The sequence below is a fragment of the Sebastes umbrosus genome, chromosome 15 (assembly GCF_015220745.1).
Source record: "Sebastes umbrosus isolate fSebUmb1 chromosome 15, fSebUmb1.pri, whole genome shotgun sequence".
NCBI classification, from domain to species: Eukaryota; Metazoa; Chordata; class Actinopteri; order Perciformes; family Sebastidae; genus Sebastes; species Sebastes umbrosus.
The window spans coordinates 9,669,208-9,912,891 of NC_051283.1; the positions used below are offsets into that span (position 1 = coordinate 9,669,208).

General features: G+C 40.8%; 4 protein-coding genes and 5 long non-coding RNA genes across 26 annotated transcripts; 6 read left to right on the forward strand and 3 right to left on the reverse strand.

The window, feature by feature from the left end:
- The first annotated feature begins 1,526 nt into the window (after positions 1 to 1,526).
- On the forward strand, positions 1,527 to 7,750 carry LOC119503992. The gene is made up of 4 exons (XR_005210454.1): positions 1,527 to 1,866; positions 3,912 to 4,059; positions 6,645 to 6,776; positions 7,614 to 7,750. It is a non-coding gene; the product is annotated as an uncharacterized LOC119503992 (long non-coding RNA).
- On the reverse strand, positions 5,559 to 113,740 carry LOC119503957 (triple functional domain protein). Of its 11 annotated transcripts, none has more exons than XM_037796016.1 (63): positions 113,387 to 113,731; positions 89,862 to 89,912; positions 69,572 to 69,646; positions 65,608 to 65,722; positions 63,856 to 64,048; positions 59,350 to 59,454; positions 58,271 to 58,467; positions 57,613 to 57,862; positions 55,579 to 55,701; positions 54,948 to 55,139; positions 52,568 to 52,699; positions 50,611 to 50,841; positions 49,000 to 49,122; positions 47,155 to 47,346; positions 45,804 to 45,973; positions 42,797 to 42,971; positions 42,408 to 42,603; positions 40,709 to 40,875; positions 40,431 to 40,550; positions 39,622 to 39,813; positions 38,599 to 38,748; positions 38,378 to 38,492; positions 37,292 to 37,407; positions 37,032 to 37,154; positions 36,334 to 36,528; positions 36,127 to 36,242; positions 34,791 to 34,857; positions 34,533 to 34,642; positions 33,568 to 33,637; positions 31,858 to 31,947; positions 31,680 to 31,772; positions 31,482 to 31,593; positions 31,161 to 31,351; positions 30,413 to 30,514; positions 28,641 to 28,670; positions 26,553 to 26,698; positions 26,011 to 26,110; positions 25,627 to 25,870; positions 25,341 to 25,448; positions 23,794 to 23,987; positions 23,525 to 23,695; positions 19,001 to 19,096; positions 18,156 to 18,304; positions 17,981 to 18,047; positions 16,503 to 16,606; positions 16,346 to 16,415; positions 16,168 to 16,257; positions 15,965 to 16,057; positions 15,199 to 15,249; positions 15,019 to 15,096; positions 14,654 to 14,845; positions 13,442 to 13,622; positions 13,076 to 13,333; positions 12,478 to 12,986; positions 11,379 to 11,626; positions 10,989 to 11,127; positions 10,869 to 10,896; positions 10,560 to 10,722; positions 10,352 to 10,473; positions 10,170 to 10,248; positions 9,801 to 10,001; positions 9,560 to 9,698; positions 5,559 to 8,257 (listed from the first exon to the last, which is right to left on the reverse strand). In XM_037796016.1, the coding sequence occupies exons 1-63, from the start codon at positions 113,457 to 113,459 to the stop codon at positions 7,700 to 7,702; spliced, it is 9,330 nt and encodes a 3,109-aa protein (XP_037651944.1). In that variant the 5' UTR covers positions 113,460 to 113,731; the 3' UTR covers positions 5,559 to 7,699. The 11 variants fall into 11 exon arrangements, with proteins under 11 accessions (XP_037651944.1, XP_037651946.1, XP_037651943.1 ...); XM_037796018.1 differs by having other exon boundaries at positions 10,989 to 11,130; positions 13,076 to 13,315; positions 113,387 to 113,730; XM_037796015.1 differs by having other exon boundaries at positions 10,989 to 11,130; positions 113,387 to 113,730.
- Positions 8,063 to 11,510, forward strand: LOC119503993. Of its 3 annotated transcripts, none has more exons than XR_005210456.1 (6): positions 8,063 to 8,201; positions 8,360 to 8,474; positions 9,809 to 10,033; positions 10,566 to 10,701; positions 11,084 to 11,178; positions 11,370 to 11,510. It is a non-coding gene; the product is annotated as an uncharacterized LOC119503993 (long non-coding RNA). The 3 variants fall into 3 exon arrangements; XR_005210457.1 differs by having other exon boundaries at positions 9,809 to 10,004; positions 11,046 to 11,178; XR_005210455.1 differs by having other exon boundaries at positions 9,809 to 10,004.
- Positions 113,741 to 114,112: 372 nt separating the features above from the next.
- LOC119503998 lies at positions 114,113 to 114,745 on the forward strand. The gene is made up of 2 exons (XR_005210463.1): positions 114,113 to 114,156; positions 114,575 to 114,745. It is a non-coding gene; the product is annotated as an uncharacterized LOC119503998 (long non-coding RNA).
- Positions 114,746 to 121,107: 6,362 nt separating this feature from the next.
- Positions 121,108 to 126,690, forward strand: c15h5orf49 (chromosome 15 C5orf49 homolog). The gene is made up of 3 exons (XM_037796081.1): positions 121,108 to 121,296; positions 123,173 to 123,289; positions 126,432 to 126,690. Exons 1-3 carry the CDS (start codon positions 121,180 to 121,182, stop codon positions 126,609 to 126,611), a joined length of 414 nt encoding a protein of 137 aa, XP_037652009.1. The 5' UTR covers positions 121,108 to 121,179; the 3' UTR covers positions 126,612 to 126,690.
- Positions 126,691 to 128,597: 1,907 nt separating this feature from the next.
- On the forward strand, positions 128,598 to 149,182 carry LOC119504001. Its single transcript, XR_005210466.1, has 3 exons — positions 128,598 to 128,609; positions 137,954 to 137,958; positions 148,756 to 149,182. It is a non-coding gene; the product is annotated as an uncharacterized LOC119504001 (long non-coding RNA).
- Positions 130,348 to 197,134, reverse strand: adcy2b (adenylate cyclase 2b (brain)). 4 transcript variants are annotated; one of them, XM_037796030.1, is made up of 25 exons: positions 195,619 to 195,882; positions 183,565 to 183,762; positions 175,152 to 175,313; positions 173,530 to 173,679; positions 168,781 to 168,929; positions 166,636 to 166,747; positions 164,013 to 164,140; positions 162,052 to 162,210; positions 158,290 to 158,422; positions 152,080 to 152,256; positions 151,962 to 152,002; positions 151,769 to 151,849; positions 150,358 to 150,427; positions 149,966 to 150,063; positions 149,191 to 149,275; positions 144,197 to 144,337; positions 143,633 to 143,785; positions 142,704 to 142,888; positions 140,512 to 140,596; positions 136,143 to 136,301; positions 135,544 to 135,690; positions 134,981 to 135,088; positions 132,525 to 132,639; positions 132,291 to 132,415; positions 130,348 to 131,253 (listed from the first exon to the last, which is right to left on the reverse strand). In XM_037796030.1, the coding sequence occupies exons 1-25, from the start codon at positions 195,880 to 195,882 to the stop codon at positions 131,101 to 131,103; spliced, it is 3,378 nt and encodes a 1,125-aa protein (XP_037651958.1). In that variant the 3' UTR covers positions 130,348 to 131,100. The 4 variants fall into 4 exon arrangements, 3 of the variants coding, with proteins under 3 accessions (XP_037651958.1, XP_037651959.1, XP_037651961.1); XM_037796031.1 differs by having other exon boundaries at positions 131,101 to 131,253; positions 144,197 to 144,334; positions 195,619 to 197,134; XM_037796033.1 differs by lacking the exon at positions 130,348 to 131,253 and having other exon boundaries at positions 132,292 to 132,415; positions 134,991 to 135,088.
- An 11,871-nt stretch (positions 197,135 to 209,005) lies between these two features.
- tent4a (terminal nucleotidyltransferase 4A) lies at positions 209,006 to 235,744 on the reverse strand. 3 transcript variants are annotated; one of them, XM_037796036.1, is made up of 13 exons: positions 234,401 to 235,744; positions 228,737 to 228,860; positions 227,185 to 227,231; positions 226,983 to 227,103; positions 224,672 to 224,779; positions 221,944 to 222,078; positions 220,747 to 220,960; positions 219,245 to 219,371; positions 219,052 to 219,155; positions 217,611 to 217,792; positions 214,018 to 214,176; positions 213,727 to 213,780; positions 209,006 to 212,266 (listed from the first exon to the last, which is right to left on the reverse strand). In XM_037796036.1, the coding sequence occupies exons 1-13, from the start codon at positions 235,207 to 235,209 to the stop codon at positions 212,102 to 212,104; spliced, it is 2,349 nt and encodes a 782-aa protein (XP_037651964.1). In that variant the 5' UTR covers positions 235,210 to 235,744; the 3' UTR covers positions 209,006 to 212,101. The 3 variants fall into 3 exon arrangements, with proteins under 3 accessions (XP_037651964.1, XP_037651962.1, XP_037651963.1); XM_037796034.1 differs by having other exon boundaries at positions 213,607 to 213,780; positions 234,401 to 235,743; XM_037796035.1 differs by having other exon boundaries at positions 213,607 to 213,780; positions 221,950 to 222,078; positions 234,401 to 235,742.
- LOC119504000 lies at positions 224,238 to 242,297 on the forward strand. The gene is made up of 3 exons (XR_005210465.1): positions 224,238 to 224,263; positions 227,554 to 227,557; positions 242,224 to 242,297. It is a non-coding gene; the product is annotated as an uncharacterized LOC119504000 (long non-coding RNA).
- The last annotated feature ends 1,387 nt before the right edge of the window (positions 242,298 to 243,684 follow it).

The following is a 243,684-nucleotide window of genomic DNA, read 5'->3' on the forward strand; positions in this document are numbered from 1 at the left end:
CTTTGCTTCATTCTGTCTGTACGGCTCCTGGATCTACATTGTATCCTGTTCAGGTATTTTTGTACAAATAAGGGACTGATATATTCTCTGTTTATTGGAAATTAGAATAAAAAACAACATTGCTATAAACCAAAAATGGCTGGCCTGGTGCTGTGTTATTCTCCCCCTCCCTCAAACTTCAAAATGAGTTTGAACATCTTCCTGTTTGGAGGGTACAGTGTACTGTCACTTGTCTTGTGCAATCTTGACTGTCTTGAACTTTTGCTAACACAACTCCATTACATTTTTGACCATTTTTGCTTGGCCACTAATGAAATGAGGCCTGTGAGTAAATTAACTGATATGCTTTAATGATTAACAGACCTTTTCAAACTCGACAACACAAACATTCAAAATAGGCTCCTGTTACAAGGGTTGCGTCCGGAAATTTATACTAATATGCTATTTAGTTCGCTGACGCAGTATGTGAGATACTCAAGTATGTCTGAAGCCTTAGTATAGTGTGCAAATTGCGTACTATTTCCGGTAAAATATTACAGTTTGCAACGCTGGACACTATGACGGCATTAATACCCCACAATGCAATGTGGTAGTGACAACAACGTTCATAATTGACGTTGACGGACAGCTCTGTAACATCAATAACGCTCCAATTTAACTGTAAGTATAAGATTTCGCTTTGCTATGCGTAATATATATTTTAAATTAGTTCAGACTTTAATTCTCAAAAAACGTTGTTTTCGTCACATGAGGTTGATGCCGACTTGCCCTTACTGATGACATGCAACGCCGTTGTGTGTTCGTCATGGAACACGATCCAATTATTGTCATACAGATGTTATCAAATTAAAGTAAATAGATTGTATTTAGGATCAAATATACCCTTGTCCAGTCCAGAAAACAGTAGACATGTTGTAAATTGTTGTATATTTATACATATACAGTATATACAACATATGAGTATTATTTTTTTACCCTTATCAGCAGCTATAACCCCATAATTTATTATATCTTCAACTCTGCAATACTGACTTAACAGTAAAATAATTTAGTGCAATAATTCAGATGTGTAATAATCTGGTTTACTCCGGCATTAACACTGCATTTATTTATGCAGGACATTTAAACTAATATTCGTATTTATTTATGCTATTCTTGCATTTGTACACAATTAATGATATATCCTATGTTTTATCATTATTATTTGCAATGTTATACATGTTTCGTATAGTGTTTTCTAATGATTTATCTATGTATATATATATATATGTATATATATATATATATTCTGGCTCTGTTTGCATTTTACCCACGTGGCACAGCATCTGAAACTTCATTAATGAGGCCTATTTAAATATCCCAAGAGATTTTTTCTACATATCACTCGGTTTTGTTGTTTCACACAGATTTCAGGTAACAACATTTGGAATATATATATATACTGTATATAGCAGCAATCCCGTTGAAAAGGTCACGTGACGTGCTGCACTAGCTGTGACGTCAAACGCTCTTCTCCAACAGGGCGGTTCATTTAAACAGCGTCACGCGCTGCCCACCTGTTTGCTCCGCCACACCTGCACCCTCAGCTGCAATCAATCAATTACCGCAGTGAGTCTCGCCACCACCTCGCCTGTAGAGCAGCGGGCTACATGAGCTAAACAAAACCTGCAAACATGTTGACGTTGCTCCAGGACGGTGTTGTGGAGGAGTTAAAGGTGTTTACAGATGTTGTCGCGCGTGTTCAGACTCCGTTTGTCGGCTGTTTCAAACACGCACCTCATGGCGGAAGAGGAACTTCTGTCATATTCACCTCCATGTGACCGACTCTGCGGAAGTAACTTCTTCTCACAGCTTCACTTCACTGAGGTAATTATGTGCTGATTTTGCTCTGAATCTGTTGTCAGTTGTGTGTGTGCTCTCACAGTGAAGCTCATTTAGTTTGGTGGGTGTTTAACATTATAATGCTGTTGGTTATATGCTATAAGGAGCCTAATCATGGTTGAACTTTTACGTCATAGCAGGTAAACACAGGTGTAATTAATAACATTAATTATGGTCCCGCTCTGTTTAGGGCAGGGGTCAGCAACCTTTACTATCAAGAGACATTTTAGGTATAAAAAACAAACAAAAAATCTGTCTGGAGCCGCAAATCATTTGAGCATGTGATGAAGGTAACACAGTTTATAGTGTAAGTATATAGTATATAAGTCTAATGCAGTGAGGGCCAAAGAGCAAATGTACTACGGAGTATAAGGGACACATTGAGGGGAAAAAACATCTGAGATTTAGAGAATAAAGTCATAATATTACGAGAAAAAGTCGTAATATTACGAAAATAAAGTCATAACTTTACGAGAAAATAAAGAAATAACACGTAAAATTACTACTTTATAATATTATGACTTTATTCTCATAATACTACAACTTTTTTTCTCTTAAACTTATGATTTTATCCTCATATTAAGACTTTGTTCTCATAAACCTTTGACTTTATTATCATAATATTCCGTCTTTTTTTCTCGTAAACCTATGACTTTATTTTTGTAATATTACGACTTTATTCTCGAAATCTCAGATTTATTTTTTTTCCTCAATGTGGCCCTAATAACCCTACAATAATGCTAAATAAAAATGAAAATGTAAACAAAAAACAGTTATCCATTTCCGTTTTTACAAATCCACAGGGAGCCACTGGAGAGGAGCTAAACAGCCGCATGTGGCTCCGGAGCCGCAGGTTGCTGACCCCTGGTTTAGTGTGTCACAGTCATTCCAGCAAAGAAGAAACATGTTTCACTGTAAAGATATCAGTCCTGCTTTCAGAATTTTACACAAGTAAAGTACAGAAGTAGGCATCAAAGGCCCCCTCCCGAGTCTTATTAGGCTTTTATGTATATTAAAGGTCCCATATCATGCTCATTTTCAGGTTCATGTTTGTATTTTGTGTTTCTACTAGAACATGTTTACATGCTTTAATGTTCAAAAAAACCCTATATTTTCCTCATACTGTCTGCCTGAATATGCCTGGATTTACCCTCTGTCTGAAACACTCCGTTTTAGCACATTTCAACCGAATCAAAGACTATCCACCTTATTCTTGGCGGCGTTACTGAAAAAAAATATATGGGCGTAACTTCCGGTGAGGTAGCGTAAGCAGCAGTAAGCTAGTTAGTCCCATAGGCTAACCATAGTGGCTAACCGCCAAGGGTGATTCTTTTGAAACGTAGTTCGCCTTCAATATAGCAAATCCTGCTTTATTTTTTAACAGATATTTAGCTAACGTTAAATTTGCATTTTCTAAAATGTCCTTGCAGAGCTGGGGTACTTGTTGCTTCGGTCACGGCTGTACTAACAAGCGGCCAAATCTCACCTAAACAGTTGATATCCGTTTAAGTGTACCCGATATTTAGAATATTTTCCGACGGTGAACTGAACTGAAAGTGAAACGTATCTATACTGTTTTTATCATCTGAGCCTGCTGGCTTTGGAGAGAGCATAGATAAGTTCGACATTCAGTTCAGCTCCCCGTCGGAAAGGAGAAGGAAAGGGCTGTCTGATGGCAAGATAATGGGTGAAATCATCTGTATATAGGGTAGGCTACACTTAAACGGATAGCGATTTTCTTTTTTCTAAAAGTTTGTGGCACAACTTCATGTACTTCCAAGGTGAGGTCAAAACTCCAGCAACACTTGTAGTATAAAGAACAACTTTATTGTAAGCAGTTTTCGATGACCAATAATGTGGACAAACAAGGCAGAATAATAAAACAATCTTTTTTTAATAGTGTGTTTGGCCGAAGCATGCAAACTGATTGAACTGTCTTCGGATGCCAGACTGAAATCCATTCAATTTCAAACAGGCTGCACTGAAACTGTTGTTACTGTTTGGGTCAACCAATCTTTTTCCCAACTCAGAAACACGTGAAATCCAAGAATTGATCCGTCCATCCTGAGAAGTGTGAAGCAGTTGTTCCAAGAGGCCTCAAAGGAAAACAAATCAGACTTCAAGGATTGCGGAAAACAAGTAAAGCAGCAAGTCTCGCTTGGTCCACAGAAGCTTAAGGTACGAAAAACCTTTTTTTGGCTCTTAGTGTCTAAATGACCACTCCTGCATTAGAGGATATTGATTAATAATATGACCCTTAGAAAGTCCAGGTATCTAACAGGTTTATTTTACACAGTGATTTGCATAAGGAAGATGAAAAACAAAATGTGTTATGTTATGACAGACAAAACAAATAGATGTTGATGCCATCCTGGTCAACAGACCCCCAAATGGACGTAAATAGAGGTAAAATGTAAAAAAAACTCCCTATTATGCACATAATAAAATATTAAATCAGTCATCATCTCTGAAGCATGAATCTGAGCAAAAAAGAGCCACTTGAGGGCAGTGCAGACCCCATTTTTGACTAGAACCAAAACTGAAGATAAGAGAAGGCTACATTGATCTTTTTCCAATGACCCTTTTTAAATACTTTTGAAACGTAATTGCAAAACTTTAACCTTTTACCTTTAATACCAGTCTGCCAAGCAAAATAAGGCTGCATCACTACCACCTTCAGATAATGGTCAAATTTTTCAGTTTAGTATGTCTAAAAAAATTCATAGTTGATATGTAGAACAAATTAAAAAAATTCATAGTATAGTATGTAGAAAAAAGTAATTGTATAGTATGTCGAAAAAATAAAAGTATAGTATGTCGAAAAAAATTCATTGTATATTATGTTGAAAAAAAAGTAATAGAATAGTTTGTGGAAAAAATAAAAAGATCATAGTACAGTATGTCGAAAAATAACAAAAGTCATAGTATAGTATGTACATTTTTTTTTTAAAAATGATAGTATGGCATGGCGAAAAAACAAAAAATTCAAAAAATTCATAGTATAGTATCTCGAAAAAAGAAAAAGTCATAGTATAGTATGTCGAACAAAATAAAAATATTCATAGTATAGTATGTCGAAAAAATTAATAAATCATAATATAGTATGTCGAAAGAAAAAAGTCATATAGTATGTAAAAAAAAATTAAAGTCATAGTATAGTATGTCGAAAAAATATGTCATAGTATAATATGTAGAAAATAAAAGAAATCATAGTATAGTATGTCGAAAAAAAATCATTGTATAGTATGTTGAAAAAAAATTATAGAATAGTTTGTGGAAAAAATAAAAAGATCATAGTACAGTATGTCAAAAAAAAAGGCTTAGTATAATATGTCGAAAAAATAAAAAAAAGTCGTATTGCATGTCGAAAGAAAAGTCATATAGTATGTCAAAAAAAATTCATAGTATAGTATGTTGAAAAAAAGGGCTTAGTATAATATGTCGAAAAATTAAAAAAAAGTCATAGCATGTCGAGAAAGTCATGGTATAGTATGTCAGTCTCAGAAACATGTCAGTGGAAATGGCTTTTATCTATTGACATCAAAACTCAAATGAATGTTTTGCAAATTTTCCATTTTAGCTTTAATTGAAGATGTCTAAAACCTAGTTGTTGAAATAATAAAACAAAAATAAACAATACTTAAATCATACTTAAAGAAACAAAATGTCAAACAGGGTGCATGTGTTCATTATGTTTAATTTTCAAATAACTGATGGCAAAATGAGAATATTTACAAGAGAAAATATGTATGATCTGTACAAAGAAATATACATGCAAAGATAAAAAACATAAAAACAAATAGCAAACATGTAATTCATGAAACAAACATAACAAAAAAACACAAACAATGGAAAAAAAAAAAAAAACAATCCTAATTTGAGGTATCCAGTCCAAGTTTCCTTGTTTAATGGCCTGTGCACACCTTTTAAAATAAATAAAAGGTAACAGAGGACTGTGATCTCTGTTCCTGGTAGAATCAGTTTAAATGTGACACATCCTAACCCCAAATTGGATTAATGTGTAGTTAAGTGGTTATACCAAAGCTGTTGTGTATTTTAATTTCCAGGAAAGAAAACAAATCAAGAACCATTTAGTTGCCGTTTTATGGTAGTTTTTTTATATATATAAAGGGAATGGGAATTTATGGAAGCAATATTTTGGCAACAAATATCTGTACATAAAGTTAGAACACCATTTAGTAAATGATGTACAAAAATCTCCTATTCAACTCTTGAATAAAAATGAAACAGCAAAGCTCACTCTCTGTGAAGAATAAATCTCTTTGATCCCCTGCCTTTTTAAGAAAGGGCACGAGAGACTAAATAAACTAATCGTGTTCCTCCGACATAGTGTTTAACTAGTGTAAACAGTCATTCCACATGGTCATAGATTACCTAACTCAAGTGAAACATCGTAACAATAAAATGTTTTTTTATTAAGTACTATAAAGCTAGAGCAACTTTGGTGTACCAATACTACAGAGGTATACAGTACAAAAAGTGTTAAATAATTTTTGCTCAAAATGTAATGATTGTAGATTGTGACCTCTAACATGGCCTGGAAGTCATAATACTCAGAGATCAAATAAACACAAACTACCAGCAGTGCTTGCAGTACCAAGTACATGCTTTTCGCTAGATTTATTACAGATACAACAGATGTCTTCATAAATAGTTGCATAAAATGTTAAAGCCGCAACATTGCACATGATAATCAAACATAACATACAATGAGTGCATTTACAGTAATTTGTCTTCCTCAGCCTCCACATTCACTCCCATCTGATTGGCAATCACTGCTGCCACTGAAGCTCCGACAGTCTCATGTCCTGCCATCCAAAAGCAGGTGTCCACTGTGAATGTGAGGGGAAAGAAGGCAGAAGTCTATATACAAGGTAAGGCTTAAACATCTCATATCCGCGCAACACAAGTTTTGTTCTAGGAAAAGCAAACGATGGATGTCTATAGTTTCTTCTCAGATTGGACAGTGCAGCATTGTTATTCGCGACATGGTCATCATGGTTTCTTAGATTAGGTACATTATATAAGCGCAGCCATCAAAAAGCTCTGATCGGACGTATAAATGTCTCAATAAAGTCAAGTCCTCAGTCACTGTCTCCAGGTGTTTACAGAGTCCAAAGTAGCACAGCAACTTTCAACTGATGAGCATTTTCTACAAGTATTTATTTTTCTTCTTGGAAACGTAGAGACCGTACTTTTCCTTTTGTATACATTGTTTCTATAAGAAAGGGCTGCTTCTCAAATGTCTTTGAGTTACAGCTTTAGTGTAAAAGAGCAAAAACACACGTCCGTGTCCCTCGAGCAACAAGAGGGAGGGCAGTTTGCTCTCAGCGCCATCACTAGCTTTGTTGGCATCACTTTCTCCTGAAAGCTCTGCGTCTGTGCAGTGGTGTCAAGGCTCGATCAATTGGCTCTTCTGATCAGCTTTAACTCTTGCAAAGGAAAATAAATTACTTCATAATTGTTTGTTTTTTTGGGATTTTTTTTTTTTTTTTTACTTAACTACAAAATCTGTTTTGAGTTGAAACCAGCAAGCAGCAGTAGACAAGGGCATCCATTAATTTACGTGATTGGTGAGAACTCTGTTCTCTAGGGCTCTGATTGACCTCAATGGGTCTCAGTTTAATTGGTGAAAGGACTACAGGTAAATCAACATTCTGTGAAAGAGGATAAGATCAGCATTCATTATTTCTCCTTCCTTTTACATCTAGACCATCAAGATGCTCAATTCCAGAGGAACCTGCAGCCCCTACAGTACAGTAGGGATTGAGGGTTGGTTTGGACCGTATCCGTTCCTTTAATCTCGGGGCTGAAGGCGACTTTGGATGAAGCTCCTGACTCCTCCGATGGCCCGGGCGTCAGTCTGATGTTTCCTCCGGTCTATGAAGGAGATGATGCGGGAGGTGTCCAGGCAACACTCTGTTCTGGCCCGGCCGTCAGCCAGACTAGCCTGTAGCCACGGCTCCTGGAGGCAGAGTCCGGCTGGAGGCCTCCGGCCTGGGTCGGTCCTCAGGAGCAGGCAGATGAAGTCCCGGGCCGTCTGGCTGACGCCCTGGAAGTAATCCCTGGGAAAGCTGAAGTCTAGCCGGCAGATGTTCAGGCAAGTCTCCTCTGCGCTCTCATCGAGGAAGGGGGAGGCGCCGCTCAGCAGCACGTAGGTCACCACGCCCAGGCTCCACAGGTCAGAGGTCAGCGACACCGGCTCTCCAAGGACCAACTCTGGTGAGGCAAACTCGGGGCTGCCCAGCAGAGGGTGGACGTAGTGGGCACTGTTGAGCTGGACAGCATCACCAAAGTCTGTGAGTTTGACCGTTGGTTGGCCGCTGGAGCTGTGGGCCACCAGCAGGTTCTCAGGCTGGGAAAAGAGATTACAGCGTCACCATCAGTCATGTTTACTTGATTCTTATTTATTACTACAGTCCAACACTAACTTTTCCACATGTATTTGTTGTTGTAGGTGAAACATCATGCAAACACATTTCAGTGTTAAAAGGAAAAAGAGCAAGTTTCCATTTAAGGCTGGAAATAGACTACGTGAACTTTGACCTACATGATGACCAACTCAAGATCAGGTAAGTGCTATAGATGTTTTACAAAGGACAAATGTCTTGAAACATGACCTTTAGCTTCAGATCAGTAAAACACTCACAATTATTTCACACATTGTGTAGTATGTCATAAAAAAGTCATAGTATGACATTAAAATTGAAAAAAAGTCAAAGAAAGTTCATATTATAGCATGCCCAAAAAAGTCATAGATAGTATGTCGAAAAAAATTAATAGTATAGCATGTCAAAACAAATAAAGAATTCATAGTAAAAATGTTGAAAAAAAAAAAAGTCATAGATAGTATGTCGAAAAAAAATCATAGTAAAGCATGTCAAAACAAATAAAGGTCATAGTATAGTATGTCGGAAAAATTAATAAATCAAAGTCATCGTAAAGTATGTCGAAAAAATTAAAAGTCATAGAATATATGTCGGAAGAATTATAAAATCATTCTATAGAATGATGAAAAAATAAGTAATCGTTAAGTATGTTGACATTTTTTTTTAAAAATTCATAGTATAGCATGTCGAAAAAACTTAAAAAGTCATAGTATGTTGACATTTTTTTTTTAAAGTCAGTGTGTCGAAAATTTTTTAAAACTTATAGTATGTCAGAAAAATGAATAAATCTATAGTATGTCGAAAAAAATTAAGTCGTAGTATATAGTGTGTCAAAAAACAAACAACTCAAAAAAGTATAATATAATATGTCGAAAAAATAAAAAGTCATAGTAGTGTCGGAAGAATTAATAAATCATACTAGAATGATGAAAAAATAAGTAATAGTATATAGCATGTCTAAGGAAATAAAAGAAAATTAATAGTACAGTATGCTGAAAAAAAGGCATAGTACCGAAAGCACAAAAAAACAATAGTATAGTTCATAGAAAAAAGTCTCAAAAAGGTCCAGTATAGTATTTCGGTAAAAATCATAGTATAGTGTGCCGAAAAAAAGTCACAAAAAAGTCATAGTATTTTGGAAAAATTCCAAAAGTCACAGTATACGGTACTTACACTCTGTACACTGTTCAGCAATATAGTATGTGCTCCTGTGCTGCTATATGAAATATTAAGCACAGTAATAAAAATATTAAAGTGAAACTACTTACTTTCACGTCCAAATGCACTATCCTGCAGTTATGCAGGTACTGTAAAGCTTCTAAAACGTCCCTTAGGTAGCAGGCCACTTTCTCCTCCGTCAGATTCCCCCAGCTAACAATGTAGTCCAGCAGACGACCTTGGTCAGCCCTGAAACACACAGACGGAAGATGTGCAAGGTTTATCACATGGAGTTTAATTCCAAAACTCCATATCATTTTTATGTCATTTTTGTTTTGTATCTGTACTCACATCTCCAGGACAAGGGCGTAGCTGCTGGGGGTTTCGTACGTGTCGATCAGGCTGACTATGTGGGGGTGTTGGAGCCTCTGGAGCAGATTGAGTTCCTGAGTCACCCGATCCCTCCTCATCAGCTTCTTGTTCACCTGTTTGACCGCCACCAGACGTTTGGTGCCCCGCTGGTCACAACGCTTGACAACAGAGAAACGACCCCTGGTGAGAAGAGAGAGGATGGACATTCAGCGGTCAGTCAGTTTACTTCAGGTTACTCCCCATAAACAACCTGTGTAGTATGTTTTAGGCATTTAACAGGTCAAATAAATTCATATCGGAAAGAAAACCCTGAATGTCAAATGTTCAATTAAATGGTGAGTCTATTACCTGCCCAGTTCAACCACCTCAGTGTAGTGAGACTCAAAGTTGTCCTTCCAGCTCACTCTGATCCCATCAGTGGACACCGCTGAGACACACAAGAGACAATAAATTCATGTCCACACTTGGCACCAGCATTGTCAACTGAGCTCTGTGGAGGGATCAATACTGTATTCTTTGTTTGTTCTTACCTAACACTCTGAGGCTAGCTGATGACGTTACGCTGCCCAGCTCGTTCGTGGCAACACAAGTGTAAACACCATCATCCTCAGAGGCTACGCCGATTATCCGCAGTGTTGCTTCACCCGTATCACTGAAATCATTTTAATTTACATTTGATTTCAACTTCTTCACTATTGAGTGTCGATTTTCTGACGGAGCTTTAGCAACATTTCTTACCTGTAGGCGCTGCTGAAGTGTCCATTGTTGGTGAGGTTGCTCTGGTTGGGTCCCTTCCAGGTGACAGCGGCCCGGGGTCGACCACAGACCTTACACCTGAGGGTGACGCTCTCTCCGTTGTCACACGTCACATCACTCAGAGGTATAAGGAACTCTGGGGGAACTGAAAGAGATTTAAATAAAAAAAGAAGTCAAATGCTGAGATGATCTTCAAAATTCAACTGTTAAAGGCCCCGATCAGACAGAGCACATTTTAGCCTGGGGTGGCTTTTTGTAATTGTAATTACAATTCCACAAAGTAACACTTACCATCATAGATGTAGTTTGGATTTAGAAGCTGAAAAGCAACAACAAAGCATGTCAGTGTGAGAAATGTACTGTGACTTAATAACAGCACTAGAGTCTCCTCAGATGTACTGATAAACTCACCTTTACAGAAACTTTATTGGCCAGGCCTTCTCTGGACTTCCTGTAACCGTTTTCCAGCTTGGTGTCTTTCTTTGCCTCCTTCTCCTTCTTCTCAGACTTTTTGCGAATGCGCAGGGTCGTGTGCCAGGATGAAGACTTCCTACTGGGACAAAAAAATGGATCGAGTCAAATCAACTGTTTAAATGAGCAAGTAGGTGACAGCGTGGGTTTTAGATCGATGCCTTGATAAGACTGCCAACACTTATAAAACACTGACTTGCATCATATTGTTTGCCTTATTTTAAAAAACAGTTCAGACCATACCACATTTTTACCTAATAATTCCAAACAACCCATCTGAACAGAACGGTAAAAATAACGTATCCTTATATCATTTTTCAGAGTTCTTACTTCATGGATCCTTCGGGGCAATCGGGGACGATGGCAGAGGTGTGTCCCAGCACAAATCCGGGGATCCAGCCCTCGGCGGCGGGGCCCTGCTCTGTAGCCGCCCTGAACACCAGAAACATGTTTTGCTGGTTGCTGGCCAAGATCTGGACCACCTCGCCCTGACTGACGCTGATCTCATCCTCCTTCACGGCCATGTAGTCCTGGGTCACCAACATGGTGGATACGCTACTGCTGCTGCTACTTTCACTCTGCACCACAGGGACGAAACACCAACATGTGGACAGTTACAAACTTGTAATAAAATGGTAAATATTAAATTACGATTTCACGTTGGCCAGAATTCATCTTTTCTATTCAAGTTGACTCATTCAGACTGAACTGAAGGTGCCACTAAAAAAAATCTAAACCTAACACTTTTGGTAAAGAGAAGTGAAAGAACAGCAGAGGACAAATATTGGAAACAGAGGTTTGATTAGTGTCCACTTGATGAAGTCTTCGGAAAGCATTAGAGTGAAGTGCAAGAAAGTCTAAAAACAGCGATTCATTATTTTCTTCTCGGGAAACAACAAAGAACTGAGTGAAGAAAGGCAGGAATAAGATGAAGATTTCCATTTCAGTCGTCTTTGCTCTGCAGCGCCAGGCAAAGACGAGAGGAGGAGCGTTAGGTTGAATGAGAGGATCTCTGTTGAGTACGTTTGTAGGTAAACCACAAACGTCGGAGGTTAGTTGCAGGAAAAGTACATTTCAGTGACACACCATGAAGACAGCAGGAGGTGAAGGACGGCCAAGAGGAAGTCAGGTGTTAGTATAAGCTTTGTTAGAGTTAAGAAATCGAGAGACAGCCTCGAAGGGGAATCACTGAAGAGCTGATTGAGGTCCACTAGAGAAAACCTGTCGACAGTTGCTAGAGATTGTCTTCAGAGAAAAACTAGAGAGGATGATGTTGAAGAGCAGTGAAGGTTGTCAGAGATGCGTAGTAGGGGACAGATTAGTAGCACTGGCTGCAGCAGGACAGGAGACAAACAGGACAGGACAGACCAGGCCTCCCTCTGCCTGGGTGTTAGTCGGTGCAGCACTGAGCAGCAGGTAGTAGTCTTACCCCGTTGCTTTGGGTGGACTGGATGGACTGCTCACTGGCCGATGAGCACGTACTCATGCGGTCGGCTTCCTTGCTGTGCGTGGAGTGTCTGTGGGTTTGGCTCCCAGATCCAGAGCCGGTCTGGATCTGGTTCGAGTTCTGACGGACCGGAGTCTCTCCCGCCTCCGCCGGGAAGGTGAACGAGCCAGGCCGGCTGGCCGGAGAGCCCGGCATGGAGCTCCAGAATCCAGATCCCGACTTCTGGCCCGGGCTGGGCGGGGGAGGAGGGAGGACGTCCTTGCCGAAGGCAGGAGTGGCCAGGGGGGGCGCCATAGGGGACACGGCTCCTGGCCGCGGTTTGGAAGTGGGTGTAGAGGGCAGAGGCCCAACTGTGGCGCGGGGAATAGGGGCTACGGCACTGGCAGGAGTGGGGGTCTGTGATTGGTCCTCTGGGGTCTGGATGGGGCGCTTGCCCTGCGGGCTACCCCCTGGAGGGAGTAGGGGAGGGGGGACAGGACAAGGGGACGAACCTGGATCATAAGTGAGCAAAACTCACACCTCAGTCAAATCGTTCATTTCGTCATACAATAAAAATGTTACAAATACAGACGTTTCCTACCTGACATCTTGTTTGGGCCGTCGGGGTCGGCCCCGGGGTGGTGACGTAAGGGCTGGGGCAGGCGGGAGGGCTGGGGGATCCTGGAGGGTCGACGAGAACCACCCTGGGGCCCTAAAGGGACGGCGCTACCCTGGGGGCTTCCACCTCCGACTCCAGCGGCCGCACTACTTCCTCCACTCGGAGCTCCCGTGCTGGGCACACATGACCCACCACTCGCCCCTACATGGTTCCTCTGATACTCTATTGGTGAGGTCAGAGCTGTGATGAGGTATGAAGGAAACAAGGGGGGCCATATAGCACAAACACTTCCTTCTACAAAACTTGTCCTTAGAGTGTGAGTGTGTGCGTGTGTATGTGTCAGCCTACCATTGAGGAAGTTGCGTTGGCTCTCGAGTATCTGGCTGATCTGGAGGGTCCAGACCTCACGCACCCCTGGGTGGGAGGAGTGAAGCACAAAGGACTCCAGGGTGCCGTTGGACGACCGAGACGTGAGGATGAACTTACAGGGATCGCTTTCCATATTCTCCTCTATACCCAAACAGCTTACCTAGAAAGAAAGGGAGATGTATCGTTGTATATATCCCAATCAGATGAAGTCAATAATGAGCTTTAATTCTAATGGTAATAATAATAAATATTAGGGCTGTCACTCAATTAAAATATTTAATCGCGATGAATCGCAAATCAATCACACATTTTTTATCTGTTCATAGTGTACCTTAAATGGAGATTTGTCAAGTATTTAATACTCTTATCAACATTGGAGTGGGCAAATATGCTGCTTTATGCAAATGTATGTATAGATTTACTTGACTATGTCTTGACCCAAACTGCATGTGATTATCATAAAGTGGGTATGTCTGTAAAGGTGAGACTCGTAGGTACCCATAGAACCCAGTTTTCATTCACATATCTGGAGGTCAGAGGTCAAGGGACCCCTTTGAAAATGGCCATGCCAGTTTTTCCTCACCATAATTTAGCGTAGTTTTGAGCATTATTTAATTTTCTGCGACAAGCTAGTATGACATGGTTGGTACCAATGGATTCCTTAGGTTTTTTAGTTTCATATGATGCCAATATCGTCACTCTAGTTTTAGAGTCCGCTACAACCTCCGCAAGATCGTCAACTTTGACAGCCCCAATAAATATATATATATTTTTTTTATCATTTCTTGAACTTGCATTTTCCTTTGTAAGTACACTCTCTTTCCTCAATTGACTTATTCTTCCATATATACATTTTACATATAAAAGTGGACTGGCTACAAAAAAGTGTGATAAATCAGATGGCTTCTTCAAAATAAAAGCTCCCAGAAACAACAATGGAGATTATATCCATGTTGCATAACATGACAATCTTTTTCTCAAAAAGAAAATGTGTCTTACTTTGAAGTTACCCAACCAAACAAGTTTATAAAACTTTGAGCAGTATATCTATATATATAGTTATTCCACCAGAGGGAGCTACAAGCCCTTAAACTGACAGGCTTTGCACATCCTGTATCCTTAATTCCACTGGCCTTCACTGATAACGTAGTAGCGCACATCCATGCCCCTCATATCCAGTATGTCTGTTACCTTGATGCTGTTCTTGTAGAGGAAGCCTGGCAAGGAGAAACCTTTCTTCTTATCGAGGGGCTCGCTAAAGATGAGCACCTGCTCAAAGAGGAAGACTCTCCTCTCCTTCATCCGCCCGACCACACAGTCCTCTGGGTCGGACACCATGAACGTGTCCTGCAGCAAGAGGCGGCCCTGAGCCACGATCTTCCCCTGGAGAGGGAGATGGACAAGATGAGATTGGGAAGATCAAGTACAGGAAGGAAGAGAGACAGTTGAAGAAAATTGAAATGAACGTTTTTGTTAATAAGGCTAACATGCTGTGACGAATGTGTTGTTGACAAGTGTAGCATTGCTTTCATTCATAATTAAATGGGATTTCTTACATCGAATCCCTGAAGCCTGCCGACATTCATCATGTCATTACACCTTTTTGGCACGATGCACATGACCTCCACTGCTTTCTGTAAGAGTCACAAGGGACCAAAAGGTTGATGGGAGAACATGCAGGACATATATGGCTTGATTTTAAGTGATTCAAAAGTCTCAGTATCTCATTATCTTACCTCTAGCTCCATAGACTCCAGCCCAGCCTTTTTAGAGTGTTTCAGGAAATCCTAAAACAGAAAAAAAAAACTTTTTGTAAGAAAATATAATCAACAATTTACCATTTTAAATATCAGTTTAAATTCTTAGTAACAAAGATGTACATTTATAGACAGCGGATGACCGTGACACACTGTAATAGCCCAGGCTTTTATTTGTTTCAATCACTGAACTCTTATATATTTGGGACAGGCGTCTATATGGGATTTCTTTTGCACAAAACTCTTGCTCAGCAAAGATGGGAAATACTATCAAATTGTTTATTTAAACCAGTATGAAAATGTTGATATTCCCCACAGCCGAATCTTTGTCCTCTGTCATTATGCCTTTGCATTTCCTGCATTATGTTACCCACTTGCTAGCTTGCTAAATTGTTAACCTCTTTGGCTTCTAGACGCCGACAGTAACGTTAATATTGCCGTTGCTTAGCAGCAATGTTCTCACGACTTGACCCTTTGAACGCCAAGCATATCGTGTACACGACTTCCCGTGTTGTAAACACAAGCTTGCAGGTTTAATTTGAAGGCACCAATCGTTTTCTGTAAAATTATCGGAGCTAATGATGTGTAGCGCGTCCATATTGACAAAAGTTACCTGGTGAGTAAAAGGGGACTCGGTGTCTAATTGAAGTTTTACGGTATAGGGATGCCAGTTAACTAGATAAAGGGGAATAAAGAATCAGCAGCTGAAGCTCTGGCGCCCTCTGCTGTATTGTAACAGACCAACCTTGAGCAGCAGCTGGTACTTCATGATCCTCTGGACCGGCTTGATGAGCAGGTCTGTGATCTGCAGCCGATGTCCCAGCCGCTGCTTCATGTCCTACAGAGCCAAAAGGTCAGAGGTTAGATGAGAGGCTGATGGCTGCATGCAGGTTTGCAGCATCTGATGTGTCTCAGAGGGTCAAATCTTTAAAAATGATGGGCTCATACCTCGAAGTAGGTGTCGATGTACTCTGAGACGATGTGCTCCGACTTGGGCTTGTTTTGACAGTACACTACATACATGTTTAGTCTGCGTTCCTGGATACAGAAAGCACACACACTATTACAACACGGTCGAATGTATACGAGCCTAAAGCAGGAGTTGGAATTTCACTTGTGGACGAACCTGCTTGAGAAAGAGCGGTCCCAGTCTGTCAGGGTCCTCCAGACATTTCTCCAACTCCCCGAGATAGAAACTAAACAAGACAAAACAGGAGAGCAGGAGGTAAGCTACTGTACTAGTGAGTCAGAACACACACTCCCCGTATGTGTGCGTCACGTACTCTCTGTGCCAGTCGTAGATCTGGTGGATGTTGCCAAACACGATTTTGTCTTTTCCCTTCATATCATCGGGGACACCTTCCTCCTTCATCCGGCTCATGTAGCCCTAATGATGGAGACAAACAAACAAACGCATATTTACAACAGCAAGTCTGTAAAGTTCAGCAAATTAATTCTAATACATTCAGTGACATTTTAAAATGCTACTCATAACAACCCTCCCGATTTCCCCGGGAGATTCACACTTTTCATTGCACTCTCCCGGTTTCCTCCCGGGGTCACAATTCTACCATTTTTCTCTCAATTTTCACACCTTTTTTTCCATTTTACTGTACGGCGTGTATAAGCCCTACTATTTCCACTCGGACGACAATAGAGCTACACCAAAATGTCGTTTCCCGGCAAAAGAGAGCTGCTCGTGACCATAGATATATATCACACACACAACAACGACACAACGCGGTTTGAGCCGTGCTCGAAGCACATCACAGCGCGCAGCGCCCAAAGAAGGGCTTTGCTCGACGCAGCGAAAAGCCGTCGTGGCACAGCGAAAGCCATTGGAAATAATATGTTTCAGGGCGCAGAGGTGCCGTTGTTGCGTTGTGTCCGAAAGACCTTCAGTGAGAGACGGAGAGCGAAATGGTGAGTACTAAGAGAAAGAAATACTCAAGCAGGGGCAAAAAATAATAAGAACTGATGAATATTAATTTATGCTAGAGATTCACACGACAACTTTACGCCAGAGGGGCAAATTATTCAGTTTTCTTTCATGAGAATTAAAGGTAAATTAAAAGTTTCACATTAAAAAATGCAGTTGCAATGTACATATGTACTCAATTTTTTCTAATTTATGCATGAAAAGTATAAAGTAAAACATTTTTCCTTGTATGCTACTAGTGATGGAGTCCCATTTCTTCCCTTATAAGAACAAAAATGTGTTGCTATTTAACCATCCGACTATATTTTAGAATAAAAAATAACACAAATATCTGTACTAATTATCTTTAAGCCAACCAGAATCTACATCAGTCAAAAGAAAAAAAGTTATAATTACATCATCTCTTATTTCGACTGCACACTGTCAATCTTTACTAATACGCCAGTAGTTTAAGTGTAAAAGACAGACAATCCTCCTGCTGGGGATTGAGGCAGCATTCTGCCCCACTGGTAACTTTGGTCAACTATTTTCATTATAAAAATAAGGAACATTTCCAACACTTTTGTGTTACACTGTATGTACCAACACTGAACAAACACTTTCCCAAAAAGCAGGTCAATCACAATAGGTTATAAAAAAGCATCTATAATGCTATGAAATGGAAAATACTAAATAATTTGAATAATAAAAAATAAAACTTGTGCATTAGGAGGCGTGTTTTAATTAATTCCACATTGGCTGTATGCCAATCTAAATGCCAATTACTTTTCTAATTGTTTTATCCTGTTCTTGTTTTCAGCAGCCGATAAAGCATCAACTCACCTCCACCACCAGGCCGAGGTCTCTGACATAATCTCTCTCCGTCTCCACCAACTCCAGCAGGATGTAACTACAGCAAAAGAAAACAAAACATTTGACAACAAAATTCAAGAGGATGAGCAATAACACCTCAGTGTATGAGTTTGTGATATAGATTAGATGAGGGAAGCGGACGTACTGTCTTTTCTTGAGGACGCTGTTCCGGCGCTCGTCCATCTCTTCGATGGGGGAGGAGGAGGAGAGGAGGGAGTTGTCGGAGGGGTTGAAGGAGGGAGAGCTGCTGTCTCCTTGTTCTACCGACAGAGAGCTGGGTCTGTCCTCCAAAGCCTGCACCACAGAGAAAACACAAGATGAATTGAAGTGTGTGAAACAGAGCGGCACATTACAAATGAAATTAATCAAACTGACTCATGTAAAGTGGCGTTATGTATGTTATATTCAGCATCTTCAGGTAGTCAGCTGAAGCAATAATCCACATGCCGGCAGGTTTCCTTCATACCTAAGAGTTCTTAAACATTTGTCAATCCCAGTGAGAATGCTGTTATGAAATGTTTAAACCTGAGGTAAGCAGGGTTTTTTTTGGCATTATTGGGCAAAAATTCCACAATAACCTTTCAGCATATTGTAACTGCGAGCGCTTCATACCGTAACCTGTACGAGTACTAGTCATTCATTTCAAACATCATCCCGACTGTGATCCTAATGCCATTATATAGCGGCAATTCTATGAGGCCTGTAACGCCCTTTGAGATGACATACTGGCAAATGCCGCTTTGTTTCATGTACGTATCGTAACAACAGCTTGCACATCCGCTGTCCTCGGTCTTCCGGTTTCCCTTTTTGAATGACGAATACAGACGGACTGCTGGTGTTGAGTTATTTCCTCTCACACAGGCACAGAACATATGTGCTAACTGGCCGTCGGCTGTAGTCTTTGCTGCGTGTTTAAATGCAACTTTGTCGGTCAAGACCGACTTTGATGTCGGCCTTTTAAGGTGTTCTTGTTTTCCTCTATTATCCTACCATCTTGCTTTTGACCAGCTCTTCGATGGCGCTCACCAACTCAGCGGCACTGGGCGTCTCTGAACTGGACGGACGGACCGACAAACGAGAAGAGCTCTGGGTGAAAATAGAGAGATGAGAGTACGAGAGGGGGGGGGGGAAAGAGCATTAGAGCCTGATAAGACATACGATCTAACAACTATTCCTGCTAACTCCAAATCTCTCTGTGCTGGCTGGTGCCAATACAACTATTCCTACAGAGAAAATAGTGACGTTCAAAGCCGCCAAACTAATACTTTATAATTGATACTCGTCATTTAAAGACATCTATTAATTTAAAAACTTGTAAGTTGGACAAAATGGAAAGCAAAAGATATAAATTCATATTATCTTATGGTTAAAGTTCATGCTTAAGTTCTAGTTAAAAGGCACAATGTGTAGGATTTTCCAGTTGCGGTTTGTAAACACAACATTCAAAGTGTGCTCCGGCTCAACGAGGACTCGGGTGCTCGCCAGCGGGCGAAAGCCAACCCCCAGATTCACTCTCGTTTTGGAACGAGCTTTGTTCCGCTTGCCGTTTTGCCTCGCTGTATATTTGCGAGGGTTTATTCGGCGCTGCTTTGGACATTTTCGTAGTTTCCGCTTGGATGCGTTCTTACGAACTGGCACCTAGTTCACTACATTTTTTATAGAGGTTGAAGCACAGAAACGTCCCCAAACAAGCGAAATAAGAAAATCCAGGCAGATACAGATGTAACTACAAACCTCTAGTGGGTCATAAGTGAGGATTGAGAGGGATTATTTGGTAACACTTTATAATAACCATCATTTATAAATGGTAAATTGAGACTTAATTAAAATTTAGTTCAAAGTTATTTCACTGTTAACAAACTATGAAGTTATAATTTATAATGTTTATTAATCTTTAGTAATTTATGTTATTTTTTAACAGTTTATTGTTGCACATATTGTCAACATTTGATATACTATATGTATACGTATTTGTCAATGATTACAAAATGATTTGTAAACCTTAAAGAAATTTGTAAAACATATGTAAACATTAGATAGATATTTGTAACCCTTTGTTAAAGGTTAATAATTGTTTTGTAAACGTCTATAAACATTATCTGATGGCTATTATAAAGTTGGTGATTATAATACATTGTTAAATGGTTAATAAATTCATCGTAAATCATTTATAAACATTATTTAGATAGATAGTTAATGCTCTGTCAATGGTTAATAATTTGTTTCTGGTCCATCTATCTATGTAATGTTTATAGATGTTTTACAAACAATTTCTTAAAGGTTTACAAATCATTTGGTAATCATTAACGAATACTTAATATAATATATAAAATTTAAAAATGTGTATAACATTAAACTGATATTAAATATTTTACTAATGTAATCAGAATGTAATTGTTATCGTCTCTTATCAGTGATACAATATATAAATGTATATACTTTTTCATTTCATATTACAAAAACTAATGATAAAATAACAAATGATTGCATTACTATCAATTTACCATTTATAAATGGTTATTATAAAGTGTTTCCGATATTTTTGTATGAGTCTATACATTTTATTTTTGAGGAAAATCTCACTCATTGTGCCTTGTAGATTAATTTCACGATCAGTTTTTGTTTAGCTTACTTCTTTATTAGTTTTATTATGAGTGAATATTTGTATTTTTTTGTTATTTTGAGTGAGCGATGACTCGGTGAAAATGTTTGTTAAATGTTCAATGCTGTAGTCTGAGGAGGAGAAATCCAACAAGATGCTTCCAACAAGATGTTTCCACAAGTGAAACCCCGATGCTTGGGGGTTTTATATCTGAAGGTTCAAAGAAAGTGAAAAGGAAAATGAAATAATAAAAAAAAAAAAAAAACTGTCAAAAGAAAAGGTAAAAACATGAGGCTGAAATCGGAGGTGACTAAATTAAGATATGGGGAAAAAAAGTGAAATGTCAGAAAAATAGTGACGGGGGAAAAGGTCGGGGGGGGGAAAAAAAAGGTGATGGATGTCTCTGAATGGAGGATGTTTCCGTTGCTTTCTGGGGTGGTGATGAAACAGCCTTTTGAAATAAAGAAAGGATGCTAACAGAGCGAGAAATGAAAGAGGTATATGCATGTATGTATATATATATATAGTTCAGGAGACTCTCACCCTTGCTGTGCTGTGCTTCAAGACTTTCCCCAATTAGGTTTTCTGGGTGAGGCTGTGTGCCCTTCTGGCCTCGCCAGCGTTTAGAGATGCCAATTACTCGCATGGGTAATGAGGTTAACGCACAGAGGGTAAAAGGGAGATGAGGACGAGCGGGCGGGGGGCGGGTGAGGGAGGGGGTGGTGAGGGGATTGGAGGATGATGGGAACAGGAGGGGCTTTTCAATTTTCACCTCAGTGTGGGGTTTAGTTAGATTATCATCCAGCTGACGGGGACTTTGTATTTATACTGACATCTATTTTCTTTCAAGCCACCAACCTTTTCCCAACCTATGAGTGATAAACATGCAGAAAAAAAAGCTGCATTCTTGTGTTGCCGTAACAAAGCTCAAGCAGGCATTACAAAAATTCAAAATGTCCTCGAAATTTATAGACGCAAATTAGGCATTACAGCCTTCTGATCGGTACTGAAACGGACAAAACAAAACCTCCACGTTGCCATCCGTTTAGAGTTAAGAGCTACACGCATCTTCTCTTTATCTACATTTTCCCCCCACAATGCCCTTTTTGCTCATCTGCCAGGCGACTCTACAGTGGCGTGTTGTAGAAAGTAACAGGGCAGAAAGTCGACATGAGTGAAACTACGAAAAAAGATGCACTAAAAAGAAGTTCAGGAATGTTTAAGAGTTCAGAAAAATACAAAAAGTTAGGAAGAGTGACTTTTAGTAAGGGGACAGAGAAAGGTGTATTTTTTAAAAAGAAGAAAAGTCTCTCTCCTTTTTCAATCTAGAAACCGTTGTTGTAGAAACCAAAATAAATTAGCAAGTAGCATTTTAAAGCTGAAGAGCGAGGAGGGAAAAAAAAAAGAGAGAATTAAAGAATTGACCGAGGGGAAGATACGGGGGCTTGGGGGGGACGAGCGGGGGCATTTCAGATGGAGAGGTATGGAAACTGAGACAAAGCAAAGACAGGACATAAATCAAGGTAATGCTACAGCGTGGCGAACAGCAAACGATACAACCAGGAAACAAAACAAAAGAGAAACAGAAATTAGTGTCAGAGGAGCCTCCGCTTTAGTCGAAGAGGAGACTTGGAGTGCCTGAAACTTGTCATTTGCTTTCTGCTTCAGAAGAAACGGGAGAATATGATGCAACATGCCAAGATAAAAATGTTATGCATAACAGAAAAACTAAGGAGGCACTTCAAAACTGTGTCAGGAAATGCCCTTTGTTTTGGGGAGGGGGAAGTGGGAGACTGAAATGAGCGAAAATGTAACCTACAAGAACTAAAAAATCATAACAGCAATGAGAAGAAAGAGAACCTGAATAACAAGTGTTTCATTTCTCTTTAAAGATGATCGGAGATGGTGCTTCAATTAGCTTCAGTTTGTTACCCTGTTGCTATGGCTCCAAAAACACTGACGATGTATGATCTAAAGGAAATGAACCCCTTGTGGTACGTGTCCACAGGGACGTTCTGGGACACAAAGGGATCGCCTCGCTTCCCAGCACTGGACGCTTGATGGGCTTGCCACTAGACACTAGGCACCCGATTGGACGAACGCGTTCCCTCGTGGGATGCTGCTGCTCCCAGCTTTCAAACCAGAACCGACATGGCGGCTCGTTTGGAAACTCTTTTCTCTTACATTACAACGGTTAGTTTAAAAGTTTCTCGGGAGTCTACAGAGGCGGCGAGTCGCGCCGGACGCCCCTGATTTGCATAAAGTAGCCTAGACCTCAACTTTCTGCAAATGAGGAGCGGCCAACATGACGCCCGTCTTTTGACTCGCGCCGCCACGCTACCAGAATGCATTGCACGGCTGCTTACATAGACAATGAATGGGAAGTGAGGAAAGGAACGGATCCTGTGGACACGTACCATTACTGTATACTTCAATCTTCGACCAAATGTGATTTAGTCACTAATTTGATTACAAGTCCTACTCGTTAGGACTGAAAGTTGTCTCCCCTGTTGACGTGTTCTTGTACAAAGTTTGACTGTTTTTCTGCTTTTATTGTCCAATTTGAATATTGACTTCCACAGTGAACCCAAAAAGAGAAAAAAATTCTAACACAGAGCTTCTTAAGTTGATGGAACAAAAAATCCCTGATAGCTTCTAGGCTCATATCACTATATATAGATTCTCCGAGGCCTAATTCCAAAAGGGAAGAAATAACTTCTAACGTCATTTCTGACCTAAAATTTAAAAAGAACTCTGTGAACTTTGTTGCACCAGAAAAAGTTAAAAGACAAAGTGAATACAGTTTGTGTCCCATTCCCAAATGTCTCCTCTGCTCCTCCTGTTCATCATCTGTCCCCTTTCATCTTGACCCCTCTCTTCTGTCCCCACTGTGACGTCCTCCCTCTCCTCACCTTGTCATCCTGTGAGTCTGGCTGCAGCAGGCTGTGCTGCTGGATGGCCATGGGCGGAGGCAGAGGCACCGAGTCGGCGCCCTCCTCGCCCTCCTCCTCTCCACAGCTCTGCATGCCCGAAGAACTGGACTTGGACAGCGTGCCGCTCGACAAGCCCTCGTTACGAACCCTCTGCAACACACACAGGGATGTACAAAGTAGAGGTTTACGTCACAATGCTTTTACACAACTCCTAAACTGAGAGTGTGAAGTAATCCATCCGAACCCACCTCCTCCACAGTCTCGTCCTGAGGCGTAGCGGCGCTGTCGTCCGAGTCTTTCTGGGAGCCCATCGTCATCTCCCCGCTTTTCCGCACGTCGCGGCTCTTCTTGTGCTTGTGGGCCAGCTTCTTCACGTGGCCGTCTGCCTTGCCGCTGCTTAGCCGACGCACCGGGCTGGTGAGCCACTTCCGCAGCGTGTTACCTTGGAGATAAACCAAACACACCAAACTCAGTTTACTGTACGGAGGATCAATATGACGAGGGCAAGCTTACGGGATCTTGTGCAATAATAACAGTCACACTAGTGCTACACTTGAATTACAATATGCTGAAAGGTTATTATGGAATTTTTTGCCCAATGATGCCAAAATATTGTTACCTACTGAAGCTTTAACTAATTTCAGTTTAGTTTCAGTCAGCTTTTCTTTATAAGGGTAGCTGTTATTTGCATGTACTTTATACATTTCTGATGACAGATGACAGACGAATAGACCGATTTATAATGACAGTCTACCGTAGCGGCGTTCGCCACCCTCCAAAAATGGCGGCGCGCCCCAGAATGCTCCGTGATTCCCATTTCCTATAGCATTTAACAGTTAACATGAATGTTTTTTCCATTTCAGAGTACAGTTCCACTTATACTTGGTGCTTTAACGTGATGTTTATAGTTAGAAACAGCACTAGAACACCCTACTCAAGAAGTGACTTCACTTTAATATTGCTCTAGTGCACTGGTTCCCAATAGGAGGTGGGGGGTCTTGACCCCCACTAAGGGTCACCAAAGCTTCATGATTTTAAAGGGTGTAAGACAACCTTTTTAAAAATATACAGTTGGTCTAGATCTCAGAATTTCATCCATTTCTGTGAAGAAAACTAAATGAAATTGTTTTTTTTTAAAGATTGTATTATTATTTAGGATATAAACAGGATAAGGGCATGGTGAAGACCTGAACACACGTTATATTCACAGAATATAACCCTCTCTGCTGAACAGCCTCGTCCTGCATTAGAAAAGTACGCAGTTAAAACAACCAAAGAGATGATGGAACAATGGCCAAGCGTCAGGGAGAAGAAAACACTGAATTCGTCAAAAAGGAAGCCTATAAAGTGTGTATGATTGTTAAATAAAAAAAACATAATACAGACATAGAATTGTATTAAAAGTTCCTAAAAATAAGAGGAAAACATCTCTGATGCAATATTCACAGGAAATAATCTGCTCAAAATGAATCCAAATCGCTCGTTTTACACAAACTTCCTGCAGTTATTGCGTTCACTGTTTGGGTTAATTGTACAGTTTATCAGTTGTTCTGTTCTGTTATTGTTATGCATTGAATATAATATGAATCATCCATAAAATATGTCACTTGGTCAGGGGTCGTCAGTTTAATCAATGATAGAAAAGGAAAAAGGTTGGGAACCACTGTGGAAGTAATTGTGTAAATTGTACACCATTCTGATGTTACTTGCTATTTTTGAGTTGATGTGGTTGTTAAATTTTTCTGGGATGTCAGAGAGCAAAATACAACAGGTAGTACGGCACAGGTGACCATACCTGGTCGTTTAGGCCCTGGCGAGGTGTGGGAGCCAATGCCGTGGCCGGGCTGGAGCGTAGCGGACGACCCTGGCATGATGGAGTCATTGCTGCACACTGACAGAGTGTCTGTTAAAGACAAGAGTGAAGTTATGGTTGGAAATGTGCTTTATGGTGCAGACTTTTCAGCCCCGAACTGCATGTGATTATCATAAAGTGGGCGTGTCTGTAAAGGGGGGAACATGCATCCTTTCCTCCCTAACAGACACACTACGTCAAAGCTGAGCATTCGCACCACACGTTGTACCTTTGTGGTTGTAAATGCCCTCCATCTCCATAGAGGACCTGGAATGGGCGATGCAGAGCATGGAGCAGGGCACCAGGCCCTCCAGGGCGGGGGAGCGGTCCGTGGTCCTGACCAGGCACCAGTCCGGCTTGTCGTGGCAGCGCTCCAGAACCTCCACCGTCTGACCGCGCCGCACCGTCAGCTCGTTGCTGTTGCTGGCCATGAAGTCGTGGATCACCACGGTCAGCTCACAGCCACCGGAGAGCTGAGGGAGACAGGATACTCACAATGACCTGGTCTGGCATAGATTGTCTTAGTTGACACTTCATTTCTGGTCATCAGTGTGTGCACGTGTGTGTGTGTGTGTGTGTGTGTGTGTGTGTGTGTGTGTGTGTGTTGGCTCACCTTGTCGCTGTCCAGTGTGTTCTGTGAAGTGCGGGATGCCAGAGAGATGGTGTCTGGTTGGCTGCTGCCTTCACCCTGACTGTCCAGGTCCTCTCCATCCCTAAAAGACACACACACATGATCAATGTCAGCATAAATGGACTTCAGAGTGTATGTGATTGATTTGATAAAAAAACTAGGGCTGTCAAAGTTGCCGCGATAATAACGTGTTAACACAAATTAAGTTTTAACGTCACTAATTTCTTTAACGCAATCGATCTTTCGGAGGTTATAGCCCAGTTGTCAGTATCCAAGTTAGAGTGAAGATACTGGCATCGTATGAAACTAGAAAACCTAAGGAATACATTACTGCGTTCTATTGACAAATCTCCCTTTAAGGTTTATTTTGAACAGATAAAAAAAAAAGTGATATTAATCGCAATTAACTATGGACAATCATGCGATTAATTGTGATTCATTATTTTAATCAATTGACAGCCCTAATAAAAAAACTCTTTCTCGTGTGCATTACTTAAATAGTACTGTAGGTGTCACGTGTTTACCTTCCCCGTCCCTTGTGGTGCTTGGCTGTAGTTGTTTTGGGGATATGGATGGGCTCCTTCAGCGCTCCTCTCAGGTGAATGGTGCGCTCCTGAATCACCTCCCTGATGTGCTTGATCCAGTCCTGCTTGTTCTCGATGCTCGACGCCTGTTGTTGGTCAACAATGGAACGGAGTTCAAGGAGTCAAAAGTTAAGAGTTGTCAGGAAATTAACTTCCTTTGGAATTCTTGTTTCACTCTGTGTGTTTCACACAAGTCTGAATTTACCTCTTGTCACCTCTGCTCAACTGAAGGCATTATTCAGATAAATCTTAAATCCAATGAACTCAATTACCACTTCCTCGACATCATCCGACATGTTCCAAACATGTTCATTTGAATTAACTTTAAACTGGAGGTTATTTAACATATTAGTTATATTGAAGTGGATATTGTTACAATAATGTTTTTATACATTTGAACAGACAGTGTTTAGGTCAGTTTGGTAACATTTGCACTGCAGATAGACAGCCTGGGGTTCAAGTAAGGCTTATTGGGAATTTAAACTACAATCTTTCAACTCCCCCAGCTATGGCATTGGGTTAAAATTGGTTTCTACTACGGATTACATGAACTGCTTTTGCCCTTCTAGTGTGTTCTTAAAGGAGTAATTCACCCACAAAATGACCTTTTGTATATCAATTACTCACCCCGTGTTACCTTGAGTTCTTGAAGAAAGCTTTGTTTTTCTCACATTCCTCCACGGTAGGCGAGGTGTTACCGGTGTTACACGGTGGTCGGGCGATTACATTACTTGTTCACAACCCCAACCGTCGTTTTGCTTCTTTTTTTTTTCATAGAAATCTCATTTATCCATTTATATGCTCACTACTTCCTAAACATCTTCACTAAAACCCTCACTATTTAAAAGACATCCACATAAACAGTTTCATGCACGCGCAGTTGTGCTAGTCTGTAGGGTGTTAAATAGTAAGGTTTAACGAAGATGCATGTGTTCAATCTTTTATTATATAAATTATTAACCAGTTAACAATCCGCCGAATGCTATTCTGTCTTTTAGAGGTTGTAGCGGGCTCAGTCTTAAAACTAGAGTGAAGAACCTGGTATCATATACTATAATAAACTAGAAAACCTAAGGAATCCATTGGTACCAACCACGTCATGTTAGCTTGTCAGGAAGAACACTAAATAACATTTCAAAGTTACTCAAAATTTTGGCGAGGGTCCCTTGACCTCTGACCTCTGAGATGAACAGAGTGAAAACTGTTTCTTATTAGATAAAACAGATGTTGACAAACTGCATTATTTGCAGTTGAAAAAAGGTAATAAATCGCAATATATCTTATCGCAATACTCGACATGTAGGTACAAGTATGTAATAAGTAGAAGTAATAATAATGTATAAATCCAAAAATAGCCCATGAAATAAGAAATAATTCCACATTATTCATATTCAACATTATTTATTATTCTCAAACGAATATAGCTGTTTATTGTGTGTTCAGTAGTGCGGCAGCGGCACTGTCCCGCACACTGAAACGGGCGAGATGGAGACAGACAGACTGAAGAACATGTCAAGCCTGATGCGCCACGCCACGCCACGCCACGCCACGCCACGCCACGCCACGCCACTCCTTGCCTCGCAGCTTCGAATATCTTTGAATATTTCTCACCGAAGCTTCGAAGCCCAAAAAATGGAATTCAGGACTACCCTAGTTAATATTGTATCATGGGACATCTGGTGATTCCCACCCCTAATACAACTGGATAAATGAAACTTGGATTGTACTGCACAAGTTCTGAATGGATGATTTGATATAGTTTTGCTGTTGTTAAACGCGGCACTCATTTACTTCAATTCATGGCTTTACTCCATTTTTTTATTCTCCGTTCGCCGTGGAGGCTTTTGGGAAAAACATAGTTTTCTCCAAGAATTCAAGGTAACACGCGGTGAGTAATTGATATACAAACGGTCATTACTTTAAGCTATTTGTTCAAGAAGAAGGGCGGGGATAAGAGGTGCCAAGAGTTTGTGTTTCAGACTTGTGAGAAGTGGCTGAGGGCTGTGTTGTGGGATAGTTTGTACTCACCATCGCTCCATGTTTGGATCCCTGACTTAGCTTTGAATTTAAAATATAAAATAGAGAATTTCACTGGTTTGGTTTTTAGAAGATAAACATGACATTTTTTATGCTGACAAAAAAATGGTTTGACATGATAGAAACGCACAACACTGACAATTTGCCTAGACAGCGTACACTGTAGGCCAATTAAATGTGTAGCAGATTGTAATGGATGATGTGTGTGTGTGTGTGTGTGTGTGTGTGTGTGTGTGTGTGTGTGTGTGTGTGTGAATAGTTATAATGAGACACAATTCATTTACAACACACACATGACTGCTTCTCAGTGGTTAGTTTGGTAGTAACATGTCATATAGAGTTGTTACGCTCAGGATTAAATGTGTTAGGATTTTGGCCTCATGCTGTTCCAACGGCTGACACACACACTTTAATCCATCTGTGACAATATTCAACACACAGAAGAAAAAAAATTCACCCAGAGAACTAAATCAAATTGATGCCATGTCTTACTTCTACAATGGCGTTCCAAATCATTAAATAAAGGCTTGTTTTTCTGGTAGAGAAAGATGGCTACTTTGATAAAGTGGCATCGAGCCAGGGTGTGTGGGCGTTCAGGGGTTGAATCGGTGTCAGCAGCGTTGGTGGAAGCATGTCAGCCCACAGAGAGAATTAGAGATACAAAACATCCACAGAAAAACACAGCCCCGGATATACAGATGTGCCTGTGTTGGCTAACAGATGGAACAAAGCAGAATCTAACCAAAGGATAGAGAGAGACAGACAGACAGACGGACAGAAGAGGAGTTTGCGACGACAGAAAGCTTCTCGGCTCATGCAATCAAACGAGACATCAGAGAAATCAGGAAAGATGAGAATAGAAGAAGAAAGGTAGGAGGGGGTTGAATGTGAACTGGGTTAGGCCGATATAAAGGTTTTCAGACGCCCAATCAGATATTGATCGGTCAGTGACATCCAACAAACTAATATATTTATTATACAGTAAATACAGCGTTGGAGGAGGTATTCAGATCCTTTACTTAAGTAAAAGTACTAATAAAACCAGCAAAGTACCACACTGTGAATGTACTCCACTATAAGTAAAAGTCCTGCATTCAAAACTTAAAGGTCTTATTAATAACATTTTTATGTAGACAAATTATTTGTAAAAAAAAATAATACATCTGCAGAGCTTTAAGAAAGATGCAAAATAAAAGCATGGCTTTTACGTAAAAAAATTGAATTAATGTGAATTAATAATTTTAAAGATTTTGGCGGGTATTTTGTTTATTTATGTGGAAGATATCTGATATTCTAACAAAGCTTGTGAGCCAATAGTATAACGATACTGGTATCACGTGGTATCTCTGGGTCGTCAGCGATCAAATTGCCAGTAAGTGCAGAAAATAAAAGATAAATGTCTGAGTTTGACAGTAAGCGCCCTGCTTCTTTCACACACACACACACACACACACACACACACACACACACACACACACACACACACACACCTAATGTCTAATCCACCAGATGTATGTATAACATGGGGAGAAAAAAAACAGATGTGCGCTCAAGTACAGTACTTGAGTAAATGTACTTAGTTACATTCCACCATTGAGTAAAAACTGTATAAACTTTTAGTCTAAAATCTTATCATTTTCAGTGTTACTATTTTGAGTTTCCAGACTTTTAGTCTCCACTGAGTTCTGTCTCTGAAAACCCATATCGGTCGAACCCTAAACGACATATCAGAAAGGAACAGAAGAGAGCACAATTGCAATTACCTTGAGCACAATCTTGTTGTCAGAAGTCGGGGTGCGTCCCACCCACAGAGCAAACTTGCAGGGGTCTCCTTCAACATGCTCCGTCACCCCCAACTCTGACGTCTGGAAGAAGAGAGAAGGATAATATGAGAAGATGTCCTCAGAAGATAATCAGCAGTACAATGGCTATGTGAAATACTCTCGCTCCAGATGAAGTGTGATTTCTTGAGACGGCTGAGACTTGAGACTGTCTCAAGTGTTGATTTAAGTAGTGACGATTACATTACAGTACTGCAGTTTGATGATATGTGGTACTAAGAAACATTAAAAATGCTAATTATGTCATCTACCACTATAAACACTCAAAAGCCTGATTGGCTCTTATATTAATATGTCGTTCTTATTTCAGTTAAAGGAACAGTGTGTAACATTTCAAGGGAATCTATTAGCAGAAATGGAATATAATATTCATAACTGTGTTTTCATTAGTGTATAATCACCTGAAACTAAGAATCGTTCTGTGTTTTCGTTAGTTTAAAATGAGCCCTTCATATCTACATAGGGAGCGGGTCTTCTTCACGGATACTCGTGTATCGATATTTTCTTACACTCAAAGAGAAGAGTGAGCGGAGGGGTACTCTGTTGCATTCTGCAACCGCACCACTACAGTAGACGCTGCCAAATCCTACACCCTTTAAAGTAGTTAAGCAAAGAGAAACGTCTCATCCAAATATCACTCGTTACGTACACTTCACCGTCATCTACTTACAAAGAGTTTGCTCTTGTAGATGTATTTGCTCCTGCCGTTCGAGTCTTTGACCTCCTTGCTGAAGATGAGAGACATCTCAAACAGGAAGAGGTGGCGCTCTCGACCCTTACGGATCAGAGTCTTTGGATCCCAGACCTGGAAGGACTCCTGCAGAATGAGCTCGCCCTGGGATTCGAGGTTTTCATCAAAACCTGAGAGAAGGAGGGAATATTAGCATGAAAATAAAAACATGTTGCCTCATTTATGAAGAGCTGTAAGTTTGATAGAAGGTCGCTATAAATATAAATGACAGTAAATAACCAGTAAGTGTGTGGTAATCACCTTCCAGCATAGAGAGGTGCATGGCATCGTTGGCTTTCTTGGGAACACTGAGCATCACCTCCAGGCCGTCCTTGATCTCTCCTTTACCTTCTTCACAGCAGGTCAGCAGCTCCTAAACACACACACAGAAATCATGACAACAAGGAACTGTGGCGTCGACGGCCACCTCGGCGGTGAGATTATGGTAGGGTGCGTTACCTTCAACAGGAGCTGGTACTTGGTGATTCTCTGCACGGGCTTGATCAGATAGGAAGAGATGGAGTTGGCCAGTCGGTGCCTCTGTTGAATTTCCTGCGTAGAGAAGAACAGCGATGTGATCGCACGTAGCGGACAAGGACCATCCAATTTCACTTCAACAACCATAAGCGATACTCACATCAAAGTAGTTCCCAGCATGCTCTAGGATGAGCTGGGTGGAGTCGGGTTTGTTCTTACAGTAGTTCACATACATCTGGAACTTATCAGCCTAGACGGAGAGAGAAAGACGTTGCAATCAGCCACACTTAAAACTACCTGTGAGCTTAATATGTACATTTCTATTTTGCTTAATTCCAGAAACATTTAAGTGGCAATCTCGAAGATTTCATTTAAATAAATGTCTGTTAAGTCACTATCTATCACCGAATGAGGGAAAACTGGTGATTGAGCCTATGGCCCACTCAAGTTTCTTTATTATCATCAGATGCACAACGATTACAAAGAAGTGGTCACTGGCAATGAAACTCTTGGATTCCCTTAAACAATGCTCATTAAATATGTATATAAAAAAGGAAAATCACACAAGTAAAAGCCAAATGAGAATCTAAGATATAAAATAGTGCAAGTTAAAATATAGGGATGAAATATAAACATAAATATGATATTAAATAATTAATGTGAATTTGTGGTAGACAGTATTTCAAACGTATAAAGTCAATGCAAACAAGAATATAGTACACATATTAGGGCTGTCAATCGATTGAAATATTTGATCGCGATTAATCACATGATTTTCTATAGTTAATCTTGATTACTCACAAATGAATTACACATTTTTTATCTGTTCAAAATGTGCTTTAAAGGGAGATTTTCAAGTATTTAATACTCTTATCAACATGGGAGTGGGCAAATATGCTTGCTTTATGTAAATATATGTAAATACTTATTATTGGAAATCAATTAACAACACAAAACAATGACGAATATTGTCCAGAAACCCTCACAGGTACTGCATTTAGCATAACAAATATGCTCACATCATAACATGGCAAACTGCAGCCCAACAGGCAACAACAGCTGTTGGTGTGTCAGTGTGCTGACTTGACTATGACTTGCCCCAAAACTGCATGTGATTATCATAAAGTGGGCATGTCTGTAAAGGGGAGACTCGTGGGTACCCATAGAACCCGTTTTCATTCACATATCTTGAGGCTATGCCAGTTTTTCCCTTGCCAAAATTTAGCGAACTTCGTAGCGTTATTTAACTTCTTTTTTAATTCACAAACAGGTATGTATGTGACCTTCAGATCTACAAGCCAAATGTCAACAATCATCCGGACAGATAAGTTAGCTAATGCTTTATTAACTGAATACTAAGAAAATGTCTGTATACTATATATACACTACATTTCGGCTTTTGAATCTGATTCTCTGCGCAGTGTTTTGTGTTAGTTCAGCAGTTCTTTTGACACTTGCAGTAAACAGCCAGCGGATGGCACTCTCACCCTTTATCCTCCAAAAACAGCCGACTTGCTGTCTGTGACATCACATTCCTATTCCCTATTCGCAGACTCATGCCGTGTGCAGCGTAAAATCAAATCACGGTTGCTCACAGAATGATGGAGAAAGGCCAATTATTTACTGACTTCTTTAATAAAACGATAATAGTTTGCTTTGCTGCTCCTGGGACCTGTAATATTAATTAAACCCCATTTGCTGTTACTACCAGTACACAGGGTGTCGCCAAATCAACCAGGACTGAAAACTCAAGGATTGCCACCTATAACTAATCTAAATGTCCGCTGGTATAGTACAAGAGACAAAATATTTGTATTGAATGGCAGGTTGGAGCACATGCAGCAAATGCTGTAGAACAAATGATACATACCCAAGTGACAAAGCAATGCCCAACATCTTCTGGTAGCTGCTCATATTTCTCCAACTCTTTGAGAAAGATGCTGACAAAAAAAACAGAGTGAGAGATTAAAATGTGCCACAAATGAGCTTTGTGAAAAGTGATATTTCAAATCTGTTTATACCTTAACTGCAGAGGGGTTGTAGTCTAAGAAACTGCTAAAACTAAGTTCACACTACACAACATTCAAAGTCGTCAGATAACTGTACTGTTCCCACTACACATCTTGCTGTCCTGTATTCGGGAGTCTTGAATTTTAGGTTTTCACGCTACATGACTGACCAGCGACAGGAGGTCACACACTACAAGACCTTTCACCAGGAGGAATCCCCGATGAGGTCTCCAAACTACATTTTGTCACGAAAACACAGGCGAGAAATACACGTTAAATGACGTGATACCATATGTGAGACACATTGCTGATGTTGTTGTTGGCATATGTTTACAACATAGCCTGTTTCCACCGGTCTCCACACTCTTCTTTACTATTTATTCTTATAGGTGCAACAACAACTTTGGTCCACATTGCATTTCAGTTCCTAATGTTACAGGCGACCTCTCCTCCCCCAGGTTTCCCCTCAACCCGTGTCTTGTGCTCTCATTGGCTGTAGCTCGTGGCCGGAGTTCCCTAGAGGTCCAGATATTAAGATATTTAGATATCTGGAATGTGTCTGTGAGGCGTTGGCTCTCGTCTTTGAGCAGTTCACACATGATGCTCGAGCGCCTATGTGAGAGCAGCGAGCCAACGCCGATTCGCCTCCGATCTGGGGCTTTTGGCGGGGAGCTCCAAAAACTGTCAGGGAGCGGAAAATCAGGGCTAAAGTGGTGTAGTGTGAACTAGGCTTTCAAGACGCTAAACTTTGTTTTAATGTCATACCGCAAATCAATAACAATTTAAAACTTGATAAAGTTCCCAAGTGCTAAAAGGTGTTTCTTACTTATGGTGGAATTCATAGAGGTCCTGCATGTTTCCAAAGATGATGTGCTCCTTGTTGATGATTCCCGGAGGAATCTCCTCGACTCCGCTGGTCATCTCCCACAGGTAGGTCTGCAATGGAGAGAAGGAGACAAGATTAAAAAACAAACTAACTCTTCATCAGGGTTCTGATGCATTGCCACATATTTTGTGTGAAAAGTTGTTGCACAACGCCGGCATGAAGCAGGTTAACAGTGGTGGGTTGAGAAGCTTAACTCACATCCATGCACTCCCGCAGGTCTCGCACGTAGGTTTTTTCTGTCTGAATCAGCTCTGCCATGATGAACCTAGACACACACACAAAGACACACACACACACACACAAAATTAGCAAGTGTCATACTGTCCTCATCCACAGAATGATAAATCACCATCTCTCTTTCAGCCCGTCTGCTTCACCCATTTAAACTGATGAATAATGAAAGAGTGTGCCCCATAAAGCTTACATGGTCGTAAAGCATCCCCGAATGACTGAAATCCTGCTCGTGATTTGTGCTGCTCATATAAAATGACGCAGTCTCCTTTTTCCTGTGTGCTACATGTAGATTAATCTGTTCTCTCGGTTGTGTGTCTGCACTTCTTGTGCTGGCACAGCAAAGAGGAGGCTGATGTCTGGAGGAGAGGGTTTAAATCACGCGATTCCATTATGTGCACACATTTACACTGAACTCACTCTCTTACACAGAACCACTTACAACCATTGAGCCGGTAGGGGTTGACAAGGACATTGACGGGCGCAATAATTGATCCTGTGACCTTCTTATGACAGATCATCTCGGTGAGCACTAATCTGCTCTGCTGCGTATTTTGTGCACCGAGCCACTAATTTAATTGCACGTACTTTGGAGCCATAAAACATATTTCCAACAGGAGGAAAAAATGCAGTGAAAATTGCTGACTTGCTACTATTTGTTTAGTTTGTAGGCATAGCACGTACTGTTTCAGAAGCAGTAGCCATCTCCATGGTCTGAAGAAAGTGAAACAGAAGTGCCTTAAACTTGCATTATTTCTAATGGCCAGCAGAGGGCGACTCCTCTGGTTGCAAAAAAGAAGTCTGATTGTATAGAAGTCCATGAGAAAATGAGCCTACTTCTCACTTGATTTATTACCTCAGTAAACATTGTAAACATGAGTTTATGGTCTCAATCGCTAGTTTCAAGTCTTCTTCAATACAGCATGATGTTCATTTAGTAAATTATGGTCCCATTTAGAGTCAAATAGACCATAAAGCAGGGGATGCTTTAGGGCGTGGCTACCTTGTGATTGACAGGTCGCTACCACGGCGTTGTCCGTTCTGGGAGTTGTCCGTGTTTTCATCTTACAACTTTAATTCTTTGTGTTTTCAGTTCATGAAAGTTAATTATAACATTTTGGTCGCCTAAAAATATCTTACTCAGCATTCGGTTGTACTGCTAAACAGTTATATTAGGCATAACCTTGTGCACTTTTTAATCTGCTAAATTATTCTGAACTAGCAATTCTTCAACCATTTATCTGTTCAGAAAAAAAAGCTGTTTTTTGATAAAGTATGACATTAACAGGAAGTGGTGACATACTCCTTTCTGCGTGCCGACTTGCGTTTCTCCTCATTTAGCTCATGAGCGGCATCCCGCAGCTTAACCTCCGACCCCGGAGCCGAGGCTGGGATGATGTCCAACTGGAGATCCTTACTCTGAGACAGACGGAGACAAAGTTAAATATCAAGTGACTTTCACAGACAGATGTTCTACACCTGTAATCGACCAGAACACATGACCACGTACTGCCTTGTTAGAGTCCGAGGAGATGCCCAGGGCTTTCTCCAGGCTGCAGCGGTACTTGTCCATGCGCAGGGAGAAGTCTCGGTAGCGTTTGTCCACCGCCGTCACCCATTTCTTGATCTCCCCAGCGTGACTGTGGCCTTTCTCGCAGAAGCCGTCAGCCAGCTGGATCAGCAGCTTCACACGCTCCTTAGTTTGCTGAAAGAGACGGGGAAGAGAGTGTTAAAAGTAGGGGGTGGAACGGTACATAGAATTCACGGTTCGGTATGTACCTCGGTTCGGTATGTTTTCGGTACAATAGGGAAAACAAACAAATAATAGCCTAATAATGATTATTTTTTTCATTTTAAAAATGTAACCATTCCACAGTTTGGCTCATCGGCCATGACTGTAACAGTGAAGGCACTCAAATAGAGCATTGAGCTTGACTAACCAGGCTAAAAGCCGACTGCTACAGCTGACCGAGAACAGCTGCTGCGCTGCCAAAACTTTCCAGGTAAAACCTCGCGCTCCAGAATTTCTGTTCCACGTGTGTGAGTAGTAGACATAAACAGATGTTTGGGTCACCGAAAGGATGTCGCGGGCGAAACCGAACTCCTGTACTGAACAGTTCGGGACGAATCCATGTACCGTTCAACCCCTAGTTATATAAACACACTAGCATACACACACTGTGACATGCTTATGTATGTGAGGCCAACCTTGGCTGTGATGTGGAAGTCCTCATGTTCCTTCAGCAGTTCCTGTGTGTGGTGGATACTCGAGCCGGTGGAGGTGTGTGTGGACAGGTAAAACTCCCCGGTGTCGTGAATCCACTCCAGAGCCTGAAAAACACACAGAATACAGGTATTGTCAGATCACATGATGTGTGTATGTATGTGCATGAGTGTTTTCCTGTCTTGTAAGTAAAATGTATCTTTGACCTGAACCTAACTGTGTGTTTGAGTGTTTAATGATGTACCTGTTTGGCGCTGCGTTCAAACACCACATACTGCTGACACTGGTCCAGCCGTCGTTTCCTCATGGTCCAGAAGTGGAGAACACGATTCTCTCTCTGTAGCAGCTCGTTGAGGATGTCTGGACACAACAGAAAACACAAAAAGATTCAGGCATTCAGCACCTAAATACCCAACCTAACTCACACTCAACTTAAATCAGTTCTGCATACTGGCAACATTACCCTAATTTGTTAAAGAGCTTTTCTACCGTTGGACATGTAATACCCTTTTTCCACCAAAATTAGTGCGTATATGCAGTTTTTCCTAAACACTAAAAACCCATTAAAAATAGGAGACTCCTTTCCCATTGCTAGTAGATGAGTTGCGTTTCTGTTTTTTCCGGTGTGTCACGTTTAATGTCACAAATGCCCCAGAAAACAGGGTTAGTAAACTTGAAAATGTTACACTGGTTACTTCTTTTTTTTTTTACATTTGGTACTTATTCAGTTCAGTTTTAAAGCTAGAATGAAGATCCTGATATCAAATGAAACTATAAAAACTCAGGAATCCAACCATGTCATACTAGCTTGTCGCGAAGGAGGCCAAATAACGCTCCAAACTTACACTAAATTTTGGCGAGGATCTTGACCTCTGACCTCAAGGTATGTGAATTAAAATGGATTCTATGGGTACCCACGAGTCTCCGCTTTACAGACATGTCCACTTTATGATAATCACATGCAGTTTGGGGCAAGTCATAGTCAAGTCAGCACACTGACACACTGACAGCTGTTGTTGCCTGTTGGGCTGCAGTTTGCCATGTTATGATTTGAGCATATTGTTTATGCTAAATGCAGTACCTGTGAGGGTTTCTGGACAATATTTGTTATTGTTTTTTGTTGTTAATTGATTTCCAATAATAAATATATACATATATTTGCATAAAGCAAGCATATTTGCTCACTCCCATGATGATAAGAGTATTAAATAATTGACAAATCTCCCTGAACAGTACATTTTGAACAGATAAAAAATGTGTAATTAATTTGCGATTAATCACGATTAAATATTTTAATCGATTGACAGCCCTAGTATTTTCTGATACTTACTTTTAACCTGCTGTTCTGGTGCTTTGACGTGGCTCAGCATCCCGGGCATGTTGACGCTGTTCCTGTGCATGTACTTGAGGAAGACATCTGCGTTTCTTCGGGCCAGAGTGCACGCCTGATAATAATAATGATATAATATTAACACACACACACACACACTGAGATCAGAGATGTAACTTGACACTATGTTTAGGTTTTGTTTTGATTTTGTTGTATGTTACCTTGAGGAAGGCCTCCTTCTGCTCCAGGTGTTTACTGATCATGGGGCTGACATGGTCCGTTTCACAGTTGGGTCCCAGTTTGTCGGCTCCTCCGCACCAGTCCTCCTCTCTCTTATACTCCTGCTCCAGGCTCTCCAACACACTGCACACCTGTGGGGACAAACACACTTCTTAAGGCCTTTTTTCACACCAGAGGACGAAAACGAAACGAGATATTTCGCGTTCAAACCTTTTCACACCAGGGCTGACACAAATATTCGTGTTGCGCGCATTCCACCGAAAATTTCAGTTTCGCACCGTCACGCAGTCATCGGTGCTTAAGTTGTGTTTACTATGATAAACCCACACTCAACTCTATGTACTGGAGACGGGCTCGTTATTATTCCAAGTGTGCGGGTCTGTGTAGAAAACGTACAATGTGGTTGGATTTCCTATGAAGCATGTTCTTGTAACGAGTGTAAATGATGAGCTTATGGCACTGGTTGTCATCATTCATGACTGGACTGGATCATATGTGTTTATTATATGTGATATATGGCCTTTATTTCAAGGCTTAATGGTCAGTTTATAATGGTCAGCTTACCTCCGAGGGCTCAGTGGATTTCTCAAGGAAAAACAGTGAGTTCATATGCTTCCATTGCTGGTAATAAAAACAATAGAGAGCTACAGGAATGAGTCCTAAAACCCAGAAATGAGTTAGCATTTTAGCACTTCCGGTTCCCTCGTCTGGAAGTCAATGTTTTTTTTTTTTAATGGATTTTTAGTTAGATGCCAGAATTAAGAGATTTTCACGTTTTGTTCTACGATATAAAATATGTCAGTAAATATCCCACTCCGAAATTTGCAGAAATCTAAACGGCTGCGTAAAAAAAAAACACCCACCGCATTGCGAAATACGAAAGTTGCTGATTCGGTGTGGATAGGCTGATAGAATTTTTAAATTGTCGTGTGATTTATGCGCGTTTGGGCTGAAAAGACTTTTAGAAATAGTCAAATTGCTGGCCCCTCCGCGGGTTCTCCTACCTGTTCGGAGGTTTTGTAAAAGGCCACGGAGGCGTTGACCAGCTTCAGCCGGTCCTCCATTTTCAGCATGAGCTGCTGCCAGTGGGAGGCCACGCTCTCTGCACAGTCTCTGATCAGGTCCATGTCATAGTGGTTTGCCTGGAGCAGAGCCTCCGCCTTCTGCTGGACCTGCAGGGCACTCTGGTGGGTTTTCTGCAGAGAGGGAAGAGGTGGAGAGCGGATAGGGTTAGAATGACCAAAAAATAATGAGAAACTGTGTCAAATCTAGCCACAGACTTTGGACAGAATACATAACGGAGGTGTGTTCACGAGAAGAGTCCATATGAACGCCTCCCTCTTGTCGTATTCACGACCTCGCATGTAAGTGGAAAGTTTCTGAAAGCTCAGAGTTTCTGAAAGCTCAGAGTTTACGAGTTGTGACGTGTTTGTTGAATTTGTCAGAAATGGCGGAGGCACATGGAAGTACATTTTTCGGTGCATAATAATTTTTAGTCGTATATTGTTTCTCTTCGTAATTTTATAATAGGTCGGAGGAAAATGTTGATATTCCCAACGGCCTCATCTTTTTCCTCTGTCATTATGCCTTTACATTTCCTGCATTATGTTACCCACTTACTAGCTTGCCAAATCGTTAGCCTCTGTGGCTTCTAGATGACAGTAACGTTAATATTGCTGTTGCTTAGCAGCGGTGTTCTCACGACTTAACCGCTTGAACGCCGAGCATATCGTGTACACGACTTCCCATGTTGTAAACACAAGCTCACGAGTTTCATTTGTAGGAAACAAAACAAACACCGTCTCCTTCTCACCTCAATGGCGTGTTGAAACTGTTCATGTTCCCTCTGCAGTTGTTCAGCTTCCTGTAGAGAGCTGGCTGTTATTAGACCAGCGTTCAGCATCGACTCGCCGTTACGAATCCAACCCAGAACCTGAAAAAAAAAAAAACAGAGGAAAGCTGTGATCAAATGTCCAACACTATTTTGATCTCTCTTTTTTTTTTTAAAGAACTTAGTCCTGGTATGCTGTAGTTGTGAAACATTGGCCTGCAGATGGCGCCTTGTCACACTTTCAAGACTGTGGGTTTTACCTGTTTGACTTCAGCCTGCAGGTGTCTCAGCTGGACGCACTGCTCCAGGTGCCTGCGGTGCTGCTCGGCTGCCAAGTCCAGTTCTTGCTGCTTCTCGTGGAGGAACTCCAGCAGGTCCTGAACCCGTGTAGCCATGTCGACGTCCCGGTCACACAGCAGCTCCACACCTGCAGACAAGGCACACATTTTAGACCTGAGTTCTGCCTGTCATTGCAATTAACTTCAAATGTTCTCCTCCCTGACAGTCTTAATTATTACGCACATTTGTATTCGTCTTTTAAAGCAAATTCACCTCCAATCTAATAACTGCTCTACAATATGATCAGTATGATCAGTATGTTTCAATACACGTGACATGATGTAACCATTCTTTGTGCGGTTTTAGAGAGCACCTATTAGCATGTAAGATCACAGGTGAGTTATTATGGTTAGTGAGTGGGTGCCTCTCATCACAAACGCTGACCGAAACTGACCCGCGACACCTACACAGCATCAATATTAAACTAATGTAGCCAACACAGAAATCTGTGCAGCAACAGTGAACATGAGCTGCATCCTGCTTTAACCCTCAGCTCAATGATGACTGATGTCTGATGTGGCAACCAGGTGACAAACATCTCCTCACTGCTACTTTACAGCATTTGAGATTTAACCCTGAGAGGCCCACTTAGACCCGTTTTTGTCTTTTTTAGGGGGGTACAGGGGGGGTCTTTAGGGGGGAGATAGCAGGTCAACAGTAGATGTCACAAGCGGTGTACATCATCTGAAAGCTGGGAACCTGAAGATTAATTTGTGATGCAGCCCTCATGAATTAGAAATAAACATGAACTAATGAATTAAAATAAATTGTGAAAGTGTATAAGGGCTTAAAATATTATGATGGAAGTATATGATGGCCTTCCCCATGGTCTATTATGCCTTAACATTGTTGCAGCAATTTTTGGGTTGATACCATTTGTTACACAGATTTAGTGCTAAATTTAACATTTTTTTACCACTCGAGAATTGATTAATGATCAATAATCCCTCCAAAATACCTCATTAAGACACCAAGACTTTGAGGAACACCATAAAAAAAGTCATACTGTGATTTGGGATCAAAAACTTTTGACATTTGGAGATTTCTGCAAGAATTGCATTTTTCGGCGATTGGATGGCGAGCGCTTCTGTTCTGGAAACCGCTCAGAAACACCCTTATTGTCAATCTACCTAGGAAGGCCATCCATCCTCTGAATGCTCTAGGTCTTTAGTTTGTGGCTGTACAGTTTCATGAGGCTGTGATTATCCTAGAGGTCACCACAGGTCATTTCATACAGTGAGGTCAAATTTTAAAAAATGGTCTCACTGTATGAAATGGCTACTATGGAAACTAACATCATCACACATGAATACAACTGGGCTCATTGGATTCACAAGAGTCTCAGCTTTATAGTGATACCTAATTTATGCATTTCCAAGACTGTTTAGGGACCCCAGTATGCAGAAATATTTAATTACACCATTTTAGAATAGACGGAAATAACACATTTATACTGCATTAAAAAAACTGCATGTTGGGGCCAAACACACTGCAATGTAAAGGAAATGAGGGTGATTGTTAACACAATTAACAGAGTACAATGTTTTTGGTTCTTTCAAAGACCAATGGCTGCCCTGGATGGCGTGGTGCTGTATATACCATACAGGGCTCTGTACTCACCAGAGGACTGGACTTCGTTGACGTACTGCAGCAGCTCCTGTCCCTGGTGGATGACATCGAAGGTGAGGTTGTTCATGGTCAGGGCCTTGTCAGCGTGGTGCTGCAGCCGCTGCTCGGCCAGCGTCAGGTCCTCTGTGTCAAAATCATTCATCTGACCCGTCAGCTCCTCGTTCCACGACTCCAGGTCAGAGATGATCTGAGGAAGGACAACAAGAGTCAGAGGCCACATACACATTGAGTATGTATTCGCACTGTTGAAAGGTCACTGGATGTGCTTTTTTTTTTTTTTTTTTAAATAGTGACTGAGATTGTAGCACAACGCTTGCTCTTTAAAAACTTTTTATGTTTTGCTTAAAATGTCCCCCCTCTCTCCTCCCAAGCAGACTCACGTCGATGGCGTCCCTCTCGAAGATGCGGAGCTGCAGGAAGAGCTCCAGTTTGATCTTCCTCTCCTGGAAGAGCTCCTCCATCTGGGCCTGGGCCTCGTCCAGCTGCTGCAGGACGCTCTCTATGTGGTTGATGGAGCTGTTGTGCGGCGTCTTGTTGCTGGAGATGGCCGAGTCCCTGGAACAGAAACAAACAATTAAGCATTTAGCGGAGAGAGGCAGCGCTGTCCACTGTAAAAAAAAAGATGCAGCTATAAAGATGCAGTTGGGCGCAACGCCAAGCCAACTTAGCTGCTCTAAAAACTGCTGCATAGCTCAGCCTGCAGCGGCTTATTCAGCTGTAATATACTAAAGCAGTAGCTTTCAAGACAGCTAATGTTCATTTAATTAAATTGTGAAAAGTTCTGCCTGAAGAAAGCATAACACAATCTCAAGTTTAAAATTTCATTTTCAAGAGTGAATTTTGTAGACTGGGTTTTTATGTTATGATTTCTCTTAAATCCTTTTTTAAAGCTGCAGTTGGTAACTTTGAACAAATATGATAAAAAAAAAAAAGTATTTTTATAAAACTGTCACTATATCCTGACAGCAGTGCATGAGACAGATAATCTGTGAAAAAAGTCATGTTCTCCTGTGCTCCTAATGGCATTTGTAAGATTCCACAGCACCAAAGGAAATCAACCAATCAGAGCTGAGCTGTCTCTAACGCAGCTGTCAATCACGCTAAACTCACGGACTCCGATCAAACGGTCAAACTAGGCAGCGCTGATCAAATATGAATCAATATTCTGTTACTGTAATGTCTATTTCTCGCCTCAAATGTTTCCAGAAACATCTTGCAGTGTACTGTTTAGCTGTAAAATGAGAAAGTTTGCACCGTGGGCGGTGATTGGTTTTGGCTCGACTATTTTCAATATGGCAGCCCATTGGTCCCATTGGTGCACACAATGTGGACCGCGGTGGGAAAGTGAACCCGGTCGTACAGATACTGATTCATCACTCTGACAGATGCACGAACAACACAGACACCAGTGAGTTAACGAGGAGAGGCAAAATATGAGTAAGCACAGACAGTGGAGGTCACACGGATTCTGATTGGCTTCAGGTTGATTATTCAGCGTGACAGATACACTCCCACACTCAAACGCACATTTATGAACGCTGTGTGCAGCACGGTGTCACACACACATACACACACACACACACACACACACAAGCACAAGGTGTGTAGAGTTACAGTTGCCTCCCGGGGAGAGAGACCGCCACACAATTAGACACACGCTCATAAAAGCAGACTTATGTAAGAATTCACAGTGGAGCCGATACACCGGGGAGAGAGGGGAGGAGAGAAAAAAAAAAAGGGGGTGGATGAAGAGGGAGGAAGAAGAGGGACTGGAATATCCTCAGTATAAAAATAGAGTTGGAGAATGAGGGTCAACTGCATCCACCTCTCCAACACCTCCTCCCATCCTCTCAGCTTTCTGTTTTTGGTTGTCATGCATCTCACTACTGTCTTTTCAAAATTACACTGTTGACTGTTCATTGCATATATTTACATATTCACACATATTTCAATTCCAAATGCCTACACCACCCTGCCAAAGCTCTATTGAGAGAACGACTAAAAGAAGACCATTATGTAAGTAGACCTAAAAATGTTTTTTTGTACATTTTTATTGTCACTAATTGGCCCAGAGGTGCATGTGCACTACAGAGCCTTTTACAGCCGACGTCGTCAGAAATATGCATGTTGGCAACAGAAGTGGCGTTTAGCCCCCCCAGTCATCCAGACGAGTTTGCTAGCACAAAATGTCCTTTTGTTGCGTGTTCGGTTGTGAGAATTGATATTCCAACAGCTGACTCAAGTTCTGCAGCATTCCAACAGGATCACGACCGTTTCAGAGCAACAGGTGTTAACTGGTGACTTTCAGCAGAATGCGTCCGCGGCTGCTCGTGGTAAGTGATGTAAACGGTCGGCGTAGATAATAGACACAGATGATTATGTATTTAAAGGAACAGTGTGCAACATTTCGGGGGATCTGCTGGCAGAAATGGAATATAATATTCATAACTATGTTTTCTTTAGTGTATAATCACCTGAGACTAAGAATCGTTGTGTTTTCGTTAGCTTAGAATGAGCCGTTCATATCTACATAGGTAGCGGGTCCTCTTCGCGGAGGTGCAAAACCGTGGTAACCACAAGCTGCCGTCTGACTTCCGTTTCTCCTAAAGTAGTGTTGTCATGGTAAGGATGGCCTCTGAGCGAGGCAAACGGCGTTACCACGGTTTTGCAATCGGTGGCTCACGTTACCGCGGTCTTGGAAAGGGAGGAGTGAGCGGAGGGGTGCTCAGTTGGTTGCAATCTGCAACCACACCATGAGGTGTCGCCAAATCCCACACACTGTACCTTTAGAATTGATTGAAGGCTTTTGCAAGGACACCTACATGTTCCGTTTGTGTTTTCAACAGCTGCGGTCATTACGAGCAACCACGATGCATTCGGATGAGAGTCTGCAACACGGTCACCGGCGACTCTTTCTTAACTAGTATTTGAAGTGGTTTAAAGGATTGGTTGGGGTCAGTTTATCTGTTTTACTCCGTAGTTCTCTGATTCAACTGATACTAGTTTTGCAGATTGTATCGGACTGCCTTTGGATTCGCATTCAAACTGAAATTTAAGCTGGTTTCAGATCACTCTCAGGAGGGGAGTGTCATTTCTAGTTTCTAGTTTTTTTCGTCTACTAATTTGTAGGTTTTTATTTAGCTACACTTCTAGTTTTAGAAAACAGACTGTTACTGTACAGAGAAGAAGAATGCATCCATAGTTGACATGCATGTGTCTATTGTTAAGACATATACAGTATATATAGTACCATATAGCTAAAGAATTACCTCAGGAGCTTCAGTAAAAGTTTAAAATAAGTAGATTTCTTCTACACAACACACCTAACGGTATAATTTGTCTTTGATGCTTAGCACTGTTTTTTTAGTCGGCTGCATTAATCTCTACCTGAGCTGCTGGATGAGATCCTCTCCCTCCTTGATGACGTTGACGGTGACCTGCAGCGTGGTCTGCTGCTGCTGGCCGAAGCGTTTGATCAGATCCTGGACGGCCTCCACCGACTCGGCGTAAACGTCGTCCAGCAGCTCCTTCTGGAGCTCCTCCAGCCATGTCCACAGCTGCAGGGGGACATACGTACGTTGGTATGATGCACATTGTATTTCACAGCAACAGAGTGTTCTTACGCTATACTACGAGCTTTTCTGGTAATTGTCATATAGAATATTTAGGTGTGAAATCTCAAAATGAAAACACGTTGTTTGATGGACATGCATTGAAGCTCACCCAGTGGTGGAAAGTAACTAAGTATATTTACTACTGCTACTTTATACTTCTACTGCACTACATGTTAGTGGGAAATATTGTATTTTTTACTGCACTACATTTATTTCACAGCTTGAGTCACTAGTTACTTTGAAAGATGCAGGTTTAATAATAAAAAAAGTATAATCAACTAATGATGATGTATTATTATATAAACTACCCAGCAGTATATAAAGTAATTCAAATGAGCTCCAACTTTACCAGCTGCAACATTAAAGTGATGAAAACATTAATGCATCAATAATTATAATACAGTAATATAATATATATATTATTATGTATAATGAGTACTTTTGGTACTCAAAGTATATTTTGATATATATATATATGATATATATTTTGACTTGCATAACGCAAGCATATTTACCCTCTCCTATGTTGATAAGAGTATTAAATACTTGACAAATCTCCCTTTAAAAGGTACATTTTTGAACAGATAAAAAAATTAATTTGCGATTAATCTTGATTGACTATGGACAATCATGCGATTAATAGCGATTAAATATTTTAATCGATACTTTAAATGCATGACTTTTACTTGTAACAGAATATTTCTACACTGTAATATTGCTACTTTTACTTAAGTAAAAGTACTCTTTCCATCACTCACAAGCTCACACTGGTCTGCACCTCTCACAAGTCTCACTCTGGTCACTGTGATCACACCCTAACATGCAAACAATCAGCAACACAAATTTGCTGTCACTTCTGCAAATTACAAAAGCCGTTTCATGACACTCACAGAGGACTGCCATCAATTCTGAGTCTCTTGCCTCCCTCGAGTCTAATCTCAATGTTCACCCTCACCCAATACTATCCTTGTTTACTGAGAAATGTCCGTCTCTATGTGACTAACTGTATAAAAGCAAAACAACACACATATTCCAATTTATCTGGTAATTATTTCCCTCTTGCTCAGAGAGCACTCTCATCAGCCCACCATCCACTCCAGCATTACGTCATCCTCCCTGCCTACCTCTTTGACGTGCGTGTGGAAGGCGACAGACATGTCCAGCAGGACTTTGCGCTGCTCCACGCGGCGGACAAAGTCTTGGATTCTGTCTTCGAGCTGGTGGGCGGCCTGGTAGATCTCCTCTGGGTCGCACTCACCCGTCTGGGCCAGCTGCTCGGCCGCCTCCAGCAGCTTGTCTGCATTGGTGTACGTATTCTACGCCGAGGACCGGGGATGGAGACAGAGAGAGGAATGGATTAACCCAGGAAGACGATATAATACAAGAAAAACATATTTCGAACACGAGCAGAGAGAGAAACAGTAGAGGCACGGAGAAAAACAGGACATGTAGGGAGACGTGTACAATGATAGAGTCAGTGATAGTAGAGTTACACTGAGATAACTGAACATAAACACTGAGATAAGTAAGAGGGAATGAAGACAGAGAGTGGGTGAAGGTGACATAAAGAGGAAGAGAAAGATGCTACAGAAACAAATACCTACATTTAAGTGGCAGTAGACAGCAAAAATTCAATAATAACCTTTCAGCATATTGTAATTCAAGTGTTCTGAGAGACTTCTGCACCTCCTCATGGCTCTGTTTTCAGGCTTTAGAAAATCTAGCCCGTAACGGCAGATTTTGACCAATCACAGGTCATTTCAGTGAGAGTGTTTCTATTGGCTGTGCTCCGGCTGGTGGGCGGTGCTTGGTATTTCCTCAACTGATGTCAACATGGCGGCCGGGTCACAAACTTTCTCGTTTTACAGCTAAACAGTACACTACAAGATATTTCTGAAAACATTTTTGGCGAGAAATAGACATTAGAGTAACAGAATATTGATTCATATTTGATTAGCGCTGCCTAGTTTGACCATTTGATCGGAATTCTCGAGTGATTTACAGCTGCTCAGAGACGGCAAGGCTCCAGATCAGCTCTGATTGGTTGTTTTCCTCCGGTCTGTGAAATCTTGCAGATGCCATTAGGAGCACCGGAGGACACCGGAGGAACATGATTTTTTTTTCAGATTATGTGTCTCATGCACTACTGTCAGGACATAGTGACCGTTTTATAAAATAACTCTTTTTTTAATCATATTTTCTCCAATTCTACCCACTGCAGCTTTAAAGTGGGAAAATTGATATTAATATTTTTTGTGGTTAAAGCTGATCAGAGCTGCCATTCTGGGCAAGTATTTAACACAATTGTGTCAGTTTTTAGCAGTGGCTGAGGGAGATCTTTTACTAGGTTAAAGCAGCAATATAAAAATGTACTTAAGGTCGGGTTGGTGGTGCTGTTCAAATACATGTTTTGTTATATTTGTTTAAATCCTAACGGCAATCAATAAATCAAATGCTCTGACAAAAAAAATAAATGCCTCCGCTTTGCATCTTGCATCGCCCCGAAGGGGTTTATTTCACAACAATGACCGGCTCACTGTACATTATCCCTTACTTAGCTAGCTAATACATTTTACCTGATTAATCTAGATAACTTTAGTTAACAGGATAAACTACTGCTCATACCACAGCAACCCCTGGGTGAAGTGAAGTGAATTTAGCAAGGACGTGTCTTATTGCTAATGAATGCACCTTTTCATTTATAGAGGATGAATGTATAATTTCTTCTTTCAAAAGTGACAGTCTCACTTTGAAATTGCCTAAAAAACATTACTCAACATTTAAAGGAATAACTAAAATAGTGAAAAACACAATATCATTGCAGATTGTTTTCTTGTAGCTGTGATTTAAAATAACATTCACTGGTAACTATGTGCTATTTTAACATGAGGAAATGTCTCTGTTCCCACAGTGATATATTGGCTTAAACCAGGTGGAGGCTGAGAGTTACAGGAACAGAACCAAGCTACCTGTGCCACTTCCTCAAAGTCCTCGTGCCGTTTCTGCAGAGCTCTGGCTCGGTGGAGGGACTTTCCTACGCCCGTGTGTTTGCTGAGGAAGGCCTCGCCGTGGTTTTCTATCCAGTCCAGCACCTGTGCAGAGAGACAACACACAAACCAAGAAGTGAGACAGGCACAGGTAAACAGGCAACCACGAGGGGACGCTCTAAGGCGGCAGATAAGCCACAAGTGTTGACGATAATTAGAAGTGTGTGTGAGAGAAGAGGAATGACAGAAATAATGATCAGCATTGAACAAGGCTTTGCACCGAGCCCTTCTTTTTGTCACACTCCACACTCCCTGCACTCTTGTCCTTCACAGCGTTAACGGATGAACAGCATCTGCATGGACATATGACCCAATTCAGTTGCCATAGCAACAGTTGCCATGTCAACACGCTCAGGAATGCCTGTGATTTTTGGACAGTAAGCAACTGTATTATCATATTGGATCATTCGTTTGCGGCATGCTCATTATTACTGGTTTTCAAGCCTTTATTCTGCAGAAAACGCTTTCATTTGAGGCTTTTATTCATTTTTCCTTTCCACTGAAACGCATGATGAGTGAAGACGCAAGGTTTCAGCAACTTGCTCAAGGACATTTTGATAGGAAACATGGCTGCTGCTGGGATCAAACCCTCCATTAAGAGTAGGATTCTTCTAACCAGTAGGCTACCCTGCTATTTTCAAATTACTGTCTAACCCTCTCAGTGCTATACTGAAAAAACTGGCAATTATGTTTGCTCCTGGAATTACCACGTGTTTGAACATATGTGCGTGCATATAAACAAAAACATATATATATATGGATTGTCAATGGACTGAAATATTTATTCGCGATTAATCCTAAGTTAATCACACATTTTTTATTTGTTCAAAATGTACCTTCAAGGTAGATTTATCAAGTATTTAATACTCTTATCAACATGGGAGTGGGCAAATAAGCTTTCATTATGCAAATGTATGTATATATTTATTATTGGAAATCAATTAACAACACAAAACAATGACAAATATTGTCCAGAAACCCTCACAGGTACTGCAATTAGCATAAAAAATATGCTCAAATCATAACATGGCAAACTGCAGCCCAACAGGTAACAACAGCTGTCAGTGTGTCAGTGTGCTGTCTTGACTATGACTTGCCCCAAACTGCATGTGATTATCATAAAGTGGGCATGTCTGTAAAGGGGAGACTCGTGGGTACCCAGAGAACCAATTTTCATTCACATATCTTGAGGTCAGAGGTCAAGGGACCCCTTTGAAAATGGCCATGCCAGTTTTTCCTCACCAAGATTTAGAGTATGTTTGTAACGTTATTTAGCCTCCTTTGCGACAAGCTAGTATGACATGGTTGGCACCAATGGGATCCTTAGATTTTCTAGTTTCATATGATACCAGTGTCTTCACTGTAGCTTTAAAGCTAAGCCCGATACAACCCTAAAAATCGCAAGTTGCGGTTATGTGTTAAAGAAATTAGTGGCGTTAAAATTAATTTGCATTAACGCGTTATTATCACGTTAACTTTGACAGCCCTAATATAAACAAAAACATATATATGTGTGTGTGTGTGTGTGTGTACCTGCTGGACGTCCTGTTGAAAGACACAGAGCTGCAGACGTTGGTGCAGCCGCACTTTGCGGTGCTGCCAGATGTTTTCCAGCTGCCTCTGGTGATGCAGCACCTCGTGGATGATGTCCAGGACGTGGTGCACGGCCTTGGAATAGTTTGCTGATGCCGTCAGTGAATCAGCGCTGCCCGGGGTCAAAGGTCGCTGCAGCTTATCCAACAGGGCTTTGCCATCTTGGCTCACCTGAGGAAGAGTTAGAAAATAAGTTATAATGGTATTTTTTGTTTTACTCACAACTACTAGACAAATGCACAACAACACTGAATCACTGCAGCAACAATATGTACAACAAAAATGAATTACTTCCTACAGTGCATTAACAGGGCAGCATTTAGGTCATGTGTTAGTTTATTGAAGCAACTACAGCTAGAAGTGACCACTTCCTTTATTCTAAGTATAGAGAATAAGGGTCTAAAGTTTAAGCTCGGCCTGCAGATCATTCCAGGACCAAAGACCGAATAAACATCATCCAACCACCAACAGTCAGCAAACTGTGTGTCTGATTGCCCGGGAAAGCACACACATTTGTTGTTATATTTAGAAACTTAAAAAGGGAAATGATAAATGAAAGAGCCACAAAGGAGGAATTAGTGAGAAGCACAATGAAAAGTTATTTTTCACACTGTGCAGTTGCAATTCCTTTAATATTGTCAGTGATCACTCACCAGGGAGGCAACTGAGGGGGTTGAATACACTTATAAAACTACTAATTGTTGACACTCACGAGTGTGTGTGTATGTGCGTGTCATCTATAGTGGTTATTTGCAAAAAAAACACAAAATTGAAATGATTAGGAAATAAATGATTGTATTTTTATTTATATATTTGCTCTGATTAAAAAAAGTCTTGGCATTAGTAGTTCTAATTATATACTATAAGCTGTTTAGAGTTAGTGTTAGGAAGTTAAACAGGTCATAATTCCCTCTCTAATATCTATTTTATGTTGCTGTGAAAACATCTCCTTCAAACAACTGGATTTATTAAAGTTTCTCGACAAAAACTACAAGAATACATTTGAACGCATCATGTGAGCCTTATAATTTACCATCTCGCAATACTCATTTTTACCGAGTAGAGCTTGAACGCACCATAATGTGCTCCGTGCTGTCGGAAGACGAGCAGCATGCATGGGAATGAATAACAAAATATAATATGTGTCTGATTAAGTTAGTTGTTCCAGATGTTTTTAAAGTTGTTCCTCCACGGCTTATTTTGGATTTACAGTTGTGAAAATTGCAGCTTTATGTCTTCTTCACTCACACTGAAGAACTTCCATACCGATGACGTGTGTGTGTGTGATGTTACCGACTGTGCCGCTGTGTGCCGATGCAAAACCATCATGTGGCGGCTGCACATGTGTGTCTGATCGGCAAAAAACTTGGATATATGAATATGAGACTGCTTAAAACCGGTCGGCTTCTGATTGACGGTGCATCTCTAGCTGTTAGTTTAGGAAGCGCTTGATTTATGCAGCAGAGTTTTCTCCGAGTGGAGCATTTTAACGTCAATTTCGCTGTCGATCATGTTCATTTAATTGTGGGAAGCCGAAATCATGATCGCGATTAATCTTTGATTAATTGTGCAGCCCTACAGAGAAGTACTGTGTAGACTTTGGCTGGATGAAGCTTTAATTTTGACTTTATCCTACAAAGTGTAATTCTACCCCAGACAATATGAGAGCAGAGTCTGTGAGAGTAAACCTAATTTTAAAGTTTAAATTCCACTAACAGAGAAAAGTTACCACAGAAACTGTACGTGAATTATGTTCCAATAAAACAAAAAATCCAATTGTGTCTCTTAGAAGTGTATTACAACTTAAATAACAAGGATATTGCTGCAAATTAAACAGTCCATTTTTTAGTGATGTGATTACTTATTATATACATATATAGATGAAGCGTGGCGTTACCTCCGAGTAGGCAGCAGTGATGTGTTCATACAGGCCTTGGTGGTGGTGGATGGCGTCTTCAAGGTCCTGCAGCTCGGACGGCAGATCCACCTCGCCGCACGCCTTACACCACGAGTCCACGTTACTCATGTACTGCAGGGGGAAAAATCACACACTCGCATTTACACAAACTGCCACTCAGATGTAAAGCATTTCACATGAGACAGTGGTGATGTATACATCCTTGTGCTCCCCCCCATGAGTCACATGTAAGTCAGACATACCAGAGAGTGCAAGAAATCGCCTGAGGAGCATTTTTTTACACTATTATTGAGCTAAAAAATTTTCTTATGTATGGATATGAGCTCTCTTAAAGCGTTTTTTCAGAAGAATTATACATGGCTGAGTGTACTGCTGCTGCTCATTGGCCTGCAGTGACTTCCTAGAACTTTCAGTACACCCCCGTGGGATGGGATGAAAACAAAACAATCAGCAAGGCTGGCCTCAAAGAAACATCACAAGTTGAAGTGATCTCATTAATGCCTTTTAAACATCTCCCCCATGATAATTAGAATAAGATACATGAGGAGAAGAAAGATTTAAAGTGAGCTTCTCGGCGTGTGTGGAGGAGGAAAGGTTGGGGTGAAACCTCTCGGAAACAAAAGCTGTTTTCTATTTCAGCTTGCTAACATGAAAGGCTGGTCTGATGACGGCAAGTATTCCAGGTCGGAAAAGTCGTACCACCCGTGTTCCCCTAGTTGGGATTCTGCTCGTGTGCTTTTTCAGGCCATGAATCATTCCATAGTGGCCCGACTAATGAGCACAGACAGAAATAACAGCAGATAACAAATGCTTTACTTACATTCTGCATTATGTGCATGTAAATATATGTTAATGCAATGCATATGTTCGGCTTTATAGATTTAATGAGGCCAAATGGGTATTTTACAACCCAGAAAGTGTGTGCATACGTGTCCGTGTGCATCCATTAAGATAGTGAAGGTCAACACCTCAGCTGGTTCAAAACGTACATTAAAGTGAGTTTTACTGAATTCAGTTCCCGCTATACCCGACTTGAAGGAATACTCTGGCTTTTCGGGAAATATGTTTATCTGCGTTCTTAGATGAGAAGATCTGTACCGCTCTGATGGTAAATATGAAGTTCAGCTTAGCTATAGGACTGCTCTTTAGGTGAGCGCAGCTACTTACTAATTGTTTATATGTCATTTCTATCGTGTAAATCACTTTGTAACTTTGTTTTGAAAAGTGCTATATACTGTAAATAAAGATTGTTATTATCATTATAAAGTCCTGCTGTCACTGTAACACTTTGTTTTTTCTAAGAATTAAACAAACAAGATATAATTAATGAACTTTAGACATGCTGGTAGCTGCTCATGGGCTGGAAATATTCTATTCTATATTCTTGCGAACTTGAAGACATTGGAGACCAAACATCTATGTAGAGCTAAAGCAATTAATCAGTCAGTTGATCCTCATCAGCAACAATTTTGATTATCGATTCATCATTGAAGTCATTTTTAAAGGGAAATGCCAAAAAAATAGCTGGTTCCAGCCTCTCAAATGTGAAGACTTCCTGTGTTTCTTTGTCCTATATGATAATAAATCTTTCAGTTTCGTGCAGTTTATTCTCGGGCTGTCAATCAATTAAAATAGTTAATCGCGATTAATCGCAAATTAGTCACACGTCTCTTCAAAATGTTCCTTAAAAGGGAGATTTGTCAAGTATTTAATACTCTTATCAACATGGGAGTGGGCAAATATGCTTGCTTTATGCAAATGTATGTATATATTTATTATTGGAAATCAATTAACAACACAAAACAATGACAAATATTGTCCAGAAACCCTCACAGGTACTGCATTTAGCATAAAAGATATGCTCAAATCATAACATGGCAAACTGCAGCCCAACAGGCAACAACAGCTGTCAGTGTGTCAGTGTGCTGACTTGATTATGACTTGCCCCAAACTGCATGTGATTATCATAAAATGGGCATGTCTGTAAAGGGGAGACTCGTGGGTACCCATAGGACTCATATTTATTCACATATCTTGAGGTCAGAGGTCAAGGGACCCCTTTGAAAATGGCTATGCCAGTTTTTCCTCACCAAAATTTAACGTAACTTCATAGCATCATTCAGCTTCCTTCGCAACAAGCTAGTATGACATGGTTTGTATCAATGGATTCCTTAGGCTTTTCTAGTTTCATATGATGTCAGTATCTTCACTCTACCTTTAAAACTCAGCCCGCTACACCCTAAAAACCGCAAGTTGCGTTAATGCATTAAAGAAACGTTATTTTCGCGTTAACTTTGACAGCCCTAAAATAATCTTTACTTGCAGGCCTACTTAAGTTATTAGCGCATTTGTTTCTGACCTGGTCACATTTCTGGTGGAAGCTGGCCGACATCTCCAGAAGTGTGCTGCGTTCATCCAGCGCCGCGGCGAATGCCTTCCACTCCTGCTCCAGCTGGCCTGAGATCTGCTTGATCTGCTGGGAGGCGTAGTGACCCGACTCCAGCAGCCGGTTGCCCACTGACATGATGCGGTTGATATTCACGTACACGTTCTGCACGGCGGGACAGGGAGAGAGAGAGAGACGGTTGAACAGAGGGGGTTGTGGGTAAATTAAGCACCCGACATTGAGGAAAGTAAATCAAGCACTGCAAGTAAAAGAGGAGCGGAGAGATCAAATTGTTGCCATCGTTTCTCATCCGAGGACGGAAACTCTAGCGGCTGGATTGATTCCTCCTCTCAATGGTTTCATAACAGTTACGTAAGGCACACTGTGGATAAAAGAACAGGATTACTTAATACCTGGTTGTTGTGCTGCTGCTAACACGCAGAAAATGTGACTGCGCAGGCTGCTCCAGTCAAACACAGTACTAGAGGTTGACGCTAAGTGCAATAACTATATGATTATAGAGTGCAGGGCACGGACTTGATAGTCCAAGTGGGCGGAAAAAAAGCATTACCTCCTGCTGCGAATCAGTGTATGTGTGTCTTACCATGCAGTTCATGGCGAAGTGGTTGTGCTGGGTTTGCAGCTCGACGGCGTGGGGGTGGTTGTTGCCAATCTCTGTGTAGCCTGCCAGGAACAAACCCTTGTTGTGCATGATCCAGTCAAACATCTGAAGCACGGGGAATGACAGAACAGACACAGAAAAAAAAAAAACAATTAGCCAATTGAAAACATACATACACACACAAGGTACCATTCACCTTTCACAGATCACTGCAAAAGCAGGTGAAAACAAACAGCTGGCACTTAGCCGTGTGGGTAGACCGGAGAGTGTTTGTGTACTGCTGCAGATAGTTGTCCTCTTTCCAGCCCAGAACACAGAGAAACGGACTGCCTCTATTAAGAGTATCCTCTCAGGCTCTCCTGGAGAACAAACTCGTGGCCTATGGTGTCCTAGCAACAAGCTCCTACGACTGCAGTGTATCCAAGACTGCAGCTCTCTCTCTGTTGCTGCAACCTGCTATTTTATTCTACTCACTCAAACATGGAACATTTCTCTCGCTGTCTCTTTCTATTTTGTGCCGCAGCTGTCATCACCTGAGTTGTCTGGGTGACAGCCAGAGTAGGTGGCTTTGTACCTGCATAAGCTCTCCCCCATCTTCCTGTCTCTCATGCTGCCATGTGGTGGAGGGTAAAGCTGGTTTATTTCTAGGGCTGGGACGATACACCCATTTCCTGATTCGATACTATCACAATACTTGGGTGCCGATTCGATATGTATTGCGATTTTTAAATATTGCGATTCTACAAGTATTGCAATTCAATGTTACGATTTATTACGATTTTTGTGAACTTTTTAAAACACTACACCGTGGGAAAAAGTTGAATCATACACTTCTAGGGACTTTTAAGTTGAAATATATCTAAATGAATACATTAAAATGTTTGATTTTGGAGTTTGATATGGAGTCAGAGATGTCCTGAAGTCAAATATATCAGTCATTGTCAGGCATTAATCATAAAAACTTTTTTCCAGCAACCCAAAAATCAAAGAATAAAGACATTTCCCTCACAAATTAGTGGTATTTTCTTTTTAATTTATAGGGGACATGTAATGTTTTATACTTCTGGTGAATATAATCCAATTAATCTTATTCCATATACTTTATGTATTTTGTATATACAGTTCCCTTTGTTAACACCTTATTTTGAAAACCGGACGTAGTCACACGTATATACTGTACTTCCGCTAACTTTGCCAAGTCCGTGGCTAGCTCTGCTGTCAGCTCCGTTCTCTTTATACATCAATGGTCAACTCCATCGGGGCCGTTTGAATGCATTTAACATAAATGTCAGTATATGGGTGCTCTACAGTTGTAGCGTCGGCCGATTTGACCACGGAGATGAGAGTGGCAGCAGACTCGACCGCACGTTACCGCAATACGATAACGTTTTGTGCCGATGACAGAGTTAGCATGCAGCTTTAACCGTGATGTCTAGCTCTGCTTTTCCTGTCGATGTGTGAAACCCAAAGTGTTTCCATACTTTACTGCATGTGTAGTGTTTACCACTTTGGATTTAACATGTGAGGGTTCAAGTCGTATCCACACGGACCCTCCACTGTTTTGTATTTCCTCTTTGAGCCGGCTGCGGTTTGTTTTGTTTGACGGATTTAGGAACGGATATGACGTCACGTTACTCGGACTACAACAATAAAAGCGGTAACTTCCTTCTACCTCTGCATAGACTCAAATTAAGGTGATATATTGATTCTGGCATTAACAAATCCATTTAAAAAAAAAAGAAAAGAAATCGCCATACATAGGTGAATCAATTTTTCCCACCCCTATTTATTTATGGAATAAAGTTTAAGCCACTGTTTAAGGGCCAAAATAAAACAGGACATGAATTCATGAGCTCTGCATATGCAGCATAAATCAATGCCTCTCAGTGGGTGTAATTAAGATTTTGTTTATATTGGCAGTTGTCTGCCCTACAGTGATCACCAACAGTGGTTATGGATTACCGCTACATCACTGCTCATGCCAAATGACACCCCCAACTCCCGCCATCCACCGACCTTCTCTGCGTCCTGCTCAAACAGGCGCAGCTGGAAGCACTGATCCAGCTGCAGCTTGCGCACGTGCCAAGACTGGTGGAGGTGCTGTCGGGTGGAGTGCAGTTTGTCCAGCAGCTGGGTGATCCGTGGCACCAGGCCCTGGGTGTCAGCGTTACACATCCCGCCGCTGCTGCTGCTGCCGCCGCTACCGCCGCTGCTGCTGCCGTTACGGTTGGAGAAGGACTCGCTGCTCTGGATTCTCTGGAGCAACCTGGAGATGGATTGTGTTTTAATGTCACGGCTGCATTACTCATTCTTGTGATATGCTATTACTGCTTTACTGAACAAAAGCTTTGCAGTTGTGTGAAATATGTTATACGGGAAATGTTTGAGTTGATTAGCACAGATAGATATCACGTCAACAGTAGTAAGAAACAATAAACAACCATTCATAATGTTACATTTGCAGGGGTTGGATGCTGATATTATATTTAGATTCAAGCATGATATGAAGTATATTAAGTGTTTATAGTTGTTCTGAATGACTACACTGAAAAGCGTGCCATCACATCGTTTAAAAATGGGGATAACGACCAAGCACCTAGGAAAAACATCTGGAAGAAAGTGATGAAAGTTTCCAAAAGGAAAAGCCACAACTTCAGTATTTCTGCGTGCTGACCTCTGTCCCTCAGTGTCCAGCTCCTCTATCGGGGCTTTTATGACTTTCTTCTTCAGCGTGGCGTGTTCTTCTATCATCCGCCTGGCTCCTTCCAGGTCTTGGGGAAAGTCTTTCCTCGACACGGTTTCTTGCATCTCCTCTAGTCGAGTCAACATCTGGGTGGCGTGACCAGAGAACTCCTCGAACGCCACACGCACCTGGACAAAAACACAGTGAAAACATCTGAGTGAGGGGCTGTATGTTTACGAACATGAATGCTGCTTAAAATAGATAGCTCAATCGATTACAATACTTAATCGCGATTAATCCCATGATTGTCCGTAGTTAATTGCGATTCATTGCAAATCAATCGCACATCTGTTCAAAATGGATCTTAAAGGGAGATTTGTCAAGTATTTAATACTCTAATCAACATGGAAGTGGACATATATGCTGCTTTATGCAAATGTATGAATATATTAGAGCTGTAATGCGTTAACGCAAATTTGATTTAACGCCTCCAATTTCTTTAACGCATTAACACAAGACATTTTTCGGAGGTTGTAGTGGGCTCAGTTTAGTTCAAGCAAGAATAAAGATACTGGCATCATATGAAACTAGAAACTACTAACTTTTCATTCACGTATCTTGAGGTCAGAGGTCAAGGGACCCCCTTTTAAAATAGTCATGCCAGTTTTTCCTCAACAAAGTTTAGCGTAAGTTTGGAGCGTTATTTAACCTCCTTTGCGACAAGCTAGTGTGACATGATTGATTGGTTTCTTAGGTTTACTATTTTCATATGATGCCAGTATATTCACTCTTTGAAACTGAGCCTGCTACAACTTACAAACCGCAAGTTGCGTTAATATGTTAGAGTAATTAGTGGCATTAAAAAGAATTTGGGTTAACGCGTTAACTTAATGCGTTTATACTTTATCTACTGCTACACCTGTAAACAACAGCCACTGCTACTGTCCATTTTCAATGCAATTTCATGCCTTGTTCTCTGTGCTTATTGAGTGCATTTGGGCGTTTTAGGGATTTCAAGATAGATTTCTGGATCAGTCAGACGGGCTGGAGTGACAGGATGCCGATCTCACCTCTATCCACTCTTCATGGTTGTAGTCCAGGCTGCCGTCAAAGTCTGACGTCAGTTGGGAGGGGTCAACGACCTTCGTCAGGCCCTCCAGTGACACCATGGTGGTCTAGGGAGAGGAAGAGGGAGAGGGAGAGAGAGAGAGAGAGAGAGAGAGAGAGAGAGAGAGAGAGAGAGAGAGAGAGAGAGAGAGAGAGAGAGAGAGAGAGAGAGAGAGAGAGAGAGAAAGGGATTGAAAAGGGTTTAGGCAGATTTAGGTTAATTTCATTTGATTGGGTGCAAAATGCTACTAATCTCTCCGCTCCTCTCGCTGCATTCTTTGATGCCTTCTTGTGTTGTTGAAGATTTCGTTTTTTAGAGAAGACATGACTAGTTCCCAAAACCTAGCAACACAGGATTTGTTAATGACAGCAGAGTTGCAGGGATGTGATTTTTAGAGAAAGCCGTGTAATTAATAACTTAATACATCAATGGCATGACTTGAGCACATTTTATCCTCTTCATCCTGCCAATTCAAACACACTGACTGCAGCTTCACTGTGCCGTAGAACATTTTAAAACGCAGCCACCCAAAAACTCTTTTTACAGCATCCACATCTAAGCACAGACCAAAAAGCTCTTGTGCACACGACATGTTGTCTTTTGTGACTTCTAAACACTCAAAACACCTTTGCACAGTTTCTCTTTGAGCCTCTGGTCGTCCTTCACTTTAGAGTGACGCGAAACTCGAATCCTCTCCGTGCAAACGACTGCATATTACAATATCAGTTTCAGAGATACAGTAAGGAAATGTCTCCCTGTTTGGTTTCAGTGCCTCTGTGTTTCTGCTAAGCCACCTCCGCACAACACCCCCACACACATGGCCAGAGATGGATGGAGACAGAACGATAGCTAGATAGCTTTGTGTGAGCCAAACAATGCAGAAACACACTGTTGTCCTTGGGTAAAAAAGCACAGTGGCTCTTGCCAGGGGAAAAATACTGATATGGCCATGTTCGCTATTGTTATTCAGGTTAATTGATTTGTACTCTGTTGAATGGCGAGAGGAAGAATCGGTCAGGGCTCGCTTTTTCTCCCACGGAACCGTGGAGCAATTTATCAACCCTCAAAATCGAGGTTGCATTCGGCTCTCTGCGCTTCGGTTCGCTGCTTGCTTTCTTCCCGTCTCAATTCAACAGGAAAAGGGGAGAAAATCCTTCATACACACTTAGAGACAAACACTTGCTACAGTAACAGTCAGTAATGTACATGCTCGGAGGTGATTGGTGGTGTGAGCGCTGGACGCAGCAGACCAGTTTTAATTTCACTGCAACTGTAGTCTTAGCAACAGTCCTGCATGAAATCTGCTTCAACAACGCCGGAGGAAAACTTGCTCCGCATACAACCCATAGACTGTATCCTCATCCACATCCACATCCTCCCACTGTACAGACCCATGGATGTATAAAGAGAACCGCATACAGCGTTGGAGGCTCCCGTTCATTCCTATGAGAGTTGCTCAGTGGCGCATGAAGCCAAAATGGCTCGACTGCCGAGTGATAAAGTACCCGGATCATCCGGCGATCTTCCGCATCCATTGGGCCCATAGAGCAGGCGCAGTAGCGTTTCCTTTAACTACGCCTCCCAGCCCTCGCTCCAGCCTCGGTCTGGGTCTCATTGACATTAATGGAGGAAGGAAAATAACTCTGGATTCAGCTATTAGTGCATTTTACAACTTCTAGGACCTAATGATTTAAATAAGAGTTGATTTACCTAAAAAAAAAATTATCCACTGATTTTCAGATGTCTCTTTCCCATTGTAAGTCTATGGGAAAAAGTCTTTTTGGGCCCAATGACATCACGTGACGGACACGGAAGTTGTAGCACCGCCGTTTGGCCACTACGGAAATTTGCTTCAAAGTCCGACTTGCTTCCTGGGGGCTTGGTACAGAAGTGAAGCCAAAATATGCCAGAAACGGGAGCTGCTATCTTGAGAGTTTGACGTCATTTGGAGCCAGAGTCTGCCCAGTAGTAGATCAGGCGGTGGAGCCGCCGTATCGAAGTCACCAGTCCGAACCAGTTGCGAGCTGAGCACGGACGCAGCTCGTCAGCGAGAGAGACTCACAGCTATTAAAACCAAACTTATCAGACAAATGAATACTTGAACGTACATCAGCGTGATAATAACTACCTAAAGTGACAGAAACCATCTTTGGGAAAAATATATTTGACATGTAGGCTTCTTTGATTTTTTAGTTTGGCCAATGTACTATCCGCTACCATGGAGGAGGTGGGATTTATGAACTATACTGCAGCCAGCCAACAGGGGGCGATCCAGATGTTTTGGCTTCACTTTTGGGGAGCTATTCCGTATCATAGCAACCAGACGCAACCAAAGCGCCTCAGCTGAAACAACGCTGTGCCCTTCTGTGTTCTGCATTTACCAATAAACAAGTATTTCATTAGTTTTAAAACTATCATTTTAGTCATTTAAAAGGCAACAATATACCTAATAATACAGCTTATTTGTACAGCACTAAAATCAGGATAAATGAAGTAATTCGCAAAAATCAAAAATTGCAATAATATCGCATATATCCCGCAGGTGAAATTCCTTCACCGCAACAGCCCTATCCATAATAAAACCTTTAGAAATCTTCATAAATGTGCAGTATGAGGTCTGGTAGTGATACACGAATGCAGAACACATAAGCAGTGTGTTCGATCAATGGCTGTGTGGCCTGGCAGGGCAGCTCTTGGATAACTAACCTGCCCTGTGGCATCTGCCTATAATTCCTCTCGCATAATCAATATGGTGTCATCAGACTACAGTGGACATTTGTGTGAACAATCAGAGCTATTTCCACACCAATGCATCGGCTCACACTGTCAGACGCTACAGGGAACGTATCAGAAATACAGAGCACACTCTGTCCAAAGAGACGGGGCTCCACCTACGTTACAGCATACGGGTTTGTATCAACCCAGGTCCCACTACTACAGCATGAAGGAGAAGCTGCTCATTATCACACTAAGCCAGCTCCTTTAATGACAGATCAAACAGGAGGCCGAGAAATTGTTATCTAGTCCTCATTAGAGGGCATTTACTAAACAAGCTTCAAATCAGTCGGAGGCATCCTCACTACTTCAAAAGCGGAGAACCAGCACTGATTAGCCCGCAGTGGCACGTTCAGTGTTGTGTACCAGTATTTGCAAGAGCACGCACTGGTGCACATCTTGGTTCGACTATGACACGGTCAGAGCATAAAAATAAGCTCGTTCTTGTGAATATATTATCAAATTATCTGTGAAAATGTGCTTGACTGACGGTAATCGCGAACACTCGTGATCTGCTGTTGAATGTGATGAGATTCCTCCTCTGGTGGACAGCTGGCTGGTGATGAGCGCACCCAAAGCAGCGGGGAGAGGAATATAATGAAATGTGCTGACAATGAGCAGCTCAGCTGGCCACAGCGGTCGTTATGACAACTCAGCTGACAGCAAATTAGGAGGAAAATGTTCTACTTTTATAACTCATTGCTTCAAAATGGCAAATATGGAAGTGAGGGACTTGGTTTCTCTATATATCTGGGTGCTTTCAAAGGTCATCAGAGCATGCTAAAAGTCTACTATTACCAAGTCTATCCCCACCTGAGCAGCATATAATTACATAATAAAAGTATCGTTGAGCTGCAACTGTTATTCGATTATTCGATTTGTTGTCAACTATTAAGTAAATCGCCAACTATTCTGACAATCAAATAATCGGTTTCAGTGATTTTAAAGAAAAATTCTCTGGTTCCAGCTTCTTAAATGTGAATATTTTCTGGTTTCTTTACTCCTCTATGACAGTAAACTGAATATCTTTAAGAGGACGTCTCACCTTTCACCTGTCATTCGATGCCAGCTTTCAGTTGTTGACAGTTTGCAGTACTCCATGTTATGGACACATTCCAGTCGGTATGAAAAATGTAGAGCTGCAGTGATTTATCGATTAGTTGTCAACTATTAAATTAATCGCCAACTGTTTTGATAACTGATTGATCGGTTTGAGCATTTATTTTAAAAGAAAAACAAGTCAAAATTCTCTGATTCCAGCTTATTAAATGTGAATATTTTCTGGATCCTTTACTCCTCTATGACAGTAAACTGAATATCTTGTGTGTGGATAAAACAAGACATTTGAGGACGCTTTGGGAAACACTGATTGACATGTTTCACAATTTTCTGACATTTTATAGACCAAACAACTAATCGATTAATCCAATTGTTAGTTGCACTTCGAGACATCTTAACTGCAGCAGTTAATTCTCCTCTGGTTTAAACCTCGATGACATAATTCATCATGAGTTTACATCCATTGCTGTCATATACGGTAATACAGTATATGATTTAACATTTTGACAATCCTAAATAAAGTGTTGCTTCTAATTATTTAGGCTTAAAAAAAAAATGTATGCTTAGATGAAGGCAGTTAATTAAGTGAACAGAGGTGACATTAAAAGTAATCCGTTATCGTTATCCATCCTACCTCGAACTCGAACTTAGAGCTGCCGAAGTTGGTCCTCTGCTTCTGCCAGAAGTTGTCTGGTTTGATAATGAGGGCGACGTGGATGCAGGACGGGAACGACTCCTGCAGGATCTTCAGCAGAGGCTTGATGCTGTCCCACTTGGAGCCGCGCATATCAACGATGACCGTGAAGCCATGTTTACACACCTCCTCGCTGGGATGGATGGAGGTCGGCGGGAGTGGGAGGAATTAAAGAGAAGAGAGAGGGGGGAGGGAGGGAGGGGAGGGAGGGAGGGAGGGGCGGTGAGAGATTTGAGAGTATAATCCGGAGAGAGAGGAGACAGATGACAGGCGTGGGAAAGGATGAGAGAGGGATGGAGAGAGAGAAGAGAAAGGATTGAAAAAGGAAAAAAGAGAAAAAGAAATGAGAATCAAAACAAACAGTGAGATGACGCATTTTCTATACTGTGAGCAGCCTACGCAGTAAACACACATCCCACCCACCCACGCACACACCCACACCCACGCAGAAACCTGCGACGAATGAGTCACAAATGTGTGCATAAATACAAAACTACAAATCAGCACATTTGTGCATCAGAAACCTCATGTCCCTGGGGTGCTCTGTTCGGGTTATTATCACATAACACAAACTACATCTACAGACCTGAAACTAAAATCTGCTGTGATTATGTAAGATCTTACAAACTGTTTTGGCGTCATAATTTGAGGAGTAAAACTATATTGTATCTTCGAGCATCTTATTACTTCTTTTATTTAGCAAACCTGGACTGCTTCTTTTGCCTTTTTGGTCATTTTTTTATGCATTTAGAAAACATCCCTCCATTCTTTCCTTCATTTTTTTTAGACTTCCACAACAAATATCATTTTCATATCCCTCCGCAGCTGCAAATTCTTCCATCCTTTTTCCCAAACTCTCCTTCTGTAACAGCCTGTCAGTAGATAACCAGTGTGCAGATGTTGCCTTTCCCAAAATAGAACAACTCTAGTCACCAAAAAGCACACAGTTGAGAGAGATTACAAAAATATGCAACAACATGACATGATAGTGGTGTAGTTACGAATGCTTAAAAGTAAAAAAAAAAAAAAAGATAATTTAAAGTGATAATGTGGTGACTTAAATTGAGATGAGAGTTGACGGAGAGAGGATGGATGAATTAAGACGGATGGAGGGAGGAGACGAGCAGCGGATTGAAGAAGAGAAGAAGTAAACAGAGAGCTGGATTGATGTTTTTACCTGCGAGGTGAGGAGCTCCTCGTCCACAGTAACTACTGCTGCTGCTGCTGCTGCTGCTGCACTGCCTCGGCTACTGCGACACTTTGTTTTGCTTTCACACATACACACACTCGCTCGCTCAAACACACCTCCTCACACATGCGCTCTCCGGCTCTGTCAGCTTTAATCCCCTCTCCCCGCCCCTCTCCCTCTCCCTCTCTCTCCTTCCTCCTACCATTTGTTTCCTGCCATACATCCCTCTCTTAGCTCAGGCTTTCCCTCTCAGCATCTCACTGTGTCTCCAGAACTGATTTTTTGGCAGCGAAGAAGCTGCGGCAAGCTAACTGGTCTTGAATTATTTCTCTCTCGCCATTCCTCCCTCACATGCTGGTCTCAGCTCCCTCACGTGTTAGCTTACGGACGCCTCATACACTCGCTCCGGGTGTTCGCTTTACACACACAGATACAGTAATCACACACACACACACACACACACACACACACACACCACAGAACCAATGTAATGAATGTGTAACCTGGGGATGCCGGCGAGGTAGGCGATCAGTCTCCTCAGGTCGTCCGTTCGTATTCTGTCGTGGTTGCTGCGTGATGGAAACGTTAACACCGGACCACCGCGTCTGTCTCTGCCACCTGAGGCGACACACCCACAGATTAGAGTTAGAGTAAGAGTAAGAATATAAAAACCCTTTTCAAACTTGACAACATAAACATGCTGGATGGGCCCCTTTGTATTTCCTGTTCCTGCAATGTTTGTTAATGCAGTAGCTGACAGGAAGTGAACTTGGACCACAGCTGTTGCCCTAGCAACAGAATGGCACAGAAAATATACTGTAAGTGTTCACATTCAAAACTTGCTAGTAAAATCCGACACTTCACCGAACAGTGTGCTATTAGCAGAAATGGAATATAATATTCATTATTATGTTTTCATTTGTGTATAATCACCTGAAAATAAGAATCGTCGTGAAACTACAGTAACGTGAGCGGCAGAGTGCAAAACCGTGGTACCGCCAGGCGCCATCTGACTCCTGTTGCTCCTAAAGTAGTGCTATTATGGTAAGGATGGCCTCTGCGCGAGGTGAACGGCGCACGGTTTTGCAGTCTTGGAAAAAGGGAGGAGTGAACAATCTAAAATTATACAACTAGATGCCACCAGATCCTACACACTGTACCTTTTAAGACTACAATTACCGCCTCGCGGTTGTATGCCTCCGCCAATCAGTCAAGTTGCAGTTTACATCCATGTCTGTCCAAAATGTCATCGCTTCATCATTTTATCCTTTTAGAAATGTGTGTGAAATTGTCATAATGAGCATGTGATTCTTGAGTTACAGCTAAAAACATGTTTTGTAGGTCACAGTGACCTTTGACCACCAGATTCTAATCAGTTCATCCTTGAGTCTTAGTGAATGCTTGTGTGGCAGATGGCCGGACAACCCAAATACATAATGCTTCCGGCCCCGGCTGTCGTCGGCGTGGAGACATTAAAAACGTAAAAATGTTAGACATGGCAATCCGTCTAATAGTTGTTGAGATATTCAGCAGGGGTGTAAGAAAACATCGATACACACAAGTATCACGATGTTATGTGTTGTGTTACTGTATCGATTTCAGGATATTGGCATCATATTAAACTAGAAAACACAAGGAATGAGGCGAAGGAGGCTAAATAATGCTCCAAAGTCACACTAAATTTTGGTGAGGAAAAACTGGCATGGCCATTTTTAAAGGGGTCCCTTGACCTCTGACCTCAAGATATGTGAATGAAAATGGGTTCTATGGGTACCCACGAGTCTCCCCTTTATAGACATGCCTACCTTATGACAATAACATGCAGTTTTTGCATGCAGTATAATGTGTTATTTTTTAGCCTATTCTAAAAATGGTGTATTTCTGGTGTGTTCTTTATACTCGGACAGCTTTACTAAAATTAGACTTTAAGAAAACACAATATATCGACTTGCCTACAGCTCACAGTATTACCCCTATATCATGATACAGATTTTAATTAGTAGTTGGGAAACACTTGCTATTAACAGAACATAGTCATGAGACTGAATTATGAGAATCTGGTACTAAAATAATAATAATAATATTTTGCTTCTCAGTTGCAGAGGCAGAGAGCTCCACTCACGTGGGAACTTGTAAACACAGGCTGACTGCGCTCAGCCCACAAATGAGTGAGTTCAGCCGGGTTGCTGTGCGCCTGTAGGCTCGACCCGGCTGCTCAGAGGAGAAAATCAAACGCTCACGTGGCAAACAGGCAAACATGAGAGAGAGGGCCAACATGGCCGAATTATTAAGGAGCCAGATTCGGGATAATAGGCTTAGCCCATTTACCCTCCTTTTCACCAGCGGTCCCTCCTCTACCTCCCGTCCCTCCCTTCCCCCCCCCATTTCAAAGCCAATTACTCCGCCAGCGACTACTATGGGATGTGGTAGCGGAGAGTAAGTCATCTCCATGGCAACGCCGCCCTGTCTCTCCCTCTCTCTCAATTTCTGTGTGTTTGCCTGAGTCATCGTCCTCATCATTGTGTTTCTGCCCGTGACCTTCGCTGCACACACAAGTGGACCAAAGAGAAGTGTGCACACAACACACTGATTAACATATATTTCGCTTTGTTATTCCATTTGAAATGTGCTATATGAGTGTTTTTTTCCATTGTCATCCACATAGCTATATCTTATGATAATACACACTCTCTCTCACACACACACACGCACACACACATACGTATGCACGAGCTGAATGATGTTTTTGTGTGTTGTACAAATAATCCTGCTGGATGTTCTTGGCAGTCCATATCTCCTGCTCGGCCTCCTGTGAGTTTTCCCTGGCATGACTCTAGTGTGTGTCTGTGTGTGTGTGTGTGTGTGTGTGTGTGTGTGTGTCTGACTGAGCTTCCCTTGGAGGGGGGCTAAGACACAGCTGTAGCTTACTATTCTGTAGTTCCTGCTGATACTGACTAAACAATGGATGCCTGTGTGTGTCAGTGTGTGTGTTATGTGTAGCCTGAAGAAGAGTGTGAAGATGGGTCAAGGGTTAAGTGTCTGGGCCTCAGTCTGACCCTGTGAGTTTATACTGACAGATTGTGCGGCTATTATTATGAGAGAGTGTTAGGCCCTGTTCAGACCTGGCAATAACATGCGTCCCAGAGTGATCCGAACACAAGTGGACAGCTTTAAATACGTCTGTTCACACCTGGCATTAGACCGCGTCTCCACATGCGTCTCCAGTAACCACTTGTGTGATCCGATCTCACTTCCCCGCTCTAGATGCAAATAAACACGTAGTAAACAGATGGCTAATACAGCAGGCGTTGTGACGTAATATTACATGAATGTCAGTAGTAACAGCCTACATATTCGTGAATTTGAGTAGGCTTGCCTAAGTCGGTGTTACACGGTGGTCGGGCACACATCGATTACATTACGTACCCTTCGCCACCTCCCTCGTTTTTTTTTTACAGAAATAATACCCATTTAGTTAATTTTGGCATATCAGTGCAGTGTCATCAATACATAGTCGGACGACGGACGCTACAAAGTGAAAGTGTCTGCTCTGTACGGAGCCTCAGCTCAGAGTAGCAGGTATCATATTTCACACACATCGGACGAGAGAGAGTTGACAGACATGACGATGGCGAAGGATTTGGTTGTCGAAGCGAAAGCAAAAGCGCCTATTTGGCAATACTTCGGATTTAAACCCAATGATGTAAGGGAACCATAACATTAATGAGGTAATCTGTGTGCGGAGGACGGAGGTACGGTACAGAGCTTCAGAGAGCCGGGGATGAGAGCGAGCGGGCGGGTGTCAGCTCCTTGCAAAGCAGCGGAACAAAAACACCCGACACATCTCTGACGGTATGATAATAATGCACTTCACGCGCCTAGTAGCCTACAGATAAGATATATTTTAATAAAATACAGTTGTACCAGCAGAATACAGTAGAGCACAAAAGGCGTTTCCATGCTGCGAGGCAGACAAGCGCTCGCGTCTGCCTGTCTATTCACACGAGGAACGCAGAGACCGGCGGATCCCAGCGGGACGTCAGTTGAGGAGGCGGTCCTTAATGAGATCCAGGACACATTTGCGTACACACTGCTAAAAGAATGTGACCACATGCGGCCCAGACCACCTCTGAATGTGGTCTGAGCGATCGGATCTCAATGCAACCTCAATGCGTCTTGAGTGCGTTCACACCTTTACTTGTATCTTGTCCACTTGTGATACGATCGCTGAGGATGCATGTTAAAACCAGGTTTGAACAGAGCCAGAGAGAAAGAAGCAGTGGGAGGATTTGTACAGTATACCTGCAAGCTGTGCATGTACAGTATGTAAACTAAGGACCCGACTTCATGTTTCATCAGCCTTGTCTACCATGAGCAAAGTCACGGTTGGCAGACCTGTGAGACTACACACACACACACACACACACACACTCACACTCACACTCACACACACCCACATAATCTTACCTGACAAAAAGGCAACTTTTTCTTTGAGGATTGGAAGTACCTCCATTGCTCTCATCTCCTCATATCTCCTGAAACCTGGAGAGGGAGAAAGGGAAGGGAGGAAGAAGAAGAAAAAGAAGACAATGAGGTTTGAATGGAAGAATAAAAAAAAAAGCAAGTCCCTTTTCACGCCGTCGATCAGCCATGACTTTTTTTCCTTGAGGGCAGATTATTTGGGACAGAGCAAATTTTGTCCACTTGTAATCTGGAGATCTGCAGCTTTTAAACACAGGAGGATTGAGTCCAAATTCGGATTCGCATGCATCATGAGGAAAAAGTCAGTAACTTTTACTCAAACACACACACACACACACACTTACACATACACACATACACACATACACACATACACACATACACACATACACACATACACACCAAGAGGAAGCACAGAAGCTGTGGTCGGAGAAACCGTAGTGGTGAGAACAAATGAGGCCGAACTGAGGGGAAGTTCAGGGGAAACAAAGAGGCGTTGTAGCTCTCGCTGGTCACAGAGGTGAAATGAGGTAAGGGAGCATTAATCGCCATATGCCACTTCAGCTCCCATCAACTAGCCTTAAAGCACAACACTACTAAATAAATACTGCAGCTATTAAGAAGATCCCCACAAGGGGAGTGGCTGGTGAATGTTCAAATCTACCAGTAAGAGTTCAATGGAGGAAAAAAAACTAAATGATAACACCGGCACGCTAACATGCTCACAATGACGATGCTCTAACATGCTGACGTTAAGCAGGTATAATGTGTTTACCAGCCTGTGCTGTGTCTTAATTTGCGTACTTTCCGTATATACACATGCTACTTTGAGTGCAGAAGTGCGTTCATGTTGTATGGCGAGTATTGCAAAATGCAGTGCAATGGTCAAAACGTTGAGTGTGTGGAACGCTGGACACTTCTCAGCCTCAAGGGTCGCCGGTTTGCTACGTAGCGGAAGGGGAGGGGCAACCAACCAATTTCAAACTTGGGAAAATGGCAGGCGAGGAAGCAGCAGTGGTTGTGATTGAAACGGCGAACACCGAACTATATAAATTTACGCTATACATGTGTTTTTCCTACTAAGTACCAATACTGTAGTCAGATAGAAGCCATTATTGGGTTAATTTATCTGTATGAATTGAATAGGCCCTTTCCACAGCAGCCATTCTGACATGTCATTGCAGGGTAAACACAAGTGTAATTATTAATAGTAATTATGGCCCTGTTCCATTTAGGTGGGACTGGGGCCCTGGTATTGTTCACGCTGGTTCACTGGAGTGGCTGTAACATTAAAGAGAATGGGACCATAATTAATATTATCAATTACAACTGTTTACACCCAGCTATACCACGTCAAAACGTCTGCTGTTTAAAAGGGCCTATTATACTGCCGATACAGCATGATGTCCGTGGCTGACTATCACCAGCAGATCTACTGAGCTTCCGGTGAGTACATAGTGTGCACAGTGTACAACATAGAAGTGTACTAACGGAAGTATCTGAAATTGAGACACAGCTCTAGTTTAGTGTGTCAGCGTGCTTACGTTTGCTAAAAGTACGGCTGATGGGAATCTCACTAATTTGGTCATAAACCACAACTGGACAAATTGACATTGCACGAGATCGAAAGTATTCTAATTTATCTTGCAGGGAACGTGAATGTCTGCACCAACGGCAATCCGTCCGATAGCTGTCGAGACATTTCCAAACAAAATCCCAAATGTCAACCTCATGGTGGCGCTAGAGGAAAGAATTTGGTCATGATTTGGTCATAAATCACAAATTAATCACACATTCTTTATCTGTTCAAAATGTACCTTAAAGAGAGATTTGTCAAGTATTGAGAAACCCTCATAGGTACTGGATTTAGAATAAAAGATATGCTCAAATCATAACATGGTAAACTCAACAGGCAACAACAGCTGTCAGTGTGTCAGTGTGCTGACTTGACTATGACTTGCCCAAAACTGCATGTGATTATCATAAAGTGGGCATGTCTGTAAAGGGGAGACTCGTGGGAACCCATAGAACCCATTTTTCCTTCACGTATCTTGAGGTCAGAGGTCAAGAGACCCCTTTGAAAATGGCCATGTCTGTTTTTCCTCGCCAAAATTTAGCGCAAGTTTGGAGCGTTATTTAACCTCCTTTGTGACAAGCTAGTATGACATGGTTGGTACCAATAGATTCCTTAGGTTTTTATAGTTTAATATGATACCAGTATCTTCTCTCCTACCTTTAAATCTGAGCCCGCTACAACCGAGAAGCCGCAAGTTGAGTTAATGCGTTAAAGAAATTAGTGGCATTAAAACAAATTTGCGTTATCGCGTTAACTTTGACAGCCCTGATTGTTATTTAACAAACCTTATAAATCCTGGGTATTGTCAACTGGCTGCATGCTTTCATATCTAGAAATTGAGACATCTCAGCTTTCAAAATTTCCCTCCACTTTCCGTGCAAACCGCAGTCAGAGGATTTTCTAAATGGCCTAGAGAGGGCCAGCAAGCTGTCAGCGGAGAAAAATGAATATAAATATAGTTATTTTACCCACTTCAACTCTGTTTGCCTTCTCTTAGACTACTAATCTCTGACATTTTCCTATAAATAAAAGTCTTCCACTATTTGCTCGTATTCAGTGATGAATCACACGATAATGGCTGAACCTTTAGTTGCTTCATAAAAGCTTCAACATTTTCTTCAACACTGGCTCTCTAATAACTGTAGCTCTTTCTTGGGAAAACTCCTCTGGCACTACACAGAAGGACTGATGTGATTCACATACTGGTTTGTCTGGAACAAATGGAAGAAGAACTGGGTACTTAGCATGAGAATTAATGCAGAAAAAAACCCACAGCAATAATCTGAACGATAAATTGTCACCCTATAAACGTCAAACTGGATCTCATGAGCGTGTCAGTGCCAAAGATCCCTCTGTTGCTGCGCTGCTAATATTCTGTCAGAAGTGAATGAATGGCTGTCAGGAGATATTCAATAAGTGAAGAGACCTGTTCAAACAACTCCCATATATAGACACACAACTCCCTTAAGTGATTAAACTCACATCTCAACACACAGGTGGACAGAACGGGGCCTAGATTTTGTCCTTCAGACAGAGCAGAGGTCTGGTTTGTGTGACTGGTGACCCAGACAAGTCATATTACCCTTTTTAAAAGGGGCATTAGAAGTGTCTCTTTTCCCTTGTTCTGTCTGTTTTTGACATTCTGCGTCCCACTGACTTTCTCCTCTTTTTCATACTGGGCATTAGGAGCAAGATTCCTACTCTGTTTTCTTTCACAAGTGACCTTTTTAGGATGTTTAACGGAAAGAAATTAGAACGAAATTACCCCTCTGAGTTAGGTTGTGTCATTATAAAACGGGTAGTTCAAATCAAGCAATCTGATTGGTTCATAGCCACGATATTATTCCCACATACCACTGCTATGACGCGTCAAACCGTTGCACTTTCAGTATCGCTCTGCGTCTGAGAAAAAAAACATTAGACTCATGGTTGCATAGAGTGCCGGAAATGAGTTAGTATTTTAGCACTTTGTCTCGAAGTGAATTGTTTTTTTGTTAGATGCCTGAAATAAGATCTGTGGTTAACACAAGCTGAAGAGATTTTACTGATTTGTTACAATATAAAATACGTCAGTAATTACTCCACTTGTGAATTTTGAAGCCTTTATGTGTCTTAAAAAAGGCAGTTGCTAACAAGTGGCTAAATGAGACTACTACACGCCATCATGCCGACTCGTCCACCTTCACAGCCTCGCTGTGTATACTCACGCTCATGCGACCGTGGTGTAGTTCCTTTATAGCCTGACGTTAGCTTTTTACTTCTGGCGATTGCATTCACACTTCAAAAATCATAAAAGTGGTGTTCATTGTAGAGATTATCTTGCTGAACAAAACATCATAAATCAGAAACGTGTGTTTGCCACAGAGTTTATTTTCTGCCATATTCCAAAACCCAAAGGAAAAATCCCAGTGGCTTTTTGTCAGTACGATGCTAACTTCCGTGTCGGCCTATAAATATACATCATCCCTGCACCACTCTATTGCGACAGGGTCACTGGGGATCACTTCCGCCAACACAGAGCAGGTAACAGATAAATTGGCTCCCAAAACCTGCTACAAGGTGGAAACATTTACTGTTAATTTCTATGGAGGAGTGGATTGAGCATCTCCAGAAAAAAATCCACCTGCTTAACGACATACAGCGCTTTGCCCACAATATGCAAGCAAGCAGGAACGCAGCAGGAATACACTAACCACAGCCTCTGCAGCACCACGGTTCAGTAACTATCTGATGCGGGTCTTGACACGAGAAAGATTATGGTTCTAAGTGGATTGGCAACTGAGTGTGGAGGACAGAACCTGCCAAAATCAAAAATAAATGAATAAATAAATGACTCGATAAATAAATAAATGTCATTAAATGTAGCAAAAATTATATTAAAAATAAATGTAGCCATTAATATATGCTAGCAAGCTAGCTGAACACCAGTCTTCATTCCTGGCTCCGTACAGTGGGTCATTAGCCTGCTGTAACTCAACCCGCTGCCGTTCCCACTATGAACGAGCTAAACCTTAGGGAGGAGTTTTATTTAAAAATTGATAAAAAATAAATACATAAATAGATAAATGGGAAAATTAAACCGAAGAGTAAATAAATAAGGGAATTAATACAAAGATAAATAAAGAAGAAAATTAAAACAAAAAAATATCAATTTACATTACATTTTATCAATTAATTAATGGCTACATTTATTTTATTTATTACATGTTTTTTTTTTTTTTTAGCGTGATGACATCAGAAAATATTAAAGAAAAATAGGTTGGGAACCGCTGCACTAGTGAATGTGTGTCCTTAAAACTATTCAGACATCTTCAGAAACAGGAAGAAATAAAGGAAGAGCGAGAAAGAAAAGACAATGCAATCTAATTCTCGTCACATTATAAGTCTACGGTGTCTTATAGTGTTGTGGTTAACTGGTAAATTGTTACCATGTATTACATAATGAGAACCATGTCAAGGGAAACAGTGATCTCTCTGTTGGCCTACTACTATTATTATGATGTAACCTGCACACACACACACGCACACACCTCTCGGGCGCTCGTAGTAGTGAATTGTACTCCAGTCTCTGCTCTCAGCATGTCGTCATGTTTATAACCGTATGCTAATGAGATGGTAATTCTTTTCCGCCACCGGTGGAGATGGATGAGAGTCGGGACCTGTCTCTATTTTTACCGTTCTTTCCTCCTCTCATTTGTCTCCCGACTTCCCTCAGGGGAGCAACAAAAAAACAAATTACCATGATCAACTACATTTCCCACTGCGCTCCTGTGGAGAGTGAGCTTGTAGTTCTTTATAGATGATGCCTGAGAGGAGGTTGGTGCAGACAGAGAGCTCTTCCTCCATTTCCGGGAGCCACACATGGATGAGATTTCACTCTCTATGGAGAGGGCAGGGGTGTCAAATTAGACTGTAACTCATTGATGGGTGTATCGATTATTAGTCTATTAAACGTCAAGACCGAAACATGCCATCTCGAGCAAAAAACTCACATTTGGTTAAATCTTTGGCATTTTTTTCTTGAAAAAATATTCTAATTATTAACTGATGATCAAAACTGTTGCCCAGTAATGTCTCAAGGAGGGACAAGAGTGCTCTGGTTTTCATTTCAAACAAAAACTATAAACTCATGAGAAAAAACACCTGTTGTAGTGTTTGGTAGGAACCAAAAACTGTAGATTGTGAGTTTCCTGCAGTACAACATACAGACTTAACGGATATAAAAGTTTTGTTGTTGCATCATAAATCTCGAAGGATCTACAGCTGAAACTGTACGTTTTTCGGATGAATTACTGTACACAAAGAAAGACAAAATTCATAACAACTTAGATGCAAAAAACAAGTGTATCTATACAAACAACAGTTACAGCACTGTTACAGTAAAAAAAAAATGGTTCTTGGCTTTCTTAGATTACAAAGAGATTTATATATATTAGCATGAATCTAAAGCTGAAACAATTAGTTGATTAAGCAATTGGCCAATCCACGGAAAGAGAACATCTTTCGTTTTTTGGACTTGGTGGTTTTACCATTTTATAGTACAAACGACTAAACGAGAAAATAAGCAGATTAATCGTAAATGAAAATGATTGTTAGTCAAAATTTCCCAGAGACCAAGGTGACACAATCAAATTGCTTGTTTTTTCCAACAGTCCAACCCCAGAAATATTTAAATTACTATCATTTAAAACTTGTGACATGTAAGAAGCTGGAACCAGAGAATGTGTGGACATTTTGCATGATAAATAACTCAGATGATTTATCGATTATCAAAATAATTGCAGATTATTTTCCTGGCAATCAACTAATCTTTACACTTCTTCATATACTCTCATTTAAATGTATATTTTTTGCTACAGTCTGATTTTGTCCTTTGTATTGCACTGCATGTTTGCACTTTGTTTTGTGTCTTGTTTTGTACCCGTTTTGTGTCTCGTTTTGTACCCGTTTTGTGTCTTGGTTTGTACCCGTTTTGTGTCTTGGTTTGTACCCGCTTTGTATCTAGTTTTGTATCTAGTTTTGTACCCGTTTTGTATCCATTTTGTATCTTGTTTTGTACCCATTTTGTATCTTGTTTTGTACCCATTTTGTATCTTGTTTTGTACCCATTTTGTATCTTGTTTTGTACCCATTTTGTATCTTGTTTTGTATCTAGTTTTGTACCTGTTTTATATCTCGTTTTGTACCCGTTTTGTATCTTGTTTTGTACCTGTTTTGTGTCTTGTTTTTGTACCTTGCACCTTATGTGTAGTCTGAATATTCGCTTCACTCCCACTGAATGTTGCATCATTCATTCTTTTAGTTTTCCACCAGGGACAAGGAGAAACACAATTTCATTCCTCTAAGTCTGTACTGCACTGTATACAGATAGATGACAATAAAGTCTCTCTTATCTTATCGTAATTGTTGCAGGTCTACACAGTCTACAAAACATTACCGGTATGTTTCAAACACGACTTACTAAACATTATACTGTACTAAACAGTATAATGTCTCAGCCATTGTTGTGTGAAGCTAAATTCTTGAGGAGTCTACATACTGAGGGTCGCACACAAATGGATAAGTCAGCATCTTTCCACCGTAGAGTGATTCATCTTCTCAAGCAAAGACGATCTTTGATGTTTCCCACAAACTTGCTGTCTGATTGGCTGGCTGCCAGCAGGCAGCAGGATAATCAAAGGTCAATGAAAAACCTAATGTTGACAAGATGACAAGCAGAAAACCACTACGTAAGAGAGAGTGTTCAGATGGTGAGAGCGCACAGTGAGTGCTTTGTAGCTCTGTGTGAATTCACTACTGTACAGTCAAATTTAACGGTCGCTAGATTAAGGTCTGGCTAGATACACTCTGTCCTTTGTAAACACCTCAAAACACAGACGCACACTATTAACCCTCAAAACCTACCAAACACCCACCTTTTCCCTCCTCTTCTGCAGATTAAAACCTTAAAGCTCCTTCATCAACTTCTACTTCAGTTAGAGATCTCCTACATCTCCCAAAAGGTCTTTCAATGAGCTCCAGGAAAGTGCAGGGAAGTTGTTGCATCCTGCAAAATGCATTCTGGACTTGAGAAACTGGCAATTTTGCCTCTTTTATGATGATAATACATCCATGATTTCACCCTGTGGGATTGAATGATGATGCATATTCACTTCTCTACACAGGATCACTTGCTATAATTATTATTTACTTATTACCTGATGATTACACGGTTCATAGACTAGATCGCTGAAAGATTTTATGCTTCTAAATGGCACAATCCCAACGTGATGACATATTTTCTATGAATAGCCTGACAATGAAAGTGTACAGTACAACCTCCAGTAGAGGTTTGTAACTGTGTTGAAGTGTTTTTGGGGGTGGATTTTCTCTTCTACCAAACACAGAAGGTAAGTTTAACCACAGAGCCATCACTTTCCCTTCGCTCTGCGCTGCTCTGGGACCGGAGAAAGTGGCACAGCAGCTAAATATAGAGTGGCCAGGTCACACACACTGGAGAAGGTTGGGTTTCTGGATGAATGATGAGCAAAAAAAGCAAAGAAGTGGACAAGGAAAAGAGAAACTACAAAAAAATGTGAGACAATTAGATGAGTCATGCTGTCGTAAAATGAGAGAAAAGGAGTGTGTGAGAGAGTGAGAGAGAGTGAGAGAGAGACAGAGAGAGAGAGAGAGAGAGAGAGAGGGGAGGGGATGAAGGAGGTGAGGGAGGGAAAGTGACAGGTGGACAAACAGAGAAGGAAGGAAAAGACAGAGATGGTAATGACAGACAACCAGTCAGTCATTGTCAAACACACTCATTTCCATCCTCTCTCTTTCTTTTATTTTTTTTTCTTCCAGCCTATTTTGTTTCTCCATCTTTATTTTCAGCTTTGTTTTCATTTCAATTAAAGCAATATGAAGAAAGAGAGAAAGTAAAATTCACTTCCTGTCAGGTCGACGGAGGGATGAGGAGGAAGAGTAAAGGAGAGGAGGGTTTTGATAATTGATTAAGTGAAGTAGGGCTCGGTGATATGGCCAAAATCTTCTCTCTCTATATAGGTCATTTCAAATCTCGATAAAGATATTTAATACACAACGTGTCTACAGTCTGTTATTTCTTAATAGCAGACCGCTGTTATGTATAACAGACGGTTGCTATGGACGCAGTTCTGATGTCGGACTCTGACGGAGCATTTTGGTGTCAAATTATTTATCTCTTAAGTAAGTTGCCGTGTAATAAGTGGGATTATGTACAGCAAGCCAGACATTGTTGTGAAATAAACCCAATAAACCCTGCTAGCTGTACATTATCCCTTGCATATCACAATATAGCATGTTTTCTGGTAATTCAATAAATAAATATTCTATATGAAATAACCACATGGTAAAGCCTATTTTTGTATACTCCTGTGTGAAATTTTCTCATTTTAAGAACTTGAGTGCAAAAAACTTAAAACAAAAGTTTTCAGTGAAATTATAGAGTCAAAAAGGTAAATATAGGCCTAACCTATATCGCGATAGAAACAATATAGGGAAAATATAGACGATAGACATTTATATATTGTTTTGATGATATATGTCGTCATATTGGCCAACCCTAAAGTGAAGTTTTTGGGGTTTTTTTTGTGATGACAAATGGGAGCATTTGCTTCTTTTCTTTGTCTTATGTGAAAGACAAGTGAACATATTTGGGGTTCGGACTGTTGGTTGGACTAAAACAACTTTAAGACATCCCCCTGGGTTTTAGGAAATTGCAGGGCTCCGTAGTGCGACCAGGTAACTGCTCCACCACCCATCTCCACTGTCCCCGGTAAGATGCCTAATCCTGATCAGAGGCGCCAGACTCATTTCACAAGTGGGGAGAGCAAAAAGTGTGAGTGTGTGTGTGACACTGTTCATTTAATAACACAAGACAACTTTACTGCTAATTTCTTCTCTGCTCCGATGATCGCCAAACAGCTGATCTGCTCTCAGCGCATTTCTCTCTCTTTCTGTCACTCGACCACAAACTCGCTACACACATTACTTTACGCCACTCTTACACCAACGTAATATGTAAACATGTACCTGACGGTACCGTAGATAGACTGTTAAACTCACTATCGACACGTCCACGGGACCCACCCTATTTTTTCCTGATAATGCTACATTGTGAACAACAAATCCATGTTGAAATCGGCAGGACCAGAGCTTAACGGGAGGTGCCATTCATTAAAATTCTGATGCGTTCAAGCTCTTTTCAGTAAAAAAGAGTATAGGGTTGAAGGTAAATTCTAACGTAATCATGATGTGTTCAAATGTAATCTTGTAAAATGAAGTATTTGGCGAGAAACTTGAATAAATACAGTTGTTTCATAGCAATATAAAATAGATAAGATATAGAATATTGAATAGAATATAGATATAGAATAGTAAGAAGGAATTATGACCTGTTTAACTTACTAACAAACCAGCATGCAAACGGTAATAAAGTAAATGGGATTTATTGTTTTACTTTTATTTTTTTACCGTGGTATCGAATTGGTATAAAGAATCGTGTAATTTCACTGGTATTGGTGTCGACTATATTTCTGGTATTGTGACATCCCTAGTGTAGACCATCGGAACTGACAAAACACTTAAATGTATTATTGCGGCGCCAAAAGGTGTGATGAAAAATCTTGAGTGGACCTAAATTACATAATGGAGCACCTAAATGAAAAAGTTAGGCTCACCACGGCAACCAATGTAAAAAGTTAGTCTGGAGCCCTGAACTCGGATATATTTTTTTTACCATTTTATAGACCAAATTACTAAATGAGAAAATAAGCAGAATGATCGTTCGTCACAAGTTCCCAAAGACCAAGGTGACACCTTCAAATGACTTGTTTTGACCGACAGAGGGATGAGGAGGAAGAGTAGAAAAGGGAGAGGAGGGTGATGACCTTATGGTAGATCTATAATTGCCTCCCACTCCCCCCCAACACCACCACTCGCAGCATTGTACCTGTCAGCTGGATGAGGGCGCAGCCTGTCTGGGCGTACCGCCACTTGTGATTGGTTGTCCAGCAAGTCATGCTTGATATTTATTCCACAAATTGTAAAAAAAATTATAAAAAAAAAAAAAAATCCATAAATTGCTGTGGATTTGGCTTTGTTTGCAGATGGGGAAACGTAGTCTGCCGCTACCATCAGCTAATGATAGACTGACGGGCCGATGTGCTGAAGGGAACCCAGTCCGCTGTGGGCAGAGTCGCAGCAGCTGAGGCTAATCCTGGGATTCCTGAGGCCAGATATTCCAATCCAGCAGACAACCCAAACCGCCCATTTTGGTGTTGTCTACACGTCCACACGGAAAAGCTGGTGCAAACATTTCCAAGCGGGAACACAGCGACATCAGCACACTGTGCGGATGCCGAGTCAGTGTGCACCCCATGTGGCATTAGGTGAGCGGCTAATCTGCCTGTCTTTTGGACAGTCAGGTTCCCTGGAGGTAATCCTCAATGTGTAGGAGGGGCAAAAATTATAATATGCCTGCACTGCATATGTGCACCCTGGGAAGCTGCTTAGCATCAGGAGGGAGACTTGAGTTTGATGGGGAGATCCCTTACAGTGCAGGAGAGGCTTACATATAACATCAAATATACATCACAGGCTTTCCTCCCCCGCTGTCAGTCCAGTAGAGCCACTCAGCGACCAACAGTATTAGGCAGTGTTTGTACTGGGCAGCGTACGCATCGGTCTACGTGCATCAATGTAGGGCTGCAACTAGCAATTATTTTCATTGCTGATTGTTTGGTCGATTGTTTTCTCAATTAATCAATTCGTTGTTTGGTCTATAAAATATCAGAAAATGGTGAAAAATGTTGATCAGTTCTTCCCAAAGCCCAAGATGATGTACAGAGTAAAGAAAATATTTACATTTAAGAAGCTGGAATCAGAGAATTTAGATTTTTTTTCTTAAAAAAATTACTCAAACCAATTAATCAATTATCAAAATAGTTGGTGATTAATTTAATAGTTGACAACTAATTGATTACTCGATTGATCGTTGCAGCTCTATATCAATGTATCAGCAATTTACCCCAGAACACCTCATAAAAGGGAAAAGTGCATTGTGCCTGAATATGTGACTATAGTTGCTCGTCATTTTTTCCAGCCCATTATCTAGAGGTCACAGCTTTATTAACCTGTTATCTTCCATTGATTTAATAATAATCTCATTATTAAGAGATAATAAATAATAGTTTTGTGGTGCACACTTTTGTTTTTTTAGGGCTGTAATCCTGAGAGAACAATTCTGTGGTTATTATATACTGCATTTATGATTTTGCTTAGTTCCTCTGCTTGCTTAAGAGACTAGAGCTGAGGAAATTATTTGATTAATCGATTAGTCAATCTACAAAAAAATATATGAATGTCATTATTTTGATAATCAATTGAACATTTCAGTACTTTTTTAATCAAAACCTCCACTCATTCTGTGGTTTCAGGTTCTCAAATGTGATGATTTCCGGCTTTTACTTGATTTAGATCTTCAAATTTATTGCAAACTGACTCTCATTGGGTTTGGACGGCTGGTCGGACATCGGAAGACATCAATTTTGATTATGGAAATTATGATGCAGATTTTTTCATTATGTTTTGAAATTTCGTAGACACCACAATTAATCAACGACTCACAAAAACAATCAGCAGATAATGAAAATAAGAGACTGTGTAATTTGGCTTGCAAAAATCTGATAACTCTGAAACCATGGTTGACTAACCATAACTATAAGCTTCTACTATCATCAGTAGCATTGGGTATATCTACTGTGACCAGACCCGCCAGATGGTTTGTTACACAGAACCATCTGAGAAGCCGTCATTGGAAACTGTTTGGAAAAGGGCAGGCACTTTCAATAAATACTTGGCAGGTGGTTGGATGAGCCATCTGTCAATCAAACTCTTGCCGAAGCCAGTTGGGAGAAAAAGGGAAAACATCTTTTCTATCGACAAAAGCCTTCAGTGTCGTTCTTTGCTCTTCTTTCAATGAAGAAATACCACTTCTGATTTAACTGATGCTATTGCAGCTAAGCTATCCTCTTTAGGGGCCGCCATTGTTGTTACAGTCGCCTCTCTGTTTCGCCTCACACACACCTAAGCCACGCCCGTAGCTAGCAGTAGCTCCTCACAGGACTGAGGACTGATTGGCCCGTGGTCTGGCTGGCCGAAACACAAACGCATTACTTGAAGATTACAAGATGGATTTTCGTGTGATATATGATCTTGTGATTCTCGCGTGATCTCGTAACATCGCGAGAATCCAGCTGCCACGGAAGGTAATATTGACTATGGACAGCATTTAAGTCTCAATCAGTCATCAACTTACTGCTAAATCTTGCTATGACGTGACAAAACCATATACCTTATGATTTGCAACAGCAACGCTGGATCTTTCCCACACATTGAAAATAAGTGTCAGCCCAACCCAGGTATTATGCTTACCATGGAACTTTCTGTTTTGGATTAATTCTGAGTGCCATGATGCATGGAGTTGCTGGGCACGCTAAATGAAAAGTAAATAACATGTAGTCAATGTTTACCCTCCTCGATGACGTTCAATGACAAACTGTGGGAAAAAGCAGAATATATAATTTCATGACATTCCTCATCTTAGTCATAATCAATAAGCCATTAGCCTCATTACCTTATCGTGACGTCTAAATTCAGAGGAACCAGCGGTGTCCGTTGCCAAGCCTTAAATTCCCAAGAAGTATTCACTCTCGAGAAGCTGAAGTGGACCATATTTTTCCAGGAAGTTTGTCTGTCCCACAGGACCAAAACGCTCCATTAACTAGATCAACCTTTCCTAATCGACCGTCACTCCCGATATTTCCTGGGTCACTGGTCCGGTGTGAAGTGGGAAGTGGTGAAACGCACTAACCACTGATATGGCTACACCCCCTCAGTGAGGAAGGGCAAGGGATGAGAAGCCAGAAATGTCCATCATCTTTCGCTGTATGGAAACTACCACAACACGGCCAGTTCATCATCTAGGTCAGGACTGTTACTGGGTCGTGTGTGTGTGTGTGTCAGAATATGTCAACACTCAGCACACACCTCAGAGGCTTGAGACTTGTAGGGGCCTCAGAGAGGTCAAGTGGGCGTTAGGCTGGCTGATACAACAAAGCAGTTTACTCAACAACACCACGACAAGACTTAGCCCCAGAGAGATTGTGACAAATACCTCCGGGAGGGGTCGGAGTGTGTGTGTTTTCTGTGTGTGACAGAATGCAACAGCTGCCTGGACCAGGACAGATGGGACGGGTGGTATGGTCAGTCAGCGAAGGGAGGGGGAAAGTTGCCTACATACCACAAAAAGACACACACTCGCATCATCTTCCCCATCTGATTACAGAGCAGTTACATGCAGGCGTAATCTCATAATGGCTCCCCAGCAGCTGACTTGGATGCGTCGGTTCCGAACCAGCTGTTACGGGTCAGGAGAAACCAACACCGTGCACATGTGTTTGCATCCCTGCATAAATGCGGACTTCCCACATTCACAGCGTGCCAGAAATTCCTCGCTGAGGGATGTGTGGGAATGGCAGGGATTCTTTGGAGCTGAGGGAGTGGACAGGAATAGGGCGTCCATGACCTGGACCCCCTGACCTACATCCTGATGATCAGAGACGCTCTGAAAAGCTTGGTTATTCAAAAAACTAGTCTACTAGCCAGTGCAGTTGACTGCATGCTTATTTTATTCAAGCATGTGCAAAACTCTTAAATGGAATTAATTGGATTTTGACATTTTATATTGATTCTTTATATTGATTTTACTCAAGAGTGCATGAACATTGTATTCATTTTTTATTTTTCCCAGGGTCTAAAAGTCTCTCTTTCAGAGGCATTTCCATCCCTATAACGACAACTCTACGATGGAAAACACTATACTATATGGTCAAAATAGCACTACACAATTATAGTGGACAAAGGAATTGGCAAAAAGAATAACGATATTATCATGATAGCTATAAAAAAAATAATGCTACCAGTCAAATTCATATTTAACTTTGTTTATTGTGCTTTTTGTCTTATTTTTGGAAAATGATTTATACTCAAAATACGAGAATGGATTGTTTACACAATATTATCATATGTATATAATTAACATGATATCAATATTTCACTTTTTAAATATCCCGGTTATCCTCAATACCGGTATATCGCGACACCCCTGCTAGAGCAGATAGGCACACGGTTTGACCAAAGACTATAATAAGAACTGGACGTAGTCACCGTTACATCACCCATTGGTTTGTGGACTGCCGTTTTGAAGCCTCAAGTTCGGCATTTTGGCCGTCACCATCTTGGTTTTTGGCAACCAAAAGTGACACGAGAGGGTGGAGCTAAGTACAACCGAACGCTGAATAAGGCATTTTTAGGAAACCATTTTATAATTAACTTTCATGAACTGAAAACACTGTGAAAGGTTTTAAGTTCTAAAACAAAAACACAGACAACTCCCAGACCGGACAACGCTGTGGCAGCGACCTGTCAATCACAAGGTAGCCACGCCCTAAAGCATACCCTGCTTTATGGTCTATTTTACTCTAAATGGGACCACAATTTACTAAATGAACATCATGCTGTATTGAAGAAGACTTGAAACTAGTGATTGAGACCATAAACTCATGTTTACAATGTTTACTGAGGTAATAAATCAAGTGAGAAGTAGGCTCATTTTCTCATAGACTTCTATACAATCAGACTTCTTTTTGCAACCAGAGGAGTCGCCCCCTGCTGGCTATTAGAAAGAATGCAAGTTTAAGGCACTTCAGCATTGGCTTCACTTTTCAGGGCTCCAATCGCTCATACTGCAGCTCCATGCACAACGCTTTAACAGGCTGGGAAATCAGTTGCCTAGTTACGGTTTCTCTGCCATGATTGGACAATCACTGTACGGGGGAGAGGTTTAGCGAACGGTCAATTACTGCTAACCGGGATGCATTTTACAAGATACAAGGAAATGTGGTACTACTGTCTGCAAGTGTGTCTGGAAGTTGGTGCTTGTTGTGTTGAGCGCATTCATTTTCCAGTCATTACAGACTTTTCCGACACCATGTCTTTTGTGGTTCTGCAATACTACTGTGGCTACAATCCCAAAAACAAAAAAATTAGGAGAAGGTGACAGATACATGAGTACATGTGACTGATGCAGCTGTCACTTTTCCTGTGTCTGAAACAGAGGCTCACTTTTTTGTTTGTCATCTTCCATCCTCTTTCTTTCATGCCATGAACCACCCTCTATTTTCCTCTTCCCCTCTTTCTCTCAATTACAAATGCTATTTTGTGCTTTGTGTTTTTATAACAGTCTTACCATCTCCTCCTGTCCGAACTGCCATTAACGTGCTTTACTTCTAAGGCCCTGTTCAGACATCGCACGCCTAGTCTGATAGCCTGTAGATATGTAGCCTATATTAAAGATATATTTTACTAAAATGCAGATTTACCGGCAGGATACAGTAGAGTACAGAAGCTGTCTCCATGCCGCGAGGCTCGCATCTGCCTGTCTATTCACATGAGGAGCGCAGTGAGACCCCGCAGATCCCAGCGGGACGTCAGTTGAGTAGGTGGTCCTTAATGTGGCCCAGGACACGTTTGCGTACACACCGCTAAAACAATGTGGCCATATGTGGCTCAGACCACCTCTGAATGTGATCTGAGTGATTGGATCTCAATGCTTCCTCGATGTGTCTTGAGCGCGTTCACACCTGTAATTAGAGCTGTCCACTTGTGATGCGATCACTGAGGACTCATGTCAGTACCAGGTCTGAACAGGGCCTAACTGGCAGCTGTCGTTTCGCCTCTTTGTCCTATTGAAGCTGCTTTGATTGGCTTCTGCACAGGAGGGTGTTGCCCAAATGGACATCGATGAAACAAGAAGGGCTGAGCTGATTGGCTGTTGTGATCAGACACAGCTGTGCTACTCTAACAATGCACCTACTGTGGGCACAGCTGGCACTGGCTATGCCACTGTATACACATAAACAAGACGGTAACTAGTTAACAAGAATACGTGATCACGGCCTATTGTTTCCTCTATGTGCCCATATTTTTAGCTGCTATTTGTGCCAAGTCAATCTATAATATTTTCCGATTTCTTTATAAAAAAGTGTTCACATCCAAATTTGAATGTCATTGGGGTATGAAAGCCTACACTGCATTATGAGACACTGAAACTATAGCAGCTCTTTAAAAGGCAGAGGGAGGCAGGTTTCACTACATATTTTTCAGGCTGACGCCTCTAAACTTGCGAGTAAAATCCTCCTCGACACCACTGGAATGATTCCTCTGGCCAGCCGTCTGGTCCGATCCAAGAGAGACAGCGTGGACTAGAAGGGACCGTTTTTCAAAAGAGATATAATTCTGTAGTACTTATTTCACGCTGCATTGAAAATCAGGCCCCGTCTATGAAATCGGGGTATCATTATCTAGAAAAACGGAGCTAACTGCGTGAGCGATTAAACAGCCCATGCTGGGTGTTTGTTTCCAGTCCGCTCCACTCAGACTCTCCATGTGCCCCCCCATTTTCCTCTTTTTGTCCCCAAATCTGAGTTTTGGCCTGAGAGAGAGAGAGAGAGAGAGAGAGAGAGAGAGAGGGAGCGCACCATCTTTCCTTTACCTCCGCCTCTTTCTGTTCTCTCCATCCGTCCAGACCTCTAATAGCAGGGTAGGCTAACCGAGCAAGAAATGGGCCAGGGTTACCCCAGCGACCCAAACACAGCAGGGGAGGAGCGGCGAGGGAGGAGGAAGGAGGGAGGAAAGAAAGAGTGAGAAGAGAGGGAGAGAGAGAGAGAGAAAAGACGGATTGTTATCGGAGCCAAGAGTTCATTTGTCCGGGTCTTTTAATGCCACATGATGTCATTCTGACAAACCGTGACGAGACAGAGAAAAGGCCCACTGAGATTTACATATAAAAATCGGATACTATTATGATGGAAAGAGGAAAACAACCACTGTATTTTATTTTATCTTTTTTCTTTCCAGTGTTGTAAATACTTCCATTCTTCCCTTCCGTCCCCAACTGAGATTCAGTGCAACACACAGTGAACTGTTGGACACTGTAGTGTTGTTTTCAGCTGTTAACTCCTGCTGAAGTTCACTGTCAACAGCCAACTGCCTGCTGCAAGCCTTTTTCTGCTTCGGCTATTCCAATCTGCACGGATACGCCATCTGGAGGCGACTATGAAATGAAATTTCAGCTTGCACAATGCAATTGATTACTGAAGATTTAATTCAATTCAACAGCAGTTCTTAAATTTGACCAAACTACCAGGGAGACAAGAGACATGCACAAACCCACAACACTCCTCATTGCTAAGCTAACTTCCTCAGCACATCTGTCGAGGTCCAAAGGCATTAACATTATTACATAACAGCACTGCCCCCCCTTCCCCTTGCAACCCACTCTTCAGCCGCCCAGTCAGACCAGTGGCTGAGGAGGCCAGGCCAACAGATGGACATGCCTAATCTCCCCCCCCCCTCTTTAAACCAGGAAGTGATAACTGGCAAGCACCAGGAAGCTTAAGAAAAAGGCTGCCCTGACAGTGCTGCACAGACAGGCCAAACTGTAGCAATGAAGCCAAGTATTGTCTAGATATAATTGCATTCATGTCGTTTTCATCGCCTTTTTTCCTGCGGGCGCTAGAGCCGTCTCCATCAGGGCCCCTGGGCACCGGAGCAACCTGCCAACTCACTGTCCTCCTTTATATCTAGGGTTTGAGGGTTTTTCAAGGCCGACGCTGCTGATAGTTTTGGACTGAAGCTACTGAGAGTCAATAATTTGTGTGTGTCTCCTTTTCAGACTAGAAAGCCTAGTCCATGAACCATTAAAACTTCCCACTGAAGCACGGGAGAGTAATAATCTTAAATATCAAAGTGGTCATGTGTCTCCTCAAAATGTCACAAGCACCACTGAGCAGCAGATATCAGCCCTCTTATATGCAGGAATAAATAATCATAACTTCCTTTTTTGGCTTGATCTATAGGACTACACAGGGTCTGAAATTAGCACCCGCCAATGCGGGTAAATTGTCGGTAGTGGCAGGTGAAATTGTCAGGCCATCCACCACTTTGGCAAACAGGGGAAACGCAAAGGATGGGAGTACAGATTGGTTACCGTTGAGTATCAGTTCCTAGTTATCTAACTCCATGGTATTTCATAAGTCTGTGACTATCACTTCCTCTGTATTGATGCTTTCTGACAGTTACACATGAACAGTGACGCAATGGCATACGCACGCTGTATCATGTTTCAGTTTGTTTGGGATCGGAGCCATGGCAGAGAGAAAAAAACAAAAAACGCTCAAAAGCGTGGCGCTACTAAACCTGAGGGACGCACCCTGTTCTTTCCCTGACAATGCTACACTGTTAACATTAAAGCTGCATTTAAATCAGCAGGAGAAGAGTTAGTAACGTAACCTGTCGGTGGGCAGCACAGTCCTGCTTGGTTAAATAACGGAGCTACTAACATTAACAGAGATTCCATTCCAGTTACATTATGGTGTGTTCATGCTCTGCTCAGTAAAAATGAGAATTTGGCAAACTTTATCATGTGTTCAAATGTAATTTCGCAAAATGTTGTTTTTGGTGAGAAACTTGAATAAAGGAGATGTTTTCACCTGTTTAACTTCCTAACACTAGCTCTAAGCAGCTTATAATACATCATTAAAATTACTGATGCCAAGATTTTTTTTTTAATCAAAGCAAATATTTAAATAAAAATACAATAATTTACTTCATTTAAATTTTGTTTTTATACAAATAACCAAGATGGATGACAATAACAAAGTAAAGTACAGTACTGTGTACAGTAACCTCTCACCCTCAAAAAATAGGGCTCCCCCGGAAGCTACGGTGTAACTTAAACACTGGAATTTACCATGTATATATGTTTTTCTGTAAAATATTGTAGATCTGGTGTCATTCAATGATCTTGTTCCTTCATTTAGCGCATAGATTTCAAAAGTGGCAGATTAAATTTCTGAGTTGCAGACAAAAGAAATACCAGGCAGTTAAAACAGTTAATTGCAGACCCCGGTACTATATTAGAGTGATCAAGTGTGACAGAGAAGAAAGGTAATTTGGATGAGGGAATGGCAAATTGGGTGAATAGCAAGCAACTGGCAGCATAAGCAACTGGACATATCAAATCCCAAACCAAATAACAAGTCAGGAGGCTGGAGAAAAAAACATAAAGAAAACTACAGGCATCGTCCGTCTCAACTCATCATGGAGAGCCCGCTGTCGCTACGGAGATGGGTGCTAGACACGGGTAGCCAATCATGGGGCTGGGGAACATGGTATATGATGGCAGGGGAGAGAGAGGGGAGGTGGAGGGATGGAGACAAGGAGGGTGTTGGAGTCAGGGAGATGTGAGAGATGATGGTGACAATGACTGAGAGGTGAATGAATGTCTTTGTCACTGGGAACACTGAAATATTAATCTTGTGTGTGTGCGCGTGCATGTGTGTGCGCGTGCGTGTGTGTGTGTGTGTGTGTGTGTGTGTGTGTGTGTGTGTGTGTGTGTGTGTGTGTCGTGACCATGTTATTTCCACTGTTATAAAAAACACACTGCTCTTCCACCATCACCACACACACACTGACAAAAACAGACATGTTGAGGATGGAAAAACAACTGCAACATTTTGAACCACTGCATGTGTGTGTTGGGTTTGTTTATGTTTGTTTTACCTGCTATCTGGCTCGATACATCTCCTTTTGGCTCTTTAGGGAGGGATCCATCTGTAGAAACACACACACACACACACACAAAATATATTAGCAACATAGAAAAAGAGCTGATTTCGCTTGTTGTTCTGAGCCAAAATGTCTACAAAAGCAAAATGAACAATGGAGGGGAGGATGAATAGGAATACACAACAAGCCAATGATGCTTTATCAACAGCGTGAAATAGGTTTTAATGCAATGCTGTTCAATTTATGGATCGTTGTGCCAAAACAAGGTATTGCATATCTAAATTATCCAACACTAGTCCCACTACTTTGTTGACGCATCACATCCAAAGCCAACCTTCCAAAATGACATCATCAAAATGCCATGATAAAAGCAAACTAGGAGACAACATGGCTAAGAGTCTACAGCCATGCTAGTAGCTCTCTGTGGCTGTACTTGGGCACTGTGGTGCTTTGAGCTAAATGCTATCATCCGCATGCTAACATGTTATTGTTAAGCAAGCAATTAATTTGCGATTAATCGCAATTAACTATGGACAATCATGCTATTAAATATTCTAATCCATTGACAGAACCCTAGTACCAACCATGTCACGTTAGCTTGTCGGGAAGAACGTTAAATAGCACCCCAAATTACGCTAAATGTTGGCGAGGACAAACTGGCAGGGCCATTTTCAAAGGGTCCCTTGACCTCTGACCTCAAGATGTGTGAATGAAAACTCTTGAGATGAACAGAGTGAAAGCTATCTTATTAGATAAAACAGATGTTGACAAACTGCATAATTTGCAGTTGAAAAAAGGTAATAAATTGCAATATATATTTTATCACAATACTCATAACATATTGCAAAATGTTTAAAATGGCAATAAGATCGTGTCCAAACTTAAGCGACGTGACAATATCGTGTCTCTGGTGATTCCCACCCCTAATGCTAACATTTGCTAATAAGCAAGTACAGCTGAAGATGATGGGAATGTCATTAATGTTGTAGGTATTTGGGTGATTAACCACAGTATAGATAAACAGTCGGGGAGGATCATTAGAGTCATAGTTCATCCTGAGGGTTGACATGAATGTCTACACCACCAATCCATCCAATAATTGTTGTAGCATTTCACTCCAAACCACACAAAAAAACGTTCAGGTTGCCATCAGTGCTGGCGTGGCGAGAAAATAAAAGTCTGTACATACTGCCAGAAATCTGGTGCATTGCTTTACAGCAAAAAAGGGGAAGCTGGTGCTGTTTGTCCAGCACAAACAGCAGCCTCTTCGGTTTTTGCATTATATAAGGCTGATGGAAAACACAACAACATTAGCTTGTTCAGTAAAACAAAAGGCCAAATAACAACATGAGCTTAGTCACAGGAAACAGAGTTTTATGAGAAACAAAGTCTTCATTTTCAGAAGTATGAGCATACTCTGCCACTGGGAGAAAAAGAAGATATAGCTCGTCTCAACCACTTCATCCTGCATTTATAATTATTATACCAACGTATCTGACAATTTCCCGTGTTCTTAAACAGCGTGTCCTGCTTACACTGGACCAGTGCATGCAGAAGTCATCTTATACCTCATGACCGAGGCCCACTAGTTTCTCAGCCGACGCAACAATGGGCCCGTTGATCCAGCCTATAGCCTGAGTGTGAGAGAGGCTGCTGCTGTGACTGAGAGGAAGATATGGTCAGTGTCATGTGCTGTCAACATGTAAACAGCCTGGACGCTCGACTGGCTGACTCAGTGACACATGCTCCCTCTGTTCTGACTCAGGCTTACTCCTTCCCGTTTAACCTCGTAGAGGGCGGAGAGAAGCTGCTGGTTGTACTGAATATGGGATCTGTACTGTCAGCTTTCCAACAATATGGACAAGGATATAGATAGATTTTTATATTTGTAGTTTACAGCACATGCAGTATATGAGTGATAGACTAAACGAACTATACAGATTTTTGAATTTGATTGTAAGATTATGTGCTTGCTTTGGGGAAACTGGCACACTAACAGAGCCTCATTTGTGACAAATTTAGCAGCTAATTGGCATAGGGATGCGCAGATACCGGATAGGATATCAGGGCCAATACTGATTCAAATAGCTGGATTGGATATCGGTGACATTAGGGCTAATCTACTCAATTAAATTCTATGTTTACATATTATATACACATTATATACTGGAATTTGAATTCCTGTTTAAGTTTTGACCAATTTGTTGCTGAATTAAAAAGGTTTACACTTGAATTGTAATTCCTATTAATTTTGAAGATTTTTTACCAAGTTTTTGGTGTACGATTTATTATTTTAATAATGAAGAACAATTCAATAAATTTATATCTATGTATTTCTTTGTTACATTTTGTTTTACAAAGTCAGGAAGGCAATGTTTAAGTCAAGCCTGATGTTCCCTTACACATAAAAGACTGATCCCAGTGACTTCCACACAGTGCGGCATACAGTTTATCAATTATAAACTGGTATCGGATCAGTACTCGGTATCGGCTGATACCCAAAGCCCAGATATCGCTATCGGTATCGGGACTGAAAAAGTCAGATCGGTCCATCCCCTAAACTGGCATCTAGAGATGTTGCAATGTCATTTTTTCCTTCCTTACTTGCCAAGTACCGATCCGGTTACAGTGCATTCAAAACAAAACAATATATATAAATATATATATATATATATATATATATATATATATACACATACACACACTGTATATATTAGGGATGGAAGGGTTCAGGTAAAAAATCGGAACTGTTTGGTTCGCTAGTCACGGTTTGGGTCGTGTATTAATTGTTCGGTTCATTTGAAATGGGTTATGACGCCGATTGTGTGCTTTTTTTCATGTAGAGTTTGGCTCCCATTTATTATCACACTACAAATGGGGAACAGCCTCACAGTTTTCAGTCAAAAGGGCATGCGCAGAAAAAACCCAGACTTCAAATAACGTTATCGGGGGGGTACTTCTCAGTTGGCACGGATGAAGTGACAAGTGCAGCTGTCAGTCAGTTTTGGAAATGGTGAGTGGACACGATAAAGTACAGTTAGAGGATCCACCAGCATCGTTTTGCTCTGCTGTATGAGAGTATTACAGATTTGGTGTTACTTATGACAATGACGGAAAGAAAGTGGTGGATAACACGGCGACTGTGTGTAAGCGCTGTGTAACACGTCTGTATTACGCTAGCGGCAATACTACAAATATGATGAACCATTTACGAAGGCATCACCCCAGTGTGGCCGTCGATAGCGCAAGAACAAGAGAGTCGAGTAGGAAAGAGCAACTCCTCCTCGCAGCATTTAAACAGCCTCTACAAACAGATTCAGACAGGGCAAAAAACATAACAGCATCGGGGAGGTTTATAGTGAAAGATATGCAGCCTAATGCAGTCGTGGAGGACGCTGGATTTCAGCACATGAGTAACGTAACGTTACTTGAGCCGCGCTATAATATTCTATAATATAAAACCTTAGCTAACTTAGTGTAGTTCTGGTTGAGCTAATGCTTCAATTTATGTTGATGGCTTTAGTCTATAATTACATCATATTTATATGAAAATAACAAAGCTGTATTTTTTGTTTGCACTAATTAATGTGGAAGACCTATTCTTTCACTTAAGATTTGACAATGAAGAATTGTTTATGTTCCTTATGTAAGCCATACTTTTGTTAAGGCAAACATTCGTTAACTTATTTTGCTAAATAAATGAAAAGCATGTTGAAATCAGAATATGATCTCCTCGTTGTAACATAAATGGACCGAACCAAACACCGTGACCCCAAAACCGTGATATGAACCAAACTGTGAATTTTGTGAACCGTTCCACCCCTAATATATATATATATATATATTTATATATAAATATATATATATATATATATATATATATGTATGTATGTATTTCCTGTATGGATATGATATGACTGATCTTTGTTGTGTGGCCTGGCTCAGGTTAAACCCTTTTGTAAAACATGAACAAATACATACAGAGAATGCGTGTCACAGGATATGACATAAATGCAACAGTATTGCTGCTACACACTAGAAATAGGGGGACTGTCCGTTAACTGGAGGGTCCAGGTTCAGATACCAGGAAGTATCTGCCATGCTAAAAACTTCTTATGTAACAGGCCATGACGTCTGCCCTTCAGAGGCAAGAGAAAAGAGTTTCCCTGAAAGGACCAATATTCCTGGATCACATTAAATCACCCTGCTGTTTCATTTTCTCGGCTAAATCAGTCTTTATGGTACAATAGTTCTCTATAGTGGCAACCGGTTCCCCTCTGTAGTGGCTGCTAGAGTAAACTATCTTGCTAGACAGCTATGATTTAGCAATATTTCGCTAGTGGCAATATACATTATTAATGAACATGTACACATACAACTACACAAGAGCAAACTTGCTGGCAACAACTTCCAATGCCACAGGGGCTCATGTTCATAAGGAGAAAGCTCTCACACACATAAACGTGGCACGGGAAGAGAAGCACAGAGATCTCAGGGGGGATTTTCTCTAAAGCTGTGTACCTGGGAGAAGTTAACAGAGAATGAATGGGATGAAGGAGAAAAGAAGGGGGGGAAAAAAGAGACAGACCAAACACCCACATACTTCACATATTTGCAATGCCAAAGATGTCCACTTAAGCCACAGTGTGCAACAATGTAATACCAGACTACAGTAGTGGTTGCCCACATCTTATCACAATCTAAACAATAAGAGTTGTCGCTGAGCCAGAAGTCAAACACGCATGGGCCAAAAAAAACACAGATACTATGAACGGAGGCTTTTCCTCTGAAATGTGGCCGTTGAAGCGCAGTGGGTTAATCCAACAACACACACACACAGACATGCATACACACACCGAGCCAACTTTGTTGCAGACCATAGTAGGATAAGCCCACCGCTGAAACGTCAGCCAAGCCATTCGGATAAACACATCACACACACACACATCTAACGGCCGTTGAGGAAATGACAAGGCAAAAAAATGCAACGGTCCCAAATCCCATAAAACATCCAAACTCCCACCTCTCCGAAACATGCAAACACTCTCAGATACAGTGAACTCACCTAGACCTCAGCGGTGTTGAACACTAGCTATACTGTATCCCTAAAAACTGAGCTCCCCTCCGCAGACAGCTCTCTCTTGTCCCGACACACACTGCTTCTGTCTCCGAGCCCACATTAACACAAGACCACCCTTTCTGTGGGCCCCTGCCTTTTCCCTTCTCGGCAGGCACACTCATCGTTTGACTCATACACAAATAGGAAAGACCCTCTTTCATTTAAACATACCTATTGTCTGGCTCATGCCGACTAAAAATGAGGCGTGAGGCACAAAAACAATGCCCTGCTGTCAGAGCTGTCTTGGAGAGTGTAGCGGTAGACACTACTGTAGGGGCCTAGTAAACATTTAAATGTCAAGGGCCGTGGACAACACATTTAACAATATATTACCTAAGGGATCACCCACGTGAGTGTATTTTTGTTTTCCCGACGCCGAGCTGAAGGTGTTTGAGATACCGATAGATTGAAACATGTAGGCTATGATGTCAACTTGTGAAACTCAAAATAGTTAAGTGGTAGGTAATACTGAACTCCAGGTGATAATGAAAGAGTTTTGTTGTTATCTTGGTCTCTGTTCATTGCTGTGGTATTTATGCACTGCACTTCCCAGAGATAATCTCTTAGTTAAACAAGGTGATCGGTACTGTGACGTCGCAGTCTGCCGATTTCTGTAGAAGCCCGGTTTTCTGCAGCTGGTGCTCCTTTCTTTGTTAGTTCAGCCATGAGGGTCAGCAGTGCTCTGCCAAATAGGTTATGTGTTATTAAATAGGTAGAGGTACAGGCAGAGACACAGTTTTGACCAGTTTGTTGCTGCATTAAAAAGGTTTGCACTTGAACTGTTATTCTCATAATTTTGAAGATTATTTACCAAGTTGCTGGTGTACAATTTATTATTTGAATAATAAATAACAATTCAGTAAAGTTATACCTATGTATTTTGTTTTACAACGTTAGGCAAGCAATGTTTAAGTCAAGCCTGATGTTGCCTTACACATCAAAGAATGATCCCAGTCACTTCCACACAGTGAGGCATACAGCTCATTAATCAAACACCGGTATGAGATCGGTACTCGGTATCAGCTGATACCCAAAGCCCAGGTATCGCTATCGGGACTGAAAAAGTCAGATCGGTGCATCTGCCAGATGTGACCAATCCACTTTAAATACATGTTGTCTGTCAGAGCCATTATATATAATTAGTGTTTCCGCTGGTTACAATCAGACAGTCATTATTAATTTTAACCTTACAACCAGCTTGTTGTTTGGTTTCGACAGTAACGGTGCTTGTATCTTTTTGTAACCCTGAAGGGATTCATTATTGTGAACCAGCTAGCCAGTTCTTCTTCATTCCAAACAAAGTTGAAACATTAAATACATCACTACCCGTACGCCAAAGTGCTTTCACCAGGAAATGCACAGCCAGCTGAATCACAGTCAATGATAGATAAATACATCATTAATCTTTAATAAAAAATTAAATCTATGATAGGAGCAGACTGAATATACAAAATGAGAAACTGTTCATGTAAGAGACAGTTTTTTGTTTGATAAAAAGGAGTAAATGGTGTAGAAAATAGTTTATCGATGCCAGGTTATCGATTTTCAGTTTAAAAGGAAAGAAATATGGGAACTAGGGTTGTCAATGGATTACAATATTCAATTGCAATTCATCGCATGATTGTCCATAGTTAATTGCGATTAATAACAAATTAATCAAAATGTCTTTATTTGTTAAAAATGTACCTTAAAGGGAAATTTGTCAAGTATTTAATACTCTTATCAACATGTGAGTGAGCAAATATGCTTGCTTTGTGCAAAACCCAATGGAAAAAATCCCATTGGCTTTTTGTTGAAGGAACCAGGACAATGCTATCCTTCTGGTTGGCCTACAAAAATACGTCATCACTAGGGGTGAATGGTTCACAAAATTCACAGTTCAGTTCATTTGGGGTCACGGTTTTCGGTGCGTTTCGGAACATTTATGTTACAGCGAGGAGGTCATGTTCTGATTTCAGCATGCTTTTCATTTATTTGGCAAAAATAAGTTAACAAATGTTTGCCTTAACAAAAGTATGGCTTACATAAGGAACATAAACACTTCTTCATTGTCAAATTTTAACTGAAAGAATAAGTCTTCTACAGTAGTTAGTGCAAACAAAAAAGGTAACTTTGTTATTTTCATATAAATACAATGTAATTATAGACTAAGGCCATCAACATAAATTGAAGCAATTGAAGGCTCAACCAGAACTATAATAATAATAAAAAGAACAGTATTACATATGTCTCAATTCCCTGATTATCAGCTCTTAATTGAAAGATTAGTTTTTCCACTCAAAAGTGCAGTAAGGAATACGGTTGGATTTCTGTGCCACTGTGTTATTTAAAAATAATTAATAAATATAAAACACATTGCAGGGATTGTGCTGCCAGAATTACTGTGTTGCTTAAGTGTCGGCGAGAGGGAATATTATAGCGCGGCTCAAGTAACGTTACATTAATCATATGCTGAAATCCAGCGTCCTCCACGACTGCATAAGGCTGCATATCTTTCACTAGAAACCTCCCCGATGCTGTAGATATGTTTTATGCCCTGTCTGAATCTGCATGTAGAGGCTGTTTAAATGCTGCGGGGAGAAGGCATCGCTGCTCTTTCCTACCCGAAGTGTTGCCACTAGCATAAACCACACGTGTTGCACAGTGCTCACACACAGTCGCCGTTTTATCCACCACTTTTTTTCCATCATTTTCATAGGTAACATTAAATCCGTAATGCTCCCATACAGCAGAGCAAAACGATGCTGGTGGATCCTCTAACTGTACTTTATCGTGTCCACTCGCCATTTCCTTAACTGACTGACAGCACTCGCCAATTCAACACATGCGCAGTAAAAATCTGGTCTGCACTTGGCGAAATTGAGCCAATAGCAACGTACGACCGCAGCTTCAGTAACACAGCGCATGTGTTAAACCCCATACCTCAAGACCCACGTCCGCCCGTGTCCCAGCCTCCTTCAATAGGCCTTGATTGCCAGTGTGACAATAAACGGGAGCCTAACTCTACATGAAAAAAATACACCATCGGCCTCATAACTTATTTCAAATGAACTGACCAATTCATACATATCCTGAACCGTGACAAGCAAACCGAACGGTTCAGATTTTTTACCTGAATTCTTCCATCCCTAGTCATCACTGGAGCAATCTATTTGAGTTTAGAAGGAAGCCACTACAGTTTATTTAATTAAACCAGTACTCTTCAGTCCTGATGCTCAAGATTGACATTTTTCCATCCAACCATGTTGTTATCTGCCCTCCCCTGGGATGTCAGGTGCAAAGGAGTACCTATTAGATACTGTAGCCAAGATGAAAAAAGCATGGTTCTGCCCTAAAGACCAGGACTAAAGGCCACTGCTTTTAAAAACTGTTCCTCATTTTGCCTGGGGACCTCTGGGACTCTTTCAAGGACCTCAGCGGTCCTTAGCCTTTGCTTTAAGGCACAAAAGGCCACTGACTGTGATGTTTACAGTGGATCAATATCTCTCGGTTACCGGCCCTTAGTAGGAGAAAAACAGGGTGAAAAGCAGTCAGAGGAAGAGGCAGAAAGAGAAAGTGAGCGAGATGGGGAGGGCAACAGTGAGATAGCAGTTTTGAATGCACTGGAGACCCAAAGAAAAAAAGGAGTACAATGGTCTTTCAGGACTTGTCCTACTTTGGTTCTGTCTCTCTCTGTCGCTTACAACTTTCAAAATAGGAGCACGGATCATTTCTGCAAATCTTTCACACTGATCCTAATCAATTGCAAGCTGATTCAATTCTATTACTGACCTCTTTCATTATCCAGTAGAAACTCTGTTAACACAGCTCGGCACACATCACTTCTCTCTTCATTATCTTTCCAAGGTCTCTCTCTCTCTCTCTCTCTCTTTCAATTTCTCTCTTCCACCTGCGCTGAATAGACTTCCTTATTTCCCTCTAACAGGACAATAAAATCATTCACTCACTCCAGGGCTTATTGTTTATGCTCCTCTAACAAGAATGCGTAAAGAAAATGGTTATCTGCACACGTGATTTCACAGCCACTTGCAGCCTTCGCACCCCGCCTTCCCATCCTCCCCCCCGCAACCTACCTCCTGTCTTCTCCTCCTTCTCCATGTTCTCTCCATTTACCTCTCTGTGCCCCCTCCTCCACTCTTTTCCCTCTCTCGTTCCAGCTTGTTTTAAGAAGACAGCAGCGGGGCGGCAAATTTTCCCCGAGCTCACACCAATTAGCTATCACGCCGGAGAAATTACCGAACGAGAGCACGACAGAAGAGAGGGGAAAGTGGGACAAGCTCCTTTTTATAAACACACAGAGAGGCAAGAGGTTTGCATATATACTGTATGTGTGTGTGTGTTTCACTTGTTCCTATGAGGTTTAAACAAGCCAAAAACTCTCATTTACACATCTGACAAACATCCTAATGCTTTAATTCCCTGGTTAATTGACTAACAGACTATATTTGACATTAATAAGTTATACTTTTAAATAACTTTTTTCCAACAGCGTAAAATAGTACTACTCAATGCTTTTCACTAGGGCTGGGACGATTCACCTATCTCCCGATTCGATACTATCAGGATACTGGGTGCTGATTCGATATGTATTGCGATTTTTAAGTATCATGATTCTACAAGTATTGCGATTCGATATTACAATTTTTGTTAACTTTTTTAACACTAAACTCATGGGAAAAAGATGAATCATACACTTCTAGGGACTTTTACTTTGGAAAATATCTAAATGAATACATTAAAATATTTGATTTTCAACATGTATGTAACTGTTTTCAAGCGACCCAAAAATCAAAGAGTAAAGACATTCCCCTCTCAAATTAGTGGTATTTTCTTATTAATTTATAAGGGGCATGTAATGTTTAAAAAAAAAAAAACTCTCCTACTTTTCACCGATCATTACTTCCTTTGACTGTTAATAACTTTCTCTGCTACATGAGCGAACTGTTTGGATTCGGTTTATTTTCGTAGATGGATTGAATGTAAAACTTTGCTTTTAATGCATCTCCAAATGCCTATGCGTATGATCCACCCTTCGACTCAATGGCCCAGATCAAGACCATAGGAACGGGTCATACCTGTTAGCTCTTATCAGCTGGCCTTTGATCTTATCTAGTCTGTATCAGGGCGGCAACCTGTGTGTCTGTTTGTCTGAGTGGGAAAGCTTCACTGATAGCACAGGCCTCTGGTTTACATATTGGTTTTGTTAGTAAAGACATAGCGTGGGTCAGACAGACAGGCATGGTAGCTGTTGTTACCATGGTGACAGACGAGCCGGTGGACATGAAAGCAAGATATAACATGCACCTATAGTATAGAACTTTACTATGTATATTTTCTTCTGAATTGCACCACTGCATACCCTAAAAAAAGTGGCCTTTTTGTCAGATATTGGGCCTCCATACTGTTATTGGTATCCATCGCACTATAGACGTAAGTATAACTGTCAAGTCCCAAGACAGTTGGTAAAGAACACATGGTCATATTTGTAGTTTTTTTTCACTTATTCTTTGATCAGATAGTTCCTGATTTAAATCAAAGTTTTGCAAATATTAAAGTTATGTTTTTGTATAGCTGCTTGTGTTTAGACAACATTTAAAGGAATAGAATGCTCCAGGGATGACGTATTTTTGTAGGCCAACCAGGAAGTTAGCATCGTCCTGGGTTTCCTCGACAAAAAGCCAATGGGATTTTTCCATTGGGTTTTGGATTATTGCAGTAACCAAGCTCTGTGGCAAACACACATTTTTGATACTTACACATTTTGTTAAGCAAGATAATCTCCACTAATGAACACCACTTTTACTACTTTTGAAGCATGAATGCAATCGGCAGAAGTAAAAAGCTAAAGCTAGGCTATAAACAAACTACACAACGATTGCATGAGCGCGAGTATACACAACGAGGATGTAAAGGCGGACGAGTCGGCGTGATGACGTTTAGTAGTCTCATTTAGCCACTTGATAGCAACCACCTTTTTTAAGACACAAAGACTTCAAAATTCACGGGTGGAATATTTATTGATGTATTTTATATTGTAGAACAAAATGTTAAAATCTCTTCAGCTTGTGTTAACCACAGACCTTATTTCCGGCATCTAACTAAAAAACGATTCAAAAAACCCATTGACTTCCAGATGAAGGAACCGTATGTGCTAAAATGCTAACTCATTTCCGGGTTTTGGGACTCATTCCTGTAGCACTCCATCGCTCAACATTTTGGGATATAACCTTCTTCACTTTCTTGCTGAGACTTGCTGAGAAGATCGATACAACTCTTATATCTGTCCGTTAAAAATGGAGCTACTGCCAAGAAACGGTTAGCTTAGCTTAGCATAAAGACTGGAAGCAGTAGGAAACAGCTAGCCTGGCACTGTCCAAAGGTACCAAAATCCACCTATCAGCACTTCTAAAGTAGGGGTGTAAGAAATTAATGTAAATATAGAGTATCGCAATAAAATGGTTTGTGACACTGTATCGATTCTCAAAAACACAGTATCTATTTTTAATTCCTTTAATATTTGAGAGGGGTTTTGTAGAAAAACATGTTTATATCCTCTCTTTCTACCTCTACGACCACATACAACAACAGGCACACACACACACACAGTAATCCCAGAGAATAAACACCAGATTAGATTAGGTCAGCATGTGTAATCCAATGAACTCTCACCTAACATGCCCTAATGATGTTAGAGCTGACAACATCACACCATCACTCATTCACAAACCGGGCCAGGGACGTGTACTGCTGCCAAATAGCTCTGCTCTCAAACACATCATATAAGTATATTCTAGGGCTGTTAAAATTAATGTGATAACGCGTTGCACAAATCTGTTTTAACACCACTGATTTCTTTAATGCATTAACGCAACTTGCGGTTTTTAGGTTGTAGCGGGATCAGTTTTAAAGCTAGAGTAAAAATACTGGTATCATATGAAACTAGAAAATCTAAGGAATCCATTGGTACCAACCATGTCATACTAGCTTGGGGGCTAAATAATGCTCCAAATTTGCGCTAAATTTTGGAAAAACTGTCATTGCCATTTTCATAAGAGTCCCTTGACCTCTGACCTCAAGATATGTGAATGGAAATGGGTTCTATGGGTACCCACGAGTCTCCCCTTTACAGACATGCCCACTTTATGATAATCACATGCAGTTTTGGGCAAGTCATAGTCAAGTCAGCACACTGACACACTGACAGCTGTTGTTGCCTGTTGGGCTGCAGTTTGCCATGTTATGATTTGAGCATATTTTTTATGCTAAATGCAGTACCTGTGAGGGTTTCTGGACAATATTTGTCATTGTTTTGTGTTGTTAAATGATTTCTAATAATACATATATACATACATATACATAAAACAAGCATATATTTGCCCACTCCCATGTTGATAAGAGTATTGAATACTTGACAAATCTTCCTTTAAGGTCCATTTTGAACAGATAAAAAATGTGTGATTAATTTGCGATTAATCCAGATTAATTTAGACAATCATGCAATTAAATATTTTAATCGATTGCCAGCCCTAGTATATTCCTGTTTAAGTAAACAGATTTAAACCTACAGACGCCATATCTTCACTGAGGAGATCTGCAATCTGCTCACTAGATTATTACTAATATACTGACTTCAAAATACTGAATACTCAGCTATAGAGTTTATATATTAACATGTAGGCTATGTCTATGGCTATATTACTAAATCCATTTCTGTAATGACTTCATTGCAGCATAACTGGACATATAGGGACAATTTTACTCATGTCCCTTTTCAAATCACTGTCCTACCTCATTGGTAAGCCGTTACAGGCCACTCTTCACATTGCCATGTACGGCACATCCAGAGAGAGAGGCAAAACTTGTTTACACGCATCTGACTATCAGGGAAGTGAATGTTATTCCCTCTGAAATGCAATCTGGTGCTTTTTGTTCTGGTTCAGGGTTGTATTACTGTGGTGCTCCTTAGAGTTCACACTGACATCATACACGCTTCGGGCTACAAACAACTCCAGCGCTGCCATTCATTTCACTTCATGGCTTTTGATGGCTTCGCTCAACGTGTTCAGATTGAAAAATTACAGTGTTTAGTCTAGCCAGACATCTGCGGGCTGGGTTTTCCGACCATTTCTGCCGTGGACCCCGATATATGAGGTCAGAATATTTTTTTCGCTCTTTGTCTGTTACCATGGCAGTGCCGAAAAACTCAAATTTGTATCAGTGATTTTTTCCATTTGCATCAATAACCGTAGATACTCCTGGTCAATTCTCCCTTCATTGCGACTTTCAAGGTTTGATTTCTTCATTTAATCTCTGTCTGATTGGTTCCAACCACTAAACCCAGTGTGGTTCAGACAGTTACTGCCACCATGAGAAATGCACCTCTTGGCTCAACTCATGACATTAATTCGACAGCAGCACATTAAAAAATAAAACAAGACTAAGCAGGCAAGCCCAGACTTTGCACACAGGAATACATCATTGCAATGCCAAAGTAAACCTGACCCAGGTGACCAGTCCTTACAAGCCTGTGATACGATACACAGATCAGCAACAAAGGCCTTGAGCAAGATGATGTAGGCCATTGTGCCAGTTTGGCGTCATCAGGTTTACCACAGAAATGGTTAAACCAAAATGTTTCCAGGGAAAGTAAACTGAACACGGATGACCTTTCTGAGCAACACATGGCTTAATCCACCATTTAAAAAAGTGCTATAATTATTTGTTTTATGTTAACAATGGATTGCATGACTACCCACGTGAACGGGCTCGCAGGTAATATTAAATCCACAGAGAATTATCACTTGACTCTGCAGTTTTCCTCAGCTCAGCGGAGCATTAGCTCAATGTTAAGCTGTCCAGGACGCAACTTTACAGTTTTGGTTCACTCTCTCAACTCTCATAGCATCGTTTTTTTTGCTGCAGCAGACACCTCTATAAACCCACTGTGTGCACTACATGCTCAGCACCAACAGACAGACAAAGTTAGCGACTAGCTGGTGAACATAGTTATTGGAGACCAAAAACACAGCTAGACTTTCAAAGTCGTCAGATCGCAGTACTGTTAACATTTCAAAACTTGCTGTCTTGTAATCAAAAGTCTTGAAGTCATTTTGTCACGAAAACATACACGAAAAATACACAGTAAATGACGTGAAACCATACGCGAGACACATTGCTCATGTTGTTTTTGGTACATGTGTTTACAAAATAGCCCTAATTCCACTGGTACCACACTGTTTTTTACTATTTATTATACTTATTGTTAGAGGCGACCCTTCCTCCCCCAGGTTTCCCCTCAACCCGTGTCTCATGCTCTCATTGGCTGAAGCTCGTGACCGGAGTCCACAATAGATCCGGATATTTAGCATACTAGATATCTGAAATGTGTCTGCGAGGCATAGGCGAGCCTCTCGGCTCACGTCTTTGAGCAGCTCACACATGAAGCTTGAGCGCCTATGTGCGCGCGGCGAGCCAACGCCGATTTGCCTCTGATCAGGGGCTTTTGTCTGAGAGCGGAAAATCGGGGCTAAAGTCGTGTAGTGTGAACTAGGCATAAAAGAGTATTGAATATTGGACTTAAAGTACAGTTGTGGCTCAATGCTAATGATGCTACGTATTTGTTGGGTATGTAAAACAGCTAATTATTTGCTAACATGGAGGTTAAACCTAAAGTAGGAGCAGCTCAAGCAGTTGCTTTAATTCACTTTCCTTGGTCTGAGATTAGTAGCTTTTAGCATGTCTTTTGCTGTGACTGCGTTAGTCAAGTCTGAAAGTGGGACGGGTTCCAAAAGTTACACTAAGCTTTAAGGAGTGGGCAGTTTCTGTCATTTGGAATCAAGCATGTCTCAGCAGGCTACGTGCACTTATCCTGACCGAGAGACTGGCAACTCTGTGTTTGAATGCTAATGATTTACCACAACTTTGATCATACTGCCATGGCCTTCAACAGATGATAATTCAAACAAGGAAGAACAAAAAAATATCACAATCCTCCCACTCACACTGACCTCACAGCAGATTGGGGGGCGTTTGGCTTGCTTGGCTAGCTGTAATCTGCCTTTAAAATTTAATGTACCTGCACCTGTTATTAGGGATGAGACAGATTATGTGTTTACACAACTACTCATGGGAAATGAGAGCGATTTAAATTATTTACTCTCCACTAACCAGCTCATGTATTGAGCATATTTCTGCTATTTTCTCTGTATGACAGAGAGAAGTTGTTGTTAAGGATATAATGGTCTGAGCCACTAATGGTTGTGGCTGCACTGCTCATCTTGTTACCATGTGTTCAGTGTTGAATGTGTTCATTTTAAGGGATGAATGCCTTTCTAACTGAAACATCACATTTTTAATACCACAGTAAAGGGAACGGTTTGAGTGTTTTTCATCCCCATGTTTTAGCTTAATCTCCAGCCCTTTTCTAAAAAGCTTTTTACCCAGCCATCCATTTGCTTGTTGATTGAAGCTGCCTGGCTGAATAAAAGGCTGAAATCTCATAACCATCATCTTTCCCTCCAGCTGGCTTCCATTTATTATGTTCACTCCTCTCTTTTGCACAATAGTGCAGTTACTTAGAGGTGTGTGAGGTACCTGCTATTCTGCAGCTGAGCATGTGTGTACGAGTAAAAAAAAAAAAAGGCACTCGCTGTGGGTGCGGGTGTAGTACGCCGTGACCTTAACAATACAAAGACTGAGAAGACGAGATGGGGGAGACAGAGCCGGGGTCAGTGCGAACGGCAAATCACAGAAAGTGCTTGAGTTAGTGTGAAGAGCAATTCAAACAGAACAGCGGCTGCCTATCACGAAGCCCCTCGTACTGCGAACCACATGATGCCTGAGTGTCGAAAAGAGTTACCCCTGATTACTCAGCCTGAGCTTCTTAAAATGTGTCTTTCCAATGCACCGATTTCTGTTTTTTTTCTCTGCTCATTTATGATTTAAGTGATGGTGGAAACACGATTTTTTATTAAAATGATACTGACAAAGAAACTGTATTTAATGTGGATTTCTCACTCTTCTCATGGCCGATACCCAATCCGCCTAATAAAGTCAGCATCTGCACTGATACCGATTTAGTGAATCCTTGTCTATCTATCCCTTTAATATTTCTGGGTGAATTCGAAAATTGTGGACTACGTTTACAAGCACAAAATATTCAGTTTTTGCCCGTATTCCGAAAAAGACAAGATTCCTACTAAGCTGTTTACATGGCTAACGAAAATGAATATTCAACTAATATTCCTGTTTACTTGCAGCCGTGCATACTCCGATTAACGTAACTGGTGGTGGAATTGCTCGACCGTGTGACCACAACCTCCTTCAACCACCGTCTTGAAAAGGTCGGCGTTGTGATATTTCCACATATCCAAAAACCTGTTGATATCCTCATCTTTCATAATGTTTAAAAGTAGGTGTGTTTCTCCTTCTGACCAGAAATGTGGGCTTTTCTTTTGGGCATGCATCTCTGCAAACTGTCGGCTAGTTGGTTTGTGTACAACGTCTTTTCTGTCAACTCTCTCTCGTCCCCTAGTGTGTGTGAAATCTGACTCCTGCTTCTACTAGGTTGTCCGACTATGATAACACGTCGTTAATACGCCAAAATGAACTAAATGGGTTTTATTTCTATTAAAAAAAGCAAAACGGCGGTGGGGGCGGTGGGTAGGTAATGTAATCGGTGTGTGCCCGACCACCGAGAAACACCAGTAACCCCGACTATCACGGCAAGCCTAATCTGAAGGGAGCTTTCAGATAAAAATAAGACCTGATGCCGCCATCGGGTGCTATCAAGTTGCACTATGGGAAATGTAGGATTCAGTTTTTGGGGGTGTGGCTCATATTAGGGGCTAAAAGTCAGGGTATCTTTTTAAACTTTTTAAAATCTGTCTCTCACAAGCCCCCTCCAACTTCAACAAATACCATGTTTTGATACTCATTTAGCTGGCTGTTTCTCTATGATAACTGGTTCTGAACAACTGGTCAGGTAATTAAGTAAAAACATCTAAAAAAGAGAGAACAAACCGACCCTTCCATCATTCATTTGCATTGATCTATGGTGCACCAATCCTCTGTTTACTTCCATCCAGTAAACACGGGATGATGAAAGAAATCTGCTTTGTATAGCATTAGGCTTTAGCCTCTGCTCTGTGTCTGACTTGGCAGCTTTAAGCCTGGAGGAAACCTTTACTGAGGGAGCTCAATCAGTCTCCATCTCCTGGATCAATATCCATTAGTCTCAGTGTGTGTAAGTGTGTGTGTGTGTGTAGACCTCATCCTGGGTGAATGGGCCTGAGTCATAAATGCAATCTCTGGATCAGATTTCTCTCCTGCTTGTCTATTTCACTCTCTTTCTTGCAAAAACACACGTACACACCGATGCTCATTCAAAACATACAGACGAACCTTGTGAACGGCGTGTTGCAGCCTTTGAACATTCATTCATGAAGGCCCGGCAGTGTTTTTTCTTCCCACCGTGAATAATACCCTAACCCTACACTACCAACAAGTAACAACTGTATAATCAGCCTCTTAGTCACCAGTGTAGCCAAAGATATGTGTAGTGTGGAATAACTTGATGATTGACAACATGCCACAACAAAACTCCCCGTTTCAGAGCTCTGAGGCCTCAGTATTAATTCCAGTCTGGAAGACAGGGAAGAGAGACAGAGGGGGGGGGAACTCATTTTTTTTTATTAGTTGTCATTTTGCATTAGGACGGTGAGGGCCAACACGATGCAACAAGAATGAAGGAGGGAGGAAAACATGAAACAGACATTGGCGAATGAACACTCAGACAGCAGGCAGTCAGACAGAGAGTAGGGAAGAAAGCAAAGAGGGAGGACATGGGAAAGACAAAGAGACCAAATGCCAAAGGATGAAAAAAGAGATGAGGATGGAGCTGGGGATGAAGGAGGGGGAAAACATAGCCTGTGGCAAGACACTCAAACCTGTGCATGTCAAAACAAGATTCCCAGATCTATAAGGAGGAAGTTCATGAGCAAAACAAAGAGGAGGGGAGCCCAAACATGACACTCAAGCCTTCCAACCAGCTTATTGTACAAAGCCGTTGGTAAACTAACTTTACTGAAGTCTGAGTTTCTCTTGGAGCAAAGAGATCAGCACAGTTTCAGACGATTCACTTATCTCCCGATTCGATACTGTCACGATACTTAAGGGCCGATTCGATATGTATCGCGATTTTTAAGTATTGCGATTCTATATCGCCATTTTTGTTAACTTTTGTAACACTAGACCATGGGGAAAAAGTTGAATCATACACTTCTAGGGACTTTTACTTAGGAAAATATCAAAATTAATACAGCAGAGATGTTTGATTTTCAGCATGTATGTAGTCAGAGATGTCCTGAAGTCAAATATATCAGTCATTGTGAGGTATTACTTATTAAATCTTTTTCCAGCAACCCAAAAATCAAAGAATAAAGACATTTCCCTCAAAAATTAGTGGTATTTTCTGTAATGTTTTATACTTCTGGTGAATATAATCAAATTAATCTTATTTCCATATATGTATTTTGTATATAGTTCCCTTTGTTAACACCTTATTTTGAAAACCGGACGTAGTCACACATGTATACTACCGTTAACTTCGCCAAATCCGTCGCTAGCTCTCCCGTCAGCTCCGTTCTCTTTATACATCCATGGTCAGCTCCATCGTAGCCGTTTGAATGCATTTAACATAAATGTCAGTATATGGGTGCTCTACAGTTGTGGAGTCGGCCGATTTGACCACGGATATGCGAAATAACCATGCAAAATATTGCGATACTATGCTGTATCGATTTTTCCCCCGCCACTAATAATTGTAGTTAAGTGCCAGTGAGTCATGTTTAGCTTTAAGTACACAAAAATGTGGATCCCAATAAGATACACACGGTTATGCAACTGTGAAGATCAAGTTAAGATCGTGGTTAACATTAGCGATAGTTGAGGTTGGGTGAAGGCTGGTTGTGCTTAGAGTGAGTGTTTGAATGTAGACAGGATGTCAATTTCTGCCCATTACTGTGGCAATTAAGAGAATGCTTCAAGTACAGACTGACTTGATGCTCATTTGACAATCATTGTTAAAATATTCTTGTGATTTCTACGCCGGCAGGAGACAGTGACATGAAATGTTCATTCATGATCCTTCAAGTGTTTTTTTTTTGTCAAAAACAGACACAGATTTGTTTTCATTTTATCCACAATTTCTATTTTAGCAGCCCCACCACTGCTAGAAAAATTTAAGCGCGATGAAAACTAATCATCTGTGTCATTGCTTCTCTCAAACTAACAAATAAAATGAATATACGATTTAAGTGCTATACTGGTAAATAAAGAGCTATTTCTAAACTACAATCTAAAACTGCAGCAGATGGCCTTGTGGTAATAAGAAAAGGAGGCATATCCAAACGTTTTTAATTATGCAACAAATTAGCAACCGATCTGATTAACAATGAGGCAGAATGGCTGCAGCTGTGCACCATCAACAAAACATACAAAGTGTGGTTGCTTGCGAGTGAGTTACAGGATGCCTCTCGCCTCTCTCCCTAAAAGGAAGCCATCAAATCAGCTCAATACGGATACTGAACTTCCCTCTGTGGCTTATTATCTCGCTAGACACAAAACCACAGGAGCCAGAGGCTGGATGTCAATACTCTGCATTCTCCTCCTTGTTTCCACCCCCCAAACTGTACTTCAAAATATCACTTCTACCACAAAAGGTGCTACGCATGACAGTGCACTAGAGAACAGCTGGTGATTACACACAGTACATTACAACTCTCTGTTTTTCATCTTCTCTTGTATGCCACAGTTTCATATTTGAGTATCACACACTTATGTACATTTCAACAGGAGAAATTAACTTGCAACTACCACTACACTCATGGTACGTGTCCACAGGGGCGTTTTTTATCGCGAGGGGACGCGACGCTTCCCAACATTGGACGCTTGGTGGGCTGTCCCTAGAAACAAGGCACTCGGCTACTGATTGGACGAACGCTTTCCCTCCGCTGGCTGCTGCTCCCAGCTTTCAAACCGGAACCAGTATGGAGGCTCGTTTGGAAACTTTCTTCTCTTATTTCACGAAAATAGTTCACTGAAATGTGTTTCTGAAAACATTTGAGGCGAGAAATAAGCCATGCAGTTGCTGAATATGTCTTTATTTTGGATCGACAACATTTATTTTAAAAGATCTTCGGGAGTTTCGAGAGGCGGCGAGTCGCGTCGGACACCCGTGATTTGCATAAAGTAGCCAGGACTTCAACTTTATGCAAATGAGGAGCGGGCTTCCTGCACGCCTAGTCTCTCGAATCGCGACGCCACGCAACCGGAATGCATTGCACGGCTGCTTGCATAGACAATGAATGGGGAGCGTGGAAAGCACGGAACCTGTGGACACGTACCATCATATACTACACAAGCAGCAGCTATTGGTTCATGGACAAACTTGTTTCTGATACATATAAACAGTAGGGCTGGGACATTCACCTATCTCCCGATTCGATACTATCATGATACTTGGGTGCCGATTCTATGTATTGCGATTTTTTATGTATCGCAATTCAATATTACGATTTATTGCTATTTTTGTTAACTTTTTTTAACCCTAGACCATGGGGAAAAAGTTGAATCATACACTTCTAGGGACTTCTACTTTGGAAAATATCTAAATTAATACAGTACATTTTCAGCATGTATGTAGTCAGAGATGTCCTGAAGTCAAATATATCAGTCATTGTCAGGAATTATTTATTACATTTTTTCCAGCAATCCAAAAATCAAAGAATAAAGACATTTCCCTCACAAATTAGTTGTATTTTCTTTTTAATTTATAAGTGACATGTAATGTTTTATACTTCTGGTGAATATGATCCAATCAATCTTATTTCATATACGCATTTTGTATATAGGTCCCTTTGTTAACACAGTACTTTGTTAACTTCGCCAAGTCCGTCGTTAGCTCTTCCTTCAACTCTGTTCTCTTTGTACATCCATGATCATCTCCATCGGGGCCGTTTGAATGCATTTAACATAAATGTCAGTATATGGGTGCTCTACAATTGTAGCGTCGGCTGATTTGACCACAGAGATGAGAGTGACGGCTGGCTTGACCGCACGTTACCGCGATACGATAACGTTTCCTGTCCGTGACAGAGTTAGCATGTAGCTTTAGCCATGATGTCTAGCTCTGCTATTCCTGGCAATGTGTGAAATCCAAAGTGTTTCCAGACTTTACTATATGTGTAGTGTTTACCACTTTGGATTTAAAATGGGAGGGTGTAGGTAGTATCAACGCAGACCCTCCCCCGTTTTCTGCTTTGTCGCTTTTTTCTCTCTGCGGCCAGCTGCGGTTTGTTTTTGGTTGACGAATACAAAACGAATATGACATTACGTTACTCAGACTACAACAATAAAGCGGTAACTTCCTTTTACCAATGCATGGACTCAAATGAAGCAAATATATCAATTCTGGCATTAAAAAATTTGAAAATCGTAAAAAAAAAAAAAAGATTGCGATACATACTGTAGGTGAATCAATTTTATTTCCCACCCCTAATAAACAGTAAGCTACACTTAAGCAAGTGGAGTTAGATGATGACACTGGCAGACATGTCATCAGGCACTGAATGTAATTCACTGCTATATCTGGCAAAGTGCAGCCCATAAGCTCATGGATTCACCAATGGATCACCATTTCATTCAGCTGCATCCCAGGAAACTCTTAATTACAAATATATTCTTAATTTTGGCACTGACTGTATCAATGTTTATACTGAATAGGAAATTAATAGAAATGAAGATCCTTACACATGGTTTCACTATGCAAAAAGACAGGCTGGGTAGAATAAAACTGAACCATATATACAGTATTTCTCAGCCCCCTTTAAATCTCTGCAAGGACCCCCTGGATTTCACAGTTTATGAGCCATTGTTGCAGCCTATGCAATCACTGTAGGCCCCGTGTTAAGACTTCCAAGTCACAGTCCTTGCTGATTAATTAGCCTACTTAGCTCATGTAACAATCTGTACATGTAAGTGAGCAGCATATAATCATGTCTAAAAAGCAACAGATCATGTGTAAAATCAGTGTCACTGACATTTCTGGGTGTGTTATCACAACCATCAGACCGTGTTATTGATAATAAGGCAGCCTTTTTGGCCTGCATGTTGCACAGCTAGCTTCTCCTGCACAGTGCACACCCAGCCAGGCTCTAATGCCACGCCATGTATTGTTTACATAGCTTCCACAGTTTGTGCTATTTTTTTGTGACAGCAACAGAAAAACAACAAACAAACGAGTAGACGTGAATAGTGGATTTAAAAACACACTTTATACACGTTTGTACGTTATACACCAATAAGCTGTTTATTAGATAACAACGCGAGCTTTGTCAACTCACTGGCAAGCTAGCGATGCTACACTAGCTAGCATTTGTTAGCTTAACCAAGCAGACAGGGAGCTGATTCACTAGCTTACAGGCTAACACTGGGAAGCTAATGTTGAAACTAGTGATTAACATCCATTATCGGACAGCACTGAACCTGCTTCTTTTCTCTCGTCTTTTCAGCAAAGTCTACATTCTCTCTCCCGTATAATTTCGACAACAATCTGTCATCCATAAGCACATTTTAACAGCGTATTTATCTTAATAACAATAAAAAGTTAGAGCTTTGAGCCAATTGTGTCTTGGGCTTGAGCTGGACGAACCAAGGCTTATAGTAAGAGGTTAGGACACTGGTCTTGGAGTATGGGGGTATAGCGCATGCGCGGTCGAGCGTTTTGATTGGATCAATTTCGACGAGTGCAGGACAGATTCTACTGCGCATGTGTAGTACCCCCCGAGATATGACGCGTGACCCAGCCTCCTTCTATAGGCCTTGGGATGAACATACATTAGCGGTTCCTGTTTAGTTCTCTCCTAACGTTTTACTGGGTCAAACTTACATTTTAACATCCACATTTTGACAGCAAGGCAGTGTTGTAAGTGAGTTTGGAAAAAAGAAAACACATAGAATATTGTATTTTGAAGAAAAGTACACGCCAAGCTGACAAATCTAGGAGGTGTCCGGTAATGGAACTCGGACATTTCGCGAGCTGGCTAACGTTGCCTTGGCTACACAGTCTTGGATAGGCTCCTTGTAGTTAAAGAAATGCATTCAAGAAACCTCATTTTCACATATTTCCACGACTGTGTTGGACTAATTGTTGTACACTTCCTTTATAATACATATTATTAAATTAATCTGACCAAAGACTTCCCTATTTTCCACTATATGAGCCCCCCACAACAGTCACAGCACATAGACGGGAACAATGTCCCCCACGTAGCCGGACCGAGGGGAGCAGCTCTCGGCGGAGCTCTCAGTCCGACCTCTGCTACTCATTCTCGGGTCTTACCGGTCTTGAAGAACGGCGCTATGTCGCCAGCGTCCTTCGTCGTCGTCTCCTCCGCTCCTTCCCCGGAGCTCATGGCTGCTACACAACCCGAACCTGGAGAAGCAGCTCTCTCAGTATCTCCCCAAGTAGTAGATCCAAAACGACAGAAAAAAAAGATGGCACAAAAATCACTTCTGCCCGGACAAAAGCGTCTTTATTAAAGGACACACACGGACAGGTTACGGTGACTGGTAGTAGTAGACGCTTAGCGGTAGTGCCATCTGCAGACCTCCATCTTGGGGTAATTGGAAGCGATCAGCCAGCCGGGGGCACCGGGTTCCTCCTCGGGAGTGGAGCCGAGGGGAGAGGAGCTGTTAGCGGGGAGGAGGAGGAGGAGGAGGAGGAGGAGGGGCCGGGTCGCTGCTCGGTGAAGCTCCGTAAGCTCTCGGTAAATGAGTAGACACTAGGTGGTGGTGGGTCATCAAGGAACGACGGCGGTCCCCGTGTGTTACAACTTACAGTGATACGACATTTAAAACCAACGCAAAGTACACATGGACAAGAACAAAGACTACACAGGCTGTCAATTGTGATAATTATGTGACTTGAGCTGTCCAATCTGGCCCAATTATGCGACAAAAAAACCCCTTACCAAACACAAGTTTATTTATTTTAAACTTAAAATAAGAGAGTATACTTTCAGTTCCCTTTTATGTACTTATCAGAGATATACTTAGCTTATACAGACAAGTATTCAAAAAAGTCTAAGTATACTTGGCTTATACTGACAAGTATACAGTAAAGTCTAAGTTATACTGAAAAATAGGCTATACAGTAAAGTCTAAGTATACTTGACTTATACCGACAAGTATACAGTAAGGTCTAAGTATACTTGGCCTTTACTGACAAGTATACAGTCAAGTCTAATACTTATACTGACAAGTAGGCTATACAGAAAAGTCTAAGTATACTTGGCTTATACTGACAGTACAGTAAAGTCTAATACTTATACTGACAAGTAGGCTATATAGAAAAGTCTACTTGGCTTATACTGACAAGTATACAGTAAGGTCTAAGTATACTTGGCATATACTGACAAGTATAAAGTAAAGTCTAATACTTATACTGACAAGTAGGCTATACAGAAAAGTCTACTTGGCTTATACTGGCAAGTATACAGTACAGTCTAATACTTATACTGACAAGTAGGCTATACAGTAACGTCTAAGTATACTTGGCTTATACTGACATTATACAGTAAGGTCTAAGTCTACTTGGCTTTTACTGACAAGCATACAGTAAAGTCCAAGTATACTTATACTGACAAGTAGGCTATACAGTAAAGTCTAAGTATACTTGGCTTATACTGACAAGTATACAGTAAAGTCTAATACTTATACTGACAAGTAGGCTATACAGAAAAGTCTACTTGGCCTATACTGACAAGTATACAGTAAAGTCTAAGTATACTTAGCTTATACTGACAAGTATACATTAAAGTCTACTTAATCTATTGATCGAGATATACTTACGAAAAGTATGATTAAGTATTCTTGCCTTATAGGCCTACAGAAAGGTATACTTGGCTTATACGGACAAGTATTCAGAAAAGTCTAAGTATATTTGTCTTATTGGCCTACTTACTTAATCTTTTGATCAATTAAGATATACTTAAGAAAAGTACAATTAAGAATTCTTGCCTTATAGGCCTCCAGAAAAAATACTTGACTTGTAGTTGTGCTTACTTTTTGATAGTGTGAGTTGGTAATCAAATGATTTGTAATGAATTTATTTCAATTCATCAAGAATTTTCAACGTTTTTGGATTCTCCATTCACCGTGGAGGCATGTGGGAAGTCTCTTTATGTAATACATAAATCAAAGTTAAAGTATACAAAGTGTATTTTCATAAACTAAAAAGTGGGTTACAAGTATACAAGTATACTTGCAATATAAAAACTATTAAACTGAGAGTACTTTAAAAGTGAGCCAATTTAGTCCCAAGAAGTATTGAATTAGTACACTTACAACTTACATGTACTATCAGTACATTGATATTAGAATACTAACTACATAAAATCTACTTCGGGGAAATATTCTTGAACTTGATTTAAGTATACTTCAATAAACTTGAAGTATACTACTTTTTCGTAAGGGACGGTTGGGAAAACATAAAGTTTTGGGGAATTTAACAGACTCTGATTCATGTACTGTTGGTTGTTTCTGTGCTCTCTCCATAAAAAGTGTGTGAATGTAACGTTACTCATACTTAAAGGGAGGAGTACAGTAATTGGTAAAGCCTCCCGGATACAATCCAAACAGAAAAGGTCAGCTGTTTTGATTGAGGTTCTATCATGCCATTTTTTCCGCTATTCTTTGTGATCAGAGATATATTACTGGTGCCATCTGCTGGTTTAGACTGGGACTGATGCTTCTGCTCAAAAGTCTCTGTCCATTGAAAATATGAAAATAAGAAACTTGTGTTCATATTATATAAATATGTCTTGTTCATGATTTAAATTTATAGTGGTTAAACTGACAAGTATACAGAAAAGTATGTTTGGCTTATGCTTACTTTTTGATATAGTAGCCTATTAGAGTGTGTGAGAGTTTGTAAATGTATGTTTTGATATGAATTTATTTCAATTCATCAAGATTTCTCTACGTTTCCATTCTCCTTTCACCGTGGAGGCATGTGAGAAAAACTAATTTTCACTCATTTTCATCACAAAACATCAAGTCAAATAGCAAAAGGAGCATGTCTCTTTATGTAATGGATAAATAATTGGTTAAGTACTATAAGTTAAAGAAAATGTACAAGTATACTTGCAGTAAAAACTATTAAACTAGTAGTTTACTGAGAGTATACTTTAAAGTGTACTTTCATAAACTAAAACATGGGCTACACGTATATAACTAGTAAACTAACAGTATTATAAGTTCACCTGTAGTATACTTTACTTCAAAGTATAACATGCTTTACAAAATACACCTTAGATGTAAACTAGTTGTGTTTTCAAAGTTTACTATTTTAACACTTAAACTACACTTAAGTTTACTTTTATAAACTAAAAAGTATTGAAGTAGTACGCTTACAAGTATACTACTAGTACATTGATATTAGTATACTTACTACATAAAGTATACTTGGAAAATATACTTGAACATTACTTAAGTTTACTTCATAATAATAACTTGCAGTATACTACTTTTTCGTAAGGGTGAGCATGGCGAATGGCGTAGTTGCTTTCTTACTTGCTAAAAAGGCTCTGTCCCAACCGACCCCGCTCTCCCCTACCTAAGAAACTAGCAAGTGAATGAAAGTCACTTTTTTCATCACACTTTGGGTCTCCATAAGTCCCTATCAATGTATGCTGGCAGGGCTGGGGAGGTTTGGTAGGCATCGATAAAGTCAATATTATCATGTCACTTCTAGTTCCAAGTGATTGCACTACACTGATTGAAGCTCTGTGCCCGAGTCAGAGCCGGATTTCTGCTGCCGCCTGTCTGTCACCATTCAAGATAATCAGGATAATGCTGCTGCTTACTTGCAGATTATTTACACGCTGATCATCCACAACTTGTGGGTTGTATGTTACTAAGTGACATCCAGGGCCTCCTCAATTAATGTCAAATAAATATTTTGTGAGACAGACCAGAAGGTCTTCCTAATAATGAGAGCATGACAGCACGGATGCATGCTCACAGTGCTCTGCACAAAATGCTCTAACTGATTCACAGTGATTAAAAATATTGATATTGACCAACTGTAGTGGACATTAGAGTGATTTATCGACGAGATGACATTATATTATGCTTTTATAACTGGGACACAACATGGAAAATGACCTATTTGTTACAGTCAGTGACAGTCAGACTCCAGATCAGCCTTATTATGGAGCCCATTGGTTATATTTCGATGCAGGTTAATTATTTATACATAGGCCTAAAATGAGGGGAAAACTTTTTTTAAATTTATTCAACCATAATGATGCTCACAATTTCCTTTATAGCTGAAGCTCACTCAATAAAACAGATAACACATTTCACTCTGAACATATGGACTCATTATAGTTTTTATAATGGGCCCATATGTTTGCAGCAACAGAGAACAATACTTATCACAAAATAATGAAGGAATTATAGCAAGAAATCACGAAAGAAGACAAAATATATTGAGAGTACATAATGACAAAGATTACGGGTTACAGGGCTAATGTGGAAACATGGCGGTCGGCTCCGCGGAGAGGACCCGCTCCCTATATAGATATAAACAGCTTATTCTAAGGAAACAAAAGTTACTGATTATATACTAAAGAAAACATGCTTATTAATATTATATTCAATTTCTGCCAATAGATCTCTCTAAATGTTACACACTGCTCCTTTAAGTTTATGACATTTTATTTAATTGACCATATAAGACAAAACGTCTTTGTGTATTGATATATAATATAATTTGTTTTATTGCTTCAGCTGTTTATGGTGTTTTGTTTGGAAAATTAAGTTTCTTATGTAGATGCTGATGTATTACTTGTCATGACCAGCAGGGGGAGACTGATACTGGTGATCAACTGACTCTCCTCCACAGAGGGATGCTCTCCTCACCTCTTCTCTCCTCTCCTCTCCTCTCCTCTCTTCTCCTCTCCTCTCCAACAAGTACACTAGGTAGTAAGAAGCTGATTGAGAAAAGGTTTACAGGGCCTTTAATGACCCCGATGAAGTTTATAGGTCAAAATGGGTGGCTTTTCACAATAAAGTTTTTCTCTTAAGTATTGCAATTTCTATTCTCCAGGAACATGGACACATTCTGAATGTTGATATTATTTCTAATATCAGTCATTTCATATGTTGTCCGAGTTAGTTGGATTAGTGGTTCTGTTGACCTTTATCGTTCACTGATCTTTGTACAGGGAATCTTCATTATCAGCTTGGCTTCATACTGATGAAGACTTCTTCAGCAAAATATTCAGTGCAGATATAAAGAAGACATAACATTCAATTCCATATTAATAAAGCATCATCTGAAGCAGTGGGGGAAAAAAACATACAGATGAGAACAAGGCTCAGTAACACTGGTACCATCCTTTAATAACTCGGGGACTGACCCCTGCCCTCAGGTGGTTTCTTTCCAACTGACTCCTGCCAAATAGCAATATATCCTTCTGAAATGTCAGCAGTAATTACTGCTGTGCTTTGAGGCCACCTCTAAAATGAATGAAAGCAGGTGCTGATCATGCTCCCCCCACCACCAGTCTCCCTCTCCCTGTCTGTCTCTCTCTGATTGTCCACATATCTCTTCTATCCTCTACGTCACTGTTGTTAGAAACCTCTTGAACTCTGCTGCAGTTTTATCAAAAATCTGTGCCCTCCTGTTCTCTGTGAGGTTCAAGGCTTTCTATTGTGGTTCTGTATGGGAGTGTGTGTGTTGACGCAGTGGGCGGTGTCCTTTCATTGGCCACCCCCTGCTGCTCTGTCATAATTGCGTGAAAGGAGAGAAGAATAACGGTAGGTGGGACTGGTTGACACACACAGACACACATACAAATAAGGTACATCTCATGGCTGTAATCTCCTAAATGGAAAAAGCTAAGAGGATATCTGGACCACTATGTGGACAGCTTGTAAGCAGAAGCGTAGCACCCACCCTGCCAACCTGTTCTAACTACCAACTCGTTGAATACCGCTGTTTGGTAAGTGCCCCTCGGCATCAGAAACTGATGCACGGAGGTACCCTTTAGCAACAGTATGTGACCAACCGGGCTTTCAACTAACTCCGATGTAAACCCACCCGTGCACGTCATTCGACGGTCGGAGTATCTGACGTAGCATTAATAGCGTGAGAGTCCGCTAAGGGCGGGCGGGAGGTATGGTGATACCGGTGTTCGTGTCCCGTGTGAAACTAAAAGTAACGTTGACTCATTTTGTCATGACAGTCTTTAGTCACGTGACTGGTCGGTATCTTCAGCCTCGTGAGTCCCGTGAGTCCCGTGAGTCGTCAGTCATTGAAGTTGACGTCAACCACGACCGTTTCCTAACCCTGCCTAAGTGGTTGTGTTTCCTAAACCAAACTTCCTGTGACAAAAGGACACTATGCATGTAACGAGCGTATATTGACACGCCGTCCCTGGTCCGTCCAAAAGTAACGCAAGAGGGGTACCCCGTACATCTCTGATGCTGAAGGGCACTGACCAAGCGGCGATATTTGACGAGTTTAACACGGTTATCTCTGTCAGCACTGTTGCCATTGTATTCGCCGTTAACGCTGTTAGCACCACGAGCTGTCGGCTCAACTGCTGCCATGTTGAGAGCCGTGCAGAGGCAACAGAAATGCTCCCAATCTCACATTAAGCACCTTTAAGGATACAACATATGGACAGAAATTAGTCACACAGAAGTTGCTTTCTACTTTCTCTGTCTCCCCTATTGGACTCAATTTGCTCAAGTTGAGGTGCACCATCTGCATCATTACATACTGCTGATGGACTGGGAGGTTATTTATAGTTTATCTGAAGCCGCAGCAATTGGACTTTCTTGTCACCCATAACTGAACCACATATTGCACACTGTGCTTGAGGCGTAGTCTGTCCAGTGTTATAAATTGATTCAGCTGCCAGAGTTAAGGCCTTTTACACACCGGGGGCGTGAAAGTACTCATGACAAAAAACAACAGTTTGAAAAAAATATATATTGACGTGCTTTTACACAGCAGATGCAGTGAGAGACCTTCGAAGGACCTTGGATGGCTGTTATTAGCATAATGGAAGACACTGGTGCAACTGTGCAAGGATGTGCTATCACTTTATTTTGTAAGTCTATTGTTGAAAACAACAATCCCAATAACTCCAAAATGTATCAGCTAATAGACAGTTTCATGGGTAGGCTATTTTCCTATCAATATATCAGTAGCCTAACTATAATATAATATAAAACTATATTATTCCACAACTGTTAGATCAGTTGTAGAATTTAGGTCAACAGGAATACCTGTAAATAGGTTACATCTGCTTCTATACACCCCCTACTGCCAGACTGTGTATTTTAGATAAATCAACAAAATGAGGCACATAAAGAACTCGGTATAAGGATATAGTCACTCATCAGGGTTGTGATACAGTTAGGCAACTGTCTTTTAATTAATCCAGTTTCATATACAAATTGGAATGCATAAATCATCTTATAAGCCTGTACCCCAAATTGCCAAGTGAAAAATGGAAGCTTTATTATCAATAATTAATGGTAAAAGTGAGGCAGTTGCAACAATTAACTTAATAAACCCCGCTGTGGCCTTTCTCCTTGTTATTTTCCTGCAGCAAAAATAGCTCTGTGCCTCCACAAAAAAGGGTGCATTAGTAACAATGTCCCACCAGGTCATATATTAAAGTGTAGCTCTCAGCTAAATCAGTTGAAATTTGATCATTTCAAATAATAAATTTAAAAAAAGGCAGACTGAGGAACAAATCCCCAGAAATGTAGGACATTCAGAGGATAAAAACTAAAGCTAATGTTCCCTCAAAGCTTCCAGCTTGGTGTCAAAATGTGTCACACTGATATAATAAAGTGTGTACACCAGTCATTGGTATTCCCCACAATATTACAACTTTGCTTAGAGGACACTTTATTCGTCCCTGTCCCATTTGCGTTAGTTGGCATCTTTCTAGCACTTTGAATCTCTGAAGTACAGAAAAAACTAAAAGCCAGTGAAGGCAGCACGGCATGACAAACACTCGGTATCCTAGCAACCACAGAAGCCAGCGAGAGGAGTCTGTTTTCTGAAGTTTTAACTTCATTTACTGGGATTGTTTTGGGGTGAAGATGGACGTTTCACTTGAGGCACAAACCAAACCGCTTGCTACCTTGTCTGCATTTAGTTACATCCCACCACGACGACAGGAACCAAAGGAAATGACATATTTTAACACAGACTCAAAGGTTAGTGATGGAATTTGACCTTTGTTGTCAAAACTAGGTGAGCTAAAATAATCCCTCTGTCAACCCTCACTAGTTTATTAGCTAATACTTTATTTATTTAGTTAGTTAGTTTATTTACTTATTCATTTATTTATGTATTTAGTTAGTTTATTTATTTATGTATTTATGTATTATGTATTTATTTAGTTAGTTAGTTTATTTATTTATTTATGTATTTATTTATTTATGTATTTATTTAGTCAGTTAGTTAGTTTATTTATTTATTTATGTATTTATGTATTTATTTAGTTAGTTAGTTAGTTAGTTAGTTTATTTATTTATGTATTTATGTATTATGTATTTATTTAGTTAGTTAGTTTATTTATTTATTTATTTATGTATTTATTTATTTATGTATTTATTTAGTCAGTTAGTTAGTTTATTTATTTATTTATATATTTATGTATTTATGTATTTATGTATTTATTTAGTTAGTTAGTTAGTTAGTTAGTTTATTTATTTATTTATTTAGTTAGTTTATTTAAGAGGGACCATGCACAAAACAATTACTTAGCCAGAGTTAGTTATACAGCTTGCTTACAGCAAGTCGGACATTTTTGGAGGATGAGAGTGCCACCTGCTGGCTGTTTACTGCAAGCGTCAAAAGATAACACAAAACACTTCACAGGGAATAAGATTTAAAGGGACTGTTTGTAACTTCTTAAATGAATAAATCAATCCGGGTCGGTGTCCCATGCGCACTCGCATGTGACTACGCTGTTCAGACAAGACTCCAACACAAACTACACGGAAGCACCAAAACTGCAAAGTTATATCTAGTGAAGCCCGTCTGTTAAACAGTGTTGGCCACGTTCGGAGTACGCGGGGGAGACCGTAGCTTTGGTCTCCAGGACCGGAGTCTCTGCTGTACTCTGCTTGCTTGCCTTCACTCAGCTCGCTCCACTCTCACGTGCATGCGTGCACACTCCACACTGCAGAAGAGTTCGTTTAGCTCTGAGAATATCTAGTGAATGTACAGTGGACGTTTGTGCAGAAATAACTGCTGCAGCTCCTCCAGACCAACAGAGGTTTTCCGTGTCTTGTAAAGTGACGGGGCTCCGCAACGTGTTACGTTATCGTCTCTGACCGGGTGCCGGTGTCTCCCCTGTTTCCTCCGGCCGCGGTCGGAGGGCTGAAGCAGGAAAAGCCAACACTAGGATCAGCATTGATTCATGTAGAGACCTTCGTCTGGTCAGCTAAAGTGACTGCCAAGCAGGTGAAATATAGCGTGGTATTGTGGTTTTAGCTGATGTGTGTCGCATCACTGTTTTGACGGATGCTCGCTCACATTCAAGTAGCGCATGTACACGGGCGAGCGCGAGCAACAGGACGCTGACTTTCGTTGACTTAACGGCCACAGGTGTCGCTGTTACAACCAATTTCTGATTCTTACAAACAGTCCCTTTAAAAGCCAAATTGTAGTATAGTATACAGTTAAACACAAAGGTAGGCTAATGTTATGGGTTTCATTTTGAAAGATACTGGTATATTAAATACGCAGTATTAGCCCTGCTTTGTTAGTATTCTGTTAGCATAACATTAGATAGTGTATCTTTGATGATGGTGTGGCATTTGGCTTGTATCTTAATGTTGTATACCTACCCGTAAACTGGACATCGTACATACATATTTTGACTTTTCACTAACACCAAAACACATCAGTGACTGTAAATGGGTGGCAAACTGTTAAAGGACCTCCTAATTCGTAAGGATCAATATCACTAACTAACTTCAATTTTGTCATATATTTTTTTCTTTGTCTCCGTCAGCTTCTCTTTATATGGGTTTATTTGTCTTTTCACAAATACACACTTGTTCACTGTCTCTCCATTGGTAGGTCCAAGAAGTCTCCATGTACGATCAAGTGTTCCACCAGGCGGAGGGTTACGATATGAGACTGCACCGAGATGACAGAAAGCACCATAAAGGAAGAGGACTAGACATGAACGAGGAGGTAATGACCACACTTTTTGATTACTATTTTAGTTCTCAAGCATCTCATCCATATTTCACAACAATGACCGGCTAGCTGTACATTATCCCGCTTATTACACGGATACTTACTTAAAAAAATCTATAATTTGACACAAAAACGGTCCGCCAGAGTCCGACATCAGAACTGCGGCCATAGCAACGGTCTGTTATACATAATAACGGTCTGCTAAAAAGAAACAGACTGTAGAACGCCGTGATTGACCAATCAGAATCGAGTATTCAACAAAACCGTGTAATAAAGAGCAACAAATGCTGCGTAGGGAGGAGGTTGGTGGTGGATGGATGGGTCAAAAAACACCAGACTTCCGCCCCTGTTTGTACCCCGTGTGAAACCAGAAGTCAACGTTGATTTATTTGTCACGGAACTTCCATACTTAAATTACACCACTTCCGTAGTTATATTAACCCAAACCACGATCTTTTCCTAAACCTAACTAAGTAGTTTCCTGTGAAGACGGAAGTTCATTTTTGAAAAGAGTGTATGCATGCAACATACGGTGACTTGCTCTTGTGGTATTCACGACCTTGTAAGTGGAAAGTAGTTGTGAGAGTTGTGACGTGTTTGTTGATGACTTTCACATTAGGTTCCCCATGTTGAAAATTACTGCATTACTTTTAGTGAAGCTTCAAACTAATTCATTACAGTTCATTACTTCTTTTCCAGTAATGACGTCAATGGACATTGCCTTATTGCACCGACCACCTACACACTTGGCACAGACCGGTGCATCATGAGCATTACCACTCTACTCAGCTAATAACACCTTCTCCTGGTGTTTCCTGAAGCTTATTGTTAGAAACAGACAATTGGCAATATGGCTTTTTGGGGTGTTTAATAGACAGAAATGTCAGTATATTATTGAAATGAATTCATACATTTCTAAATGTTCCATATTCATAAGTCTCTCTATTTCTTTCTACCATGTGGTGACTGACATATATGACATCTAAGTTTTATGACATTTGTTTATGGCTCCTTTTGAAGCCATTTCATCTCCATGGAGGAATTATTCATGTTGAGAAAACTAGCTCACAGTGAGTTTCTGGGTCACTGAATAGCAGAGAGAGGGTGCTGAACAAAGCAGCCACACACACTGCTGAGCTTGTAATTACAGTGAGTTGAGAGGCTGGCTGTCAGCGTCGGTGACAGCTCCTGCTGAATTAGGACGTTTCTGTTAACGGAATTCACATTTGAATGTGAATTAAAAACTATTTATTGTTTAAACTATTCAGAGCCTAATGGCAGTGCGTTATTTTTTGTTCGGTTTTTCGCTCAGGCTTATGCAAATAGAAACCCAGCAGCAGTGAATCTACCACAGCCAGAAGCAGGTACTGTCTGTTCTGCAGATACTTTAATCTGACCTCACTAAAGTTAGAAGCTCTCAATGTTCAAAATTGTGCTGGAAAGGCTCACACTGCAACACATGTACATCAGTTTTTAATATAACATTAGCTATTAGTTTCATTTGTTGGAGCAATTTTCACTCCTGCAAATCGTGTCCTATTACATGTAGTGGCAGTGAAGAGGCAAAATGAAACTTAAGGCAGAGAGGGAGTAACAAATCATCTTTTCACCTCGGTTCTGGTGCATAGACTGAACATAAGAAGTGGAGGTAGTCACCGTGACGTCACCTACTGGTTTGTGGACTGCCGCTTTGAAGCCTCAAGTTCAGCATTTCGCCATCTTGGTTTTTGGCTGTCGCTATCTTGGTTTTTACAACCAGAAGAGACACGAGAGGGTGGAGTTGAGTATAACCGAACGCTGAATAAGACATTTGTAAGGCGACCAAAAAGGTTATAATTACCTTTCATGAACTGAAAACACACTGTGAAAGGGTTAAAGTTCTACGACGAAAACATCGACGACTCCCAGACCGGACAACGCCGTGGTAGCAACCTGTCAATCACAAGGTAGCCACACTTCACGTCAGACTATTTGTGAATGTAGTCTGGTGGCTTTGAAGAGAGCGATCTAACGATTTTAGTTCCCCGTCAGAAAAGGCTGTCTGAAGCAGCAGGAGCAGCAGAAAAACTTACTTTGGTCACCTAAAAACCGTCTTCAAAGCCACCAGACTACATTCACAAAAACAGTAATTTTACCCCTCAGAACACAGGAGTTGCTGGTCTACCGCTGCATCGATCGGTTAGTTTGCTTGTGCTATTCTGTGACTTTCGGATCCGAACTAACGTGGCTTCCACAGCAGTGCATTGCTTAGCTTCCGTGCTGGTACTCCTGTCTGCTTCTCAAAACTGGGAGCATGCCGACTGCCATCTAAGTTACTGTATGTAACATTAATACGCTGACTATAAGGATGTATAGAGTATACTGAATGTGTAGTAGCGTCATCATGCAGAAACCTACATCAGGTCACGTGCGAAAAAGTTTTTATAAGGGCTTAGGAAAATAACATTTTGACGGTAAAACATACATACTACACACAAACACTCTCCTAATCAAGCTCCAAGGAACAGACTGATGTGTTGAGTTTGGCAGTTTAATAGCAGTAAATGTAAAACTGTGGATAAAGAACAAGGAAATATAAATGAATTCTGCATCAGTATCGCAGTATCTCACAAAGCTTAGCTTAAGGGCTATGACATCTTTCACCACAACATATAAATAAAGGACCAATAAGCTATAGGCAAAGTACAAGGTAAATCTGTTTTTACTGTTTTATATTACAAATAATAAAGTCAACCATTCCTGGCTAAACACAAGACATTTTCAAACAAATAACGATGCATCCGTGTCACTTTTATGTTAATAAATAATGCTACTTACAGATGATGCCATGTATAAAACTGAGAAAGCGAGGATGGCATTAGATTGTGGCCAGCAGTAACATGTGGCTACCTCAGGTAAGATCTGGTAACAGGAAGTTTCCAGGGCCAAGAAGAGAAACTACACCATAACCAAAAAATACAGAGGCACACTTTAATAAAAGGGCGCTTAGCGCCTACGCGTTTCAACTCACTCTGAGGTATTTTTTGGTTAGGACTTATTGATCAAAAAGCTAAGTACACGTCTAACCTTCCTCTTTTTATATTAATTTTGAATATTTACTCTGTATCTCTCTGCATGTTGTCCTGTTCAACCCCAGGAGAAGTCCAGAGCCATGCCGGTGCGCTCCTCTGCAGAATACGGCCGTCGTTCTGTTCCCGCCCTCTACCAAACAGGCCGTCGGTGCAATCGTGTGGCTTGCATAAAAGCTGAATTCTTCATGAAAAATGGGATCATCTGGGATGTGGCACAAGGATACGGATCAGTGGCCCCTATGTGAAAGCCTCAAACGTCACAGCATGAGATCAAAGTGTTTGATCTCACTGTGAAAATAATAAACCAGTGTTGCAGAGTGTACAGTTCAGTTTACTTGATGGGTCCACAGTAAAAACCTTTAAACATTGAAACCATCAATTGATCACATGACATATTACTGTATCATATCCTTGTAATCAGCAAAACAAATTGTTATGTTGAGTGAAATATTATCTGTCAAAAGAATAAGTCAGAAAATATGAAGATGTGACATCATCCAGGAAGCTCGAGCTACGTTTTCTAGTCTGAGGTTGAAATCACTCCATCAGTATGAACGTTATTTAAAGGTTCAGGTGGTTCAGACCATAGAATAGTATATAAAGATGGACGACGTGTCTCCACTTCCTCCCGCTGTACAAAAGTGAAGCCAAAATATCCCGGATACAGGAGCTGCCAGCTTGAGATTTTGACGTCATTTGGAGCCACAGTCTGCACAGTGAAGGCTGGAGCCGCGGTATCAAGGTCCCGCCCATATAACTGCCAGATTCAATCGCGAGCCGAGCATGGCCGCAGCTAGCTAGCATGAGCCACCTAGCTGCTACGTTAGCGCCACGGTAGCTTTTTGACTAGAAAGACACCACGACTCACCATAATATCTCCATGACTACATTTACGATCAATTGACATGTCGTATTCACAAACTCGTGACGGTTATGGAAAGTTAAAGTTACACCTCCTCTCTCGTACAATTCCTGAACCTCCGGCTGCGCAGTTGTCACGCAGACGTCCACAGTTAGGTTCAGCCAAGAAAACCACTTAGTTAGGTTAAGGGAAAACATCAGGGTTGGGCTTAAAATAAGTAAACTATGGAAAACACTTCACAAACGTCAACAAAAAACATGGGACAATCGCCACGTGACACCTGACTCGCTTTTTATACTACGTCACTAACTCTTACCGTAGCAGTTATACGTGGATGCGTTTACATTGCAGTCAGTACAGGATACATGGCGTACAAAAGACGCGGAAATCAAGAAAGGCGTACTTATTGCACACTAAACACCTTGCGCATTATCGTGGCGTTTATACCCCTTTTCATGCGAACGGGCTGGGCTGCAACTACTTCACTCAGAGCAGCTGCCGATCATGACGTCGAACCCCCTTTTTATAGCATCAAATAACTAATTAAAACCAAACTTAGCAGAAAATTAACACTTGAGCATACATCAGCGTGATAAGAATTACCTTAAATGACAGAAACCATCTTTGGGAAAAATTAGTTTGACGTGTAGTTTGACTTTTTAGTTTGGCCCATGTCCCATCTGCCAACATGGAGGGGGCAGGATTTATGACCTATACTGCAGCCAGCCACCAGGGGGAGATCCAAATGTTTTGGCTTCACTTTTGGGGAGCCGTCATATCGTTCATCTTTATATACAGTCTGTGGTGCAGACCATATAAATCCTAAAATGTTTTACAGTTATTGCTGCTAAATATTGATATCAATGATCAGTCTTGGTGTTCAGATTTCTGTCTTGAGTATAAGGGTTGGTTTTATTAAGATACTGATGTTCTGGATGACAATCATAATGAGCTTACTGACAGAGGGACTAAGATTAATTCACATAAACTGTAGAAATTACAAAGAATTGCTTCGACCAAACCCACATTCACATACATATTTACCACTATACATGCATGTATTTGATCTTATCTCTGTTTTCTCTCATGGGGCTGATTTTTTGTTACCCTAAATGCAGTTCTTTCTCTGCATCAGTAACCTCTCTGATTCGCAACTTCTTGGATTCCTTTTGTGTATTAATCCTGATCCCACGCAACTGAGACCAACCTCCTACATAATAGGATTTTTTCTTTGAGCGCAGACATCTCTCATTTGCCTTTGCCTTTGTACTCTGGCAGAAATAGACCATTTATTCTTAGAAATGATACAGTATTTGATTCTGTTTGGTGTTAGAAAGGCAGTGTTTATCTAAGAGGATTAGGAGCTAATACACAAGGTGGGGTTTCAAAAGGAGAGTGAGAAAAATAGATTTTGTGGTCACAAAAGGCTCTTTAAAACAATAGTGCCACACCTCAAACAGCAGATTCATCCTGCGTAGTCCTTCAATAAAGGTAGCTCATTGCATCATAGTGTATTTCACCTGGACAGCCTTTTATTATTACTCCATGTATTTGCTATATAAATACTTTATGGATTTTCATACTTTATACACATTTTACAAGAAAAATATATATCTGATACACTCTGATAGTGTTTATATAAATAATACAAAGTGTCAACAGTGACACTTGGAGGGTATATTGATAAATGTGATAGTAACACAGATTCTAACATATCATCATGTTATATTTAAAGGAACAGTGTGTAACATTTCGGCGGATCTATTAGCAGAAATACTATATTCATAACTATGTTTTCATTAGTGTATAATCACTTGAAACTGAGAATTGTTGTGTTTTCGTTAGCTTAGAATGAGCCCTTCATATCTGCATAGGGAGCAGGGTCGTGTCTAGAAGGTAACCCGTAAATTACAAAATCTGGCAAAAACGCTTGGTCGGTGCCCCTCGGCATCAGAGTCCAACGCACAGGGTACCCCTATTACGTTACTTTTGGACGGCGTGTCAATATACTCTTGTTACATGCATAGTGTCCTTTCAAAATAAACTTTACAGGAAATAAGGTTTAGGCAACACAACCACTTAGGTTTAGGAAACGGTCGTGGTTGACTTTACCTTCATTGACTAACGACTCACGGGACTGACGATACCGACGAGTCACGTGACTAAACACTGACGTGACAAAATAAGTCACGCTACTTTTAGTTTCACACGGGACACGAACACCGGTCGGACAACTCTCCCGCCCGCCCTTAGCGGACTCTCACGCCATTAATACTACGTCACTTGCTCTGACTGTCAAATAACGCTGTGGGTGGGTTTAGATTGGAGTTAGTTGAGAGACCGGTTCATCACATACTGTTGCTAAAGGGTGCCTCCGTGCGTCAGTTTCTGATGCCGAGGGGCACCTACCAAACGGCGGTATTTGACGAGTTGGGTTTCTACAGTAGCCCAGAACGGACAAACCAAACACTGGCTCTATAGAGCTTTCTGCATTTTTATGTTATCTGAAGGCCACAGCAATTCTCCGAACTGCAGTAACGCGAGCCGCAGAGTGCAGAGCCGTGGTACCACCAGCCGCCACCGGACTTCCGTTACTCCAAAAGTAGTGTTATTATGGTAAGGATGGCCTCTCAGCGAGGTGAACGGCGTTACCACTTCTTTTTTGCACTTGGTGGCTTACATTACCGCAGTCTTGGAAAGGGAAGAGTGAGCGGAGGGGTACTCAGTTGGTTGCAATCTGCAACCACACCACTAGATGCCGCCAAATCCTACACACTGTACCTTTAAAGGAATAATTTGACGTTTTGAGAAATACACTTCAGAGAAATTTGCTTTCATATCAATCTTCTCATCTAACTCCGCCAGATCAAAAAATAAGTGTATTTCCATAAATGACAATCTATTGCTGTAAAAAAATTAAATGAGATGCTGGTATTAGAGCTCCTGTAAAAGTAGGGACCAGTATCACTAATGCATTCTGGCATGTTTGATGAATACAATAAATAATTCTGCCAAATGAAAACCTGTATCGTCTTTAATCTTACCAGCGTTTGACTGTACTGAGAGCACATCCTGTGAAAGTCTTTCATGCTGCAACAATCACACCAAGACAGAGGACGTCAATTTATATACAAATGTTTAATGCATAACAAAAGGATGGCAGTGGACACTTACACACATTGCTGTTGGTTTGTAAAAAAAAAGAAACCTCTACTCTCCTCGTGAATCTTGTGCCTGAGTCCACCGACTCTTCAGCGGGACACAGATGCAGCTCTAAAGCTATAAATACAATTCACAGGTTTTGGCACACTACCCATCACTACTGGCGATTTGTTGGTGTCGACTGCTCTACATGACAATAAACTATTGTAACATCCATTTGGAATAAAATGGAACGAACCGGTTCACAGTGCCAACCAGGCAGATATTAAAAATAAAAAAACACAGCTCGGCAGGCAGCTCAGTTTGCTCAAGTATAAGGCTGTGAAGCACTGCAACACTGGCATGGGTAATTAGCTCCACACCACTACTATTGTACAGAAGGGTGACTGCGGTCCTTGAGAGCTGCACTAATGTGGCAAACCTCTCTTTAGTCAGGCACTCCTTTAGACAGTGAGGAGACTCCTCGGAGCGAAGTCCTAGTTACACTTGAGATGTGAAAACCATCCGGAGTGCAGTGTTGAAGGACTGTGGAGGTGCACCGCGGCCCCGCTCTACATTGTGTTGCTAAGGACAAAACTGGTTCTCAACAATTGTCTATCCATTGTACTGCAGGCTGCTGGTAATGGGTTTTAGTTACGGAGCATGACAAATCCCTTCTAGTGCCACTGTGTGTGATTGTGTTCTCGAGTCTTTATTTGTTTGAGGCACGCTCAAGGCATCACAGTCCCTTGTGACAGAGATCGGGTCATCTCCGTGTGAACGAAGAAGGTCTTCAGCTCTCCTTTGCCCTTCACGTTAATGATGCCACGACATGAACACATGTACCCTAGCGTTGATAAGATACGTTTTGTCTCCTCCGTTACCTGTATGGAAAGAAACAAACAACCCGTTCTCACTCCCAACTCATCAAATAACGCCGTTTTGTAAGTGTTTCTCGGCATCGGAAAATGACGCACCAGGCTTTCACCTAACTCCAATGCAAACCTAACCGCGACGTTGTTCGACGGTCGGAGCTAGTCACGAAGTATTAATTAGGGGTGGGAAAAAAATCGATTCACCTACTGTATGTATCGCAATTTTCTTTTATGATTTTAAAATCAATTTTGGATTTTTTTTTATAAATAATTCCTGACAATGACTGATATATTTGACTTCAGGACATCTCTGACTACATACATGCTGAAAGTCAAAAAATTTTACTGTATTAATTTAGATATTTTCCAAAGTAAAAGTCTCTATAAGTGTATGATTCAACTTTTCCCATGGTCTAGTGTTAAAAATGTTAACAAAAATCGCTATAGATCATAATATCAAATCACAATACTACAATACTACACAATAGCGATACATATCAAATCGGCACCCAAGTAGCATGATAGTATTGAATCGGGAGATAGGTGTGTCGCCCCAGCCGTAGTATTAATAGAGTGAGAGGGCGGGCAGGAAGGGTGGCGGATGGGTCAAACAAACACAGGACTTTCAACCAGGAGACCGCTGTCGTGTCCTGTGTGAAACTAAAAGTAACATTGAGTGGTCGGTATCATCAGTCCCGTGTGTCACATGAGTCTGTAGCCCTGTGAGTCGCTAGTCAGTGAAGTTAACGTCAATCACGACTGTTTCCTAAACCTAACGAAGTGGTTGTGTTGCCTAAACCTAACTTCGTATGACGTTTATTTTGAAAGGACACTATGCATGTAGTGCGTATATTGACACGCCGTCCTTGGTCCGTCCAAAAGTAACGCAAGAGGGGCACCGAGTGCGTCGGTCTCCGACGCCGAGGGGCACTGACCAAGCGGCGGTATTTGACGAGTTGGGAGTGAGAAAATGTTGAAAGAAACATGAAGAAGAAGTTCACAAGCACGCTTGAAGACATGCACTTGTATTTTGTAAGAGATCCCACCTGTATTTTTCCGAGTACCCCAGTGGTCTCCATCCTACTGGCCACATTCACACTGTTTCCCCAGATGTCATACTGAGGTTTCTGGGCCCCGATAACCCCTGCAATCACTGGCCCATGGTTTATCCCTGGCAAAAAAATACACAAATCACTAATGACATCACGTATCATCAGCTTTTAAGTTTTGGTCTCAAACAGGAGGGAAAAAAATCAAAATCAGAGAAGAAATGTTCTCACCGATTCTGAGTCTGAAGTCATTGAAGGAGTGTTTGTTGATGACATCTAGCTTCCCCACAAGAGCAAAGGCGAACTCCACCATGGTGCCAATGTGCATGTACTGTCTGTCATGTTCCTGAGGGACAGAGGGGGAGAAAACAAGTCAAAGCTAGGGTTGGTAAAGATTTTAGAAACATGATTGTTATATTAGTTGAAATTCCCATTACATCCCGACAGCAATCAATAAATCAAATGCTTTGACAAAACCTGCCTGCGTGCACTCATTGCACGTAACCGGAACTCTTCCGCAAGCTGCTAGCTTGACAGCTGTGTGTACTAACAATAACCATGTTCATGTTCATTATGATATGTTTATGTTCATTATGATAATTTTGGGGGAGTGGCTTTGGAGGGACTCCTGAAGCGACAGATTGTCAGTGTTGCCGACTTTCTTGTTAGATTTAGAGACTTTTGGAGCTCGTGCTGCTCGCTATTTTCATTGGAAAAGAGTTGGCAACACTGGACTCGTTTTTTCGGCTGGATCATTTCTAAAAATCTAGTGTACTGTGTGTTTCTCAAGATCGCCCACCCTGCCTTTAAAGGTGCTATCCGAACCATACTTAGACCTCAATGTGTCATCGTCAAATCAACAGTAATAACTTGATGAAATCTCCACATGGCAATCTCTATTTCATGTAGTGGTATTATTATTATTGCTTGTGTCTTTAACAGTTGCATCCTGTAGCATCTTCAATCAAGTTTCCTTTGATTGTCTTTTCTGAAGAAGATAAACACTTCAAAAAACGCATGATTTATAAGGACTGAACATTTGCATGTTTACTACCTACAGTAGTGTTACTTCTAAGGCCAAGGAGCACATCATTAGCTCCGGCAACTACATTATTATGTGGGGTTAAAGGTTATGTTAGTTAAAGCACCAATCAGGAATGACACATTCACTGTGTGGGAGCTGGATGCTACAACATCAGCTAACATTACCGTCTCTGTCCTGCTCTTTATTTGGATTTGAACAAGTTTACACTCCAGCAACACCAGCCAGCTTGACAGGCGTAGCAACAGTAACTAAGGGGGGGGTGGGATTTTAGCGAACGGTCAATTAAGCAGATTTCCTACCAATCGAGGAGATTTGTTTTTAAAAACAATGTGTTGATGTGATGATCTCGTTTGCTTCCAGCGACTACACTGATGTATTCAAATGAGAGTACTAATGAATCACTGAATGTTGATGTGTAGCACATTTTAACACACACAAAGTGTCCAAATGTATTTGGACAGCAATAAATACTTTGATGCTGCATCCTGTTTTGTGACCGTAAATGAAAAATGACAAGTTTATGGAATACGAGCTCAAGCTGCCAAAACCGTTCTGGCATGAGAGGGCGACCAGGATCAAAAAAGGCTCCTGTCCTTTGCCTGGTCTTCTATTATTATCAAATACGAGCTCAAATGAAAGCTGGACAGTAGCAGCTTTAACCTCATAGTCAGGGTGTCACTCTGTATCCAATGTGAAGGACACATTAAATACGGTGTAGCTGTCCATGGATGTGGACTCGCTGCGTTGAGGTCTTGCGATTTCAGCTTTACCAAATTCTCTCTTTATTTTTGTCACCTTCCACCTTCTCTTCCCCTCTCTCTGTCTCAAACACACAACACGCCGAGTCCGTCTCTGTCCGTCTTGTCTCACGCCTCACTCCTGACAATTGTGCTACAACAATGCATAAAGTTGGCTGTTTGCGGGTCGGTTTAGGTGGTTGAGTAACACGTATTTTTACATGTTGGGTGGGCGGATTGGCTCTCATAACGGACCAGTGGGTGCGACTGAACCGCGCATCTTTAATGAACAGTCAGGAGGACTCAAACTAACTGCAAAGCTGCATTCTTTTTTTTTTTTTTTTAAGTTATTTTTTGGGGGCATTTTTAAGTATTTATTGATAGGACAGTGGATAGAGTGTTGGAAAGGGGGAGAGAGAGAAATGACATGCGGAAAGGTCCACGGGCCGGATTCGAACACAGGTCCACCGCTGCTTGGACTGAGCCTTGGCCATACATGGGCGCTCGCTCTACCGACTGAACTAACCAGCCGCCCCACAAAGCTGCATTCTTAATCATTCAACCTGTGTTTTTCATCAGATAATGATAAGATAAAAATTGTATGTGGAATCAGCTTGACTAAAATGACAGAAATGTTCAATATAATCTGATGACTAAACGAGACTGAGATTAAATAGCTGATAAAATTAAGAGAGAAAACATTCTGACTAAAATCAAATTACTTTTTGGTGACTAAAACTGGATTAAAACATTTTGAGTTGTGGTCGACTAAAACTATGAAGGATAAAAATGATTAAAATGTGGCTAAAACTAATAAGCATTTTCGTTTTAATACTAAAACTAAATCTAAAATAGCTGCTAAAATGAACACAGGTGACAATGAGTACATGTGTGTAAAAGCGTGCCTGTGCGCACTCTGGTCCTGGCGTCACATTGAGTCCAGTTGCAGCCATGTAGGTGCTGCCGATGGTCTTTATCTTCTCCACTCCGCTGAACTTAGGTTTGGACAGCAGCTGAGGACACAAATGTATATTTATATTTATTATTGGAAATCAATTAACAACACAAAACAGTGACAAATATTGTCCAGAAACCCTCACAGGTACTGCATTTAGCAAAAACATTTGCTCAAATCATAACATGGCAAACTCTTGACTATGACTTGCCCCAAAACTGCTTGTGATTATCATAAAGTGGGCATGTCTGTAAAGGGGAGACTCGTGGGTACCCATAGAACCCATTTTCATTCATATATCTTGAGGTCAGAGGTCAAGAGACCCCTTTGAATAAGGCCATGGCAGTTTTTCATCACCAAAATGTAGCGTATGTTTGGAGCATTATTCATTGTTACTTTGTTACATTACATCGCTGAGTAGGAAACAACACCCTGGTAACCCCTGTTACACTATGTGTGGGTGCTCCGTTTAGAGCGTAATCACCCAGTGTGATCAGCGTGAGAGGAGTTTACCTCATCAAAGTCCGCTATGATCTCGTTGAGAAGACGGAGGCACTCCAGTCCTTCCTTATTGACATCAGATTCGGTGTAAAACTCTTTGAAGTCTGGGATCGAGGCGAACATCACACACACCGACTCGTATGACTGATGATAGAGGTCCTGATAACGAGCAAGAAGAAGAGGAAGATATCAGCTGGATGTTTTGTATTGATCGATCTCCCGTGAAGGGATAAGTGAAAGATGAATGGCGTGTGGTTTCAACCAAAGAGAGAAGATTTGAGACACTCTTGAAATAAACAAAATTCAATTTTAATCATCTCTGTTGGGACACTGGGTCACCGCAGCAGCAAAATAGTAACAGCATTCATTAGTAAGAGCAGAGTAAATGAGGGTACAGAGTGCAGCCAACATGTACGGTGTACTCTGGAGCGAGTTAACGGAGAAATATAGGAATGGAAAGTATGTTAGACAGGTAGGCTGCATCCATTACAGCATGTATGCAGGGACAGCATGCAACAGCAGCAGAGCACGAAGAGTAAAACAGAGAAAATGAAAAGATAATACGTTTATTTAATCATACTGGGAAGGTAAATGATGTGAAATAACAGCACCTCGTTCTTCCAGTTGCGTCCCAGGAAGTGCTCGGCGACGTGGGCAGGTAAAACGTTCTCCAGCAGAACCCGGTTGAGGTTCTCCATGGTCTCGATCTCCTCGCACTCCCTCTTGAACTTGTCCCTCCACAGGAAGTCCAACCTACAGTAATATTCATTCTGTTACAGGAGGACACAGAGTAAAGAGACACCTGTGTCATTCACACCCAGCACTCTGCTCCAGAGCTACAGGCCACAGAAGAAACCCACACCAAGATCTAGGCTGGGCGACATCACAGAAATCTTCTATCATGACATGGGTCATTTCATATCTCAATAATAATATATATCAAGATACAGTATGTTTTCTGGTAATTCAATAAAAAAATAGTCTATATGAAATAACCACATGATAAAGATTATGGTTGATTCAATATATTGCGATACACTGTGATTTTTTTCAAATCTAATTTTAGGAAAACTCATAGTATAAAGATAAACCATATGTATAAAATCTGAGTAAAAAAAGTAATTATGTGAAATAGCTACTATGGGGACTAACATCATCTCACATGAATACAATGCAGTGTTTTGAATGCAGTATAAATGTGTTATTTTCGCTGATAAAAACTAAAATGGTCTATTTGAATATTTCTGCATACTGAGGTCCCTAAACAGTATTGGAATTGCATAAATTGGGTAACACTGTAAAGCTGAGACTCTTGTGGCTCCAATGAGCCCAACTGTATTCATGTGTGATGATGTTAGTCCCCATAGTAGCCATTTCATTGTAGTGAGACCATTTTTTTTAAACTTGACGTCACTGTATAAAATGACCTGTGGTGACCTCTAGGATAATCACAGCCTCATGAAACTTTACAACCACAAACTACAGACCTAGAGCATTCAGAGGATGGATGGCTTTCCTAGCTAGATTGACAATAAGAGGGTTTCTGAGCAGTTTCCAGAACAGAAGTGCTCGCTATCCAATCGCAGAAAAATGCAATTCTAGCAGAAATCTCCAAATGTCAAAAGTTTTGAAACCAAATCACAGCATGGCTTTTTCTATGGTGTTCCTAAAGGTCTTGGTGTCTTAATGTGGTATTCTGGAGGGACTATTGATCATTTTTATCAATTTTCGAATGATAAAAAATTATTAAATTTAGCGCCAAATCTGTGTAACAAATGGTATCAACCCCAAAATTGCTGAAACAACTTATGAAACATAACAGAGCACGGGAATGGCCATCATACACTTATATCATCATGTTTCTTGCTCTTATACACTTAAAAAATATATTTTAATTGATTAATTCATTTATTCATTAATTTGTTATTTTTTATTAATGAACAGAACAACTTGAAACACAGTGCTACATCTCAAATTAATCTTCAGGATCCCAGCTTTCAGGTGATGTACACCACTTCTATGCGACATCTACTGTTGACTATTCATCTCTCCCTGAATATCCCCTGCTTCCAGCTACAGAAATGTGTCCATGATATGAGTGTTTCTTACAAAGATCGGCCGCCTTTATTCTGTTCTAATAATCTGCCACTAAATGGAAAACGTATAGGATTTCAGTCTAACCAACTGAAACTAAAAGGCTTGCTTGGTATTCATAGAAAATTAATGTCCCAATAAAGATGACGAAACAGTGTGAGAAGCTCCGCTCTCATTGCTCAAGGAAATAGTAAGCAGACAGGAAGGACTGCTTTGCATAAAAGGTAGCCACCGCTTCTTCTTCTTCTATTTTTTTTAATGTTTGGGTTATTCATGCTTGAGGGAGTTTTCTATCTATCGAGGTCAAAACATCCCGGTTGTGCATTAGATGGGGTCGCCTGAACGCACCATCGTTATGCCCGTATATATCTGTCTACCTGTGGGCTGGCCCCTACAGAGTGTGTATGGATATGTGGAAGCGCTTTCAGTCTCCTGTGAGATATATTTCATGTGTGTAGTTAGCAATCTGGATGATGTATGTGTGCACTGAATATTTTTCTCCCTTGAGATGAAAGTGGTGCCAATTTAGAAGGCTCTAACAGCCCATACTGCTCTGTGCTGTAGCGTTGATCGCCTGAGGCTGAAATAGAAAATATACTGCAGATAGTTAGTCTCCACCGTTTGTGTATGTGTATATATGTGAATATACAGTTTGAGCACTTCTCTTCTCTTGTGGAGAGAGGAAGTTCGTTTGGAATCTAGAAAGTAGGCCGTTTAGAAACCAGCTAACAAGCCTGTAAATGAGCTTTGCTCCATCGCGCATCTGTTCTTGAGGGATGAATTACAGATGCATTCGTTCTCCTAACCTGCTTTTCTCCTCCCTCCGACTAACTGGCGAGAAATGGGCTCATTAGAGATGACGAGGAAAATTTTGCAAGGCAAATTTGATAATAGCAGGATAAAAGCATGTAAAATGGATTGCTCCTAGACCTTGTGGACTGACGGATTGACGCACTTCCGCGTCGAGGGCTTCGGGTGACGCCACTTCTGACACCTTTTGACCTGTTTTTCCAGAATAATTTTTGAGGATAATTGATGAAGCGTTTTTACCGCACTAATTTATACCCAAACAGCATCCGGAAGGACGAACCCAATTACCCCTGAAAGACCTTGATAAGAGCGCAGCCCGGAATAAGATGTGACGGCAACAGAAAAGAGTTTAACACAGCAAAGTTGTGTTTCCAAAACAAATCCTTCCCTCCCTTCTAGTGACCCAGAATGAGAAACAACACATGGAGCTGTTTGGAACCGACTGTGGCTCTCAGGGGAGCCCCGGTTTTGGGCACAGAAGCTCGGGGGGGAGTCTTTCTGTCCAGAACATCTGTTTTGAGGTCAGAGATGATGGATGGTACCCCAAAAAAAGATAGAACACGCACACCAAATGTGTGTCAGCTGAGTTTAGCTCTCGTATGAAGGGAGGATGGTGGACACAGAGGAGATGGAGGCGGTGGGCCAGGCTGGCTGCTCAAACACCACAAACATGCCCATCTGAATTTTGATCTTTGAGCATTTGGAGCCAAATCCTTGAACGCAGGTTCAAGTGCTTCCAAATTTGAGATCATTTCAATCCCACTGGTATCACGTGTCTTGAAAACGTCTCTCCTTTTCAGTAAAGCAACATTCTGTGCCAGCGCTGCATGACCTATTAAGATAGATATAACTGTAGTGACTCTGGTAAAGTTATAACTTACCGTAAAACTTAAATGAAAAGCAGAACCCCAATTAGACGCTAAGTCCCTTTTACTCGCCGGGTGTGGCTACACGTTTTGACAAATAAACAGAGGTCTCAATTAAACGCTGGTTAACTTTACACATCGTTACGTTGGTTAGATTGTCCACCAATCAATCGTCCAGTTCATTTTGCGGAAACCATGTGCACCAAATTATTCAGATTTATGGTGCTGTTGATGCTGCTAGACCGCCCCGTTAGGTGCGTGCCTCCATTTGTGTTTTTTTCCACGCAGTGAAAATGTTTTTGAAAGGATAAACGCCTACAAATATGCATTGAAGCAGTGTGTTTCGTTGGATTGTGAATTTTGGAAATGATTACATCGATCTTTTCTCAATAAATGTTGACTTTTGGACTGAAGACTGAGACAATTACAGTCAGAGACGCTGAACACCGCGTCGCTCGTGTGTGTGTGTGAAACAGAGAGAGAGAGACAACCAGAAGGCACGACGCAATGTTTTTGTAAATTATTCATAATAATAATTAGAATGTCATTAAGCTTCAAAGAGTCAAACTATTTGGTACAGCATTAAACAAGAGAGAAGAATAAAAAGTGGCGCCTTTCAAGCGATCATATAAAGTCCAAATATGTGTCCATTCCTTTATTATTTATATTCCTTTTGTGCGTAAGGGTTCATCAATCAACGAATCAAAAAGTTTTTTCATTAAAACTAATCCAAGTTGTGAATATTGTCATGTGAAGTCCACTACAAAATAAAAGTGTCCCCACCTTTCTCTGCTATAGTTTTCACCCCTTTTCCTTTTCGGCAGGCCGGCTGGTCTCTGACGGGCAGCTCGGTGTTAACAGGATAAAGAGAGGTGTTGTGTCGGTATGCCGGGTGCCGTAAAATGAGCGTCTTTAACTGATCGGAGCTACACCAAATGAATGATTCATAACTGATATGTTATGATAGCCTAATTTTTATACAAGTAATATTCATACTGGTTAAAATAAACTGTTTGATAGTATTTCCCATCTTTGCTCTAAGAGTTTATTGCGAAAGGATTAAAGGCCTGTCCCAAATACAGACCGGTTGAGTTCAGTGATTGAAGCAGTTTTAGGGTATATTGAAATTATAAGCTATTACTATATCTAACTATCACATAGAGATGTCTAGTTATGTCATTGTGGTGGCCACTTTAAGCAGACTACTTACCTGCCTGGCTAATACCAGCAAGGTGATGAAGAAGATGAAAAGCGACACAGAGCCCATCGTCTTTAGATCCTTCAGTACTCCTGGTCTGGACACAGAAAGAGAAGAGAGAATACAATCATCTGGTGATATTGTATAATCAACAAATCCCATGGAAAAAAAACAACAACAATGAATTGGAACTACTAACAAGCGGTCTTGGACCGGTTGCTTTGGTCCGCACCACAGTATGATCACTGCGTTCACAACTGCCCAAACAAACTCTACCAGGGGTTGAATTGCACCAGGGTTTCTGTATGTTGGCTTGTGAAAGCACCCTAAACCCCATTAACCCTATCGTTGAAGTAGACATGAAGATCACTAGGATAGATTGCCCAAACTCTGCTACTCTGGACTGTATTGAAATTAACAGAATTACACGTCTCCCCAGATTTAAAGCTGAAGTAGGCGAGATTAGAGCAAATATGATTTAAAAAAAGTTATTTCTATAAAACGGTCACTATATCCTGACAGTAGTACATGAAACAGGTAACCTGACAAAAATCATGTGCCTCGGTGTCCTCCGGTGCTCCTAACGGCATCTGCGATATTTCACATACCGGAGGAAAACAAGCAGTAAGAGCTGATCTGAGGTCTGCTATCCAGCTGCTGTCTATGAGAGCCGGCTGTCAATCACTCGCAAACTCCGACCAACAGTCAAACTAGGCAGCGCTGATCAAATATTAATCAATATTATGTTACGTTAATGCCTATTTCTCGCCTCAAATGCTTTCAGAATCATCTTGTAGTGTACTGTTTACAGTAGCTGTAAAATTAGAACGTTTGTGACACCGCCGCCATTGTGAAATCTGGTCACATGACCGGAGCACAGCCAATAGGAACGCTCTCTCAATGAAATGACCTGTGATTGGTCAAAGTCTCCCGTCACAGGCTAGATTTTCTAATGCCTGAAAACAGAGCCATAAGGAGGTGCAGAAGTCTAGTTATCTCTCAGAACACTTGAATTACAATATGCTGAAAGGTTATTATGGCATTTTCCCCAATGATGCCAAAAATATACTGCTTACTGCCACTTTAAGGAAAGACACATTCAAAAGAGTTTTAAAAAATTATGAAAAATGATCTGCAATAATGTTTAGCAATTATGATTTGTAAATAGACATAAATGAAAAAAAACACTGGTACAGTATCAATGGTCTTTTAAATGTTTTCATAGTTACCTAAGTCTGTTTATTGATGTAGATGTAAAGTAGATGGAACATTAAAATTAAGCAAAAAACAATCTCCTTTAATATTCTATTTACAAGATTTTTTGTTTTTTTGATTTGTCACTGTTAAAGTAGACTATATGTTTGGCATGAATCAACTAGCTTTTACTGGTGTTCATTAGAGGATGATATAAAGTCAAGTCACCAAACTGTGGTGAAACATAAAACCTAACAATTCTACTTATATGTCCCAGTGCTTTGGCAACAGCAGTACACTCTTCATGCTAATAAACCAAGGTGAGAAACAAATGCGAGTTGAAAAAAAAAAAAAGTATTTCTTCCCCAGTCTTTCTAACTGCTCTCAAAACTTTTCGCATAATGGGATCTCGTCAGCAGTGAGTCTCCGGCTGTCACTCAAATGGGAGGAATTAATGCAGCTCCATCAACACAAACTGCCTGTATCTCATTCTGCCTCTCATCATCGTCCTCTCCGTGGGGGGTTGCACTTGATCGACAGTCATACGGGGATATTGCTACCTCAGCGGTGCTCCGTCCCTCAAGACCTGGTCCGATCTCATTAGTGGGTTTTAATAGGCTCTACATGCTTGACGGATGCGAGCAGGCTGCAGGGTCAGAGGGGGGGCGGAAGGTTTCAAACAGAGAGCATTGACCTTAAAACTGGGGAGGCGGGTTATTTTTTGGCATTGTAGGGCAAAAACTTCATAATAACCTTTCAGCATATTGTAATATAAAGAGGAGGTCTCATTTCCTCTCAGAACACTTCAATTACAATATGCTGAATGGTTATTATGGAATCTTTTGCCCAATGACACCAAAAATATACAGCATACCCAGCTTTAAGTGTGCCTAATCATTTTTTCATTATTACCTAGATTAGAGACGTAGTGTGTGTGTGTGTGTGTGTGTGCGTGTGTGTGCGTGTGTGTGCGTGTGTGTGCGTGTGTGTGTGTGTGTGTGAACAGGTACCTATCCAGTGTATCGGTGGTGTACAGCGCTTTGCTAAATCCATCCAGCAAGGAGGCGTGTGTCTGGAGGATGATGATGTTGTAGATCACCACGGCAACGAGCATCACCACCATCTTCAGCTCGTAGTTGATCCTCAGGAACACGGAGCACGACACCAGCCCCAGTATACAGCAGTAGATGAAGTACTGGGGACAGAGAGAGAGACGAAGAAACATGGGAACACTAATAGACTTTTCTACCGAGGTGAAGCACCGTGTGACCTCAGAAACAGAAAACACAGATGTGGATGTAAGAAGAAACATGTAAATGTAGCTTTATTTTTTCAGTGTAACATGTTGTCAGTGCTGCTCTAACAGTGGTGAGTCAACCAACACAACTGTATAGTTAGGAAACAAGAACAGAACTACAGTTTGAATACTGACATGACACAATATGTCAATATTACAGCATGTTTATGTAATACCAAAGAATGATGGTTGAGTAAGCCTTTAGTGTGTGTGAGAAGGTCTCTGCTATGCTTATTAAGAATAAACAAAACAATGAATGAAAGCTTTGAGCTTTAAGAATCACCCTAATTCTCTGAGCACCAATGACGACTACAATAAACATCTTGGCTTCTCTCGGGTGATTCATTTTTTTTGCTTAGTGTGAAATTATGTCATCAGCTTAACAGCTTTGAAACGGTTATACAGAAGAATGAGAAGTTTCCTCGTCCGAATGGAAAACATTGGCATGGCTGTCTCTTTGAATGATTTTTTTTTTTATGGTAAAGAGACACAGCTATCCCAGAGGATATAGATACAAAAAAAAAAGACAAATTTGCTTGAGGTGCTGCTGTCGATCGCAAAGAAGATGATTACAGGTTAAAATCAGGGCTGTCAATCGATTAAAATATTTAATCACGATTAATCGCATGATGGTCCACTTACTGGCAGATAAAACTTGTTTTCTCCGGTGTTTTCTTCCAGATAGTCCAGCAGGCTGTCATTAGTTAGATTCACAGGTGGACTGGTTATCAGGACTTCAGGTGGAGTAGGTGTCAGGACGTCCTCCGTGGATCCTCCGGGGTCCTCCACGAAGAACTAACAAACAAAGCAGAAAGGATGGATCACTGAGCTGGCACAGCAGCCACAACTGATTTACATTATGTCTGCATTGTAAAGATTTACCCTGAAGACAAGTTACTAGAGTTTAATGGTCTCTGACTAAAAACTGTTAAATGATGTTTTGATAATGTGAAGAGATAAGCAGAGCTGGATGTAGCTGAGTGCAGTAACACTTTCTATAAAGCCTCTACCTATGGTGCAAGGTTTGACTTACAGGAGAGCACACGTATTCAGAACAATGAATTTAAATCTCTCTATTCAGTCCATGCTACTTTTTCATACTACTTTGTCATAATTATAAATCTAATTAAAGAGATATTTAACCATGCAGTGTTCCACAACCACCTAATAATACATCAGTGAACAGACCACATCCACAACTCTCACCATATTGAAAACGGCCATCACAAGTATGAGAGCAGTGGTCGTCATGGTGAGGACCAATCGCAGCCAGGGATTATTGGTGACGATGATGCTGGAGGAAGTGGGGAACCAGGTTAGAGAGCAGAAGGAGCCCTTCCTTCGCTGCTGAGGATGCAAAGAAACAGAGCGAATGATTAGAACAGGAAGAAGGAGGGAGAAGCAGCAAAAAAATATTAAACAACCCGTAGCAAAATCTCTACCTGCTCATACTACTAGATAATTATACTCCTCTGGGGAATGTGTGGTCTCATGTGACTCAAATAATTACCAAAATAGCGGTTAGGTGGAAATCACTCCGTCTATTATTGTTATTCTATTCAGTTATTCAATTTATGATAATCGCATGCAGTTTGGGGCAAGTCATAGTCAAGTCAGCACACTGACACACTGACAGCTGTTGTTGCCTGTTGGGCTGCAGTTTGCCATGTTATGATTTGAGCATATTTTGTTATACCTGTGAGGGTTTCTGGACAATATTTGTCATTGTTTTGTGTTGTCAATTGATTTCCAATAATAAATCTATACATACATTTGCACAAAGCAGCATATTTGCCCACTCCTATGTTGATAAGAGTATTAAATACTTGACGAATCTCCCTTTAAGGCACAATTTGAACAGATAAAAAATGTGCGATTAATTTGCGATTAATAGCGATTAACTTTGGACAATCATGCAATTAATCTCGATTCAATATTTGAATCAACTGACAGCCCTAATTTTATTATAATACTATGCATTTATTTTAGTTATTTTTATTATTATTATTATTATTATTATTATTTACTAAAAAAATATTTTTATTATTTTATTTTAAATTTTTTTAATTTATTCTCCACTCACTTTCTTACCATTATTATACTTATTATTATTTCTTCTCTTTTATTTTTATTTATTCATTTATTTTTTCTCTTCTTTTCTTTCCCCTCATATAAAAATATTGCTTTTAGATTGTGTTGTGGCATGCACTTGACCTGGTCATTGGTATTGCGTTACGAAGCGTGTGTTTTGTTTGGCAAGTCAATAAATAATAATAATAAAAGGCAGACAGTAAAGTATAGGACCAAGGCTCATCTATCACATACATGCCAAACATGGACGTGCTTCATTTAAAATCAACTAGAGAAGTGAAATTATGTTTAGTTGAAAAAAAAAAGAGAACTTTTTTGTTTTTATGCAGGAGTTTTGACTGGAAACACATCTTCCTTAGATTAGAGTATAATCCTGGATATTGTGTCCCTTCCTGTTCCTACTTCAAATTATTGTCAAGTATATATGAGTGTGACAGTTTTCTCTTGTTCTCATCTTTCAGGACAGCATGTTCATACTTCAGTATGAGCTCCAACAGGGTAACTCTCACACTCCTTGTCCTTGTATTTGTGACACTGGAGTAGTCTGTCTAGATGAAAATTAGTCTGACTCACCACATGTGGGTAAAGCCCTGATCAGACAGTGCGTTTTAGCAGCGTTTATCTGTTCTGTGCACCTCGCCTCAGAAGCACCGTGAATGCCTCGAATTGAAAAAAATTCAACTCGGAGCAGAAAAGTGCCCAACGTCATTAGCATTTTTTCTCATTGTGATGACTTTTGCTGAATACAAGGAGCCATATGAATTTACCAATCGTAGTTAACATGATCTGAACAGCAAGCAGCAGGAGGAAAATTAGTGTGGTACTTGACATTTCAGGTAAATTGTTTTCATTCATTATAACTGTACTATCAACTTTTTGGGTCTCGTACAGTTCATGGTTTTTAAAAAGATAATGATTGCACTCATTTGGTGGTTGCCTAGCAACATATAAAATAAAGAGACGTAGCAAACTGCAAAAAACACTTTGTCTGATCAGGCAACAAAAAGGCAGTGTGGTCATTGGCCGTGTATTCTGCCCTTATGGTAAATGTCCATATAGGTGTTTTTTATCGCGGGTGATCGCCTCACTTCCCAGCATTGGACGCTTGGTGGGCTGCCACAACAGACTAGTCACAAGGCAACTGATTGGACGAACGCTTTCTCTCGCGGGCTGCTGCTCCCAGCTTTCAAACCGGAACCAACATGGCAGCTCGTTTGGAATCTTTCTTCTCTTATATCACGAAAATAGCTCCCCGAAATGTGTTTCTGAAAACATTTTATGCGAGAAATAAGCCATGTAGCTGCTAAATCTGTCTTTATTTTAGATCGACAACGGTCAGTTTAATAGATTCTAGGGAGTTTCCAGAGGTGGCGAGTCACACCGGACGCCTCTGATTTGCCTAAAGTAGCCTTGACCTCAACTTTATGCAAATGAGGAGCGCCCAACGTGACGCCACGCTACCAGAATGCATTGCATGGCTTCTTAAACAGACAATGAATGGGAAGCATGGAAAGGACGGAGGCTGTGGACATGTACCATTACGCTATCTGCACTATTTATTATACAAGGGCACCGTTGCTGCATCCTGGGCTTAGCGCCGCCCAAGACAATTGTGATTGATTTAAGGAAATACAAACAAGCCAGAGAGGTTTTTCCCCCTTATGCCAGAATGGAAATGTGTAGAGCCAGACCTTTCTTAAGCACTGTGGTCCACAACATGTGGAGATAAATCCGGCTATGCGAGACTAAAATGAAATTACCATTTAACACTTGTTTGCCAAATTCAGCAATGATTCACGAGGACATTACGTTCCCTTCTTCCCGTCGTTAAACAGTGCTAAACTCAGAAACTCATTTAATTTCCAAGAACTGTGTTTGATCACAATCACCGTGTAATGCACTCCTTCACAGATGAACAGAGCACTTCCTTTAATTATAATATGCCTCATTAAAAATAAATGACACGAACCCAACCGGCACATGGACACACACACATGTACAGTATGTTAGACATGGCCTGTTATTAGTCGATAGGGCGCTCTTTCACCAGCCACCACAGCAGCTTTTATTGAGTGTTAAATTGATGGTTAGCACAAACCCATAAAACATGATCTCTCTCGGTTCTTATTGAAGCAATGTGTAAAGATGATATCTGGATCAGGGCAGACCCAATGCCTATTGATAACCCCCCATTAATTAGAAGTGACCCACTTACTTACTAGGTGATAATACACTCTTGAGAAGCAAGAGGGAGGAAAATAGGCTTAGTGAAGAAATCATTTATTGATTGTCCATAAAACACTTGTGACAGCTTGGCCTATAGCTGCAGCAGCTTATAAATAACACCCATCCCTCCAGTTGTGCTGGATAACAAACAACAGCAGTGACTTGATGGATGAACTATTGTATGAAGGAGAATAAAAGGTAGATCAGCTCATATAAACCTTGTATGGACCATTCCAAATGTGTCCCAGTTTAGTACGCTATGTGTAGAGAATGCATTAAATCATGTAGTGGAGCATTAAAAGTCAGACTCTGCTTAAAGGTGCTATTGATGACATTATGCATTTTTGGACCAGAAGAACCTTTTCATAATTCTAAGGGACTTTTTTTAGCTCCTATTTCCGAGTAGGTATACTTTCCCAGCACTGTCTACTACTGTACAATGTTTTTGCACTTGTGCTCACTTGTGCTCAGTTTCAGTAAAATAGGGCTCTTGTTCTTGTTAGGTTGTATCTTTTTACTACATCACTAAGTGAAGAATGGACAGTTTTGTAGTTTAACTGATTCGTTTCGGTCACGGACCCGCAGGCTTTAACAACCAATCAAAAAATGGGAGCAAAATCTCAAACAGCTGAGAAGATTACCAATCAATAAAATGAGACAAACAATATACTGTATGTCTAAATCCAGAGAATACAAATGAAAATAGAAAGAAGACACAAAAAAACAAACAGGAATTCCTTCTTTTTCCACAGTAGTTTTAAAGTTAAAAGTAACACTTAATCACCAGCTGATTTATGAAAGATCAACGTCTTATCATATCTAATAATAGTACAACAACAGAGATTATCTTGTGAGCTGCTTAATATTGGCTCCACAATTTTCACAGTCATAAGAGACCAAATTTGTAGAGTGGTAGAGAATGCATAAAATGACATAGTGGAGCATTAAAAGTCAGACTCTGCTTAAAGCTGAAGTCAGTAACTTTGAGCAAATATGATAAAAAATATATATATATATAAAATAGTCACTATATCCTGACAATAGTCTATGAGACAGGTAATCTGACGTTCTTCTGCGTTCTCCTGTACTCATAATGACATTTGCAAGATTTTGTTACTGTAATGCCTATCTCTCGCCTCAAATGTTTTCAGAAACATATTTTAGTGTACTGTTTAGTTGTAAAATTAGAAAGTTTGCTCCGGCCACTAGATGCTGCACTCCCCTTTCCCCCTTCCATTGCACTCACTTCTTAAAAAGTGGTCGCGAGTTTGTTGCACAACCTGCATATTTCCATCCCGTTCTCATTCCCAGGGCGTTAAATACTGAGGCTTTGTCACGGCCATTGGCGTGTGATACCGCCGCACAACGCACCCTTTAGCATCAGTATGAGATGCATCGTACTTTTTAACTACAATGTAAACCCATCCATGGCAACAGTAAATGCTCAGAGGTGGATGGGTCCAACAAACACAAGGTTTTCATCCAGGAGACCGCTGTTCGTTGCCCATGCGTTATGTTTCCCTTTCACGTTACAATCAGCTGTTCGTTCGTTTCCCGCGTTCACAACGTAGAGTTTCATTTTCACTTTAAAAACGTAGTAGCTTTAAGCCCAAACCAACCTTTCCTAAACCTAACTATAGTGGTTTGATGTATAATCCCAAAGTGACACCAAGGGTAACTGTAGTGGTTTTCATGCCAGAAATAAAGCGATGACAAAGCGTGTTCATATTTCATGGTTGAGTAGAGTGAGATTCAGACGGACAGATTGAATCAATTTTGCAACATTAGCTATAAGATTTATGAGATTCATGTAACATAATCTATGGTAATCTTAGCCAGTTCTAGTTTATAGTGTATTCATTGATAAATCCATGCAAACCCACCAGAATGTGACCAGCGAAGCAAAGGACCAGGATCAACGCCAACAGCAGGAATGCCAGGCCAAAGGAGATCCCCAGCACAGCAGTTCTGCAACACACAGACACACACACACACACACACACACATTACTTCAAACCCTCTTGGCACCTCTCGGCCCTCTGCAGTACCATCCAGGGCAATAAATGTATTGAAGTCTCTAATGTATTCTACCTCAGACCTGCGATCCATTTACACTGAGTAAGCAGAACTGTGGATGGTACAGTAGAGTACTGTATGTGCTTCGCAATGCAGTTACGCTCATGTATCACATCTTCTATGCAGGAACACAGTACGGCTGATTTAAGGATCCCTGCCATAAAACAGATGATGTCACGTCTAAATGTGCGGAGCGATGCTGCGACACACGGAGCCAAGATAAAGAGAGTGAGGGAGAGGTGAATTGGACAATCAATGGCCTCTCAGATGCTGAATTACACCTTTGGCTCCCAGAGGCAGTAAATTAGCATGACCGTGAATTTCTCTCCGCGCCGTTAAAGAGACGACACCCTTTGATTCACCTGATCTATAATCACTACCAGACATGGTGCCCTTTCATCTCGATCTGCTTTTTTAGCATTCTGCCTCTTGCTCCCCTGCCTCCTTTCATTTCAGCGGGGTCCTGTTGATGAGACAGCTGGCGTCAAATGGCTTTTTCGCATCGACCCGCTGCCACAGCTGGAGTTTGCTGATGCGACGGGGACCGTGCAATGCAAATCCTGTGAAGGGGTGCAGACTTACTTGGGCAAGACGAGGACCTGCACTATGAATATACAGCAGAATATGAGGCAGGCGCAGGTGACGTAGTACTTGAAGGCTGGTAACGTTGTGGATCTGTACTGTTGAGAGAAGGCAAAAAATTGGAAAACATTGCAGCAGTGAAAACATGTTTAGGCAAAATTAACATTACTATGCACAATATAAAAATAAACCAGACTTCTATGTGGAATGAAGCAAAAATCTATAAATGATGAGAAGAATACAGGAATTTGAGGAGCCTAGACTATGTAGGGGAAAATCGGTGTCCTATATGGTTGTACAGCCTCCTTAATGACTTCTGTTTCACTGACAATTCCATTGATTTGTTTCTCCAGTGAACAATGCTGGCAGGTGTTTTGTATGCATTCGCTTACCTCTTTCTCCAGAGCTTTGTTGTGAAAGAACAATGAGATCCTCTGGATGTCCTCAGACTTCAGCCACTGTCTGGAGACATGAGTGAAACAGATGGTTTCAGACAGTATAGAGGGACCAGGCTCTGGTTTGTGGTATCTGAAAACTATTCTGTAACTCGTCATGGTGCTTTAATGAGCCAAATACTAAGGTATGTATTGGATTGAATTGGTTTTGATTACTTAAACTTATTACAATTTTAAAATTGCTACGATTTTACGAAATGTGCAAAGACAACACCTCTTTTTCAGTGAATAAAGCCTGAGAGCTTTTTCTTGTTGAATGGATAAAAAAATACATGGTGATATGCCCATTGTAGTTCTTTTGGGGGTAAACTACATTGAAAACAGTAGCTGTGTTTCCATTAAATTGTTAAGCGAATTTATGCGAACTTTTGAAATGTTGCAAAAATAGAAATGTGAATTAGGCGCATTTCCATCAACTGGTTTGGAGCGAATAAATTCGGCTACAGCGTTGTTTGGTCAGAAATTGGCGCTATAGGCTACGCATGGCTGTAATTCGCCAGTAAAGAGAGTAGAAGAAGTAGAGGTTGCGAACCGGAAACAAAAGAAGTCGCCTTGGGCATCTAACCAAGCCCCCAGGAATAGCGCGGGGCAGTGAAGCAAATTTTCGTTGTGGCCAAATCGCGGTACTACAACTTCCGTGTTTGTCACGTGATGCCATTGGGCCTAAAAATACTTTTTCCCATAGACTTACATTGGGAAAGAGACGTCCATAAATCACGATAGAAAAATGGAGAGAGGTCTTCAGGAATTTGTTTAAATTGACGCCGACAGCAGCAACAGCTGATCACTCATGTGAGTCAAATGTTCGCTACGTCAGAATTCATTTGGCAAAGACGTTTCCATAATCCATTTAGTGCATCAACTCTTTTTCGACAAAGGCAAAAACCACCTCAAGCAAGAGTAAAAACGTTTTTTGTGGATTTGAGGAGGTTTTATCGAAATATAAAATATGTGAATGGAAACACGGCTACTGTGCACTTGGAAAAGATCTCAGAATTGTTGCTATTTCTTGTGTAAAATGCACTATGAAATAGCAAAGACAACACAGGAAGTCATTTACAGACTCATTTTGTTGTTAAGTAGATGATAGCAGTGATAAAACTGCATTGTCATATCTATAAAACAAGATAAAACAAATATATATATATATATATATATATATATATATATAAATAATAACTACAGTACCACAGTCAGAGAACTCCTGAAGAGGCTTCTTCTGTGTACATGCTGACTTGATGCTTCTACTACTTAGTGCTGTGAGGACCTTTATTTTAAGTGACTGTGCATGACCTCTGATCGTAAAGAGCGATGCAGTAATAGGATGTACAGCAGACGTGATGCTTACTTCTGCGAGTTGATGCCGTCGATGGTGCGAATCATTCGCTCATTGAGTTCCTCCTCAAACCTCCTCCTTTGAGATTTGGACCTGGGATCGAAACATGGAGACAGAATAAAAGTTCCTCCCGTATATGTGATGAAATGTTTTAAAGACAGAGTGACGTGTCATGATAATAAATGCGGTATTGCTCCTAACTCACCTCTCTCGTCTCTGGAAGTGGTACTGCCCCATTGGAACGTCCTGAAACAGGAATCAGACCATTGATCTATTAATGACTGATATCTGTTGGCGGACAGAGGGAACTGCATTGCACTTACAGTTGTGTTGATCTTGCCATTGTCTGTGGTCATGCTGTCTCGATGGTGGAGGTTGGCGAAGGGTTTGGCGGCGCCCCAGGACTCCAGGTATCGGGTCATTCTGACAGACGCCCTCATCTTCCCACCGTCCAGAGAGGGGCGAGAGCGCACACCCAACAGAGGGCTGTGCCTCTCAGTCTGGGAAAAAACAACAGGAATAGAGAAGGAGTTGAATGACCAAACAGAGTCAGGCTGTGTAACATTTGCTGAAACAGTGGTCACGATTGACAAGTATGTGATATGGTGGCACAGGTAGCGAAAATCTAGTTTATTAGCTATCATAAGCCACCAGACCAGTGGGCAACTCTGGGGTCTGCGAAATGAAGCCAGTGCAGAAGTGCCTTAAACTTGCATTCTATCTAATAGCCAGCAGGGGGCGACTCCTCTGGCTGCAAAAAGAAGTCTGATTGTATAGAAGTCTATGAGAAAATGACCCTACTCACTTGATTTATTACCTCAGTAAACATTGTAAACATGAGTTTATGGTCTCAATTGCTAGTTTCAAGTCTTCTTCAATACAGCATGATGTTCATTTAGTAAATGATGGTCCCATTTAGAGTCTAATAGACCATAAAGCAGGGTATGCTTTAGGACGGGGCTACCTTGTGATTGAAAGGTCGCTACCACGGCGTTGTCTGGTCTGGGAGTTGTCCGTGTTTTCGTCTAACAACTTTAACCCTTTCACAGTGTGTTTTCAGTTCATGAAAGTTAATTATAACTTTTAGGTCGCCTGAAAATGTCTTATTCAGCATTGGGGTGTGCAAAAAAATGACATGGCAAAAGCCAGATACCAAGATGGCGAGATGGCGATGACTCGAGGCTTCATAACGTCAGTCTTCAAAACAATGGGTGACATCACGGTGACTACGTCCACTTCTTAAAACACAGTCTATGCACCAGACCAAGGAGCAAAAGCCCTGAGTATATTGAATTGAGCAAGGGTGTGTTTTATTACTTTTGAATTCCAATTTATTTTCGCTATTTTTTGTTCAAAAGTTGCATAACTTTGCGTAATCTATGTTGATACCTGAACAATTTGAGACAGCGATCAATTTTAGACAGTTTTAAAGGGGACATATTTCTCATATTGTCTGTCTGAATATACCTGTATTCACCCTCTGTCTGAAACGCTCCGTTTTAGCGCCTGTCTCTTTAAAACCCCCCTCCTGAAAAAGCCCAGTCTGCTCTGATTGGATTGTGACAAAAATATGGTGCACCTTTACAAAGGTAGTTCTCATCTGTGGGCAATATATTCTAATGAGTCTGCATGTGACATATGAAGGGGAGCCAAATCTGAATGGCTTGTTGAATCACATGTTTTCTGATCGAGGCAGCTTACAAAAAACTGACTGAGTTGTCTTATTTCAGTTTGAGGGTTGGTAGGAACTCCAGATACACAAATGTATGAGCACAAGTAAGGTTGAAATGAGTCCTTGAGTAACTCCAATAATTGGATTACTAAAGGTCATTGATGCAAAGAATTTGCATCAAGGCTTTGTTTAATCCCCCAGCCACGGAGGACAGATGTGCAACGAGAGCACACAGGGAGCATAATCCCTGAATATTAATTAATTAATATAAATTTAGAATTTGAATTGAATTGAATTCATTGAATTTGAATTAATGAGTTAAAGTTATAGAACCTTTACAGGAGTAGCCCATAAGATGCGTACCTCTTTAAAGTAATTTGAAATCATTATTTTTTTAATTCATTTGTTTGCATTTCAGAAAATGTTATCCATATGTTATATTAGTGTATTTAAAACCTAGAATGTAATATGGCACTTAAATGCATTAAATAGGTTTAGCTTTGACAGATAATATTATTGTAATACCAACTGGTCGTCAATTTTACGAGAGTCATCTTTTTTCCTCTTTTGTATATTTACAACTCCTCCTTAATAAAGCAAAAGTATTTATTATCCGATTACTCGATTAATGGATGGAAAAATCGTCAGAATACTCAATTACTAAAATAATTGATAGCTGCAGCCCTGTGCATAAGCGCTGGAGAAGTAAGATATTCATGATATGTCCCTATTAGATCATTTCCTGAGTGCTTTTAAACATGTTTTGTTAATCGATGCCATGCAAACACGGCCAATTGTGATTGATGTAAGTGAAATGAGGAGCATTAAACTGAATGAAAGTGAGCAATGCACAACGTCAATATCATACAGTTAGAGTTTAAACTTATCTAAAATGTCCTGCAATGTACTCTCTCCCAAAAAGTGGAGTTTTCCAAAAAGTCAACGTCACATCAATTAAAAACACTAGTTGCTAACATTTTTAAAATTATATTTTGGAGTAAAATTTAATAGATATTTTTCTGGGACAAAAAGATAATAATACATGGAGAGAAAATGAGACCACGTAAGTTAACATTCAAAACACATTAAGCTGGTAATTCATAACTTACTACAAAACATCACATGCACAAGCCTCATTTGACCAAGCTGATCTTTTTACGTGTAGAAAAATAAATAAATATTTCAGCAGCAGTCCGTGCTAAAGGGACTAGGTACTTTGGGAGCAGTTGTCAATTGACGTGTTTGTACTTAAAACAATTTTAGAGAATGATGCAGCGCTCCTTTTATTTTGGCATGTATGCTGAGTGCTTCTCTCTGACAAACACCACACCACTTTACTGCAGACAGAAACATTTCCCTGCAGAAAGCCAGACAGCAGTGAAAGGGAACGTTTATGCCAAAATGGAGCGGCTAAAATCCAGGAGGATTAGTCAGATGATGTTCCTTGTTCCAGTCCTCTGGTAGAGACAGGTATTGTGACTGACCAAAACATGGCACATAAGCCTATAACAATTGAAAAAAGACTCTGTCCATAATGGTGGTTTTCATTTCCTGCGGGTGCACTGAAGAGGTCTGACAGTGACAATCAATGACAGTGACAGTGGAGATGACACATCCTGTGATCCATACTCCATATTTGGCCTTGATCCACTCAGGGCTTCTTGAAAATGTCACAGAGCACCCCGAGCCTTTTTCCAATATGTGATATCAGGATATTGAAAAGATATCTCCAGTAAACAGAGGATACAGAGTATAGCATCTTGTCATATTTTCAAGAGACCTCCTATAAGGTCATGAAATGATGTTGTATGAAGGTAGGTTAGGCCTAAAACTGCTGGTTTACTTAATTACTGTTGGGCTGCAGGGAGTCAGAATAAATTAGGTCTCTCTACTCAAGTGCTGCTACTCTGGATTCCAGAACGAAGTTGAAAAACAGGAGTGCCAATCTGTCATGAAATGCATTAATATACTGCAGAGAACAGAGAGTGCTATTAACAAGGCCAGCTGATAACATGCAGCTTGTATGACTGCCAAAATAACCTCTTCTTCAAAACGGAACCACAGCTAGTGGATGTTGCCCACTGATAAATGTGTCAACATATGTCCATGCTTGTTGGACTGAAGATGTTACACAGATAGATAGATAGATGGATAGATAGATAGATTAGCAACAATAGGTGAACGTCTTGTTTCAGTTCAATGAACATCTGATACTCCTGCATGCTAAAATAACACAGAAACTGGAATATTCTGCTACTGAGCTGTATTATATATTTAGTCCGTTTTAATCAAACTCTGGTGCGGTTCGTTTGGGCAGTTCTTAACGCAGTAATCGTACTCTGGTGCGGACCAAAACAACTGGACCGAAACTGCTTGTGAGAGGTGGCCTCGGATCGTTTCAAAGCTTGTTGAGATGGACACAGGTAAACAACAGGTTAACATGAGAGGTCTGACCCGAAGTCCGATGTTTGCTTTACATCTGGGCTGAAGAGAACATACAGGATATGATAAATAAAGTCCACAAAAATCGTGATGTTTATAAAGTCATTCCATATAAACTGGAGGGGAAGGGATTTGTGTGCACAGTAGATCAGTGCCGAGTCAAAGTAAAAAAAAATTTGACGGCAATATATCAAAGTCTGAGATTCCCTGCATAGAAGTGGCAGCTCTTGAGATGAAAAAGATAAATTCGCTCCTTCGTACACGCCCCTTTAAAGTGATGTGATGACTTAAAGGGAAAGCTATCCTCAGTCAAGCTCTTTGAAGAGGAATCAGAAGATGGAAAGGAGAAGACAAAAAAAGGAGCCAAAGGACCGGATTTGGAGGAATCGATGCTGAAAAAGACACCGTGACTTCTTGTGTCACTGGTGGCATTTTTCAAAAGATGCACTAGAAAGCATAAAGGCCTTCATTCTTCAGTAAAAAGAGATGCCACTCAGAACCCTGAGGTCTATGAAGCAAGCAGACAGTGAACACAGTGTGCCTGGAGGAGAAGAACTGAATGCCTTAGTGCAGATATTTAAGGGGGTGGGTGCATCTTCGCCAAGTTATGGAGGGATTAGAAAGGCAGAGGACTGTTTCGTTTGCCAAGCCAAAACAACATTGAGCACAGACCGGATGCCAACAACATATTCTATATAGAGATATTCTTAGAGTTCACAGAGGAGGCAGATCTCTTAAATGACCTTAACCAGCCCGCCGTGTCCTGGTTTGACAGGAGGAGCTGCACGATGCCTCAAACTGTGAAAAAGGGACTTCGCTTCCAACATTATCTTCTCTCAGCAGAGCGACTGACTGAACACCTGGAGAGATGTTGTTCATTTGATAACATACTGTCATTGGTTCACTGCACACAATCATTATTTTCTTATACTTGACATATTGTTTTGCTGCTTACTGAGCTCTTCTTGGCAGGATGAGAAGGTGGCGTGGGATTTTTTTTTTTTTGTGTAAACCTGGCCTACACATCGACAACGTTTGTAAAGCAGCGTTGTTGTCCGTGGTGCTGAAAATAGACCCTCGAATTTTTGGGATTCTAGCTCATTATATCTACTATAAATGACGTGAAAACACAAGTCATGACTCAAAACACACAAACTATAAGTAATTACTGCTGCTGCAAACTGACAACTATGGTATGTGAATGTTCGAACTGGATCATAGAGGCAGAGGGGAAAACAATCGGTGCCCACAATATGCAACCAAAGGCTGAAACACTAACAAAAATGCCTGTAGATAGCTAAAAACATCAGATTTCAGCATGTCAAAGGATTATTAAAGCACCCTCTGTCCACCGGGGGTGCAGTCGATGACGAAAATGTTGATGTTTGATGATGAAGTTAGCTGTAATCAAGCTCCTGTAGCTATCTGAGGCACTTGCAAACATAATACAGTATAGCTTTCTGATTCATCCAAATTTCACTATAACACAAGTTGCATACTTTCAAAATGCCTTAACTTAACTTAAACAAATATAGTTAGCCTGAAACTGAATAAATATTTGCTGCACATGTCGGCATACTGAGTGCCAGGATCCACAGTTTTCCCATTCTTGCAGCTGATGCCTCACTTTTGTCTTCTTAAAGGCTCAGTTTTTCAGCTTGGCAGCTTATAAAAACTTAGTTCTGGGTTCTTTACCCTGTTGGTTGTGCAGCATCCCATCACACAGCAGCTTTAGTTTTTTTTTCTGTTATTTGCTAGCCAACAGAATTGACAAGGAGACACCTTCACGCAATACAAGTAAATGAGAGCGATGAATTGTTTCCCCCCTCTGGTGTGGGTGGGACTTAATTGCGCTCCGTCTCTATAAATGATGACATATACAGTACAGGATAATGTAGAGTGAAGATAATATATTTGCTGCCCTGTGAAAAATATTCTTGCTTTCAGCTTTGTGACCACACATTTTCAGCTAATCCACTGGGGTTTTAAACAGTTTTATTACCTCCGCCAAGGAGGTTATATTTTCGGTTTGGTTTGTTTGTCTCTTTGTCAGCAAGATTATGGAATAACTACAGGCCCTATTTATGGGCCAATGCCGAACCCATTACATTTTGGAGCGGATCCAAATCACGGGGAGGATACTAGGGCGGGGTATCGGTACTCGCTACCTTTAAGGTATCGACGGAAACAACCCCAGTACCAAGTAGTATCGAAAACTCTCCAGTCAAATGATACCTGCAATCGATCCGTTTTATGCCCAGATTTAGAAAAAGATGACTATTCTGCTCGCAGCCAATCGCTGCAAGCGTTCTTCGATTTATTACGTGTGATTATGACGTCTTTTGTTAGAGTAACCCCTTTAACTGTGCTTTCTGATTTTATGTGAGTGTATAGGACCATGTAGGTGATGGTATCTGACCTTGGGGTTGATGACCAGGTAGGTGACCACTCCATGTTCTTTCAGGTAGGAGTCTCGGCTCGGTCCGTCTCCAGGCTCCACCTTATAGGAACCCTTCAAATGCTCCAACGTCTCCGAAGAGATGTGGACCCTTCTGGAGATGAGACAGGAGGGGATAAGAGGACAGATGATGAGAGGTTGAAGGGATAGTTTAGGTGTTTTGAAGTGGGGTTGTATGAGGCACTTATTCAGTGTATTACCTACAGTAGATGACGGTTAGCACGCCCTCCCAGTTTGGAGAAGCAGAACGGAGTACCAGCACGGGAGCAAAGCAATATACTGTACTGCTGTGGACGGGGTCGGCAGCAAAACATATTTTAGCCACTTAAAAGAAAGACTCACCTAAAAATCTATTTAAGTGTACACTATATTTAGAATATTTTCACCACTTTATCTTGCCGTCAGACAGCCCTTTCCTTCTCTTTTCCAACGGGGAACTGAACTATAAGTGAAACTTATATACACTCCATTGACAAAAACAGTATAGATAAAGGCCTTTACACACAAGGGCCATGACGAATAAACAACACGAAAATGCAAAATACTCGTCTGTGAATATTATTTGTCTAGGGGCTTTTATTGTGAAAGGTAACAACAGAAGGAGTGGAACTGGTATGCGCTGCCTTTGTCAAGGTTGAAAGGAGTAATAAAGTTTGCAGTCTTGGTTTGGACTACGGAGCCTCCCTGTTGTTCTTATAAATATAGCTGCAACTCAACCCGTTCCGCACAATGTGATTGGTTGATGCCCTGCAAAAAATCGATGTTTCGAAAACACATTACTTTGCTTTTTCGCTGTGTAATATTCCTGTTCTGTGTTTAAGTATGCATAACAAAAACAACAATTCGGAGAAATATATTGATGTGCAAAATAATTGCACAAAAAAACGCTGCCGGTGTGGAAAGGCCTTTCGGGAAAATATTCTAACTGTAGTGTACACTTAAACTGATATTGATTTTTCAGATGGGCCTTTCTTTTAGGTGGATGTGGCCCCTGTAGACAGCAGTACATTGCTTTGCTCCCGTGCTGGTACTCCTGTCTGCTTCTCCAAACTGGGGGTGTGCCAACCGTCATCTCCTGTAGGTAAATACACCGACTATGAATAAGTACCTCATACAACCCCACTTCAAAACACCTGAACTATCGCTATAAGAGCGTGCGTCATTGTGCCATCATCAGCTCTCTCAAACATGTTATTTACTTCCCAGCTTTATAACACCAACAACCTGCAATTCTCCCCTTTTTTCTGCCTTGTTTGCTACCTTTGCAAAACAGAGAGGGATGGAGATGTGTTTTCATATGTTCTTTCCAGCGGGCATATTTTTTCGATACCTTTCAGCAGGCATGAGAGGAGACAAAACCATTAGCAGCCCAGTGAGACAACGTGGTGGTATTGGAGAGCTTATTTTCTGTGTAGCAGACACATAACCACCAGCCAATTTCCCCCCATGCTTGTTACAGTGCTAGGATGGCAGAGCTGATGCCCACATAACAAATGTAGCGCTGATTGGTCAAATGAGGTGGCTGTAATTGACTACAATTTTTATAACAGGGTAGAATTAGAACAGACATATATCACGGGATTCAGGTCAGTCTGTAAACATGCATTTCCTGATGCAAGATAGCAAAGAGTCAAGGAAGACATGATTGATACTGTAGACTTGGTGGTATATATAAATATTTTCGGCTGAGAGTTGATTGTGTTTGTTCTTGATGCTGCTGGAACATGTCAATATGTTGTTCCCTCAGGTGTATCTTCATATTTGGATTTAAGGGGGTGGTTTACTGGGGTTTCAGCCAATGTTGATTTTAGAACACTGATATGAACATTTTCTTTAGGTTGACCTATTTTATTTCATGCAGTGCCTATATTGGACCAAAACAAGTGCCACTACCTAATTCAGCAGCTTTATGACATGAACACTGCACGTGTCTTGGATATATTTATATGCATACGTAAGAATGCTTCAAAACTTCAAATGTATTTTTGTATGCAGTTCATTACGTACGACATTTCCAAAGTTTGTTCATAAATGTATTTGATTAATAAAAACACTTTTTTATGTCGCTATTTATACAAATCAACTTATAAATCAAATATAATATTGCATATACTGTATGCGACAATTAAACCAACTGAAAATATGATATCTGTTGGCCTACAGTTTAAATTGGATACCAAAGGCAAGTCCGTAATGTACGGATTTATTTAGCTCCAATGATGCAGTCACATCAAATGTGATTTGAAGTAGGATACAGTGTGTCAAATCAACATAAATTGAGTATAACTGAAAACATATTATTTAAATTTCTTCTTTTATCTTCTGGTAAATCAACATATCCCTCTTGCAATAATGGTATATACATACATACATACATACATACATACTGTACATACATAGCATGACAGAACAAAGAGGAAAGAAAAGAAAAAGTACGAAAATAGTATTTAACTTATTTACATTGTTGCATTGGCTCAGACCTGAAAACATGCAGGCCTTCAGTGCTTTGTTGTTATACTTTTCTGACATTCAAATTTCGATAAAAGCAGATGAAAACTGACTTATAGTTGAAGGATATGCACACAGTAGTGCAGCAATCAGGTGCACTGTGCCCATGGTGCGGAGTGTCACTGCCGCCACAGTAGTTGGCAGCTGACGGGGGAGGCTCGGTGCTGGTTGGTGCCGACAGCCTCAGAGTTATTTGCACTTCAGCTAGCTACTAACGGCACACTTACAGCAGCAGCATTCAGAAATATCATTTTAATCTATGCTGCGGTCTGCACTGGCTTCGTGCAGGATTCAATTTACTTTGTTTTTATTCTTTTTCAAATTAATAGCCAATGAAGGAAAAGGAAAGTGATAATATGAATAATAATCACAATCTTAGTCAAGTCATATTACTTGGAAAAAAATAAACTAATAATAATAATAATAATAATAATAATAATAATAATAATAATAATAAACAAAAAAAAGTGGGGGCGAATACGCTGGCCACCTTAATGACATATAGACCAATAAACAAACACCAACAGTGACAAAAAAAAACAACATTCAAGAGTGGACATGGACACATTTATATAACCAGACAAATATCAACAATGACAGAAAACAATGAGCTGACTAACATAGAACAGAGACGTAGAAAATAAGGTCCCTTTTTGTTCAACTGAAGTATTTATTTCCACTTAGTACTTGTAAACGCAGTTAGGTCTTTCCAGACGATGTGTAAAAACAGGAGGTGGCAGTACGCAATAAGAAGTTGACAAAAATCAGAAGTGCCGGTACTCAGTACCGGTGAGTACTGGCCCATTTAAAGTGCTCATTTCATGTTGATTATTGAAAAATCTGAGAGCAAAAAAGCAATATACCTCATTCTTTTAGGAGTGAAAAGCCTCCTTGAGACACTAACTCTCCACTGAAACTCAAGATAATGATACTATGGTGCTGCTGGCCTCTGGGACTCACTCACTTCTACTTTAGGCCTCATGGAGCTGCAAGCGGAGCAGATGGGAATTCACTGCTAAGTGCAACTCAACATCAATCACTGAGAGAGCAGGAAGTGTTAGTGAAATCCCAAAGCAGAGCTCCCTGTCTGCTTTACAAACTTATACTGGCAACCTAGTTTGCCAACTGCACAACAATTACAAGGATTTGCAAATCAGCGCTGCAAAAGCAATGAGATCAAGTGAAACGTTATTTGAAGTATTGGTTATATCTTACCCTGGCACGCCTCCTGCCTCCATGTGATTGGCTAGCGTTACGTCATGTGACCACACATCATATTGCCACTTGCGGAGGCCAATCACACCACACAGCACATTCCCAGAATGAACACCAACACGCATGTTGATATCGACTCCGGTGGCATCTCGGACCTTCCTGTGGAGTACAGAGCAGAATTAATCTTTAAAAGGAGTAATTCACTAATTAGGAAAATGTGCTTTATTTACTTTCTTTCTGAGAGTGAGATGAGAAGATCAATATCAATATCAATCGCAAAGTTGAGTACAGAGCTGCAGGGTTGGGGAATGTGAAAAACCCACTGAGATGTAGCATCTAATTCTCAAGAGGATCCCATTACAAAGAATACATTGTATCTCATTTATTTAATCTGTACACAAACAGAGATGTAAGCAGAGCTGTACCAAATAGTTTTAAAGCTTTATTGACATTTAAATTCTAAATCAACATTCGAATGCTGCATAGTTTATTATTATTATTTCTTTTACATGTCTATTCTTTGTGTTCAAACCTGGTATTTCTGCACAGTTGCAGATGAAGATCAGGCAACACTAATATTAATAGTGTTATACTATTTGTAGAATTAGATTCCAGTGATGGCAGTCTCAATCGCTAGTTTCAAGTCTTCTTCAATACAGCATGATGTTCATTTAGTAAATTATGGTCCCATTTAGGGTCAAATAGACCATAAAGCAGGGTATGCGTTAGGGTTTGGCTACCTTGTGAGTGACAGGTCGCTACCACAGGCCGCAGTAGCTCAGGCCATAGGGACTTGGTTTGGCTTGGGTTCAAGTCCCCACATTGACCAAGTACTGAGTGTGAACTGGTAGCTGGAGAGATGCCAGTTTGCCTCTTGGGCAAGGCATCAAACCCCCAAGCAGCCTGTCAGCATCTCTCCATTAATGCATGTATATAGGTCCTGTTTGTGCATGTGTGTATTTCAGGCGTGTAATGTGTGTAAAAAAATAACAGAGTGAAAAAATTGAATTTTTGAACTTCAAAACGGCAGTCTACAAACCAATGGGTGACGTCATGGTGACTACGTCCACTTCTTATATACAGTCTATAGCCCGCACCTTGGCCTACATGTATTTATGTTGACGAAACTGATGAGTTATATTCATTAAAGAAAATGTATTCAATAGACAAAGACTAATTTATTTAATCAAGTTAATCACTTTTTTCAAACTGTGGATTTTATTCCAGGATTTTTATATATTTTTAGGATGATGACGTCATAAAATATGACGACAGACATTCAAAGCTTCATTCTTAAATCTCAATAAAAGCTTTGAATGTACATTCGGTACAGCCCTGGATGTAAGACAATTTTACTTGCTGAAACTGTTTCTTGGCTAAACAAGCACATTCACCAAAATGTTGAACATTTGAGCCAGTTAGGGACCGCCATTACCAAAGCTGCCAGTAACTAGTATTGTATTTTGTGACATGAGTCAGTGTTTCCTCCAGAATTTAATTTTAGTCTGGTTCGAAAATCCTCCACAACAGCACTGAAATACTCTGCTTCATCATGTCAGAGGTGGACGACACCGAATGGCATCTTTAATCTGATTGTGATTTAAAGGTCAATGCAAGAAAAGCAAAATATATCGTTCCATAAAACTAGTGTGTGTGAGTTCATGCATGAGTGAAAGACACAGAGACAGAGAGCAGAAGGCGGGCGCTCAAACAGTATAATTTTTTTCATTTGTTTGAAATTTTTTATTTGTTCAGTCGGGAGGCTTATCATATTGAATTCACATTGTGTTTACTCTGGAGTTCAAACAGAGCTGAAATCAAGTCTGGCATTCCTTCTGCTCAATCTGTTTGACAGGCGTGTTTGTTTGTGTTTGTGTTTCCGTTAATGCGTGTGTGTGTGTGTGTGTGAGAGAGAAATTAGCCAGAGAGAGAGAGAGAGAGAGAGAGATCTGGTATTTTACTTGATGGCCTCACACATATCCAAGCCCATCTTCACGCAGTTCCTGGCGTGGTGAGGCAGCGACTCGGGCAGACCAGACACACAGTAGTAACAATCTCCCAGGATCTTGATTCGCATACACTCGTTTTCCTGAAAGAGAGAGTGGTAAAGAGGGGGACAAAAGTGTACATTTATCATCAAACTCCATAATCTGTCTATAATTATCAATATCTTAAAGGGAAACTGCGGTATTTTTCAAGCTATTTTCTCTTTTTTTTGTGTCTAACTGACTAATAGGGACGGCAATTTCTGAAATTGGTCCAGCATTGAGGGAGATCGCTGCAGATGGCAGCTGCTCACGGGCTGCAATATGGTGCTATTGGGGCAAGCTGGCACCGTCATTTACGTCCACTAAAAGTGCTTGCTTTTGCCTTGACAGGCTCTGATTGTTATTGTTATTAAGTGTCTGACATTGTTGTGTTGGAGTACAGAAAACGTAGCTTAAGGTTAAAAGATTTTTCAAATCTTAACAGATTTTGAAAATGTGAGCGACCCCACACATAACGACATGTCATGATAAATATAACAGTTTTGTTCAGATAGTGTGTGGAGAGCACCGATCTGTCCAAAACAGACAAAACACCACACACTAACAGATTCCGTTCATGAACAACAAGAGTCCCGACTAAAAAAAACAACCCGGAAATCTCGCAAAATCTCTCGCGATCAAAACGTGACTTTAGTGTAGACAAACATGGCAGACTACAGCGATTGTTTTTGCACTAGTATGCACTGAAAATTCACGAAAAAAAAGAAAAAATGAAATCATTGAGACACGTTAAATACAGACTTGTGTTGTTGCCACAAATCAACACGTTGGTCCTCCATTTCTGAGGTCTATCTTACTACTTTATGCTTCGTGTTTTACATTATCTCATGCATTAGTCGCGGCCGCCACGACGGCGGTGGTTGTCCTTCCTTCTTCAGTCCGCTTGGTTCTCAATTGGCTATCGTTTTTTCCCACGTGACTGCGTCATCGGCTGTCCTCGGGGGATTCCCCACACACAACAGGCTATCCGATTGTAAGTTTTGAACATGTTTAAAATTTACGAATTGAAATCGGTGCGGCCAGGATGGACTTCCAAGCTGATCAGTGGATGTAAAAAACACTCTTAACATACCTCACACAACAGGAACATCTGGAAAGATAATCTTTAGAACCATCAAAAAATCTGGGCTTTGCTGACGATTGTCGGGAGGGGGGAATCGGGCCCCAAATCGGCTTGATTCTCGTGTAGTGTGTGTACCACATGAGTGTTATCTAAAAGATTTTCAATGTCATGGTTGAATATTTAGATGATTTTGACAATGTGGATGAGGTCTTTGAATTCTATGGCCGCCCGTGTTTATTTGAGCCAGAGTATACGGATCTCCAGATTTCACAACAAAACTTCTCCTTGAGCGAGATTTGGTTAAACACAAAAACAAACAGACCGGATCAAGTGAAAGGTAAAGAAAGCATTTTATTTCTCTGTAGGGTCCTTTCAATAATGTAGTCAGACACTGATGATAACAATCTGAGCCTGTCAGTGGCAAAAACAAGCACTTTTAGTGAATGTAACATTACATTGACGCTGCTCACTTGGCCTCACAGCTTGTTTTGCGACTGCTGGTGGTTACAGCGTTCTCCCTCAATACTGGACCAATGTCAGAAAACAAAAACATGGGAAAATAGGGTCCGGGTTGAAACAGAAGTTAACCTTTAACTAACGGTTTACTATTTAATTTATAAAATGACTTTTCTCGTGCTCCGTCTCACCTCCACACACAACCCTCACACATACACACACATGACACACAGTCACATCCATCAAGCCCAAAATCATCTACCCACACACATAACACATTAGCTCTCATTCCACATGTGGGATGTGTAACAGCTCATCGTTGGATCGGGTTTATATAACGGCAGCTTCGTCAGGCAGGAGGACAGAGCTGCTGGACACAAAGCTGAAGATAGCCTGACTCAACTGTTCAGAACCGAATAACAGAGTACCCACGAGACTGACCAGCCCACACTGCTGCAACCTGCAGCTGTTAACACAGCACAGCGCTCTGGGAAGGTACGGTGTGGAGGCCGACACCGGCCGCAGGACAGAGAAAACATTCATTTCAAGGCTGCTCTTCATCTGATTGACAGCACAAGATCCTGCTCTCTCTTCTTGGTTGTTTTCTAATTAATCAATTTGTGCACACTTTTCAAATTAGGTCAACTGTTGTAGACTTCAGATAACATTAGCTGGAAGCACTATTTGTGAACCAAACACATTATTTTATGTCTTAAACATCCTTAATTTATCCATTAAATCCAAATGAATTCTTTAATTAAAAATGCCACACTGTAGTTTCAGATAATGAAGGCTGATTTTTATCGGGTTGAGTCATGGAGACTCTGGAAATTAAGGGATTTATGATGCCTGTTTTTCATGGTTTACGCTGCTACTTATCATTTACAGGTTTCATCCACGGTTTCATCCATTTCTGCTGTGATTGTTTTCATCTGTAGCACACACAGTGTCCTTGTGTATGAAATGTGATATATATATATACTGTAAATAAATGAAGATGGGCGTGTCTTGAGTTACCTTTGCAATCTGGTCAAATTTGCCAAAAAGTTCATTCAGCATATGCACAAGTTCACCTGGGGAGCAGTCACTGGCCAGCCTGGTGAAGCCCACAATGTCGGCATACAGAATGCTGCACAAATCAAGAAGAAACAACAAATAAAACAATTAATATTGCATTACTTAACCATCAAATAACACAATTTATTGCATACTCAGTTTTTCATTGTACTTTATGAGGAGAGGCATAACGTTTTTTTTTATATTTGGGGGCCATTATTATTAATAGAGCAACATGGATATGGAGCACTTAAGTATTTGCTGCACTTGCTTTGGATTAACTTGTCAGCGGTGCTGTTCTTGTGCTCTTTTACCATGGTGGCAACAGATGAAACATTTTACTACAGAAGAAGTCTTTCTGTAGACTAATGACAAACTACAAATCCAACAAGTCTGAATGAAGACATGCATTCGTTTCTGCTCAGGTTTACAATACAATAAAAATAAATAATGCAATACACGTTATTGTGCTTCTACATCCAGAGCAGTGTTGTAGTCAAGACCACCTAAACCGAGACCAAGTCATGACCAAGACCAGAGTGTATCAAGACCGAGATAAGCCAAAGACTTTGAGGGGTTGAGACCGATTCAAGACCAAGACCAGTGTGATTCCCACACTGCATGACACACATGTGGAACACGCAAACCAGAAGCACTCCTCAAATTGATCTGAAAGATCCGTATTCCCATAAAACACCCACAGAAAACAAATGAGGATTCCTCTTCATTCACCTCTTTTATCGCCATATACTGTATATGTGTGTATGTATAAGTGTACCATGAGAAAGATCTTGATAAAATAATCAATACAGCATTGCAGAGATGAATTTTATGTGTGGGATCTTGCCTTTGCTTTCTATGAGCTATCACAGTAATGATGTTAACAAATAGATAAGACAATGAACAGGCAGTTTAGTGATAAAATCCAGAATCCTCTTTGTCAGAGACAAGACCGAGTAAAAAATGCGGTCGATTCCGAGATGAGACAGAGACCTTCAAAAAGTGGTCTTGGGACCGGTCTCGAGATCAAGATCGATCTTGAGCACCTACAACAAGATCCGGGTGGCAGCTAACTTATGGATCTTTGGATCACGCACCTAAACTGTTTTCTTTCCATCATGTTACTATTGTGTACTTCCTTACCTACTCATATTTAAAATGTACATAAAAAAACAAAACATTAAAATGCACAAAAAAGAAATCTAACAAACTGCAAAAAAAATACATTCCTGAATAATGAACAATGTGGCAATGTTTTAGCCAAATGTATAAAAAAAATGTCATTTTGTAAACAGACCTATATAAACAGCCCTTCGTACATTATGTCTCCAGCATCCTGGAAATGTGACAAGTCTGACTGTTTCCCAAAGAGAAGGAATGATCTTTCAATAAGCATAAAAACACACAAGCAATTGTTAGAGCTGTGGACCGGATGGTGGAGGCAGTGGCTGGTGTTTGTCTCTCCTCTAACTGTCTTACAGTGTAGGAGGATCCCAGCAGAATCACACTGCCACATGTCCTTGGGTGTCGGTTTCTTTGTTCTGGAGAGATTGCCCTCTTCCATATGAGCTAGACCATGTGCGGATCTGTTGTTATTGGATGGATAATAGGCAGATCAACATGAGCACACACTCACCCACACACACACATCTGAGGGACACGCTGATATTGTTTCTTCCGTGAAGCTCCAGCATGACATGCTATGGAGAGGCTCTTATGGCTAGCCTGGTTTTGTCTCTATGAACCTACAAAATATACTGTAGAGGAGGATGACCCTAGAGTACAATGGAGGTGGACTGACTCTGAATTGAATTTGGCCATAGCAATGAAAAGGAATAAGAAGATTGGATGTAGAGAATTGCGGCGAGAAAGGAAAGAAGAGGAGACGAGAGGAAGGAAATAAAGCGAGCTGATAGAGGAGCACAGAGCATAGGAGCAATCCAAATGTGAGAGCAGGTAGAGAGGTGGAGGACAAAAGAAGACAAGGGTTGAGCAGTGAGGAGAGGGAGGACGAGATGGTATAGGATGCAATCAGGCGCTGAGATGAGAGCAGAAAATAATAACCTTTATTATGTGGAAGCACAGATGAAGGAGAAGGAGCCTTACCTGACATTGGTGTGCCGCTGCACGTAGAGGTTGTGGAAGTTGTTGGTGCTCTCAGTTCGACCGAAGTTGGGTCCCTGCAGCCTCTGGATGATCTCGGCTTTCATCACTCTGGCTATGTGAGCCGGCAGCAAGGATAACAGTAAACGCTCCTGGGGACAGAGAAAGGGGAGTCAAGCAACTAGGATGTAATGCTGATGCTGAGAACAAAATATGAATATTTGGATTTACACGTTATCATAATAATATAGCAACAGTGATAGAATAATACTACGACCTTGATACACCCGCAGGATGCTTGGCTTTCTGAGTTAATGTGGCTGGAAATATTCAGCTACATTTTTGCTTTTGATTTCGAAAGCACTCCAGGTCTGTCTTTTTCGTCCATTATTGTTGCACGTTTAAAAATAAATACGACCTCATATGGTGTTAATTATGTTTACACACCGACTTCGAAAGCGTTTTTTCGCTTCCGTCAGAAGGCAAAAGAGGGTTGTTTGACCACTCACGCCCCTTGGCGTCACTTTATTTTCGGCATTAACACCACGACAGTTAGGTTTGGGTTTGGTTGGTTGGTTGGTTGGTTGGGCTTAAAACTACTATGCTGATTGTAACGTGAAAGTGAAACGTAATGCACAGGACATGAACGGCGGTCTCCTGGATGAAAGCCCTGTTTTTGTTGGACCCTTCCACGTCCCCTCCCATCCGCCCTGTGTGTCTTTTGCTCTTTGAAATACGTCACCACAGTCACTCCCGGCGCACTTTCTCATTTGTCGCAGATCGGTTTACATTGTAGTTAAACCCTCCGAGAAAGTGCGCCGGGAGTGTGGTTACGTAGTTTAAAGAACTAAAGAGACACACAGAGCAGGCGGGCGGGAGGGGAGGTGTTCGTGTCCCGTGTTCACAATGTTCAGTGTCATTTTCATTGTATAAACGTAGTAATTTTAAACCCAACCATGTCGTTTTTTTTACAACAACTCTAGTGGTTTTGTTGCCTAACCTAAGCAAGTGCTTTTGTATGAATTCAAAACGTTAACCACATGTTTACTGCAACCATACAGTGACGCCAAGGGGTCTGACAAAGCGTCGGTTTGTGATGACACACACACACAAAGGGACTACAGCTGCAAACCTGTGTTGTAGAATGACAATAAATTAACCTTGAACTTTGAAAATACAACAGATCACTATAGAATAAGAGAGACCGCGACACAATAGAGCTGAACATAACAGAGCTTTTCTATTCTCTTCTGCTTCTGTTCTCTAATACCGCAGATGCAGATAAATATAGCCGCTGTCGTCCACAGCTAATATTTAATCTCCTAAATAGATTTATACAGTCCCTTAATTATGGTTCATTGGGGCTAATTTTTCAGCAGTGAGCACAGGAAGCTAGAGTCAAGTACAGAAGAGTAATTGAGGCAGAGGGACATTTTCTTCATTTTCAAATACTGCCGTATGCAGCATGGCAGAGGAAAGAAATGGAGCAAGTTCTGTTAATGTGTAGACTGCCTGTGATCCTATAGGTGAAACATAAAGGAAACATACTTGTCAGATAGACAATGGTTTTAAGACAAAAAATAAGATTTTTATTTTCATAAATAACTGTATTTATTATAATATAAATAAACAATTGGTCTCTGATATTGTTGGCTTATCAGTTTCAATACAACGAGTTACAGGGGTGAACAGTTTCTTTCTTTCTTTCTTTCTTTTTTTTTTTATTTGTTAATTTCTTACCTCAATCGATTCACCTATGTATGGCGTTTCCTTTTTTGAATTATATTGAAATACATTTTTTAATGCCAGAAGCTATATATTTGCTTCATTTGAGTCCATGCGGAGGTAGAAGGAAGTTACCGCTTTTATTGTTGTAGTCTGAGTAACGTGACATCATGTCCGTTCTGTATCCGTCACTCAAAACAAACCGCAGCCGGCCGGTCGTAGCGATACGTCCGGTTTTCAAAATAAGTCGTAAACAAAGGGAACTGTATATACAAAATACATATATGTTAATAAGATTGATTGGATTATATTCACCAGAAGTATAAAACATTACATGTCTCTTATAAGTTAAAAAGAAAATACCACTAATTTGTGAGGGAAATGTCTTTATTCTTTGATTTTTGGGTTGCTGGAAAAAACAATTAATATATAATGCCTGACAATGACTGATATATTTGACTTCAGGACATCTCTGACTACATACAAGCTGAAAATCAAACATTTTTAATGTATTAATTTAGATATTCTCCAAAGTAAAAGTCCCTAGAAGTGTATGATTCAACTTTTTTCCCATGGTCTAGTGTTACAAAAGTGAACAAAAATAAAACGTAATCGCAATAAAACGTAATATCGAATTGCAATACTTGTAGAATCTCAATTCTTAAAAAATCGCAATAAATATTGAATGCGAATGTGAAGTATCGTGATCTCGAATCGCGAGATTCAGCCCTAGTCGTTGTATAATATGGTCACTTCTCTGGGAATAAGAAAATACAGCTGTTGTGTAACCTTGTGAGTTGTGGGTTTTTGCTTTAATTTCCGCACCATCCACATGGAATGGAGGGCTGTTTGAGGGTGATTTTGAGCGCGCGTGAGTGTTTGGGTGTGTGTGTGTGTGTGTGTGTGTGTGTGTGTGCATATTAGAAAGAGCGAATAGCTGCCTGAGGGGGTGTGACTCATAAATGCGGCTCACAGCAGAGAGGGTCATTACATTGTTCACACACCACAGGCTCATTTCCTAAAACACAGCAGCAAATTAAGTAGAGAGAGTGGTTGGAGGGGGGGGGTTGTGCACTAAAAATAGAAATCCACGCCACCCGCACTTATTTACTTACTCAGCACCGAAGCAATATGAACACTCTGCTGTGAGCATGCAGAGGTGCTATAATAGCCTGAGGAGATGCAGCTTTATTAATCAGGTGTTTGATTAATGAACTACAGCTATCTGTATTCAGCTATTGAATGAGATTCGGCATTGTTTCGTTTTGCACTGGCATTTGAGTGCATCCTCACACACTCTCAAATACGTACACACACACACATAAATATATGAACATACCCAACATGAAGAGTGAAAGGAAAATATTCATAAAGTGTGCAACTGTGGTAATAAATTATTTACAACTGAATTCAAATGAAAAATAAAATAAACAAATATATTTTCATGAGTTTGTTCTGCACACCTGTAGGATAAATGACATATAACAAGTATATTTGCACGTAATGGGGTATTTTGTAATATTTCTACAAATATATACATTTAAAATATTAATGATAAATTATGTATTTCCATTAGTAAGGAAATATCTCAAAAAAGTAATCATACCTAGTCCCTATTGAGTGAATCATCACTTATTAATGTTTAATCTTATGTGTCGGAGAGAACGGCTAATGTCAGGGAGAAGACGCTAATGTCAAGCAAATGTCAGTGCATAATGTCTCTTTAGACATGACCGACTTACCAACTCCTCATCCCTGACAAAACTCAGAAGTGAAATATTTTGGCAATAAAACCGAACAAGTTTGAAATTAATGTGGCTTCTTATCCAGTATGTGTGGCTCTGAGACACAGATAGGATTAAACAAGGAGAGTCTACAGCATAGAAATACAATAGGAGTAGAAGGGTCATTGAACTGTTTGCTGTGGCAATAGGCTCGTTCGAGATGACATGCGCCTCGCCTGGAAAGTAGACGAGATCAGGCGGCTGCAGCAGGGGGCGGTGACAAAAAGCTGCGGTCAAGTCGGACAGTTTCTAGCTGTTTAGAGCAGCCTTCAAAAAATGTACAGGAAGTCACAGAAAAAGTGACTTCCTGTTAGATCCGATCTGTGGGCCACTTGTAGTTTTCAAACCACGTAGGGATTTATTTAGATTTGTTTGTAAATCTATCTGGAAATTTGCGTGTATCTGGCATTGCATTCTATACTATACTATACTATTCTATAAAGCACATAATGAGCTGATGATAAGTGTTACATATAGAAAACCTTCATTATTATAACAATTATTATTATCAACCACACAAGATATGTTTGTTAACAGATGAAACCTTCATTGCACAACATGAGACTAATACAATCTAGTGTTCAATATTACAATTACGCAGAAAGTTGTGACTTTCTACTACACGTGGTGTTTGCTGTCAAACTAAGAGCCAATGAGCTCTTTGATCAGGCGCGAGCCAGGCGTTTCCCACAATGCCTTGGGTCTTGCAGTCGGTGGAGAGCAACTGCGGCGCCGGGCTCTAAAAACTGCGGCCACCTCGATCTCGTGAGGTTATCGTTGCCCACGTGTGCATGACGTCAGAGCGAGTCGGCATCAAGTCGGACACAAATCTAACCGGCATGCATTGCGCGGCGATCAGCGGTGATCGATTCTGCGCAGGCCTGGCTCATCTTGAACGAGCCTAATATGACTTGTGCAAAGAAAATTGCAATTGTTGTTAGTTGTTATGGCGACAACAGAACCTACGTCAGCGGGGGCGTAAAGCTTCACCGCCACACTGCTTCCAGAAAACAAGCTGAGCAAAGTTGTCCCTCATCTGGCGATAGCAACGGGCTTTCCTCCGCTGTTGTTACATTTTGTAATTTTGTATTGAAACATTTTACACAGCAGTAAAATGTATAAAAGCAGGAGCACTAACTTTAATGTATCACAAGCATCCCCAGAAACCAGAGCTTTTATCAGTCGTTCATTTCAAATCTATCTTTTTGTGTGTGTGTGTGTGTGTGTGTGTGTGTGTGTGTACCTGTTGGTGCTTCTCAAACTCCAGTTTAATGGGGGACTTGATGCAGTTGCAGGTGTCTTGGTAGGTCTGTTTGAGAGCCAGGTCCATCAGGTGTTTGTGGTACGCCCCGGCCAAGTTACCACAGGTGAAGATGATCACGTTGGCTAAGATCTGCCACATACACACACAAAGAATAAGGCATTAAAATAATGCTAGGAGTTGACACATGTTCCAGATATGCCTGTATGTGTAATTTCCCCCGCTATCTACCTCCTTCCACTTAAGCCTACATTATTACCTCGTAAAACCAGGCCAGAACACGCACTTCGACTGCGCTTTTCCACCTCTGTGTCAACTTCAAGCTCTTTAAAATGTGGCCTTGCATATCAATAGGTTATCCTTGGTGCTGTATCCAAGGGCAATGAGTGTCTCCACGCATGTTTTATTGTGGTGTGGTTTTCCACTGTGTATATATGCGTTAGAGAGAGACCATCGTGATTTGAGTGTTATCAGGGTGTTTACTTTGATGGTTGATTAGAAAGAGTCAGTGTGTGTGTGTGTGTGTGTGTGTCAGCCTCAGACATGCATGTGAAGCAAAATCAGTTCTATTTTATCTATCTACTTTAAGCCCTGGGCCACACTGGGAACATCAGCAGCGCGTGACGTCTGCGGAACCTGTTCTTTTTTATTTCAGCGTCCATGTTAACAGGTTAGAGCAGCCTGTGAGAGATTGGAGGTCTTGCCTATTCGCGCGGTTCGCGGCAAAAATAGACAGTGAAAGTGATCTTTTGACAGTATATTGACATCATACCAGCAACATTACTACAGTGTCAATGTCTGTATCTGTAGAATAAGTCACAGACATGAAAAAAGTAAAGATTTTTTTTAAGTCAACACTTCCTACAGGACAGTGTTGTAGACAATGCAGTGACTTGCACAGCTCCATGAATGAATAAAGTACCCGGTTTTAATTGTGGATTATTACTATTATTTACAAATGAGCACACGCTTCTTAATTTTTTTCTCTCCAAAATAAATATAAATGACATTTATAATGAAATGAAATGGCCATTATGAAAGGCAGCAACAGCGCCGCAGCAGAAACGCTGCCAGTGTGGACACCACACGCATGACAGACGCATCAGTTCTCAGCCGCCACGCGCTGCTGACGTGCCCAGTCTGGCCCGGGCGTAAGTGATATCTGCCATATTTCTGTATAGATTTTATACTTGTCTTATTGGTCTGTGATGTTTGTGGTGTATTAACAGAAGCATTATGAGGTTTCTGTTTTGTGGTGAGACTTTCTTGTGCTACTGTATCAACAGTATGTTCATTTAGAACCAGTATTTTAAGAACTGCACATTAGGAGGCAGTTAATTTGACCCTGGTGCTTTACTGAATGAGCCGTGTCACCACGATACAGGATGGGTTCACTGTTTTACAACCCAGGTCTTATTAAAATGTTGCACCTCATCATTTTTAATCGTGCATGAAACAGCCTTACCAATTTCGTTTTGACTAACCCCTGTGCCGTGGCTAATAGCGCAGTGAAGCAATCATTTTCAGGCCAACAGGAAACCAAAACAGGATGTTGTGTTAATCGTAGATTTCAGCAGTTAACGTGAACAAATGATCTGTCTTACCTGCCAGACTAGTGGCTCCAGTTCTGTGGCGGTGGAGGCCAGACAGATGCTGAGGGTGACAGTGTGCGAGAAGCAGGTGACGGCGCTGGCGATAATGGCCCCTCTCATGGAGAAGGGCAGCATGGTGTAGACGACGAACACGATGAACAGGAAGAAGGACACCTGGAAAGAGGAAGATGTCAACAGGGAAAGGGGCGCATTTGTCTAAAATAAACCAGATCTGTTCAAAGCTCTTGATGATGACTTTTGTTACATTTTTTTCAACTTTGTAGTATAGACTGTCAATCGATTAAAATTTGTAATTGTGATTGATCGCATGATTGGCCATAATTAATCGCGATGAATTGCTAATTGGTCAGTTTTTATCTGTTCAAAGTGTTGTCAAGTATTTAATACTCTTATCAACATGGGAGTGGGCAAATATGCTGCTTTATGCAAATGTATGTATATATTTATTATTGGAAATCAATTAACAACACAAAACAATGACAAATATTGTCCAGAAACCCTCACAGGTACTGCATTTAACATAAAAAGTATGCTCAAATCATAACATGGCAAACTGCAGCCCAACAGGCAACAACAGCTGTCGGTGTGTCAGTGTGCTGACTTGACTATGACTTGCCTCAAACTGCATGTGATTATCATAAAGTGGGCATGTCTGTAAAGGGAGACTCTTGGGTACCCATAGAACCCATTTTCATTCACATATCTTGAGGTCAGAGGACAAGGGACCCCTTTGAAAATGGCCATGCAAGTTTTTCCTCGCCGAAATTTAGTGTAAGTTTGTAAGCTATTGGCCTCCTTCACCAATACCAATGGATTCCTTAGGTTTTCTAGTTTCATATGATACCAGTATCTTCACTCTAGCTTTAAAACTGAGCCCGCTACAACCTAAAAATCAGAAGTTGCGTTAATGCGTTAAAGAAATTAGTGGCGTTAAACAAAGTTCCGTTGACAGCCCTACTTTGTCAGTCTATCAATCTAAGTAAAAATTACACAATTCAGCTACTGCTTCAGAGAAATATGCAGGCAAAAAAAAACTTTCAACAACATCATGCTTCAGCTATAATAACCATTATCTGATTTACAGAACTGTTATCATAGTGGACAGTAAATGCATTCCTTGAAATTAAAAACATCATAGGTCAAGCAGAGATATGCACGGTCATATAAGTACTGCAGTAATGCGAAAAAAGAACACAGCAATGCCCAAATATAGATCACAAAAATATCTGTAATTTCTGTTCTCTATCCTCCCTCTTTGTCTGCTTTTTGCCTAAATACAGAATACACTTTTAGTGGGCCGCCCACTGTTCTTCACAAAAAGATCAAATGATAAACTGCTGATCTTATGACAAATTATGAAGAGATGAGTGGGCTGCTCAACCAAGCATTCCAAAAAAACAAAATCCTGCCTTAAAGGGAGACACTATAGGTGTTTTAACTAATAGATATCACCATGAAACCTCCCAAGTTGATTACTTTAAATTAGGGCTGTCAAAGTTAATGCGGTATTGATACGTTAACGCAAAATTGTTTTAACGCCACTAATTTCTTTAACATATTAACGCAATCGTTCTTTCGGAGGTTGTTGCGGGCTTAGTTATGACACTGGTATCACATGAAACTAGAAAAACCTAATAAATCCATTGGTACCAACCATGTCATACTAGCTTGTTGGGAAGGAGGTTAAATAACACTGCAAACTTACGCTACATTTTGGCAATGAAAAACTGGCATGTCCATTTCCAAAGGGGTCCCTTGACTTTTGACTTCAAGATATGTGAATGCAAATGGGTTCTATGAGTACCCAGGAGTCTCCCCTTTACAGACATGCCCACTTTATGATAATCACATGCAGTTTGGGGCAAGTCATAGTCAAGTCAGCACACTGACACACTGACAGCTGTTGTTGCCTGTTGGGCTGCAGTTTGCCATGTTATGATTTGAGCATATTTCTTTATGCTAAATGCAGTACCTGTGAGGGTTTCTGGATAATATTTGTCATTGTTTTCTTTTGTTAATTGATTTCCAATAATAAATATATAGGTACGTTTGCATAAAGCAGCATATTTGCCCACACCCATGTTGATAAGAGTGTTAAACACTTGACAAATCTCCTTTTAAGGTACATTTTGAACAGATAAAAAAGGTGCGATTAATTTGCGATTAATCATGGACAATCATGCGATAAATCACGATTAAATATTTAAAATCGATTGACAGGCCGACTTCAAAGATTTCTTATGTTTCAACATGCAAATGAAGCATTATCCTATTAAATGTGAAAGAAATCTGAAACATTGGAAAAAGCCAGGTTAAAAATTATTGTTTCATTTTGTTTACATATTAGAGACAATTTTTTTGATTGAGGGAATTTGAGAATTTTCTCCTTTTATCGCTTCATAAATCAGAAAAAAAAACGATTTTCGCCATGTTTTTATGAATGAAATGCTGTATAAATCAGGCTATGAATGACATATGAACAAACCCCTCTGTTAAAAAACTTCAGAATATAGATAGGAATGAAACTGTAAAGTTTGGTGTGTGTAAGTACTACTGAAGTGAAGATTTCTGGCTCAGAGTCTGAGAAAAAACTCATTTTGAGAAAACGGCCTTTAAAGATATGGATTGTAAAATTCCATCAATTTTGCAACACACTACAGGTGAACAGAGTAAAAACATTTAAGAAAAAGATATCACCATGAAACTTCCCCAGTTGATTACTAACATTAAGACAATTGTTTTTTGTATTGTCAGTTTTCTGAAATTGTATGTTTATCATGCAAATGAGGCATTATCTAATGCTAACATTTGGTGATTTTAGGAGAAATCTACAGACACAATGAGAAAAAATGTAGTAAAATAAATATATTTTTGTTTTCTTTCCACTAGTCTGAAAGAAGACATGTTATGGAAGCAAAATAGCCCAAAATCTCTGTATGGAAAACAATGTTTTTGTCTGCAGTGCCTCGTCTTAAAAAACAAAACACAGCACATCAGAAAATCACAAAAATACTGAAGTATAATACATTTCAAAAATGTCCTTCCATATGGGAATGAATATACGACTGTAGTACTTTACTGTGGGAAACATTTAGATGGAGTTTCCTGCTTGTTTACTGTATTTAGTCCTCTCTCTTTCGAGGTTCCCATCAAAGCCTCTAACTCTGACCTCCCATCTGCTCTGACTTTAGCAATGCGTGTGTGCATGTTCCTGTGTGATGTTCATACGTGTAGATGTGTGTTTCCTCCTGTGATGCTCATTGATACCTTTTGCCTTAACCTTCTGCTTCGTCCCCGCCCACTTCCCCTGCTGATAGTCCACCCCTTCCTGTTGTGGTGGATTTGGTGGTGACCAGGGCAAAACAGGTCACAGTTTGAACTGGGACACGAGCTGAACTATGAACGTCCTGTCTGTCTGTTTATTTCCTGTCTGTCAGGTTCAGAGAGTCGGTCTGCAAACAGGAATCTACTGACGGTGACAGCTTGAGTCAGATTTGCTAAAAACAAACCCTGACTGAAATTGATCGAGGTGGGACCCCAATGTGTCCAATGTTATCACGGAATGTAACTAAGCACATTTACTTGAGTGCTGTACTTCAGTACAATTTTGAGATTCTTGTACTTTACTTGAGTCTTTTCCATTTAATACTTCTACTCCATCACATTTCTGAGGGAAATATTGCACTTTTTACTCCACTACATTCATCTGACGGCTTTAGTTACATTACAAATTTAGATTGTTGCACAGAAAACATATGAAGAGTTAGCGGGCTCAGTTTTAACGCTAGTGTTAAGCTAAATAATGCCCCAAATATACCCTAAATGCTGGTGAGGAAAAACTGGCATGGCCATTTTCAAAGGGGTCCCTTGACCTCTGACCTCAAGATATATGAATGAAAATGGGTTCTATGGGTACCCACGAGTCTCCCCTTTACAGACATGCCCACTTTATGATAATCACATGCAGTTTTGGTCAAGTCATAGTCAAGTCAGCACACTGACACACTGACAGCTGTTGTTGCCTGTTGGGATTGAGTTTGCCATGTTATGATTTGAGCGTATTTTTTTATGCTAAATGCAGTACCTGTGAGGGTTTCTGGACAATATTTGTCATTGTTTTGTGTTGTTTATCTTTTTCCAATTACAAATATATACATACATTTGCATAAAGCAGCATATTTGCCCACTCCCATGTTGATAAGAGTATTAAATACTTGACAAATCTCCCTTTAGTTACAAAATTAAAATCCTGCTTTTACATTAATGCATGAATAATAATAATCTAATGATAGAATATATTATATGTATAATGTATAATGTATATATATATTATATGTATTTATATATGTATAACAGTCACAGGGGACATTTTTCTGCATGGAGTACTTTTACTTTTAATACTATTAGTGCATTTTCCTTTCAATGCAGGACTTTTACTCATAACAGAGTATTTTTACACTGTGGTATTAGTGCTTTTACTGAAGCAAATAAAGGATCTCACTACTTCCTCCACCACTGTATGTTACTATACATATGCATATATACGGTATATATCTAAATATGTTAATTGAAATCCTTTTGTCTTACATTTCTAAGTCCTTTCCTTCATTTGAGCAAGTGATAGACATCAACATTATAAACATGATTTGCAGTGACGGGTTACTTGGTGAAGCGTTACAAGGAGATTATTACACCTCTCACTGACATGTAGTGTTTTATCAAGCAAAAATATAACTAGAACATTGGATATAAGTGATTGTTTGGTTGACCGAGTTCCTTCTAAAAGAAGACCTGAACACAGGGAGCAGAGAGAGAGGTGTTTTGTGTAGGCTTTTCTGTTGCTAGGGGAACCAACGGGGAAGGAGTCTGACGTCGGAGCAGATGTGGTGGTTTTGAAGGTCCTGTATATTTTGCCATAACCTTCAACGCTTAACCCTGAACTCCCACCTCGGAGGGCAGTCGGAGTGTGTGACGTCCAGTGTGTTTGGGCTGCTGTGGGAATCGAGAACGGCAGTCCAATCTCAGGTGCGTCACCTGAAGCCAGACACGCTCTCTATCTCCACCGCACTCCGCTGGCCTGAATCCTAATACACCCTCAAACACCTCTACATGGGAGCTGCAGGCATCATCTTACTTCAGCTACTTCGATTACTTTTTTTTATTCTCTCTTGTTCCGAGCCCACAATCCTCCTCTGTGTTTGCCTCAACACACACGCACACACGCACGCGCACACACACACGCACACACACACACACACAGACATGCTTGAATTTCCACATCAAAAATGTTTTGCTCACTTTATGAAACGCAAGAATCTAGGCAGCATTTTTGGATGCAAGCACCCTCGTCTTTTGCAAGTATGTGCCAACATAAACACACTCAGACGCAGGTCAATGTGAATGCGTGTTGATTCTGGGGTACCAGGTGTGGCAGCCATGTTCAATCTGCCCTCTGGAAAGAGCCGTGGCCTTCAGAAATTGAATAAAGCCCAGACTAACGGGGTAAATGCAGCTAGATGGTGGCAGACATAGCTTGTGCTCTATTTGGACAGGACATTTTTTTGTATTTGTACAGAAAGAGGGTGAGCAGGCAAGCATGTTTGGGGTGAGGAAGGGTTGAAAGTGAATGACCGAGCAGAGCACCAGCTTCTCTTTATCTCTCTCTCTCTCTCTCATTCTCTTTCGCTCTCTTTCAGGCCTTCACTGTTATTAGCTCTGTGTGCTCCACCAGACATGGTGTTCTCTCAGTAATCACAATCAATCCAAACCACTGAGAGTGGGCAGCAAAATCCAGCTGTTCTCTTTTCACCTGATATTTTGTTTTTTTCCTTTCTTTCTGTCTTTATTTCTTTCTTCTCATGAACTAAAAGTGGCAGAGGAATGGATGGATGGATGGATGGATGGATGGATAGATAGATGGATAGTAGGGGTGGGGGAAAAATCTATACAGCATAGAATCGCAATATTTTGTGTGGCAATATTGTATCAATACACGGACATCAAGTATCGATCTTTTATTATATAAACTATTAACCACTTGACAACCCAGCCACTATTCTGTCTTTCAGAAGTTGTAATGGCCTAGTGAAGGTATGGTATCATATGAAACGAAAAAAACCTAAGACATCGATTCGTACCAACCATGCGTCATGTTAGTTTCAAATTTACTTTAAGTTTTGGTGAAGAAAAACTGGCAAGGTCATTTGTAAAGGGGTCCCTTGACCTTTCACCTCAAGATATGTGAATGAAAACTCTGAGATGAACAGAGTGAAAACTGTATCTTATTAGATCAAACAGATGTTGACAGACTGCATAATTTGCAGTTGAAAAAAGGTAATATATCGCAATATATCTTATCGCATCACTCAGCATATCGCAACATGTTTAAAATCGCAATAAGATCGTATCGTGACTTAAGTATCGTGATAATATCGGATCTTAAAAATACTGTATCGTGAAAATATCGTATCGTGATAATAGCTAGATAGATTGACTTCACTGTTCCCCGAAGGGAAATTGCGTTGTTGCAGCATCAATTTTCATTAATTACAAAGAACCTGCATCACTCACACAAAAACAAGTACAAAAAACACTGTATTTACAAATCTCTAAATAAATGAACATACCAACCACTACTAAACTAGATAGACATTAAAAAAGATAGATAGATGGATAGATGGATAGATGGATAGATAGATAGATGGATAGATGGATAGATGGATAGATGGATAGATGGATAGATAGATAGATAGATAGATGGTGGGGAGTGTAAGTGGGAGAGTCATGGGAGCAGAATAGAATGATTAATAATGCAGAATGATTATGCTCTCACAGGTGGCTGATGATAAAAATATCTCTACCCCAGAGGAGGGAGGGAAGGAGTGAGGGGGAGGAAAGAGGGGAGAGATGAAATTTGGGCATGGTGGGGTGCCTGGAGGGGGATGTTAACAGCAGAGGAGGAAGCAGGTGGAGGAGCTGGGGAGAGAAAAATGGGCTTTGATGAATAGAGGGGGACAGGGCGCTAGATTGAGAAAATAGGATTCCTGAGACAGAGCGAGAAGGAGTCTGCCGCTGAAAACTAATGTGTCTGTCTGCTGATCTGCTCACCTCCAGCTCTCATCAGGCCTCATTAACACTTGTCACAAGTGGAATTAATTCTTCATTTTCGACTGCACACACACACACACACACACACACACACAATCATGCATGCATACACAAAGGCACACCTAAACTGACGGACAGATGAGTAAAAACTCACATGTTCACACGTGTGCAATTACAAGAACACTCCTGAGCACATATGCATGTGTCAACAGTCAGACTTTAATTATTAAGGTTGGTTATTCTTAGTCATGTATTCATTTCCTGTTTGCTTCAGTGGGTTATTTACCAGGCAGGGAGAGTCTAATGAAAAGATGCTATTGCGTGCACGGAGGCTCCAGTGTTTTTAGAGATTGAGTCATAGACATTAAAAGTCTGGATATCCCTGCTGATTCCAATTCAACCATTCCTGTTTTAATCTGTTTCTTGTGAGTTCCCCAAACTTCATGGGAGTGTAATAATAAATAGCTGGAGCAGGGCTGCACAATTAATCGAATATTAATCGATCACGATTTTGTCTTCCCATAATTAAATGACCGTGATCAACTGCAATACTGACGTTTAAAGCGTGATCCGCTATTAGAAAAACTCTGCTGTATATATAAATTGAGCGCTTGTAGCTAAGGCTACATCCACACTAATACGTTTTGGTTTTAAAACTAGGACTGTCAATCGATTGAAATATTTAATCGCAATTAATTGCATGATTGTCCATGATTAATCGTGATTAATCAAATTAATCACACATTTTGTATCTGTTCAAAATGTACCTTAAAGGGAGATTTGTCAAGTATTTAATACTCTTATCAACATGGGAGTGGGCAAATGTGCTTGTTTTATGCAAATGTATGTATATATTTATTATTGGAAATCAATTAACAACAGACAGTGTTTTCCACCAACTCAAAAAGCTTAATTAGCTGATTAGCTGATAAAATCAGCTAGCAACAGTTGTCATTTCATCCGGCAAAATCAACGGCCACCAGCTGGAAATGAGAAGCCAGCTTTTGTCTGCCTCTGTCTGAAATCAAGAGCCCAGTGTTTCAGACATGACTAAGAACTTCGAGTGGTAAATCTGCCACCGTTATCAGTGTGAACTGCATAATGTGCCGTGCAGAAAACAGAACAGAAAACTTGACAGGCGTGGCAACAGAAGGGAGGTGGAGCAAATTGATTGCACCTCCACTCAGTGCAACCAGAAATGCAGTTGTATATACAGTAGGTATAACCATGCCCACAGATGCATCTGCATGACACACGTCCAGATACACACACAAATAAAACACACAGATGTATCTACCTGGTCCCAGGGGCTGAGTATCCCTCCTGAGAACATGAACAGGTAACCCATGGTGACCAGACAGGCCCATATAAGGAGAGAGAAGAGGCGGAGCATCCGCTTGAAGACCGACTCGATGCAGACAAGGATGAAGATGGACAGGAAGAGGAAGAGAGCAGCGGGAACCGTGATCAAGAACGTCAAGTGGTCCTCTGTATTCTGGAGAGAGAGAGAGAGAGAGAGAGAGAGAGAGAGAGAGAGAAACAAATATTGATTCATACAGTTTCAGGTTCAGAGTTGAACATAATCTGGCAACACACTGACTTCCTGTTTGCATTTTCAGTAGGGCACTCACACACACATTTACAATTTGTATTAATAAACTGAAAACAATGTGAGCATGGAGGACCATACTTATTATAGATCAGGTTGACCCAAAACTTTCCTTTAACCTTAAAGGGATAGTTCGGGTGTTTTGAAGTGGGGTTGTATGAGGTACTTCTTACCAGACTGGACCACCGGCGCCGGAGTAAAGCAATACCGTGCTGTGGACGGCAGAAATAAGCCTTTCTTTTCAGTGCCGTCCTTGTCGGTACTCCTGTCTGTTTTTCCAAGCTGTATGTAATACAACTACTATGGATAAGTACCTCACCCTACCCCACCTTGAATCACCTAAACTACCCCTATAAAGGTGCTAAATGTGAGATTAGGAGCATTTCTATTGCCTCCGCACGACTCAACATGGCTATGGCTGAGCCGGCGGCTCCAAGCTAACGGTGATAGCGATGAAAACAACGGCAAAACAGTGCTGACGGTGTTTATCTGAGGGGAACCGGAGGGTGCGCGCAAATTTCCGCAACGAACATGTACTAAAAGACACGCACGGCCGCCCTGCTATGTCAAAAAAAGCGAGGAGAAGCTCAGATTAAAATAGGGAGAGTGACTTCATTCTCTGCTCAGGTAGACATTACTCCTCTATATCTTTACATAGCGTATAGTTGTTTGCTGCTATATTAATTATCTGGATATCGTACAGAGCACCTTTAAACCCAACAAACCACGTCAAAATAACACAAAAATGTGTATACTTTAGGAGAATTCACCCTATTTTCGTGTCCTAATGAGGACATTCAGTCCTCATAAGGATAGAGGTACAACATGACACACACACACACACACACACACACACACAGAAACTGATGAACAGACGGCACACAGTTGGGCAGACAGACAGTCTGAGCCCAGAGAATGTGCTACAGCATCACTTCTGCGCTCACACTGTCAAAGTCAGCATTTAGAAGCTGTCAACACAAACTCAGACACATACACACAATATACAGTATCTCTCTCTTTGACTCCGACCAGACCTCCCTCACCCACCTCCTCATCCTCTACAGCCTCTTCCTCTTCATTCTCACTTTGTCATGTTTACAGTTTAGGAGGATGTCAGGATCAGTCACAATCATACTGACGCTTTGTCAAGTCTCTCGGCGTGTGATACCACCGCACAAGGCACACTTTAGCACCAGTATGACACGCACTGGGCTTTCCATTAACTACAATATAAATTTTATTGGTGGCAACAGTAAACGCTCACAGTGACGCTGTTTAAAGAGTGAAAAGAGACACACCGGGCGGGTTGGAGGGCTAGGGGATGGGTCCAACAACACAAGGCTTTCATCCAGGAGACTGCTGTTCCTGTCCCGTACGTTAAGTTTCACTTTCATGTTACAATCAGCTGTTGTTTGTGCCCCTTGTTCACAATGTTCAGTTTTTCCTGTTCACTTTACAAACGTAGTCATTTTAAGCCCAACCATGCAGTTTTTTCCTAAACCTAACTTTGCGGTTTTGTTGCCTAAACCTAAAGTGACGCCAAGGAGCATGACAGCGTTATGTGACGAGTTGAGATTAGAATCAGTATTCATTTTGGCAGCGTTTTTAGATTTAGTCTTAAGATGAAAATGCTTATCAGTTTTAGTCACATTTTAATAATTTTATCCTCCATAGTTTAGTTTTCGTCGACGACACCTCAAAACGTTTTAGTCGAGTTTTAGTCACCGAAAAGTCATTCGATTTTAGTCAAAAAAGGTTTTCTCTCTTTTGTCAGCTATTTTTTATTTTTTTATTTAATCTTAGTCTTGTTTAGTCATCAGATTATATTGAACATTTCTGTCATTTCAGTCAAACTGATTTCACATAAAATTCTATCTTATCATTATCTGATGAAAAACACAGGTTGAATGACTAAGAATGCAGCTTTGCAGTTAGTTCAAGTCTTCCTGACTAAGCTCATTACTGATGCGAGGTTCAGTCGCACCCACCAGTCCGTTATGAGAGCCAATCCGCCCACCCAACAGGTAAAAATATGTGTTACTCAACCACCCAAACCCAAACTCAACCCCGACCGCAAACCGTGTTTGAGACAGAGAGAGCGGAAGAAAAGGTGGAAGGTGTCAAAAGTTTTTATGTTTTTAAACTATATTTTAGCCTCATATTTTTTTTCGTCAACGATATTCTATGTTTGCTATTGTCACTGTTAGTGTTTAATGACGTCGGTGCCGTCTCGTCTTAGTCATGGCAAAAAAGGTCGTTGACAAACATATTCTGTAACAGTTTTCGTTAACAAAATTAACACTGATGAGAACATGTTGAATATTTTTACCAAACTTTCATGGAAGGACGGATAGTTTGTGGGTCAATGAAATGTGGCTGCAAAATTATGAACCAGAGCTGGTGCAGATATCTGGTAAGCTTCAGGTAAGTAAGATTTATTTGCGTCATGTGAGTACATGAGAATACATTATTAGTGTTGACAGGAGGAGACTGCAGAACCTTTCAATTCAGTTGTATTTATATAGTGCCAAATCATAACAGAAGTCATCTCAGGGCACTTTTCATACAGAGCAGGTCTAGACCGTACTCTTTATAATATTATTTAACGACACTCAACAATTCAAGCAAACACTTGTCGATAATGGCGAGGAAAAACTCCCTTTTAACAGGCAGAAAACCTTGAGTAGTACCAGGCTCTGGGTGGGCGGCCATCTGCCTCGACCAGTTGGGTTCCATTCCTCCAAATGTCTTCATCCTCCCTAGCACTTTCATCCTTTTGACCTGTCCCTGACCTCTGCATGTCCACATGACAACATAATTATACACTCTGTGGCGAAAGTACCTCTTCTGATTTTGACTGAAAAATACTTTACTATGCAAATGCAAATGTGGTCAGTGTAAGAATAAAGTACTCTCTAGGTCCTTTTTGCTCTATTCAGGCTGCGTAAATTATGGAACAGCAGCAAGCTCACCATCATTTGCTCAAAGAGAGGACTGAAAGCACGCTTTCACAGACTTGATCCTACCCGACACCCACGTAAAACCATTTTTAAGTTATTCCAAAGTCTGTGATTACACTGACAGGTCCAGTGGCTGGAAATGTTAAATTAGCAAGCCTCTGTGAGATTAGATGTCACCGATTTTACAGTAAAATGAACACCAGTGTGGGCATAAAAAATGTGTTTTGATTCGCTGCAACATGCAATTCACTGGAGCAGTTTTTATGTAACAGAATGAAAAGATGCCACCGATTCAACCTTGAATTTGTGGCTGATTTGACAGTTTATCGACCCGAGCTGCTTGTTGAGAAGAGCAGAAGCTACTTGGCCAGAGAGCAAAAGCAGGAAGAGAGCATTTTGCTGTGTATTAGTGTAGCAGCACGATGTAGCAGAGGTAGTATGAGTCAGGGGCTGGCGAGGGGATCCCATGGGATCTGACTGCTGCTGACGCAACGCCAGCTATACAGTCAGTCTGGAGCGCAGATTGAATCCCAATGAGGATGTGAGCAAGACTGCAAACACCAGAGGGGTACCTGAGTGGACAACAGTGACAAAGTCCAATCCTTTGGCATCAAAACACATTTTGCACAAACTGTATGCTCCCACACAACCAAACAGCTGCAGGTTAGAGAGGGAGGAAGCTGCTCTCTCACCACTTCACTTATTTGTGGTAAGAGAAAAAAAGAAGCATCTGCACTTTGCACATTTGTGATTGTGGGCTATTTAATCCTGTTAAAACCCTTTTGAAACCATTTAAAGCCACTTCCCTCGACATGGCATAGAGGGAGGGAATTGTGCCTGCCTGCCATAATATACTGCATTGTCATCCAGAACAATTATTTCCCTTTTTAGCCCAGTCTGGCTTATCCAGCTATTATACTGGGAGAAAAAAGCGGGAACAGGGAGAAATAGCAGCAGCAGCGGCAGCAGAAAGAGAAATGCAGTAATCTAATTATTCAGCAGTGAAAGGACACAAACACACCAAATACACTATGCCAGAAAGGGAGAAGGGGAGAGGTGGAACAGAAGCTCGTGCTAAAATCACGATAGTATAAGCACTTTGCATTTATTGGTGCCTGTTCAATATTTTACGGCATGATAAAGCAGCACTCGTGGTATATTTTGTCAATCTGCTCTCAGCTTGGTCATGAAAATCATCAATAATCCAGAAACCTTTACTTGAGTGCTCCGTTTGCAGTGTAGACGAACATTAACACACTCAAGGTCAACGGTTGCAGAGTATCCAGCATTTGACCTAAAAGATTATGATAGAAATGATTATAACTAGCCTAATAGGTAGCTTATCTGGAATCCTGATCATTTTTATAGGGGACCTTTTGTCATGAAATGGGAAGTTTGATACTTCTTCCAATACTTATGGATATCCCTTAGACTGTTTTAGATCAGTCCTGAAACATGAGTAAATTGTGTTCTGCTCACATTTCAATATATAATATTTCAGAATACAATACATGTTAATTATGTATTGTGATTATTTCTATTTAAGAGATCATGACAGCAGGGCTGCCAGGTTGCCATTAGCAACCATTTTGAGAAATTGGCAACCAATTATTGGCCTATAGCAACCACGTCTTAAAGGTCCGGTGTGTAGTATCTGGTGGTATCTAGCGGTGAGGCGAGGAGATTACAACTAACTGAAGCCTCTCCCGTGTGCCAAGCGTGTTGGAGAGCTATGGTGCCGCGAATGTCCCTCTCTAGAGCCATTTGGAGCAGAGCCAGTGCGTAGAGTGTGTGTGTATGTGGGAAGTGAGTGGTGAAGCAAGAGAGAGAGAGTACCATTGCTGACGCCGGCACAGATGCATAAAAATTGGGACAGCAAACAGCAGAACGTGCACCCCACCGCGATCTCTTCGGCTATATGTGAGAGGAGATTCACCTTACTAAATAGAATCAAGATAGATTGGAGGTTGTCTCTGAAAGTAGAGATGATGGACAAGTTAATGCTAGTGTCACTTCAGGGACCCACAATTGAAAACTTCTATGCTGAAGGGCAAATGGATCTGTGGTGAGAATCAGCACAAAGGTCCAGAAAACCAAAATCTGAAAGGGAGAGAACAGATGAACAAGCAACCTGTGATTTGCTGAATTCATTTTTGAGGGATCTGTGAAGAACATGACAACAGCTGCACTACTGGTATCTTGTATATATTTGCACTCGGTGGCTCACGTTACCACTTTTTTAAAGCCCAGACACACCAACCCAACATCAAAGAACTAGCGGCGACGAACAGATGGGTGATTCAACATGCTGAATCTGCCGAAAAAACTCTGACACGGGCAGACTAGTGGTGTGGTTGCAATCTGCAACCACACCACTAGATGCCACCAAATCCTACACACTACCTTTAATTACTCAAAATACAAGATGACTAAAAATGGCAACCACATTTTCATGTTTTGGCAACCAAAAGCTGATGCCTGGAAAGTTATTGTTGAGCCCTGGAGAGGTTTTGTTACTTCAACTATGTGACCTTACATCCATTCATCACAGCGCCCCAGGGAAGGACTTCATCAGCACAGTATGAAGAAATGGTCATAATCCATGCCAGAGAGCACAGCTGTGGGACGCTGGCACTGCTGAGTGGATCAAACCAGTTTGAAACACACAAGCAAAGATTCCCAGTAGCCACATAATAAGTAAAATAGAAAGGCCAAGGGAAAATGGTAATGACACGTGAAACTCAGGAAGTGGGTATTCTATGAATAGTAAGAATTTCATGGAAATCTGAATGTTAGCTTGAAGGCTTAAAGGCCCATTGAGCACTAAATAATACAAAGCAAATGGGGTTACTCCTATATCCTGTAATCACAATCATGTGGCATTTTAAAATCAGCTTGCTACCTTAAAGGGACACTCCATCTATTTCACACATGAAAGTCACTTTAGCTCTTATGGTGAGTAGTACTTGTAAAAACAGTTGCATGCTGCCCGCCGACCCTAAGTTGACTCCCTGCTGGGTGTAAGTATCAGGGAATTATGTATTTTAAGATGTTTTTTAAAAACATGTGCGTACAGTCTTGGCTGGCGGTGAATAAATGCTACAATTCCTCAAGACACTAGCCAAGTTCCCGTGTCTTGCTTGCCACAGTATGTTTACTGCAGGGGATTAACCCCGAAGGTTGCCACAATTTAGGCCCAGGCTCGCTTAAGGTGGGCTGACCTTTAAGGGCCGAGACTCACCAAGCCGACAGTCGGCGTTTGGACATTTTTTTCCCTGTTAAAAGTTTTTTTTGGGTTAAGTTTTTCCTCATCTGATGAGAAGGACAGAGGATGTTGTATCCTGTACAGATTGTAAAGCTCCCTGAGGCACATTTGTGATATTGGGCTATACAAATAAAATTGACCTGACTCTAGTCTCCCCTTGTTGGAGTTTTTTCGGCCGATTCAGCATGTTAAATTGGCGGCGGAGCCCTTCGGTGAGAGAAATTACTCTGATTGGCTGTTCAGTTTAAGCGAATCAGTGCACGAGAACAGAAACGGACGTGGGGAAAGCAAGCCAACGAGTAAAGTCAAGAGGAAATACACAGACGGTTCTTCTCATTTTTCATCTTCATCTCATCTGATCATTCCAGTACATGGATAGTTTAATAACGACATGGCCATCTGGAAGTGGTGAGTGAGAGTGATGTGAAAATGGTCGGCAAACACTGCTTTGTTTCATGTACGTATCATAACAATTTTTTTTATCTCAGTCATGAATTTCCAATGTTCCATTAGCAGGTTTAATATTGATCTCTATTAAACTGTCAAATGGTGTTCATTAGGTTAACATACTGCCGCCGTTTCTGTTAATACACACACTCATGTGCATGCCTATACACATTCCAATCAATACAACTTCAAGACAACAAGAAAGAACAAATGATTTTCTCTAAATAAAAATGTAGATAAGCCTACGAAGGAAATGAGAGACTTCCTCAGAAACAGACTCCCCACCCACACACACACACACACACATACTGTACAGTATGGGTGGAGGAGTCTATGTCCTAAAAACACCACATTCACTCACTCCAGCCCTGACCTGTGGGGAAAGATAAAAGTGGGCAGTAATTTTGGGAGCATTAGTGCTGCTTTGGTTGAGTTTCTGCCGGCTCACTGATAAAACCAGAACACTTACAACAACATCCTCCCCTCCCTCCGCTGCCCGGCACCCAGCTCCAAAACTACCCTCTATTTATTCCTGCCATTCTTCTTCGTCCAGCAGCAATAAATACACACGCCTCACTGAACAACAACCCCATAACTACAGACAGGTCTGTGTTATTTAATAGGAACAAATTGGAAAGATAAAATGATTTCAGTTGACAGTGTGAATGATGAGATATTATTAGGGGAGATTGTAATTGTAAACCTGAGTCTACAGCCCCAGAAGAAGAGAATGGAGAATTAAATCGACCGGCCAGGGCAATAAGATCCATTGATTTGTCTTATATAGAAGTAAAGGAATCGATTTAGGTGGATGTTCTCCCGGGGACGACCCCGTTATTGAGTTCAATTGAATGTAACAGGACTTTAGTGATGGCCTTGAGCAAGCTCTTAATCGCTGCAGGGGGCGGGGGGCTTGTCTTGTCATCAAATGCTTCCAAAAGCTTAAAGAAAGCTGATTTTCTCCCCTCACGATTCAGACTCTGACGCCAAAACACACTGGATGGTCCAGTGTTGTAGTCAAGACCAACTAAACTGAGACCAAGGCACAGCCAAGACCAGTGTATCGAGACAAGACTTTGAGGTGTTGAGACCAAGTCAAGACCAAGACCAGTGTGATTCCCACGCTGCATGACACACTTACGATAATATGTGGAACTTGCAAACCAGAGGCACTCCTCAAACTGATCTGAAAGATCCATATTTCCATAAAAACACTCACAGAAAACCAATGAAGATTCCTCTTCATTCAGCTCTTTAGTTGACATATATACTGTAATCAAAAGGCATTGCTGAGGTGAATTTTATGTGTGGTAAGTTTCCTTTGTTTTCTATGAGCAATCAAAGTAATGATGGTAACAAATACATCAGACAATAAACAGGCAGTTTAGTAACAAAATACCAAGTCCTCTTTGTCAGAGACAAATTAGGGATGCAGCGATCCAACTTTTTCAGTCCCGATACCGATACATGGGCTTTGGGTATTGGCTGGTACAGAGTACCGATCTGATACCAGTGTTTAATAAATAAGCTGTATGCCTCATTGTGTGGAAGTGACTGATCATTCATGTGTAAGGCAACATCAGGCCTAACTTTAACATTGCTTTCCTAACATTGTAAAACAAAATGTAACAAATAAATACATAGTCTGGATATAAATTTAGTGAACCGTATTAAAATAATACATTGTAACCAAAAACTTGGTAAAAAAATCTTCAAAATTAACAGGAATTACAATTCAAGTGTAAACCTTTTTAATGCAGCAACAAACTGATCAAAACTTAAACAGAAATAAAGATTTCAGTATGTAATGTATATAGTATATACATATAGATTCAATAGATCGGCCCCTTTGTCACAGTACCCAATCCAGCTATTGAGTCAGTATCGGCCCGATATCTGATTCGGTTTTGGTATCGGTGCATACCTAGTCAAAGTTTGGCCGATTGCGTCTGATTGCGGCCGATTCCAATACAAGACCTCGAGACCAAAACCGATCCTGAGTACTACAACACTGGGATCTCATCCTGTTGGTATACATGTCAGTGGACACACCAGCTGGGCAAGTTTTTGGCCGTTCTGTAGCCTCCAAGCACCATGCACAGTTCACTCACAGGTAAAACACAGTCTGTTTCAACCACAGCACCACTGATGCACATGTTAAATAGAAACCGGTGTGCTACTTCTGTTGAACACATCTGGTTGGGTGTTTGTCAATGTAACAGACTAGAGGATGATCTGGGTTTCACTCTGTCACTTCTCTTGTTTTGGAGGGTTCCACCTACCCCCCCCAATATCTGATTGAAGCCCTTGGCCTCCACTTTGACAGCACATGACGCACACAGAGAGAAAAGTCTCCAGATCATCCTGAACATATAGCAGCAAAACAATCATTTTGAAACAACAACAATCACAGCAATGAGTGGGATTCCTTTTGTATGGCTATTTCATAAAAACACAAAGGCAGGACTTGAGAGACAATAGCTTGTGTTCGTGGTTGAGTGTTTGTGTTCAAAACAACACTTTTCACCTGACAAAAGCACCAACACCTACACAGCTGCGAACTAAGCTCTCATCCCGCTCTTGATCCACTCTGCAAACCCGGTTGCGGTTTAAAGTGCCGCTTCACGGCCTCTTATGTTGTTATCACACATAATCACACACATGCACATATGCCTCTCTGTCTCATTCAGTCTCGTGCGACCCAAAACTCTTCTTTTATTCCAACACTCTTCAGTGATCCTAACAAGAGGGTCTGTTGTATGATAATGGTATATTTAGCTTGTAGCCATGCAGAATCTATTGTGGCGCTGTAAATGAAAGGTGCGGCATTCCACAACATTAAAAACACACCGACATAGTCTGACAAACTAATAATTTATCGACAAATCCAGGCATGTTGAAAACAGTCGAGACAAAACCGAGCGACGCCCACCTGCCAGAGCAAACTTTCTAATTTTACAGCTAAACAGTACACTACAAGATGTTTCTGAAAACATTTGAGGCGAGGAATAGGCATTACAGTAACAGAATATTGATTCATATTTGATCAGTGCTGCTAAGTTTGACCATTTGATTGGAGTTTGCTGGTTTCATGAGCAGTGATTGTCAGCTGCTGTAGAGACTCCTCGGCTCTGATTGGTTGTTTTACTCTGGGCTGTGAATTCTCGCAAATACCATTAGGAGCACAGGCCTCATGCACTACTGTCAGGATATAGTGACACATATCACAGCCTTCGTCTGAACATTTAACGCTTCTGGAAATGTTTGTCTCGTAAAAGAGCAGATTCAGAGAACCTTTCAAAAAATGTCTCATCAAAGTGGCAGTAGGCAGTATATTTTTGGCATCATTGGACAAAAATTCTATAATAACCTTTCAGCATATTGTAATTCAAGTGTTCTGAGAGATAACTAGACTTCTGCACCTCCTCATGGCTCTGTTTTCAGGCTTTAGAAAATCTAGCTCGTGACGGGAGACTTTGACCAATCACAGGTCATTTCATTGAGAGAGCGTTCCTATTGGCTGTGCTCTTGGCGTTCCTTCAACAGATTTCACAATGGCGGCGGCGTCACAAACTTTTTCATTTTACACTACAAGATGTGCACTACAAGATGATTCTGAAAACATTTGAGGAGAGAAATAGGCATTATCGTAACATAATATTGATTGATATTTGATCAGCGCCGCCTAGTTTGACCGTTTGGTCGGAGTTCGCGAGTGATTGATAGCCAGCTCTCATAGACGGCAGCTGGACAGCGGACCTCAGATCAGCTCTTACTGCTTGTTTTCCTCCGGTCTGTGAAATCTTGCAGATGCCGTTAGGAGCACCGGAGGACACAGAGGTACATGATGTTTTTCAGGTTACCTGTTTCATGTACTACTGTCAGGATATAGCGACCGTTTTATAAAAATAACTTTTTTGAATCATATTTGCTCCAATCTCACCTACTTCAGCTTTAAGTCAAAAACCTTCACATTTTCCCAAACCCAGTATCTCCTAGTATCTTTTATTTACAGTAGAAATTCAGAATGTAATAATGCATCTTGATACTGGCCGATACAGACGCCAACATTTTAATAAGGGGCACTTATTGTTTTCCACTTCAAGCACTGCTTTAACTACCAAGTTCTTCTTTTAGTTATTTAAAAAACTCTTAAGGGGTTATTTCTATGACGGCCATTAGAGCCATAGTAGGTTATAAAAAAAAAAAAGTATAAGTAAGTATAGAGCCTGGGGAGGGGGGCTTATGAGATTAAAGTCATAAATTTACAAGAAAATAAAGGGATATTCTCTGAGATTAAAGTCACAAATTTAGCTGCCATCTGAATTTCGTTGCAATTTATGGTAAGGATGGCCTCTGAGCGAGGCAAAAGTCCTAAAAGATACATATACGTCTTTTCTTTCGTGTTCTTTCTGTGTTATTGTAAGAACATAATGCTGACATTGGTATGCATTGTACTTTATCTTCATGTTAGACCTGGTGTATGTTTTATTTTGCCAATGGCTTATCAGATACATCCTAAAGATAGCTGTTTCCGATGTCCTCTCAGATGGACGGCCTCTGAGCGAGGCAAAGATCCTGAAAGATACATATACATAACGTAAATAAATACTAATATAATTAACATATATTGCACTCAGTGGCTCACATTACCGTAGTGTTTAACGGTGGGGTCTGTGGTGCGATGAGGTTGATCCAACCTTGCAAAATGAAGCAATGTGGTTCTTTGACAAAAGAAACAAAATTGTTTTACTTGTAAATATGTGACTTTAACCTCAGAGTTTTTTCTCATAATATTACCCATCTCCCCAGGCTCTGTAGATTTTGGATGACGAGACAGCAAAACATGCAAATGTGACAAAATTTGAATAAGTAACAGATCATGTTGTTTGTTATTTTTGCGAAAATGTTGTGAAATGCACAACTGTAATACCATTTCCTGTTTATTGGCTGCATCAAAGTACACTAACCTCTATTTTCTGGATGGATAGACTTATCCATACCTCTAAAAACCTGTCTAAACACTTACCTCTGCACACACACACACACACACACTGTTAACTCACTCACCAGTCCTGAAGCGAAGAACACCGCCAACAGTGCGAGGCAGGTTCCCATGACGATCAGCAGCAGGAACACGATCAGCGGATGCTGCTGGCTCATTCTGTAGTAGGACTCGTACAGCCAGTCTTGAGGCTTCTCGTCCTCCACGTACACCTCGCCCTGGAACCCCGGGCACCCGTCTCCCAGGCTCTCGGGCCCCTCGGCACTCTCGCCGCCATCGCTCTTCTCCAGCAGGTAGCGTCCGCGGGTCCACAGAGCTTCCTGCCACATGGGTAGCTGCCTCTGGAAGGATGGCTTTCTTATTGACCGAAACACGTGCACACAAAAGTAACCAAGGGATGCTTTCGCTCCCCCTCCCTCCTCGCCCTCAACCTCCTCTTAAAAAAGTTTGGTCAGCTGTGCGGCGGGATGGATGGACAGCTGAGTGAAAGAGAGGCAACTTTTCAGGTCCTCCGCTTTCCCTTGCATCCTCTGCTGCTCCTTCTGCTTGAGGTGACAAACTGAGTCAGGACAGTGTGGAAAACCGACCTCCTCGTCCTCCTCTTCCTCTCAGAGAAGGTGGTCGGACACCGGGGTCGAAAGAGATGAGACTTCACTTCCCTTCCTCTTGCTTCTCCTTCTTGTTTGCTCTTTACGTTTGGTCAGTCAGGCAGCATCTGCTTACTGCACGACGCTGTAGCTCAGACGAGGCAACATGTTACTCTGCTGAGGTGCAGATGAGGAATGAGAGAGAGAGAGAGAAAGAGCTGAGGGAGAGAGAGAACGTGTATAACTGGGAGGGAGGAAAAGAGAGCGAGAGGAGAGAGGGTGTGTACCAATGTGTGTGTGGTGGGGAGAGCTAGTGGGTAAAAGTGTGTGTGTGTGTGTGTGTGTGTGTGTGTGTGCTGTACCTATCAGAGCGGGTGCAAATGTGAGAATTGTGATGTGTGAGATTAGCTAATGTGGAGAGAACTGGTATATGACTCAAGACTGTGGTGTATGTGTATGTGTGTGTGTGTGTGTGTGTGTCTGTTTGCAAGGTGCAGAAAAAGACTTTTACATAAGAGAGAAACAGAAGTTGGCAGAAGAGAGGAAGAAGAAGATCTCTTTGTCAGCGTGTGTGTGTGCATGAAAAAAGCAAGAGCAAAAGTGAGTGAGCGAGGAAAGGGTTGTAACAGCTGTGCTGAACCAAGAAGAGCAGCAGAGTGTGGAGGGGAATAAAGAGAATGAAATGCCATCCAGCAGCCGGCGACGAGATAAAAAGACGGGCAAGAAAAACACACACAGAAGGGGGGAAGGACGGGGAGGAAGAGGAAGAAGAAACAAAGTCAGGAAGGGAAAATGCTCAGGAGACAGAGAGAGTGTGGGAGGAAGAGAGATCAGTGCTTCAAAATGAGGGGGAAGGAGCGGGAAAGAGAGAGCTGGTAATGAGTGAAAGTTTTGAGAGCGACAGTGACTGCATGTGTCGGCGGTGGGAGTAAAACAAGATTTGACGAACCCAAACTCCCGATGTTCCTCTCCTCCTTCCAGCTTTCATCTCTTTCTTTTTGACACCTGTTCTGCCATGGCGGGATCTCTCTCTCCCCTCTGGCAATGCTGCATGTGATGCTCTGTGAAGTGTGAAAATGGCCGTGCCACTTCAAAGTGTCAAATCCACATAGTTTCCCTTTAAGCAAGCTATAACCAGACAGACAGAGTCTGTATGCTAAGGCCAAGCATACAGCTTGTCTTATAATGATATAGAACTGAAGGTCATTTTTAGAAACTATAGGCCTTATATGTTCAGATAATAGCAGAGTGTTGTTGACTTTATCCAAACAGAATGAGCTCCTGTCCCAGGGCAACAAACAAATCATCCCTAGTGAGTAATGCCAACCCGGTCTCACTCCCAACTCGTCAAATACCAGCTAAGTACAACCGAACGCCGAATAAGACATTTTTAGGCGACCTAAATGTTCTAATTAACTTTCATGAACTGAAAACACATGGACAAAATATGGACAACTCCCAGATCGCACAACGCTGTGGTAGCGACCTGCCAGTCACAAGGTAGCCACACCCTAAAGCATCCCCTGCCTTCTGGTCTATTTGACTCTAAATGGAACCATAATTTACTAAATGAACATCATGCTGTATTGAAGAAGACTTGAAACTAGCGATTGAGACCATAAACTCATGTTTTCAATGTTTACTGCGATAATATACCAAATGAGTCGCCCCCTGCTGGTTAGAAGGAATGCAGGTTTAAGGCACTTCCGCAGGTTGTCCACTGATCCAACATTTGGACCGAACAACCAACAGACCGACGTTGCCATTCCTATAGTCCCGGCTGCTAGCTTGGCAACACAAATGCAATTCTGGCAGTCTATTTACAGTGTTTGTGTTACTTTGTTCTGATTGATTGCACACATGATGTAGTCAGTACATAAATGAAAAGGCGCATGGATGGTTCCTGAGGGCTTATAGGACCTGGGTTCACCACACTTCATCTTAGTCCAACTGTCAGTTCCACTCCCTCCAGGCATTCATTATAATTTGGAAAACCCAGAATGTGACGATGGTGCGAAAATCTGATTAGCAATAAGTGTAAAACCACATGTGCGGGATGGACAAACACATGAATGGACTTACTCAGGATTCATGGCTGCTTATTGTGGAGTATATTGAGCTTCAGTTCTTGGATCAGCAGCAGTACAAACAGCGAGAAATCCAAGAGTGAATAGCACAAAGCAGTTGTGTCCATTCAATGGTCGTGTGACTGGAGAGAGAAAGAGAAAAACAAGTAAATAAAGAGACATTTTTCAGAAGGAGTGTAGAGCAGGGAAATCAATCACTGTGGACAAAGCGACATGATGAGAAATTCACAGAGATTCAGCATCCAATTGGCTAACGTAATGACAGAGATAATGATAATGATACCCACCTCATCTTGTCCTGCTGCACATTAACCCTCAAGCTACCAAAAATGTTTTTCACCTACACGCTTTGTTAGATAAGTGACTTCTAAATAGAGAGATTCTCGTGTTAAAGTCACATTATTGAATACAAAAAGAAGACTCCTGCAGGTCAATAACAAATGCTTGGAGGCTTGATTAAAATGTTGAAGTTACTGTCAGTAATTCTAATCTGACATTACTTTAAAAAAACACCTATCAATTCAATAACTATGTATAAAAAACATTTAATCGAAGCTGCATTAGGCAATTTAATGACCACTAAAGGACACCAGAGACAGATGGTTTGTCCCAGTTTAATACTGAATGCATTACATTTATTTAGCAGATGATAAACTTGATGATAAGGGTGAATGTAATGTTTTTATATGGGGAAAATGATAACATTAATCATACTCTAACAAAGCAAATATAAACGATTGGCCACTTGAAAATCCAAGATGGCGGCCGAATTGACCGGCAAATTGGCCGCCAAATTGACCTGCTAATAATGATTTCTTTCATAGAAATGCATCTACTTGGTCGATTTGAGTGATCTTGGTGTCAAATGATGTGTTTTCTATCATGCTGTATCTAATTTAGATTATTTTAACAATTTTTAATTGCAATATGGCGGCCATTTTTCAAGAACGCTGTCAAATTTACTCACGGAGAATGTTTTCCTTAAAGAAATGCATATACTTGGTCAATTTGAATGATTGTGATGTAGAATTATATGTTTTCTTTTATGCTTGATCTGATTTTTACAGCTTTAACATCCTCCAATAAGTTTTTTCTTACTTTTTGGCACAAAGCAAAGACTCACCGGACTGGCCGCCGTATTGCAAATTAAAAATTGACATCAATTGACACCAAGATCACTCAAATCGACCAAGTAGATGCATTTCTACGAGAGAAATCATTATCAGCAGGTCAATTTGGCGGCCATCTTGAAAAATGGCGGCGATCTTGGATTATCAAGTGGCAGATCATTCAGATTTGCTAAGCGTCCCCTCGGGGATCATCATGCCCAATTTGGTGCTTGTGTCTTTATTTGCATGATTTTTCCACTATCTGCTCCACTATAATTGTTGACGATGGTGAGAAGGCTCCAACAATTTTTGAAGGAAATAGAAGATAAAACAAAGTATTAAATATATGAGCAAACATTTTGCTTTCTTCCTGATGAGTTTTACTTTTGCAGTGACGTCAGCATGCGAATGTCACACAGTATCATTTAGTGAGCTAAACTAGTTGAGTCCATCCCTCTGTGCTTGATTTGTATTTGTATGTTAGCTGATAACTGCCTTAACAGTATACAGTACTATTAGATATACAGAGAGTTATAGTATATACTTTATAGTATTAGTGTAACACCATATGTGGATACTTTTTGTAAACATGTTTACTAACATGCAAGCAAACAGTAGCCGTACACATCCTGTTAACACACACAGCAATATGAGCATTTAGTGTTAGCATTCATCTAGTGTTTATAGCCACCTGGCAAAAGTAACACTCACCTTTTAACTCTGTGTTGGTCTCCTAAGAAATATACATGTCTTTAGCTTTCTTTAACTTTCTTCACTGGCTAGGTCTCTTTTCTTTTTGCAGTCAGGCAGGAAGGACAGCTTGTTAGAGTAAATGGCTGCAGACTGTTTAATATGAGGAGTTGATGAGAGTCATTACACTCAGCTGTGCAGTCCAATGTAGGGTGTTATCTCTCAGTGGTTCTAATTCAATGTTAATAAAAGATATGAAAAGTATCATTTAATGCTGGATTAAGTAAAATAAAATAAAATAAAATAAAATAAAATAAAATAAAATAAAATAAAATAAAATTAAATTAAATAAAATTAAATAAATAAATAAATAAATCACTTCTGTGTGGAGTTTAGCGTGTTAGCGTGGGTTTTCTCCGGGTACTCCAGCTTCCTCCCACAGTCCAAAGACATGCAAGTTAGGTTGATCGGTGACTCTAAATTTCCCATAGGTGTGAATGTGAGCGTCAATGGTTGTCTGTCTCTATGTGTTAGCCCTGTGATAGGCTGGCGACCTGTCCAGGGTGTACCCCGCCTTTGCTCAATGTCAGCTGGGATCGGCTCCAGCCCCTCCGTGACTCCTAACGGGAGAAGCCTTGCAGATGATGATGATATACATATATAATATAGATACATATGTATACATATACTGTACATGTGAGATACAATACGACAAGAGTCATATGGACTCTTCTCGTAAACACAGTAAACACAGTAAACACGACCCCGATTTGAAGGTATCTCATGTGCTCCGTTTCAACTCCACCACTAAGTCTCAAAAACGACAGAGATTTGAACAGTCTGACCGTCTTAAGGCCAGCTGCTCCAGTGGTTTGGTCAGAGGAGGATCAAGTTCTCAGTGTCAGTAACCTCCTGAATGTTAAGCAGGGCGCCGCTGCTTCTGGAGAAGCAGAAGCCCAAATATTTATTTTAGTAGCAGGAAAGACAGCAGAGAGACAGTATAGGGATGATGACTGACGCCAGGGGTCACGCATGGCAATAACCCAGATTCCCCCTGACAAGCTGATAGCTGTATGACATGAAGTGTGATGTATTTACAGCCATTCAGTGTTGCTCATTCTGCCTCCTGTGAGTCTGCGCCGTCCCCGGCGGCTTTTTGACCCCGAGGAGATTGGTGTGAATCTGTGTTTCATTGTCACATCAAATCCCCCTTCTGGTAGGCATTTGACAAACTTGTGATGAGGTCTTAATCGGCAGTGTTTGGTGTCTATGTCTGTGTTTTATCCCTGCATGTGTGTGTATGTGTGCTCGCATTGCAACATATCATATGCTTCCTGCTTGGTTGCCTTGGATAAGCATGTGTATTGTAATCTAATTAGGTCTGCCTTGACACAACAAAGACAAGATTAATGAACTGAGCTGCACGCAGACGCACGCCATGACAGTTTAAGAGTGCATGTGCGTGCGTGTGTGTGTGTGTGTGTGTGCGTGCGCTTGTAATTGTGCAAGTGAGAGACAGCTTGAACTGTGAGCCGTTTCCCTTTATTCAACTTGTCCTTCGCTCAGTGTGATAAATGTTGTTTTTCATGAGCCCTTGAGCAATGTTACCCAAATTAGTGGAATCCCATTCATTACCACAATAACACACGCACACACACAGACAGACACACACACACACATACTAAAACACACACGCACACACACACACACACTTCCCCAAGTGGCAGAGGCATCACTCTGGAACTAATCTGTGAAGTGTAATTTAGACTGTGATGGGAGGAGGAAGAGCAGGATGAGGGAGAGGAAACAACCCCAACAAATTGTCGAACACACACACACACGCTGACAGAGAGACCAACAGATATGAGCAAGTGTGTGCGAGACACACACACAGCTACAGGCGATATACTACAACGCCTGTTTTTAACATGTTGTCAGACCACGTCCCATTCATCATCTAGGCCTATGTTTGTGTCCATTGTGCTATAAGTGGCACATTCTATATAAGCTCTTATACTCCATCACATTAATAACAGGTGTGGTTGTGCTGACCACCTGCTACCCACTCCACACACACACACACACAAACACACTGAGCGCGCTAAAGGCGGTGACAGAATGAGAGCACATTGAGGAAGAGCGGCCTTAACACACTAATTCTGCATCAACACCCTCCCACTTACAGACAGAGGCACTGTGTCAGGATAGAAGACGAGGCAATACAAGCAGATGGAGAGAGGACTACGGTGCTATGCTGCCTTCATGTGCTGTGGGAAATACTGCAAATATGAGACGAGAGTGCATAAATGGCGTGTTGAATGCTAATGTAAAGGTTAAGAGTCAGCTGATGAAGATTTCCCACCTTGATAAGAATACTTTTTTGTTAAAGTTGCATTCATTTTTAATTTTTTTGGACAATCGAGGGCAGTTGAACAAACTGAAAACATAATTTTACATAATTATGACTTTATACACTTTTATCTTAGAAATTAACAAACTGTTTTTGACAAGCATTTTGCTTTCTTCCTGTTGGGTTTCCAAATCTTTTATTTTGATAGTAACCTCAGCATTCTAAAGCGAACGTTGTATGCTAGCAGTGAAGCCATGGCAGTGAAGCCAAGTCGGAAGTGCCTTAAACCTGCATTCTTTGTAATAGCCAGCAGGGGGCGACTCCTCTGGTTGCAAAAAGAAGTCTGATTGTTTATGTTTAGTTTATGGTCTCAATCGCCAGTTTTAAGTCTTCTTCAATGCAGTATGATGTTCATTTAGTAAATTATGGTTCCTTTTAGAGTCAAAGAGACCATAAAGCAGGGGATGCTTTAGGACATGGCTACCTTGTGATTGACAGGTCGCTACCACTGCGTTGTTTGGTCTGGCTGTTGTCCGTGTTTTCGTCTAAGAACTTGAACCCTTTCACGGTGTGTTTTCAGTTCATGAAAGTTGATTATAACCTTTTTAGTCGCCTAAAAATTTCTTATTCAGCATTCGGTTGTACGTAGCTCCACCCTCTTGGGTCACTTCTGGTTGCAAAACATCAAAATGGCGAAGGCCAAAATGCTAAACTCGAGGCTTCAAAACAGCAGTCCACAATCTAATCGCTAATTCCATTATTTGTTGTTTGAGGGTGCATTAACCCCAAAATATAAAAATATCAACTATATATATATATGATATTATAATATATACAAATATTTAAAACACATGTAGGTTCAACTTTAATTAAAGAGAAAATATGTCTCACTTGCTAAATCAAAAGTATAAATATAATGAATGACTGTTCCAGGATCTATTTGTGATCGATATGGTCTATTGGTCCTGGTCTATTCCTGATCAAAAACAAATGCGAGCCTGAGGAGCAGAGTGACATCTGACCAGCACAAACAGTTTGTAGGAGATAAAGATCCTCTGTGCGTTCTGCTGTATTTTGCACGTGCCCGTTAGTATGCAGCTTTAATGCAGCTTGGCTCCAAGACATTTCCTCTGTGTTTAAGAATCTGTTGTGTTTTTTTTAGCTTGTCTTGGGTAATCAAATGAATAATTAGGATGCACGATGCTGGCAGGCCTGCTGAGAGAAATCCGCAGCTTGTCACTTTTTTATAAAGAGAGAGCAGCATGAGCGCAGGAAGAACAGAGATAATTACAATTGGATTCTGGCATAGTTTCCTCTGTGTGTTGCCCTTTTTAAGTACACCAGTAACAGCAAAAACACACCGCCGCACACCCAACAGGATTGTCAGAAATGAGCATATATCTTATTTATGCATGCTTGGTGTCAAAAAATCCACTTTGGCTCATATGGGATATCAACACAGGGAAATCAATCCTGTCTTATGGATCCACTGAAGTGCACACATACAAAAAGGTCTAACAGAATCTGCTCTTCTATATCAAGTGTTTGAAGATACTGAGGGCTGAAGACGATATAGGTTATAAAGCACCTTGTGAATATTGAATAATCGATACAATTGGATTTGATCCCAGAAGCAGCTGAGCACCAACAATGATAATTACAGTATGTGCTATAAATTAAGCTGATTTCCCACCTTGATGAGAGAAAAGAGGGCTTCATCACCAAAGTGGGTCTCTCTCCCAACCCAACGGTGATTAAAACACACTTTGATGACCTAGATAAGTAGCAATCAAGGTGGGAAGGTAGGAAAAAGTGAGAGAGAGAGTGATGGAGAGAGACATACCACCCACACTGAGAACTCCTGATTCCTCATTAAGATGAACACTGCGGGATTCATTAAGCACGAAGCGCTATGTTATTCTCAATCAAACGTAGTGATTTAAACCACGCCGCACACTCAGCCTGTTTTGCATTTGATCCCTTGACAAAAATGCCTAATTCGAGAGATACACAAAGTATCTGAGAATTGACAAAATGCTGAACTAATCAGGCTTTTAATTGCCTTTGATTGCTATTGTTCAGGGGATCCTTACACGGTCTGTTAAAAGGCTGCTTCGCTCCGTTTCCTGCGGCACAAAGTCTGGAGAAGTGGATGATTGTTGAGTTTGAAGACTCCCTGGAGCTTCGCAACATCGTTAAATACCCACAGGATGAATCTGAGGGTTGTGAGATAATTCAGAGTAAAGCAAAGAAGGAAAAACATCTCTAATCTCCCTTCTTAATCCTATTCAACCATGTAAAAATGCTTCAAATGAAACAACCTGGGAAGAGAGAATCACTCTTTGGTTAAAGGTGCAGTGTGTAGGATCTGGCGCGACCAGCGGTGAGGTTGCAGATTGCAACCAGCCAAAACTTCTCCCGAGTGCAATGAGTGTAGGAGAACATACGGTGGCCGACGCAAAAACGTGAATGGCCTTATTAGAGCCAGTGTTTGGTTTGTTCATTCTGGGCTACTGTAGAAACATGCCGGCCGGCTCCGTGAAAAGGACCCGTTCCCTATGTAGATATAAACGGCTCATTCTAAGGTAACGAAAACACAACATTCCTCATTTTCAGGTGATTATACACTAAAGAAAACATAGTCATTAATATTATATTCCATTTCAGCCAATAGATCTGATATTTTTGGCCACTTGGGGGCAGCAGAAACAAGCTGAAAACATATGATATGGTGAACTTGTTAGCAAACAGTAGTTAATTTACACATCGGGCAGACACGGAGAAACATTAGCATTCATTTGGAGTTGAATTTCTCATCCTCTGGCAAATGTAAGTAATATATTCACTGTTCTTTTAGATTTAAAGAAATATCGAGCTATTTAGTTGCAAATTTTTCCATTATGTTACCCAGCTAGTTGCCAGCTGTGTCGGTCTGCTGTTTCAGCCCGTTCTCATTACCAGGGTGTCAGATACCAACACTTTGTCACGGCTGTCGGCATTTGATACCACCGCACAAGGCACCCTTTATAACGCCGCGAAGTGATGCACCGGGTTTCCATTAACTACAATGTAAACCCATCTGTGGCAACAGTAAATGCTCAGAGGAAGTGATGTGGTGACGTAGATTAAAGAGCGAAAGAGACACACAGAAGGGAGGGTGGGACGTGAGGTGGATGGGTCCAACAAACATAGGGCTTTCATCCAGGAGACCGCTGATCGCGTGTCCCGAGCTTAGCACGCTACAATCATCTGTTCGTTCGTGTTCACATCTAGTCCCATTTTCATTGTAAAAATGTAGTAGTTTTAATGCTAACCATGTCGTTTTTTCCTAAACCTAAATAAGTGTTATTGTTTAATTCACAACATTAAGCATGTATTTACTGCAAGCAAAAAGTGATATAGAGGGGTATGACAAAACGTCCGTAGATGACGAATTGAGATGAGAACGTGTTGGCTGTTTTGCGGAGAATGAAAATGATGCCGATGAGAGCGGTGAGAGTGAACCCAAACATTAAAGCTGCGGGCCATAAAACCAAAACATTGAGTTCTAAGATGCTGAAATACTCTGTAGAGCTGCAGAATCATCATTTGGGCTTGTTACTAAGTGACACCTTTCATATTGCACAAGCCTGCGGTCCTAAGTGGCTTTTTTTTTTAAAAGTCAAAAGCCAAGAAGGCTGTGAATCACTGATTCAAAGAATCATTAACAACAAAACAAAACAGATCTTGTTATTGTACAACAGTAGGGTAGGCTACTCTTGCCAAAATTCAACCCAAATATGCTCCTTTTCACAAGCAGGACATTACATTTCAAGCACTAAGTGTGGTCAGACAGCTGCCTGAACTCTGCTCTGCTTTTTTTCTGAATCAAACCAAAGTGTGGATGCAGCTGATCGCTGACTTGTGAGACTTGCTCAGTCAGCCGTGCATCATCACGCCTTTCCACTCAAAAGTTGTTTAATTCAGCTTTGGCTGCGGGCAGACTGCTGGCCTGGGTCATCAGGTGCTATCGCTGGCACTTCTCAGACATACTGAAGCCAGCAATCTGTTTGTTGGACAGACTCTCAGGTTATTATTTTCACACATTGCACATATTCTCCATCATGCTGTGAACAGTTGCTCACTCTTTAGTCAACATTTGGCCCGTTCCATCCTTAAACACTACTTTTCAGTTTGAAAGATAGATTACATGTTTTTTTCTTTTATTGTTGCTATTTTATATTTATGATTCTTGACTTTAGTTTTCTGTTGGTTTGCTGTGAAAATACAGCATTTTTCTAAGCTGAAGAGACAGGTTCAATATGTTGACAGCATTACAGAGATAGGTTCTTTACTTGTCTCTGTTTTTAACTTTCTTCTTGGAGTTTGTCACCTTAAGAGCACCCAGACTCCCCTGAGAAACCTTTGATCCTCATCTATTTTCCTGTCATCCTGAACACTAATCCATATGTCTAACCTTTGGACACATAGCTGCTTTACAATTCAACCCTCACTTTTTGGGCTCTGTCACCTACAACCAGAGCTTTAGGTCTAATCTTGTTCAAGCTTCCTCTGCAGCTCAGCTTTATTACTGTTCAGAGGTCAGATCAGCCAGGTTAAGACGGAGTGGATCAGGATTGTCATGAATATGCTTGGTGCTGTACCAGTTTCTTTTCTATCACGAGATGCACTGCTGCCAGCACAGACAGTACACCTAATCCCGAACAATACCAAACACCTGACGTCCGCTGAAGGCCCGCTGAGACTGAATGTGAAGCTCGTGGGCAAAGTCTGGCAACGTGGAGATAACGCCTCTATATTTGATTTAGGGGTTTAAGCAGCGTACTGAAGAACCCAGAGAGCTCAGCAACCATAGTGTTTTAGAGGTTCTCCTAATTCAGCAGCAATGGTAGTGCATGTGCACCACCCAGTGTTGATGAGAAGAATCACATGTTCACTGAGGAGGATATCTGATCCTCACAGACAAACACACACAGTTGGGAACTAAAACATAAGAGTTCAGACCAATTAGAGACAAATGTGCAGCAATCACTCTATTTCTATGAACAATGGGTCATGTGAAAGGGGTCGCTATAGTAGTAACAAACCCACAGAGAATTATCAGTTTGCCTCAGCTCTACTAAGACGCTCTCAACCCAGCTCGACACATACCGCCGCTTTGTCACGTCACTTTAGGATTAGGCAACAAAGCCACTATAGTTACGTTTAGGAAATAAATACATGGTTGGGCCTCCGGGTGAGGGGTGTCACTGCCCCGAGAGAGGGAGTTTAAGTATCTCGGGGTTTTATTCACGAGTGAGTGTAAAATGGAGCGGGAGATGGACAGACAGTTCTGTGCGGCATCAGCAGTTATAGTGGGCGCTCTACCGGACCGTTGTGGTGAAGAGGGAGTGGAGCCGGAAGGCAAAGCTTTCGATTTACCGGTCCATCTACATTCCAACCCTCACCTATGGTCATGGGCTTTGGGTAATGACCGAAAGAATGAGATCGCGGATACAAGCCGCCAAAATGAGCTTCCTTCGTAGGGTGGCTGGGCTCCGCCTTAGAGATTAGGGTGAGGAGCTATAGGACATCCGGAGGGAGGTCGGAGTAGACCCGCTGTTTCTTCATTTTAAAAGAAGCCAGCTGAGGTGGTTCGGGCATCTGATCAGGATGCCTCATGGACGCCTACCTTGAGAGGTTTTCTGGGCACGTCCAACTGGTAAGAGTCCCCGGAGTAGACCCAGAAGACAATGGAGAGATTATATATCTTGTCTGGCCTTGGAACGCCTCGGGGTGCCCCAGAAAGAGCTGGAAAACGTTGCTGGGGAGAGGGACGTCTGAAATAACCTGCTAAGCCTGCTGCCCCCGTGACCCGGAAAAATGGATGGACGGATGGGCCTAAAACTACTACGTTTGTACAGTGAAAATGACACTGAATGTGGTGAACATGGGACACAAACTGACAGCTGATTGTAACGTGACACACGGTACACGAACAGCGGTCTACCGGATGAAAGACTTGTGTTTTTAGGATCCATCCGTGTGTCTCTATCGCTCTTTAAACTACATCACCACACTCCTGCCGCACTTTCTCAGATCATTTACTGTTGTGCCGTGGATGGGTTTACATTGTAGTGAAACGGTCCAGTGTGTACGATCTGGCGGTATCTAGCGGCGAGGTGAGGAGATTACGACCAACTGAAGCCTCTCCCGTGTGCCAAGCGTGTTGGAGAGCTACGGTGGCTGACACAAAAACACGAATGGCCCTCTATAGAGCTATCTGGAGCAAAGCCAGTGTGTAGAGTGTGTGTGTGTACGTGGGACGTGAGTGGTGAAGCAAGAGAGAGAGAGCGGCAGCAACGAGAGCAAGTAACGTTAACGACTCTGGCCCAAGCAGGCAAAGTTAACAGAGTTTGGTTTGTCTGTTCTGAGCTACCATAGAAACATGGCGGACTACGTTAAGAGGACCTTTCTATTTCTAAGGAAACATGATTCTTATTTTCGGGTGATTATACACTAAAGAAAACATACTTATTAATATTATTTTAATCGATCTCAGAAGACACTGAAACACATTTGCCAAGTGGCCAAAAACTCGACTCCAAATAAGTGCATGTAAATAACAGTTTGCTTACATTTTTTGCTTCTACTATGCGATGATAATAATGTCAATGTGGTCAAACATTTATTAAACACACGCTGACTGGCAGTTTTAAAATGTTTATTAAAAAATAAAATAGAAAAAAATATATTTACATAAAAATGTCAAAAAAAAAAAAAAAGAAACCAACGCCCCCCCCCCCCGCCTCCCTCCCCAAAAAAACAACCACAAGCTGGGCAGTGGTTCCCTCTGGCCACCGGGAGCTCAGTGTCCATTTAGAGGGCCACTGCTCACATGAATCAGCCAGGACAAAGAGGGGCTGCCACTTTTCTCTAAAACAGCAGCCGCCAGTTTAAAATCCCTCATTGTGTTGCAATGAGGGGGTGATATTACATTGCATCATCTACGTGTACATGTGTACGCCAAAATCTCAGCGGTCCTGGCCGCTTCCTTTTTACCGTCATTTACACCGATCTGGATCAGTGTGACGGAGCAGCGTCGGACTGCTGAGATGCACAGAGATTTCAAATCCATACAGACTTCCTAGGATACTGCATGTCAAGTCTTTTTGCTGTGGAGATGCAGGCAACTCTAACCCAGTCAACAACCTCCCATTACCAATTTCATTTTCAGCCTCTCATCAACGCTGGTTCTAATCTCTAAAAGCAGACGTGGCTGTCGAGGATTGCAGTTTGAAACTACATCCCCCCCCTTGTTATCCAATTTATAATCAGGCTAGGATTGCATGTAATTGAGCATTTCATGCGCCAACGTGATCACCTCCCTATGGATGGAAATAATCATCCATAGGGAATAAAGGAGTGAAAGGGAACGATGGTATGGCTGGGCAGATAATGATTTTGGTCAAATTATTAAAAAGGAATTTCTCTAGCTATAAGCGATGATTTGCTCATAATCTGCTTCGAGCCATCGGTCAAAACAGAAACCCCTTCATCTGAGATTGAATTGATGCCGGGTGCAGTTTTGACAGCGGGGTCAGAGTTGCCATGGTTTTAAAAAGGAAAAAAGGAAACACAAACAGCACTGAACAGAGTCTCAGTAAAAAGGTAAAGAATTGTTGGTGGACACTCTGAAGTGCACCCTGCAGAGTGCAAGTCGCTCTCTGGGGTGCACTTTGCTCATGAACCGTCTGATTAAAAAAAACCTGTGGTGGCGAGTCATGAGTCCCCGATACGTTCTCACACACGTTTCACTATGTCACACACTACACAGACCCAACCACTGACATTACACATCCCCCATTCCTTAAGATGTAGAAAACTAGACTTTGAAACATATCAAGGACCTTCATACAAATACAAGGGGGTCAGGGGGGGATGGGCTCATAGTTCACAAGTTGGCCTGCGTGTCTTGACAGTCAGTAAACTCCAAGTCCAACAAGCAGTGACACGGTGTGCTCGCTGAAAAAAAAAAAAAAAAAAAAAACGACGTACACACACTCCCAAGTAAACACAAAGAAAGGCATTTGCAAACAATTAGCGGAAGTACCTGGCAATCAAATATACACAAGATTCCTGAATGGAATCAAAATATAATTCCCTTTCACTAGGGTCCTTGGTTCAGGAAGACCCCCCCCCCCTCTCTCCCTCCCTCCTTCTCCTTTGTCCAGGAGCATAAAGGAGAAAAACCTTATCGCTGAGCATCTTAGTGTTGGTCTGCACTGATTTACAGCAGCGGGCAAGAGTTTGACCTCAGCCCTGGGATCAGATTTCCACAACAGCAACTTAGAGAGACTGAGAGGATTCCTCTGAACCTGGAATCAGTGGCTTTTTTTTTTTCTATCCTTGCCCTCTTACCCTAATCTTGATCTTCAAATTCAAGTCAGATAAGCTGTTGCCCCTTCTTGGCCACAACCCTCCTACAACATGTAATAAAAAGAGACGAGCACAAAAAATGAAAACACGCTTGCATATATGTTTGACAGAAGAGGCTCTTTCAGGCCAAAATTCTGCACTGTCTGGAAGCCTTTCTTTTAAAAATCGCCTCCTGTGGAGAGAAAGATGGCCAAGACTAAACCAGCAGGCCACTGCCAGCCTTCCCCCTGACTGACGAAATATGGCAACAGCACAGTCCCATAAGGGACACACACACACATACATACAGAGATATACAAATACACACATTCTCAAGGTGGCACTGCTAAAGCTCTGTCTGCTCAGGAGCTACCCCATCAAGGCTAAAACAGAATTACATCCTCTCATTTTCTCAGGATATCCCAGGGTGCAATTTCCATCCCTCCACTTCCCTCCAGGATGCCTTCGACTAAGTGGACCGAGGAACACAACTTCCATTGTAGGAATTTCATGTTAACCTCGCCCATTTTCGCAAGACAGATGAAGAAGAGCTCTGTATCCCTTTCTGTTCCCGCTTCTCTTTATCAAACAGGACAACACGAGTAAAGAGGGGAGAGAAGAAGAGAAGGAGGGGTCCATCTCAACCTGATGACAGGCAGACAGGCGCACACACTCCCACACACACACACAACAACTGAGCAACACACACACACACTCCAGAGATGCTGCCCGGGGGAAAGGTTTTGTAAACAAAATTTAAAACTCTACAAAAATAAAACAACTGTATAAAAATGCCTTTACATATACACAGATAAAATTAAATAAGCATTTACTTTAGTTCCAAAAAAGAAAAAATAACATTATTGCACAAAATGAAAAACTGTTTGTTCTTTAAGTGTATAAACTGTAAAAAAAAAAAAAAAACAGAAAAAAAAAAAAAAAAAAAAAGCAACACTGAACCACAGGCAGCTTGGCTGCGAGGGTCAAGACGAGGTCAGGTGAACTCGGCGATGGCGTCACCGCCGAGTTCAACAAAAAATAAACAGGACCTGAAACAAAGATGAGGAAACCAAAAAATACTGAAAAGTAACATAATACTGAAACTGTGAACAAAAAGTCATGCAGAAATGGAAAGGTAGAGATAGTAGGAAGAAGATGCAGAGCGGAGGGCTGTTGTCCCGTGTCGAAGGCAGCCCCAGAGTGAAAACTGCTGGTCTCTGGTCCTCTGTCTGCCTGTCCGTCCTCATTGGAGACGAAGGTAGAGCCAGGGTTTAGCAGCCAGAGAGGAGAGGGAGATAAAGTGTGGGGGGGGGTGAGACGAGTGGTTTCTATCTGCTGAGGCTAACCGGCAGGCTCTCCCTCTTTCTGCGCCGCCAAGTGTTGCGGTGATACTGTGTGTGCGTGTGAGCGTGTGTGTGTCCGCGGTTAGCCAGGGCGGGGTTGCTGACCAGCGGCGGGTTGTGGAAGCCCTTCACGTTGAACTTGGCTCCGTTCTGAGGAGGGGTGGAGAGAATAAGAGAGAGAGAGAGAGATGATGATGCACCAAACAGGAAATTAGGATTGCTCATTTCTTTCTTTTATGGGACAGAACTAGGACCGTCAATCGCTTCAAATAGTAAATTGTGATTAATCGCACATTTTTTATCTGTTCAAAATGTATCTTAAAGGTTTTGTCAAGTATTTAATACTCTTATCAGCATGGGAGTGGGCAAATATACTTGCTTCATGTAAATGTACGTATATATTTATTATTGGAAATAAATTAACACAGAAAAATGACAAATATTGTCCAGAAACCCTCACAGGTACTGCATTTAGCATAAAAATATGCTCAAATCCCAACATGGAAATCTGCAGCCCAACAGCAACAACAACTGTCAGTGTGTCAGTGTGCTGACTTGACTATAACTTGCCCTAAACTGCATGTGATTATCATAAAGTGGGCATGTCTGTAAAGGGGAGACTCGTGGGTACCCAGAGAACCCATTTTCATTCACTGATCTGGAGGTCAGAGGTCAAGGGACCCCTTTGAAAATGGCTATGCCAGGTTTTCCTCGCCAAATCTTAGCGTAACTTTGGAGCGTTATTTAACCTCCTTCACAACAAGCTAATAGGACATATTTCATATGATGCCAGTAGCTTTAAAACTGAGCCCGCTACAACCCCCTGAAAGATCGATTGCATTAATGCATTATTGAAATTAATGCCGATAAAACTAATTTGCGTTATCGCGTGAACTTTGACAGCCCTAGACTGAACGTTTAACCCTGGAGATTGACTTGTAAAATCCTCTCTGAATCCGTTTAGACCAACCAAGCACTACAGCACTCTATTAGAGATGCACCACTTGCAATTTTCTTGCCCGATTCATATTTACAATTTTTTAAGTCTGACATGTCTATAGCAACAAATAATGAGAGTGATATCAATCTTCCCGTCCAACTCTTGGCGACAGAGTGAATAAGCGTATATCCCCAAAAATTAAACTATTCCTTTAATAAGCCAGCAGGCCCTGGATAATGTCCCTGTTTGTTATTATGCCATTTCCCATAGCAACAGGTCCCCACCAGATGTTGGAACATCAGGCCACAGAGCAGCAGTGACAGTGATTGTTTACTGATCAGTTATAGACTACAGATGGCAATTTCATTTTCTGAGAGTGCATGAGAGAGAGCAAGAGAGAGACAAATCACACACTTGACAAAGACTGTGGAAGAGAAACAGGAAATATGAGATGGAGAGAGTGAACTTGTGTGTGTGTGTGTGTGTGTGAGAGACAAGTCTGCCTAGTTGACAGTGCGTTTTGAGTGTGTTCGTGGCATCCGGCGCCTACCTTGTGTATATGGCTGGAGTGGGGGCTGGGCGGAGGCTGGGGGCTGGAGGGGGCGGGGGCATGAGCATGGGCTGGGGGGGGCATGTGGAAGAAGGGGGGGAGCCCGGTGTCTATACACACCTGTCTGCCAGGTATGGAGTGCATTGCTAGACCACCGGGCAGCGGGACGCGAGCCTGGAGGACGAAAGGGGATAATGATAATCAATTACAGTTCTGGATTTGATCGAATGTTGGAAACGTCCAGTGACAAAACATCCTTACTTTTAGAGGTCTGAAATGCTAAATTATGTTTCTCTTCACAGGACCATAACCTGATCCAAATGTTAACCACTACATCATTTGTCTTGTTCTTGTAATTTCAATACATGATGTAATCGCGAGAGTCTATAGACGATGAATGTATGCCTTTACCTGTGAGCCTGGATGCAAGAGGAGATGGGGTCCTCCCATGCCGGGCTTGCCGGTGCCCATGTTGAGGCCTGGTGGCAAAGCGAGGCTCAGATGCGGGAAAGACTGGTATTGTGGCAGGGGTGGCGGAGGGACGGGACACGGCTGCGCTGAATCAGAGTCCTGGCAAATGACACAAAAAGGAAGAGAGAATGAGAGAGGTTGAGTATATCACTTGTTGTAGCTTAGTCTAAATGATGAAACGAGACCCTGGTAGAAATCCTCCACACCAGACTCTCCAACTACAATAAACAATACCACAATATTAAAAGGGACTGTATGTAATGTATGTTTTTTTTAATCGTTTTTTATTTTATAATTTATGTGTGAACATGTTGTAACCTTAACCTAACGCACAAATCTTCCCTGACTGCCTCCATCCAACAAGCAACAGCTATGTGATGCCTGTCTCCACATGTTGCACAGGACACGCCCTTTATTCTGCAGAACATCACAATATGTTCAGGACCTCAAAGCACACAAAGCACCTGCCTAGCTTCTTCAGCTTCTCCTCCGTACACGCTGCCGCAACCTTGTGGTCTGGGGCATTTCTCAGATCTGTGTTCAGCACTATCATAAAACAGACAATGTTTGTGTCTTCAGGCTAGCTGTGTGTAGTTACAGCTGCGAATGCCATGCTCGGTTTCTTTAGTTTAATGTCACTGGAGGGAATATGATTGGCTACATGGCTTGTGAGCAGACTGTCTGTCTTTTCTGATTGCATGACCTCAGCATTTTCAAAATGAAATTCCTCCTGCAGAATCTGAAGTACATCAGGCACCTTCCATTCGTCATCTTCTCCCCTCTGCTGACGGCTGTAATCAGGAGCCGTGTCCTCTGGCGGTGTTGGGCATAACATGTTCCTGTATGTACTGTATCTGATACCACTCCCAACGACTCTGGGCTCCTAATGTGAATTTCACATTCATCATGTAGCTGCCTCAGTGCACTAACATTGGACGATTTATTCACAGTGGAGTGAGATTCAGTAGCTTTGACAGGTGGGCATTTACAATGAGATCCTTCCTTCCCAATCTGTTTAGGAGGATATTAACTGCAGCATCATAATTACGGTCTTTGCAGCTGGCCCTGTCAGCTAAGTTTTCAGGAAGGTAAATTTCTCTCTCTTGCAAAGGGTACAATTTCTATGAATAGCATTCTCATACTGGCTCCAAAATTCCTGCCACAAACTTACATCTCCATTGAATTTCGCAATCATCAACTTTGGCAATATAACTGTTGGATTGGTGCGCTGAGATCCGGCATGATTTGCCATCGGTTATGTTTACCTGCCCACAGCCTCCGTCCTTTCCACGCTTCCCATTCATTGTCTATGCAAGTAGCCGTGCAATGCATTCTGGTAGCGTGGCGGCGCGATTTCGAGAGATGGGGCGTGAGTTTGGCCGCTACTCATCTGCATGAAGTTGAGGTCTAGGCTACTTTATGCAAACTCCACGAGAACCTTTTAAACTAACCATTGTCGATCCAAAATAAAGACAGATTCAGCAACTGCATGGCTTATTTCTCGTATTAAATGTTTTCAGAAACACATTTCGATGAACTGTTTTCGTGATATAAGAGAAGAAAGTTTCCAAACGAGCCACCATGTTGGTTCCAGTTTAAAAAGCCGGGAGCAGCAGCAGCCCACGAGTGGAAAGCGTTCGTCCAATCAGGTGCCTAAAGGCAGCCCATCGAGCGTCCAATGCTGGGAAGCGAGGCAATAGGAAACGCCCCTGTGGATATGTACCCGTTAGATGAGCAAGTGGGGGTGGGGAGGGGGTGGTTTTCATCACAATAATACGGTCTGCTCTGTATTCCTTTGCGAGTTCGATCTCCGCCTCCATGTCTTCCAGGGAGGTCATTCTTCCATCGCTCTGTCGAACTCACACAATGTCCTCCTTCGCTGATGACACAGCCACCATCTCTCGCACACGGCTATCATCTTCCTTTAATAATTCAACAATAATCTGATTCTTGTGGTGGAACTCCATATTGTCCAACGTTTCTGTTTCAATTTTTCCCCGGCGTCCAGTGCACTCTATCTTCGCCATCAGCAGCCATATCAATATCCCAGGTTTCCCAACTTGGCTGCTAACAAGAGCTAACTAACATCTCAAAAACTTTTTCTTCTGCTCCCTCAAGAATTATGGGTAGTGAAGTCCTTTTAATACAACGTAAGGCATTTGGCCTCTAAACTATCCTCTGTACTTATTACTTATTCACATAAAATGTTAGTCTTCTTATAACTCAATATTTTCCAACATTAACTTTTTTACATGGATTATTTACATTTTAACAACCCTTATAAAATAAACATGTATCATCAAAATAATGTCACAACTAGGGCTGTCAAAGTTAAAGCGATAATAACACGTAACGCATATTCGTTTTAATGCCACTAATTTCTTTAACGCATTAACACAATCGATTTTTGGGAGGTTGAAGCGGGCTCAGTTTTAAAGCTGGAGTGAAGATACTGGTATCATATGAAACTATAAAAAACCTAAGGAATCCATTGGTACCACCCAATGAAGGAGGCCAAATAGCGCTCCAAACGTACGCTAAATTTTGGTGAGGAAAAACTGTCACGGTAATTTTTCAAAGGGGTCCCTTGACCTCTGACCTCAAGATATGTGAATGGAAATGGGTTCTATGGGTACCCACGAGTCTCCCCTTTACAGACATGCCCACTTTATGATAATCACATGCAGTTTGCGGCAAGTCATAGTCAAGTCAGCACACTGACAGCTGTTGTTGCCTGTTGAGCTGCAGTTTGCCATGTTATGATTTGAGCATATTTTTTATGCTAAATGCAGTACCTGTAAGGGTTTCTGGACAATATTTGTCATTGTTTTGTGTTGTTAATTGATTTCCAATAATAACGATATACATATGTTTGCATAAAGCAATTATATTTGTCCACTCCCATGTTGATAAGAGTATTAAATACTTGACAAATCTCCCTTTAAGGCACATTTTGAAGAGATAAAGAAAATGTGTGATTAATGTGCGATTAATCACCATTAACTATGGAGAATCGTGCGATTAATGGCAATTCAATATTTTAATCGATTGACAGCCCTAGTCACAACACTTGCAGCTACTGTATGTTTCCATTTAAATACTACAATGAAATTAGATGCAAATTGGGTGTGCTTCCATCAGATGGGTTGGAGAGAATAAAATAGATAATTCTGCATGTAGTTATACCAAGTGGGTGGCCATATTACTCCATTATGTTGGATGTCAACTGCATAATCACAACAAACTGTAGTTGTTCCAGACAATCTATCATTCACAAGGGTAAAACTGGACAGACAATTTACCACTTTGTCACGGGTGTCTCATACCAGCTAGTGTTGGCTGCATTTCATGCATTATGGATATATACAGGAGTTCAACAGAGTAGCTCTTATGTTAATTGACTCTTCACTCTGTCAGAATTCACTTGACACATACTGTATCCGTCTATCTGTTGAGTAAAAACTCTAACCTACAAAAGGCAAAAACCACATTGAGTGCTTTTACAGTGTGTGTGTGTGTATGCGTTTTCTTACGTTGTCTGATCCAGACAGTGAGGAGACAGAGGAGGCTGAGGAGTGCTGCTGGGGGCTGGAGATGGACATGGGCGAGTCTGCACTGTGGGGCGACACCGAGTCCCTTTGCTGCTCCTCCGACCCGACACCGCCACCGAGCACGCAGGACTCCTGCTCTGACACTGGCTCCTTGGGAGGTGACACTACAAAAGAACAAATGGAAGGTTCAGTAATTCACAAATTCACATTTTGTTCTGTGGGTTTTATTATTTATACATAAAAAGTTTACTTTTTTCAGTATACTATTATGCTGTCAAATGTCTTCTTTTGACCTCATTTACCTGATGAATCCGATACCGGGTTCGGCTGAGCTGTGTGTTAAAACGCTGCTTTAAAAAACTTCATAAAATGCCGTGGTGGTCTTTTTTTCCTAATTGTTTCTTAATGACGAGGCCTTATCGCTACTAAAACGAAACTCCAAGTGTATTTTGTCCAAACAATTGTTTGTTTGGCAATGATTTCAATAGTTTAGTTACAAAATCAAAGCACGAGAAATTGCATTTTTACTTTATAATACTTTTGACCGTTTTTATATTGAATGTAAATACTTGACTTTGGATTCTTTTTAGTTATCTTATTTACATTGTTATTAAGTTTTACTTGATCATATTTCGTTATTATAATAAAACTACTCCATTTGGAGTCAAAATTATACAATTTAGTTGTTATTTATTGATTTTATACTGTGCACAATGGAAGAATGTGATGATGCACAGGGTAAATGTCATGGCCAAACGCTCCATTGTGTGCACAGAGCCTCCTGTAGTGGATATCAGTCGTTTTTTTTATAGCCAGATTACCTTTCAAGAGGTAGAAGACCAATTTGGCACACTTTGGGTATCCAAGTGGCCAAATGGAGAGTCCGCCTGGTCATATCCGTACTAAAACCTTTGTAGAATCTATATGCTTTGTGTTATTTATATCCGCTTTGGCACAGTTGTAGTCAAGGAGTTGCTGAATGAATTCAGTGGCATCTCTGTGCATGGCATCATTGCTATAATGGTGTTATCCACTGTCTAACCTAGAAAACATTTTAGTTCTCTCTCAGAATTCTCTGAAGTCATACCAATCCATAGAGACAAAGATCATGCACATAGACCTGGTAATTGTGGAGCTATTCTTGATTTATTTTGGGTATGTCTGTCTAGGCAAACCACACCTTCCAGCACCCTAGGGCTTAAGAGGTTAAAACAAATTCCTTGACTCTGATTTCTGGAGCTGTTCAATAAGGTGTGAAAAAAAAAAAAAAATCTGTTTTATAAGATGTTTTCCACTCATTAGAATTAAATTCTTAACCCTGTACTCCTCATACAGTCTTGGTTTCAATACATAATCACGGAAAGCACAAGCAGGTGTGTCATCATTACTGTAGAATTGTATATTAAAGTCTGAGGAATCGTACCTCTGTTGTCTGTTCGCGCCAGATCCCTGCCCCCCCACTTCTTAATGATCCATTCCCTGTAGTCGATCACTTCCTGGGTCAACCTGATTATCCTTCCCAAGGTGCTGCAGAGAAGAGAGACAGACGGGTTATAAAAGAGAACTACTGTCATCCAGGGTGTCTTTAAGTACTGCTGAGTGGATTGAATACAAACCTTTCAGAGTCTTTGTTGGGATACGAGCGTGCAAGCGGGGACACGGCATGACTCAGGATAGTGTAGGCATAGTCAAACACCTGCTTGACGTGCATGGCCCCATAGGAACCCCTCCCCACATCATTACCTGCATAAAGACAAACACAACAACACGGTAGTTCATTTTAAAGGGTGAAGAGAAAAAAGATGGTCCAGTGAGCTCTGTGATATTCATATTTCTATTGCTTTCTTTTGACTTTTTCTAAACTCCTCCCTTGCTGTGGGGTATTACATGCTCATACATGGAGATATGATAATTACGTTAGCGCCACAAGTTTGCATTCAATATCATACCATGTGGTCGTTTCCATAGTGTCGTTATATATTGGACTCTGAGGTCAAACATCTAGAACTGGATGAATTATGGACTTTAAAGCCACTATGCAGATTTCTTAATGTATTTATAGCACCTTTGTAATTATTGTGATGGCGTAGGTTTGTGTTTGTAGAAAAATGAAACAATCCAGGTGAGAAGTGGTGCAGTTTTTATGTGTTGCTTTTAGTCCTATTGCTGTTTGCCACAGTGTCACTATTGAAACTACCACTGGATGGCACCAAAATAAGGAATTTTAAAATCCTACATATAGTGACTTTTAAACTTTTGTTGAGCTCATTTAGCTATGGAGACAGCTAAATGAATGAATTCTAATGGACTATGTATTTAAAGGCTTTTTAAAACGTCTTAAACTTGAAACTATTGGCCCCCTACTGCACAAATGTCATGTCAAACATTTGTCATGATCTATGGTATAAAATGACATGACCGCCACTAGTGCACATGGTGGTTAATTATTCCCCCTCAATAAATGAAGTTTGCTTGTGGCTGATGAATCTAAGAAGGGTATTTACCCGAACTGCTTTTGACTTCTTACAAATACACAGCATCTTTACATCTGTGTAGAGGTCAACTGTATGATCAGGACTTCTATATGTCAAAGAAAACTAACACATTAACATGTTGGTTGTAGTGCATCTGACGTTGCAATATAGTAATGTGTTCCCCCCTCTGGGAAATGTTCTGTCCTAACAATACTTGAGTTACAGTGCAGCTCCTAAAAACATAATTTTAAGCCTCATTTCACATGTTAACCAGTTCACTAACAACCTCATTCTGGCTGACTTCTATAATGGATGCACGTGTTTGAAATCTTTTATTCATTGTAATTCTTGTAAATGCGTGACACACACACACACACACACACACACACACACACACACACACACACACACACACACACACACACACACACACACACACACACACACACACACACACACACACACACACACACACACACACACACACACACACACACACACACACACACACACACACACACACACACACACACACACACCACACACACACACACACACACACACACACACACACACACACACACACACACACACACACACACACACACACACACACACACACACACACACACACACACACACACCTGGGAGCAGCGGGTCCTCTATGCAGAGCGTGGATGGTCTGTATCCATTTGTCATGGCCTTCATGATCTCCTCTTTGGCTATGTATGCGCCTCCGTTTTTGATGCGAATCCCTGTTTTCAAGTAGTTGAAGTGGCGGCCGTACAACTCAAAGAACTCGATCAGCAACACGCCCAAATTCTCGTTGGGGTTTCTGGCGTCGATGCGAGGATGGAGCTGAGGAGCAAGTGCAGGAAGACCTGGATTAGTATGTATTTAAAACAAGTATTACTATGCATTAGTAAAGATCATCACTGATGTCTGTGTACAACACTGGATATAAAGGAAGCCGTGTACTACTAACTTATTCTACTATGAATCCTGTTATTGTTTCTACCATCAGTATTGGTATTACTACCCAGTGACAACCGCTGCTGCTTCTCGTCTCCATGCCTCTTCTGCCCCGTTTTTACGCCCAGTGTCCTCTCTCCTCACCGCTCGGTTTGTGCGAGTGTAGAACAAGCTTAAAAAGTCATGTTTGCAGGCCCTGTCCCCCCTAAATGGTGGCGTTTTGGCGGCAGATGTCTCTGCGCATTATGCAACTACTCTCCAGCAGTGCCCGACTATGCAAACCTATGTGTAATGCAGCCTCCGGCCCGAGCCCCACCCCCCCATGGGTTGCATTGGCTCGTCTCCTTGACATGACTCGTGAAGGACATTTCTCTGTTCTCTGCTGAGATGGACAGCGTAGCATGGCAACGTGTGTCTTTCGGTTTAATTAAAAAAATATTCATTTTGAAGGATTCTGTTATTCTACAGTTAGGTGTTGTTTGTATTACTATTGGGTTTGCTCACTTGCTGTGTGCTTTGTTCTATGTATTCTTTTTTTAAATTGTAATGTGTATTGGGACCATGCTGCATGGTGATTCTGCACTTTAAATCAAATGGATTGGTTAATGAATAAAACACATTTTCCAAAAGGTTGTCCAATATGTTATGCATGTTTGTAATCCCCAGGGGTTTAAAAAAAAAAAATTATAATATCCGAATCCCAAAATTGAAAATTAAATACCTACACAATGAGCGAATAATTGAATAGTCAGAAATTCGGGTCAAGCCCTACAACACTGCAGCACTTTTACTTTCATGAGCACTGCTACTACATCCTGTACTGCTCTTATTACACAACACATATTAAGGGTTGTGTGTCTGAAGCTTACTTTTACCTGCAGGAAGCTGATGACCATGAGGATGAGGCTGTAAGAGCTGATTCCCCCAGTGAAGACTTCGTTTAGATCTCTCTGCAGCAGAAACTGCTTCAGTACAAAGATCAGGTAAGGCAGCACTGGATACATCTGAAAGGTGGAAGAAGAGACAGATGATTCAGTCAAACTCTGGATGAGGTGACAGAGAAGAAGGTATGGGAGAGAATCCTAAAACGAAAAAAGTGGATTCAAATGGCTCAGGTTTCATTTGTATGACTCACTGAAGAGAAGTGGGGGGATTTCTGGTGAGATGTATAGAAATCAATGAGTTAGTGATAGGATTACTAGTCAAACCTTCAAAGTGAAGACAGCTAATTATTTAAATGATGGCAAATAATTACATCACTTACCACCAGGGGTGTGAATCTTAATCCCAAATTGATTTGCTTTATTTGTTATTCAGTCGTTCGGCGATTTGATTCAGGAGCAATTACAGTTTCCTTTTGCATTTGAGTCAATTCAATTATGTAAATGGGGATTTATTGAAGCAACCATTAAATAGACATACTGTGTATCAATGCAAATACATCTTGCAGTAGATTCTGTCACAGTTTCTGGTCCAACAAGATACTGGAACACAATCCAGCACTACCTGCAGTCTCACAGTGTTGCCCGGGGCAGTTTTATACATTAGTCATGTTTCCGCAGTAACTGTGACTAATGCATACTGTTTCCATACCATATTTTCTTTTAGGGAGCTATAATGCTACCAAACCGGTGAAAAACCTCTGCGGAAGCCACGGGTATTGCTAAAACTACAGTGATTCAATCTTGTTTTATAGTAAAATCGAGACTAATCATGATTTGTAATCATGATAAGTGAATTGTTACCATCCTACTTACCACATAAATACTCCATCTAGCATCCAACTGGGTCAAAGTGTCTAAAAAAGGTGTTCAATGAGGCTTCCTACAGCCTGTGACTTGATAATGTGCCGAAACCCCAGAGGGCGTGGGAATGGGAATTACAAATATCTTCATTTTCCAAATTGAAAAGGAAGCACAACCTCCTGGCAGTGTGTGTGTGTGTGTGTGTGTGTGTGTGCATATCTGTGCCAGTGGAGCAGCAGGGCCTGGTTCACGCTCTTCAAATATGCTTTTAAGATGTGAGAACAAGACATGGAGGTGCGCTGCATGGGAATCTGACATATGAGGATTAAGGTGACCTCTCAATGACAAGACTGCACTGGAGTCTGTCACGCCCACGCATTGACAACATCAACGATCGCCGGATTGATGCTGAGAGCGGCTGTCAGCAGCGGGGCGTTCGAGCTCTGACATGTATTCCCAGAGAACCGTGATAGAAAAATCAACAACAACAACAAAGGACAAAAGCCAAAACCTGACAGCTCGCTGGAACATCAGCACCTGGAATTCCTCTCCCGCATTAGCTACTATAACAGGGACTAAAGCGGGCAGAGATCCACCTTCTGCAGGAATTTTTGTCAGAGCCACGGGGTGGGTTTTCACCTCCGCCGAGTAGATTTGGCAACACACAGACTCCATTTGAGTTAAGTGGAGATTATTCTAGGCACTGGGGTCCGTTCCAGCTTCACTTTGGAAATGAGAAGTGCCAGTTGGAGATTGGAGTGAAGTAAAGTGTAATGCTTTAAACTGCTGGCTTGCAGAGGGAATTTCCAAAAGTTCTGTATTTAGACCCCACTGTAAAATGGTAATTATGTGACTCCTCTGGTGGTTTTTATTTAAATATGTCTACATGACCTTTTCCTGCTCTCTTCCTCCGTATCTAAGTATTGCTTGTAATGAGCGTTGTGGCCGTATTTCAGCTAGTCTGTGAAGACTTCAATTCACAATCCCTATCTGGTTTTAAAATGCAGTAGCAGAAGGTGTATCATTTGATGCCTTCTGGTCTGATTCAATAATACTAACCAGGCCTGTCAGTCGATTAAAATACTTAATTGGGATTAATCGTATGATTGTCCATAGTTAATCGCGATTAAACGCACATTTTTTATCTGTTCAAAATGTACCTTAAAGGGAATGGAAAAGGGAAATAGTGGGCAAATATGCAAATATACGTATATATTTATTATTGGAAATCAATTAATAACACAAAAAAAATGACAAATATTATCCAGAAACCCTCACAGGTACTGCATCTAGCATTACAAAATATGCTCAAATCATAACATGGCAAACTGCAGCCCAACAGGCAACAACAGCTGTCAGTGTGTCAGTGTGCTGACTTGACTATGACTTGCCCCAAACTGCATGTGATTATCATAAAGTGGGCATGTCTGTAAAGGGGAGACTCGTGGATACCCATAGAACCCATTTTCATTCACATATCTTGAGGTCAGAGGTCAGGGGCCTCTTTGAAAATGGCCAAGGTCAGTTTTTCCTCGCCAAAATTAAGTGTAAGTTCGGAGCGTTATTTAGCCTCCTTCACGACAAGCTAGTATGACATGGATTCCTTAGGTTTTCTAGTTTCATATGATGCCAGTATCTTCACTCTAGCTTTAATAAAGCTCGCTACAACCTAAAAAAATCGCAAATTGCGTTAGCGTGTTAAAGATATTAGTGGTGTTAAAACAACTTTGCGTTAACACGTTATTATCATGTTAACTTTGACAGCCCTAAAAACTAACACTAAGATAACGAGTTCACCTGTACGTTGTACATCCTGACAGCAGTATCGCCAATATAGAAATGTATACCTCACCTTAACATAATCTTTAATGAAGCTTGCCGCCTTGACTCCAGTCTCCACATTGAAACTGATGTCCACCTTCACCTCAGTCTCCTGGTCCGTCAGCTTTATGATTGGCACCTGAAGGGAGAAAAAGTGACGTGTGTTAGCAAACATTACAGGCAAGTCATCAGCTACGGACACATTCGCGGTGTGAGGTGGGAAAAAGCCGTCCGTTCCAACTGAGAGCCTTTTAGACGGAAAAGCTAATCCAAAAATGAAAATTCAGCCATTAACTACTTATCATCATGTCAGTCAAGACAGCATTGAAGCTTGCAGTGGTTAGCCTGGTCATGTGTACGCCCCACAGTGCGCGCTACAGAGCTTATAGAGAGAGATAGGGCCATACCACTGTGGGACTGAGTGGGTATCCACATTACATGTGACATGATATACATTTTTAGCTGCAAAACAATGGTTTAATGTCAAAACAATAGACCGTTTCATACTTGACAACATAAACATTCTAAATGGGCCCCTTTGTATTTCCTGTTGCATTGTTTGGAAGGCTGCGCCCGAAATTCCATACCAATATGCTATTTAGTTGCAAAAACAAGTATGTGGGATATTTTAGTATGTCCTAGACCTTAGTATGAAACCAATAGTACGCAAATTGCATTCTATTTCTAGGGAAATATTACAGTATGCTGACGCTGGACACTACGGCGGCATAAATATCCCACAATGCAATGCGGTAGTGACGACAACGTTCATAACAGACAGATCTGTAACATCAGTAACGCTTCAATTTAACTACAAGCATGAGATTTCCCTTTGCTAGACGTTGGTACGGGTTACCATGGTTACACATCTCCAACCGGCAAGGAGGCTCTCAGGAAGTGACAATATAAATTACAGTTCAGTTTGTCCGAAAAGATTAGTGCTGGCAAAGTTAGAATATGCGATAATAACATATTAACGCAAATTGGCCTTAATGCCACTAATTTCTTTAACGCGTTAACGCAATAGATCTTTCGGAGGTTGTACCAGGCTCAGTCTTAAAGCTAGTAAGAAAAATGCTCCAAACTTGCGCTAAATTTAGGCACGGAAAAACTGTTATGGTCAAGAACTGTGACCTCAAGATATGTGAATGAAAATGGGTTCTATGGGTACCTACGAGTCTCCCCTTTACAGACATGCCAACTTTATGATAATCACATGCAGTTTGGGGCAAGTCATAGTCAAGTCAGCACACTGACACACTGACAGCTGTTGTTGCCTGTTGGGCTGCAGTTTGCCATGTTATGATTTGAGCATATTTTTTATGCTAAATGCAGTACCTGTGAGGGTTTCTGGACAATATGTGTCATTGTTTTGTGTTGTTAATCAATTTCCAATAACAAATATATACATACATTTGAATAAAGCAAGCATATTTGCCCACTCCCATGTTGATAAGAGCATTAAATACTTGACAAATCTCCCTTTAGGGCACATTTTGAACAGATAAAAAATGTGCGATTAATTTGCGATTAACTATGGACAATCATGAGACCGATTGCGATAAACCATACTACTGTTTATTCAAGTATGTTGAACGACAGCACACATATTGTGTATGCATTGCATAGTGTGTGATTTCGGACGCAGCTTTAATGCAGTAGCTGACAGGAAGTAAACCAAAGCTGTTGCCCTAGCAACAGAATGGCAATGAAAAGGTCTATAGAGGAAAAACTACAAAAGAACAGATGTGGAGTATCATTGACCTGAGAGGGTGAGCAGTTGATGACCAATTTTAATTCTGGGTGATCTAGAGCTGACAAAGTATCCACTGCTTTTGTGATATTATAGTGGGCATGAAGTGTATATTTACAGTTCAACAGGAAAAAATGACCAGACAACTGACAGCGTGTGCCACCTATCACGCTAACAGATGGAAGACACTAATTGAGTCTCTTCCTCTGCCCCTCACATTTCCATGGAGGTAAAATGAGCCAAACCTTTATACATCTAACTGACCATTGGGAGTCCAAAGGAACTTTTCAAGGAATGTAATAAGTGCTGCCAAATTTGGGTTTGGCTGGGTTTGTTACAATCGGTTCCCCATTTACTGGGACTGTAATATTCTATTAGTTACTGTGAAGAATAAAACCTTACGCAGGACCGTGAAATGAACCGTCAAACTATTCCATTGTGCCAGATCATTAATCACTTCATCAGTGTACATGGGATATTAAATCGTCATTTTTATCAAAATCGCTAGTGTGTTTGATGGCCATCTATTGCTGCGTGGCTTTATTTAGGGACTCAATATGAAACACAGAAACATGCCCTGGTTACTCACTGTAGCCTTGTCCAGCACTTTAATGGAGAAAGGTTCTGCCACGTTATGCTTGCGAAGAGCTTGTTCCAGCTCTTGCAGCGGGGGGCGCTCCCACTTCCCGAACACCACCAGGTCAATGTCACTGAAGGCGAAACAAACAGTCACAGCGTTAAAATACTGGACAGACAAAACACGGCATTAATCGTAAATACTAGGGTCATACCTTGTTGGAAGGTACAGCCCTGTGCTGAAGCTGCCAAATATTTGGACCTGGAAAAACAATGTTGAAGAAATATTAAGACGATGATCATCAGTTCAACCGTTAAACAAAACACACATAGCCTTTCCTCTCACATTCTAACTATGAAGGGCTTGGCTACATACCTTTGACAGTACAGATCCTGTATCGTACAACAGCTAATTTGTCGAGATGATTTATATAACCAACTCAAATGTTTCCAAACTATCAGGAACTAGGGTATTTCCTCGTTCCACTTCAGAGACGGTAAACGCTGACAAGTTGAGTATACAATAGCTAGAAAAAAAATGCTGTTTGGGGGCCGCGAGTGAAAGCTCTCCAAAGGAAGCAGAGTGGGGTTCTTTCCCTTTCCGTCTGGTAAATACGACAAGGCAATAGCACGAAGACAGGCCAGGATTAATAGGCTGAAATGAAAAAGGAGGCTGGTACAAATCAGGGGCTTGATCCATTTACCTGACATTCGGGCTCACAGTGGCAAGAGGGGCAGACTGGCAGCCGACAAATCACCACTGTGCTGTGTTTTACATGATTAAGTAATGAGAGGGGCATTGCATCAACCCTACATCGCTGCAGGATCCATCACTTTTTTCTGCACATACATAGTGAGTGCACTTCAACATATACTGTAAATGATTTTGTTTCATTTGTTTCGTCTATGGAAACTACAGTTAGATTCAGGATAATGCAAAAAAAAAAAAAAAAAGTAAGTAGTTCTTAAAAACGTCAGATACAGTGTTGGTGAGGTGTCTGTTTTTGCAGGACTTTTATCTGGCTTAACAGGATGACATTGTGTGCCGAACCATTTCTTGGCAAGGACCAGTTGCCAGGCAACCGGTAGAGACTCCTGAAAGTTATTGGTCCCAACCAAGAAATAGTCTGGAACATAACACCCCGTAAAGCCGCAAATTGTCGTATTAACACTCAGATTTCCGTACTGATTTAACAAACTAGACATCACATGAGCTTCAGCTCCGCTGGTAGGTGGATTTTGTTGTTGTACAACGCCAGACTAGCTGTTTCCCCGGCCTGCTTCCAGTCCTTGTGCTTAGCTTCAAGTTAGCTTCATACTTAGCAGACAGATGTGTGCGAGTGGTATCAAGCTTCTCATCTAGACTCTTGGCAAGAAAGCAAAGAAGCATATTTCCCAAAAGGTCAAACTTTTCCTGTAGGTTTGACAGAACGCAGCTATAGAAGAGCAACGTGTCTCACTCCAGACAGACTAACCTAGATTTTAAACACAATCAAAAAGAAAGTAGTTTGAGAAAACAGTATAAAAACATAGAATAAGTTAGTGTAATCTTGTACAAACACGGCCTCACCTTTAAAAAAGAAGTGTTAAAGCACAATATCTTAAAGATTTATGAGAAATCTGAGATAATTACTCCTCCAAGAGTGGACTGTATGATTTAAAAGACTGCTACTCTAAGATACTAAGAATCTGAAATTGATCCAAATAAACAGAGGCATGTGTGTGTGTGTGTGTGTGTGTGTGTGTGTGTGTGTGTGTGTATCTTACATCTGCAGTGGGCCACAGCTCCTTGATGATCATCTCTATCCGGTTCACCACCTCCTTCCTCATAGCTGCTTCCTCTGGCCGAGGGGACATGAAGTTGTAGAAGTCCATCAGCTCCTCGTGGAGTCTGGACAGAAAGGAGGATGACAGATATAAGTTATTCTCACCACAGTAACAATTAGGATTACACACAGACCAGTATGAAACCTGGATTGAGAGAAGGAACTTTTAGATGGTGTGAAATATCTCTTTTCCTTTGGAGCATTTCATGTTGCAAAATTATATATGACTAACAATCGAATGAGGATATCTTCTAAAAATGGGCCTGCACATGCAACATTTCTGGCTTATATCTTGGAAAAAAAACTGCTCTCCAGATGGCCCAAGATATGCTTCCTTCTTATCACTGTGCTGGTTAACCCCCATCATGCCAGAGCCGGGGAAGCGAAGCAATGGCATAGTATCATGTAGTTTCTGTTTTGTTAGCTTCTACTTTACGTACGACCCGATTAACCAAAAACACAAGGTGCATAACGACACACTTTGACCCGTATTGGTACTGATGCTGCATTTTATGTAGCGCCTTTCTACCTTACCGAACAAAGCGTGTTACAGTTTGCCTAACTGCCTTGCAAGGCCCTGGCCTGACCATCGGGAGCAACTTGGGGTTCAGTGCCTTGCTCAAGGACACTTTGACATGCGAGCTGGGGATCGAACCGCCAACCTTGTGATTAAAGGATGACCCACTCTACCTCCTGAGCCACAGCCAAGTGAACTTTTTTTATGCGATCAGAACAGTGGGATCTGCATTTGCATTTGTCACAGTACCTATAACATCCAACATAGCACTACTTTGAAAAGGCATATACACAGAGGGTGCATATCTTTGCAAATAAAATAAAGTATTGACTGATTTAATCTTTGCATGTTAACTATTAATACAAAATTGATATTCAATTCAAACAACTTTATTAATCCCTCTAGGGGAAATTGGTTTGATAGTGTTTTTGAGAACCAATACAGTATCACAAAACATAATATCGCAACGCTCGACATTTTCTTATACCCTTACTTAATAGCTGTAAGGTAAAAACAAAATGTACAAAGACTACATTTTAAATAGCTTCTAACTACATTTACTCTTTTGCTAAATGTTATTTTAGAATCACAACTGTGTGAAACCATGAGCAGTATTTTTTACCAGAGTCAAAACATATAAAAGTTCTTCTATTTTTTTGGATCGCATATGATTTCTCTAACCTAACCTTAATACTAGACTTAGCCCTATTCATAACAGAAACTGTAACCATAGCCTTTAACATAACCACGAGCCTAGGAATAAGACAAAACAAAAAAGTGGTCATGGTAAAAATGGAGGGAGTCTTTTGTCGAAGCCTGATCTTACTTACGATCAGTGAGGGCATTTGTTCCTCATCAAGAAACATGTACTAAAACACACACCTTTGAGGTTTTCAGAGGAATGAGAAGATGTTTTTTAGCAAAACACTTGAGGGCCATATCAGCCAGGGCATGCCTGAAGTCCCATGCTTTATTATTATTATTGCAGATATGGTTTTGTGTTTGGCAAACAGAGGGGTGCATGTAAAGATTTCTGACCAGTCAAATGCCTCAGAACAGTGGAACTCTGTTCAACCCTGTGGCCATTCATTTTTCTAGGAATGCATGCCATGATGTCAGTGTGAAATACAGAACAGGGAGACTGTCACAATCAATTACCAGAGCCCTGGAGGAAACGCAGTCAGCCCATGTGCCCACTCTTTGGTGAAAACTCTCTGCCAGCAAGCCAGTAAGACCAGGGTATATCCATGCCAATAGTCCACCGCTGACTGAGGGCATGGTTATTGTTGGGTCCCCCGCAGTCAAAATAAGAACTGCTACTACAGCCATCCCTGACAAACTAGTTTAGAGTCAAACATCACCTCTTCAACAACTTTAGGGCCCAGCGTTAGAGTAATTGTGTTAAAACAGTGTTCACTTGTGCAGTCTATGACCACACTACCACAGTTTTCTATTAACCCAAACCTAATCTGATCATCACAATATCAATGCAGCATAACTACACAATCATTTGCATTGGAAATCCAAATCCCTCTATGTGAGACTTCAAAGAGTACCCCCCTGAAGGCAAACTACTGCAAGAATTGTCGGTGCACAAGCCAAAACTTGCATCAGAAAACTTGTGCAAACACAATTACCCAGAGAAATATTACATCTGTTATTCGTTCACTATTTGCAGGACAAAAATATTAATTAACAACTGAAAGTTTCAGTTCACTTAGGATTTTGGGTTATTAGGAAACTACGCATCAAGCATGTGAAAGTGCTTTCATGACACACACCGATTCCTTGTACAGATAATTCCCAGATGGGTGCAACCGGCCATTACAAATATCACAAGGTCCTGCAACACATCTGGAACTTCCTCGGTCATTTCTTTTGGATGAAGGCTTCTGCTGCCAGAGCAAAAAATAACTACTGTTATAACATAAAAAAAATTCATAATATATTCAGTTACACAGCACCAACAATGTAGGTGTCATGCATTTACACAACACCTACTAATCATGCAGAAATAGTAAATTAGATTAAACTAAAATGATATACTCCAGTTAAGTTGTACGCAAAGTTTGGTCACATAAATTGTTATTGTTACTTTGGTCAATTTTAGCAATAGTACAGTAGGCTACACATGTGCGTTAAGTCCCACCCTGTATGTTATGTCACCCTGAGAGAGAGATCAGTGAAGAATAACTTGGAAAAAATGTTTGATAAATTTATTATGACTGATGAGAATATAATTTATTATGACTGATGAGAATATATTCTGAATTTGTATGACTTTTCTCTTTTATATATATATATATATATATATATATATATATATATATATATATATATATATATATAAAATAAATTCTCATAAAATATATATATTTGTATTTATTTATTTTTTACTTTATAAGTGTACCCCTGACATGTTAATGTACTTATATTTCCTTAAATAAAAAAAAATAAAAAATAACCTGGAAAAAAGGGTTAACTGTGCCTGCACCCAGAATAACTTGGGCATTAAGGCCAATTATCCAGAACTGAATACAATGGAGCTGAAAGATGTTATGCTCAAAGATGTGCGTAGCTAAAAGTACAAAAATCACAATATATTCAGTTAAACAGCACTAATAATGTAGGTGTCATGCATTTACACAAAACCTATCATCATGCATAAATAAACAGTTAGATTAAACTAAAAAAATATATGTTCCAGTAAAGCTGTACTCAAAGTTTGTTCACATAAATTGTTATTATTACTTTGGTCAATTTTAGCAATAGTAGGCTAAGGCTACATATGTGCAGTAAGTCCCACTCTGTATGTTATGTCACCCTGAGAGGGAGCTCCATGAAGAATAACCTGGAAAAAAGTGTTTCATAAATGTATTATTATAATTTTTTACCTTATAATTGTACCCCTGACATGAGCAGTTTTTGTATGTAATATACTGTTACTTATATTTCCTTTAATAAATAATATAAAAAATAATAAAAATGGAACCTGGAAAAAGAGAGTAAACTGTGCCTGCACTGAGAATAACTTGGGCATAAAGGACAATTATCCAGAACTGAATACAATGGAGCTGAAAGATGTTTTGCTCAAAGATGTGCATGACTAAAAGTACAAAAATCTCGATATATTCAGTTTAACAGCTAACACCTAACAATGTAGGTGTCATGCATTTACACAACACCTACTAATCATGCATAAATAAAAACCAAACAGAAGGTTAGATTAGACCAGAAATATATGTTCCAGTAAAGCTGTACTCAAAGTTTGTTCACATAAATTGTTATTATTACTTTGGTCAATTTTAGTAATAGAAGGCTAAGGTTACATATGTTCAGTAGATCCCAATCTGTATGTTATGTCACCCTGAGAGGGAGCTCCATGAAGAATAACCTGGAAAAAAGTTTCATAAATGTATTATTATAATTTTTTACTTTATAATTGTACCCCTGACATGAGCAGTTTTGTGTGTATATACTGTTACTTATATTTCCTTAAATAAATAATAGTATAAAAAATAATAAAAATGTAACCTGGAAAAAGAGAGTAAACTGTGCCTGCACTGAGAATAACTTGGGCATTATTAGGGCCAAATATCCAGAACTGAATACAACGGAGCTCAAAGATGTTATGCTCAAAGATGTGCATGACTAAAAGTACAAAAATCACGACATATTCAGTTAAACAGCACTAACAATGTAGGTGTCATGCATTTACACAACACCTACTAATCATGCATAAATAAACACCAAACAGAAAGATAGATTAAACTAAAAATATATGTTCCAGTAAAACTGTACTCAAAGTTTGTTCACATAAATTGTTATTATTACTTTGGTCAATTTTAGCCATAGTAGGTTAAGGTTACATATGTTCAGTAAGTCCCACTCTGTATGTTATGTCACCCTGAGAGGGAGCTCCATGAAGAATTACCTGGAAAAAAGTGTTTCATAAATGTATTATTATAATGTTTTACTTTATAATTGTACCCCTGACATGAGCAGTTTTTGTATGTAATATACTGTTACTTATTTTTCCTTCAATAAATACAAATAAATAATAATATAAAAGCCTGGAAAAAAGAGAGTAAACTGTGCCTGCACCGAGAATAACCTGGGCATTATTAGAGCCAATTATCCAGAGCTGGATATAATGGAGTAAATAAGTTGTGCATAACTAAAAGTAGTAGTTTTGCTTCACAATGTTAATGAAATACAGTGGAAACTACTGAAACATACAATATCAAGTTTCTCCTTTAAACCCAAAGTTTTTATCACATTCTCCCTGAAAACAGACTGATTACTTTATGAACAAGCAATTAGAAATACTGTAGTTTATTGGAGATTAACATCAGGATGAATGAAGAGCTCACCCAACATTAAGTTAACATTATCCAACCCTGTTAGACCTGGGCAGGTTGTAACAGTTTATAATCATTACAGTTAGCTATTCACAGTTTCAACTCTACTTTCTAATTTAATTGTACTTGGTTGACGGGGAACGTTTATTTTGTTTTTAAACAGCTTAGTTTCCTAACAACAAAAGGGGGAGAACCGTTAGCTAAGCTTGCGAGGCTAACCTAACAGGCTAACACACGGACCACATACTGAAGAGCACCACATCCGGTCAAAACCCTCTAAATAAAATCACCTTTTTAAAAACTACTAAATGAAAAAAAAAAAAAAAATCGACGACTTGCTTAGCTATATTATTAACACACGCTTTCCCCCACAATGCATGCCTCTTTTTAATTAATCATACTTCTCAATAGTTTTACTGTAAAAAAAAAAAAGGTATCTTATTTTGTTAACGGCCCAGTTCAAACTTTCAGCAGGCAAAATCAAAGCACTTCCGGTCTCCTTTTTACGCAACTACCTCTCTAACGGACAGCTTTAGTGAGCTATCCAGCACACTCACATGCTGTGTTTAACGCTACTGTACGCAGATTTGAGTTAACTACGTTGGGGAAAACATACATCACACTGTGCACCATAATAATACCTGCAAAAAACATCCATTAACCAATAAAACGATCAAAATGTGAGCCTTTAAAGCCTTTAAATCAGTGATAGTGTTACACTACTCACCCGAGGACTCCTGGGTTGTACTTCCTCGTCTTCCAGGGCGTCCAAGTGCTCGCATAATTGCCATTAGTGCAGTTTGAAAGCAAGTAATTCATCCCATAAGTGCTCGCTTTGTTGTCACTTTTCCTCCTGCCCGGATGATGGTGATGGTGATTATTGTGTGTTTGGTGATTTATTACTACAGGTACAGGAGACGGGTGAACCTGGTGGTGGCGCTTCACGCAGATCTGCTGCACATTGAAAGAAGCCGGTTGATGATGGTGATGATGATGATGATGGTGGTAAAGGTTGACATTATTGTCCCTCACGTTGAAGAGCAGATTGTTGGCACCCCCTCCGACGTTTTTATTAGCGTTGAGTCGCGTCGTTACATTTCCACCCATAGTCCTCTCAAAGGAGCAGCTGGAAGGAGGACTACTATCCGTCCGGGACTCCTGTGATGAAGAAGAGGAGACAGTCTTCAGGGTTTTCCCCTCACCTGGACCTGGACCTGGTTCTGCTGCGTTAGTCGTCGTCGTCATGGTGAAGGAGGTCATCGCAGTAGTGCCGTTCATGATGTGATGATGGCTGCTCTTGCTCGATGCCACCACATTTTTTAAAACATCCACGTAGTTGACGTACTGGTTGTGGTTCTGGTTGTGTAGCTGCTGCTGGTGGTGGTGGTGTTGGTGGTGTTGGTGGTGGTGTTGCTGAGCAGCAGCAGCAGCAGCGGAGAGTGTCCGGACTCCCTGAGAGGTCTCCCAGACGTGCATCCATAAGGCGTTCGCAGGTCCTTTCTGTTCGGGCTGAATCCAGGCTACCCTCGGATCCATTCAACTTCTCTCTCCGGTTAAACCTTCCTCTCCACTATCTAACCAACCAGCTCCGGTGCGAACCCCTCTGGACCCGGCTCAAAGGTCGCTGCTGCTCTGGTTACGACAGAAGAAGGAGAAGTATTTAAACATTAAACCGCATTAGGACCATTGATAAAGTGGCCCCGCTAGCTGAGAGAGAGGAGGGAGAAAAAATGCTCTCCGTTTCCTACGGGAATCCAATATGGCGTGTTCTCTCTTCAAATCCACGCACATGCGCAGTAGGAGGGGTTTCTTCTTTAAACCATCATGACTGCGCCCCCCCATCATCCGCCCACTTCTCCTCTCTACTCTCTCTCTTCATCACTTACAGGCTGGATGATGAACTGCACAGAATACATATTTGAATTTTTATTTGATAAATATTTAATTGAACAACAAGTAATGTCCACGGTAAATGTCAATAATGAATAAGGGTCCTGTGGCTGTTGAAGCAGGGACCAAGAGGTCCCTATACTCAATTCAATTTGCTTTATTGGCATGACTGTCAGGGGAACAATATTGCCAAAAGCGTCAATTCAATAATAAATATAAATTATAATAAAAAAAGGACAAAATAAAAAACATATATATACATATATACAATTCATTAAGCAAATTACAATATATATATATTTAAAAAGAACATGCATGTTGTGTCAATAAAACAAACAAACAAATAAAAAACAATTAATAACAATATATTGCAATATCAATAATATATATAAATACAAATTAAAAAAACAAACAAAATAAAAACAAAAACATATATATACATATATACAATTCATTAAGCAAATTACAATATATATATATATATATATATATATATATATATATTTAAAAAGAACATGCATGTTGTGTCAATAAAACAAACAAACAAATAAAAAACAATTAATAACAATATATTGCAATATCAAAGGATAGATGTAAAAAACAACAAAAAACTGCACAGAATACATATTCTAATTTTAATTTGATAAATATTTAATTGAACAACAAGTAATGTCCACGGTAAATGTCAATAATGAATAAGGGTTTCTGTGGCTCTTGAAGCAGGGACCCAGAGGTCCCTATACTTAATTCAATTCAATTTGCTTTATTGGCATGACTGTCAGGTGAACAATATTGCCAAAGCGTCAATTCAATAATATATATAAAATAAAAAAAAAACCATATATATACATATATACAATTCATTAAGCAAATTACAATATATATATATATATTTAAAAAGAACATGCATGTTGTGTCAATAAAACAAACAAACAAATAAAAAACAATTAATAACAATATATTGCAATATCAAAGGATAGATGTAAAAAACAACAAAAAACTGCACAGAATACATATTTGAATTTTTATTTGATAAATATTTAATTGAACAACAACTAATGTCCACGGTAAATGTCAATAATGAATAAGGGTTTCTGTGGCTCTTAAAGCAGGGACCCAGAGGTCCCTATACTTAATTCAATTCAATTTGCTTTATTGGCATGACTGTCAGGTGAACAATATTGCCAAAGCGTCAATTCAATAATATATATAAATACAAATTAAAAAACAAAACAAAATAAAAACAAAAACATATATATACATATTTACAATTCATTAAGCAAATTACAATATATATATATATATATATATTTAAAAAGAACATGCATGTAAATGGAACAAATCCAATAAAGAAGTAATTAATGTTTGTTGTGTCAATAAAACAAACAAACAAATAAAAAAAATTAATAACAATATATTGCAATATCAAAGGATAAATGTAAAAAAAAAACATGAAGTAGAGGAGTAAATAAAAGGCAGAGTGTGAGTTACATCTATTATGTGTTGTTGTTGTTGTGGTTGTCTCTTAGGCTGTGACATGCACTGATATACTCTATATCTCCACCTCCTGGCAGTCACCTATGGGTGGGGGAACGGTGGGTGGGTTCATAGGGCATCCCCCATCAATAAGAGGCTGGGATATTGATCTTGCCCAGTTATGTTGGCTTTTTAAAGTTTTCTTTCTTTCTTTATTTCTTTTTCTTTATTTCTTTTTTTATTTCTTAATTTCTTTTTCTCTCCATTTTGTTTTATCCATATTTCATTTTATTTTGTTATGAGGAAAAGGAAGAAAAAAAAGAATAATATATATAAAAGTTATAAATTATATATATATATATATATATATATATAAAAACTCCTCAACTGGCCGGGCATGGGCCATGATGCCTCAACACCAACTGGGCTCCTGCTCCATCTCCTCTCTCCTCCCTCCAACGATTTCCTATTGATAGAAAAGGGCATAAGCCCTGAGCTATCAAACCAGGCTCACAAATTTACGATACGATGACGCTGGGCAGTGGCTGAATCTAGCAAGGATGACAGATATCTCTTTACATAGCCTCTGATAGTTATCTTGAAGTAATGGCACATATTTAAATTTATTTTAAATTTTTAGTCCTGTAATAATTTTTTTGCACATGTGGAATTTGCACATTGATTTACTGCCTTATTTATTTTTGCACACTTTGCTAATGTATATAGTATGTCATTGCACACATATTACATTACATTACATATTCATATCATATATTTTCTAATCTAGTTGTGGTAGTCTGGTATATTTATAGTGTATTCTTGTATTTATTCTTGTATATATTCTTTATATTGTGTATACTATAGATATTATCTATAGAACTTCCCAATTTGGGATCAATAAAGTACATCTATCTAAAAATGTATCATATACACATTATAGTATATATACTGTATATATATTTATATATATATATACACATTATTGTATATATATAATATTATTATATTCAATATTACTGTATATATATATACATATATATATATATATGTATATATATATATACATATTTATATATATATGTATATATATATATATATTTTTTTTTTTCTAGTTCTTTTCAGTAAGCGTGCTGCAGCAGTCTGGATTAACTGGAGAGTCTTAAGAGACTTATTGGAGCAGCCTGATAATAAGGAGTTGCAGTAGTCTAGTCTAGAAGTATATGCATGGACTAATTTTTCTGCATCGTTTGGATGCATCAGGATGTGCCTGATTTTTGCAATATTACGTAGATGAAAGAAGGCAGTCTTTGAAGTTTGTTTTATGTGGGAGTTAAAGGACATATCCTGATCAAAGATAACTCCCAGATTCTTTACGGTGGTGCTGGAGGCCAGGGCAATGCCATCTAGAGTAACTATATCATTAGATAATTTGTTTCGGAGGCGTTCGGGGCCAAGTACAATAACTCTAGTTTTGTCTGAGTTTATATATATATAATGTTTTGGGGAAATCAAAGGGAATCGGTCTTGTGCTGGTGAGCCAGGCAGGGATCCACATGTGCCTCTGTTTAGGAAAGCTCGGACAGAAAGACGCCCACTGTAAACATTTGAAATCCTTTAAAAAATAGAAACATAACTCTTCAACAAAATACAATTTACATAAACATTAGACAGAGAGGGAAACCGCATTGTATCGTCAGCTGGCATCTCAAATAGCTACAGCTGGGGGACATAATCACAACCTCTGGCCCCTTGAAATGCTGCTCACATACATACAAACAGCAGAAAACTCTGAATTCCACAGGGTGAGTTTTTTTTACTGTCTAAGCTCAAATGGAGCTTCTTCTTATGTTTATTATTTCAGATGTAATCTGCAGCCCGAATGCTCATTTTCAAGGGGCAATACACAGCAGGTGGTGTTGATCATCCCAGACTCTGCATGCCATCCAGCCCCAGTAACAGCTATCTCCCAGCCCATTAAGCCTTATGATGGAGCGGAGGCAGGCTGCGTAAGGCATAACCAGCACCTTCTGGGATGCATATGCATGTAAAAGAGAGAGAGAGAGCGAGGGAGAGAGAGCGTCTTGCATAATGCCCGCCCCCAACCCCTGCTACTCACGTGCAGCATGTGACAGAGTAAAGGAAAACCCCCCAGAGCAAACTATGTGCCAGCTAGGATATGTAGCTCTGTGTCTGTATATAACACTCAGGCATACAGTATACACACAGCTGCTCCCTCCCACTGTACGCCCGTAGAAATCCAAGCTCTTCTTTCTATCTCTCCCTCTATCTCGCACTGTGTGAAACACCAGATTGAAGAGGTTATTCCTCTCATCTCTCATGTCACAGTCTCGGCTCAAGCCAAACGCCAACACTGACTGTGTGCCAGTGTGTGTGTGTGTGCGATTTCAAGGCTGGTTTGCCTCATTGTCAGCTTTTATGGGATTACCACATTGGTGACGACTGGACCATAGCTGACAGATGCTTAACACACACAAACACACACACACACACACACACACACACACACACACACACATATATATAGGCAAGGCTGGAGAAGTCAACAGTATGTTCTCAGGCGTAACAGTAATAGCAGATAATATTAAGGAAGCCGGCAGTAGTCGGAGACGGCATGTGGCTTGAATGATAATGAGGCCGCAGCACGTTCCAGATATTTAACCCACATTAGTGGAAAGCTGCATTTACACTGTTCTATCAACAGCTATTTCACAGTTCTACACACATGGACATATTGCCTGTGGCGTGTCAGCCACACTGTGGGGTTGTATACAGCATAACAAGGACAGAGTTAGAATGGGGCCCAGCGAATATCTGCAGAGAACCAGCTCCTGCAGGTTCAGGACTGCAAATCTGGACCGTCTGCAATGAGCACTCCTCGGTCCCGGGAAGGGGCAAGGTCTAGGCGAAGGAACTCGTGATTGGAGCCGCGAGCCACCTTCACCCGAGGCCTTTTCAAGCTGACCTAGAGCCTGTGCACCGGAGGAAATGCGATGGTCAGCCAATCTTTTTTTTTTGTGTTATCGAATCAATTTACTTAATTCTTGTTTATGGTAATAGTTCACTCTGATCAGTCACTTGTCTTATGGTCTAGTTCCTGAAAAAACTTGCATACATAAATAAATGTTTTAGACAGAAAATGTATAATCTTCTAAAGCGAACATTTGGTGTTTATAGACACAACTTGAATTCTCAAACCCTCATGAACACACATACTGTATGTGGCAGCAGACATTAAACAAAAATGAAAAGAAAACTAAACTTTGTCCTCAGGTGGTGTTCAAATTGAAGCAACTATTCCTATCATTGTCTGTAGGAGGCGACATTGCAGGTCTACTGCTACCGTTGCTTTTCTTTCCTATAGGTGGCACTGGTCGGCATATGTAAATCGATGAACATATAGTATTTCAGAAAGGCTCCTGCAGCCTGCGAAGCATAGACAATATATAAGATACGGACGTAGTCACCGTGACGTTATCTTTTGGTTTGTGGACCGCCGTTTTGAAGCCTCGAGTTCGACACTTTGGCCGTCGCCATCTTGTTTTTTTTGCAACCAGAAGTGACACGAGAGGGTGGAGCTAAGTACAACCGAACGCTGAATTAGACATTTTCAGGCGACCAAAAAGGTTATAATTAACTTTCATGAACTGACAACACACTGTGAAAGGGTTGAAGTTGTAAGACGAAAACAGACAACTCCCAGACCGGACAACGCCGTGCTAGCGACCTGTCAATCACAAGGTAGCCATGCCCTAAAGCATACCCTGATTTATGGTTTATTTGACTCTAAATGGGACCATAGTTTACTAAATGAACATCATGCTGTATTGAAGAAGACTTGAAACTAGAGATTGAGACCATAAACTCATGTTTACAATGTTTATTGAGGGAATAAATCAAGTGAGAAGAAGGCTCATTTTCTCATAGACTTCTATACAATCAGACTTCTTTTTGCAACCAGAGGAGTCGCCCCCTGCTGGCTATTAGAAAGAATGCAGGTTTAAGGCACTTCTGCATCGGCTTCACTTCTCAGACCTGGAGGTAGCCCACTGGCTACAAGCCAGTTCATCGAAATGCTTTGCATATAAAAAGAAAATCCATTGGTGTCTGCCTGAAGAGGAATGATATTATAGTCAGATGGCAGGCTCTGTAACTACTGTCTGCGTAATATAGTGATGCAATTACAAGAAGCGTGGACAAGGGGGATACACAGAGGAAATAGCCTGGAAGAGAAAGAGAGAGACGGTGGGGACCTCGAACATGAAGGATGTCACTCTGCATAGCCTTCAGCGACACCCGGACTTCATTTTTCATCACACTCAGATACACAGGTCCTATTATTTATTGATGAGACGTGTGTAAAAAACGATGACAAAATAGTTTTTTCTTTTCAAATAGAACACATTAATAAAATCACAATGACGTGACCTTGGCTGTGAGTGGTGTTGAAAGATGTCCTCCGCTCGGGAAAGGCAGAACAGATCAAGAGTTATGGGAGGAAACGACACCTGGCACTTTTTTGGGGATTGTTACACTGTGGAACATTTCAGTATAAACCGCTTCAATGCAATCAATGCCATTTTCATTTGCATATGAATGTAACTGTAAGGCAGTAGCCTAGATCAGCCACCAGGCGTCGCTTGTGCGCTGTGATTCCCATCCAGAATTGCGCAATAGACATGGTTGTCCCTTACAGGACACCGTAGTCAAAAGTTACGTGGGGACGCCATCTTTTTTTCCTGTTTACTTTTCTTTATTACTTCGTAAGGTAAGCATGGCGGCCCACATCGTAGTACAATATATTAATTAAAAACACCCTTCCTGTTCATCTTTTTCTACTAAATTTATAATTAAGATGTTGCCTTTCACTTATTATTATTATAGATATGTTTTATATGTAAATAGTGGCCGTAATGTTGGCATTTTACCGTGCAGAGCAGAGCAGCCGCTCTAATACAGGCGGGAGAATTAGCCTGTTCACTTATTGTTTGCTAGCTGTCTTGTTGTTGTTTCATTTAAATTATTTTCATGTGAGATTTTACGTTAAAATCTGCCTTATATCATTTTATGTGTTGTAATTTACTTCCATGTTAGTGTTTAGTGTTTATTTTTGTACTAGAATATATGTTTTCATGGAGTTTAGACTTTTCTTTATTACTTCGTAAGGTTGTGGACGAACAAGTGAGATGAGCAGCAGATGTTGTGGACAAATAAAGTCTTCCCGGTCTCAACCACAATCAAAAAGACTGTGCCGGTGTTTCCCTTAATCTGCACCACACCCCATAACACAACTATAAAACACAACGCAGAATCCCAGGGTGTGCAGAGAGGCTCCAGCACGTGGGTTACATCTTTGGTGCCGTGACCCGGATTGTGGTGTCCGAGACTGAAGAGAAAGAGAGCTGACGGCATCATCCACAACTGTGCTGCTGCTTTGAACTGTGTTGCCATCTATACGTGGAACTGAGCTGGTATCGCCTGCAAAGCGGTGTTTGCAGGATATTCACCTTTTCCAACGTATCCTTTGAAGACTGTAGTATAACTTGTGTGTTCATGTGAGGACTTTTCATGTTTTTTTTATATAGACTGAACTGCTACTTGAGTGGTATATATATATTCTGTGTGAGACTTTCCATTGGAACATTCTGTGACTAAAGTGTTTATCTCATTCAAATTCTTTGAGTTAGGCAGAGATCTGAATTTAATTCAGGCTTAATGTGAGTTGACAATTCTGTTTTTCATTACATTTTAGTATACTAGTAAGCACATAACATCAACACACACAACCATCCACTTCGAAGCTTAAGTCGTTGGCATTAATTAATCTGAAAAAAAAAAAAAAAAAAAATGTTGAGTGACTACACAGATTCTCTATCGAAGCTGGAGGGCGCCGCTGCTGAGGCACCAGGCCTCCAATTCCCCCCTGGGCCTTCAACAAACCACACTTATGACTCTCCAAATGAGACACCAACCCACCATATGAGTGAGGGGGCAACAGCTGACAACAACACAGCGAGCCGGCAGCAACCAGTGAGGCCGAAACCTACCAAATGGTTCAGCAGGTTCACTGGCACGCAAATGCAGTACCCCACTCAAGGCCATCAGACAGGCAGGCAGCCCACTGACTCAGGACTAGGCTCACAGCTTACCCCACCTCCGATGCTGTCACCTTATACTGAGCACCATCATGCTCCTGATCATGTGTGTATACCAGGCTTTGGAGCTCCAATGCAGACACTGTCAAGTTATTGTTTAATTATGTGCGTTGTCCAAACTTGAAAGAGACTGAAACATCCACTGTAAGATTTTAACTGGAATCCACTCAATGAAACAGCTTTTCCTTTTTCTCTCCTTTATTTTTAGGTTGGGTTGCAGGTTCATTTCACTTTAGTGATTAGCCATTAGCCATTAGGCGTTAGGTGAAAAACCTTTCAAATAGAAAAAATACAGAAAAGAAAATATTCACATTATTACAAAATAAGTACAAATTAGAACAAAGAGAGACTATGCAAAATTCATTACTCCTTATTTAAGTTAATACACACACTCCCATTAAATGTCTCATATCAAATACAAATAAGCCTTAACATAAAGGTAATATATATATATATATGTATACATACATAT

What these genes read in the sequence shown, in the direction of transcription:
- tent4a (XM_037796034.1), bottom strand. Translation starts at nt 235,209, where the DNA reads ATGGATCCGAGGGTAGCCTGGATTCAGCCCGAACAGAAAGGACCTGCG. An exon ending in TACAACCCAGGAGTCCTCGG is followed by an intron (nt 228,861 to 234,400) that starts GTGAGTAGTGTA and finishes CTTTCTGTCCAG; the next exon opens with ACTCCACGAGGAGCTGATGG. An exon ending in ACTCCAGCCATATACACAAG is followed by an intron (nt 212,267 to 213,606) that starts GTAGGCGCCGGA and finishes ACCCCTCCTCAG; the next exon opens with AACGGAGCCAAGTTCAACGT.
- c15h5orf49 (XM_037796081.1), top strand. Translation starts at nt 121,180, where the DNA reads ATGGACGTTTCACTTGAGGCACAAACCAAACCGCTTGCTACCTTGTCT. An exon ending in ATTTTAACACAGACTCAAAG is followed by an intron (nt 121,297 to 123,172) that starts GTTAGTGATGGA and finishes CTCCATTGGTAG; the next exon opens with GTCCAAGAAGTCTCCATGTA. An exon ending in GACTAGACATGAACGAGGAG is followed by an intron (nt 123,290 to 126,431) that starts GTAATGACCACA and finishes GTTCAACCCCAG; the next exon opens with GAGAAGTCCAGAGCCATGCC.
- adcy2b (XM_037796030.1), bottom strand. Translation starts at nt 195,882, where the DNA reads ATGTGGCAGGAAGCTCTGTGGACCCGCGGACGCTACCTGCTGGAGAAG. An exon ending in TGTTCTTCGCTTCAGGACTG is followed by an intron (nt 183,763 to 195,618) that starts GTGAGTGAGTTA and finishes CTCTCTCTCCAG; the next exon opens with AATACAGAGGACCACTTGAC. An exon ending in TGGAGCCACTAGTCTGGCAG is followed by an intron (nt 173,680 to 175,151) that starts GTAAGACAGATC and finishes TGTATGTGGCAG; the next exon opens with ATCTTAGCCAACGTGATCAT.
- LOC119503957 (XM_037796015.1), bottom strand. Translation starts at nt 113,459, where the DNA reads ATGAGCTCCGGGGAAGGAGCGGAGGAGACGACGACGAAGGACGCTGGC. An exon ending in AGGACGAGACTGTGGAGGAG is followed by an intron (nt 23,696 to 23,793) that starts GTGGGTTCGGAT and finishes TGTGTGTTGCAG; the next exon opens with AGGGTTCGTAACGAGGGCTT. An exon ending in TGCCCCGAAGGATCCATGAA is followed by an intron (nt 11,131 to 11,378) that starts GTAAGAACTCTG and finishes TTTTTGTCCCAG; the next exon opens with TAGGAAGTCTTCATCCTGGC.